The sequence below is a fragment of the Peromyscus californicus genome, unplaced genomic scaffold (genome assembly GCF_007827085.1).
Source record: "Peromyscus californicus insignis strain IS unplaced genomic scaffold, ASM782708v3 Scaffold_6__1_contigs__length_162567912, whole genome shotgun sequence".
Taxonomy (NCBI): Eukaryota; Metazoa; Chordata; class Mammalia; order Rodentia; family Cricetidae; genus Peromyscus; species Peromyscus californicus.
The window spans coordinates 106,210,501-106,497,300 of NW_026294584.1; the positions used below are offsets into that span (position 1 = coordinate 106,210,501).

The window sequence follows — 286,800 nt, forward strand, 5'->3', positions numbered from 1 at the left end:
CATCTGAACTTCCTATGGGTAAAGTCTAACCAAAGGGTGGGTAGGGGTCTAGTTCCTGCCACAAGCAGAAAGGAGTTGGGTGGGTGGAAAAGATTCATGATGAGCTGGAAGGCAGAGAGGTGGGGATGTCCCCTGGAGGGCAATCCAGCTTCTCACTGGTGAAGACCACAGTTCTAGCCTTGAAGATGGGGGTGTGAGTGAGTGAAGGACTAGAGAGGTGGGGGTCCAGATCAGAGAGGGCCTGAGCCTGGCCCTAACCATTGACTGTTTCTCTGTATCCGATGCCTTGCATATGTCAACTGCTAGTTCTTGTCCCAGGTTTCCCCGGGGTCTGAGATGTGTAGGCTGGTGGTGCAGCCACTCTGGGGAGGAGGCAGGGCCCAGGAAGGACGTGCACAGGCAGGAATTCCAGGTGGAGTGCTGCCATCTAGAAGGCTCCAGGTGGCCTTTCTCCTTTTTTCTTGTCGACACCCCACTCTCTAAGAAGGGACAAAGCTGGGAAGGCCTTCTGCCCAGCTGTACTATAACCTAGCAGGTACCTGGGGATTACTGAGAACTTGGCTGCTCCACTCCACCCACTACAGAAGTGGACCTAGGCAGTGTAGACATTTGTATTTCAGATAAAGACATAAAGTACCAGAGTTTTCTGTTCACTGTCATACACGACTGTCTGGGGTAGTGCTGCCCAGTGTCTTTGTGGGACAACAGGATGGGGGTGGGGTGGACTGACCTCTGAAAGTCACTGGCTGTCATCTTTGAAAGTTATCTTCATTCAGTTTCTGCTGCTGTATGAAGAAAAGAGTCTCACTTAGCTCTGGGAGAGCTGAGATGGCTGAGCCAGCGTCCTGGGGAGGGCCCCTGGGCTGCACCACATCATGGTGGAAACTCTGTGAGAGGGACAGATCACATGTCGAGACGGGAAGTTGAGGTGGGGGCGGCAGGCTGGGTCTTTACAACAACGTCTCAGTGAGCTGGGCCTGAGAGAGACTCATTAATCCCATCTGAGGGTGGAGCCCCCACAAGCTGACCATGCTCCACCAGACCCACTTCCTGAAGATTCTATCCCTGCAACATTTCTACCCTCAGATCCCCCTTTCTAGGAGCCTTGGGGACATTAAGGTCTCATGAGCCTGAGGACCCTCAGAGGGTATTCAAGCCATAGCTGGAGAGTCTTGGTGGATCTGACAGCTCCTGTCCTCTTCTCCCTGGCAGCTGGGGAACCCATGGACTGATGCTCCCTCACTGTGGCTGTAGTGTTAAAGGAAGGGCAGGAGAGGAGATGCAGAGTGGGTAGGAACATCGAAGAGCCACTGTTGGAAGTTGAGGGTCACATCAGCCCCCAGAGGCAGGAGGATAGCTTCCAGCAGGAGTCTTGAAAACAGAATGCAATAAAAGATATTTTTAAATAAATGGAGGTAGGAAAGGGAAAGATGTGTGTTTGTGTGTGTGTGTGTGTGTGTGTGTGTGTGTGTGTGTGTGTGTGTGTGTGTATGCTTCTATGTGTACCAGTGTAGGAGGCCAGGGAACACTGCTGGGTGCCATTCCTCAAGAACGCTGCCCATCTAATTTTAAGACAGAGGTTCCCAGCTGCCTGGAGCTGTCACCTAATTAACTTAATTAGGATGATAGCAAGATTTGGGTTCCTGTGGGTGCTCTTTTTCTTCCAAGTCTGAGTCCCAGTGACATTATACACTTTCTCCTACAGACAGCCTAGGGTGAAGGTTTGTAATGAATATAGTAGCAACCAATGTGAAGCCAAGGGCTTAGCATGGCGAGTCACTGTTCCCAGCATCTTCTACACAATCCCAACATGGGGACACTGAAGTTAGACTGAAGGCCACTCAGACAGGACTGTAAGGCAAGGCTGTCTAGCCTCAGAGCCTACCTTCTCAAGCCCTTAGATGCTGTCCTGTGCCTTTACAGTGGGGCAGTGGCCTTCCTGAGGATACCAGGAATAGATACAGTCCCCTTCCCCAAAGATTATGAGCCTTTTCTTCCAAGTCCAGTTGTCCAGGTGGTGTAGGTGACCCACTGTGCCTGCTGGCTGTGGCGCCTCAGTGCCCAGGGAGGCCATGAGATCCGCACTGGTGTGAATAACACCTCTGCCCCCCGTGACACTCTGTCTGGGCCTTATCAGCCTATAACTTCCTTCGACTCTGTGTCAGCCAAGCCCCGGCCCCAAATTCCTGATGGGTGATGCATACTCTGTCTTCGATAAGAGTCCTGGCAGGCTCTAGGCCAGCCACAACTCTGGGTCAAATGACGGAGGTGGGAAAACAGCCTCTGCTTTATCTGGTGGAAAGACAGCCAGGCCCTGGCTCCTTGTCTGCAGCCTGAGCCTGAACTTTGGCTGTTTGCCTCTCCTCCCTGGACCTGGGACCTGGACCCGTGGTTGGGGAAAGGACCCATACTTTCTGCATTCTTGCTTTTGGCCATCTGCTGTTTATTCTCATATGCTATCTACTAAGCACTCCCCTTTGGGATTTCAGCTCAACACCCCCGATGTAGGCTTTGATGTCTTTTTGTTCAATTGACAGTTGAGGAGGTCAGTCAAAGCTCAGAGGGAAGCGACGTGCCTAAGTCCGCACAGCTGCATATGACAGAATTCTTAACTGCTAGGTCATTCTACCCATGACCATCTATAAATCAATCTCAAAAAGGGTAGCCAGGGAGAGTGCAGCCAAGTAGCAGGAAAGAGTGTCTCTGATGGGGGGTCTCAGAGAGGGCAAGTAGGGATATTGAAGCTGTATCTCAATATTGATATTGATTGATACTGAGCCAGCCCTGGAGTCCTGGGGGAGAGGTTTTCAGGTAGAGGTTAACAGCACATGCAAAGGCCCTGAGAGCTGCCTTTGTAGCAAGGACCCATGGGAGAAGGCCTGTCAAGTTTAGACAGAAGCTGAGGCAGGCTGGGTTAGACCTTTGCATTCAGCCTTGGTCCTCACGTCCCATCCTGGTTCCTCCGAGTCCCTGGCTCTTTCTGGCTCCGGCTATGTAACCCTAGGCAGATGGTCTCCCTTCTCTGTGTTTTTGTTTGCTCCTGGCTGCCTCACACCTGTTCTGGGCCACAGGGGTCTTCCTCTTGGCGCTCAGCTGCTGCTAGGCTGAGGGGTAATGGCTGCGGGGGCATGCATCTCTGGCAGGTATGGGAGGTGGTTTGTAGTCTTGGATCCCAGACAGAGAGACTCATTGTCTGCTTTCTAACACACAGGGGCCCTGGGCCTGCTGAGAATGGGCAGTGGCAACCAGACACTAGGATACCTGCCTGCATCGTTTGAGGGGTGGGGAGCCAAGGACCCTGTAATGATTTGTTTTCAGTTTATTACTTACAGAGCGTTGACTGCCTGTTGGGTCCTGTGCTGTGGATGATAGGGTTCTCCACATCTCCCCACTTACAGGGGTCAAGGGTATTGACCAAGCCACACCATGAAGAGGGAACAGAACTAGGCTGGAAAAAGGGCAGGGTGATCTAGACTGTGGAGAACTGAGGTGTAGGTGCGCCCATACTAGTTTCTGCAGGCCAGCCTCTGGGCAGCTTTGTGCCTGGGCACCACTTCTGGCCATCACAGCATGCTCCAGAGTGCTGGGTCCAGGAGGAGAAGCTGAAGGGCGGCGCAGTACTGAGACTCAAAGCGTAGCCAGGACGCTGAGACGCGATGCCGAGATGGGGTGCCGAGAGGGGGCTCAGAGACCCGGGACAAGAGAGCCCCGGCTCCTATGCGCGCATGTCGAGCTTGGGGCTGGGCGAAGATGTCTTGGCAAAAGCCGAGGCCCCGCCCTGAGGCGGGACCTGTGGGGCGGGGTCTCAAGGCCTGGCTCGTCCCGCTCTTCCCCGCCCCGAGCCGCGCGCAACCCAGGCTCTTGGATTCACCGACGGCGGGTGCACGGATGGACGGACGGAGGCGCAGCGCAGCACAGAGCACCGGGTGAGTACAGGGCCCTGAGTCTCCACGCCGCGCTCCCTCCAGGTCGGTCATCTTCTCTTGACCCCTGGCTGCGTCTCTCCGGCCCTCCAACCCCCAGCCTTGTCCCTCGGGGTCTCCCAGGATCACCCCCCACCACCACCACCACCAGAGCAGGGAAGACTGGGCCTCTCAGTCTGGCACCACCCCACCCGCAGTCACACACTGCCACACACGCACTCGCACTCACACTAGCAGAAGTTACTGCAAGCTCTGCAGAGGCGCAGGCCACCCCAACCCCCAGTCCAGAATCTCTCACGCAGGGGCTGCTGTGCACACTCACCTCTCCCACATCTCTCTTCATGGCATGCTTTCACACACACCGGCCTGTCGTTCAGGCATCCCTCAGGCACGCAAATGTGACCGTGTTAAACACGTGTGCCTTCGACACCCCGGAACAAGTTTGGCCCAACATCGGTTGTTGTGCCATGCTTATCTCCGTCCACTGTTTTACATACGTCTCTCACACAGGCCTGGGGACACAGAGGGCCCTCACACTCAGGTGCACAGACAGCATCGTGGTCCCTAGCACCTCTGTTTCTCCTGGTGAGCGGGAGCCTTGGCTTAGGGAGAAGGGGGTGGCTGCTGGTGTTATTCTTGGCTCACTCTTGCTATGGCCTGGGTGGCTGTGTGTGTGTGTGGGGGGGGGACAGGAGGGGTTCAGTCTTCAGGGGGTGGGCTTGGGGTCTCACAACCTCTTGTGAGACCTCCTTCATCCTGGTCTCCTAGGCAAGGGTGCCCACACCATCCTCCTCTGCTGTCCTGAGATCTTGCCCATCTGCTTTGTGATGATGGACACTCTGGCCAGTCAGAAGTTGTTCTGAGCCAGCAGGTGTCCTGGGACAGTCCAGAGAGACAAAAAGGGGTCTGTGGTGTGGGTGCATGTTGCTCAGAGGGTGATGAGCTAGGAGAGGCCGGGTGACTTGGGTGACAGCAGAGGGCTCCCTGGGCTTGGCGCTGAGTGGAACGGATGCATGTTTGGGAGGGAATGCCGGGAGCTCTGGGCCTCACCTTCCCGAGGTGCCAAGCGCGGGGGTGCAGGACCCCCAAGAGGAAAGGCAGGATGGGAGGTGTTGCCAAGGGCGGGTACCTACCCCTTGACTTTCCGCCCACCCCACCATCTAGTATGTAGAAAGCCTCTGACTTGAGGCACAGACCCACCAACCCCAGCCGTGATTGGCTCTGTATGTTTTGCTTGGCTCTCAATATGCTATTATTGTTTTTAAAAATTTAATTAGCTGCCAGCATTTACTAACTGGCAGCTTTCACAGAAAAGTCCGGATTTCCGTCTTTTCTTGAAAAACACAAGCTCCGGTGCTCAGGATTCATTATGCTTGTGTGGCTTGCTTCAACCAGTGCTGATTGCCTGCCAGCCTTAGGGACGGGCCAGGCACACCGCTGGTTGCCGTCCCCGCCAGGCCTTCCTTCTAGGCTCCTGTCTGACCTTTAGAGACCTATTTTGGCCTTGGCCCTTCGAATGCATTACTACCTCAAGAGTGGGCCCAGGCTAGGCTCCGCCATGGCAGGAAGCCTTCAGTGAGTACCTTGGTTACTACAGAGGTGGGAGTGTCCAGGACTCGGGTCTACAGGGGATCTCGGTGATGGGGTAGACATTTTGTGCTGGTCTATGGGGGTGATGGCCTGGTGTCCTCACCAGAGGAAGGTCAGAGCTACTGGTAGACCTGAGGTAGACCTCACATAGCATTTTTCTTCTTGGAATCCTGAGAGCCACTCATAGGCCACACTGGTTCTGATTGACACACAGAGAAGGGAGGGCTCAGAGAGAGTTCAGCAAGGCAGAGGGGGTTTCACACCCCCAAACAAAGCTCTCTGCCCTTCCAGCATTGAACTCTGAGAAAGGGAGACCTTGATGTCCGTGGCTCTGGAGCTTCCTGAGTCTCATCTACTGCTGACACACAGTAGGTGCTCGATCAATGCTCCTGGCATGACTAGAGGCAAGTAAACTGCTCCTTAGGATCATGGCGGAGCTGAACCCAGGGCTCAGGAATAAGATCACACACAGCCTGGCTACATGACCCTTTAGTGGCTGATGAGCATGACAATCCCCTTTGCTGTGACTCCTGTGGCACCAGGTAGAGACCACAAAGTCTGGGCAAATCCATGGCACTGCTCAGGTGTGTCCTCTCGGCCGTCTGCTGGCCTTGTACCTTAGATTTAGAAGCTAGGCTATGAGCAATTTTGTTGTATTATTCCTCCAGCTGGCCTTGGCAAATAAGAAGCCACAGAGACGGACTCAGGAGACCATGCAAGCCAAGCTCACGTTCCTGCAGGGAGCTGCTGGATGGGTGGCTCAGAGTGGGCTAGCCAATGGGTTATTCTAAGATGAGATTTCGGTGGCCTTCCACACTCATCCTTTGCATGTGGCTGATTGTAGGTATGCTAAGCACCCCTGTGACATGTGGCTGCCTGTCCATGGCTCATAGGACATGGAGAGCAGGCAGCCACTGGCCTCTCCTTGGTGTTGTTTGGAGATTTCCTGCTAGGGAGCTGGTCTAGAGCTTGACTGCCTGCCCACTTCCCTGGGCCTCAGTCTTTTCTTTTGTATGGTAGAGATTTCTGGCATCTTCTAGTGCCTGTGAGCATGCAGTAAGGAGGTGGAGATGGGGACATATCACTGCCTGGGGGGCCAGCCTCCAGCAGCACAGGGCCCAAAGGGAAATCCATGTACTAGATTTTTTTTTTATCTGAGAGGGTTAGGGAAAGACACTCACATATTCTCTTGACGATTTCCTTCAGACCTTTTCTTTATTCTTCTTTTGCATTCTCTATTCTTTATTTTCCTGGTGATTCCCTTCTCTCATTCTTGATGTTTTCCTTCTAACTCTATCTTTATTCTTGATGTTTCCCTTCTAGTTCCTTTAACTCTCACATTCTTAATGTTTTCCTTCTAACTTTCTAATTCCTGATATTTTCCTTCTAACTCATTTTAATTCTCTCATTCTTGATGCTTTCCTTTTAACTCTTATTCTTTTTTTTTTTTTTTTTTTTTTTTTTTTTTTTTTTTTTTTTTTTTTTTTTTTTTTTTTTTTTTTTTTTTTTAATTTATTTTAATTTATTTTGCAATACAATTCAGTTCTACATATTGGTCACGGATTCCCTTGTTCTCCCCCCTCCCGTCCCCCTCACCTTCCCCCCAACGCCCCCCCCCCATTTGTGTTGTTTCTTTTTTTTTTTTTTTTTTTTTTCCCCTTTTCTATTTTAATAAAAAGGAAAAAAAAGAAAAAGGTTATAACTAACAAAAGAAAAACTATATACAAAAGTACAATGACTATATACAATATATACAAGTAATAAATGTCTAAACAATGTCTAGTCCATTTGTATTTGACAAATTCAGAGAAAATAATTTCATTATCTATCCTATTTTGTTAAGTCCAAAATGTATCTAATTCACTTTCTATCCTAATTAATCTTCAACTATAACTAACTAACCTTCAACTATAACTAACTAATCTTCAACTCCCTCAGAGACCCAAGAAGGAAATAATATTAGCTAACAAAAATAAAAACAGAAAGTGCATGCAAGCAACTTCCAAAAAATTTGTGAGTTGACAGAAACAGCCAGCTGCCTGGACAGTCACCTGAGGTTTCTCCACAGTGTTGGGGCATCATCTTCAGCCTATAGGCTTAGCATATCTGACAGACTCATTTGTGAAGTAGGATGTACACAAGGTCGAAAGTTAGTAGTTAGACATTACAATAGAAGTTGTAGTCATATTAGATATGTTTTAAAAATTGAGCAGATATATTTTAGACAGGTCATCTTCAAACCCTTCAGAGATCTACAGAATATGGCATTTAAAATGTTTTAATAACTTAGAAAATTTTTCTTTTTTGTTATGATTATGAGACATGTCGGCTCCTGGCAGTACCAATCTACTTCAGAGAAAATATGGGCATTGAAGAAACTGCATATGGAGTTAACTTTCATTGTGGCAAAAGTTAGCCACTGGACAACAAAGTATCCTTGAATCAACTGCTGACAAAATGGACAGACAGGACATGAAACAAAGGACTACTGATTCTTGCCAAAACGAGTGTGGTTATGGCTTTATCAAAAGGCATCTTCTGAGGCCAGGACAATATGGCACCATCCCTGAAGTGGCCTTCGCAATTTGGAAAAGGTACAGTGCCCTTTTCTTCGAAGGCAGCTGAATAGGCAGTGGGCCGATGGCTTCTGATGTGCAATGGAACAGCAGCTGAAACAGTTATTCTTGAAGAGTAACTAAGCTCACGCCTCGCAATAGTAAACTGGCATTTGACAGAGGGATGTGGAGAAGAACGGGATGTTAAGATGAAGCCATATATACACAGCCAAGAATGGACAGCTGAATTAAAAAATCAACAACAATTTCCAGAATTTAAAATCCTGAATCATGACATGACACTAGTGGAATTCAGGTGTTTCTGGTACATGGACTGCTCTCACCCAATGTGAGGTTGAACTGTCGACCTTGTGTACATCCTACTTAACTCTTATTCTTAATGTTTGCCTTCTAGCTTTTTTTAACTCTTTCTTTATTCATTTTCTTACAGCTTATATACCTGAGCAAAATCTTTCAGGCAATATAAAAATTATAATGTGGTTACATTCTGTTTTTCAAGTGAATGATTACAATGATTACAAAACAAACAGTAACAAAACAGCATGTTTTCCATATCCTTTACATGATTAAACATTTTACATATTACAGGTGAAAAACAAATTATCCCAAGAACCCACCACATACATTCACACCCAAGGAACTTGTTATACATCAACCATGTAGGCAAGCAAGATATTTTTCTCAGTCAGATCTTTTACCGGCAGGCTGCAGTTTTGCAGTTATAAAGAAAAGGCCAATTACTTTATTACTTATCTTGAAAGGTAATCTTATAAGGAATCTTAAAGGAATCACAAATCTAAACTTTTATATATGAAAAAGAATCAGTCAGCTCTACTTTAAATCTTTAGGGTACATACCCACTCATCAATAGTTTTTTATATCAGGAGATAGAGGGCAAAAATGGGTATAAGGAATTAATCATCACCTTTGGTCATCAACCAATGCTAGCAAGGAAAGTAGTCATCTAGTAATAATTCGCCTGCTTTGTTCTTGTTCCCTGAACTTAAAGAGTTCTGTATTCAACTATGTGCCTTCTTAAAACTTTAGATTATCTTCTTGGGTTTTTGACCTCAAGGCTATTTGACAAAAACATCTTAGTCTAACTTTAAGTTATTTTCAAAGCTTTGTTTCAGCTGTGATGCACACTGAAACCTGTGAACACACCTCCCAACATTAAGGTTAAAAGAATTTAATCTAGCTTGGTTAACTGGGACTCAACTGTTTTTCTTTTTCTTTTCTCTTTCTTTCTTTCTTTTTTTTTTGGTTTTTCGAGACAGGGTTTCTCTGTGTAGCTTTGCGCCTTTCCTGGAACTCACTTGGTAGCCCAGGCTGGCCTCGAACTCACAGAGATCCGCCTGGCTCTGCCTCCCGAGTGCTGGGATTAAAGGCGTGCGCCACCACCGCCCGGCCTCTTTTTTTTTTAAGACAGGGTTTTTCTGTGTAGCTTTTGGAGCCTTTCCTGAAACTCACTTTGTAGACCAGGCTGCCCTCAAACTCACAGAGATTCATCTGCCTCGAGAGTGCTGGATTAAAGGCGTGAGCTACCACCGCCCAGCTGCAATTGTTTTTCTTAATCATTAACCTAAGCCATAGTCTATATGGCTCCTCAATAAAAACTTATGTGTTGTAGCTGTGTGACACTTCCTTGTTTATATTTTTAATCACCAAAAATGCTATTTAAACTAACATTATTATTATCAATTAGACAGCACAGCTTAAGAAGAAATCATCATAATCATCCACAGGTTAAAATGCCCAGCAAAACAGGATATTTCCATGAGATAAACACACTATATTACAGGCAGTGGGGATCTCCCCACACCCACTCACACCATGCCAGATACCAGAGAAAGATGGCAGCAGCAAACATGTGAAGGCACAGCAGAAGCAAAAGACATTCCGGGGTCTGTGGTCTCAGGGCCTTGCCTAGCCAAGATTCGTCCATCAAGGAGTCGCCTCCTAGTGGGCTGACCTTGAACTTCAGTTGTCACCTGATGCTCCTCTAACATGGCCACCAGCAGGGATGGCTGTCTAACGTTTTGTCCAGGCCAGGTACAGGTGCAGATCTCACGGGGGCTGGGGGTGGGTGAGGCAGATGCTGTGCGTGTTGCTATGCAGCTGATTTCCTATCTGGAGGGGTGAGAGGGGGGATTCAGATGGGAACATACCGAGGAGGGAAAGACAGCCAGACACATACCCAGGTGGACCTGGAGGCTGTGTGTGTGTGTGTGTGTGTGTGTGTGTGTGTTTTGGTTGTTCAGTTTTGAGACAGTCTTGTGTAGAGGGACTGGCCTAGATTTTTACCTTGCAGCCTAGGCTTCGGGGTTGGGGCAAGGAGCTCTTTGAGGAGGGATTTTGAGACTGAGACATGATAGCAATGGTAACAGCTAGTGCAAGGGGCCTAGTGTGGGATTCCCCTTGATGCCTGTAAGGGAGAGAAAGGGAAGAGGTGGAGCTTTTGTGGGGACGGGGGCTGTAGGGACAGAGAAGGTGTGAAGTGTGCAGCAGGGAGTTTGAAATTTTCTGGGAGTTTTTTGTTTGTTTGTTTGTTTGTTGTATTTTGCTTTTTGAAACAGTGTCTTGCTATGTAGTTCTGTCTGGCTTTAACTCACTATGTAGACCATGTTGGCCTTGAACTTCCAGAGATCTACCTACCTCCGCCTTTCTAGTGTTCCAGTTAAAGGAGTGTGCCAACATGTCCCAGAAGTTCCTGGAAGTTTTGAACCAGGAAGCCCCAAGATGCAGGTCCATGTCAAGATGCTCCGAATGGGTCTGGGTTCTAGAGGCTTTGTGCCTCTGCAGAATGGTGCCATGTGGCCCCTGAGCCCTCCTTAGAGCCAGGCCTGGGGTCAGGGCAGGCCTCATCTTGAGAAAATGCAGGCAGGTGGGGAGCCAGGCCTGGTGGTGTATACACCAAGCTTCCTGTGAGGTGTGCTGGTCAAACAGAAGGTAGGCTGTGTGGAAAGATCTAGAAGCTCTGCTGGAAGATGAAAATGAAGAGCTGCCACTTGTGCAGCCATGTTGCCTTGTGGAAGGACAGAATGCACATTTACGGGGGCCCGCATGTGCAGCAGCCACTACCCTGAGAGGAAAGGCGTGACATGTGCTCACCTGGGAAGGGACAGTGCAAGAGAGGAGAGACTCCCCACTGCGTGCCCTGTTGTATTTGGGGGTTTGAGCCCTGTCGGTGATGTAGGCTCAGAACACACAGGAGAGGCTGCAATTGTTGGCCAGCAGCAGTGCTTAGTGTGCATAAGGCCCTGGGAGCCACCCTTAGTGACACAGAAAATAAACCTCCAAACAATACACAAAGCTGAAAGCCCTCAGTGAACGGGTGTTCGCTTGTGAGTGAGAGCTGGTGTTCACATCCCTGTGTTCATGACCTCGTTGAACAGATCGACTTCTCCCTGGCATGAACTGTGAAAGTTTCCACGGTGATTACATTATATGGTGCCAAAGTCACGCTTTGCAAAGTCCAGCCAGTGAGCCAAAGGAAGTCCCTCCCCTCTCCCCCCCCCCTCCTTTCCTCTCACCTCCTTTCCTGGGGTGTGCACTCCTGGTTAATCCCCGAGGGCTGTCTGGAATGGGCATTTGGCATTTGGTGGGGGAGCTTGTGTCCTCATTTGGTCTTAGGCACATAGCTCAGCCCCGGGGGCTGGCTCAGACCCCACTCTTGCATGGGGAGAAGCTGGTACAGAAAAATCCCGTTTGGCCTCCTATGAGGTTCACAGCTCTACTGTCCAAATATTGCACTTGTTCAGGCCGGTTGACTCACTCAGCCTCCGGGCCTCAGTTTCCTTACTGTGAAGTGGGTATTGTGGTCCTCTCTCAGTTTTGTCAGAGAAGACGCACCTTCATTCAGTAGGTCTTCACTGAGCACCACTGAGTGTGGAACGATTCTGAGTGCTGAGGATAACCCAGTGACTCAGGCCACATCCTCCACATCATCGAGCTTGATCTGGTGGGAGATGCAGACTGGAGGCAGATGGTACACACATCTGTGTGAGCAGAGGGGCACATGAGGCTGCCTAGGACAGGGACTGAGGGTGGGCTTAACATTAGGGTGCACACCCTGGGTACTGCTGCCAGGAGAGACATTAAGACAGAGGCCTGTCAGAAGCAAGTGACCAGAACCAGTTACAGGATGAGACCTCTCCCCACCTCATGACTGAAGGGGCTTATCAAGGTGGATAGTCATGGAGCTGCCACACTGTTAGGGGATTCTGATGGGTCAGGGTGCAGTCTGATTGAAATGCGAGATCCCCGTGGCTGCAATCGGGAGAGTGGGCTGGAGGTGACTTCAGGGTTATCTCCCCCATCCCATCAGGTTATCTCCTACCTTCTACTCCAGTTGGAAGTTGGAGCTGGGACCAAAGTGGTCATGATGGAAATGAGAAGGGACGAGATGCTGGGCTCAACTGAAGGTGGGTGTGCTGGGATTCCTGCTGTATCAGAAGTAGACGGAGGGAAAGGGGAAGCTGGTACAAGACCCAAGGGGTCCCTGATCCATAGATCAGAATCCTCGTATCATTTGAGTCCACAGTAGTCCAGGTCTCTTCCTGGGGCCTGAAAGCCCCTCTGTGCTTTATACCCTCCCAGCAGGCTAGAACCTGGCAGTGCTGGCAGTGGAGGAGGCGCTCTGTGAACTGAAGGGGTGAATGGAGACTGCGGGATGGGGGCTTCAGTGGGAGCTGTGGACACTGAGGGATGGTTGAGAATCTAGTGGACACTTGGTGGGGGTGTCCGTGGAGGTGCTTGCTGGAGTTGTTGGGGCTTGTGAGTTGGCTCCCCAAGCTTCCTTGCCAGGGCCGGTGCACAGAGGGAGGAAGATGTCTCTCATGGCAGTCTCGGGGTGCGGCACACACAGTCTAGGTGCATAGCCAATCTGGAGGAGGGTGCAGGGAGTTCAGAGGCTCCGAAGCGAGCCAGGAGGCAGCCACCTTCAGCTGAGCCTCAGGAGGGCTGGGGAGCTTCCTGGACAGGGTGGGACCCCCATTTCAATGGGAAGGGAGAATGAGAGAGACTGGGGCCCTGAGAAAGCCTGGCTCCTCTTGGTGAGTGGATTGATCATGAGAGGGTGGTAGACAGAAACTCGGGAATGGAGAACCCCTAATTTTTGGGCAAAGGGCCAGTGACAGGCACTTCAGAATACTCTGAACACAGGAGGGACAAGGCCAGAACTCTTGAGGTGGTAGGGAAGGTTGACAAGGCTCTGAGAGGGCATGCCTGCTGGCAGTCACCCTAAGGAGGAAGAATGGGCTGGAGCCAGCTCTGTCCACCTCCATGTCCTCAGTGGTGGGTGCTACAGGCCTCCTTTTGGCATGTCCTTTCCAAGGGAGCCATGAGGGTCAGGCTGTGCGTCATTTATAGCCATTGTTCTTGAAGTTACTGTAACCTGGAAACCGTACAGAAATGCCTCTGCATGGGGGCTGATTGTTGCAGAGAAAGTGCAGGTCTGGGGGAAGGTGACTTCCTTCCTCAGGGTGGGAGTCTGACTGTATTGTCCTTGGCCAGGGTCCCCACCCACGTCTTCCAGCTGGTGAGGAAATGGTGCCACCCACCATTTGGCAGAGGCCAAGGGGATGGTGGGAGCCTTAGGAGGTGGGGGCTGGGGCACTGAGCGCTAAGTGCTGTGTCCACAAGAGGACATTGCTTGAGGCAGACCTGGTTCCCCCCAGGTCTCTCATCCCTTTGGGCCTCAGTTGGCTCATCTTTGAGCTGGGGCAGCATTCCTGGCTCTGCTGACCTTTGGGGCCCCAGGATGGTTTGCAAATGGAAAGAGGCTTTGGAGTGTGGGGAGGGCCGGACAGTGTGTGGGATGTGTGGAGAAGGCTGGCTGGCCACTTGCCTTTGGCCTTAGCCACAGGGTATCTCGTCCAGCCTCAGAGTCTCCACCTGGGGAGTGATTGAGTTGACAGACCCCTCCCAGAGGCAGATGGAGACGGAAGGAAGGTCACAATCTGTGTATCCCCCCCCCCCCCCCCCGCAAACATATGCTGAACAGGTGGGTAGCACTGATTGGTGGTTCTCTCTTGTCACCTTTCACTCCTCTGGTTGCTGAGGTGGCACTGTTGATCCTTGTGGTCCTGCTTACAGATCTCGGTGCCCCCAGAGTCCATTCTCCCTTACCTGTGACCCCCAGCCTGAATGTCTAGCCCTTCATTTTATCCAAGGGAACATTCAGAAAATCTAGAAAGTTCTGGTTTTAGGGTTCTCTCAACCAGGAAACACATCAGAGAAAATTGCAGTAGGTACCCCTTGGGACCCCTGAGCAACCTTCTTGCTAGTCCCTTTGGGTCTGACCTTATTCTTAGAACTGATCCTAAGGGCAGTGAGATAAGCCAGGAAGGTAAAGAGTGAGTGAGTGTGTGTGTGTGTGTGTGTGTGTGTGTGAGAGAGAGAGAGAGAGAGAGAGAGAGAGAGAGAGAGAGAGAGACAGAGACAGAGACAGAGAGACAGAGAAACAGAGAGACAGAGACAGAGACAGAGAGAGAGAGAGAGAGAGGAGAGTCACACATATTCACATACCCTCTGTTCCTGGGTTCCACAGGCAGTACCCTTAGTCCTCTGCGGTACAGATGACTGGGTTCCTCAGGTAATGCTCCTGGTTCTCTGCAGCGAATCACTGCATTCTTCAGCCTCTACATTACCTCCTAATCCCCCCAGGGTTGCAGAGAGGTTGCAGTAGCTGAGTTCTTCTGCAGGGGAGAGTATTGCTGGGGCCCTGGGTCACCTGCTTTGAGTTGCCTAGCACTCATGCATTGGATATTGAGCCCCATCATCAGGAGCACCCAGCTTGGTCTTGATCCCTTGTCTCTCCCTCAGTAGTGGTTGCTGACTGTCTTGACAGGGTTTGAGGTAGGGTGGGGTTTCTCAGACTCTTGGTCTAACGGTTGTACCACGGCTGGGACCAGATCTTGCTGGTTTTCGCATACTGCCACCTGCTTTTTGGTAGTCTTGAGAAACACACAAATTCCAGGTTTGTGCCAATAAATTGCTGCTTGGCAAATGCCCTTGGGAGTTGCAGAGAGGCCAGCTGCTCTCTTCCTTGGCTGGCATCTCTGTCCAGCTGTGGTGGCAATTGGGGAAGATGGGTGTAGAGTGCTAGTCAGTCACTGAAGGACCCTGAAGGCTGTATGTTCTGGGCAGAGGGAAGCGGGGTATGTTGGGGAGGGGAGAGTGACTGTGCTCCACAACCAGGGCTGGAGAGCTGGCCTGTACTCGGAGGAGGTGGAAAGTGGCCAGGCGAGGGGAGCCCATCACATGTGTGGCTCTATATGCATACATGACCCTGGAAAAGAATCTTCAGACTTCCCCTAGAAAGGCCTTGAGAAAGAAGGAAAGACAGAAGAAGTGCTGTGAGAGACTATGGGACCATGTTAATGGCCACCATGCTGCCTCCAGCTCCATCCTCCAAAGGCTACCTCATTCTCCACAAACAGATAGGCTAGACCTTCTCAGAGGTTTGGATTCCACAGTGGTGGGTTTTATTACTCATTTTTCAGCATCTAGGGATGTTCGTGTTGAATTTTCTTTCAGCTCTTGCCTAGCAAGATGATGAGCCACACTGACTTCCAGCCTTGTGTGGCTTCTGGCGTCTGATGCCATTGTGGAGCGTGGGCAGGGAGGTCTTCTCTTGTATTGTCTGTGTCTGCTTTAGATTTCAGGATTTTCCTGGTTTTATAATGGGAGGAGGGGGAAGGCACATTCCATTTTCAAGGCCTGGAGCAATTTTTAAAACAATCTTTTAATAGGATGGAAATTTTGAGGGGCCCTGTCTGTGCTGTCTCACTCTGGCCTCTGTCAAAAGGCTTTCCATTTCATTCTCAGTCTCCTGGGAGGACATTGGTGCTCTCCTGCAACAGGCAGGGGACTGAGCTCAGAGAGTCACAGCCTGTCACCTGTGGACACACACACTCTGCTGGCGTCTCAGTTAGGCCAGTCTGACTCCAGGGCCTGAGCTCTGGGGCTGGTCCCCAGGGCAGGGAGCTGTCTGAGGTGCTGGCCAGCTGTGGAGCCCCGGGGCTTGGTCTGGGCTGCATTGTGGAAAGGAAGAACTCTGACTCAGGACTTCCCTCGTCTGTCCGTGACATCCATGGGCAAGCCTGGCTCTTTATTCCCATTCATACAGTCACTGTCCACTGGCCCATGACTCCATTCATCCTATGCTGATGTACCCAGCTACTACTCACCTCCACCCTCCATCTCCTCACCCACCCAGTCACCACCCACCTCTGTCCTCCAACTCCTCATCCACTCAACTACCACCCACCAACTTACTGATCCACCCATCAGTCTGCCTTCCCACCCATCTGTCCTCCACCCACAAACAACCCACCTACCCAGCTCCCCATGGTCTTCACCAGCATCTACTTACTTATCCATTTTTTTGGGATAAGTTCATGTATCCATCTATTAACCCACCTTTTCACCCATCTGTCTTGTTTCTGATTCGTTTACCTAACTTGCCACTTACCCACCCACTGACACACTCATCTCCCCACCAAACCGTCTGTCCACCCATCCACTCACCTAGCTACCTGTCCCCTCATTCACTTATCCATTTACCCACCCACCCAGTCACCCTCCCATGTATCCATATATACATCCACCCTTCCACTCATATATCCATACACCCACCAATTCGCCCACCTACTAACCATATATCTACCTGTTCATCCACTTATCCATCCACTTATCATCCATCCATCCATCCATCCACCCACCCAGCCACTCATCCATGTAACCATCTACTCACTACCTATCTACTTACTCTCCTTTTATCCACTTCCTAGCCCTTTGGGCTTGACCTTGAGCATAGGATGGGATTAGAGGCTGCAATTTCAGAGGAAAGATATATCTCAGGTTGGGGTAATAAGAGGAGAATTTGGGAATCAGGAAGAATCTTCTAGTTTGGTAGGAATTGGTTCTTTGGAGAGCTCCAGAGGGAGACAGCTTGGGAGATATGGGTGGGGAAGGATAAGTGCTTGTTGCAAAGTGATCCTTGGGGATTTTCATTTCAGCTGGGAGGCCAGGCACAAGTCCCTGTCTCCACAGAACATGCGTGTATGTCTGTTAAGACTTGGGTGCCGGGACAGCCTGGTCCGAGTTAGCTTGGGTTAGCTCATTGTAAGTTTGGCTTTGCAGTCAGCTTCAGGTACAGCTAGTGCAGATGCCCTACAGCTGTGGCCGTGCCTCTTTCTCTTTTCTCTTCCTTCCTTCCTTCCTTCCTTCCTTCCTTCCTTCCTTTCTTTCCCTCCCTCCCTCCCTCCCTCCCTCCCTCCCCTTCCCTTCCCCTCCCTCCCTTCCCTTCCCTTCCTTCCTTCCTTCCTTCCTTCCTTCCTTCCTTCCTTCCTTCCTTCCTTCCTTCCTTCCTTTGTTTGAACTGAACTGTTTCCAGTGTCTTCAGTCTCTTTCTGAGGACGGAGTGACTTCAGGGATCCTCGATGCCTCATACCGGATGATAGAGAGAGATCATTCTCCACGGTCTCCCCTAAGCTGGGTCCTGTGGACTCTGACTGGCTTGGTCTCCATCACCAAACACTGTTGCAAGGGAAATAAAAGCGCAGAGCTGCATGCAGTGGTCCCCAGTAGGTACTCCAGGGGCTGTTCTTGGAAAGAGGGGATGTGCAGGATGGTCAGATCCATCCTTCGTGCCCCACAGAGGTTTGCAGAGCCCACCGAGGGGCTCACTGCAGACAGCTCAGGCAGGCAGGACCTTGCGCTAGCTCAGGGAAGTCAAGCGTGCACAATTGTAGGCTGGATGGAGCCCCAGGTAGGAGTGCTGAGATCAGCCTTGGCCCAGGCAAGCTCTTTTCACTGCTCCACCCTGGGACTGCTTCCGCTTTGTAGGCTAGTAACTGGGAAAGGCAAAGATGGAGCACCCCAGAGCCAAAAGCAACATTTTCTTTTCTCCAAGGTTAATTAAGAGTGCTGGGCGTTAAGCTGTGTAATTTTTCACCTGCTTGTCCTGGTTATGAGATTAGCAGTTCATACCTATGGACCCGAGGGTCAGCCCTCTCCCAACACTTGGCAGCATTTTATTCTTTTCTTTCTTAGGGAGGAGTGGAAAGGGAGGCTGAAGCCTGGCTGTTCCAATGAGAGTTTATTTTTCCAACATTCTCATGAGCTCACCCCATTGAAGGGAAGTCCAGGGGCTGGAGAGTGAGTGAGGAGCTAGCTGCCCGGCACCCTAAATCCCACATGGGGCCAAGCAAGCACATCCAGATTGTTTTTTTTGTTTTGTTGGTTTGTTTTTGTTTTTAAGACTTATTTTATTGTTATGTACCCCAGGCTGGCCTCAAATGCCTAGGCTCCAGCATTCCTCCTGCCTCAGCCTCCCAAGCAGTTTGGACCGTAGGCATGTGCCATGACGCCTGGCTCTAGGTCGCTGGTTTAAATCCATGACTTGCTTTTGGACCCAGAATTTCTCTCCTCTTTCCAGGGTAATTGGAGTGGGTGGCACGGTCCTTTTCACCATTGTCTTCAGCCTGGACCATACTTCCTGGCCCATCCCTTGCCCAAGTTCTGTGCCCCGGAAGACTCCAGACCCTTCTCTGCGTCCCAGCTGACTCCTTCCCTGCACAGCCAGGCTTGATTTGAGGCAGTCACACCATGCAGTGTTCTGACTGGGTCACAGGGAATGAAGAAAGTAGAGCTCCAGGTAGAAGCCAGGCCGGGTGATAGCTGGCAGTCGTGTGTGGCCTCACGTCCCTTCCCCAGGTCCCTGTCCTCTTTCTTTTGTTGCCTTTTTCTTGATTCCTTTTCTTTTGTAAATCATCTTACTGAGGAAAAGCAGATGTACAGAAAAAAAACAAAACAAAACAAAACCAAAAACAAAAAACAAAAAACAAAAAAGCCCATGCTTCAGTGTCAGGGTGGAGCGGGAGGGCAGACCCTTGAGCAGCACCATCTTTGTGAGTTGAGAGGACATGGCTGTCCCTGGGAGGCATAGTGGCTGTGTGGACCCTTCTTCATGGGATTTGGCTACAGGGAGGCATATTTCCAAGCTCTGCCTCCTGCCTCAGTCTCTAACTAGGGATGTCCAGCCTTCTGGCATCATCTCCCACAGTTGTGTGGGCGACATTCACAGATCTGCTGGAAACACGTGGCCTACAGGCTGGCGGTTGGACACGTCTACTTGGTAGTCTGGGCTTTTCTAGATTTCCCGCTTTCTAGGACTGGGATTGTCCTCAGACCTTGGCAGCTTCTCTTTGAATTCCAATCATGCTGTTACCCAGTGACCCCAGGCAGAACAGTGCGGGCCCATTGCTCTGCCAGGCTCCCAGGGCACTGTACCTGTGTAATTAAGGTCTCCTTCCCTTCCCCCTTCTCTTCCTTGTCCCCTGACCACCTTCTTTCTTGTTGTCTACTTCCCATCTGCTGTCTCTCTTGCATAGTACCTCCAGTGTGCCAGACTGATTTGTGCCCCAGGGCCTTTGCACATGCGTTTCCTCTGCCCATGGCCATACCCCAGACCTTCGGATGGCTGCACATAGTTTTGCTGGGTAAGTTTCAGTTGAAATGTCACCTCCTCGGCCTCCTCTCTCCTCTTTCACCAAGGGTCTTTACAGTTCGCCGTCACAATGCCCAGATTGTCTTACTGATTTCTTCCCTGCTTTTTTTTCTACATTAGGTTATTGGTTCCATAAGAATCTCTCTCTCTCTCTCTCTCTCTCTCTCTCTCTCTCTCTCTCTCTCTCTCTCACACACACACACACACACACACACACACACACAAGCATATACATTTTTTTTTCCTGGTTGTTATTTATGGTAGTAGTCTTACTATGTGGCCCAAGTGGACCTTGAACTCATGATCTTGTATCACAGTTTTCTAAGGTGTGACCTAGAGGGAGGACTTCTGTGGTCTTGTTCACTGTCCCATCTTGGTACTTGGCACAGAGCTGACTGGGGTGGGCTGGGGTGGGGTGAGGAGGTGCTTGCTGAACTGATGGACTTGGGCTCCTGTCCCGATTCAGGTCTGGGTTCATATCCCCTTATCACTTTCTGATTGTGGGTCCTTGGACAGGCCACTTATCCCATCTAGGCCTCAGTTTCCTCATCCGTGAATTATAACTAAATAAAACAAACATGTCTGGACACTCACAGCTTGGTGTCTGGCATCGTCTGCTCTGAGGAAGTCAAGTGTATATGAAGCTGGTCAACTGCTGAGCTCCTGACTAAGGGCTGGTGCCAAGATCAAGCTTATTTTCCCAGCGATCTGATGACTTCCTCTTATCAGATGAGGAGCACTGGGTCATTCTCTAATTTCCCTTTTGGCACTGGCTGCCAGGAAGCTTACTACTAAAGGCAGGTTTCAGGGCCAGCACTTGTTTCCTGCCTGGTCTTCCCTGTCCCCTCTCTGTGCCTTGGTCACTCTTTTTTGGCTTTTGGTTTGAGCTGTGCGTGTGAGGTGGTTTTCTGTTGGGTTTTTTTTGCCAAAATACACACAATTTGTCATTTTTGAGTGTGTGACTCGGTGTCATTAAGAGCAGCTACAGTACTTGCAGCTCTATTTCTGTCTCTAGACTCTTTAATCCTGAACAGAAATTCTGGCCATTCAGTACCAGCTCCCTCTGTGTCCTGGCACCCACCATCAGCATTCTGAGTCTATACTTGTGCCCCGGGGCCTTTTCACATGCGTTTCCTCTGCCCATGGCCATACCCCAGACCTTTGGATGGCTGCACATAGTTTTGCTGGGTAAGTTTCAGATGGAATGTCACCTCTTTGGCCCCCTCTGTCCTCTTTTGCCAAGGGTGTGTCTAATTCTCATCACAATGCCCACACTGTGTAAGTGTAAATGGACTCTTTAGTGAGTGTCCGTTTGGACTAGCTTGTCACTAGACATCATATCCTCAAGGGGCATGTACATGGTGGCCTGTGCCAGAATGTCCTTGCTGAGGCTGGTGGCATTCCATCGTCTGGATAAGTGGGTTGTCTTTATTGGCCTCTCTACCAGTGGGCAGCATGCAGTGATGAGTGTGGGCATGTGGGATTAGTTTTAATAGACATAGTCTTATCTTTTGGGGCCTTGGGTGAATCCAGGGTAATCTGCATTAAAAGTAGGTTCTGGCCAATTTTAGAACAAAGCCATTGTCAGTGTGTATGTGAGTGTGTGTGTCTCTCTCTCTGTTTGTCTGTGTTTATGTGTCTGTGTGTACATATTTGTATGTGTGTGTGTCTCTCTCTCTCTGTGTTTATGTGTGTGTATGTCTGTATGTGTGCACATATTCTATGTGTCTCTATGTGTGGGTCTATGTGTGTGTGTTTGTATCTGTGTGTCTGTGTGTGTCTGTGTGTGGTATGTCTGTGTGTGTGCACGTATTCTGTGTGTCTCTGTATGTGTGGGTCTGTGTGTATGTTTGTTTGTTTCTGTCTGTGTATTTGTGTGTTTGTGTGTGTGCACGTATTCTGTGTGTCTCTGTATATGTGGGTCTGTGTGTATGTTTGTATGTGTCTGTTTGTGTTTGGTCTGTGTGTGTGCACGTATTCTGTGTGTCTCTGTATGTGTGGGTCTGTGTGTATGTTTGTATGTGTCTGTGTGTGTGCATGTATTCTGTGTGTCTCTGTATGTGTGGGTCTGTGTGTGCCATGTGTTTACTTCTGTCTCTGTGTGTGCTAGGCACTGCATGGCTCCAGTTCCCTCTCACCTGGAGACCCCAGTTGGGAAGTGTTGGCTGCTAATGGCTCACACCTGTACCTTCTCCAGCTGCTCGCTCTTGCCTGCCAGGTGTCTCCTCATCTTGGCATGCTGGAAGGTAGCTCTTCCTGGTCTTTGGCGGGGTAAGGGCTGAGCTCCGGAGCCTTTACCCTGCAAAGTCCATTGGTAGCCTTGTGCTGCGCTGAAGCTGAGACCCTAACCCCTATTTTCTCTCCCTGTCCCCGGAGCTCTGGCCTGCTGGGGCGTGTACACATGTCCATATCCCAGACTTGAGGCCAATGGGGACATGGGACTCATCTCTCACCATTAAAGGGTTTGAGGAACTGTTGGTTGGATCTGAAGAGACTGACACACTGAGGGTGACTGGTTGCTAGACACAGTGGCCGCTAAGTAGAGGGTAAAGTAGAGGAAGAATTGCCCTGAAGTTTAAGGTCATCCTGGTCTACACAGTGAGTGCCAGGCTATCCGGAGCTACATGGCCAGACTGTGTCTCAAACAAAGGAGAAGCCTAAGTCCTTGTGGCATCAAGACTAGGAGCTTTCAGATTTCCCAGTGAGCTAGAAAGTCAGTCCAGGGCAGTGTGTTCAGTTTGGTACCTTAACACAAGGTCCCATGGGTGGACCTGTGTACAGATGGCCTGACTGCTGACTTGTGCTGTCCTGTGGTTGGATGTGGGGATGGGTCTGGCAGCCTTGAGGGTGGCACCCTGGCCAGGTGGAACTGACTGCTTATGTTCTGACTAGCCAGCAAGAAGGGCTCTCATGTTTATTTCCCTGTGGTCAGCCCAGCTGTTTGCAAGACCTAGGGTTCTCTGTGGCTGCCTGTCACTTAAAGGAGATTCCTTCCAAATGCTTGAAAAGTTTTAAGGCATACAGCGCCAGGCTGAGGCTTTCCTCTAGAGCTGCCCATCCAGTGCAGGCTGCCAGTTAAAACAGGATTTCAGAAACCCAGCAAGTGAATATGTCCTAACTATTGCAGGGGTGTACTCATGCTAACCTAGTGTTCATTGCTGTTTTGAAATCTCAGTGTGACCATGCATCCTGGGTTTTTATTTCCTAGTTCTAGCAGACCTCTTCTTGTCAGAATCACAAGTTGTCAGAGAACTGGAGAAGCAAAGGACTCATCTTACTGTGTAACAGATGCAGAAGTACTCCCTTGTTGAAAGTTTCTTCTCCCACAGCTTAATTATCTACAGCCAATAGTGGCCTAAAATATCAAGTAGAAAATCTCAAGAATAAACATTGCAGGTTTGAAATGGTGTGTATTCTGGGGCGAGTGATGATATCTAATGCCCTCCTGCATGGGACCCGAGCCACTCTGTCCAGTGGATCCATGCTGTGTTTACTACCCTTCCGCTAGTTACTTAGTAGTTACTTGATATGGAGCTTGTCTTTAAGTGGCCCTATGGCACTTAATCATGGCCCCAAAGCATGGAAGTGCTGACGGCGCTAATTGATATGCCAAAGAGAGGCAGGAAGTGCTCGTTGGAGGGGAAGGGGTAAGTAAAGGAAGAAGTTTGCCTGCTGAGGGTGCTTTGATCTAAAGTAAGGATTGCTGGATTTGGAGATGTTTGAGGTCTCAGGCATCCCCGGGGATCCAAGAATGCTTTGCCAGAGAATAAGGAGGATTGCTGGGGACTGCCATAATGTCATTGCTCTCATCTGGCAACAATAGAATGTCTTCCTGGGGCCACTCTGACCTTCCAGTGCCCTGGCCAGCTCAGAGTCATGCAACAGTGTGGAGGTTAACTTGTCAATCACTTCACTGGAGGACTGTGGTGTGTAGAGTGTCTGGAACAGTGAGGACCCAAGGGGGAGCTGTGGCCCGTCACAGAGACCAGCAGTAGTCTAAGCAACGTCCTGGAGCACCCGTGGCTGGTATGCCAGAGACCTGTTCCTTTTGGCCTTCCTGCTCACCCAGGGGCCTGTGTGAGAAGGATGTGGAGAGGGGATCTCCAAAAGGTACCCTTGGAGAGAGAACTTTGCCGAACGGGCCTCTACCCCAAAGGCCCTGTCCATGTGAAGTCAAGGCATGTGTTTTCTAAAAATTAAAGATTTTGTGTGTGCATGTGGTATATGCGTGTGCACATTTGCAAGTGTGCCTGTGTGTGGAGGCCATAGGTCAGTGATGGGCGTCTTTTTCTCTCTCTCCACTTTACTTTTTGAGACAGTCTCTCACTGAACCTGGAGCTCACCAATCCAGCTGGACCCAGGGAGCTTCCCGTCTTCTCTTCCCCAGAGCTGGAAATACAGTACATGTGTGGCTGCACCCAGATTCTTAGACAGGCCTTGGGAATCAAGCTCAGGTCCTCGTTCTTGGGAAGCAAGCAAGGCTGGCCCAGCCCCCAGCTCCCTGAGCATGTGTCCTCCTGTCTCGGGAACATGCTTGCCTTGCACGTGGGCTGCCTCAGTGACTGTGTTCCTGTTCTCTTTCCTACCTTCCCACTTAGCGTTCCACTTTGAAGGTGCATGGGGTCCCCACTTTCCATGCTGTGGGATCCTTTAAGGGGTGTGCCTCTGGAGCTGCAGGCAGGGCAGAAAGGGAGCTGTGGCCACCTGGGTCTGGATGGCAAGGGGTAGCCATGGGGAGCCAACAATGGCTGTGACAGGAGGAGGGAGAGTGAGGGACAAGAACTGTGGCCATGGAAAAAGGAGAACAGCCACAGTATCCCAGAGGGGAGGAGGGAAACAAGGGAGGAGTGGACACCCTGGCCTCTCTGTCCCTCCCTTTGACTGGACAGGAAGCTGGAGAACCAAGATGGAGTCTCAGCAGAGTCCAGCCTCTCTGGCACAGAGCAGCACAGCTGGGGGATGGACAGCCAGACAGTAACTCCCACAGGGAGCCCACCAACTTGCAGACCAGCCCTGTGCTCCCTATAGCGTGGCAGCTTCAGGACACACTGGATGGAGTTGTCCTCACATGATGCTGTTCTAGCCTGTGTCCTTTCTGCACCTCACCTCTGGAGGGTGGGGCTCACAGGGGAAACTCTGGGAGACCCTGGCTAGGTGTGGTTGAGACCTTACTCTGGGGCACTTCATCCATTCATGTTGAGACAACTGGAAGGCTTGTGAAGGCTCCTGAAGGCCTGTGGGATTCACTGGAGGTTTGTAGAGACCGGAGGCTGCTTGGATCTTCCTTTCCTTCCTACTCTCACCTTCTGGAGGGTTGAGTGTTGTTTTTAACAAAATCTCAATCGTTCAACTCTACCAATGAAGACCCGGGAGCCAGATGCTAGGGTGAAAGCCCGCTAGCTCAGCGAGGCAGAGAAAGCATCCAGCTGACCTTCCTTCTCACCTAGGTCCCTGAAACCTCCCGCCTTCCCTATGCCGTCTCAAACCAAACTCCTCCGACTGAGTGCCCCCCGCTTCTACTTCCTGTGGGTCTCTCTCTCTGTCCTCTTGACTCCCTCTTACTCTCTATGGTTTTTTGCCGTATGTTCACCTCCTGTCAACTGGTTTCATGCCGCCTCTTGACTCATGGTTGACTTTATTTAATCCTGTTTACAATATCGAAGCAAAAAGCTCTTGAATAAAAGGTGTGTGCTAGGGCTGAGCCACACCACAACTAGAAACAGGTTTTTGCAGTAGATAATGCAATCTCAGGGTTCCCAGTGTGATCAAATATCCTGCAACAGGCGAGGACTGAGTCAGTTGGAGTGAGCCCCAGGGCTCCAAAGATCCCTCAGATTTTGAACTTGGCATGGACACAGGCTCTGTCTTTCAGTGTCATTTTTATGGTATGGTTCTTGGCTTCCTAAGCTCTCCCTAGCCCAAACAGGGTTTCACAGCCCCCAGTACATCCATGGCCCTCTATCTATTGTTTTCCGCTTTTCCTCTGGAACCCTTCCTCCTTTTCCTGCCTGACCAGATTCTGCATGTCCACACACTCTGTGGACTTGATCTTCATAGCAAGTCCCCTCCCCCGCCCCATCTTCCTTGTTCCTGTGGGCCACCCCACACTCTGTACTCTCTGTCCTTGTACTGCATCAACACAGGGTGTCCACAGGGTCAGCGTCAGGCCCCCGGGCTGCCAGGCATCCCACAGGTCCCTCACTGGGCAGAAACCTGCCTGCTTTCACTACTCTTTTCCTTTCTCACCTGTCGCCAGCTCCCCCCACCCCCACCCCCACACGCACACACGCACATCCTCCTTCCCGCCCGAGTTCCTCACTGTCTTCCGCTGCTCCTGCCTCAGGCCTGTGCATTTGCTGCCCCTGGCCCAAAGCACTGGGGCCTCCTCAAGCCATCCAGCCTCAGTCAAATGCCACCCCCTGAAGATGCCTTTCCTGAGTCCCCAGGATAGCAGACTTCCCAACCCAACCCTTCCCAGTTTCTCTCTTTGTTTACTGTTTTACGGAGCCACAAGTGCCTAGAACAGGTGGGCATGTACCATTTACCCCAGGGCCATCAGCTCGGGGAGGTCAGCCAGCTGGCCCATCTTACTGGCTGATGAAACACCAGTCCCTGGATGTACCCAGCACAGATTCCTGCCAGCTGCTGGTGACCACCTGCCATTATTTCATTGCTGACTTCAGGGCTCAGGCCATGCCGACAGGCCATACTTACCCTGCCTAGGCATGTCCATTCTCCAGAAAGCTCAGTTCTCTCTCTCTGTCTGCTCCTCTTTCTCACCCCAGACCTTTAAGAAGTTACCATCTATCTTAATGTTTAAAGTGAGAGCTGGGTATGGTGATATAGACCTGTTACCCTAATACTTGGGACGCTGAGGAAGGAGGATTCTCTTTTGCTCAAGGACAGCCACTATTACAATGTGAGACCTGTCTATAAATAAGTAAGTAAGTAAGTAAGTAAATAAATAAATAATATCTTCCCCTAAAACAAATTGACAAATATTGAGACCCAGGGACTATACTTTGTTGTATTTTCTAAACGATAAAAAGCAGGGCTGGGCTTGTCCAGTCAGTGAGGCAGGCACCAGGACCTGGACTCAGTCCCTAGAACTCATGTAAAATGCTAGGCATGGTGCCATGTTCCTGTAATCACACCTCTGGAGAGACAGAAGGAAGGAGCCCTGGAGTTCACTGGCCAGCTGGTCTAACATAATTGTTGAGCTCCAGGCCAGTGAGGGACCCTGTCTCAAAGGAGGTGCACAGTGTTTCTGAGGACAAAACCTGAGGTTATTCTTTGACGTTACACACATGCACACAGGCACACTCACACATATACACATGCACACATTGCTTCCGCTGAAACACATGCATACATACCCACATACATTCGCGTGTGCATGTGCACCCCACCTCCTCCACACACACCAGGTACCATCAGAACTGATAGTGTGAGAGTCCCTGTTGATGACTTCAGGGGATTGTGCTGCCCAGGGTCTAGCCTGATGCTGAGTCACTGTGCCTGTGGGTATCTGTACCTTTTGCAGGAGTGAGGATTGGTGGAAAGATGGCATTTGAGTGGCTGTGGAGGACTTTGAGGAGAACAGGGAGCAGGAAGGGGGAGGCTCCTGGGAGCATTCATGGTTGGTGGGAGGAACCCCACTAGTACTGGGCATAGTGTGGGTACTGGCCTCTTCTTGCTGGTGATGGAAGCCAGACAGTATGGAAGTGGTGCCTGGATCACTCTGGCATCCTAGGGAAAGACAGGGAGGCACAGTGGGGAGATGGCTAATCCGGGCACAAGGCAGGTAGGTGGTGTGGCTTGGTGCCGCAGAGCAGAGGAGAGCTGACCTTAGGGATGGACAGGACAGAGGCAGCGAGGCGCTGTGATGAGGTGGCGGGAGCGTCCCAGGTTGACCTTGGAGTTCCAGGGTCTCGTGAGATAGATGGTCGTGCGCTCTGGAGTTTGAGGGCTGGGGATGCAATATACACAGGATTGGATGGCTGTGCCAAAGCCCGGAGGGGGCCTGTTCCTGTCCTGTGCCCCTTACCACATCCCCTGGCTGGCAGCCATGACTGGGAACCCAGCCAAGTGTTTGGAGGAGGAAAACTGTTCTAGTGGCTGTGTGCAGACGTGGGCATGGGAGTGTGTGTGCAGGATGACCCATGGGTGTGTCTGGGTGACTGGGCAGGGTGAGACCACAGTGCTGGACCGAGTGAGCATGTACTCATGTGTACTTGCTTGCTTTTACATTAGTGTGTGTGTGTGTGTGTGTGTGTGTGTGTGTGTGTGTGTGTGTGTGTGTGACTATGGGCTAGATGACGCAGAGGGCTCACGTCACCTTGAGCACAAAGATGTGGCGGCCACATTGCTGACCTGCTTCAGCATCTGTGGCACCTGAGTGACACATGTTCATGTGTCTGCTTGTGGCTGTCTGTGTGAGAGAGAGAGAACGAGGGCTGAAGGATGCATGAATGTGGGGAGAGGGGCATGCCTGGAGGTGGAGATGGCTGTGTGCTTTTGGTGTATACACACGCTGGGGTGTGCGCCTCATCGCTCTGTGTGTCCTTGGTGTGACAGGCTTCCTCTCCATCCTTCCAGGGCCTCTCAAGACATGATGCTGCTCCAGGAGTCTGCAGGAGCATGGCTGGCATTGGCCCTGGTCACAGCCCTGACTCTAAGTCCGGGCATGGCCGTCCCGTGGCAGGACTGCACAGGCGCGGAGTGCCCACCCCTGGAGAACTGCATCGAGGAGGCACTGGAGCCAGGAGCCTGTTGTGCCACCTGTGTGCGGCAGGGCTGTGCCTGTGAGGGCTACCAGTACTACGACTGCGTCGTACATGGAGGTTTCGTGGATGGCCGTGTGCCTGCCGGCCAGTCCTACTTTGTGGACTTCGGTAGCACCGAGTGCTCCTGCCCGCCGGGGGGCGGCAAGATCACCTGCCAGTTTATGCTGTGCCCTGAGCTGCCACCCAACTGCATCGAGGCTGTGGTGGTAGCTGACAGCTGTCCTCAGTGTGGCCAGGTGGGCTGTGTCCACAGTGGCCGTAAGTATGCTGCTGGCCACACCGTCCACCTCTCGCCCTGCCGGGCCTGCCACTGCCCAGATGCTGGCGGTGAGCTCATTTGCTACCAGCTCCCTGGTTGCCAAGGGAACTTCTCAGATGCAGAGGAGGGTGACTCTGAGCGACAGTACGAAGACCCTTACAGCTATGACCAGGAGGTGGCTGAGGCAGAAACCCCCATGGCCACGGTGAACGAGATCCAGGCAGGTGCAGAGGGCCCCCCAGCTGCTCTGGGAGGTGGGAACTTGCCACCGTCCTCCATCAGAGCAACTCCCAGGCCAGCTGCCCTCCCCAGACCCACAGCAGCTGCTGCCCTGGGTCCCCCAGCACCCATGCAGGCCAAAGCCAGGAGAGTGACACAGGACATTGATGAGGAAGAGGAGGAGCAAGCAGAGGAGACGGTGGCCACTGAGCCATCAGCAGCAGGTGGCCCTGGGAGGCTGAACAGCTTGCCTACGACACCCCCAGCCATCCCTGACCTCCCTGGCCAAGAGAAGGAGGCTGAAGCCAAGGCGGGACTGGAAGAGAACTTTATTCCTGATGCCCAGGCTACTCCTCCCAGTGCAGGGCAGGAGGGGGCTGCACCCCTGCCTAGGTTAGGCCCGGCTGGTCTCATTCCGTCTCTGACCACAGACAGCTCTCCTGGGGACCCAGTGAAGTCCAGCAGCCACCCCATCCTATCCACACGGCCGCCTGACAGAGCCCAGGTCACACCCTCCCCAGAGGTGCCTGAAGAACTACCCCACCATCCACAGTCGCGACCTCCATCCCAGGCAGAAGAGGACATAGACCCCAACTCAGTACATTCTGTCCCCAGAGGTGATCCTGATGGTAAGGCCCTTTCTTGTGTCCCTGCAGGGCCACTGAGTCTGGAAGGAACTGTTGCTCCCTATGGGTTCCTCATAGCTGCCATCTCTCAGGCCTGAGACAAAGTGGTGTGGGTTGGTGGAGGTTCCCATGGTGCTTTCTTGCAGGCCTAAGACAGAATGGCATTGGCCAGGGGAGTTCTCAGCAGCTGCCCTCTTATAGGCCTGAGACCAAGGGGTACAGAGAGGTCCTTGTTCTAAGAGGTACAGGGCCCTTGGTGGGCTCTGACTGAGGGCACAGAAGGTTTTCTTCGTCAGAATAGATTACGATCCTGCCTACTGGAGTCCAAGGGTGTCTTAGCAGAAGTCACAGGGCTCTGCAGATCTGGTCAACTGTCCATGAATGTCCTCCTCCAGAGGCCCAGCGGCTTCAAGCTTTGTGGCTGTGAGTGGGCTTTTCACCCGCCTGGTGTCAGCCCACCTATGACGTGTCCCATGGCACTTGCTGGGCATGGGGCTGTGTTCGGAACCTGTATATGGGCAGCAAGGGTGCCACTGGGGGCTGTGAGGCTCCTCAGGCCTGTGGTCCTCATACCACTAGTACCTCTGTTTCCAGCCTGCTTTCCTTCCCGTGGCTCCCTGCTCCCAGCCTGCTAGGGAGGTGTGGCTGTAGAGGAGGCCTGTAACTGACTGGGACTGGAGCCCAGGCTGTGCTCAGCCCTGAGCCTGGAAGTGCAGGGGGCAGGGAAGGTCTAATGAAGTGCACGTGTGTGGGAGGGCTCAGTGCCCTTAGCCTGCAGCCTCCGGGTTTCCAGAATAGGAACAGCCCTGGCTTCCACATTGGCTCCGTGGGATCTGGGACCAGCTTTGCTCACCTGGTGGATCTTCCTGCCTGGCCTTCTCAGCTGTGTTTGGGCTGAGGCATTGATGAAAGCTGCTGGAGACTAGGCCTGGAGTACCCTCATCTACTGCAGGGCCATCCCAGCAGGGGCCCAGCTCATGCAAAGGCCCAGAAGATTATAGTCAGCAGGGCCAGGCTGGTACTGCAGCTTCAGCTAGGGAGGAAGGAGTAGGTTTAAAGAAGTCTGGGCCTGACCAGATTCTCAGTCTTTGCTCACCATGGGCAAATGGCTTGGCCCTTTATGCCTCAGTTTCTCCATCTTCAGACAGCATAGAAGCCCTGCTCCAGGGCTGTTTGGAGCTCCTCTGTGGCTGCAGTCGGCATGGAGCTGAGTGTTCACTGAGCATTAGGAGATGTTACTGATTTTACTCTCATCTGTTCTTCAGCCACAGCTCTCTTCCTCAGCAGGCATTTGTGGGGCCCTGTCTATGTCAGGGGCAGTGCTAGAGAACAAGGCGGCCTCAGCCATCCCCCCGGGGGCCTAATGAGTGGAGTGCATTAAGCAGATAAAGGTGCAGCCAGCGGGCCATGCAGCTGGTGAAGGTGGGTGACAGCAGGCCTCGTGGGTGGGGCTCTGGTGGCCTGCCAAGCATCTGAGGAAAGCTGGGTCTGAAACTTAGGGTCTCCAGGCTGCTATTGGAGGGGAGTTTGGGGCCATGGGCGGGGGAGAAGCTGGGAGAGACAGCTTTGCCCTACTCAACCTTCTAGGCTTACTGAGAGGCAAGCCGGAAATGACCCCAGCCCTGTTGCCATGGCAGCCCTGGGGCCTGGAGAAGGTGGTTTCCATCCATCGTCGGAGCCCTACCGGGGCGGGGGTCTTGCCTAGGAGTCAGAATTGTACCAGGAATCCCCACTGCCTCAGCTGGGCTGTCCCTGCCTCTGAGCATGTCCAGATGTAGTCTAAATGGAAGCCACATGCCTGCCTCTCTGGGCCGTGGAGAGGGGCTCTGATGTCTGTTTCTGCTGTTACTCAGGGACTTTGGGAGGGTGCTGTGTCTGCTGGGCTAGCACAGCAGAGGGAACTGTAGAAACAGCAGGAGGTGGCCCTGGCCTTGAAGAGACTGTCAGAAATTTGAGCAGGAAGGGGCCCCTTCCTTGGGGCCTCACTCTGCAGGACAGGTGTCTAAACTGATGCTCCAGTTCAGGTGCTGGCTCCTACCTGTCCCAGGCACTGTCCTCTGGGCACTAGTGTGTGAACTCAGTGATTATTAAGCCCTTTTGTCCCCGCGCAAGCCCAGAGGGTTCTACAGAGCTCTATTCTGGCCTGGGGACATGGTGACAGGAAACGGCGGAATCAGAGTCATCTTGCAGTCTGCATTGCCGTGTCCTGTGACCCTCTTCTGAGACCTGGTCACCTTCACTGAGGTAGATGCTGAACAAAATCTAATTCTCTGCTCTTGGGGAGCGCTAGGTGACCTGGGTTGCTGTCAGAGGCTCAGATGTGATGGCCTCCTCGGTGAGGGGAGGCTGGGCATGACGCGGCAGTGTCCTGTGCTCATCTAGGGGGCTCTGACTTCTCTTGTGGGTCAGGAGGCTTGCTGGAGGGGGGAGTGCCTGTGCTTAGTGTTGTGGCCACTGGAGGGCTGTGAGAGAAGGGGCTCCAGGCAGGGCGAGTGTCTATAAAGTTCCTGCAGCCAATCGGGATGAAATTTAATTAAGAAGATATCCTCTCGCTGATATGAGGGAGAGCTGTTGGTGCAGGGGCAGGAACCAAATCCAGGGCACCATGCCTATCCTCGAGTGCACATCCAGGCCCGGTGGGGCATAGCTATAATCTGTTACTTGGGAGGCTGGGACAGTGGGACTACATGATCATGGCCAGCCAGGGCAATGTATTGAGACTCTGTCTCAAAAGGAAAAGCAAGCAACAGAAGAGCGCAGGGTATAGCTTGGTGGTAGAGTGTAGCCGGGCATGTGCAGGGCCGTCTATCCTCAGCACTCCGCTTACCAAAAAGGTTTGGGCCTGTCTTAGCCCACAGGGGTTTTAAACCTGTGAGGTGTCACAGAAGTCACGAGGATGAAGGCTGTGGATAAGTTGTCCCCTTCGGGAACTTGGGGCTCTGCTGATCCCATTCCCTACTACTGCCATCTCCTAGGGCCTGGAAGTAGTGCCAGGGCTGCTGGGGTGGTGGTGGTATGGAGAGCAGCCTGGGGCTTCCCCAACTTCTGCAGCCTCTGATGTCCTCAGCAAGGCCCTGTCTGCAGCTCATCAGCTGTAGTGAGTGTGCTGACCTTCCTGTCAGAGCTTCGGAGACACAGGGGACCTCATGGTCCGTGCTTCCCCCAGCGTTGGTTACAAAACATTTGAGAAAAGAATTGGAACTGTACGGAACGTGTAGTTTGGTCTTTATGCCCTAAACAACAGTGTCACAGCTGTTCACACAGCATAGGGATGCGTGACTGTAGTCTCGAGATGATTTAGAGCCTACAATGGCTGTGCAGAGGCCAGGCTGGCTCGTGTACGGGACTGGAGCACCTGCTGTTTGGGGGTTATGCTGGGGCCTCCTGGATCCAGCGCCCTTAGGATCCTTAGGGAAAGTTGAGCAGTATGATCCTGGTGCCCTGCCTCTGTTTTGCAGACCTGCCATCCTGGCCCTCATTGGTCTACCTGTCAGCTTCTCTGCAGAGCGTGCTGGGGATCATTAGAAATGGGAAGGCCTCCAGGAAACGACACTTCTGCTCGGTGTTGTTGAATGATAGGCAGGTACGGCCATCACACACCACAGGCCATCCACTAAGCAGGCAAAGGGAGGCAGCCCTTCCCACGGGACAGACTGGTTGCTGCTAACCCTCTGTCTCAGCTCTGGTGTCACCGCCAGTGGTTGACAGTTGGATTTGGGTCTGTTACTCCAGGTCACTGTTTGAAGCATGGAGTGAAACAGCTTGAGAAAAATGATGGGGACATCCCATTTAATGGAGTGCAGCAACTGTCGTCCCAGGTTAGGGGGCTTTTGTGAAGGTCATAGCAGAGATGGTGGCAAGTAGACCCTGCCTCCCCGTGGGAAGCGTGGGCTCTAGTTCCCACAGAGGACTCATGGGTAGCTCATATGGGTTTCCTAGGCCCTCTCCTCCCTATAGGCACTGGTTACATTTTACAGTTGTCCCCACAGTGAGGGTCTGATGGCAAGGCTGGACCTTTGGTGGCTTTCTTTAATTGGTTTGTTTTGTTTTGAGACAGATTTTTTTCACTGTGTAACCTAGTCTGGCTCCAAACTTGCCATCCTCCTGCCTCAGGTTCCTGAGTTCTGGGATTAAAGGTATTTGATTTCTGTAGCTTTGATTGAACACTATGATCTGGGGAGGAAAGGGTTTATTTGGGTTACACTTCCAGGTCACAGTCCATCATTGAGGGAAGTCAGGACAGGAACTTTAGCAGAAACCATTGAAGAACACTGCCTCTCGGCTCAACCTCAGACACATGCTCAGCTAGTCTTCTTATGTAGTCTAGACCCACCTGCCTAGGGATGGCACTGCCCACAGTGGGCTGGGCCCTTCCACATCAATCATCAATCAAGACAGTCTCTTCCAGACTTGGCCTCAGGCCAGTGGGATCAATTGAAATTCCCTCTTCAAGGGTGACTCCAGGTTATGTCAGGTTGACGATGCAAACTATCCAGCACAGATGCACACCACCATGCCTGGGGGAACAAGACCATGGGGATCAAAGTTCCTCTCAATGGTCTGTCATCTCCATACGTGGGATGTCCTCGTGGTGTCTCTCAGGGCTGTCACTCCACGGGGACCAGGTCTCTCTAAAGTTTCTGTTTCTTTCATGTCATTCTCTAAAAGCAGATTTATTGAGATCACATTTATAACCATAAGGTCCCCTGTATTTGAATGCATAGTTCAGTGGCTTTTAATATATTCACAGTTATGCAAAAATCATTCAAATCTAATTCCAGATTATTCTCATCATGCTAGGACACCACATCCTGTCCCGGCTGCTTTCTCAACTTGTGGCTGCTGCTCACCTCCCTTTTGCCTGTTGAAGTGTGGGTTCCAGATTCTAGGATACTCAGGAACCTCTCTACTGGGGTTTCCTGGCCACGTGCCACCTCCAGGGCTGTGGGGTTGCTTCTCTGCCACGCTCCCAAGCCATGACAGGGCTGGTGCTTCTGGTATTCTTCACAGATGCCCCCTCGGCCCCACATGGTCTTGTCTCCGCTCTACGTGGTCTCATTTCTGCTCCACCTGGTCTGATCCCCATGGCCTTGTCTCTGCTCTGCTGTCTTGTCCCTGTTCCCCATAACCTTGTCTTTGACCCGCATTGACTCATCTCTGCTCCCCATGGTTTCTCATCCTCAGCTGATATGCTGCAGCCTGTGCTAACCCGAAGATGAAAGAGTGCACAGTGGTCCTGGGGTGTAGCCTCAGCCCCAGTGACGCCGCAGCTTGTGATGCTCTCCATAGCCAGCTCTGTCAGGAGGCTGGCCCAGGCCCAGTGACCTGAGGAGAGCGGGTACAAAGTCCTCAGCAGGCCCCGGGGAATGAGCAGTGGAGAGAGAGTGAAGGGTCTCTACCCCTGAGTGTCAGCCCTCTGCACTGTGGCAGGGGCTTCAGGGGCCCCATCTTATTTGCTCCCCACAACAAAAGCATTTCCCCATGATCCCCACAAGGGCAGAGGATGTGCTCTTGCTCTTGCTGCTTAGCCTGCTGAGAGGATCCCCTGCTTGGATGACTCAGACCTCCCTTATGTATAACCTTCAGGTAAATCACTCGGCTGCCCTGTAAAAGGGGTTTATGGCAGTCCTGCCACCGGAAGACAGCAGGACTTTGCAGGACTCTGCAGGGCCCTCACCCCCATGACTGCACAGTGCTTCCCAGCTTGGTGCTGAGTTACACTGGGAAAGAGCTCAGCTTGACTCTCAGAGAGTGGATTCCAGCCCCTGCTCCTCCTGGCTGTGTGACCGCAGGCAAGGGACTCACCCTCTCTGAGCCTCAGTTCTGTATCTGGAAGATGTAAGAAGTCCTGTTAGGGCTATTGATGAGATGTGGGCCAGCTCAGAGTGGTTGCAGAGCTGTAAGGTGTATTCTCTGTCTTCCCTGCAGGGGCGTTGCTGTGCTCTGGGGAGTGCAAGGAGGGTGGATTTGTGATTTTGTTTGAACAGAGCTGTGTCTTTTCTGCTGGTCAGAAGCCTGTCCCTCCTGAGAAAGAGCCAAGGGCCAGGCCTGCTGGGGATGATGGGCTGGGGTGTTTAGCTGCTCACTTCCTGCCCCACCCATGTGTTTTTCATTCCAGCTGCCTCCAGATGTGCAGCTGAGTGCTCCTCCCTGCCCGCCCCCTCCTTGTGCTGTGCTCCCTTCCAGCTAAGTATTCCTCTGGGCCTGTCCTTCACACTGTGCTCCCCTGACACACCTTTGCCAGCTGTGTGCAAATGCCCAGCCTCCAGTCCTTTCTACCTGTAGTGTTGCCTAGCTGTGAGGTGACATTCCATTACCAAGGGCAAGCGGGTGGATTATGTGTCAGGTGCTGGGTTCAACTCTGGCTGTGTATGGATCTATTCATGTCTTGAGACACCCTCAGGGGTTTGCCATCTTTATACCCATTTTATAGACGGGTGACTGAGACCCAGGGAGGTTAAGGGAACTGTCCGAGGTCCCAAGGCCAATGAAGCAGAGAAATGTGCTGACTACCCACTTGGCCTTCTGCCTTGGTACTTCGTAGCCCTGTATGCCATTCTCCTGAGTGCCCAACTACGCTGTCAAAGCAAATGGAGGCTCTGGAACTATTACAGGGCACTGGGCCCATTGGGCAGAGCAGGGCTGGTGCACAGCTGGCAGACTGTCGGCTCCTCTCTGGCCTCTGGCCTGGGCCTCTTTGCAGCATTCACTCCAGGGGCCAGAGAGCCAGATTCTCGGGGATGTAGGTGGTGGAGTGTGGGAAGCTGAGCACAGGGTCTGACTGTCCTGCTCATGCTTAGAGAACCACTTAGCTGGGGATGGGTCTCTGTTTTGCTTTCAGCCCCCATCCTCTTGCCTTCTCCACTCATTCACTGACATGGTTGTGGGCCACACTATGGGATTGTATTGGGTGCCTGGGAGTCGGTAGGAAGCAGAGGTGAAGGCCTATCCTGCTGGCGTCCGGCTGTGGCTCAATGCCCGGGGGCCAGCAGACCTTTGGGAGGCTCTTGGCCCAGAAGCAGTTAGAGATGCTGGGCTGGTGGGAGGTCAGATCCCACTTGCATGGAAGCTGCTGGTTCTGTTGTTTTCTGGGCCGGAGAAACTGAGCATGATCGCTCTGGGTTTTCTCCGGAAGCCCGGGATCTGGAATTTCATCTGGAAGCTCCCAACATGTAAATATTGGCAGTTCATTCAGACAGTTTAAAGCACCAAGAAAGCGTGTAGTGGGCCTGACCTTGCTGCTGGGTGTATTGACTTCCCTACTCCTTCCCATCCCCAGGCACACAACTAGAACTCTGAAGAGGCCAGGGATAGGTAAGGAGCCTGCCAAAGGTCCAGCAAGCTCAGGGATGGAACCAGGAGTCCTGACTCCTAACCAGAGCTCCCTTCCCTGTGAAGACCCCTCCCAACTGAGCAAAAACCCTTGGGAAGCAGTTTCATGAAGGGGCCTGATTGGATCTGAGGGGACCAATAGCATCCTGTGAGGGGCGAGGGGACTGGTGGCCGTTCAGCTGCCACTAGGAAACCTGGAGAGCATCGGCTCTGGCTGTAGCTTGAGGAACAGAAGCAGTCAGGCCAGCATGTCTTGGCGATTCCAGGCTTCTGCCCCTCCAGGCTGTCTCCCTGCTGAGCACAAAACAGGGCTGAGCAGGATAGAAGACCAGCTTGGAAGAAGAGAAGGGCCTACCTAGTGGATGCCTTTAGGTCTCTGGCATGTGCCCTTGACCATGAGAGCCAGGCCTTCTCTCACTCAACCCATGGTGAGCAACTTGGACTGCTTGTGGGACTGACTGTTCCCATCCAGGGCAGACTCATTTGATATGCACAGAGACACACGAGTACACATGTACTTACATTTGTGTTAACATTTCCTGGGGAGGCATGAGCAAATGTCTATTGACCCCAGTTAAGACCATGATGACAGACCAAATGATTCTACCCAAGTCTACCTTGGTGAACCCATGGGTTTAGCTGGGGTTACAAGAACATGAACAACTTAACGTGTGTCCCCTAATAGCAGCTGTTAACTACTTGCACATCTTTGGGGAGCGGGCAGGGTTCGTGCCTCACTTCCGCAAAGGAATGTTAGGAGATTCAGCCTTCAGAGGGATTGTGGGCAATCACTGCAGCTTTGATTTCAAGGCAGCAATAGTGTTGTCATGCCTAAAGAACAGCGTCATGTCCCAACACACACACACACACACACACACACACACACACACACACACACACACACACACACACAGTGTTTTGGCCAGTTTTATGTCAACTTGACACAAGGTAGAGTCATTTGAAAGGAGGGAATCTCAACTGAAAAAAAATGTTTTCATAAGATCCAGCTGTTGGGCACTTTCTTAATTAATGATTGATTGCGGGGGGGGGGGGGGGGGGGGGGGGGGGGGGGGGGGGGGGGGGGGGTGGGGGGGGCGGCTAGCCCATGGTGAGTGGTGCCATCCCTGGGCTGATGGTCCTGGGTTCTATAAGAAAGCAGGCTGAGCAAACCAATAAGCAGCAGCCCTCCATGGACTCTGCATCAGCTCCTGCCTCCAGGTTCCTGCCCTGCTTGAGTTCCTGTTCTGACTTCCTTTGATGGTGAACTGTGATGTGGAAGTGTAAGCCAAATAAACCCTTTCCTCCCCAACTTGCTTCTGGTCATGGTGTTTCATCACAGCAACAGAAACCCTAGCTAAGACACTCACTCACAGAGAGTCACCACTGGGTATCTTCAGGGAATTGATTCCAGGAACATCCCCACTCCATCTTGGGTACCAAAGGTGGCGGATGCTCAAGTCTCTTATGTAAAACCCGTGCACGGAACCTGTGTGCGTCCTACTTCAAACGCCTGCCCATCACTGGTTATCCTGAGGCAGGGCAAATACAATGTGGCCATAGCTGCTACATTGCACTGTCTGGGGAACAAACACCAGAAGGATGTCTGGGCACCTTCGCTCAATGCAGATACAGGTCTTTTAGTACTATTTTCCTATATTGAGTTGGTTGAGTCCACAGCCATAGGTAGTAGAGTCAGTGGATAAGAGGGCCAAGCATATAGGTACGTGCATGCTGGGAACATTTCAGTCTTGACTCTGTATCTTAAAACTCTAAAAAATAGTACTACATCTAGCCCAGCTAATTCCCTAATGCCGTCTAATGCTCCACTTTCTCTAATTGTTCCCAAGGTGGGCTGTAAAGCTTGTTTTGTAAAGGCAATATCTAATCAAGGATGATTAGCCAGCCAGTACCTGGTTTACCGTGATGGTTATATTCCCTAGGTTTGTTATTTCAACCCCCCCCTGAAGCCTAATACACACAGTCTCAAGTGTCTTTTGATGTAGCACAACGGAACAGGGCTTTGCCAAATGCCCTGTTGGAACTTAGTGTGCAGACAGCAGGTCTCGGTGGACAGCTCAGAGAGTTCACACCTGTGCACACATGTGGCACTCCACCCCGCAGATGTGTTCCCTGGTGTTACCTCCACATTGTTAGCTCTTTCTCCCTCCTGGCTCCATTAAAGTCATTGTTCTGACTTGCCAATGCCCTTGCCTATTCCTGAGTTTGTTTTATAGGATGGAATGATCCGACTTGTGTCTGGCTCTTTTGGAAGAAGGAAACACATTGGGTCCTATCCACATTCTTGTGTGTAGCAGTTAAATTGCTTTTGTTCGTGTTGATTGCGGCCCCTGTTGAGATGGCAAGCAGACCGTCTCAGTTCCATTCTGCTGTGGGAGTGAATCATAGCTTGCTGCTCTGCTCTGATGCCGATAGACTTTTAGGGCTGCGTTGCTGGCAGCATTCCTCTGTGTCTTTGGGAAGCGGGAGGCCTTCCTGTGTGTTCACTGCACACCTAGGCAGAAATCTGCTAACTAGAGGGTGTATAGTATTGACTGATGTTTCTCAATGCTTTTCCGGAGCACCCCAAAGTTTACATGCGTGTGTATGGCAGGTGGGGTCCCACCACTCTCATCTCGGGCTCATCCCAGGGACAGCCGTCTTTTGTCCTTGACCCCAGAGTAGAACAGCATCTCCTCTGGTTTTAAGTCACATTCATGAGAATCGTGGTGCTGAGGACCGTTCCTTGTGGCTGGCCCTTTTTGTTCTCATTTGCCTATGAGTGTGTGTGGCATACAATAGGTCAGGCCTTTGTCCAGCTATCCGTAAAAGTGGCCGAGTGGCAGGACCCTCCATTGAAAGCCAAGGAAAGGTGCCACAAGTTCAGGCTGCAATTCAGCAGTCACTTCCGGACTCAGGCTCGGGTCAGCACACAGCAGGACCACCAGGCTTGAGGCAGGGCCAGCCTGACGGGAGGCAGGGGTCCATGGCATGTGTGTGCTAATAGGGCTGGGGGCAGAGAGCCAGACATAGAGAAGCAAGACTGGGTGGGCTTAGGTGGAACCCCCATCCCAGCGGCTCCTTCTGGGTCCCCATCACTTCTCTGCCCAGTCCTGTGAACCTGGGGCAGAAGGCAGAGCTGAGGTCAGGACCTTTTCTGGTTTGTCTACTTCACAGGCTTCATAACAATGCTCAAGGCTCCTGGGTGGCCCAGAAAGGCTCACCCTAGGTTGTACAGGAAATGTCACCATGTCCCTCAAGGCTGGTGGGACCCACAATACTGTGTCATTCTCTGGGCTGTGTGCTGAGGCCCTCAAAGCAAACATCCTGTTGAGCAGGGCCCTGTGGAGACTCCCACTGCTACCCCCCTGCCAGGAGAGAAAATGCTCTGCAGCATTTTCAAAGCCAGAATCCTTCAGGGCTTTTATGTCAGGGAAAGGGGACTGTCTAGGAGGTCTTGATGTCTGGGCTGGATTGTTTGGGACATCCATTGTTCTGTGATCAAAGGAGGTTATAGTCTCTGGAATCTCTGAATCTATTTACAAGGGAAGAGTTCTGGAATGGCTAATACCTGCCTGCAATATACAGAAAGCTAGGCTCCTCCCCAAGACACCATCTGTTGCTGGGACTTGGGTCTCCGCTCAGATGCCTGGTGCCTATCTGTGTAATCCTTTTAAAAGACAAACATCAGTTTATACAACTCCTGAACTCTGACTGAAATACGTTCAGGAATGATTTCATTACGTGCACACACCTGCCTCTGGCTCCTTCACACCTGTGTGTGATTGGCTGGGGGCAGCTTCACTATTGCATCTCTGATTGTTAGGTATTTCTGGAATCTTCGCTGTCACAAATGCATCAGGCGTCTGGGATCTTCCTGTCTGGGTTCATGGTGGTGTCTGTCAGCATATGAGATTCCTGGAAAGGGAAGTTCCAGCTCACAGTTCTTTATATTGTATTGCAATATGTTTTTAAAAAGTAAGATGAAATTTACAAATATTGAGTGTGCAGCTGAACAGTTAAATGCAGTCACACCGGAGTGAGACCTCTCATCTTCTGAAACTCTGTCCCTGTCAAACACTAAGGCCCAACCCCTGGTGCCCACCACACTACTTTCTGTCTTTGACTCTGGGTGGAAACATGTGCTGTCTCTAGTCTTTTTGTCTAGATTGCTGCTCTATCATTTCTAAGTCTTAGGCCTCCGTCTTCACTATGGGATTTTTCTAGTCCTGTTACCTTATCCATTCCTGTTTTTGTCTCTTCCTGTGGCCAGTGTCTTTCCCCATGTCATGCTTGTGGGATAGGAACATGTCACGTAATGGCTTTGGTAGCATGGGCTGTTCAGTGGCCTGGGACCCTTGGGCATCTATTTCTTATTTTCCTAATAACAAAATCTCTGCAAAATGAGTTTGCACATCTTCCCTTTCAGCAGGTGGCAGGGCAGGCTTTCCAAATGTCTCTCTCTCTCTCTGCCATCCAGGGGTTTGGCTGAGTAGATGGGTCAGGGAGCAATCGTATTCTCTGGCTGGCAGGACCCTCAAGCCCGATACTCCAAAGACCGTAGCAGAGTGGTCCAGAGCCAGGCCATGCCACTGTTCACCAGGAGGTGAGGAAGCCCCAGTTGTCCTTGGGAGGAATAGGGAGGCCCAGCCAATCCAGAGGAGGCAGAATGGGACTGCACAGTCACAGAGGAGTCCTCATCTGATTCTGATGTGTGGACAGTCACCTGGGTACCATCCTGGAAGTGACTGGAGAAGCAGAGGGTCAGGAGGTGAGGCAGAGTGAGGAGACAGGTGGGCTGTGTGTGCTTTGGAGGTGGTCCTGGGGGGTATGGATTTGACCTAGAGAGTCCTCAGAACACACAGGGACTTCACTGACACAAGAAGGTCCTGTGAGGCAGCAGCTTAGGCATCAGAAGGAGGCGAACATCCCAGCCTTGGGAAGCCAGGGACAGCCTGAAGCAAGTCTACTGTTTGTGGGGTGCAAATTCCTATGACTAGGCTACATACAGAAGTGTAGTAGGGGGCAAAGCAAGGTGACATAGGAAGCCCATAGATCAGAGGGTGTCACTAGAGTCAGAGTGTGAGGAAGAGGAGACGCCAGAAGCCAGAGAGGTCAAGAAATCCCCAGAGAGCGAGGCTGAGGTATCTGAGGTCAGGGAAGGAGCCAGGCCTGTGGGAGCTGCCTCAGGACCATCTTGGGAATTGTGGGGTGGAGTCCTCACTGTGACCTTGCCTCCTATATCTTAGATGTTGAGTCCACATTAGACCCAGTCCCCCTTATGCACCAAATAGGTTGACCTTTCAGCATGAGGTCACAGCCCCAGATGCCTTTAAAGTGAGAAAGTTGGGGTAGGAAAAGCTGGGGTAATAGTGCAAGTCTACAAGTGCAGGCTAAAATCTGGTCCGAGACCAAGAAACTAGAAGAGAAGACCACCGAGTCCATGTGGAGTTGGCCCCTTGGCCTGCTGGATGCTGGGTTCACAGGTCTTTCAGGACTGGCTGGGTCAAGTTGCCTGTGTTCCCTGGAAGGGAAGGGGAAGAGAGGAAGTGAGGCTGGGCTGTCTAGCCCTCCACTTCCTCTGGGCAGAGGGAGTAACGACAGCTGGAGTGTTTGGCCCCACGCCTGGCTTGATGCTGGCACTCAGCACGTCGCGGCTGTCACTGTTATCTCTTAAGGCATCCATCATGTGTTGCCTGGCCAGGACCCCAGGATCTGGTGCAATCTGGTTATCCCACAAGGCTTTCTTAGAAAAGCCTTAGGGAGGGAAGATTCCAGCCTGTAGAAGGAAGATCAAGTGTTAGGATTTGGATATGAAATGCCCCACCCAAGGCTTATTATGTCTTATAGGCTGGGTCCTCACCCAATGGATCATCTCTGACACACACACACACACACACACACACACACACACACACACACACACACACACATTGTACGCTTTGTGTGTGTATGTATGTGTGTGTGTGTGTGTGTGTGTCTTTATGGAGCCCAGGCTCCATAAATTTGTAATCCTCCTGCCTCAGCTTCCAGAATGCTTGGTTTACAAGCATGCACCTCCTTGCCTGACTTGTATACTTTGGTAAAGTCAGGTCACTTTGGTAAACAGAGGCTGAGTGGGGTGATGTAATGGGGTTGGGGTACACAAAGGTCAAGGGGACATTCTCTGAGGAAATTTGATCCCTGAAAAGGGAAAAGAAAGGAGTCAGCCTGGTGAGAGCCATACCCCTGCTCCTCTTTGTTTTTAGGTTTTCATTTTGAGACAGTCTCACAAAGTTGCCCATGCTGATCTTGAACTACAATCCTACTGCAAGACCTTCTGAGTAGTGAATTACAGACTGGTTCCACCAGGCCTGGATAGTTATGTGAATTTCAGGATCACTTGACAAACCCCATAAACAGATTGGGTCTTTGATTATAACTGTATTAAAGTTGTAGCTCACCTACAGGAGCGTTCACATCTTGAGTCCATAGACCCTCTACTAAAGTAAGCATACATGGTATGTGTTTCAAATAAAGTGGTTAAAAGCACTTGCTGATTTAGCAGAGAACTCGGGTTCAGTTCCCAGCACCCACATAGCAGCTTAAGACCACCTATAACTCCAGTTCCAAGGGATCTGATGCCCTCTTGTGGCCTTCATGGGCTCTGCACTCATGTGGTGCACATACATACATGTAGGCAAAATAACACATGAAATAAATCTAAGAAGAAAAGAGAGAGACAGAGAGATTCCCTTCTTGTTGGACAAAATTCTTACTGCTGATTTATTTCTGGGTTTCTCTTTTATATTTTTAAATTTTTTTAAATTTATTTATTTTTTTATTTTATATGCATTGGTGTTTTGCCATGGGTGTCTGGTCCCATGAAACTGAAGTTACAAACTTCAGTGAGCTGCCATGTGGGTGCTGGGAATTGAACCTGGGTCCTCTGGAAGAGCAGTCAGTGCTCTTAACCACTGAGCCATCTCTACAGCCCTGGATTTCTCTTTTAAATGGCATTTTTTTTCTGCTAAATTTCCTATTATTAAGAATAACCACTATTTGAATACATCAATTTTGGTTTTGGTCATTGTGTTATAATAATTGTTAGTTAGTATTAATTCTTACTAGTTAGACTTCATCATTACAATAAAAAAACGCAACTTAAGATAGCTCTTAGTGGAATCCCACAAGCCCCCTGAAGCTCTTTTCTTGTCTCCTCCTCCATCTGGGCTACTCAGGTCAGGCTCCTCAGAAGCAGAACCCCAGTCAGGGCTTCTCATGTCTGTAATGATTCATTTAGGGACATGTCTTGGCAGAACAGTCTAGGGGATGGGGAAGGGACTAGACAATCACGGGTCAGCTGCTGCCTGTGCGGTCTGATCCTGTGGGCTCTGGAGTGAGCATCTCCCAACACACACACACACACACACACACACACACACACACACACACACACACACACACACACTTGCATGCCCTTGGAGCCAGTCATTGGCTACCCATTGTTATACCCACCCTGCAGGAGGACCAAGTCTCCCCAGTGCTTCCTTAGAAGGGAAGGGCTGGACATGCAGGGCAGGGGGTGAGTGGGGGTTGGGGTAAGAGGTTCCCTTGCCCGGTGCCTGCAGTTATGTACTGCACTTGGTGGTCCCAAAACCCAGCCACACCTCCTCGTTGCAACCCACAGGCTCCACCAAAGACCTGATTGAGACATGCTGTGCAGCCGGCCAGCAGTGGGCCATTGACAATGATGAGTGCCAGGAGATCCCCGAGAATGGCGCTGACAGCGATGTCTGCAGGTGAGTGGACTGGGGTGGGCAGAACTGCTCTTGCCTTCCCTGGGCACCAGGTGTGTGAAGGTGACCAAAAGGGAATGCAGTGAGTCAGCTGGCCATGCGAATCTGTGGCTGTCTCTGTGGGTAAATGCAATGGTGTCCAATTTAGAGCAAGTTCAAAGGATCATCATCACCTTGGGGTTGCTGGGGCTCAGCCACCCAGAATGCTCCAGAGCGTGGCTGCTCTTTATCCTCCTCTGCCACCTGTGATGCGGCTCTGATGCACATGCTCCGCCTCCCCTGCCAGGATTGGTCTGCTGTTACCTTCCTTTCTCATCTTAGACAGCCTGCTCAGTTTTTGAAAGGAGAGTGAAGTCCAGAGAGGCAGTGTGATTCACCTGTGGTATGGCCAGGATTAGAACCCATATTTTCTAATGTCCAGCTCACTCTGCCTCTGCCTCCTTCTAAGCCTCTTCTAATTCTGAGACAGAGTGTCACTATGCAGCCCTGCCAACTTGAAACTCTCTATGTAGACCAGGCTGACTTCAAACTCACAGAGATCCACCTGCCTTTGCCTCCCAAGTGCTGGGATTAAAGGCATGCACCACCATATCTGGCCCCATGCTGCCTTCTTTAGAGAAAGTTGAATTCTAACCTGGTCCTTTCCCTTTCCCTTTCTGCTACTCCAACTTGGGGTTACTGAATGATGAGAGCATGCACACTGTTCAGACCCCATGCGTTTGGAGCTTTGCAGCCATAATGAATACTTACATCCCTCTTGAGACAGAGCTGACCACCACATGGACCACAACTCCATCACTGGACAGCTGACCCCTGCATGTGTCCATCCCAAGTAGTGCTGAGTCCTGCCTCCCATGACCTAAGCTTTGCTGGCTCGTCAGCCTCCTCTTCCACAGATTAGCCATGTGGACAGGTGCTGTAGAATATTATTTTAAGAGGTGTTACATTTGCTTATGCTGTGGAACATTTGTTTAATGGTACAAAGATGTGTTGTATGTTCTTTTATGTTGCATTTGTTTAACTCTGTGAAGTTGTGTTGCCTTGCCTGTCTAAAACACCTGATTGGTCTAATTAAGAGCTGAATGGCCAATAGCAAAGCAGGAGAAAGGAGAGGCAGGGCTGGCAGGCAGAGAGAATACATAGAAGGAGAAAAGGAGGGATTGGGAAAAAAGAGAGATTGAGGGGCAGGAAAAGGGGCCAGCCACTCAGCCAGACATGGAATAAGAAGGAAAGAAAAGATATACAGAAATAGAGAAAGGTAAAAGCCCAGAGGCAGAAGGTAAATGGGATAGTTTAAGTTAAGCAGAGCTGGTTAGAAACAAGCCAAGCTAAAGCCAGGTTTTTATGAGGAAGAATAAGCTTCCATGTGATTTATTTGGGAGCTGGGTGGCGGGCCCCCAAAGAGTAAAAGACAACCAACAACAGAGAGGGGTAGGTAGTGACCACTCTCCCCACCAGATCTACCCTGTCCTTTCTGAGGTTGGGTCTCTCTAACTTTCTCCGGATCGGTAGTGGAACTCTGAATGCCAGCACCTTTCTTCAGAGGTCAAGGGCACAGCTCTGAGACCAGTGGGTCCCAGGCCCACGTCAAACCCGTGTGACATGGTGGACTTGTGCCTGCCCTTCTGCCAGTCCTGGTCCCACTTGTTGCAGACCTCGGGTCGGGCCTTCCCTTCTCTGCACTCCACCCCATCTCCCTCCTGTGAGGTGGGGGAATGTCACCCTCCTGGGGAGGGTCCCAAGGAGACAGGCACTGAAGCCGCCCCCTGTTTCAGGATAGCCCAGAGGCACTGCTGTGTCTCCTACTTGAAGGAGAAGAGCTGCATGGCTGGCATTGTGGGGGCCAAGGAAGGTGAAGCCTGTGGAGCCGAGGACAATGATACTTGTGGAGTCTCCCTGTACAAGGCAAGCCACCCCCTTCCTCAACTGTGGGTGAGATGGGTGACATCACATCTTGGGGGTGGGGTGGGAGGTAGACTCACCCCCTGCCCAGGAAATGTTAAGTCATGGCATTCGTCAACAAAGCCACAAAGTATGTATTGAACTCCACCAACAACCCAGGTGACATCGATCGTGCTTTCTCTGAGGCAGGTCTGGTTGAGTGTGGCAGGGTGTGGTGTGCCTGAAGGTAGTGCCTGAAGAGGTCTGCGGGTGGAGGTTGTGCTGGAGTGCACAGTGGCCCTAGGATCAGTGTGGCTGCAAGCAATACAAGGTCCTAGAAGCTGGTTTTCCTTGCATGTGTGTGCTGGAGGCTGGAGGCTGGAGGCAGGCCGGGTAGTAGAAGAGGCTCCTCGCTGCTGCAGGCAGGTGTAGAGTCCTGCTTCTGCGGTTACCTTCACCCCATGCCCAGTTCCCTTCTCTCAGCCTCAGTTTCCCCAGGCGTAAAACAGAGGCAAGGAATTGCCCATCCTAGGGCAGGCAAGGCCCAGTGCCAGCACCTGGAGCTTGAGGTCATGTGGTCTTTGGCAGTGGGCATGGCAGCGTCAGATGAAGGACTGGGGTATCACTCACCGTAGCTGTGCGTGTGGCTGGCTTGGCATCAGAAAAGGTTCAGCTGGGCTTGTGTGGCTGTCATTGGCTGGTGGCTGCTCTGGAGCCAGATGATGTAGGTGGCCCACAGCTTAACTGGCTGTCTCTGTTCCCTGAATGGAACATTCTCTCCCACAGTGGGCTGGCTGGACCTGGTTCAGATAGAGCTCTAAGAAAGATTGAAAGCATGTGTTGCTCGGCTTTCCTCACTGTGACACTCACGAGATCACGCCCTTAGGAGAGTGAAAGGTTGGGGTTCAGTTCGTCTACTTAGCCCTGATGCCTTTGGGGCTGTGGTGAGGTGGCATGGCATGGTGTGCATGGTAGAGGCAGTTGCTCACATAAGAGGGAAGAGACCGGTGTCCCCAAGTCCCCTTCAAGGGCATGTCCTCAGTGACCTAAGATCTGCCACTAGACCCATCCTGGGCCCTGGAGTAGACATATGCCAAACTCACACTATAATGGCATGCAAGACCTTTAGAAGCCTGGGTTCAAAATGGGCACATGGTCACTTTTATCTAATCCTCGTGACCAAAGCAAGTGATTGGTCACCCCAAGCTGGAGCCACATGCTCACTCTCTGAGTTGCTGAGCTGTCCAGCCACAGACTGGGTACCAGGGAGGCTGGTCAGCTGGAGCTGTTGCTGCATGCAGCCTGCTGCCACACTTTGACAATGTCAATCAGATTTCCCTGTGGCGGCTGGCAGTCTGCACTGGGTGGCTCTGTGTATCCTTAGGGATACAACCTCTGTCTTTTTGTTGAATTGTCATTGTTGATTGTTAGCTTCAGGTCCCTTCATGACCTGACATGACGCCAGGAGCTCCAGCACATATACACTCTAAGGAAGAGGACCAGGGAGAGCGAGATGGGTCCACTTCCAAGTCAACCCTGTCCCGAGCACTTTAGGACGTCACCGGGACTGCACAGGCCCTTGAGAAATGCTGTCTTTTTGCTGAGCTGACAGGATTGGAGTCCGCTTCTAAGGGTGGGGCATAGTGAGTAGGGCTGGGCTTCATTTGTAGTTCTTTCCAAAGGGACATTTATTCATTCATTAAAGAAAATTAACATTAGTCCTACGCTTCTGTAGACTTGGGATGTAGGGGTGGGCCCCCTCCACCCTGGGAGAGCACACAGGCAGACAGAGGATCTAGATGATGTTAATTCACCCCAGAGCCTGCCCCAGGCTATGCCCACGGACCCTGGATGAGTCACAGGCACACAGACCGTGGGAAATCAGGCAGGCTCTGAGGGCTTGGTGCGGATGCTCTGTTTTCCTCAGCAATGCTGTGACTGCTGTGGCCTGGGACTCCGTGTGCGGGCCGAGGGCCAGTCGTGCGACTCCAACCCCAACCTGGGCTATCCCTGCAACCATGTCATGCTCTCCTGCTGTGAAGGCGAAGACCCCCTCATAGTGCCTGAGGTCCGTCGGCCACCTGAGCCTGAGGCCACCCCGCGCAGAGGTGGGTGCTGCCCTCCCAGGTGGAGGCAGTTGGAGGAGGATGGTTAGGGCCCTTAGGATGGTTGGGCTGGGTGGCTTCAGGCCGCAGTGGGGACCCTGGTCCATGGTTGTATGTGGTTTGAGGTTTGATCTCTGCTCTATAGAGTTCTACAGCTACTGACTGGACTCTAACCCAGGTTGTGCTGGCATGGCAGTCCCACATAGTACTACTCACCAATCACCAGTGACCATCTGCCCTTCTACCCTCTCTGGCCATAGCCACAGCCTTCCACTGTTTCCCCATTCCACCATGCAGATCTGCTTATCTATTTCTCCACCCAGTCACTTGTCCATCAGTCTGTCCATCCATCCATCCATCCATCCATCCATCCATCCATCCATCCATCCATCCATTCATCCATCCATCCTCTTCTTATCATCCACTTGCCTGTCCATCCATTCATTGTTCCACTTCCTCATTACTTCCCAAATCTATTCATCATCTACCTCCCCACTCATTCACCCTCCCACTCATTCACCTATTCTTTCACCTACCCACCCACTCATCCGTTTTCATGCATCTTTCCATTCATCTGTCCATCTACTTGCCCTTCCATTCACTCTTCCATCCATCCACCAGCTCATCCAAGGTACTGGTTGAAAACAATAATTTCTGAAGAACAAGTTACTACCCAGACAATGGTTCAAGGTAGAGTTCAGGAAGAAACTCGGAATCAGAGGTCAGAACAGGACATGGGATCAGGTGGACAACTCAGTCAGGCAGGGTCCATCCATCCAACTTAACCATCCACATGATATCATAATACCCTCTTCCTGTGAGGAGCTTCTGGAGTCTTCTTGGGTCTGGGAGATGCTGGTGGTGGGTGCAGACTGTCCTGCTTCAAGTCCTGTTTGGAATGGCCTCAGGCATATCCTCTACCTTTTCTTTTCTGCTGGGAGGATGGTCAGGAAGGGCATGTAGTTGGCAACGAGCAGGGCCTGGCCCATGGAGGTACATGCTGGTGTGCTCAGGGACCCTGGGCCTTGGTCTGCCTCTGCCCAGTCACAGTTCCAGGTCCTCAAGGACAGCTGTGGGCACCAGGCCAGGCCTTCTCAGGATGGAGCTCAATGCAGACGACACCTTCCCTATGTCAAGCCCTTGGCTGCAGCTTCATGCCACCATTCTGTTCTCTTGTTGCCTGAGGCTGATGGCAAGGGCTGAGGTATCAGACCAGGGGAGAGCTGCCCAGCAGCAGCAGCCTCCTCCTCCTCTCCCCTGCTACCCTCTGCAGAGTAGGCAGTGGGTCCCAGGATCTGGAGGCACAAAGAGACCCAGTGCTGGCCCAGTTAAGGAAGCTGCAGACAGACGTCACATCCTGATCTGTTTCAACCTAGGCCAGCACTCTTTCTATGACTCTAGTTTAGCACTTTAGCAAGAGCCCCCATAGGCATGGTCCTGTCCTATTGAAGGGACCCAGGTGATGAAGGCCAGACCCGCTACCATGGGTTCACTATCATTCATCCATTCATCCATCCCCCATCCACCTACCCATCCATCCATCTATCCCCCTTTTCCCCTCTTTCACTTCTCAATCCCCATCTGTTGAACCTCTGTTGCTTTCCTGGATCCTGTGGGCTCAGCCGCACATTGGCCAAGTTGGCTATGTTCCAAGTGCTGACCAACCACTCCAGTTTCAGAGGCGGAGATGGCAAGCCGGGAGGCCCTATCACTGGGCACAGAGGCTGAACTACCCAATAGCCTGCCGGGAGATGACCAGGACGAGTGCCTGCTGCTCCCCGGGGAACTTTGCCAGCACCTTTGCATCAATACCGTGGGCTCCTACCGCTGTGCCTGCTTCCCTGGATTCGAGCTGCAGGGTGACGGCCGTACCTGCCGCCCAGGTGAGCTGTAGGCAGCCCAGGCACAGGCTTGTCTTGCCCGTGGAGGGTGGCCTGGCTAGGCTTCCTGCTGCCCCTGGGTTGATGCTGGCGGAAGCCAGAGGAGGCTTCTAGCTCTGGGAATTCTGAAGACTGCCTGGAGCTGGGCTCGGGCTTTAGAGACCCTCGCCAGGCCCTAGCTGTGTTCCTAGCATCACGGCGTTCTCCCTGCCAGCTGTACGGGGTGGAGCTGCCTCTTAGTCTAGACACCCCCTACTGCTTCCTTCCCTCTTTTGCCTTCTCCCAGTAGCTGTGAGATAGCTCTTGCCCAAGGTGTGCTTGTACCCAGAGCCTCAGTTTCCTCCTTTGTGAATGAGCAAGAGGAGTGGTCATTGAGGTCATCAGTCAGTGCCTGGTGTGGTTGCCTGTGAGTGTCCAAGGCCAGACAGACGACGTAAGCCTGCCCCCTGCTGTATGCTCTGCTTATAACAACAGATGGAGGCGCGCCACGGTTGGACGCTGCAAGGGAGTCTGCCCCGAGGAGGTCTGAGTCTGCCCAAGTGTCCCCCAACACCATCCCACTCCCTGTGCCACAGCCCAACACCTGCAGAGGTGAGTGGAGGAATGTGCTCTCTGCAGGGCCTGAGCTGTGCAAGTCTGGGCCATGTGGTGTGGTGGGCTCTGGGGCTGGGTGTTTGCAAGCTGGTCCAGGCCATCGGGTGCCTCTGCTTTGTGGAGGGGGTGGAACCTGCCTGGTGATGACGGAGGAGGAAGAGGCGACAACCAGGGGATTCTGGGTCTCCGTGTGGCCCTGGTCAAGTTGGTCACCTGCTCTGTCCCATTCCTCCTATGAAGCCAAGTTTTCATTCAGGAATGCTGGGAAGTCCTTCCTTCCTGCCTTCTGTTCCTCACTGTCCTCCCTAGTACTCAAGGAATGGCTTGCCATCTGAGTGGTGTGTGGGAGAAACTCAAAATATTGTTCCCGGTGCCAGCTGGGACTGGAACTGCCTCCTGGGGACCCTGTGAAAAGGCATGGGCACAGGGTTCTCATCTTTCCACATCTCTGACTCGCCGGGCATGCAGTGGCGACCCCCGCCCATATCGCAGAGTTGGGGGATGGGCAGTGCGGTCGGGGCCAAGGCTTATGTGTTCTGACTGCAGGAATTTCCCCTCAGACAACGGGCCCTGCCAGCAGGTGTGCCGTGTTGTTGGCGGCACAGCCATGTGCTCCTGCTTCCCTGGCTACGCCATCATGGCGGATGGCGTGTCCTGTGAAGGTGAGTACCTTGGGGTCACCCTCTAACTTTTGCAGGTCAGGTTGCCCTGTGGTGAGGGCTTAGGGTAGGGGCGACCAGGAGGACTTCAAACTCACTCTGATCATGAGGTTCAGCTGTTGTGACAGAGAACCCCAGCAGAGCAGTGGAGATGGTGCCCTTGGTGTCACTGAGCCCTTGGTGGGATGGGCCTACTGTGGTGCTGGGAAGGTCCAAGGTCCCAGCTCGTGTCTGGTTGCTCTGCTGCTTTCCAGAGGAGTTCTTCTCAGAACTGAACTTGTTCCCATGTCACCTGGAGTCCCGCTGGACAGGATTCCCGGGCACTCCACAGGCTCCCCAGACGTCCTGATTGGGCACCCCGGGAAAGCTCAGAACTTGTGTTCTAACCCAGACCCATGCCAGACATGGGCCATACTCACCTCATGGCTCCCTGGGGGCTGGCCTGGTCTGTGTGGCTGAGCTAGCTTTGTGATCTCTGAGTTCATCCATGCTCAAGGCCAAGGTGAAGAGAGGGAGAAGGGGGAGATGTGTCCCTGTGTCAGGGGCACATCCAGAAGTGGTCCCCCACCCCCAACCCCACCCCCACCCTGCATGCCTGAAGTGGGGAGAAGGGCCTCAGTCATGGAGGGCGAGTTGACATTGGTGACAGTGAGCTTCCTCTGCCATTCACAAGCACATGAAGAGTGATGGTCACAAAGTCCCTTCACCCCGGTGACCAGCGAAGGTGAGGTCCTGTCTCGGTAGGGCCATTGTAGACTAGGACCTCCCAGCACACAGTGTACAGCGGGAACAGCAGTTCTGACACTTGCTGGTTGGCTTCCTCGGTGAGTTTTGTCTGAACCGGCTTGAGACGTCCCAGGACCTTACCCCTCTTATCTGGACAGAGGTGGCATAGAGAACTACAGGTCCAGGATATGCATGGGCTCGGGCGCAGGAGACATAGTCTGAATGTCTGCATATGATGATCAAGTCTGTCCAAGAGGATGCCCACATGCCTTTATGAAGCTCAGATCCCACATCCAATCATTCTGGAGACTCAGTTTGTATATGAGTGACACCATCCTGTTAGTCTAGAGAAGGTAGCTAAGGCACATACCATGGTGGCAACTGACCGACCTTTTTCTCCGGTGGTGGAGATGACAGGCCCAAAGGATACTGTGTTCTTTGGGCTCTGAGTCTCCCCAGGACTCTGGGGACTAAGAAGGTTATCTTGGTTCAGAAGTCTTCAGATCCGATCCCCACCAGGGACCTGGGACCGGGGTGCCCAGTGTGCTACCTCTGCTGGCCGTGTGGCTTGGCTGGTGTTCACGTTCTCCCACGTGCCCCTTCTCTCCGGGAGCACTCCAGCAGAAGAGCTGAGGGGTAGAAGCCAGAGGTTGCAAAGGAGCATCTGTGAGGGTGTGTCCAGCTCCCACACAGAAGGAGACCTGCCCTACTCTGTTCTCAGAAACAATCGCAGGAATTCCCTGCTGGGACAGCCTGAGAATTTTTTTTAAAACATTTCCAAATTTGAGTTTCTGATGAAACTTCAAAAACCTGCCCCTGGAGACCCTTTTGCATAGCCCCTAGCCTGGCAGCCTCTGGAGATCCCCACCTCCTTCTGTGAATGCTGCTGGCCATGACCCCGAAGGCTTTGAACTTGCAGGTTCTTCTGTCGCTAATTCCTTGGTGGCTGCAGACTTGGACGTGACAGAGAGTGGGTGGGGGGCAGCTTGCAGCCTGTGGTGTGAATGTGGGCTGGGTTGCTTGTCTTCTCTGAGTCTTACTCCATCTGCCCCTTCCTGGGCGGTGGGAGCCAGCTCTATCATCTTTGAGTTTTACAAGCTCAACTTGGGTCGGAGGTTCAGCCATCACACTGACAGGCACACATAGGTTTTTTGGTTTTTTGGTTTTTTTCTCTCTCTCTGTCCCTGGACGCCCCTGGCAGCCATGCCTCTCTAACTAACAGTCTTCTGTTTTTCCTTCCGTGGCTGTCGTTAGACCAAGACGAGTGCTTGATGGGCACTCACGATTGTAGCTGGCAACAGTTCTGTGTGAACACCCTGGGATCCTTCTACTGTGTCAACCACACAGTGATCTGTGCAGAGGGCTATATCCTCAACGCACATAGGAAGTGTGTGGGTAAGCTGGAGCCCCTGCCTGCCGCCTGTGCCACGGCTGTCTGCTCTGCCCCCCACGCCAGCCCACCACATCGTGCCACATGCTAAAGGACCCGTCCTTTGCATGTGAGCTCCCACACAGCGGCCTGCTGCGCTCTGTGTCACCCCCTCGTGTCCCGGTGTCTTGTCCCGCTTGGTCTCGGTGGCTGTGTTCCCAGATTATGCCTGTGACGCAGAAAGCCGATGAGATAGCTCCCTGGTGTGTCAGGGACAGGGAGGCCAGGTGTGGGTACCAGGACTGTGCAGCAGTGTGGAGGCAGAGAGGCCCGGGTTGGAAACAGGACCCTAGTAGCTCTGGACCTTGTCTTTTCTCAGCTATTGGAAGCTGTTGACACCTAGGAGGATTGTGGGACATGAGCAGTGTACACACAGCCTGAGTCATGTAGCCTGTCACCTCAGTCATTTAGATTGCCTATAGATTCATCCGGAATCTCCCAAAAGGGGAGTGGATTGTACTGGGTCCAGACGACCCAGTTCGGCATCCATTTGTTGTGTGACCCTGAGCAGGTGGCACTTTTCCTCTGAGTCTTCCCTCAATGGGCAGGAGGGTGTGGGCCCTGTGTCAGCCCGTACATGCCTGGGCCTCTTGTCTACCTATGCCTGATTGGTTGGGACTCTGGGGTTCTGTGGGCAAGGAAGGGCTCCATGCTGTCTTGTGTCTGGGTCATCTGGTATTCTCACGAAGGAAACAAAGCCCTGGCTTTGGGCATCTCAGAGATAACCCCGAGTAGTGGGGAAGTCAGGAAGGCTGGCCAATGCTATGACAGGGACACAGGCAAAGGAGATGTCACTCTTGCCAGTGGCACCCAGGGGAGGAGGCATCTACACCTGTTTCCAAGAATGGGCAGGACATGGAGATGGGGAAAGGCACAAATCAAGGAGACAGCTGAGACAAAGGTGTGAAGGTGGGAACTGGGCGCAGAGTGCTCAGGGCTTGCGACCAGAATCCTGTCTGTCTTGCCTGTGCTTGGGGACCATGTCCAGCCTGGACATGTCCTCTTACTCCTTCCTCCGCACTGCTGGGCCGACATGTTTGCCTGGCTGCAGCCGTGGTACAACATGGCCCTCCCGACGTGCTTGCCGGTGGTGGCAGCCCCTCCTGGGTGGGCTGGGTCTGTGTGTGCCCGTTGGGAGGCATGTGAGCCCCTTCACAGGATGTCCTCCCACCTGCCACTCCCTGGCTCGGCCGCTAAGACCTGTGCTGCAGGGTCTTTAGTAGCTGGAAGATGGGCCTGAGGATAAGAAAGCCAAGTTACATTCCATTCAGCAAGATTTATGAGCATGCTCTATTTCTTCCCTCTTTACTCTGCATAAACTATCAGCCTCCCGTCCTGTTCCATGCAAATATTGCTTGGGGGCTTGGGGGTTCCCCAGTTACTCCACTCAGGTGCAGTAACTCAGGCAAGGGAGGGGCGGGATCATGCTAGGATGAAGTGTGCTTTCGCTGGAGTCCGCTAACCCCTCTGGGCCTTAGTTTCCCCCTCCATGAAACAGGTAGATGATGGTGCCTGCCTCTGAAGGTCACCGTGGAGGTCAGGTGCATTAGTTCCTGTGAGGAGCTCTGGCAGGGTTCCTGAGCCACTGAGGCATGGAAGCTGGGGACAGGAGTGGGTGTGGCCTCTGCTAGGGCCCCCTGTGCTTGACTCTTAAAGTTCCCAGCTGGGCTGGACCTTGGGGAGCTGGGGCCTCCCTGGCAGTGGGAAGCAAGCCGTGAGGAAAGGGTGTAGCTTGGACCAAGTGCCCTGGCTTCTGGCCCTGTTGGCTGCGTAACTCAGTCCAGTGGCATCCCTTTGGGGAGAGAGATTTCCCCGTCTGTGAAATGGCCACCCCTGGATCACAAGACAGTGAGTCTCATCAGTTCTTGTAACTTCCTGACCCTCTGGTGATCCCTTGTGTGTGGTGGCTGTTACCATTCAATACTGTGAGGCCTCCCGGCTGTGGAACACTCCTGGATCCCTGCGCCAGTCCAGCTGTAAATCAGAAGTCTTTGTGGTGGCTAACCAGAACTGTCACTTCCCTGTCCCCATTCCTCTCCTGGAAGGGTCTCTTCCCCTACCCCACTTTCCTACCTGGTCCCCTAGTTATCTCATAGATTCAACTCAAATGCTATCACCCTGAGAAGCAGCTGGCATTGCAGGACCAGGGCAGACAGTCCTCTGAGCTCAGCCCCGGGCACCTCACACCCCTCACCCGGATGTGTCTCCTTCTGCCTGTCTTGATCCAGCTGCTCGGCTGGCCACTCATGAAGGTCAGGGGCTGTGCTGACCCACTGTGTGGCCACAGGAACATGGCACAGAATAAGCACTGGCCAGTGTGGCACTGAGCGATGGGGCTGTACCTAGTGCCATTATCTCCCAGGTACAGGCAGGAGAGGCAGGGCTGGGCAGAGCTTCCACGGGACCTTAGCCCTGGCCTGGAGGCAACTATGGGTTGGTGACCTCTGCTTCCTTTTGCCTCAGTTCACTGTTCCCTCCTCCCTGTTGCTCATTTCTAGAGTGTCCTGATGTCTATCCTTGACCTCTTCCTCATGTACCCATTTCCTCAAGTGACCTCAGCCACCTGACCACTCCCCTCGACTCCTTCAGTGAGCCCAGAGGTTGGTCTCTAGCTGCCTCTTAGTCCCAGAGGACTCGGAGACCTTCCTCTGCACCCCTGCTCCAACCAGCTGGCCCACCCCAGGTGCTGGTATCTATCTAGCTGCTCAACCCAAAGCTGTACTGACTTCCTGGTTCTCTCACCCCCCCGCCTCTGCCATCCGTGGGTCCTGTTGCTTCTGCCCTCCCCCATGCCCGGTGGTACCCGCCACCATCCCTCTAGGGATAACTATTTCCCCCTAAACTGTTCTCCAGCTCCAGCCAGGGTGCCCTCACTCCTATACCAGGAACCCTCTATGGCTCCCAATCTCTACTTGTCCTAACCTCATCCGTTCACATTTTCTTCTCTCCCCTACAGCCACACCTGCCTCTGGGCTGGTCCTGAACTCACCCGGGCTGTCATATAACTGTTCCTTCTGCCTGGACTGTCCGAGTGGCTCCTGCTGTCACCTCTCAGCATTCTCACTCGATGCCGTCTTTCTGACCGTGCTCCTCGTCCCTGCCTTAAACTTGCTTACCCTGTCCACACCTCAGCCCACCTTCCTCCTGCTGTGGCCCCCATAGCCCTCTTGACAACCTCACTGCCTATGCAAGCATCTCCCAGCGTCTACTCCAAGGGCAGGTGTTTCTGTCTTGTTCACTCACTCGTCCCTTTTGCTGAGAGCCCTGCTTGGCACGTAGAGGGGTGTGATAAATCTTTGTTGAATGAAGGGATACTTGGATAAGGGACATCAGCTGCGTGCTTCTCCCTGCATGGTGAGTACCTGAGGTCAGAGTCTGGTGTTTTCTGCCTCCTGGTGCCTGGTTGTGCTAGGCCCGTGTCCCTGGAGCTCCCCCACCCCCCCGCAGGCCTTGACAGCTGCCTTGATCTCCACACAGACATCAACGAGTGCGTGACGGACCTGCACACATGCACCAGGGACGAGCACTGTGTGAACACGCCGGGCTCCTTCCAGTGCTACAAGGCGCTCACCTGTGAGCCAGGCTATGCGCTCACAGATGGCGAGTGCACAGGTGAGAAATTGCTGAGGTCCAGCCCCACTTCTGCACCCCAGGGACGTCCCCCCCGTGCCCACCCCGCCACTGTCTCTTCCCCCACATTCCCGTACTTGACTTTCCTGTCGTTGGGATGGAGGTGTTTGGAGCAGAGGCGTCTGAGGTTAGGGATGGGTGTTGGGAGAAGGCCAGCATCTGGCCCTGGCCTTCCTACCACCTGCTGGCTTCTATGACAGTCTTTCCCCTCACTGTGCCTCAGTTCCCCTGTTTGCACACTGAAATGGAGCCCCACAGAAGACTGTTCGTGTTCCCTTCACTGGAAAAGTCTAGCTTCCGAAGAGAAGTTTTGTTGTTGTTATTTTTTCTAAATATCTTAACAAGTTATTTCTCAAGCTTCTTTTAGTACCACTGGTATGAGGTGACCTTTCTGTGACCTTGTGGTAGGGGGTGGGGGAATATAGGATGGCAGAGTGACCATGGGAAGTGGGAGGGTGTGTCTCTAGTGTGGGTCTATAAAGGCTCCCATAAAAGGGAGAGCGTAGCTGAGACCCAGATGATGGGAGCCTACCTGGAAGGGCGTTTTGGGGATAGGGAACAGCAAGCCCAGAGGCCTCTGACATGATGGAGGATCGTGGCAAGGGCCCCAGGTGTGAGCCCCTGCGCTCCTCTCTCATGCGTGTTTCTGTCCTCTTCTCACGAGTATGGTGTGATGAACGATAGGGAGCCAGACTGCCTGACATTCTGTAGCAATGGAAGCTTGCCTGTGCCTCAGTTTCCCCCACAGGAAGATGGGCTAGCTCCAGGATCTACTTCTTGGTGTTGCTGTGAGGATGACATAAATCAAATCACCTCACATGCTTTGAATAGTGGTGGTGGGGACCATGGAGAAGCTCGGGTATGGAAAAGCTCGGGGCATGGAGGAGCTCAGGATGTTGAATAGTGGTGGGGACCATGAAGAAGCCCGGGGTATGTGGTTATGTCATTTTTACTCCTGGGACATGGGCCTCCCCAGTGTCTTGTCCCTGCCACCTTGCTGGGATGCAGACCTCTGTGACTGCCGAGATTACCGTGGTGTGAAGATGGGGGACGGGTGGCAGGGTTGCTGGACGTGAGGTTGGGGCCCACCTGCCTCCCACCCCCGCCTCCCACCCCTGATGTCCAACCTCTGTGTGGCAGACGTGGACGAGTGTGTGACAGGCACACACAACTGCCAGCCAGGCTTCTCGTGCCAGAACACCAAAGGCTCCTTCTACTGCCAGGCCCGGCAGCGCTGCATGGATGGCTTCTTGCAGGACCCCGAGGGCAACTGCGTGGGTAAGTGGGCTGTGGGCTGTGGCTCCTGGGGTCCTGGGGGCTTTAAAGGCCCGGTGGATCTAACTGGCTGCTCCCTTCTCCCAGCCTCGATGTCTTCATCCATTGAGTGGGTGGGTGGGACACGTTCAAAATGGTAGCTGCTCTGCTTGCCTCGGAGCTGTTCCTCTCAAGGCCTCAGTTTACCGTCTTGTGGGACCACACTGGAAGAATGCAGGTCGTGTGTTTTTGACCCTGCTGACAGGAAGAACTGTCTGTGATGTAGTGTCACAGGGTTCCTGACCGAAGTGAAACCCACAGGTACCTTCACTGTCAAAGACCGCTGCTGAGGTCTTCTCGATCAGCTCCACGCCATGCTTAGGGTAGGGACGTCCAGTGTGACGGAGGCTGGCCTCATTGTCCTGAAAAGGTCTGAGATGTCACCCCTTGAGCTGCTGACTTGGCTCCTGTCAGAACACGGGTGGCAGAAGGGACAATGACACAGAGAGGCAAGACTGGTCAGGTGACAGGCAGTCCATGTGACAATAGCGTATCACAAGGAGACCAAATGGCGGAGGGGGATCTGCCTGTCTGAAGCTTCACCAAGATTCTGGAGGTTCCCCCAGCCAGCCTGAGTGTTGCCAAAGTGTTGCCTTTATTGTCTACCACCACCATGCCCCAGAGCCCATGGGATCCTTGGGACCCTGTGGGCCCTGGGACCACCCCTCCAGGCCAGAGTTGGCAAGGAGGGGAGGATCTTACATATCCACACAGCTCCTCAGTGGTTTATTGTGGGCAGCATTTCCTGAGTACCTACTATGTTCCAGGGTTCTAAATGGGGTAGTCACAGCATTTGCTGAACTGTTTAGTGGGGAGGAGACCAAATAGGCAGCCGTGTTCATAGAAAACATCAGTAATTCATGTATAACTTGATAAGTAATAAACAATCCATGACCAGCCAGGAGGGTCTCCTTGAGGTGACACTGGGCAGTGGCCTGAGGAAGGAAGCAAGCTAGCACTAGAAAACATTAGGGACAGTGTGTGACAGGTAGTGGAGCTGTGTGTGTGTGTGTGTGTGTGTGTGTGTGTGTGTGTGTGATCTGCAGAGTTGGGGGAGCAGCTGGCAGGTCCCTGATTTCTTGGTACTGTGGGCACTGTTGGAAAAGCAAGTGCAGGGGCCTGCCATTCTAGTTGCCCCTGAGCAGCCTTGACTTCCCGTTACTTTAGCTATTCCACTGGACAGATGTGTACAGATGTAGTCAGCCCAGTGGCTCTGGCTTCTAGAGGAGGGACTCTCAGGTACCAGGGCTCAGGGGTGGGATGGTCTAGGCCTAAAGCCCACAGCTGGCCAGATGAGCATAGGAGGGCGAGACAGGCTTTCCACCACCCTGTCCCTCTTGCAGACATCAACGAGTGCACATCATTACTGGAGCCCTGCCGCTCAGGATTCAGCTGCGTCAACACAGTGGGCTCCTACACGTGTCAGAGGAACCCACTGATCTGCAGGCGTGGTTACCATGCCAATGAGGATGGCTCCGAATGTGTGGGTAAGGTTGGAGCCTCCCTGAATCCACAAAGCCTCCTCATCTAGCTCTCTGCCCAAGAGGCCCTGTAGAGGGACCACCCAGACCTCAGGGTGTCCTGCTTGCCTGCCCCACAGATGTGAATGAGTGTGAAACAGGTGTGCACCGCTGTGGCGAGGGCCAACTGTGCCACAACCTCCCTGGATCCTACCGCTGTGACTGCAAGCCTGGCTTCCAGAGGGATGCGTTTGGCAGGACCTGCATTGGTAAGGGATGCTGGGGTCTGAGATCCCCTGGGAGCAAAGAGCCTGCCCCTCTGTGCCCCTTCAACTTTCTGGCCTGGACCTTTCTGGATGTCAACTTTCAAGCTACACCCCCGCCCCTCTTGGCTCTGATTCTGTGCTCTAGCCCTCTTATAATCTTGTCCTTCTTGCCTCTGCACCCTTTACTCTGGGGTAACTCTGCTTCTGACCACTCCCCTGCTGGCTGCCCACTCCGTGGCTGCTGTTCACTGTCTCCCCACAGATGTGAACGAATGCTGGGTCTCACCGGGGCGCCTGTGCCAGCACACGTGTGAGAACACACCCGGCTCCTACCGCTGCTCCTGTGCTACTGGCTTCATTTTGGCCGCAGACGGAAAGCATTGTGAAGGTACTGCCCACCCTGACTTCTGACCCCTGGCCTCTGACCCCATGCACCTGGCTCCCACTGGACAGACAGCCCTTGAGTTTGCTGCCCAGGTGGCACAGGGCAACCATGAGAGTTCAGGAGCTGTGAGGGAGCAGTGGGTCACATGGTTCCCGTGGATGATGCCACCAAGCAGGAAGGTCCAGGGCAGTCTCATTTTTCTGCCTTTTCAGGAACCAGGAATTTCAGTATGAATGTAAAATTAGCTGCTACTTGCACATCGCTGGTGGCATAAGCCTTGAAGTACATGCTGAGCTAAACCAAGTGTGGGCACGGACTATGGCTGTGGTTCAGGTCTTCTCTAGTGTGGTGGGCCTGTAGCTGGGGCAGTGATGGCACACTGTCCCCACAGATGCCCACAGCTGGCCAAGGTCTGCTGGGGAGGGAAGTCATGAGGCAGCTCAGTGAGAAGGCGGGCCTCAGTGGCATCTCTGGCCCCATTTTCTTAGCCTTGCCTTCCTCACTCTCGTCTACGTGGGACAAATCTGCTGAGACCTTGGTGGGACTCCCGGTCCTTTGGCCCTGCTGTGTGTGGCTGGGCTTAGCTGTGGCAGGACACTGAGGACATTATACTGTGGGCATGCCTCATACCAGGTTGGGTGTGGGCAACTTGGAGCGGGCAGGGCTTCTACCTCCCCAGCATTTTGCCTAGGCACACTTCCTACATTCGCCTCTGTGCTCCCTCTGCTGAGTGTTGGAGATGTGGAGGTGAACTGAGCATGAATTGCCTCCCAGAAGCTCAGCCCAGCAGAATGGACAAGCCACACATTGATACATGGCTTATCTTTTGTGAATGACATGAGTTTCAAGAATTAGACACGGCCAGGCATGGCTTGCCCTCTTTTACATTCTCCCCAGCCCCTCTGCCCCTCTGCCCTAGCCACCTGTGCCTCCTTGATGTTCCTTAAAAACACTCAACAAGCTCCCGCCTCAGGGCCTTTGCACATGCTGTGCCCTCTACCTGGAGAATCCAGATGGTCACATGGCCCTGTCCCTCTGATCACATCCTCCCTGATCATTTTATATAAGGCTGCAGCCCACCATAGGACCACCATGAGACACCCCTTCCCATTTCTCTAATGTTTCCCCCATGCCACGTGACATACTTGGGCATGCTGATTGCCTGGTTTACCATCCTCTCCCCTCTTCTCTCCAGGTGTGAGCTAGCTTTTCCAGGTGAAGATTTTTGTCTGCCTTGTTCATGGCTGTCTCCCCAAGTCCAGTGCAGGCCTGGCCTAGTCTAATCTGAAATGTTCAGTGTACCCACATGCTCCAAGGAAGCCCTGAACTAGCCCTCCTGATTCACCCCACACCAGCTCCTGCACCCTCCCCCACCCTCATGCAGTGTCAGCTCTTGGTGGCCTATGTTGTGCCTAGGTGACTGGAGTCATTTGTTCTGGCAGGATAGCACCAGGCTCTGCCTTGGCTTTGTCCTGGGGCCAGAGGACCTGCCCTTGCTGAGTGGCTTGCCTGGTCCCACCCTCCGCAAAGAGGGGCTGAAAGAAATATCTATCCAAGCAAGGATACTGGTGAGCCAGCCCAGCCCAGTATATGGGCTGAGAGGGCCCACCGTGATGGAGACTGTGTCCCCACAGATGTGAATGAGTGTGAGAACCAGCGCTGCAGCCAGGAGTGTGCCAACATCTATGGCTCCTATCAGTGCTACTGTCGCCAGGGCTACCAGCTGGCAGAGGATGGCCATAGCTGCACAGGTAGGCACCTGTCCTCTCCAAGGACTCTCACGAAGAAGGGACCTTTTCCCCGTGTGCTGGGATCCCAGAGGATTTGGTGTTGGGTCTGAGTTCATATCCAAGCCTACAGTTTTCCTGCTGTGGGACCTTGGGTCTCTCCACTCTGACCTAAGGTTCCTCTACTGTAAAGTAAGATGATGACCCTGATCTCAACAGGAGGACATCACCCAAGTCAGGCTGGCACCTTGGCTGATACCATCATGATCGGTAGCACACATTGTTGTGTGAGGCACACTCCAGTTCTAGTCCCCATCTTCTATGTGGCCTTGAGCAATTCACACCCACCATTAGAGCCTTCTTGTCTTCCCTTGTAAACGGGCCCCTGGGATTCCCGGCCATGCCTGTGGATGGCCGAGGCTCACCAGCTGACCCTTTCTGGCAGACATCGATGAGTGTGCACAGGGCGCTGGCATTCTCTGCACCTTCCGCTGTGTCAACGTGCCCGGGAGTTACCAGTGTGCATGCCCAGAGCAGGGCTACACGATGATGGCCAACGGGAGGTCCTGCAAGGGTGAGTGCCAGCCTCCATTCCTCCGGGCCTTGGGCAGCTCTGTGCCAGCCTCCACTCCGCCAGGCCTTGGGCAACTCTGTGCTTGCATCAAGTGCTGTGAACTGCCTCCTGCTTGGAAAGCAGTACTAATCCCACGTGCTCAGAACAGCTGTGCTCAGGGCAATAGTCTCCACATGCAGACCTGGGAGGAGAGGAAGGCGATGGGCTTCATGCCACTCATGCCAGCGTAGAATCTTCCAGGCTTGGCCCTGAATCTGCATCCTGCCCTGGTGTGAGGAGGCAGGGGACTGTCTATGAGCATACTGGAAGCAGAGCCTCAGAGACCTGAGCTACTGTCCTCCAATCTCTGCCATACTCTGTCCAGGGTCAGGTTGGGGCAGGAAAGCGTGTGGTCCACAGGCCAGATGCAGGGAAGAGTCACAGGGAAGTCAGCACCAGCCTAGTGCAGGTTGATGTCCCTGGCACAGCGGTGCACATCAGGAAATAGGGGAGGTGGCTCCTGCTACCGGGGACCCAGCAAGGCCCAGCTTTAGTAGATGTCAGGTTTGCTTCAGAGGAGACAGTCCTGAGATGGACCAGACCGGTGACTTTCACTGTCCCTCTGAGCTGGATTCTAAGCTACGATTCTGAGGTCAGTGTCATTGACCACAAAATTCTGGGCAAGCCAAGCCAGCAAGGCAAGGTGGCCATGGGAGAGACCCTGACTCCCCCTCAGGAGAGGCTTGGGACTCGGAGCCTGGGTGGCCTTGTTGTGTAGTGAGTGGACCTGTGGGTCTCAGTGACTAGCTCTCCTGCCTCTGTGTGTCTCAAGGGAAGAGTGCCTTAGACACGGGAAGGGCAGGCAGATTGCTCTGCGTTCAGGTTGGTGGCTGTGGGTGCTGGAGTTAGCCCAGCACCAGGCTGCACCCCAGTTTATGGTTGGGCTTGATGTGCAGCGGGGCACCTTGAACTTTACTCTGAGAACCTGAGAAGCAGGGTCGGGACCCACTGCTGTTGTGTGGGGGTGAGTGCTCTTAGGTCACATAGCTATCTGGGACCCAGGCCTCCAGTGTGGGTGGGAGTGGTCCAGGCTGGGTTCCTCTGTCACGAGGACTCTCCTAACAGCACTACTCTCCCCTCCCAGACCTGGATGAGTGTGCACTGGGCACCCACAACTGCTCTGAGGCTGAGACCTGCTACAACATCCAGGGCAGTTTCCGCTGCCTGCGCTTCGAGTGCCCACCAAACTATGTCCGTGTCTCGGAAATGTGAGTGCCTTCAGCCCTGGTGTGATCCCGCGCCCTTCGCTGCCTCTGTGCCTCAGGCTGAATGGCAGGTGGTTCCCGCCATGGCCACCTCCTACCCTTTCCTATAAAGTACTATGAAGAGAAATAGAGAACTGTCCATGCAAAAAGAGGGCTGTCACTTACTCAAAGGGAGTTAAGTTTGATCTGGAGCCAGATATAAATGACCATGGCCCGGGAACATGAATTAAGGTTGCCTCAAAGAGCATGTTCATGGAAACAGTTTTATGAAGTCAATCAGTTAATCAGCCTTGTAGAATCTTTAACACAGACATAGTATTTGCTGGAAACTTCAGTTCACAGCCTCACCTCCCTACACACGTGCACACACACACACACACACACACACACACACACACACACACACCTCATGCATTACCTACTGTGTTAACAACTCCCTGGCATTTGATCCCTTATTATAGATACTCTTTACCTCCCTGGGGGTTCTGGGGATCTGCAGCCAGAGCAGCCTCATGGCATGGTGCAGCTTCATGAGGACTCCAGTTGGGGTCTCCTGAGCACCCCATCAAGCTGTTCCTATCCCTGCCCCATCATCTGCCTGCTGGCCTGCATTTGCAGGATCCTCCAGGCACTCACCAGGTTGTAGACTGAGGCCTCCGTGCCTCACCCCTCAGCCTCTCCCAGGGCTGCCTGGGCTGTGGCCTCCTTAGTGCAGGCCACCAGGTGAGGGAGCTGCAGAACTTAAGCTGACTTTAACTTGAAGTGACAACACCCATCACTGCAAGAGTGGAGTGTGGCTGCCAGCAGGCAACACCGAGGTGGTATCAGGAAGCCTGTGGGGGAGGGTGATGGAAGAGGGAAGGGGAAGAAAGGAAGGAACAAACATGGATTAAAAAAAAGTCCTGCTGGGACCCTGTGCCGGTCACTGTCAACCACACACCCCTGGGAGACCATCTCACAGCTGTGGAAACTGAGGCCCAGAGGGTTGAGTGATTCACTTGAGGCTGGACTCCCATGGGTAGAGCTCACACTTGATCTCTGGTCTACCAACTGCTGGGGCCTGTTCCATCTCTGGGATGGGAGTGAGGGTCCCCAGCCACTGACCAAGCATCCTTCCTTCACAGGAAATGTGAGCGTACCACATGCCAGGATATCACAGAGTGCCAGACCTCGCCAGCTCGCATCACACATTACCAACTCAATTTCCAGATTGGCCTGCTGGTACCCCGCACACATCTTCCGCATCGGCCCTGCTCCGGCCTTTGCTGGGGACACCATCTCCCTGACCATCACCAAGGGTAATGAGGAGGGCTACTTTGTCACAAGCAGACTCAATGCCTACACTGGTGTGGTATCCCTGCAGAGGTCTGTCCTGGAGCCACGGGACTTTGCCCTGGATGTAGAGATGAAGCTGTGGCGGCAAGGCTCTGTCACTACCTTCCTGGCCAAGATGTATATCTTCTTCACCACATTTGCCCCATGAGGTGCCCGTCCCTCCAGGTGGCATCTGGGCAGCTATGCCACTCCGGAGTGGCTTTTGCTGTGACTCTGTAAGTTAACATAATCATGCTGATATGGTTGGTCTTGAGTCTTTGCCATGGAAGGAAGGAGATGTACCCCAGCAGGCGATGGGTACAGGTCAAGTCACCCAAGACTGGATGATGGCCCACAGACTGGACACAGCCACAAGGGGCTTCAGAACTCCACTCCACAACTATGGCGAAAGATGGCATTTCATTCCTGGTTCCACTGTGTTCTTCAATTAAAAAACCAAAAACAGCAAACCAACAAAACAAAAAACCCAGCTAGGTCTGAGGGTGCACGCCTTTAATCCCAGCACTGGGGAGGCAGAGGCAAGCAGATCTCCATGAGTTCCAGGCCAGCCTGGTCTACATTGGGAGTCCTACCAGCTGGGACTGCATAAAGAAACCCTGTCTCAAAAAAAGAAAAAAGAAAAAAATCATTTAAAAAAATTTTTTTTTGCTGTTTAATTATAAGAATAGTACATATGCATTATTAAAAATGATCAAATAGCACAAAAATCTTATTCAGCCTCTTTGTCTCCTTCCTTTTGTAAAACATTGATATTTGGCATCAGTGCCAGAATGTCACAGGGTCCCCAGCCTAGCTGATGAGCTTGGAGTGAGAGCCACAGGTCAGCGAGCTGGCCTTTTCTATGACAGTTCCCACCTCTCCTCCTGCCCACACTTGCTCCCTCCTGCTGCCCCCTTCTCAGATGTGGACCCTACCTGCATATCTGGTCACCTTGGGTGTGACGGAGGCAGGTCTAGAATGGTCTTGAGTGGGGCTGAAGGAGACACATTTTTCTTTGAGCTCGTGTGAATTTCGGCTCTGTTAGGCTTTAGCCAAGGAGGCAACTATGAAAATGTGGGAAACAAAGGCCCTGGGAGCAGAGGGAATGTGCCTAAGGTCGACAGCGAGGGTCAGAGGGTCAGAGTGGGCAGGCCAACATGACTCTGTGTCCCCCCCAAGATGGGGCTTCTTTCTAGGAACAGTCTGGAACAGTTACAGTGGTGAGCAGCAGACAATATATTAACTATGGTATGGAAACTGGGCTGGGTCGAGATGATCTGTAACCCCAACTACTTGGGATGGAAACTGGCCTGGGTCGAGATGATCTGTAACCCCAACTACTTGGGATGGAGACTGGACTGGGTCGATCAGATCTGTAACCCCAACTACTTGAGATGGAAACTGGGCTGGGTCGAGATGATCTGTAATCCCAACTACTTGGGAAACTGAGGCAGGAGGATTGAGAGTTAGAGGTAACCCTGTCCAAAAGAGTTAAAAAAAAGATGGGGTGGGGGACTGAGGATGTAGTTTAGTGGTGGAGCATTTGGTTGGTATGTGTGAGGCTCGGGGTTCGATCCCCAGCACTACACAGGAAAGCCAAATGGTAAGGATAGCACAAACATAGCTGAGTATTCACACATGGTGACAGCATTGTGGGTGTCTGGGCACACGTGTGCTTGGGCCACCAGCTCTGGCTGGGGATAGGAAATACTTTCTTACTGTGAGTGGTAGGCAGAACCTGGGGAAGTGGCCTGCTGGGATGGTGGCACATAGCCCTCAGTGGCTGGGAATTCTCCTTTAAGACATGTTTGCAAATTATATTTTGATGTAAATTCTCCTGGTTTTAAGCTGTGGTTGAAATTTTAAAACCAAACCAAACAAAAATCAGGCAGGAGGGCCAGCAAATGGCTCAGTGGGTAAAGGGAACTGCTGTAGCTGGAGAATTTCTCTCCAGCTCCCGCCAAACCCCGGCAGTCCGACAGCCCACTTTTAAAATAAACACACAGATGCTTATATTATTTAAACTGTTTGGCCTAACGGCTTAGACTTCTTGTTATCTAGTTCTTCTATCTTAAATTAACCCATTTCTATTAATCTATACTTTGCCACGTGGCTCGTAGCTTACCAGTACTTTACATCCTGCTCTTCATCGTGGTGGCAGCTGGCAGCATCTCCTGACTCAGCCTTCCACCTCCCAGAATTCTCCTCCTCCTTGTCCCGCCTACACTATTCTTCCTGCCTGGTTACTGGCCAATCAGCATTTTATTTATCAATCAATCATAGCAACATATATTTACAGCATACAGGACATCCCACACCAAACTGCTACTAAGCCTGATGACCTGAGTTTGATTCCCAGGGTTCACATGGTGGAAGGAGAGGATTCCCACAGGTTGTCCTCTGACCTCCTCTGCACCACGTGTGCTCTAGTACACACACACACACACACACACACACACACACACACACACACACACATCCTAAATGTTTTTAAGAAAGGAAAATGTTATGAGCTGCAGGAATGTAGTAAGAATACCTAAAAGGATCAAGGAATCCTTCTGGAGGAAGCCATATATCAAGGAATATTTAGTGTTATTCGGCTTTTAATATATCAGCTATTTCCTGCTATCAGTTTCTTGTGCACTCATAATGCCTAGGCCATAAAGGCAAATAGTATAAGTTTCTCAGACCTACTGCTGATCTGACCTAAGGTAACACCCTTACAGAGACAATGCCTGTCTCCTAGGAGACAGGTGGATGTGTGAATGTATAGCTTTGTTTCTTGTGCAAATGAAGCTCAGACTCCCCTTCCTCTCTCAGGCCAAATGGCATTCCACAGCAATTGACACAGGACAAAAGGGTTTTTTGCATACCGGGTGAAGGAGGATTGAGGCATTATTCCTAGTTCTGAGTGAAGTTGCAGAGTTGTGTGGTTGGAGAGGAAAGAACAAGGCATAGTTCTTGCAGATGGTAGGTGGATCGGGTCAGGTCAGGAGAATAGGAAAGGAAGGAACGAGCATGGATGGAGGGACGAGCATGGATGGAGGAACTGAGGATGAAGATGAGATTGAAAGCAAAGGAGCTTAGTTAGGGCTGTGAGAGGACAGGAAGAGAAGGGACAGAGGAGCTGAGTGTGAGAACAGAACTGCAGCTGTGTGGATAGAATTTTGCCTCCGAGAAAGAAAGTGGATAGACAGAAGAACCCAGTGCACTTAGACTATTTTCCTGCACATTGCCTCCACCATAAGCAGCATCTCTTCTGGCCCTGGGAAGGAGATTTTTAGGGCTGGACCCAAATAATTTTCGAGAGGAAAACAATAAGCATGGGAGCTGCAAAGATGACTTAGTGCTTAAGGGACCCACATGGCAGCTCACAATTATCTGTAACTCCAGTTTCCGGGGATCTGATGCCCTCTTGTGGTCCCTGTGGGCACCACACACACACACACACACACACACACACACACACACACACACACACACACACACACACACACACGTGCACGCACACACAGTGCACACGCACACACACACACACACACGGTGCACATGCACACACACACACACACACACACACACACACGGTGCACATGCACACATGCAGGTAAAGCACTCACATAAGAAAGAATAAATCTTAAGAAAACAAAACAAAACAAAACAGACACAAGCCAAGCAAATACTACTGCCATAGCTCTCATGGAGATGAAGGCGGAAGGATCAGGATCAAAGCCATCTTCAGCTACAGTGAGTTCAAGGCCAGCTTGGCTATCTCATGCTAGGGAAGGCCTGCTTGGCTCTCTTATGCTAGGGAACATTGATGAAGATCACGTGCCTGCTTTAGGACATCGCAGACCCCTCCCAGAGTACCACAGCTGACCCTACATGATCTTGGCTGGATCTCAGTATCTTTGAGGACTGGGAATGAATCATACGATGCCTACAGTTGGGGTTTGTCAGGAGTCATCCTCGTAACTGGACTCAAGATGTGGGGTCCAGGGCAGGAAGACCATGGGCACAGGCTGTCACAGGGCTGCTGATCTTGGCTGTATGACTGAAGTTTGCTGGTCAAGTTTTTCACTGTCAAGTTCTTTCTCTTTTTCTGCACTGTATCAGTTACTTTTCTGTTGCTGTGATAAAACACCAAGACCAAGAACAACTTTGAGGAGAGAAAGGGTTATTTTGGCTTACAGTTCCAAAGGAGATCATCTGTCATGGTAGGGAAGCATGGCACCAGGACAGCCTGGTAGTCAGGAGGTAGAGAGGGAGAACAGGAAGTAGGACCAGGCTATAAAACCTCAAAGCCCCACCCCCAGTGACAAGCCAGTGATGGACTTTCCCCAGCAAAGGCTCCACCTTCTAAAGGTTCCATAACTTCCTCAAACAGATGCACCAAGCTTTTAAATACATGAGCCTTTGGGGACATTTCTAATTCAAATCACGATACCCCATCATCCTCTGTTGTCACATATTTATAGTTGAGTAACAGTCACTTGATCAGAAGCTCAATTAAAGCAACCAGAGGCTTGTAAGTGGCATCATGGCAGGGTCACTCTGGGGGACTGAGATCTTAGGCTGTGAGGCCTTGCTTGATCTAAGAGGAGACAAGTGGAAGCGCATAGCCTGAAAGTGTGGTCAGTAGTTTTTCAGTTAATTAAATAATCAATTTCATGTGCATGGCTGCCTTGTCTGCCTCTACAGCTATGCATTGTGGGGATGCCTTGTGTCTAGAGAGGCCGGAGAGGGTGTCAGATCCCCTATGACCGGAGTTACAGATAATTGTGAGCAGCCAGTGGGTGATGGGCATTAAATCTGAGTCCACCTGGAAGAGCAGCCAGTGCTCTTAACTGCTGAGCCATCTCTCCAGCCCCAGTGGATATTTGGCTTTTGAACAGTTTGGCACCCAGCATTTTATGCTTACAGTGCTATGCACTTGCATCCAGACCACTGCTATTGACTGCAAGTCCTCTGAGGGGTACCCTCTCTCACCTGGCCCTCTTGAAGCTGCCTGGGCTGTCCCAGATGCCATCAGCAGACTCTGCCACAGAGCACCGTGCCTGTGCGAGGATTCCTCTATAGAGGACACACGTGCAGGGGTGCATGCTGTCTGCAGGTGTGCAGGGGTGCATGCTGTCTGCAGGTGTCCAAGCTCCACCCGGTCCTTACATAACGTTGCTCCAATAACAGTGGTACACAGCTGCTTGTTATGTGCTTTTCAAAATGCTGACGGGTGCAAAGCTAACTTGCTGCTGGTTTGTGGTGGGCAGAGAGGGGTATCCCCAGTACATGGATACCCGGGGTGTTTTACCTAAACCACTCAGATATGCTATTAACCAGGGTTTGTCCTGCAGCCGAGGTGACAGGTGGCCTCTGGCTTCTTGGCGTGACATTTAGAGAAGTTTGGAACAACATATGAACAGTGAGAAAATATACACATGGTTTTAGGCCTTGAGCTTCTCTGAAAGCCCCAGGTTTCTTTTTTTCTCCTGAGTTTCCTAAGTCAAGCTGTTCTCTTGAAAGTTTCTAATTTGGTGGCCTTTTGAGATCATATGGTTTCTGCAGGGTGGCCTGGAGCCACCACAAAGCTCTTTGTGCATGTACAGAGCTGTCCTGATGTGAGCAGGGCAGCCTTTTCTAGGGGCTCTGAGCAGGGGTCTCTCAGGAGTCTGGGGCATGAGATTGAGGCCAATTCGTGCAGCGTTCTGTTGCACAGTGGAGTAAGGGCGCCCCCTCGTGGCTGCCTTTCAACCCAGCCAACAATTAATGATGAAGGTGGATTTGGGCAGACAGAGACCCCAGGGAAAGGTGTTTTCAGTGCCATGGGAGGCTTTGAGGCCTCACACTGTGGCCTAGAGTGGCTTCAGAAAAGGTTTAGTGTGAGCCGAGGCCAGTGGTCTGTGGGGCCAGAGCTGTCTTAGGCAGAGTAAACAGTCCTTCCTTAAATCATGTGTCTGGCCCATAGTCACCCTAGGGTCAACTTCTCTGCTCCACCTAGAACTACTGGATCCCTACATACAAGAGTCTTCCTGGCAAGCAACCCCCTGTGAAGGCCTGGGGCTTTCCTGGTCTGTGGGCAACACACTCCACCCAGAGAAGCAGCCCCGTGGTTCAAGCTCTGTGATGGGGATCAAGTCTCACGTCACCCACCACCACCTAGTGGAGAGTTCGGCCCCTATTTCCCAGAGTTGAGCAGAGGGGGCATGGGCTTACCAAAAGTCGTATGAGGACTTAAACACTATAAGGACAGCCAAAGCCAGGTGAATAAGAGAAGCCACAGGCTGGCAGAAAAGAACTGCAAAGGACAAAGCTGATAAAGGATTGTTGTCTGTGCATCCAAAGGACTCTTGACATGTAACAACAGAAAACAATGCAATTATAACACAGGCAAAAATATGAACAGACACCTCAGCAATCAAGCACGCAGATGGCTGATATACACAAGCAAAGATGTCCTGTTTCTGTCTTCAGGGAACTGCCAGTGAGAGCCAGCTGCCACAGCCCCCTCGTGTGAACTCTCCCATTCAGTTACCTGTGGTCAGCGGCCACCTGAAAACATCAAAGAGGAAGTTCTAGAAACAAATAATCCAGGAACTGGTGAGATGGCTCAGTGGGTAAGGGTGCTTGCCTAGTGGCCTGATTTTAATCCCAGAAGGTGGAAGGAGAGAGCTGACTTCATCGGGTTAACTTCTGACCTCCACAGGTGGCACCCACCCACACACACAACATGTATGCACACACAGGATTCATAAATGTGGGGGCTCTTGAGATGGCCCAGTGGGTAAGAATGCTTGCTGCACTTCCAGAGGCCCTTCAGGTGGAGAGAATCGGGGAAGTGCTCCCCTCAAGTGAAGAAGGCTCAGTTCCCAACACCCACACAGTGGGTCACAACTCTGGTTCCAGAGGATTTTCTGGCCTCTGGTGGCACCCGTCAAGCAAGTAGTATACAGACATACATGTAGGCAAAACATCCATATGCATAAAATGAAAATTAATTTAAAAAATAATAAAAATTTAAAAGTAATAATTCATAATTTTCTGGCTTTGACCTCTTCCAAATGGACTGACACAACGTCAAGCTTCCACACTCTGTTATGTTCAGGGTGTGAGTTGCCCTGCCGTTCTGGGCATCTGTCCCTTCCATCTTGGTTGTGGAATCTACTATCTTATCCCAGTACTGGCATTCAAATGACTCTTGTTTTGTTTTTTTTTAATTTTAATTTCTTGTTGTTTTGAGACAAGGTCTCCTGTGGTTCGGGCTGACCTTGAACTCACTGGGCAGCTGAGATTGGTCTTGAACTCTTGATCTTCCTGCTTCCACTTTCCAGGTGCTAGGTTTCTGGGTATGGTCACCATGCCCAGGAAAGTGGTCCTTGTTTTGCTTAGCATGGCTCCAGAGGGCAAGAGTCGTGATGCTGGCAACCAAGGTGTGCTGAAGAGAAGCCATGAGTACTCCCCTCAGTGTGACTGGAGTAAGGAGTGCTCCCCTGTGGTGCTGTGAATGGAAAATGTCCTCCATAGGCTCAAGAATTTAAACACTTGTTCCTCATTGGTGACTCTGTTGGGGGGGTAGGTATCATGGCCTTGCTGGAGGAAGTGCATCACTGAGGGAAAGCTCTAAGGATATATCGCCTTTCCCCACTTCCTGAGTTCACTCTCTGCTTTGTGCTTGTGTTTGAGATCGCTCAGCTTCCTGCTTCTCTCACCATGCCTGTTGAGTGCGGCCATATTTTCACACCATAATGGACTCTTATCCCTCTGAAACCATAAGGCAGAAAACCCTCTTTCTTCTCTATGGTGCCTTGATCATGGTGTTTTATTACAGCAACAGAAAATAATGGATACATCCTCTCGTGGGAAGAGGATGTGGGCGTGCTCTCCTCAAGGGAAGAGGAGTCAGATGTGCTCCCCTCACGAAGAGAAGTGAATGCTCCCCTCATATGAAGAACCGTGAGTGCTCCCTCACGTGAGGAGGAAGTGTCTTCTCTGAGTGAAGGTTAGTAGGGTAGGGAGGAGAGGGGAGAGAGAAGTCAGGTTGCTTTGATCACAGTGCATCATAGCATTTGCTCATTGCATTGTTGCTGCCTTGAAAACATTTCCGTCACGTCTTACCATGCCTCATTGATAAAACAAATGATCGTAGATATGCATATAAAAGAAAAACACAAGATCCATGGGACTCAGGGCCATCCGCGGTTTTAGGTACCTTACTGGGGATCTTGGAGTGTGTCCCAGGATAGTGGGGGACACACCCACTTTGATCTTTGGTGAGGTCTGAGTGAATTCACCAAGGGGGACTGTGTTCCTTCCCCAGTAGTATGAGCACGCGGGTTGTTGAGGAGTTCAAAGAGTGCCTGGGGCCAAAACAACTAGGGATGAGCTAGAGTGGAAACAGAAGGTGCGAGAAGGCAGAGGTCCCAGGCAGAGGCAGAAGCTGTGGTCTCCATCACTGGGAGAATCCAGGGTGCTGCTGAGCCTCCAGGACTAAGGGTCTCCGACACCCTAACATTTGCCGCTACTGGGGTTATCATAGGGTGATCCAAAGCTTGAGAGCTGTAACATTAGTCACTGTAGGAGCTGAGGGGCCCCGTACCTGAGAGCCACCCCCAGGAGCTGTGACACCGGCACAACTGTCACTAGCTGTGACACTGGCAGCTGCTTGCTGCCCCTGATCATTGCTAGAAACCTAGGGTTACAATAGTGCCCAATGCCAGGGCCACTGGGGGCAAAAGCCCATGGTGATGAGCCTCCAGCATGAGCACCCACGGCTCTGAGTTCCTGGCTTCTAAATCTTGGAGCAACAGGGTTCTGGCTCCCAGAGCGTGGCTGCAACCTCTGGACTCTGCCAGTCCAGCCCCCAGGGCCTTGGGCACTCAAGGGCTGGGGCTGCCCACTGGAGGGTTTCTTTATGTGCACTCAGACTCATATCTGGGTAAAGAAGGCCCCTAATGACTTACAAGTAACAGCAAGGCTCTGGGTGTGGCCCCAGTGCTTCAACAGTCTCACTCTTTAGCCTGGAACCTGACATCTCCATGGTAGCGGCTTCTCCAGGCCATGGGGGACTGTTGCTGACACCTGGTGGCCAAGGGAGGGATTGCTAGCAGCTGGGGAGGTGCAGATTGGGTAAGCTTCATCCAACCAGGGCAGGGCTGGGAAGCGGCCAGGGGGTACAAAAACAAGGGTGTGCTGAACCCACGTGACGCCTCTCACCTGTTTTCAAACTCCAATGGACACGCCACATTGCCCGTCACTCCAGCCACAGGCAAGGAATCCTGCCGCTTTGGCTGTGGCTGCCGGGCCCTTCAGAGCTCCCATACCCCATTTTCTCTTAATCTATATGGAAATTACATTGGCTTGAGACTTGCTGCTGGAGAGCATCCTATGTGTTAAGAGGCCCACTGGAGCCCCGCCACGGGCCTCTTGGTGTTCTGATAACTGTAATTTCTGTGTAATTGGCGTTTAAGAAATGCCAGGCGTGCTCAGCTGCCAGCCCACACGCACACACATGCGCACGGGTGTGTACATGCAGGGGAACAGGCCCTCTGGAAAGGGGACCCTTGTGTGTGGCCAGTGTGGGGTGCTGACTGTAGGTCGCATTTGCTGGGTCCGTTTGGCCACCCATGTGACAGCAGGCAGTTCTGTTCTGACAGCTGCGTTGGGGCAATGGCTGTAAGTGAGGCCTGGACTACACCGTGTGCCCGGAGGACCTGGGTGTCGGTAAATGTGTGTGAATGTGAGGAGCCGGGTGTGTGGCGCCCGACCCACAGCTCTGTGAAGTTTGGCCTTTGCGACTCTCAGGACCTTGCCCAGCCACTCTCAGAGGTAATAAGTGATGCAAGTCTGGCCAACCTACGTTGCCTGCCCTGGGAGGGACATGTGTGGCCTTCTGCCTCACCAGAACCATCTCCCCTCTGTACCTGTCTTCATTTTATAGACACAGAAATCAAGGCCCAGAGAGGTTCCAATTCTGCTCAGGACCACACAGGGACCCCAGCTGGGGCTGATGAGAGGCTGTGGTGGGGCTGATCCTTCTGAGCCTATCTGCCACACCTGTGATCCCCCTTTGCCCGTCTGCCACACCTGTGATCCCCCTTTGCCCGTCTGCCACATCTGTGATCCCCCTTTGCCCGTCTGCCACACCTGTGATCCCCCTTTGCCTATCTGCCACATCTGCTGCCTCACGCAGGGGTGGGGGTGGGGGTGGGGTAAGGGGATTGGGGGGTGAGGGGGCGTGTCAGGAGCTGGTGGGGAATGCCTTAGTTTTCCCTTCCTGTATAAATCCCACCATGGCTCACCATTGCTTGTAAAACCAAGTTCAAGCTCCACAGTCCATCATCCTGGCCCCACCCTGTCCAGTCTTATGACGACCACTCCCTGCTGAACCCCTGCGCACCAGCCACCTGGGCCACTTTCCCAGCCCCCTGTAGCCCCTCTTCCCATTCTGGACCTTCTGCTTGGAGAGCCTGGAAACTCCCATGAGCCCTGCGATGTCCAGCTCTGACCATCTTCCACAGAGTTGGTGTTTCCCCATGGCCCTCGAGATTCCTGCAAGTAGCTCTTCTCAGGGTGTGTGCAAACGAGCCTCCCCTCTGAGTGTCCATGGCCCAGCACCAGGCACAGAGTAAAGTCGGCAGATAAATGCAGAGTGAGTCAACTACACAGGTGTGCTCTTGCTGGAATACAAGCCAGCTGGGAGGAAAGTAGCTCTTCTCCACTGTTGAGAGTTGGCCAGAGTGTCCAGGGTGGGCCAGTACTGGAGGAAGGGGCAGGTTGATGGAGCAGTTGGAATAGGAGTTGTCCAGGTGTCCGCTCTCTACCATATGTTTTTGGCTTCTCCTTGGCAGGGGCTGCTGATAACTCAGCACTGACCCCAGTACCCGGGCTCGCCTCTGAGGCTCTCTGTGCCCTGGTGGGTCTGTCAGAGACAGCCTCATCCTCATTTCTGTCCATTTCATCAGATCGGAAGCTCAAGGCCAGTTCTGCTTGGCCGAGGCCAAGGTTTCTGTGGCTGCCCTCCCTTCTCCAGGACTTTGACCCTGTGAAGCACAGGAAGGGTGGGAACAGGAAGGGACAGTGGGGCTTCTGTGCTGGCTCTAGAGCTTTGCCGTCAGGGTCAGGGTTTATGCCTGAAGCTCCCACTCACAGCCCTAGCCATCAGGGCAACGCCCTTGGGCCAGCTGACCCATCCCTGCAGGAGGCCGGCAGAGCCCAAGGGACAGTAGCGGGGGGGTTGAGGCTTTTTGAGCACCAACCTGCTTCCAAAGGGTCAAGCCCAAAGAGAACAAGGGTCATATTGTCATTGCGGGGGGACAAGAACTCCTGGGGGAAGCCCACCAGCCCTGAGAAGGGAAAGTATGCCATGAGCCAGGTCTGGGCCGTTCTGGCTGTTGTTCAGCTGAGAGGTCCCAGATTCTCTACTACGAATGGCAGTTTTAGTAGCCATATTCTGGCCTACTCACAACCTGTCCTCTTGGGGAGCCCCCTCCAGACCTCGTGGCCTTTGCTGGCCTGTTCCTTGCACAGTGTCCTACTTGTGGCTCCAAGTCATGGGTGCTACAGTTGAAGCCTCTCAACAGGTAGGAGTAAGGTGGGGTTCTGCATGGACGAGAAGGGGAGAGAGGTGGGGGGGGGGCTATGCTGACTGTAAACTGAGCCCCAGTACTGGCACCAGGCGTGGCATAAAAGCAGGCTCTGATAAATGTTTGTTGAGATTATAAACAACCTTGCACAAGCAGCCCAGGAGAAAGGCAAGCCTTTTCCAGCTAGATAGACAGTTGTGTTTGTCAAAATGTTCAGGCTGGGGCCAGAGCAAAGTGGAGGGGTGGATTGCATGGCCATGAGAGGGTTGGGCAGGGTAGTTTAAGCTGGAACAGGAGGCAAGAGAGATAACCCATTGACCACTCTGTGGCTTGGGCTAGAAATATGGCTCCCCTCTCACTCTCCCATATTCTATCTATTGGAGCCCAGAACATTCTAGACCTGATCTCCCTTACTTCTCCTTTCCCAACCTTCAAACCATTGGTGAGTCCTGCAGAATGAAATTCTCAGCACCTCCCCGAACCTGACCCCCTTTCCCACTAAGCTTCTCTATTCCAGCTGGTCTAACTGTGGGTCATCCTTGTGTGTGTGGACCTGGCTGCTCTGCCCTGCCTCTCTTGGCCTGCCTCCAGTGCCCCAGTGTGCACTCCGGCTGTCCCTCTGCAGGAGCCTTGCTTCTGTGGACACAGCCCTTTCTCTGCACAGTGCCTGGCCACCTGGGCTAAGCTGCCTCTGCCCACCTTGACGTCCTGTGGTTCCCTGGAGCCCGCCTTTCTGACTCACTCTTCCTCTGCCTTTGCATCCCCCTGATGCTCGGCAGGCTAAACTTGCTGTCCTGGTCAGGGACCACTTCCTCTGCCCCAGATCCTGCTTCCCGATGTTCACAAGGCCTCCTCCCCACCCCACTTCCCCATGTCTTTTCTCAGGTAGGCACTTGCTGACCACAAGGTCTTAACTCCCCCCACTACCTTGCACTCCGTCTTCTTAGAGAAGCATAGCTCTCCCAGAGCCTGATCACTTATGGACATTATTCCTGTCCTCAGTGTGAAATAACGGGGCGTTAGGAAACAGGTGCTGTGGCATGATGGGCTTATGGTGTGGAAACCAGGATGTCTGGGGCAAGGGGGAAATTTGCAGCACGTTCCTATCTCTCCCTAAGACTCAGTTTCCCCATTTGTGTTCTAATGCTGGGCTCCCCATCTCACAGTCAGTGGTATCATGTTGGGGAAAGGAGCTTTTGCTTTATTCTAGAAGAGGGTTACCATGGAAACAGTCTTGGCTCGGGCCTAGAGAGCATCCAGCCCTTTGTTAGACTGGGGCCTGCCTTAGGCTACCCCCTCCCCCGCTGCCTGAGGTCTGGTTGTGAAGGGACCAGTGGCTACAGCGGGCTACGGCGGGGTGGACGGCGGGTGGAGGCGGGGAGGGCAGGCGTCATTCTGGCTGTACTTTTCCCCCAGCTCCTCCCCAAAGTGCTGTTTGCGTCACCAGCTTGTGAAGCTCTGGAGGACAGGGCAGTGTAGCCGGAAGATCAGGCCCCAGGGCACTCGACCTAGGGGCATATTCCCAACCCACGAGACTTTAGGGCCGGGACTCCGCCTTTTTCCGTGCCCCTGGCGGTGGCATTTCCTGCGCTCCTCTCCGCGGTGATAAGCAGGCTGGACGCCGCTGCACGCTCCGGTCCACAGGGGCAGAATGTGGGCCTGGCGGGTGCGCATCGCAGTCCTCAGTGTGGCCACAGGTGGGCATCCTTGGGTCCCTCCTGGGCGCAGCAACCCAGGACGGGACAGCTGCGCACAGTGGGCTGACAGGGGCCAGGCCGTAGTATTGCTAATGACCTTGGGCTCTAACCTGCAGCCTGGCCCGGAGCCACTGGACAGGCAAGCAGGGGCTCTTGGGAGGAGCCCGACCTCCAACAGCAGGTGGCGAGGCTCAGCTGGCGAGTGCTGGTCCCCGGCGCGGCCCTGCGCCTTTGGGCTGGCACAGCCATCGCCGCCAAAGGTGCGGGACGCAGCCAGGGGGCGCTGCGAGCATCGTCCGTCAGTGCGCGCGGCCGCAGAACGCACAGGTGCCAGGGCGCTCAGCGCGGATCCATAGAGAGATGAGGTGCAGGCCCTAGAACTTTCCACCCGAAGGCCACACGCTCTGAGTGTCTATCCCTGCTGACAGCAGGTCTCGGCTCCAGAACTCAAGGCTGGTACACCCTGGATTTCAGTACAGTGCAGGTCGTGGACCCTGAAGCCTACTGCCCTGTTCTGCAAGGGTTCCGATCTCGGTTCTGACCTTTCCCAGCTGTGAGACCTAGGCAAGTCCCTCGACTTCTCTGTACCTGGTTTTCTGCCTTGTGAGATGAGATTGCTGCAAGTAACAGGCTCACAGGGTTGCGACGGGGAAACCTAAATCACAGCGCAGTTGACTAGTGGGTTTGGCGATTTGGGGCCTTGGCTGTGGAAGCACAGAGAAGCAGGTTGCTGAGCAGGTGGCACTGTGTCCTGGCAGGTGCTAGCGAGGCGTAGAAGACATTTGGACCAAACTTTTCTCCTTGCGGGAAGACAGGACCAATGAGAGGCTCCACCAGGCTGATTTGGGAAACAAATTCAGTGCCAGGCCATTCTCTTCCTCCCAGAAGAGACAACCATTCTCGATCCTTGGGTACCTAGTTGTTCCCCTGCGCCATACAGTCCGTGTCCCGTGGAGGCTACCCAACTGAGTGCAGGTGTGGTGGGCAGCATCCCGCAGCAGGCGCGTGCTAATGAACCGCGCCATCAGAGTAAGGACAGGCTGCAGCCGCTGGATGCGAGGCTTGTGACCCGCTGCTTGACCCACTATGAAAGAGGGCCTGAAGCTGAATCAGCTCAAATTCACAGTCCAGAAGCGTGTAGGAGGAAGAGAGCCCAGTCCGAGTCTACCGTGAGGTACCTAGGCCAGGTTCTTTTCTGCACATGGATAATCAATACATCCACATCATGGTCTTAAATGGTGAAAACTATGAAGATGAACAATGGGTAGAGCTGAGGGACCCTGTTAGAAGGAGATAAAAGGCCAGGGAAGACAGAACTGCTAGGACAAAGGATGGGAAGGGGCTTGCCTACGTGCGTGCATGCGTGTGTGTGCGTGTGTGCGTGTGTGTGTGTGTGTGTGTGTGTGTGTGTGTGTGTGTTAATGGTGACTGAGAAGGACTCCAGGGCAGGGCTGTGCCCTTAGGCACTCTTGCCTCCTGACCCTGGCAGGCACTCCCAGCAACACTCTTGCAAACCCTCAGCTTTCACAGCTCGAAGCCCCGTCAATCCTTTCTGACCACAGGGGGGCAGCAGAAGACGCAGCTGTGAGGAGGTACAGGTGGCAGGCCAGCGGGGACTCTTCCAGAAGCCAGACTAAACACTGCAGGGCTCCCTCTCAGTCCCTCTGTGCTCAACCTTGCCTCTCTACTTGCTCCAACCTGAGGTGCATCTCTCCGAACCTCGGTGCCTCCACCCGGGAAATGGGAGCAATCAGAATTTCATCTTAGGGAACAGAATATTGAGTGCTTAGTAACAGTGTGTTTTAGCAGATTTGCTGTGGCTGTGGCCAAGTCATCTGTCCTGAGTGTTTCCTCAAGTGAAAAACCGGGGTGAGAATGGACCTATAGTATGGGATCTGAGGGCAAGATCAGTGATGCCAATGCACAGTGCCTGCCAGGTACCCAGCACGTGGGTTGTACAGTTCTTGACAGTCACAATAGCAACGCCATTTGTGACTTGGGGCTGAAAGGAGGAAGAGACCTCAGGTGTTCATGCCGAAAGCTTGCCAGGAGGAATGATTTGTTCATCTGGTTCTCATTAGGAAAGCTAGTCAAGATCCTCCAGGACTGCCCATTGGACAGAGGGGACACTGGGGACCAGAGAGGGTGGCAGATCCAGGCCTGGGATTCCCACCTGATTCCTGTAAGTAGAGTATCCTGCCCAGCTGCAGGACCTTCCCTTGGTGGAGGGTTCTCGGGCTGTCCTTTCTTGCTACTGAAGGCCCCTGTATCAGGGTGTGAGAGAGCAGAGGGCTCGGAGTGGCCAGCCCTTGAAGGGGCAGCCTCCTGAGAACTCGGAGAACGTTTGTGGTGGGTGGGGAATTCCAGAGGGTAGCAGCCCTGGGGCAGGGGGAGGGGAGGGTGGTGGGGGAGGGGTACCCAACCTTTCCCCTAGGAGTGAACCCCAGCTGTACTTTTTGCGGAAGCATGTTCCTCTCTCTCCTCGAGCCCTTGAGCAATGCCCACAGCCGGATCAGAGTAATAGCCCCGAGCCTTGGACACCCCCTACGTCTCCAAGGTTATTTTCCTTGTGGTGAAGGTGGTATTTACAGTGAAAACAGCCATTGAAGCAAATCGCAAAAATAATGTCAGTTTCCACTTTTGACAAAAATGGGAAGGCAGGTGGCTTCTTGTCTGCGATAAGCGCATCTGCTTCGGCAGTAATTACTATCTGAGATAATTATGAAAAAGAATTTAAATACTCAGGGCATGCGCGGGGCCAGGACAGCGTTCTTTCTCCTTAGTCCTAATCTCTCCTGCAAGTTGGAGTCTTGTCCCAACCGGGACAGTGCTGGGAGGGCCAAGGTGCAGGGGTAGGGTGGGGGCAGGCCAGGCTGGGCAGCTGCCCCTCTCCCAGCTTTCCCAGACCTCAGTGTCCTTATCTGTAAACTAGGTTGGCCCCAGAAGAGCCTGGTGAAGAAATAGAGCCAGCGAGGATCCTGGAATATTGTGCGTGACTATAGCCAGGTCTTAGTGACTTGCTCCCCTTCTTCCTTTTGGGGAGAAAGGGAGCCTCTGAAATCCTTGGCCAAGCTTTGGCATCACGCAAATGGAGATGGAACTCTCAGGACACAGAAGTCACAGCAGCAGGTGCCTAGGGGAGAGCAGTCCAGCCTTAGGGAATCCTGGTCTTGGTCTGGGATGGTGATAGGGTGGGGCCGGAACTGGACCCAGAGCCCAGGGCAGGAAGCTGATTCCAGTCTGGAGTATGGACCAGCTTCCTTGTCCCAGCTCAGCAGCACTAATCCTTGCCCCTGAGGGGTCTGAGTAGCACCCACCATTTGACAAGAAGAGGGCCCCCTGACAACCTTGGTCCTGAGACTGTACTGAATGGTGAATCAGGAGCCAAGAGTGCCCAGTTCTGGTGGATCTGTGTCAGTAGCGTAGCCAATGAGACACAGGAGGACAGAGCCTTGCTTGGGCTCGGCATTCCCTTGGCTGAGCCTAGGCCTTGTGATGGCCACAGGGCCATGATGGGCAGGAAGGAGGAGGGGGCTGGCCAAGGAAACCTTGGGGGAACAGGGCCTGGTGACTCAACAGAACAGGACAAGACAGGTGCTCCAGCTTGGCCTGGCTCTGCCCTGAGTCATTGTCTGGCTGCACACAAGACAGCATCTAACTTGGATCTCATGGAACCCTGCATGCAGGAGAGGGCTGGGCTGTGAAAGGGAGCCCCGGGGGCTTAAACAAGACAGGAATGTTATCTTTCTCACATTTAAGCTTTCCAGTGCCGGCTGGACAGAGGGAACCAGCATCCTTCTAGCTGCTGGTTCTGCCAAACCAAGGGGGAGGCCCAAGATGGCGGCAGGTTTCCAGCCCTCATATCTTAAGTCTACACGGAAGGTCAAAGGAGGACGGAAGGGAAAGGAGCCAAGTGGAGGTGTCAGTTACATCCCTAGAAAGGCTCCCAGAAGCTGCTGTGGAGCTTTAGCCTCCATCCAAGTGTTTGGAGGGTTGATCACAGACCACTCCTAGATGCAAGACTGAGGGTCCAGTGCCATGTGAAGTGGAAGACAGGGCTGGAGCCTGTGGCTGACTCCGCTAGAATGTAATCTGTGCCTTTCTGCACAGACTTGGGTCTGAGGAGTGGACTGGTACAAGCGGCCATGTCCCAGGTTTCCTAAAACAGAAAACAAGCTGTACAGACTGAGGAGCAAGGTCTTGAGCAGCATTGGGACTCCCCCTGTAGGGATGGCGGTCCCCTTGGATGGCAGCCTCCCTGGCCTTGGGCTGCTCTTTCGGCTCCTCATGGAATCCACTTGTCTGCACACATGCCTGATCGTCAGCCTGCCGGGGGCGCAGGAGGGGCACCCAGGAATGCCTGCGCTTCGGATGGAACCCTGCTCTATGAAGACTCTAGAGGGCAGGCTCTCCCTGGGACCTGGGCTGAAGGGAAGCGGCTGCCATGGGGCCGCGGGGGCGAGTGGGAAGGGGTAGTTATTTGCATGGGAGCTCAGCTTCTACTCTAACGTTCAGGGTCTGAGTATGACTCTGGTGTGGGTTCTGAGCACAAAACTAAGCAGGAAGTGAAGTAGGGTGAAGGCAGAGGTCGTCAATCAGTGACTCACTGGCCAGGGGCTTTCTAGGAAGACACCACCTCAGCAGAGACCTGCGAAATGAAAGGGTGCAATCAAGCCTCTGATCAAGGTGTTCCAGAGCACAGCCTGTGCCAAGGCCCTGTGACAGCTGTGTCTGGTGTGTCAAAGTTACAGGCAGGAAAGAGAAGGTGAAACACACTGGGAGAAGGAAGAGGTGGTGGTACCTGAGTCCGTGGAGGTAACACCATGGACCTCTAAGCTACCCATCTCTCTCCTGAGGCCCAGTGGCTTCCCTGTAACCACAGTTCCCAGTTAGGTCTCATCTTCTCCCAGCTGATTCTGTTCTTGTCTCAAAGACTTATTCCCCCTGCCCCCATTGGCTTAGACTGAAGTATAGCCCTGCAGTATAGGCATCCAGAAATGCAGTGTAGACACCATCTGCACGCAATCCCCATAGAGTAGATGCTCAGTGCTGTAGTACAGACTCAAAGCACTGGCGTGTAAATGCCAAGCCTTCGAGTATAGACACCAAATCCTGCAGTGTAGATGCCCAGCTTCCATTCCTGAGTCAAGTTGGAGGGGAAGTTAAGGATACTCAGGGCTTTGTGGTTCTGGAGCTGAGAGGCAAATTGGAACCTCCAGGACATATGGCAGGATGATATCCCAGAGTACCTAGCCACGCCCTCCTGCCAACTGTTGGCCCCCTTGCAGAGAAGTTCTGTACAGGCCTCATGGGGAAGGCAGGCATAGAGCAGAGAGACAACTCACCTCACACCTCACAGCCCCTGTGTGGCACGACCAGGCTCTAACCCGCTACCACCTATTCCACATGGAGACAGTCTAGTGGAGCTGGGAGGAAGGCTGCCTCTTATACCTAAGTACAAGTACAAGATGGGGAAACCGAGGCAGCTATGTGTGGTAGTCAGGAGTTGTTGATGGCCATGGTGGGAACTGCTCAAAGTCAATACTGGGGGCATTCTTGGAGCTGTGGGATGCCCCTAGAAACCCAAAGAGGTGATGACTCACCCAGGGTCACACATCCAGAAGACAGGCCCAATGGGCCTCCTCCCAGACATGCTGGGATGGGGTGAGGAGGCTGCCAAGGAGAAGGAAGGAGAGAGTTTCCGTCTTCCAGGCAGACTCCTCATGGCTGGCAATCACGTCATCGGCTGGGACACCACCACCCCCGGAGTCACCGTCCTGTCCTTCATGACCTCATCTCTTGGCTGGGTCCCAGCACAGTGCCTACTGCCTGGAATCAATACCTCTCGGCAGCAACCGAAGTCCCCTTGTCTTCCTGCCCCACATCCCAGCACATCGACCCACAGGCCAGCTCCTGCTCAGCAAGGAGCCCATGGGAAGCCAGCTGACCCGCTGTCCTTATCTACTGCCCTGAGCCCTTTAGGTAGAGGATGGAACCTTCACTCAAATCCAGCTTCTTGCCCTTTGCTCCAAGCCACGCAGCTCGGTTCTTTGAGCCTGGACTTCCCAGGTCTTCCAGGGAACCTAGCTTTAGTGTCCCTGTCCTGGCCACAGCTCTTCCTTACCCTGCCGGTGGTCATCACGGCACCATTGGGAAGTGGGGTGACAAGGAAGGCCAGAGTGGGCATTGAGTGACAGTCACCTGTGGTCTCTCAGGAACGCAGGAAGGCTCCCCCAACTACGGCTCTTCTCAGCCAGGACTGCTTCCTGGAAAGGAAAGTGGGCATGACTGTGCACTTAGAAGTAGGTCAGAAGGGACCCAAGGGTGGGCACTGTGACTCTCTTAATCAACAGAGCACATGATAGTTCCGGTCAGGAGAGCAGCAGACCCTCATTCCTCTCTGAACCTCAGTTTCCCCAGCTGTACAATGGGAAACACTTTAAAGAGCGTGTGTGTGGTGAGGGATGGAGACATGGGTCAGGTGCTCAGCAGAGGCTGGGGTCCTATCTTTCGAGCCCCACATAGGTAACCTCATTTTGTCTTCATGACACTCATATGGCTATGAGTCCTTTCCCATTTACACCTAGGCAAATTAAGCCCTCCTGAGAGGCCACGTGACTCATGGGTTAGCATGGAAAGTCCTCATGTGGAATCTGCTGTGCTCCGCCTAGGAAGTCAGGAGTGTGCTGATGGCTGTAATTAGTCTTCTCTTTGTGTCCTGAGAGAGAGCCTGGGGCAAGCCCATCTCTACAGACCTCACTCTCACTGGAAAGCACAATACACGCTCGGTTCTCTCCATCTCTCAATGATTCGTTAAGGAATGGAGGGGTGGGGCATAGGGCTGAGTTTTTGGAAACTTCTGGTACGTGGGGGACTGAAGTGTGGGATGAGGAGAGAAGTAGAGGCTGGTAAGGAATCTTGGGGAAGAGGGGGGCTGGGGCTCCACCCTGGCCCTGAGACTGAGCTCCTGTGCTGTCACCCATTCCAAGGAAAATGAACCTCCTCTCTGCTCAAGGCTGGGAGAAGACAGCTGGGCTAAGACAGGCATGGTCTGAAGCCATGGGATGGTCTTGCCACACTGGCAGGAAACCTCTGAAGGGAAAGCAACTAGAAATAACGTCAGTTCTGACGCCACAAGCTGCACACGGCGAGAGGGAGAAGATGTGGCTCCATGCTGGGTGCTCAGTAGCTCAGGGAAGCAAATGCCCTCAGGTTTTATTACCTAAGGAATAGAGCCCACTGGGAGGGAGGGGATCACTACTTCCCCCCTCGAATCTCCAGACCCCTTAAATGCTGTAGCTAACACTCTTGAAACAAGACAGCTGTAGTCTGGGTTTTTTATTTTATTTTATTTTTAGAAGGGGCAGCTGGGCAAGAGACACCTCTCTTAATGAGGAGCGTTGGGAGGAATTGGCTTCAGAGACCCAGGCACTGCTGCTCACAAACATTTGTAGGGGTGTTCCAATATGGTTGTGGCTGGGAGACGCAGGCAAGTCCGTGGGCTGGGATCCTCTCTGCCTAAGGACTGACTGGAGGAGGGAGTAGCCCAGGCTGAGTAAGGGCTATTCCCCAGTCCTAGTGTCTGGGAGAAAGTGAGCGCTACCTTGGAAGACATGTCTTCCATCTATATGACCATATACCCACTTTTGAATTCACCTCCTACTGTGGGATGGTCTGTATGTCAAATTGCTCTGATTGGTCAATAAATAAAACACTGATTGGCCAGTGGCTAGGCAGGAAGTATAGGCGGGACTAACAGAGAGGAGAAAAGAAAGAACAGGAAGGCGGAAGGAGTTACTGCCAGCTGCCGCCATGACAAGCAGCATGTCAAGATGCCGGTAAGCCATGAGCCATGTGGCAAGGTATAGATTTATGGAAGTGGATTAATTTAAGCTATAAGAACAGTTAGCAAGAAGCCTGCCACGGCCATACAGTTTGTAAGCAATATAAGTCTCTGTGTTTACTTGGTTGGGTCTGAGCGGCTGTGGGACTGGCAGGTGACAAAGATTTGTCCTGACTGTGGGCAAGGCAGGAAAACTCTAGCTACAACCTCCCCCATTTCTCCATCCGTCACCCCTACCTACCCACCCACCCAATCCACTCATCCACCCACCCATCTACCTATGCATTCATCTATTGGTGAATCTACCCATGCATTCATATAATCTCCCAGCCACCCATTTACTCACATACCCACTTGTCCACCCTTGTATTCATGCATGCATGCACCCATACCTCCATCTACCTGTCCATACATGCATACATGTATCCAGACGGTTAGTAGTAGGTTGGGGACTGTTGTAGAAGCAAGCACTACTGCTATTGCATGAAGCACCCACCATGTTGGAACTTGCATGGACAATGAGCATCCCCTCAGGGGGATGAAGAGCAAGGTAGACATACTGCTGGCCAAGATGGGGTTTAGCTGTAAGATAGGGTGACTTTGATGACTGTGGGTAAGGAAAGGGCATGGCAGTCCCTGACCTCAGGCTTTTGTTGGCATAGACTCTAATCCCTAGCCTCAGGAGCTACCTAGAGCAGCTCATGCACAAGGTCGTATTGATTCAACATCCTGCTGGCACTGGTGGTAGTATGGCTAGACAGGGGCCTGAAGCAGTGCTCAGTGTGTTCTTGTATGAGGATGGAAAGGCAACAGGTGGGTAGGGCTGGTCCACCCTAATTACTCAAAGTAGGTGAATGTCCTTGGCATTGGGTGTCAGGCACGTGTACATGCTAACATGTTCAAAGTCCTGGGCCTCTAGTGGATTTGATCAACACCTACTTTGCCTCCCTCTCTCCCCTTCGTTCCTCCCTCTCTTCACTCTCTCTTTCCCTCCCTCTCTCCTCCCTCCTCTTTCTCTTCTCTCTCCCCTCTCCTCCATCCCTCTCTTCTCCTCTTCCTTCTTCCCTGTTGCTTTTCTGAGGCAGAGTCTCACTTTGTAACACAGTTAGGCCCAGGAGTCCAATCCCCCTGCCTCAGCCTCCTGATGCCGGCATCATGCAGCCCACCATTACCTCCCATTTTTCTCTTCTGAGGGAAGATCACTGTTTAGGTGAAGGGAAGACAAGAGAATTATCACTCCATGCTTCAAGGCACATGTGATCAACGTGGTCAATTAGAGAAGAGCATGCCTTGACTGGGCACCATGATTGGGTACTTGGGATGATTACATGACTAAGACAGACCAATGAGGGGCCTCCTGAGGGTGCTGTACCTGGTGGCCATCTTGCTTTCCATGGGCGGAGTAGAAGTCTGGGGCAACTTGGAGGCAACAGCAGCAAAAGATACAGGCTCCTTGGAAACTGTTAGTGTCTTCACACCTCCATTCTCCAAGCTGGAGCCCTTTACCATCCAAACAATCCTCTGGGGAAACTTAGGCCCACAGTCACTCTGTGATTGGCTCACATCTCTTGCATGGCTTGGTCAGTGTTCACACCCTGTAGGGGCAGCCTGAGGGCAGAGAGACTGCCATCATCCCACAGTGATGTCAAGGCTTTAATGCAGCCCAGTGCCTCAGTCTACCTCCCAAGCCTGGAATTCCCCTACTGAGGCTACCTACACCCAGTCTGATCTCAAGTTCAGAAGTTTCTGGGATCCTTTGTCACCTGTCATTAGTGGACCAGGAAGAAGTACATAGGAATGTGGCCACTAAAAGAAGATTTGGCCCGATATTACATTTTTGATTGCAGCCCTCTGCAGAGGGAGACACTGAGACCAAGGGTTTGTGAGAGGGAACTCAGCCCAGGCTGGCTGCTGGGTGGTGGATGGTGTACTGTCCTACCAAACCTCTGTGAAAGGAGGTTGTCTCCTGGAGCTGTCCATCTGCCCCTGGGTGCTCTGTTCCCTGGCCACCTTTACTGGAGGAAGTCAGCTGTACCTTCATAAAAGGGCTGTGATCAGAAGGCAGCTTGAGGAGGGAACTAATGCAGTCCCCATCATTCCTTTGTGCTCTGAATGAAATTCCTCTTCCCTACATGCCTTTCAGGGGAATAAAAACACAGAAACCATGAACAAGGGGTAAAGGAACCTGAGAGATGGATTGACCGTGATAATATCAAAGCGTTCATTTCTGAGCTCATTCCGGAGTGTCAGGGGTCTGGAGGACTTGCCGTAAGCCATAAATAACCCATTTTAATAACGGGGACTTTGATTCCTCTCTGGGGGCTGAAACACTTCTTGGGATTCGGGTGGCAACTTGTCAGGGGGCCAGCGCGGGGTTTCTTGGGCACTTATTAAGGGATTACATATTTTGGGCATGTGCAGGTCTTCATGGTCTACTGGAAAAGCCTCACCGCCGACAATGCTGTGACCCACAGAGATGGACTGTTAGTGGGAAACAAACCCTCTCCGGCCTCAAGTTCATTGTTTGCCAGTTTCGCCCTGAATTTGGTCGAAAGCTATTAATTATTTTCTTCATCTACCCAGCCTTCCAGCAGCACTGTGACTCATGGCTAAGTCCGTGGGCAGTGGTGAGATTTCAGTGTCTCAGGAAACAGTGGCCCTGCCAGAGACACCTTCGGGCCCCATCAGGTTTCTTCTGAAATGTACCTCTGGACATGCAGGTTCTCATCTTGGCTGTGATCTGCTGTGTGGCCACGATCCCTTCCCCGCTCTGAGAGGGAGCATGCTAAGCGCAGTGGCTCTGTGGCTATTTCTTTTTTCACACAAATAGGGATGACGACACCCTTTCCATACAAGAGGCGCATAGCTCCTTTGGAGCCAATCAATATTTGTTGAAGCGGCTATGTGCCCAACCCTGCTCTGGAAACTGAAGACCAACACAGATCAGATGGACACTCTCCTTGTGGCTGCCTGGGTCCTGTAGAATACGTGCTGCACATTGACATCCATGTTCCCTGTCGAGGAGGGAGGGGGTCGGGGGGTGATGTTGTCATCCCTGCCCATTTCCTGCACCTCAGGACTGGGACTCAGATTTGGGTCTGAGCTGCCACATGCCCAGGTAAACGATTACATTTCCCAGCCTTCTTTGCGGCTGTAAGTGACGGACCAGTGCTGCCCAGTGAGTTCTAAGCAGAAGTGGCTAGCAAGGCTTCTTGTAGGATCTTTTTGTTGCTTTGTCTTCTTATTTGCTGTTCTTTCTAGCTTGGATGTGGATGTGATGACTGGAACTCTGCAGCTGTCTTGGAACATGGAACACCCAGAAGAAGGCGGAGTCAGGCCGAGTGGCATCCATGGCCTTGACCATGCGCTGGAGCTACCCGAGTCCAGCTTATGTGGATCCTGGCTTTTCATAGTCAGAGGGAAAGACAAACTGCTCTCCTGTTTTTTTGAGCCACTGCTGTTAGGCTCTTTGGGCAGTCTGCTAGCCCCAGAGATAATCACAGAGACAAACAAAAACCAGGGCACAGCTGAGTAAAAAGCCAAGCGCAAATCCGGCCCGGCACAAAGTCAGCATGCACATGCGCATGCGCAGCCACGATCTCTGTCGGCACAGCTTTAAAAGTCTATCTGCGGTTTGGACTTTAATCTTCATAGTGCCCACAAATTATAAAAGAAGAGACACAAGAACAGGCGTGATTGTCACTGTTCCCAGAGACAGCCACGAGTTTTTCATGACACTGATTTTTGACTGTGTCACAAGTGGAATTTTCCCCAGTTCTTGGTATAGAGTGGGCACTTGATGCGTTTTGGCAGACTGTTGTTGCTCCTGCTCCTGAAGACTATAGCCCTTCAGTCCTCCCTGGATGACCCACATCCGCATGCAATTACTTTGCCCTTGTGCCTGGGTGTGCCTCACCCATGACAGAGACACCTTTTATAAATCCTTCAATCCATCTCTGTCTCCAAGGGTGCTGCAGGCCCAACTGTCCCATGCCTGGACCCCTTTCTCCATCCATTTCCTTTGGACCACCCTATCAGTTCCTTCTCCTGGTCTTCAAACGCGCTCAGCTGACTTGCACCTGAAAGCAAAACTTAAACTCTCTCCTGTTGCTTTTCTCCCTTCGTTGACAAACTTCTCAAGAGCACCGTCACACACAGCTGCCTCCACCTGTGCATCGTCCATGGTCTGGAGACCCAGAAGGACTGGTGGCAGTCCTCACTGCCCTTGGGGCATGCATTCATTCATCCTGTGGGCACCGGCCGACACAGGTGTCTAGGACAGAGTCCTGCCTTCACGGAGTACTTGAGTATTTATAAGTGGATGCATGGGCATGGCGTGCTTCATGTCCACGCTGTGGAGAAAAACGTGGTGGAGCGAGGGAAATGTAGCCAAGAGGACCTCACCAATAGGGATGGGGAATGAGGACAGAACCTGGGCACTCTTGAAGGGAATGTATTCCAAGCAGTGGGGACAGCATGTGCTTGGAGTGGGAAGGCCACATGCTGAGACTCAGCAAGGGGAGGGCAGGAGAGGTAGTGGGGTGCTGACAGATCATCATGGCATCGAAGGCAGCTGTGAAGTTTTGTGTCTTACTCAGAGAATGATGGGGTGCAGGGGGCGGCTAGCTAAAGTTTCTCTGGCACCTAGAACATGGACTGCAGGAATGAGGGGTACTGGGGGGATGTAGAGGGCTGGGACAATGGCTCCTCTCTGCTCCATCAGTCTTCCTTAGGTGCCTCTGTTCATCTTCCTCTGTGGCTCCTCATTTCTTTGCTCCCCTGCTCTTCTCCTCATCTGGCCTCAGAGGCTCTCCTCTTAGTCTCCCTGGCCTCCCCATCTCCAGTCTCTCTTACAAACCTGTCTCCCACTCAGGTTTCACCCTCCAGCACAGCCATTTCTCAAGGTCCAGACTTCACACTCGGCAGGGGGTTCCTGCTTTACCCCTTTTCACACCCACAGCCTTGCCTGCTTCTGTCCTCCTGTGCCAGGATACAGCACTACCCTTGCCCCTGTTATCAGCACACTGGTGAGAAACGTGGTAGGCATTTCTGTTTGGGAGGTATTTCTGTGTCCCACCTACCTGGTGAATGCTGGCATGTCCTTGAATGGGTTACTTAGAATGCTGTGGGAACCCACTCACCAAGGGCATTGACTTTTTACCTTTTTCAGGAGGTGAATGGGATATGAGGACTTAAGGGCTCAACAAAGACACCAGCGACCCAATTCTTCTCCTCCTCCAGCAGAGTTCCCTCCGTGTGCTTACTGTTCCTTTTCAGGGTTGATTTTTGGTCTCAAAAAGACTTCCAAGCAGCAACCACCACATATGCTCCAACTAGGAAGCACAAGAATGGAGGGCAAAGGGGTTTTCTTAGCACATTCTTCTGTTATCCGGGTAGACACCTGTTCCCAGAAGCCTCCAGCAGAATCCCTCATGGTCACTCCTTAGCCAGTTACAGACAGATGTTTATGAGAGGAACATCACTATTTGTGTGGGCCTAGTGTCAGGCATCCTCTGGGATGATGTACTGGAAAATGAGAGTCCTGTTAGCAGAGAGAGAGAGGCATGACTGTTGCATGGATACCAGCCAGATTACTAGGGTGATGTCTGCTAGAACATCCTCTCACTAGAAGATCTAGAGCTTGACCCTGGACCACATTGTAGTCACCACAGGCCCTGCGATCAGCATTTCACAGCCGCCATCCTGCCTTCTCACCCTCCATCTGAGGGTAGGACTATCATTCCCATTTACAGAGTGAGAAATAGGATCAGAGTGGAGATGGACAAAGGGAGCTAGATGGCCATGGAGGGGGGTCCCACTGCATTTCCGCACAGTAGCCACTAAACAGTGGTGAGAGAATATCTGGTGAGTGCCTGCAAGGACTGGCTTTTGATTTAAATGCCCTCCTGGCTATCGACACCTGAGATGGGCCCCAGGTTGCAGGCAGCAAGCCATGGGCAGCAGACAGACAGATGACTTCAAAATGTCTGAACCCGAGTTTGCCACATCCTGGCCTGGGTGAGGGGCCCTGGTTGAGAATCTACCACCAAAAATGCAATTACTGCCTTGGGAAGGGCTTGGCAGGGCAGGGAAACCATTCACCTGTCCATCATTTCTTAGAAGTCACTCGGCTGAGAATAAGGAACAATGAACTAGAGATCTGGCCTGCCCAGGGCCATTTGCCCATGGGATCCATGCCACCCAGTCCCATTTGGTGCTCCCTGGGCTCTGGGCATTGGGGTGGCTAGAGACACTGCCCAGGTGGTAGCCCCATTCAGACATGAACACTAGATGCTGGTCATGCTGGTGACCCACTCTCCACCATTTTTCCCTGTCTTTGGCACACTGTTGCCACACACACACACACACACACACACACACACACACACACACACACACACACTCATGTTCTCACACCCTGATACCGACTGACCTTCCAATCAGAGTCTCACAAAACTCCCATCACACAGCTCCTGCACACACCCTTGCACACGGTCACACTGTCTTATAGCTCTCGAAACACCCATACTCTCCTCCACAACTTTGGTTTCATCTCATGTTCTGTGTCCTGTTAATATGTGTGCACACATGTAGGCAGGTGCGTATGCAATATACATCCATGCATATATATATATATATGCATGTGGAGACCAGAGGTTGATGTCCTGTGTCTTCTATTGCTTTTTACCTTCCTATTTTTTGCAGAAAATCTGTCACTCGACTCAGAGCTCATCAGTTGGCTAGACTTGTAGAGAGTAAGCTCTGGAGATCGGCCTTCCTCCACCTCCCATCCTAGCACTGGGGTCACAGTCGTGCGCACCAGTGGTGGGTGCTGGGGGTCTGAACTCAGGTCCTGTTTGCACAGCAAGGACTTTGAACATCTCCCCATCTCTCATTCTCTCTCACTTGGAAGCTCCTGAACATTTTTGCCTCCTTCCTGTAGCACACCTATGCTCCCCCAACACCCTGAGCCATCCATCAGTCTCCACCCACCCACACCCTGACTCCCCTTCATATGTGTGTGCACCCACAGTTGCTCCCTTCCTTCCACTGCCTCAGAGGCTGCTCGCAGGCACTGCTCCTGCACTGAGGTCACAGGCAACCACACTCCTCTGCACACTCTTGTCCCAGACCTGCTCACTGCTCCCATAGATAAACCGCCCATGGGCATCCACACCAGCAAACCCTCTACCTCCCCAGATAGCTCTGAGATGCAGAGAGCCCCCAGAGACCACAACTGTTGCTCTTTCCCCATCTCCGCAGAGGGTGGAGGGCCTATGACCCAGAGGGAGATGGGAAAGCCATGGGAAGTCCATTGTGAGTCCTTATCACCAAACTAGCTGGGTATAGGAGTGAGCCCCCCGACACCAGTGGTATGCAAGCAAGCAAGTGCTGACTTATTCCTTGATAGAGAGTGAAGGGGCCAGCAACCCATCCTGTAAAAGATGGGACTGGAAGAAGGGTCCTGTGGGACCTTTAGCCGTGTGCTCTGGGGTCCCGGGCTGGCAGGGGATGGAGGGACTGGGCAGGTCCAGGAAGGGGGCGAGAAGGGGCAGGTGAGGGTGGGGCTGCCTGGCCTAGAGGGTGAGGACTGTCTCGCCGCAGCTGCCATAACTCAGTTGGGATGGACAGGTTCCTTTCTCCTGCCTGATTTACTGCCTGCTTTGGAGGGGTGAGGCCCATTCTTTGAACTTCAAAAGGACAGGGAGTGAGCTTAGGTCGTGGTGACAGCCCAGAGAGCTGGGGGCTGGCCGTGCACAGCCTGAGATGCCACTGGCCCTGGGTCTCCGGCCACAGGTGGAGCCTTGTTCAGCTCAACCCTCTCAGCTGTGGCAAGTGGCCCCCGTGCCAGCCTCTGAGAGGATCACGCAGGATCAAGCCCCTTGGCATATTCGAGAGTTGAGGGCTATGACATGGGGTCTTTTCCAGCCTGGCAGCCCAGTCAGCCCTGTGCAGGAACTGGGGGACACCCTCTTCTGCTTTTAGGGATATTTGTTTATTTACACCCATCATCCCTCGTTGTCTTCATGAAGGAACCCTCCTTCTCACTCTTGTTCTTCCCCATTTTGTAGATGGATACATTGAGACACTCGTTGGTCTCAGTCACCCGGAGAGGCCGGGAGCCTCAGCCCTTGGTATCCCTTTGAAGCTGCCCCACAGCCCATGTCCCTGGGCTAGGAGCCAGGACGGAAGGCATTTGGTGTTTTTGTGTGGTTTGCTCAGGGACTAGCTGACCCAGGTTCTGCCAGGAGTCAGTTTCCACAAGCCTCAGTTTCCCTATCTGTGGGGAGCTGCATGCTCACCCTCTCAAACTCGAAAAATCCCAAGTCCCACGTAGCAGGCAGCCTTGGAGCCCAGTCAACCTGCATTTTTTCCCCCTGTATGTGGTCTTTTCCATAAAGATCCAGCTTTACACTTTCTCTTTTGATGCTGGGGCTGGAACCTGGAACTCCACGGCTACCGGAGAAGCACTCCATCACAGAGCCACACCCCAGTCTCTCTACCTTCTCTTGAAGAATCAGAAACCATGATCATCCCAGTGTCTCCATCTGCAAATTGCAGACTGGAATGGGGAGAGGTTCTCTTGCATAGAGGACATGTTCTGTGCCCCCCCATCCCCCCACCCCCCACCCCCATTCTCCCTACCAGTGCCCTCTACCTGGCCTTGAGTTGCCTGGATTGTGACCTCTAATTCACCTGAAGTAACCTGCACTGGAATCCTTCTTACCTGCTGTGTGGCCTTGGGCAAGTTTTAGATCTTCTCTGGGCCTCAGAGTGGATTGGAGAGTGTAAATAGAAGAAGGCTTGGCGCAAGTCTGTTAGGCAATGCTAGGTTATCTGCAACTGAGCCTGGGGAGCTCAGGAACTCATCCTCATGCTTGTCAGACAGGCTGTGGACTGGGACTGGGAGACTGGTAAGTCGGACTGAGGCAGGGAAAAGCCCTAATCTTGGCACTTTGCCCCTGGGCTGTGTGACCTCTCAGGCCCCATTTCTGCTGGGTGTTGCTGCTTTAAGCCTCATGGCGGGTGGTTATGGGGTCTAGGGAGCTCCTGCAGGGAAGTGTCTGGAGTGTAGCTGTTGCTTGGAGAGCCAAGAAGGGAGGGGTGGGTCCTAAGAGGGCCTGCTGGGACCAGAAACAGGAACAGTGTGGGAATGGCCTCTTCCAAACGGAGACAGAGAGTAGCAAGCCAGCCCACAGCTAACCTGGGAGGGAGTGGGGCAGGGACAGAGGGCAGGAGAACCAGGACCAAACCGTGAAATCTGTCTCTGAAGCTCCTTTGGCACAAAAGGGCACAATTGCTGTATTAGCCTCCCTTTTAGGTTGATAGAATATGTTCCTGCATCCGGGCAGTCCGGTGCTTGAGGAGGCTGGATCTGGGTCTGTAAATTCCAATCCCTGGCTGCCGTCCAGCCTGCTTGCCTTACTTACCTTACCTGCTGTGGGAGAGCCACAGCTCTGGAAGGAAGGGAAGGACTCAGGAAGACTAGGGGCCCAGCTAAAGCTCCCCTCCTGCGTGGGCCGAGGAGATTGCCTGCACTGCCACCCCACTTGGTTTCCACATCCCCAAAGCTCAGGGAGCCACATGCTCTTAGAAGTTTCCTTTGAGCCAAGGTGTGTCTTGGTGCATTGTCTTCAAAGGCGAAAGTTCATTGTTCTCAGGGGAGAGTGCAGACACCTCAGCTCCCCCACTGAAGGTGGGGGAGGGGCAGAGGGCTTGAGGCTGGAGCTGAGATTCTCTGTGTCTTTGAGGGTGGATGTGATTGTGGTTTCAGGGGGTGGAAGGGGACCCTCCAGGACTTTACAGGGCTGTCGCTAGGCAGATGTGCACAGACAGAATGTTCCTGGCCCCACAGAACAGATGCCTCCGGCAGCCTGAATGTGTCTGACGTGGCAGCTGTGGCCCTGTTGGCTCACTTAGAGAGGAGCTGGTTGTACTAGAAGGTGGCCCTCGGTGGGGAATGTGCACTGTCTTTTAGGAATGATTTGGGGGTCATAAATTTTCGGTGGCATAGCAGTCCTCCGAGTTTTCATAACGCTGAAGCGTTTGGACTTGTCTTGGAGGGGAGGGCTTCCCTCGGTAGAGGGTAGTGCACCAGCTCCAGAGAATCGTTATTGCAAGGGGGAATTTTTCCCCCTTAAGGTGGAATCCTCAAATTTTGTGCTCTGCTTTAACTTGTTTTATTTCACCCAGAACACAAATAAAAAGAGCCCACCACGCTATACGGATGGAGGAGAAGGGTCCTTCCTCGGGAAGGGCAGAATAGTTGTTGAGAGTTTATTGTGTTGGCCTTAACCTGGGCTCTGTAGAGTAAATCTCTTGGACCAGGTCTCTGTCCCTACTGGCCCCTGTCCAGGGATGGGTAGGGCAGTCAGTGCCTTCCGGTTGAATTCCTGTAATGGAGCCCCTGAAATTTAGACACTCCACAGACTGGGAAGGATGTAACCTACAGGGCTCCCCAGCTGAGCCTTCTGGGGCTCACATGTCCTGAGTCTGCACTGGGGGCTCAGGGTTGAAGCTTATCTCCAGTGTCCAGAGCACTCTCCAGCTCAAGTGGGGACTCGAGTGTGAGCAGGATTGCTGAGAGGAGATGCTTCACATAGTTGGCTCTGGGGTTGACTGAAGTCTCCTAGGCATCTTGGCAGCGCTGTTTCCATGCCGACCATCGCCTTGCCACTCACAGGCATTTCCCCCTATTCACTAGCACAGCTCTCAAAGGGTGTCAAGGGAAACGCTCTCTGCTTCAAACTGGCTCATTTGCATCAATTTGCATATCCATTAAGTTTTCTGGAGTCTCCCAGAATAGGCCTGCTGACACAGTAAGCGCCTTGTCTCTCAATCTACAGGACAGGATAAAAAGGGGTCTGAGTTGAGTCATTTTGGTGGAGGTACAGGCTGTGCCGGGCAGCACAGCTGAGCATGGATCTTTGCAGGCTGGCCTGGGATGGCTCTGAGGGTCCCCACATAGGGATCCAGGGAGGGTAGATTCCAATTCTGCCCGTCAGCTATAAGGTCCTTTGGGATGCAGGGTTGTCACGATGGATTCCTTTGTTTTTGACCCACTGTGGGCTCGACGTTATCTCACCTTCTCCTGTGAAGGAGTGTGGTACTTCTCATCTATGGATGGGAGGTGAGCACTTATTCTACAGCTGGGTAGGGGGGCCAGTGAGAAATGGGCTCCTGACATGGCGGGGCTTGCATGCCTGGCCCACAGATGGGGACAAAGTATGGAAGAGTGTGCTATTTACTCAGGCTAATATGACACAACACAGAGACCCACTCCTTACAGATCCACAGGGCAGGAGTTAAAAACCAAGGTGCCCTCCAAGATGGCTTCTTCTGAGGCCACTCCCTTTGGCTGGCGGCCGCTGTCTTCCTCTGTCTTTAGACACCGATAGTGACAGCGTGAGGGACTGTGCTAACGACCTTGCTTTAGATTAACCACTCTGAAAAGTCCCTGTCTCCAGACACAGCCTTAGCTGAGGCTTTGAGGGTGGGAATTTCACAGCCTGTCATGGTGTAACTTGTCTTAGAGTGTTTGTGGGGACACTGAGGAGCACAGGAAGTAGAGGCTGAGCTGGGGACCATGTGGGTCTGGAGCCTTGAGTGACAAGCTGAGGAATTGGTCCTCCTTTTTCATGTGAGAGATGCATGGCACAGTTCCCAAGGTTGGCAGCTTCAGGATGAGAAGGACATTTCTTTTTTTTTGGTTTTTCAAGACAGGGTTTCTCTGTGTAGCTTTGCGCCTCTCCTGGAACTCACTTGGTAGCCCAGGCTGGCCTCGAACTCACAGAGATTCGCCTGGCTCTGCCTCCCGAGTGCTGGGATTAAAGGCGTGCGCCACCACCGCCCGGCGAGAAGGACATTTCAAACCATGGCCCTAGGTCAAGTTGGGATGGAGCAGGTCAGCGGCCTTGTGGACCCACAGCCCATGATCTTTGCTGTGGTAGTTGACTTGCACGTGGGTCCTTGTGATGCCCGAGAGAACTGGAGGTTGAATTCAGGGGATTCCTAAGCTTTCTACCCTGAAAGTGTCACCTGCAGCAAGTACTTAAGACCTGCCTGTTTGTTTGGGGTAAAATGGGAACCGGAAGTAGAAGTCGGGGTGAGGCAGGGCTGGGGCGGGGGCTAACCCAAGAATGTACTGCTGAGCCAGTCACTGCTGTGTGGAGTGGGGACTTGCGCCTGCTGGGGCCCCTCAGAGAAGTGTGGCGGGTGCCTCAGGATTGTTCCTCAAGAATAGAAGAAGGGCCCCCACTACTCCTGAGGTAAGTGCTCATGGGCTGAACAACCCTCTTAGTCCTTTCAGGTTTGCCCCTGTATCTTGTCAGCATGGCTCAGGTCTGCTGTGTCACACCTAGGAGGCAAGCTTGGAGCAATGTGTGAGATGTTCCAGGTTCTTCTCTTATAGAGATGGTTGTGAGAGCCCTAGCTGGAGCAAGGATGAGAAATAGGAGACAAGAGGGCCCTGGGACATCTTCTAAACAGGTAAGAAGTGTGAAAACAACTGCTAGCTTCAGAGGACCCAGGTCCTGGCCAGTGTACACTCTGAACAGGCTCCTGTCAGATGCTCTTCCACGCCCAGCCCTGAGCTATGCCAGGCTGGGCACATGGCGGCGGGTCTGATGTGCTTGGTCCCAGGTGAGGTATGTTGGGATGAAGCTGTACCAGGCACAGGGCAGGGACTTGTCACCTCTGCCATGGCTGAAGAAACCTCAAAGATGGGCTAGAGAGCCGGAGGCCGGTTGTGCCTGGACTCTCAACCCCTGAGTGGAGGCCTCTCAGAATAGAGACAGCAGGGGCTGAGGTTAGACCAGAACCTGAGATCTGAACTCCTCCCTGGAGAGAGACGTCCCTGGAGCTCATGCATGTTAGTGACAGAGCTCTGGCCACATGACCATGGACAGCGGTGCTGCTGATGCAGCTGTTCCTGGGTCTGTCCTGGAAAGATGTCCTCCCACACACTTGTGGCCCGACTCCACCCCTGTCTGGATGGTGCCAAAGTGACATAGACAAGTGGAACTCAGGCCCAGGGTAACTGCACGGAGGACTCCTTGGCCAACCCTCTGCCAACTGACAAGATGAAGGAATAGACCTGTGTAGTGAGGAGTGTGAGGTGCGGGGCTGCTTGTTACAGACGCGACCTCTCCCTTACTCACCGGGAATGAGAGCTACCACGAGCCTCTCCACAAGGCAGCTTTGGTGTGTGGTGGCACAGTGTGGGTGAAAACTGAGAGTAGAGTCTTTGAAACGTTGTGGCCCGTGTTAGGAGGTGACAACAGGCTTGGGAGGAGTGGGTGCCTGAGAGAACGGGAGACGGAGCACAGAGCACACTGAGCCTGCAGCTCTAGGGAAGACTGAGAGTGAGCTGAGTGTCGTCACCATTGGGAAGAGGGAGCTGGACAGGGTAACAGCTGGTCTGACGTAGAACGGAAGGAGCAGGGAAGGGCTTCTCAGGGATGGAAAAGCCAGACGCTTCTGGGCCTGGAACGAGATTGAAGACTCTTAGCGTGCAGCGAAGGTGTGACATCTCCCTCTGTGATGTGACTTTAAGACTGTCAAGAAGAAGTTGAGAGGAAGAGGTAGGGAGGCAAGGAAGCGGGGGGAGGGGCTGCGGGGGGGGATGACGATGGGACACTCAGGGTTCGACAGCCAAGGGAAGACCCATAGGTGCCATGGACGGCTAGCAGAATGGACCAAAGGTGAACAGATGGGAAGCTTAGGTGAGTTATGAGTTTTATCAGAAAAAAAATGATGATTCTGCTCTGAGGAGAATCTTTGACCAAAGCTTAAACTATCCTGTTGGCCCCCAAATACCCAGACCAGGAAGCCCATAGCACCCCAAGGGTAGCATGTCCTAATCCACTGGCCATGGCCATGGACGAACAGACAGGAAAAACCTTAAAGACAGAGCCATGGATGCAGGCTCAAAGGCACATGTAGTTTTCCAAGACAACACAGCCTGGTAGGGGCGGGGGGCGGGGCGGGGGAGCAGGTAGCCTTTGCTGCCAGGGTGGGACCCTCTGTGTATCCATGAAGTTGTCCTGCACTGAGGGCCACTTGCTGCTGGATGGCTGCCATTGTCTCCTTTTCTTGAATGGGAGTTTCACTGGGCTCCCTGCCCCTGCCCTACCACCACCTCCTGATTGTATGTGCACATATGTGTGTGCACACACATTTGTGTGTGAGTGTGAGTGTGTGTGTGTGTTTGTGTGTGTGTGTGCATATGTAAGTATGTGTGTCCATGTGCGTAAGGGGCAGCAAACACATAGCCTCTGCAGTGTAGACATCAGACCATGTCATGGCTGTATGGGACTTTGCGTTGTCTCTCTTGGAGAGAGGCTGGGTTTTGTTTTATTTGTGTCTGGGTGGATGGCACTTGTAGATATTTGGTGCCCGAGGGGTGGACTGTGGAGAGACTCGTGTATGGTGATCTGCGTGTCACCACCTTTCTTTCTGGGCACTGCATGACTCATGGCCACAGGAGTGTGGGCAGAGCGGTGCTCTGCACTGGCTCCAGGCCTGGCTTGAGATCTTGTACTCTTCTTTCCATATTCCATGCTGGGTGATGGCAAGCCTTGGTGGCCACATGTGCAAGGTGCAAGGGCAAAAGACGAAAGGAGCCTGGGTCTCCTGAACGGCTGCGTGTGCCTGGCCCCTTATACCCTTCACCAGGCGGTGACATATGTGAGGAAAAAAAAAAAAAACCTTAGTTCCTTTAACCCAGGGATGCTTAGATGTTTCTGCTTGGTAATCCTTTTTGCCCAAGAAAGCTTTGGTGTGCAGTGGCACAGCATGGAAACTGAGCCACCACACACCACATGCATGACCGCAGGTATAGAGGGATATAAAAATAGTTATTCAGTTCAAATATCTACTGACAGTAAATCATAAAGGTGTTTTAAATGCTCCTTTGAGATACATATAATTTTACCATCTATTAAAGAAGAAGCATATTTGCATATTAAAGATTAAATCTTGGCTGAATGTTTTATACTGGAAAACTGGAGGGCATCTTTAGTGTCTTCAGAGTTGATCAGTATTTTGATTTTATAGTCATCAGTGCTGAGAACACTACCTCATATGATATGTAGAATACATATACATCTACATATACATACAGCAGAAATATGTTCAGGGTCATTTCACAAGTTGTTGGAAATTCTGCCCTAATTCCAAGCCAAAAAGTCATTTAAGGAAACTCAAGTCAGAAACGCAAACATTTTAAAAAGTAAAACATTGCACGATACAATCCAAATGTGTTTGTCACTTATATACTGAGGAAGGACAGTAGGGAAATGTGAGTCTTTATTTCCGTAATTCAGCCATTATGCTTCTGTAAGAGCAGAGAACTTCACTGTGCAGCGAAGCTGTGCTGTCCCCGGTTCCAGGCAGCACCAGGTGATGTGGTGTGGTATAAGGATACCCGGTGCGAGGTGTGCATGTGTGCTCAGAACCAAGGCTGTGGAGAAGTGCCGCACAGCCCAGACGGTGTTAGCAGGAGCCTCTGGCTTCATTCAGCTTTAGATCTTGAACTGAATTCTGGCAGTTGTTAGTTGTGTGTTCAGAAAGATTTTACTATTACCTTTTTTCTTTTCAGCACTCATGTTCAGCCCCACAACCCCATGTGAGTTGAGACCCCCAGTTTATGAAGCTCTGCTGGGTGCTCCTTGCCATAACATCAGGGTATCATGGTATTTGAAAGGTTGTTAGCCTTCTGAGGAAAACTTGTGGCTAATCCTATGTGGTGATATCTTGTGTATGACCTAACAAATAAAGCTTGCCTGAAGACCAGAGGGCAAAGCCAGCCACTAGTTAGCCATAGAGGCCAGGCAGTGGAGGCACACACCTTTAATCCCCAGCACTAGGGAGGTTGAGACAGGAAGTGATATGGTTGGGCGGAGAAAGGAATATAAGGCAGGAGGAGACAGGAGCTCATTCCCTTTCAGCTGAGGATTTCGTAGAGGAAAGAATTAGTGTCTGGCTGCTCTGCTTCTCTGATCTTTCAGCTTTTACCCCAATATCTGATTGCAGATTTTTATTAATAAGACCAATTAGGATCCGTGCTACACTCCTATCTCTCCCGACACTGTCCTAAGGCCTTCTTTTAGGGCCTAGGTCCCAGCCTTCTGTCTGCTAACGCTTTGCTCTCTCACTTGGTCCCCTGTCTCTGTTTTTCCATCCAATGGCTTTCTTTCTTTTCATGAACCATCCTATACCGTCTTCTCCAACTGTTCCTTCTGTTTGAAAATCTCCCAAATTATCAGTCTATTATCTGATATTATAACAAAATATCTGAGTTTGGATGCTTTATAAAGAAAAGAGGTTTATCTAGCTTATACTTTTGGAAGCTAAAGTCCAAACAGCCTGGTGCCAGCTGTTGAAAGGACTCCTGATTGGCTCACTTTACTGCATATAGATCATGAGAGTGTGTGCGAAAGAGAGCTGTCATGTGATAGGCAGGCAGTGGCAAGAGGGGCCAGGGATAGGACAGACCAACCTGGTGTAAGCACATGAGACTGGGGAGCAGTGGAAGGATGTCCTCCGATGGGTCTGAATGATGTCTCTTGCTGCTGAGTGGCTGAGACTAGAGGCAGGTAGAGTTTGGTGTGGTTTGAGAATGAGAGGAGACGCAGGAGAGCAGGGCAATCTCCTAGGACTGGCCCAGAGCCCGCGTGGCTACAGCGCCGTGCCCGCAGGGATCGGCTTCACTGTCTGCCTTCTCTCCTTCCTTCACTGTGTCTCTAGGGCTCTAGGGCTTGCTCCTGAGTGGAGGTGGAAAGACAGGCCATCCCTTCCCTTATCAGGCTATGCCCCACTGAGGCTCTGTCCATCTTCTTGGTCCTGTCACACAGGACTTGGGCTTAGCTGCCATAATGGAGACCCTCCAAATACGGAAGCTTCAACAAAAGAGAGTGAGTGATGGGAGACTTGGGAGTGTTGGTAGTTTTTCCAGTTTATGGTCTAACAAGATGTTTTAGGACCAAGAGATGAATCTGGCATCCTCAGAAACTCCTGTGAGTTCAGGGTAAGAACCCTCAAGCTCGCCTTCCCCCAGGCAGCTGAGAATGGAGACGGGCAAGAGGGGAGAATGCCTATTCCTTCATGGAATGCAAGTAGCATTCATTTTTGGCTCACTTCCCATTAGCCCTCCCTGCCTCCCTGAGGCTCCTTAATTAGCTGCAAGGGAGGCTGGGAAATGTAGTCTCCTGGAGCTGGCCAGACAGCAGTGTTCCCAGGTAACACTCCCTGTGGGATGAGGGGATGTGTGAGGGCTTGCAGACAAGCTACAGTCTCTGTCTTGCAGCCTGACCTTGAAAGTGCTTGGGGGAAGGTTTACATATGTCCAATTGACAGATAAAATTTTTGTGATTTGAAGTATTATATAACAAAAACAACAACAAAACCTTTTAAGTTTTTTGAACTTTCAAGGTTGTAGATTGTGTGCCCAATGGAGGTCATTGGGTGTCTGTAATGACTATGATTCTATAACTCTGAAGGCAAGATAGAATTGGTGGGTGGGTGTGTGTGCTTGTGTGTGTGTGTGTGTGTGTGTGTGTGTGTGTGTGTGTGTGTATTCCATGACCATGTACCTCTCTCTGTATACTGTTCTATATGCACACACCATGTGTGTGCACATGGCCTCACCTTATTGGTCTACATGCCAAAATTCTCTCTTTTTTTTTTTAAGTCTTTCCTATTCAAATGCCGGCTCAACCACCTACACTGGGCATGGATTGGGTCAGTATCTTGTTGGAGCTGGTGAGTGGGTAGATTCAGTACTCAGCTGTAATGGTCATTCCTAGGGAAAGCCTGAGGCTCCTGACCCCCATCTGCCTGAGGGGCTTGCCTCAGCCCAACTCCATCCACCCCACATCATTCATTCAATCCTAGAACATGGAATTCCACAAATAGGAACTAGCATGTACTCGCTGAAGGCCTACTGGATGTTAGACCCAGTGCTCTTCCATGTTTATATTTTACCTCTTTTTAGTTCCATTTTGTAGATGAAGAAACTGAGGCAGAGGACAGTGCCCAAAGGTAGACAGCTAACTAGAAGGATTTGAATCCAGTCCCGAGCCCCTGAGGTTTGTTGCCCAGCTGCTGTGTTGACTGTTGCTTGTTCTCATATGGTCTGTCTCGGGGAGAGGGTGTCAGGGCAGAGCTCCTTAGGGTCATAGGTACCCTCGCTGTCTCTCTGGTCAGCCCACTCTCTGCCCAGGTTGTCCCTCCTTCCCCTAGGTTGTCTTCCCATCATGTCTCTTGCCTTGCTCCTGGCCTTAGTCTCTGTGTCCTGGTGTCCAGTCCTGCCCTCTCAGGCCTGGCTTCCCTGTCTCTTCATACAGCTGTGGGCTTCCTTTCTGAAACTGGGCCACTTCCTAGCTTATGCCTCTGTATTTCCTCGATGTACTCCTGCAAAGCTCAGGTTTCTCCTGGTGCTCCAGGACCGCTGAAGTCTGGTATTGATCGAAGCCTGGGCTAAGGATGTCCTAAGGCAAGTGGAATAGACAGAGGGCAGACCTGGGCCAGGACTGAACTTTCCAGTTGGGGAGACAAGCAGATGAGGCTACTGGGTGCTGCTGTTGGGTGCTGCTGCTAGGTATTGCTGATGGGTGCTGCTGCTGGGTGCTGCTGCCAGGCTTGCTCAAAGGGCAGCCATCTGGAACTGACTTAAGCGCCAACTCTGTACTCCCTGGGGGCCTTTCTGCCCACAGCTGCATCTGCCCCACCCCTGCCTGCAGAAGAGGAAAAGAGGTACAATCCTGAGGTGCGTTCTGAGGATCCATGGATGGAAGGGCTGGTTTGCATCTTGTCTCCATAACCAGGGCAGAGATAGAAAGATGTGGTGGGCTGGGCTTCAGAGGCAGAGACTTCTATCCTCTCACTGGACCACCTCTTCTAACTAGGCTCAGGTCCTACAGGATCTACCACCTCCCGGTAGATAGCCCATCAGGTTATGAGCTCATCAGTGGATTAATCAACTGGTAAGGTTAGAGTAGTGATCCAATCCCTTCCCCACATCTTCATCTCTGAGCATTGTTGTTTGGGGACCTACCCTTCAGCACTGGGGCTCACAGTAGACATTCCGGATCCAAACAGTAATAGCCCCCAGCACCCCCTATCCATGAGAGAGTCTGTAGGAAGAGAGGCATGTCTCCAACAGAAAAATGTGTGTTCTAGGAGAAACTGGAATGATGTGAGGTCTGGTGGCCTGGGCAGAGGCAGTGGCTGGGGTGGGGTGGAAAGTCATCAAGGAACATGCCAAGACGACAGGTTCTTTCCTGAGGATTCCCATCACCTGTGACTCTCACGTGAGTTCACACGGGTCTTCTCTCTCTGGGCTTTAGGGCTCAGTGTAGTGCCCAAGGGCTGAGACCTAAGGCCTCTTGGAGCTGTGGCTCGTTAGCTGGATGTGTAGTGAGGAACTCCGGCCTCTAGACAATGGGTCCTGGGTTCAAATCCAGACTGCCATTTCACATGTGTGTCCTAGAGGCAAGCTGGTTCACTTGCCTCTGAGTACGCTCATCCACAGGCGGAATGGGTGGTGAAGCATGCAAGCCCTCGCTGGGCTGCTGCCCAGGCAGAGATGATAGGGTGTTTGGGGAGGTCTGTGGCTGTGCAGGAGGAGGATGCAGTGTGTTAACCATTCTTTCTAGGGGTGACTATGAGCAAACAGACTCCCACAGGAGAGGCAGCCTCAGGAGTTCTGCATATCACACACCAACTCCAGGCAGTGCCGTATCTTCAGTCCTAACTTTTGGTCCAGCCTTGGATCCTGGGGGTTTGGAAGGAGTATCTGGCAATGGGCAGGTCTGACTTGGTTGGGCCCTGGGAACAGGCAGGACATTGTGCATTGGTGGGGGCCCCATGGGCCGAGTGAGCTGTCCCTGGCACCTCCTGGGAACAGGCCGAAGGTGGAGGGTGGGGAGTGGGCTGGGTGCCCAGGAATCTAGCCCACTGCCACAGCTAGTACCTCAGGGGCAGCAGCCCCTGGCCGGCTGGTGTCTGCCCAGCCTCAGTCAGTCAGGCGCCATGGTTGAGACTTCTGCTGGAGGAGTGGGCATCCCTCTAATTTATTTCACGCTTGTCTTAATTTTAAATTTATTTTTTCATCTAATTTTTTTTTGGATCTGAGCTATGATCACATGGTTCAGAAATCAAAAGTTTAATAAGTGTGAGTAGAGTCGGCCTCCAGCTGGGGTCCCGTCACCTGGCTGCTCCCCGTGGCCATGGCTACTTACTGTTCAATAGTAACAAATAACAGCTTTATGTATGGGTTATCTTTTCCCAGGTAAAGGCACTTGGCTGTGGCAAACACATACTGTCCACAGCAGGCTTGTGTCACTTAACCTTGTTTTTAGCCAGCTTTCCATTTAAGTGTAAGTGAGAACAATATGCCACCATTTCCTTTCAAGCGGAAAGAACACCTAGGACAAGGTGCGGCTGCTGCTTCCTTCCAGCCTGCCCTGATGTCTCTTGGCCCTGAATGCAAGGTTTGCCTCTCCCCATCTGGGGATCTGCAGGATGTTAGGAGGAGCTAAGCACCCCGGGGAAGCTGTGCTGGGAAAAGACCACAGGGACCAAGAAGACTTGGGGAGGGACTGATCTTCCTTCCTCACAGCTCAACCACCAGCGCAGCTGGCCATGGCATCACTACATCTAAATCTCAACCAACCATCCTGGCATTTAAGGATCCCGGGTACCTAAGGCTGGGAAGAAGGAAAGCGGTATTAAATTATCAGCCTAGCTGTGGCAGGTCCTGGATTAGACCTTGTTTCCTGGGCCCCTGTCTGTAGCCCGGGGGACAGTAGGGACAGCCTTTGTTTGAGAATGTCTGTGCTCTTCTCTGACCCTGCTCAGTTTCTTCGGTTGCCCCCGATTCTCATTTTTCAGACAGACCTGTTTCATGTAGCCTGTCTAGCTTGATGGCATACAGTTGCTTATAGTATTCCATTTTATTTCTGTGAGGACAGAGTGATATCCCCTTTTCTTTTTCTGAGTGCAACAAATTTGTCTTTTATTTTTCTTCTTTTTCTGAATCTGAGAAGTTTTGGAATGTTGCATCTCCATTTTCTCTCATCCAAAGTGTTTTTCCCTTTTCCTCTCTGATCCGCTGCATAGTAAGAAGTGTTGTTCAATACCCACGCACCTGTGACCTTCCACAGTTTCCGTCACTGGAATGTAATCTTACTCCACGGTGCCTGGAGAACATCCCATTGTTTCTCTCTGTTCAAATGTCTTGAGCGGGCCTCATGGCTTGCCACACACAGCTTTCCATGGAGTGTCCCCTGTGCATTCCACCACTGGGTGGGGCTCTCAAGAGTTATGGGGTCTACTTGATTTACAGTCCTCTCCACCCCATTGATTTCCTTTTGATCCTCTGCCTGGTTGCTGTAGACGTTACTGAAAGCAGGAAGTTGTAATTTACAGTTGTTTTAGTTCAACTGCCTACTGTCATCTTCAAGTCTGTCAGTTTTTCTGTCATGTAGTTGGGGCTCAGTTAGGTGTGTGCACATATATAATTTTTGATATCATGCTGATGAATTGACTCCTTATCTTTTGTTTTTAACCTCTACATATTTTTTTGTTTTTAATTTTTGTATCTTATTTTTTAACTAGGTGTATGCATGGTGTCTGTGTGTGGGTATGTGCACATGAATCCTGGTGCCCATGGAAGCTATAGACATTGGATTCTCCTGGAGCTGGAGTCACAGGCAGTTGTGATCCTATGTGGGCACTTGGAATGGACCTCAGGACCTTGGGAAGAGCATCAAGTGCTCTTAACCACTGAGCCATCTCTCCAGCACCATTTTTATTTTTCCTTTTTAAACCTTACTGTTAGGACTTGGATGTCAAGTGTACCCCACAGGCTCATGTGTTTGAACACACGGCCCCCAGCTGGTGGCGCTGTTACAGGATATGGAACCCCATGGAGGAAGGGCCTCATTGGAGGAAGTGAGAACAGGCCCTTAGGTTGCAGCCCTGCTTGGCTTCTGGCCCAAGTCTCACTCTCTGTTTCCTGATCTGCCACAGGTGATTTGATTGCTCCCTCCAGTTTATAAGCCTTTTCTTTGTCAAACTGTCTCACCGCCCTGGGTTGAACCTGCAGTACCCTACGGGAGAGCAGGGCAAGCCCACCCTGCCTTTGTTCCTGGTGTTGGAGGAAACACTTGCAGGTTTTCCTCAGGAAGACAGCAGTGAGTTTGTCTTGCATCCCCTCACTATGCTGAGGCCTGATCTGCCTACATTTACTCTGGTTAGGGCTTTTATCACAGAGGGATGTTGAATGTGCCAGATGCTTTTCCTACATTTGTTGAGATCATCAAATAATTTTTGTCACCTCTCCTGTTAAGATGGCATATCATGTTGAAGCATGTTTTCATCCCTGTGAAGAATCTCACTGGATCATGGGTGATTCTCTGGATAAGCCACTGAGTTTGACTCATTAGTATGTTGTTAGGGATTTCTGTGTCCTTGTTCACTGGGGATATTGATCTACAGTTTTTTTTTTATTGTGTCCTCCAGTTTGGGTAATAGAGTTAACTGTCCTCATTGAGTCTAAAAAGGTTTCCTCCCTTCCTATTCTAAGAATGCTCTGAGAAGCATCACGTTCCTTCTTTAAAGATTTGTGGAGGGCCTGGATAATGGTTCCATCGGTAAAGCACTCACTGTGAAAGTACAAGGGCCTCAGCTTGAACTCCTAGCACCCACATAAAAAGCTGTAACCCCAGATGTGGGGAGGCAGAGACAGGCAGCTCCCTGGAGCTCACTGTTTCAGATGAATGGTGAGCTCCAGGCTCAGCGAGAGACCCTGTCTCAAAAACTAAGATGGAGAGTGATTGATGAAGACACCGAATGTGGACCTCTGGCCTCCCCCACCCTCACACAAGCTTGCTAAAATTCACCAGAGAAGCTATCCAGATCTTGGCTTCTTTGCAATGGAGACTTTCTTATTATCCAATCTCATTGCTATTCATCTCTTCAAGCTTTTTTTTTTTTTTTTTTTGGTTTTTTGAGACAGGGTTTCTCTGTGTAGCTTTGCACCTTTTCCTGGAACTCACTTGGTAGCCCAGGCTGGCCTCGAACTCACAGAGATCCGCCTGGCTCTGCCTCCCGAGTGCTGGGATTAAAGGTGTGCGCCACCACCGCCCGGCTCTTCAAGCTTTTTAAAAAGATATCTTATTTCAATTTTGGGAGATCATATGTCGCCATAAATTTGTACATTTATTCTAGATTTTCCAATTTGTTATTGTGTAGTTTTTTTAAGATAATCTCTAATGACTCCTTGAATTCTCGGGTTATCTGTTGAGATGTCTCCTTTTTCATATCTATTTTTATTTGGACTTTCTCTCTTCTCCAGGTTAGTCTAGGTAAAGTTTGCTCATTTTATCTTTTCAAAGAACTGTTTGTTTCATTATCCTGTTTGGTTTTTAGACTTTCATTTCATTCTGCTCCACGTTAATTATGGGTTTTATTTGTTCCTGATTTTCTAAGTGCAACTTGAGGTGCAACTTTAAGTTATTTGATTTTTTTAAATCCAGGCACTATTGCTATAAACTGTTCTTTTAGTACCTCCCCTGCTGTATTCACAGGTTGGGGCACATCCCCATTTTCACTTGCATTAGGAAAATTTGAATGTCCTCAGTGGCCCCCAGTGTTCATTCCAGGTGTGCTGGTGTTCTCTGTGTGTCTGTGGGATTTTAAAGTTCGTTTTTGTTACTGATTCTTGGTCTCCTTTCACTGGGATTGAAAAGACACAGGGCATGATTTTTTCTTTCTCTTTTTGCTTCAGGGCTAGGATTGAACCCAGGGCCTCACACTTGTTAGGCAAGTGCTCTACCACTGAGCTACACTCTTGGGTCCTGATTTCAACTTTTTGAGTTAGATGATGTGTATTCCATGTGTGCGTTCTGTTGCTGTTGGATGAAAAACTCTGTAGATGTCTGTTAAGTCCATGATGCTGCTGTGTTGAGTTTCCATCTGGATGATAGGGCTGGGGACTGACATCCCCACTGTTGTATTGGCACCTGTGACTTCCATGAGTTCTAATGGTATTTATTCTGTGTGTTATTTATATAATTGTCTTATTTAGGGGTTCTATTGCTGGGAAGAGACACCATGGCAACTATTGCAAAGGAAAACATTTAATTGAGGGTGGCTTAAAGTTTCTGAGATTTAGTCCATTATCATCATAGTAGGAAGCATGGTTGGCACACAGGCAGACATGGTGTTGGAGTGGTAGCTGAGAGTTTTACATCTTGATCTTCAGGCAACAGGAAGTGAACTGTCACACTGGGCTTGGCTTGGGCATGTATGAGACATCAAACCTGCCTCCTCAGTGACACACTTTGTCAACAAGGCCACACCTCCTAATAGTGCCACTTCCTATAGGCCAAGCATTCGGACATATGAGTCTATGGGGGCCATACCTATTCAAACCACCACAGTAATGTTGTGTGTTCTAACATGAGGTGCACAGGTTACACTTTCTTTATGAATCATTCTCTGATTGTAGAATGACCTTCATTGACTCAACAGTTTTGACAAGGATATTTTCTCATGTATAAATGGGGCTCTTCCTGCTTGCTTTTGGACTCCATTTCAAGTGTCTCTTATATCCTTTCACTTTCAGTCCCTACTGGTGATGTGAGTTTCTTATAGGCAACACACGCACGCGCGCACGCACACACACACACACACACACAATCAATCAATCAATCCATTCAGCCAGTCTGTCTTTGAACTAGAGAATTCATTTACATCCAAGGTTACTATTAAAAGGGTAAGAGATTGTCGTCATGTGAGTTGTCTCTGGCCTTTTCTTTCTTGTTTATCTTTGTGGCTTTGTTTGTCTTTGGAACTGTGCTGTTAACGCCCGAGGATCATCTGTCTCTGCTTCGTGTATCTGTTCTTCTAATGAGTTTAACTGATGACGTTTATGTGTCTTTCATTTCTGGATGTTTTTGTTTCTCTTTCATTTCTGAAGGATATCCTGCTGGGTATATTGGGTTTGCTGCAAGAAGAATTGAAGTTTTGGATGAAGAATTTTAAATCATTGTAACTGGTGACAGTTTGGCTGTAAGTGGTGCAGTATTCGATGTCTCCCATGGATTTGCAGAGCACACATCTTGGATGTAATGGTTTCTCTGGATTGAGAAAGCTGCAGTGGGATATGACTGGCATCAGACTCAAACAGCAACAGGAGTTTCCCTTGGTGTGAGTTTGGCTTTGGGAAGTCTCTTCTCCTGGGTCCAGCGTGTTGTCTAGACACTTCACTTTCACTACACACCATGATCCAATTGAGAGATGGTTCTTTGTGTTGTATAGAACAAGGAAGTCCAAAACAATGATGCTTTTTATTTCCTGGCAGTTCATGAGATACCACTTAGTGGCCTTTTCACCTTTCCAGTTTGACTCAAATGCCAAGTGACTCTCGAATGGTCCACTTGAGTTCTTTGGTGATGTCTCCTGCAGCTGTAGGAAGATCCGCGTCAACTGCTGCTCTCAGTGGGTCACTGTCAGCTCCTGGTGGCCTGACCTTCACAGCTTATCTTCAAGGCTCTCATCTCTCTGCAGAGCTAAGTCACTGCCCTGTACATTCTTAGCAGTTCCTAGGCCAAGAGCATGATTGATGTTGTGAGCTGTACCACTGTTATGACCCATTTTGAACTTGAATGATAGAATTGCTTGAGTTTATTTTCTGTCTTATATGGTATAAAATATAAACAGGAATGTGTCATTAACAAAAAAAATATAGCAAGAAATGATCATTAAAATAATACATATAATATTTGCATTAATTTAAGAATGGATTCTAACACCAGATGACAAATTTCATCAATGCAAAACCGAGGTTACTTTTGCATCACCCTACAGTAACCTTGGTTGGCACTTTCAGGACATTGAAAGTGTGCCAGTCCATCCTGGCCTCTGGGGTTTCTGAGCAACTGGCACCTGTTAGTCTCATAGACCTGCCCTGAAAGAGGACACAGGAATTTTCTCTTACAGATATGAAAAGCCTATTTCTGTCTTGTATTTTTGGTGGCTTACTGAAAAACATGTCATGGTGACAATCTATTTGGGTATGTCTCTTTGGGGTCTGCCACCCTCCTGTGCATAAACAGCCATGTCTTTCCCATGATTTGGGAGCCTTTTTTGCCACCATGTCTTTGAATGTATATTCTTTGCCCATGACCTCCAATTCCTCTCTTTTGAATGTCACAGATGTTCCATCTTGTGATGGTATTCCAGACAGTTTGGATCCTGTCCTTCCCCCTTGTTCTTTCCCATGTGAACAAGATCTCTGATGCCTGTTTTGAAGCTCACTGCTTTTGCTACTACTTGGCCTGTTGCTAAGGGTTCTGGGAGAAGTTTCACTTGTCATTTGCCGTCTTATTTCCAAAATTTCCATTTACTTCTAGTTCAAAGCTCATTCTTATCTTGTGCTATCTTCTAAGGTCTGTTCAGCAATTCATCTGGGTTCTCTTGATCTCATCAAGCCTTTAAAAATTATTCTTTTGAGTTCTTTACCATTCATTCCATTTCTTGGCAGTCCTGTGCTAGAGAGCTGTGATGCTATGGAGGTGTCAGATTGCTCTGATGTTGCTCATGTGGGAGGTTGGATATCACTACCACCTTCATGAATGGCCTCCCAATAGAAAGCTTTCTCATGAGAATGTGCTTTGGTGTACTAGTTTGTTTCAGAATGTTGGTTTTCTTCCCAATGGGGTCCTGTAGTGTGGTCTCCATCTAGCTGTGGTTAGTGCCATTAACCAAAGTGTACACCATGTTGGAGTTAGAGATCCACGTGAGCAGTTCCAGCAGGTGTGTAAACAGCAATGTGCATGGGAAGCTCACTCTTATGCTCTCTCGCAATAGGAGTGAAGCCTCTATCAGATGACAGGGTATGTTCAGGGAGCATGGATGCTTCTGTCAACTCATAAGGGGCTCTGACATGAACCGCATCAGAAATAGTGAGGGACCCGAAGGATCCTTTTGCTTCATGGGGAGAGGTGATGGCAAGAGCCACAGCTCCTGCCTGTGGCACCCTCAGGCTTGCCAACAGTGTGTAATCAGACAAGGTGCAGGAGTGGCTGGCCTTGGGAACTGCCTATGACAGAGGGTGTTGTGATGTTCTTCTCCGCTTTACCCAGGAGTAGAATCTGAGGCCCCACCCCTCTGTACTTGGGACCCATTTTGAATTCATTAGTAGCAGTAGTATGAATTATTATCGTAGTGTGTATATGTATATGATGTATGTGGGCCAAATGCTGATGTCAGGAGTCTTTCTCAGTCTCTCCACCTTACTCTTTGAGGCAAGGTCTCTCAACTTAACCCAGAGCTGTTTGATACAATAGTAAAGCTTGCCAGCTTGCTCTGAGGCTCTCCTGTCTCTGCCCTCTGAGCACTGGAATTACAGGTGGGTCCACATGTCCGCCTTGCACTTATGTTAGCTCTATGTATTTGAACTCCAGTCCTCGTGCTTGGGTGGCTAGAGATTTATCAAGTGAGTGTCAGGTCTCATGCTGTGCAGTGAGCACACCACTGACTGTTGATTATTATAATTGAACCCAGGGCCTTATGGCAGTCAAGTGCTTCAGTATTTAAGCTATACCATAGGCCTGCTTTGTGTTGAGTTTTGTATAAGATGTGCAACCAGGTCTAGTTGCTCTGTCTAGCACCTTTGTTGGGATGGTGGTGTATCTGCATATTTGTCAAAGATCAGTTATCCATAGTCAGGTCTATTTTGGAATTCTCCATTTGTTCTGTATGATTGTGTTCTACCAGTCCACCATAGTCTTGATTAACATAATTTTGTAGTGCACTTTTTTTACTTGATACTTTCTTTCCATCAGTGTTTGTGTGCTGGACTTTCCTCATTCTCTTATATTAAGCCAATCTCTGCTCTTACTATTGAAGTGAGTTTCTTGTAGAAAGTATACAGTTGTGCTGTATTTGTACCTACTGTGCAAATCTTTTTACATCTAATGCCATGCTTTAAAGTTGATTTAATTAATTATTAATAGGTAAAGGCTCAATCTGCCATCTTATTTCTGTCTATTTCTTCTTCTTTCTTCATTTCTTTTAACCTATATTCCTTTGGGTTGCTTGAACACTTATTGGAATCACATTTTTTTTGCAGTGTGTTTTACTGTATCTTGTTTTATGTTTATATGTTATTTTGTGTCGTTGCTCTAGATAGTGTATTGTGCAGACACAACTTAACAGTCTGCTAGTATTCACAGCTTTCCATTTTGAGTAGTGTATAAACCTTAGCTCTTCATACTCTTTTTTTTCAAGACAGGGATTCTCTGCATAGTTCTGGCTGTCCTGGAACTTAGTTTGTAGACCAGGCTGACCTTGAACTCAGAGATCTGCCTGCCTCTGCCTCCTGAGTGTTGGGATTAAAGGTGTGCACCACCATGCCAGGATTTTTTTAAAGTATTTATTTACTTTTATTTTATGTGTGTGAGTGTTTGCCTACATGTATGTGTATACACTATATGTAAGCCTGGTGCCCACAGAGATAAAAAAAAAGGGGGGCATCAGAGACCCTGGAATTGGAGTTTATAGATGGCTGTGAGCTGCCGTGTTGTTGCTAAGAACTGAACCTGAGTCCTCTGCAAGACTTTGCAAGTGCTCTTAACCACTGGGCCATCTCTCCCACCTCTCTTCATACTCTTTGAAATATTTTTAATTTTTATTTCATGTGTGTGAATTCTTTGCCTGCATGTATGTATATCTGTACATCACCTGTGTGCCTGGTGCCTGAGTAAGTCAGAAGAGCATATCAGATCCCCTGGGACTGGAATTACTGACAGTAGTGAGCCATTATGTGGGTGCTGGGAACTGAAATCAGGTCCTCTGCAAGAGAAGCAAGTGCTCCTAACTGCTGGGCCATCTCTCTAGTCCTTTTAACATTCTTCTATCCTTCATCATTTATCTAATAATCATCTTGAATATCCACATTCATTGAGAACTAGCATCCTACAATGCTGTATTTTCTTCTACCTCTAAAATAGAGCTGATTGATGTGGGAGGACTCAGCACACTGTGGGCAACACCATCTCTGGTCCTGGGACATATAAGAAAGCCAGCTGAATGAGCCAGAGAATGAGCCAGCAAGTAGTCTTCCCTATTTCTGCTTCAGGCTCCTGCTCTGACTTCTTGCCTTGGCTTTCCTTGATGATAAACTGTAAACTTTAAGCTGAAACAAACTCTTTCCTCCCCAAGTTGTTTTTTGCCAGAGTGTTTTCTCAGAGCAACAAAACCCAGAACAACTACCCAGTCTGAGATTGGTGAAGCAACACGGAAACCCATAGAGCACAGGTCGTGCTATCCCTTGGGTCTTAAGGTCTGTAGCTGGGCTGCCATCTCTGACCTTTCAGGGTCTTAATGCTATCTTATATATGAAGCAGCAGTTCACCTGCACTTGGAGAGTAGAATGGGCCACGGTTTCTCTCCATTTTGTCCTGTGTGAAGAGTTTCACTCGTTCTTAGTCCTTTTACTTGCTGCTCATTTCTGTCCTGTAAGGATGGAGTCTTGCTGAAGGTGGAGTCTTGCTAAGGGTGGAGTCTTGCTGAGGGTGGAGCCTTACAGAGGTGGAGCCTTGCTGAAGGTGGAGTCTTGCTAAGGGTGGAGTCTTGCTGAGGGTGGAGCCTTACAGAGGTGGAGCCTTGCTAGGGTAGAGCCAGCCTTGCAGAGGGTAGATTCTTGCTGAGGGAGGAGCCTTGCAAAGGAATGCATTCAACTTCATCATGTACAGACATCCTAGTGTGTGTTTAGGCAAACCAAGACAGCCACAGCTTCTACCAGCTGTGGGCTGTGGGCTGTGGGCTGCTCATGCCCCAAGGTAGCTATAAACACAGACCAACACAACACCACAAACAGCTTAAAACATTGCTAGGTTTGTTTTTCTGTAACTTGATTTCTGGGTTCCTGAGACTGAACTGTGCAGACAACATCATATTGCTGAATCAAAGGTTGGACACGTCTGCTTGAATCATGGGTAACATTGGCCCAGATGTTGCTGTGTGTGTGCTATTGCACTGTCCTTTGGTAACCATTGTCTGTTGGTAATTTGTCTGCTTTCTCTAAATCACCCACTTTGTTGGCATAAGGTTGCTGTCAATTGTTCTGCTGGACTGTTCCTAGAGAGACATAAGCATGTGTCTTCTGATCCCGGGTAGGGAAGTGTGCTGTTTAATTTCCAAGTGGTTGGAGGTTCCCCAAATTCCTCTGTTGTTAATTTGTCATTTAATTTCTTCATAGTTAGAGAAGAAAAGTTGCAAGATTTCAATTTTCAGGATGTTTTGAGATTTGGTTTATGGTCTGATGGACAGTCTGTCCTGAGGGGTGCTCCCTGAGAGCTTCCGAGCTTTATGGCTGTTTGGAGGAGTCTTCTGCTATTGTGTGTCTACTGGTCTATAGTGTTAGTCTCTTAGTCCCCATGCCATTGTTAGGTTGTCCCTCTCTCTTTGTGTCCACCCTGTGTTTTAGGGCTCTGAGTTAGAAGCAACTGTGTTTATAGTTATTATATCTTCCTGATAGATTGACTCACTTGTCTCTACAAAAATGTTCTTATTTGCTTCTAATGCTAAGTTTCCAACTATTACTGTAAAATTGTCTATTTTTCTTCTGACTTAGTCATTTTTTTTGCTTCTCGTGCCTTGAAACTCTTGCTTAATGTCTATACATTTGTAATTATTGTATCTTTTTCTGTAGTTGAGCATTGTATTATCCTGATATGTCCACCTTTGCCTCTGACAATATTTCTTGCCATACAGTTTATTTTTTTCTGATACAAAGGTTGAACATCTCTGCTTTGTGGCTCTACTTCCTATAGTGTGGCTTTTTCCCTGTCCCTGTCCCCCAAAGCCCGTGACTCCCCTGTTGAGGTTCTCTTTTTCTGTCAGTCCAACAGTCTACATGTCTGGGTGTTTAGACTACTCATTCTGGGTAATGTATCTGGGGTTAAGTTTTCCATTTTGCTAATATCATTAAATTAAAAAAAAAGAATTTTATGTGTGCAAATATCTTGCCTGCATGTGCGTCTGTGTACCACATACATGCAGTGGCTGCAGAGGCTGGAAGAGGGCACTGGATCTCTTGCAAGTGGATTGTGACCAGTGGCTGTGAGCCACCATGTGAGTGCTGAGAATCCAAACCACATCCTCTGCAAGAGGAACCAGTGCTCTTGACCACTGAGCCATCTCCCCAGCTCCTCGGTCTCATTTGTTTTTTTTTTTTTCTTGATTGCTTTCATTTGTGTTAGGTAATTTATCTTTATTTTTATTGGTGCATGATTTTTAACTTCTCTATTGAGTTTTCCCATTTTAAACTTTTTTTTTTTACTTTTCTTACATGTGTATGTGTGTGGTGTGTGCATCTATGTGTGTTTGCATGGGTGTGGGAGCACATGTGTGTGCAGGCCTGAAGTTGATGCGGGATGTCCTCCTCCATCACTCTCCACTGTATCCATTGAGACAGGATCTCTTACTGAATCCACAGCTTCTCTAGTGAACCTGCTTCCCAAACTCAGGGATTACAGACAGCTGGCATGCCTGCCTGGTTTTGGAGGATAGTTTTGCTGGATATAGAAGTCCTGGCTGGCAGCATTCTGCTTTCATCACTGGGCTGTGGCTCCACTCCCTCGTGGCCTCCTGTTTCTGGGGAGAAGCCAGGCATTGTCTTAGTACAGAACAGGACTTTTCTCCTCCCCGCTGGTTGCGTTAAGATTTTCTTCTTTTTTTCTTTAGGTCACAAGAGTTTGATGATGTTTCTCCGTGTGGGTCCCTTTGGATGCTTCCAGCAGGACATTGAGCTCTTTGGATATATAATGTATTTGCTATTTGGATGTTTTGGCCATTTTGGCCTCATTTTCTCAGCCTCTTCTGTCTGTGCTGGTTGGATCTCTTGTTCCATGCCCACTGGCCTCCCAGGTGCTGTTCTTTTCTCTCTCTCTTTATGTGTTCAGTCCTGGGGTACTCTCCTGGCCTCTCTCCATGCTTGCAAGTTCTTTTGTTTGTGGTCCCGATCAGCTGTTCGACTCGTATAGGAATTTCGGTTTCATTTGTTGCATTCTCCAACTTAAGAAACTCATTTAGTTCTTTTTAAAAAAGTAATTCATATCCTCTAACCAATATCCATTTCTCTTTATTAATTATTGTCCTACTCTTCTTTAGTTCTTTAAATACACTTTATATGAACATATTTCTAATATTCTCTTTGAAGTTTTATTTTATTTTCATCTGAGCTAATGCCAGGGACACCCAACAATTTCTATTGAATTGTTTTTTTCCTGAATGTAGATCATACTTAATAATTCTTTTCATGTCCTATAGTTCGATGAACATTTTAGATAATATAGTAACTCTGTGTAGCCATTCAGCTTGGATCACTATAGCAGATACCCGAGCACATCACCTTACAATGAGAAAAGAATTATTTGGCTCACAGTTTTGGAAGTTTTGCAAGTTGCAGCCTTGACCACCAGCCTCTCACTTAGGGTAGCACATCATGGTAGGGGCGCATGGTGGGCAAAGTTGCTCACTTTGTGTCATGGTTGGTATCACCCCTATGTCTAATCAGCTTAAAAGTCATCCAGCAAAACCAAGCACAGTGGCACAGGCCTGTGATCTCAGCATTTGGGAGGCTGAGACAGGAGGGTTATGAGCTTGAGGCCAGCCTGTGCTATATAGTGAGATGGTCTCAAAAAATGAACAGGTAAGGAGTAGATAAGCCTCTTGTCCAGTAGTTGGGTAGGTTGTTCTGGAGCACAGGGCACCATGCTCTGCTGCTGTCGGTGCAGGCTGTGGAGAGTGCACTTGGAGTCAGGATGCTTCAGGTTGGCCTCGGTGTTTATTTCCTTCTGACACTTGTTTCCTTATCTCTCACACACTGCACTTCAACTGGGGGCTGCTTGACAACTCAAGCCCTCGCCCTTCTCTGTGTCCAAAGACACAGCTAAGGCAGTAGTTCTCTAGGGGCAGAGGTGGGGCTGTGTGACACTGTAGGACAGGGGTGGGGCTGTGTGACACTGTAGGACAGGGGTGGGGCTTGTGACACTGTAGGACAGGGGTGGGGCTGTGTGACACTGTAGGGGAAGGGGTGGGGCTGTGTGACACTGTAGGGGAAGGGGTGGGGCTGTGTGACACTGTAGGACAGGGGTGGGGCTGTGTGATACTGTAGGGGAAGGGGTGGGGCTGTGTGACACTGTAGGGCAGGGGTGGGGCTGTGTGATACTGTAGGGAAAGGGGTGGGGCTGTGTGACACTGTAGGGCAGGGGTGGGGCTGTGTGACACTGTAGGGCAGGGGTGGGGCTGTGTGATACTGTAGGGCAGGGGTGGGGCTGTGTGATACTGTAGGGCAGGGGTGGGGCTGTGTGATGCTGACGGACAGGGGTATCACTTTAGAAGAAAGCCAAGGCCCAGGAGGTGTGGTGGATGAGACCTAAGGAGCAGTTTCCAGTTTGGTGTGAGAAAAGGCTCATTCTCCTTGTGCTGCCCAGGGAACTTCCTCGGGAGTTGGGGGAAAAATCTGCAGGAGGAGACTTAAGGTAAGGAAGGGAGTCTTTGAATGGAAGACACAAAATATGGACTTGGACTCGGTTCTCAGTGACCAGGAATACCCACCATCTAAACACCCAGCTCCTGCCACTTCCGTGCTCAGCCCTTCCCATGGTGGTCTCTCTTGGAGCCTTGTATCTGTTCAGCCTCAGGACCTTTGCACGCGCTCCTTTCCCAGGGGATGCTTTTCAACTAGTCCTTCGCAGGTCTTGTATTAATCAGCTATATAGTGAAATACCTAAAGCAATCCATTTAAAAGGAGGAAAGGCTTCATTTGACTGGCAATTTTAGAGTTTCAAGTTTCTGGTCAGTGGTCTGACAGTGTGATAACAGTGTATGGTGAGGAAAGCCTGTTTTTCTAATGGTTCAGATGAGGGAAAAGGAGAGAAAGACATCAGGGTCTTCCCCCCAGACTCTCCCTAAGGGGACATCCTGTGACCTCACCTTCTCCTACTAGGCCCCACCTCACACAGGTCTCTCTACCTTCCAGGGATGCCAAGGTGGGGATGCAACCTGCCACACAAGGGTCTTTGTGAACACTCCAGATGCAAACCACAGCAGCTCCCGCCCCAACCGCTGCCTGCTCAGGAAGTCTTCCTCATCACCCCGTCTAAGAGGGGACTCCCTGGCTCTGCATCACACCTGCCTCTGGGTTTTGCTGTTGTTTGACTCTCCTTGAAGGGAAACTGTCAATATAGGATCTGTGTGTTCTTTCCATCATGTGGGACGTGCGGTACAGGCACCATCATGCTAGGCACAGTGCAGATGGAGCCATGAGTAAGTGTGTGGAGGCCCGCCACCTCAGAACACCTCATACAGGGCCTCTTATGGAAGCTTGAGGACCAGGATGGAGCAGACAGGGACATCAGGTGGACAGACTCAGATCTGTCTAACTACTTATTTGGGGTTTTGTTTGTTTGTTTTGAGCTAGGAGTGTGCAAAACTGACTGAATTCCTACTGTTCTGGACAAACACAGTTCTGCTATACAATATAATGGAATATCCTATATAATCCGACAGGTCCTTCCAGGGAGGAACAGCACAGGGCCAGGCTGAAAGTGCTGAGAGCATCAGCTGCTACTTAAAACAGTGGCATGTTTCCCCAAGGCAATCATGTACAAATACAGCTAGAATATAGCGTTCCGTACATCCTATTCATTCCTCCTAATGGTATCGAAATAACAGCATGTTTCCTTTTTTTAAGATTTATTTCGTTTAATAATTTTAAAAGTTTTCTTCAGTGGACGAGTGTGTTGCTTGCATGTGTGTAAGTAGACTATGTGCGTGCCTTTGATTGCTTTGCCTGCATGTGTATAGGTAGACTACGTGCATGCCTGGTACCTGCAGAGAGCAGAGGAGAGTGTCAGAGCCCCTGGAACTGGAGTTATAGACAGGTGAAAGCCACCATGTAGGTGCTGGGAACCGAAGCTGGGCCCCAGTAAGAGCAGCAAATGGTCTTAACTGCTGAGCCAGATCTCTATCCCTGTTTTTTATTTAGATCTCTCTCTCTCTCTCTCTCTCTCTCTCTCTCTCTCTCTCTCTCTCTCTCTCTCTCTCTCTGTGTGTGTGTGTGTGTGTGTGTGTGTGTGTGTGTGTGTGTACCCTCAGAGGCTGGAAGAATGCATCTGATTCCCTGGATCTGGAGTTACAGGCAGTTGTGAATTACCCGATGAGGAAACTCAGGTCGTCTGGAGAGCAGCAAGTGCTCTTAACTGCAGAGCCCCCTCTCCAGCTCCCCTCTTACATTTCTGTTCTGTAGTCATTCCCCACTGTCTGTGAAGTGTTGGTTTCAGGATCCTCCATGGATTCCAAACCCAAAGCTGCTCAAGTCCCTCATAGAATGCGAGGTATTTGCCAGAAGCTCTGACTGTCCTTTCTCACACTTGTAATCAACCCCAGGTGGCTTGGAACTTGCAATGCGAGGCAAAGGACTTGCAGACTGTGGCTCGGCTGTATTGATCAGGGAGTGTTGACAAGAAGCCTGCATGTGCTCAGTGCAGATACCAGTTTTTAGAACAGCATTTCATCTGCAGTTGAGGGAGATGCAGATGCAGAACCCAGGCTGGCTGCATAGCATTATATAACTCAGCGTGCACATAGTGTGTATGTTGTGCCATTGAATGACAACGTGTAAGTAATGATGGCCTGTGATTACAGGCAGCATGAGGAGGTACAGTAGCTACCTGCAGCCAGCAAGTTGTGGCATATGCTCAACCTGCCTGACTCCTGTGAACTTCTAACCTCCTATAAGCAGGCAAGTGCCAGCTTCCTATGGGATATGAGAGGTGTCTTTGACCCCTGAGACTAAGATGAAGCTCAGCTCTGGCTCCAGTTCTGAGATCATCACTGTGTCTCTGGAGCTCAGCTCCTCATCTGCACAAAGGAGATGCAAATTGTGGGGTGACTACATAAAAACGGCCAAGGGGGTGACAGTTAATGAGCACCTATTGGGCCACCGGATTTTTATCACCACAGCATGAGGCCCAGTTACTACCTTGCAACTTCTGTGCAACAGTGTGGCTTTGGCTTGTAATCCACACACCCCTTTGTTCAGGTACGCGCTAGACTGCTTACAATGCCACTGCAGTAGACATGCTATGGTAACTGCCGCTCCCAGCATTGTGTAGTGATAATGACATGGAGAAATGCCGCTAAATAGCTGTTCCGCTGCATTGTGTCGATAATGACAAGGAGAAAGGTCTGCACATGCTCAGTGCAGGTGCGGTCTTCCTCGGGTTCATTTTCCATCCATGGCTGCTCAGGGAACCCTGGGGTATGTGGGTTAGCCTATGCCCAGAGTTCCATAGCCAGAGCTGGTGCAGCCACTTCCATCCAGAATGCTCCACACCTCTCTCCTAGCAGTAGCATCCTGCCACTCATGCTTTTGGGAGCGTGTGGAGTAGGGGAGAGGCTGGAATCTTGCCAAGGTAATCCTGGACTTTATAGACGGGGCCCGTTCAAAATGTAACAGGAATGCCAGCGGCCTCTGCGGGGAGGGGTGCTGCTTCCAGTCCTCGCTCCGCGCTGTGTTCAGGTGCGCCGGTGCAGCAGGGGTGGTTCCTGCTGAGGTCAGCTGCTGTGCTGATCCCCGTGTGGAGCCGACCCTTGCCTTTTCTCTCACACACCCTCCTCCGGTCTTGTTTTCATCGTGGTTTCTCTTAAGCAGGGTCATCTGTTCTAGAAACCGATGCACGCTCAAGGAATGGGCAAGTGAGCGTGTGACGGCTTGCATCTGAGCAGGACAAGTTAGAGACTGTTGAGGACCACAGTAGGCCCAGCCCATGCGACTTGAGTCGACTTAGGACTTGTTTTCGGAAATCGTTACTTCCTGCAGCTCATCCCAGGAGCTGACCTCTGTCAGGAAATGGAGAAATGCTGCCCTGAGCTGTGTCCTGTGAGCATCTGCACCTCCCTGGCCCAGTGGGACCTCTCCAGGAGGCTGCCATTATTTATGGAGCAGTCTCAGTGACAGGGAGCGGCTGCCCAGGAAGCATTTGGTGGTATCATGTCCCTAACCTGACTGACATTGCAGTGCCTCAGGGAGTATTTCTCCAGGAGAGGATGGGGTCAGGAGCCCCCATGGAGACTTTTCAAAGCCATAATAAAGATATCAGGAGGGTGATCTGTCAGGTGGACGCTGCTAGGCCATTGAGGGGGTGGGCAGATGGTGAGGAGAAGGCTGGGCCAAGAACCAGATGTTCTGTTTCCTGAGAATAGACATGTCAGGTCTTCAGGGCTGTCAGGTGCCCCCTCATTAGCCCATCAGCCTCCCAGAGCCACAGCACACTGACATCTCACTCAGCATGACACCTGGCAGGGACCCAGGTCCCCCGCCATCCACAGTGACCAGTGCTTCCCTCTTTGCAGAGGAGGGGGCCCTACAGGGACATGGCAAGCCTCGGTGGCAGAGATTGGAGCAGAGGACAGCTCAGGAAATACCATCAGGCTCTGAGCTGTGGAGATTATCTGGGTGTCACCACCCGTGTGTCCCTGGCCTGCACTGTGCTGTCTTTTCTTTGGGCCCAACCTTCTTCCAAGCACGTCTTCTTCTTAGCAAATGGAAACTTGATGAACTGTCTTAAAACACACGCACAGGCGTGCATGCAAATGCCCATCGACCCGTACTGTGATGCGTGAGAGGTGGCCCTAACAGATCTCAGAAGCACCTAGGCTGGGACGGTGTTTGCTAGCCAGCTCCTCTGTCTCTCAGCCTCACCTCTGTCCGCCACGTTAGTAGGTGGCAAAACCTGTATGGAGGGCGCCAGAGACAGACAAGTAACAAATGGGAGTTTTCTTGTACAGTGATCAGGACAGAAAAAAGGATCATCTATTGTGTCGAAGTTATTTAACACCCAAGTTATGTCTCATGAGTTCCTGGGCCCAAAGCTACCACCTGCTCAAGGCTCACACAGTTGACTCTGTTAGCATCCGTCCACTAGGTGTTAGTAACACACACGTACGGTGGCGGTGACCGCTGGACAAGCACCTCCTCCTCTTTTCCAGGTGGGTTATAAGAAGGTCTTCATGTGCCTATTATGAGTGAGACACACAGTAGGCACTCAGCACATGGGTCCCCCCTTCACTTCTAAAGAGGGCCTCTGTGGTGTAAAAAGAGTCACGCGTTAGTGTTGTCTCGGTATCAACACAGTAGGTGGGTAGATGCTTCATTTTGCCTGCCTGGGGAACACCCATTTAGCCCTGAGAAATCGAGGCTATAACACATGTCCTCCACTGAAGCACCAAGATGTGCTTGGGACAGCCAATAAGCTGGTGGTTTTTCACTGGCGCTAGGTGTCACTGGGATTCAGACTTGACTTGGGACTAGGAAACAGAGGCCTAGCAAGAACAACCACGTTCAGAGTCACTCAGCCTTCCCATGGTGCCTGCTGGCCATTTAAGATGCAGGGAACTGAATCAAGCCCGGGAGAAAGCAAAACCTGTCTTGGAGCCGCCCCACCGAGAGAGAGAGGCTGACTACTGACTCCAGGCCCACTGAATGCCTCTGCAGAAGAGCAAGGGGGAGGAGGGACATGAGCGCTCACTACACAGGCCGAGGTTGCTCCTCTTGTGGGGTGTTCCTCAGCCTAGACGCTGTAATTAGGCTGGGTAATAACAGGTCCTGTATCTCCTGCGCCTGTCAGGGGGAAGAATCCATCTTATCACTAATTGCAGGGTTGGCGGGCTCTGAATGTCTCTTTCCGCTAGCCTGGGCCTTTCCTGGGGGCAGCTGGCAGGGCTTTCTGAGTTAACACAGCCTGGGCCCGGGGAAAGAGAAGGTTGGAGAAGGGTGAGACAGGCCCACAGGAGCCTGCAGCTCTACCTGAGCACTGGACACAGCTTCCGTGGCCATCCTCCTTGCTCTACCCCTACTGCCACAGTCAGAAAGCGTGCAGCTGAACTGGAAGCATGTCCCCCAGTTCAGTTCGCTTTGCATCCCCACTGCTCCAGCTTTCATGGGAAACAAGACAAAGCGCTCACGATGGCCTACAGGCCTGCATCATCAGCCAGGACCTGCAAGTGTCCACTAGCCTGCTGGCCTCCCTGCCGCTTCCCGCTTCCCGAGTGCCCAACCTCCCGCGCTCACCCAGGGCCCTTGCATGAGTGTTGTCCCCCATCTGCCTCTAGATGGATCTCCTCCTCTTCCTGACACCCAGAGTCCTGGTGTGGACGCTCCCTCCTCGGGAATGCACTCCAAAGCCTCCAGCACTCGCTGCCCACCTGCCCTGCTTCATCTTGTTTTTCTTGTTAGCTCATCATCTTCTTACCCACCATATATTTTACTCACTATTGTCTCCTGCACCCCATGAGGCTGTCAGCATCATGAGTTCAGAGGCTGTGGTCTGGCTGGCTCACCGAGGTACTCCTAGTGCCTCAAACAGCGCCCATCACAGAGTAGGTGCTGGTAACCCAGCTGACTTGCCTCACCGCTTGCTGGGTTCCCTGTTTCCCCTGAAGCTGTTGCCGCCAAGGAGGCTCTCGCAGAGGCCCTCACCTCCAGGAAGCCTGCCTGGACTCCCCTGTAACTGCCAGGCTCTGCTGGAGACAGTTTCTCTCTCTAGTTACTACCTGTGTCTGAATCTGTCACCACGGATTATTCCAGGGCTGGGTGGTCCTCCGGGTCTCCAAGGACTGCCTGAGGCTAGTTGTCCTCGGAGGAATGAGGGGAATGAAGGGCTAGGTGTGTTGAGGAGCAATGCAGTCAGACAATAAATAACAGGCCCTGAATTTAATCCAGAGTGCTCTGTGACCAGGCCATGTGCTGTTCCCCGACCTGCACCTATGCACCTCATCTGGAAATGACCACGATGCGGCCCAGAAGCCAGTGTTCCCGCCTTCCCCACTGGAACCCACACAGCAGTTCCTTTAACCAGTGAGGTCCCATACTCTGGTTTGGACAGGATCCTTTTGAAGTCATGTGTGAGTGGGTTGAGAGGTGAGGGGATCTTGCAGGGTAGTGGCTTAGGAGGGATTCATGACATTCTCACGGGACTAGGTTAGTAACTGTGGCAATGGATTGTTTTAAGAGGAGGCTACCCATTGGGCTTGGTGCTTTTCCATGTGTTGGCTTGTTTTCTGCTTCCTGCTATATAGTAACAGAGCACAAAGTCACCCTCAGATGTGGCCGTGCATTCTTGGACTTGCAGCCTTCAGAACTGTGAGCTTCTTTATAAATTACCCAGCTTCAAGTGCTCTGTCATAGCAACAGAAGATGAACTGAGATGCAATACGTCCTTAGCCAAAAAAAACCAAAAAAACAAAAAACAAAAAACAAAAAACCAAAAAAACAGTTCTAGAAACCCACTTCCTATAATCTATTCATTTATAAAGCATTGGTTTTAGTTTATATTTATAAAATGTGTTTGTATTTACTTCTTAAGTGGTAAATACTGAACACTTATCTTTGTAGGGTATATGGAATATACAGAGCGGGAGAAAGACAGAGACCTTCATGTTCATGTGTGTGGCTCCTGCACAGCCTCTGGGAGACATGCCCTCCTGAGGAACAGCACTCAGTGAGCTGATGTTTCAGGCACCGAGAAAGCGGCATAAGCCATGGATCTTAGCACTCAGGCTGCTGTGCGACCTTGGAGAAGTTGCTACATTTCTCTGAGCTATACCTTTCTCATGGGTGAAGTGTGAGTGAGGATGTTTGCCAGCCCATCATGGAAAGGGAAATTTACTCACAAGGTTGAATGTGGAGGCAGGAGAGCAGCTCTCAGAACCCCCTGAGGGTAGCAGGGTTTGGGGATATTTATGGCTCAGGCATATGGGGAAAACATACTGGCAGTTAAGAAGTCATCAGTGGTCTGCCTGCAATCAAATGTCGCCAGCTTTGACAGTGACGATCTATATTACAGAAGTGTTATCTCTACCTCTAAAATGGGTGAAGAAGATGTTCTTTTCTTTTCCCTTTCTCTCCTTTTTTGTGATGCTAGGGACTGAACAGAGGCCCTCATCCGTGCCAGGCACATGCTTTACCCCCAGGCTGCACCCCAGCCCCTGAACTGGTGGAGTCACTTCAGGCCAGTAAGCCCCAGTGACACAGTGAGTTCTATCCGGTGCAGTAGTCACCTGAGTCCTCAGAGCACTGTGGAAGGGCCAAGGAGAGCATCGCCTGGCACTTCAGACTTGCTTCTTCCCCAAAGTGGGGTTGAAGGGACCAGCGAGAAAGTCAGACCAGCGAGCTTGTCACCAGGCAGGCCCCTCTGCCACCTGCCAGTGCTGATGGATGCCAGGAGCTTGGGGTTCACTGAGCAGACAGTATGAGCCAAGTGAGCAAACTGATTGCCGTGCTCAGAGTCATCCACCCCCACAGTGTGCGGGGAGGGCTGTGAGGTGTCAGAGGCTGAAAGCTGAGGTCTAGCCCCAGCGAGGCCTGGCTGGCAGGGTGGCTGTCCTTCGTTGTCAACACCATTCTGAGGGCTCGTGGTTTGAGTATATGCCAAATATTTCTTTCAGGACCTTAAATTCAGGTCAGAAAGGAAAGATTTGCTTCACCAGATCAGAGCAAAATGGTACTGATTAGCTTGCTAACTATGTGCCTAGGGCCTTGTCTTCCCATGGTTCTGGTGCCGGAGCCTGTAATTGCCTGGCTTTTGGTCAGTGAAAGAATGACCTCACAAACAACCAAAGGCCATGAAGCCCCACAGCAAAGCCCCACAGAGCAGACCTTGACCAGCTGACATTAGTAGATCACTAGCCAGAGCAACTCTGGGTTTTAATTGCCCTGGGCTGAGAGGCCCGTCTGTGGGAACATCCCTCAGTAGGATGCTGTAAACTGTTATAATCAGGTGAAGGACCATCCTGGAGATCCCATGACAGGAACTGCCCACAATAGAACATGAGCACAGCATGGGAATCAGGACCTAAGACTCACGACTGTGGGACTCCAGCCTTCTGGAGGGACTGAAGGATTTTCCAATGCGGAGCACTGGAAAAGTCCTGGCAGTTCGCTGTGGGAGGTCCATGAGGCTGTCAGGGTGAATAGAATTGGGGCAAAAGGACAAAACTTGTGTTCTGATGTCTCCACAACAGCAAAGTGCAAAATGCTCTAGAAATCACCTTAAGGCCATGGATGCTGCATCCCATCACCCCCAGATGACAGACAGAATCCAGTGATTCAGGAACCTTGAATGTGATGTCGTCAGAGCCCATTAACACTTGGCCAGGTGTGTCTGAGAAACAGACATGAATTCAGACACCACTACTCTCACTCCCTCAGGAGGGCGAAGGCAGCATCTCTTAGGGGCCAGTCCCCAACTCCAACAAACCCCCAATGGCCCTTTTGTCTGGGTGCCTGTCCCATGGCTATCAGAACCTAGTGGGTCTTCTTATAATTTTGAAGGCTAGGTAAACCCTCATGGCTTCAGCATGTTAGAGAAATGCAGATCCCAACTCTGTATCTTAAGACCTCCAGGTACACCCCTCTTCTTTGAGGGTCCCCCAAGAGAGTCAACTACAGTATCTAGGGTGACCCCGATGGTCCAGTTGTCTGTGATAACCTCTGTAGCAATGCTTCTCAGCACTTTGCAGAAACTCATGGATAATCCAAGACACAGGGACTCAGAGTAGGCCAGGGCACTGCTGCATTCCCTGCATCTCCTGGAGAACCCTCTGCAGAGAGCCCAAGGACCACACTCAGAGACAGCCCTGGGACCAGCTAGCTACAGCCTATTTCCTTGCATGTTGGGTGCCCTTAGCCTGTGAAATGATGGGGGCTGGGCTTTCATATCGCTGCACCTCTGACAGAATGATTTATTGCCTGGTGGGTCAGGGGATGGAGATACCTGCAAACATTTGTGGAATGTCACCATTGGTGTTTTCAAGGGGCCCTCTCACTAATTGAGTAGATATACACAGTGACATTGTAGTGGTATCAAGCCAGCAAGCAGCCAGGTACCCCATCTTGAGACTAGCTTGAGAGAGGGCATTTTGGCGGCTGGCGAGGCGAGCCTGGCTCCTCTTCTGGCACACCTTGGCTCTTGGCTTTCATTCATTCGTAGATTTGTATCCTTTCCTCTGTTTTTTTTTTTATTATGATTCATCCCACATTCCACCCAATTCATTTTAAATTATATGGTTCCATTTCTGTTGTAAGCACTGCCATAGCCAGAGAACTTTCTCTCTGAAAGTAACCCCGCTATTAGGGGCACTCCTCATTGCCCCTAGCAATCACTGATCTATTTTGTGTGTTGATAAATTTGTCTGTGCAGATATTTCATGCATATGGAATTATATACGTCCATGTGTGCACAAGGCTTTGACGTAGCTTATAGTGTTTTCAGGGTTCTTTGTTTTGGTGTGTGCCACACTTGATGCATTTTCATATCTGCATAATATTTTGTTGTGTGAATCTACCATGAATCAGTGGGTGGATGGACATCTGACTTGTTTGTACCTTTTGGGAACTGAGGACGGTGGTGCACTGGATGCTTATTACAAGCTTTTGTATGAACCTAGGTCTTCCCTTCTCTCGAGTGAATAGCAAGGAGTGGAATTGCTGGGTCAGGTGGCAACTTTTTTTTTTTTCAAGACAGGGTTTTTCTGTGTAGCCCTGGCTGTTCTGGAACTCACTCTGTAGCCCAGGCTGGCCTCGAACTCATAGAGATCTGCCTGCCTCTACCTCACCAGTGCTGGAATTAAAGGTGTGCGCCACCACCATCCAGCTCCTCCTGTGGCAGCTTTAACTTTGAAGTTTTGAGGATCTGCCTGGCCTTTCCTTGGGGGCTGCACCACTTGACGTTGTTACAAGGAGCACATGAGACTCTAACTCCCACACTCTTGCCAGCACATGCTGTTGTCTGTGATGACAGTCACCCTTGGGGATGGGGTGTGCTGCGTTCCACTGTGCTTTGGATTCATGGCTGAGGCTGTGCATCTTTGAATGCGTTTATTGACCACCGATTTATCTTTTGGGGGGAAGTTTCTATCCAAATTATTTTTGCATTTTATTTTGGCTGTTTTTCTTTTTGCTGTGGAACTGTGATAATTCTCTGTTTTGGATACTCGTCCTCCATTAGGTAAATGCTTGTGACTCAGATCTTCTTTAAGGCACAAGTTTGTAACTGTGATCAAGTCTAATTCATTGATGCTTTCCTTGGGTAACCTGTGCTAAAGCAGCTCTTGCCTCACCCCAGATCAGAGCCCTTCTCTTGAACGTTCTTCTCGGGGTTTTTATTTAACTTGCACACTTACGGCGAGTTCATTTTCATGTGTGATGTGAAGCTGGTTTCACATCCGATTGTTTGCAGTGTGGATGGATGGCAGTTTTTCTACAAGCAGTTGTTAGTAAGCGTGCTTCTTTGTCATCAGGCTGTCTCAGTGTCCTTGTTAGAAACCTGCTGGTGATGGATACAGAGCTTTTCTATTCTGCCCCGAGTTGATGTACTGGCCTCACACACATCTGTCACTGGGGATGTGTCTTAAAACTTTCCAGATTGGATAATTAGACTACAATCCACAGCTCTAGAGAAGCTAGCTAACAAGGAGGATCCTAAGAGAGACACATGGATCGCCCTGAGAAGGGGAAATAGATGAGATCTCCATGAGTAAACTGGGGGTGAGGGGGGCAATGGAGGGTAGGGGATGGGGGATGAGAACATAAGGGAATGGGATGGTTGAGCTGGAACAGGGATGGAGTGGGAGAACAATGAAAGATACCATGATAGAGGGAGACATCATGGGGATAGGGAGAAACCAGGTGCTATGGAAGTTCCCAGGAATCCGCAAGGATGACCTCAGCTTAGACTACTAGCAGTAGTGGAGAGGGTGTCTGAACTGGCTTATTCCAGTAATCAGATTGGTGAATACCCTAACTGTCATCATAGAGCCTCCATCCAGTAACTGATGGAAGCAGATACAGAGATCCACAGCCAAGCATCAGGCTGAGCTTCAGGAGTCCAGTCAAGGAGAGGGAAGAGGGATTCTATGAGCAAGGGGCATCAAGATCATGATGGGGAAACCTACAGAGACAACCAAACTAAACTAGTGAGAACTCATGAACTTTAGACCAACAGCTGTGGAGCCTCCATGGGACTGGACTAGGCCCTCTGCATAAGTGAGACAGTGGTGTAGTTCGGTCTGCTTAAGGGGCCCCCTGGCAGTGTGATCAGGATCCATCCCTGATGCATGAGCTGGCTTTTTGGAGCCCATTACCTATGGGGGGACACCTTGAGCAGCCTTGATGCAGGGGGAGGGGCTTGGACCAGGCTTTGTACCAGGCTTTGCTGACTCTCCATGGGAGACCTTACCTTTTCAGAGGAGGGAATGGGGGAGTGAGGTAGAAGACTCAGGGAAGCGGGAGAGGGGAAGTGGGGGGTGGGGGGAATCTATGGTTGGTATGTAAAATGAATAAAAAATTTCTTAATAAAGAAAAAAACTTTCCAGATTGGTTCCTTTTCAGGATTGCGCTAGGCATTCTTGGGAATTTTAGAATCAGCTAGTCGCAGGGCGGTGGTGGCATACGCCTTTAATCCCAGCACTTGGGAGGCAGAGACAGGCGGATCTCTGTGAGTTCAAGGCCTGCCTGGGCTGCAGAGTGAGGTCCAGGAACGGCGCAAAGCTACACAGAGAAACCCTGTCAAAAAGAAAGAATCAGCTTGTCAATTTGTGCAAAAGACACAACTAGATATTTTTATCTGGATTGCATTGAAGGTATATAGCAGCTGGCTTTGTTGCCATGGTAACAGCACCATTTTGCTTTATGGCCACGGGCTGTCTTTTCCCAGTGGTTTGCAGTTCCCAGGGTGCAAGCTTCGGCACCTTCTTTCTGTTCATGGTATCTCTGTGTGGTTGATTCTGTTTGGTTCTTTTATAATTGGAATTGTCTCTAGATTTCCTGTATTTTGGAAGGGGAGGGGAAAGTTTGGGGCTGGAGCCTCACCCTGGCATATCCTATGTAAGTGCAGAGTCTGGTGCTGGAGCCCCGGATGTGCTCTCTTGCACCCCGGTTGGTTGCTTGCTGCTGCTGTGTGGGAGCACAGCTGAGTTTCGTGCACTGATCTCATGTTTTACAACTTTTCTTAATCACATTCTCTCTAATCCTCCTCCTCCTCCTCCTCCTCCTCTTCTTCCCAAATAGCATTTAAAATTAATCTGTCAGAATTACCAGGTAAACTTGTTGGGATTTTGTTTAGGATTGTATTTAGGATTCAACAAACACCTTTGCAACATTAAATATTGCTACCCTTAATTATGAACTGTCGCCACATTGGGCCACTGCTAACATTTCTGGCACCTTGCAGTACACTTAGCTTTGGGACTGAGTTTCTGACATCTTCTGGGTGTTCCTAGCTAATCTGTATTTGCATATTTTCTTACATTATGATGATCTTAAAAGACAGTCTTTTGGTATGGTTTTCATTCACATATAATATTGAGTACATAGTAACTTTTCTCATCTCATCTCTTATGTTGAGTTTAGTAATGTATGCAGTTCCCAGAACCTAGGCTGTAAGTGGCTCTACTCCATGTAACTTCCCAGAAAAAGGGGAACCCCCAAAAGAGAGAGGAAGTATTCTGCTTGGGTTCCCTCTAATGTCCAGGTCCCGGCTTCTCCTAGCTTGCTAGCACTCTCTCAGTTCTTCTAAGAAATCACTTCAGATCACATTTGTTTGGCCCAGGTCATGCCAAGGAGTTGCTAATACCTGGACAAAGGTGTTATAATATATACTTGGTTTAAGGTATACACATCATATTATAATGTATAATATATAATATATAATATATGTGTATAATGTATCTTATAATATTATGTGTATATAATAAATATTAATATTGTAATGTAATAATATAATATATCATATTATGTGTATATTATATATGTCTATAACATATGTATATGTATGTATTGTATATAATATACAATATGTATAAATATATATGTATATATAACATATAATATATACATAGGCTTGGGGGCAGAGGGAGATTTCTCTCTGTTCTCACAGCCCTGGCACAGGGCTCAGTTCATGGATGAGGCTGAGAACATCTTCTAGGAACGAAGACCAGTTGATGCCTGAATCACAGAGTGCTTGTGTTTAAAATGCCACAAACACACAAGCCTCACCATGACCCTTTGTGTTGGGTGCGTCTATGGCTCTCACCCCAGAAACCGGGCGCTGAGGTGTAGAGCGTCAGGTCACGGCACAGTGGGCCGCTGAGCCAGAGCTGAACTTGGTCGTGTACTCCAAGGCCTGGGCTCTCAACCTCTGTGTGTGGGCGCATGTGTACCACGGGCTCCCTCGCTTCCCTCTTCATCGTCGTTTGGGAGGGTGCCCAGCTTGAGAATCTGCAAGGCAGAGGAGACCAGCACAGCGCCGCCATGCCTCCCTTCTCACTCGGTACTGGCTCACTTCTCACTCAGTACGGCCTCACTTCTCACTCGGTACTGCCTCCCTTCTCACTGGGTACTGCCTCACTTCTCACTGGGTACTGCCTCACTTCTCACTCGGTACTGCCAGTGTTCATTCAGTTTCTGAGCCCTGCCGCTCTTGGTCTAGAATATTCTCCACGATGCTGTCGGAGAGGGTCCGTCCTCTCCGAGGGCCACTGCTGCAAGGCACCTCCCAAGGCTTCTCTTGTTTGCCCAGAGAAAACGGTCCCCGGCCCTTCCTTAACCGTGCTGGTGCAGTCCCCATGGGTTGCATTAGGATGGCTTCTGCCACCTGGTGGGATTCTGGCTCTTGGTGACTTGGAACTGCCAAGTATGGGTCCAGGGTGCCAGTCCCCCACCCATCCCTCCCGGGGGGCACATGCCAGGTGCCCAGCTGTGCAGGCAGGGCCCACAGACATGAGCCTGAGCAGGGTGGCTGGGGTCCATGGAGCTGGTTCTCTAGGAAACAGCTGACTGCCGGAGTTCAGAGCTGATAAGAAAAACGCACAAGGTCAGGGACACAATATGAGGAAGGAGGCTTTGTTTTTGTAAGTACGTTTAGAATGTCACCAGTAGGAAGATTCTATTAGGTCTTTCCTATCTAAAGACTCTTTCCTATGTGAAGAATCCGTTGTGACAGTGCGGTGTTTAATTCAGGGGACAGGTTTAGATTGGGCTGGGCTAATCTGAGGCGCCTCACTCCCCTTGACCGAGCCTGGCCCAGGGAAGGATGTGGGACATTGGTTGCCCTAGTAGATTTAAGGGGAGGGCTGCCAGGGGCTCCTGGGTGTGGTTCTCCCCAGAAAGGGGTATGTGTGGATCAAGGCCTTCCTTCTCTCCTTGCTTGGCTGTTACCATGGCTGGGTGTGGTACTGGAGTGAGGACAGTTGTCTGTGGCCATCACTAGAGAGTTATGGTCTGCAAAGAGTGACATCTTTGATTCCTTGAGCCAGCTCCAAGTACCACCCTCATGACCTTGGAACTCCTTGTTCTGTTGCTGGTCGGCTTTGACTGTCAACACGACACAGCCTACAGTCACCTGAGAAGGGGGTCTCAACTGAGCCATTGCCTGGATCAGATTGGCCTGTAGGCATGTTTGTGGGGAATTACCTTGACCGATAACTGATGTCTGAGAGCACAGTCCACTGTGGGTGGCATCACTCCCTCAGCAGGTATAAGAAAGCTAGGTAAGTGTGAGCCTGGAGTGGACCCACAGCAGCATTACTCCACGGTTTCCCCTTCAGGCTCCTCTGTGTTCGCCTGACCTGCAGACTGAAATAAGCCCTTTCCTCCTGCAAGCCAGAGTCAGAGGGCAACAGAGGTGAAACTAGAGCATCCACCCTAATGTGTTAGGTGGAACCTCCAATCTGCCGATGGTGTCCTGAGCACGGCTCCCCTCAGCCCTTGGACCAGGAAGGGCCAGGTGGCTGCCCCCTGGTAGAGAGCCTCTGGTTCACTCAGGACCTTCCACTTCCCACAGGAGCCAACTCCACTGTCATCTCTGGACACCGCAGAGTGGGGAGTGAAGGCCAGAGCATTGGCTGAGCCCCTACAAGCCCGTGTCTCCCTGTGGACAGTCTTCCATCTTCAGGAGTCTACCTTCCCCAGTCACTCATCAGGAACTCATCTCCCAGACTCCTCTGTCTGCTTCTGTGTTTGTCATCCTCTCTGTCCAAGTTTCCTGTCTGCTAACTCATTCCTCTCTGGCAAAAACACCTTTGCACCGTCCAACTACAGTGTGAGACCGAATGTCTCTGCAGTGAAGTCTCTGCAGCACGTCTCTGTGCCTCTCTGCTCCTGCCCACAACTCATGCCACTGTCTGGGAGTCCGTTTTGTCATCTGTAAGGTTCTGTAATCCAGGGCCTGCGTCTCATTTCTATGTGTGACCCCTGTTCCTTATGAGGGGGCAGAAGGGCTGAGAGCAAGGTTAACATTTGTTTGAATATTTAAATCAGAAAGGGGAGTGGATGAGTGGGTGGATGAATAAATGTTCTCCCATACCAGACCCAAGGCAGAGGCCAGGAGGACTCTGTCCATGAAGAGTATGGTCTTGGCGGTGCTGGTACAGTGGCTGCTTCAGGGACACAGCCCACTGCAGAGTTGGGCTGTAGCTTGCTCCTGGAAGGGCAGGTGGAGGCCTGCCTACTGGCCTCCTGCCTCCTCTAATCTCCTCTCCCTGCATCTGGGCTGCTGCAGGTCGGCCCGCCCTCCCTTCTCCTCTGCCTCTGCCAGCTGAGTTATCCCCTCTGCCATCTCCTTCTCCAGATGCTTGGGGGCTGGGGCGGGACTCAGGAGGGAGACAGGTGATGGCCCCACTGCTTTGGGAAATTAATTAGCTCAGTTCTGCAAATCACTTTGAAGATTAAAAAAAAAAAGTAGGGGTTGTGAGAGGGGAAATAGAGAAGAAAAATGCTCACTTGCCCTTTATTGGGAGGGTCACTACCAGAGGGCATGGGTAATACCCATTCCATTTCATATCTGTTCTCTAAAAAAACAAACTTCTGGAAGCAAGGCACTCCTGTGTAGTGTTCAGGAAGAGAGCATTTGTGTCCTCTTTGTTAGCCTCCTACTGAAGGGGACTCCTCTCATGCTGGGCTTGGGCCTCAGACCTACCTGAGGATCTGACTCTCGACCCTTAGCTGTAGCCTGGTCTTGCAGCCTGGTCATGCAGAACATATGGCTGGCATGGAGCAGGTTCTCTGCAGGCAAAGCTTATAGCCTTTCCTTCCACCATGGACAGGGTAGAGTCCTCACAGCTCAGGTGGAGGCAGGCCTGCAGTCTGTCCTGGGAACCCAGCTGCCTCCCTAGGGACCACCCAATCAGGCTGCCTGTTGCTTCAGGGCAAACTCCTGCTCAGAGCCGCAGAACAGCTGAGAGCCCTGGGTGGGGTGCATGCCAACTTCCCGCACCCTAGGAAAATCCTCATGCTTACCACCATGCCCCAGGGAGGCCACATGGCAGCCCAGAGGCTTTCCTCCTCAGACCCCTGGATACCCTTTGAGATGCCCCAGAATGTCCCCCTGCCCTTGCCTTAGGTAGAAAGTGAAGCTGCAGAAGTTGGCTTTGGCTTACTGAGACTTTGCTGGCTTTTCGGATTCAGCCCCAGCTGGGCTGGAGGAGGGTGGCTGACTGGCACACAGGTGAGGTTTGGCAGAGCAATGGTCTGGAAGCTTTCATAGGGCTTCAAAAGTTTGGCATAGGCACATCAGGATGGATGATGCTTCCTTTTTGGGGACCCCACCCCCGCAGGTCTTGGCATACATGCCAGGCAACAGGTGGGGCTCAGAACCATCTTGTTTATGGCTCCAGGTGAGCACTCAAGGGCCCCCCACTGAGGGGGCAGAGGGAGGAGGCTGGGCTTCAGCCAGGGTGCCCCATCTCTACCGCTCCCCAGCTGCAGCATCCTGGGAAACCCAAGTTTTCTTTCATTCTACCCTGGGCCCTGCACTCTCTACCTGGCTCTCTTTTGCCTAGGAAGATGTATCCCAAGTGTTTATTTAGAAGGTGCCAGACCTTGAAGGACACTGTAGGATCCTGTGATAGAATGGCTTGGTTTGAACCAGGCTCTTGCCTCTGTGAAACGGAAGGAGCGGCTCTTGCCAGAGTTGCTGAGGATGGGAAAGGACCGGCAGAAGCAGCCACGCTGTGGCTCTGCCACGGGGGTCTCTCATGACCCTGTGCAAGGCCCTGGAGCAAGGTGGTGAGAGGCTATGGATCTATGCCTTACAAGGAGCCTAGATGGCTAACTGCTTACTGCTTTGGTCCACAGGCTGGCGGCATCTGTTCGGCAGGCATGACCCAAGCTGTCTGTACTCTCAAGGAGGCGTTAAGTTAATACAGGAGATTAAAACATGCTGGCAGGGGTCGGGGCCAAGCTACCATGTGCTGAGCACTTGCTGTATTTCAGACACTCGACAGTTAACTCAGATCGTGCTCTCAACCACCCGAGGCAATCTTTTATGACCAAGTTCAGTTTTAGGATGGGCCTGAGCATACATGTACAGCTGGCGTGATTCAGAGCTGGGTCTCTACCTGGACTGGTGGGCTCTGGAGTCCTCTCTCACAGCTACTGAAGCATGCTACCCTTCAGAGAAGATTGAGGATACACAGGCAGTTTAAACACATCTTCTCTTCAGAAAGGAGAATGAGAGGACCCTGAAGTTACCTCAGTGTCGTTCCTAGACCACACCCCACTGTTCTCACCATCAATGGTGCCCCAGTGCCGGGGGACCAGCTGAGGCCCCGGGCTCCCGGCCTTGCCCCTCTGCAGACTGCTCCTATCTCCCCGAGTGCCGGAGGACCAGCTGAGGCCCTGGGCTCCCGGCCTTGCCCCCTCTGCAGACTGCTCCTATCTCATGTGGCTCTCTCTGCCCACAATCCCAATTCCCACCTCTGGCCACCATCCCAGCTTTAGGGCAGCCTCCCCTTACTAGGGAGTTCTGAGGGGTGCAAGGTTTAAAAATGGGGGCCGTGGAATCCCTTTTTTGATTTTTCTATTTTAAAGCCCATGTGTATGATCTGGACAGCAAAAGGACATTATATGGTTCCACCCTTCCCAAGATGTAGGACTGTTTATAAAGGGGGTGCCCATTACATCAATCTCCCCCATCCTCTTTCCTCCCTTCCTTTTCTTAGTAACATGGAGTTTTCAAAGTATTTGTTTATATTTCTTCAGGCAACGAGAATTCTATCTTTTCTTTTCCAGTTTCAGAGTTTATCCCTCTAGAAGAAATCAGAAAGTTCTCCCTGCATCTAGCATAAGTCCCTCTTCTGTAATGGGCTTCATCATAGACCATGTCCTCCAGAGCAGTAGACCTCCTGAGTAACTGCCATCCTGGGGTAGAGAACAGGTTCTTTTCTGGCATCTTCTCAGAAGGCAGGGCTCTGGGTACCCCAGAAAATAAGAGTTCTGGATACCCCACAACATAAGGGCTCAGGATACCCCATCGCCAAATTGGAAAGGCCTGCTGACAGGGGAAGGTGACTTTTTCTGGTCCATTGCTCTCTCTCCATACTGGTAGTACTGGTGCCAACAGTACTGTACATGTTCGCTGAATGACTGAGTGAGTATGTTAGGTGGAAGAAGAACCGTGGGCAGAGATGAGAAGCTCTTCTCCATGGTCCCATCCGAGAGGCTAGGCTGTGGGTAGGGTGAAGGCAGGGAGTAGGGCTGAGATGGGGGCAGGGTGTCTGGGAGAAGGCTTTCTAGTAGAATCAGAAGGCCCCTCCCAGTAGCCCTGGTAGCATGGTCAAAGGAAGTGGAAGCTGCCAAGTGAGGTGCCTGAGGGCAGCCTTTCTATGGCGCTATCCATCACCTGTAGCTATCCAAGGAATGTGGAGAGCAAGACCCAAGCCAGAGGGAACACGCGTGGCAGAGGGTAGCAAGCCCTTTCCCCCAGCATAGAAACCAGGACCTGGCACTGGGCTGTGGCCTGCGAGTCCCCTCCTCCTTCCCTCCATCTCTTCCTTTCCTCCTTCCCTTCTCTGGCTGACCTGGAACTCGCCATGCAGCCTAGGCTGGCCTTGAACTACCATAATCCTTCTGTCTTGGCTTCTTGGGTGCTGGGATTCCAGGTATGTGCCACCACGCCCAATTTCCATTGGTTAAACTTTCACTTTGAGGTGACCACCACATGTCCCGTATGGCTGTGTGGACTACTGTTGTCCCTAAAGTCACAATCCAGGTGAATAGCAAAAATGAGGCTGCACACCCCACAGTCTAGAATAAAGGTCTACACAGTGACAACGTGTGTGCTCCTTAGAACCCAGGCCAGGCTGGGACGCTGTTGCCTGTCAGCACCCTCTCAGAGGAAGAGCCAAGTTTCTCCAATGGCTGCAGAGCTGACTGACTGGCCGGTGTCTCTGGCCTCTTCTCAACTGCTGACTTGGGCTGTCCCCTCTGTCTGGATTATTCTTCCCTTAGCTGTCTGATTCGCTCCCTTGTCTTTAGGATCCTGCTCAGAAGTCACCTGCTCTGGGGGCCTTCCCTGACCCGTCTCATATAAGAAACACCCAAGCCCCGTTGTTCCCAGCCTGCCCGGTCCTATGGTGGCCACCAGTCACGTGTGCCTCCTGAACACTTGACGGTGGCCGAACAGGATCCAAGCCTACTGTAAGTGGGAAACAGGCACGGCTTCAAGGATCAGGACGCCAGCCCGAGCACAACAGCTCGGGGGTAGTTTTCTCTGTGGAGTGAGGTCAACACAGCGGCATTTGGACCCGGCGAGACGCCTCGTGGCTCAGCTGCTTTCACGTGTCCCGTTCTGCTGGTCTCACCGGACCGTCACCCTAGATGTCCTGACTGAGACACTGTCACCTCCAGATGGCTGTGTGCATCTACTTGTTGTCTGTCCTCCCAGAGATGCCGCCTCCCCAGAGTGGGCTTGTGAGTCGTCATCCCTCTGCCGTAGCTCCAGAAGACCTATTCCAGAGGGGCCTTTATGATGGCACAAAAGTGCTACACGGTCTGCAGAAATGGTATTTGGAATTCTGAATTTGGATCATTTCCAGGCTGTCCACAGACAGCTCCGATGCTGGTCAGGACAGTGGGTGCAGCTTGCGGCCAGAGGCTGGGGACTGGCCCTATGACACACTCAGCTGCCCAGTCAGGCTTGTAGGGCTCTGAACTTAGGACAGAGCCCCTCAGAGATCCAGAAGAGCCACAGCTGTACGAGCCAACTCCATATTCAGCAGTGTTGGGATCCAGAAGAGCCACAGCTGTACGAGCCAACTCCATATTCAGCAGTGTTGGGATCCAGAAGAGCCACAGCTGTACGAGCCAACTCCATATTCAGCAGTGTTGGGATTTTGATCTGATTCTAGAGTATCTGAATGTGGGCTGGGGGTGGAGACGGGAAGGGGTTGCTGGGTTTCATCGAGCATAGGTATGGAAGGTTCAGGTTTGGGTATCTGGGTGCAAGCTTTGCCTCTGCCACAGGAGCCTCAGTTTCTCTATCTGTCCTATGATGGTCTTAACTCTCTGACAGATATTCAGATAGGTGTCCTTGTTCGGGTGTCCCGGGAATTTCAGGTTGGAGAGGCTGGGGGAACCTTGTCAGACCCCCATCTGAGTTGAAAAACAAAGGAGGACTGTCCTGAAACAGGCAGCGTCTTACACAGCCCCGGAGAAGCTGTGGGTACTTAGATCCAAAGTGGCTTGGGCAGGAGTCCCTGTTCCTTTGGGGTGGTAGCCCTGAGGGGCTTGAGCACACTCAGGTAGACTCTCAGGTCCTTGGCCTTGACAGGGTTTTGGACCCCAGTGAAATGAAGGGGATGGCAAGGGAAAGGGTGGGGGAGGGGAGGGCTGCTGTGGGATCCAGAGAGAGGCTGGCTGTGCACGCTCTCGAAGACTGATTTCCAGAGAAAGGGCCCAGAAGTGGCCAGTTGCCTTTAGGGCAGGGCATGTCTGTGGGAAAGAGAATTGGCACAGACACAGAGGAGTCCAAAGTGGTTGAAAAGGCACTAGGCCATAGCACTGATGTGCTGGGCAGTAGTGGCAACTGGCATAAGCCTTGTTGGGGACCTGGCTGTGTCCAGAGGATTTGGTATGCTATGTCTGGGGTAGAGAAGGGGATCATTGCTGAAGTTGGTTCAGAAGGGACCAACTATCTAGTGGATTTCGAGGGATGGAGGATCTGAGTGTCTCTGCTGACCAGGTGCAGGACAGCTAGCCACAACTCACCCGGGTGCCCTGAGAATGGCTGGCCTGCTGCAGTTGACAAGGGGCTCAGTGTGAGGACAGCCATCCCTCCCAGCCTTCCTCCAGGGAGTCTGGCTTTGTGTGGATGCTCAAGGATGCTCTGCCCTCAGGGACTCAGTTACAGAATCCCCTTTGCCTTGGACAAGACCCTATGTATTAAGCTGCCAGGTTGCTCCTCACAGCCCCACCATGGCCTGGTTGCCTCCTCTACCAATCCCTGCCTATCAGGAAATGAAGAGCATTGGGAGGACCAGAAGGACGAGTGTCCTTGGACCATCTCTAGGCATCTCTAGTGACACCCTTGTGCTCAGCCTCAGTGCCCTGTTGCAGGAAGTGAGTTTGAGTCACAGAGTTTCCCTCTAAGAGCCATGAGGACTGCCCTGCTGACGATGCCCGAGTGCCCAGCTGGCCTTGGCTAGTTGGATGTGGGTCCTTCTGTCTGGGAAGCAAAGACTGAGTATAGGCCATCAGGGAGCAGCTACTCTGGAATGATATGCCGCCACCTCCCCCCCCTCCACACCACCACCACCAAGAGGCGGGATTGGGGCAGCCAGTGAGCCAGGGGCCATTAGCACCTGCATGTAATTAGTGATCACTTCCTGGGAGTTATTTTTATCTTAGTCTTTTATTGGGTTCCAAATAAATTGAGCCAGACCAGGAAGGCCTGGGAAGTGGGTAGTGGGGGCTCTGGCTCTCACTGCCACCCTGTTGGGGCACCTGGCACTGGAGTTTTTCCAGTCCAGCTGTTCACTGGGTCTCACCGCTCCCCTGGAAGGTTGGGAACCGTGTCTAAGGCAATGGCAACCTGGCTGACCCCAGAAGGGAAGGAGAGAGAGTGTTGCAGAGCACTTGAGGCCTTGGCCAGGCAGCCAGGTGGTCTGTGAGCAGGCCATGTGCCTGTGAGTGAGAGAGTTCAGTAGGGCAGAATATATACATTGAGGGGGTCTTGGAGGAGTTTGTTTGTTCCGCCTCTGGGCAGTCTATTCTGGTGGGGAGTGGGTGGCTGGTCTTCTGATGCAGTGTGTGAGGTGCCAAATTGTAAAGTCTGTCTACACTGGGCAGATATTGGGGAGGTGAAGAGGTTGCTGCTGAAGCAAAGAGGTTGGGTAAGGAGTGTATGTCCAATGGGGACTTAGGGGTACAGTAAGGTGCTGAGTCATCAGGGGGAGGAGAGGGGGCAGCTGTGTGCCTGCAGGGCCATAGGGTGTGGGCTGTCCATGCATGACTGAGTGTGAGAGCATGTGTATTTGGTGTGAGCTTGGTGTATGTGTGCATGCCTAATACATGAGTGATACATTGATGGCTGTATAATTCACTGGATTTTACAAGAGGCTGGACAGGTGGCAAAGCCGAGCGCCTGACAAATGTAGGTCAGGAGCCTAACAAGCCAGTACATGAGCTCAGAACCCCTCGAATGGAGAGGACAACACCCCCTGAGAAAGGGCCTTTCTGCACACTACACATGCTTTACACACCACACACACTGTCATCCCTGACTTCTGATGTCCTGACTTCAGGATGGTGTGAAAGGCACTCAAGTTCAGTAGAAGCCATACTCGATGTGACTTCATTCTGTGTGACCACTCACTTGTCACTTTCAGTAGTTCTTGCATTTTATGAGACACTCAACCCCTGACAACATGCATCCTTTGTGTTGGGCACATCTGAGCTGGGTTGGACCATAAACCTCAAGGCCCACCCCTCCCAGAGACCTAATTTTGCAGCATGTTCCTACCTTCCAACGGCCATACAATCTCCCAGGCAGCTCCAGCAGCCTGTGAGGCATCTCCAATCTAAACCACAATATTCTGCCCTGGCCCCCATAGGCTCGGGTTCATCCCAATGCAAGATTCATTCCATCTAACTTTCAAAGTCCCTGTAATTTTGTACTGTTCCAGCACTACTGAAAAGCCCAAGGGCTCTTCTGAGACCGAGGGCACTCCGTTCTCTTAACTGTGAGCCCATGTAGACTTTGTTTATAAGTTAGATACTTCTGATACAAAGTGCACTGCGTAGACATTTCCATTTCAGTAGGAGGAGCGAGGACACAAACAAGATAGAAAGATCAGGCTGCAGCAGGATTGAAACCCAGCAGGGAAGACACCAAATGCTGCAGTTCTGTGTCCGACGTCTGGGGCTTGTGTTGAGATGGAGTCATCTGTCCTCTGGTGGGCTTGGATAGCTTTCCCCTACAGCCATTTTGCCTGTGGCACGTATGTTTTCTCTTTCTTGCAAATGTTCCCAGCATAGCCAATATCCTGAGGTCCTGATTGGAGCTTAGGCCTTACCTTCACAACTGCAGTCATTGCCCATGTCCGGACTCCATGTAAAGAACCCAGCCCTGCTGGGCGGTAGTGACACATGCCTTTAATCCCAGTACTTGGGAGGCAGAGGCAGATGGATCTCCATGATTTCGAGGCCAGCCTCGTCTACAGAGTGAGTTCCAGGACAGGCTCCAAAGCTACACAGAGAAACCCTGTCTTGGAAAACAAAAAAACCGAAAAACAAAAAACAAAACAAACGAGGAGGAAATGTCGAGATACCACGGCACAAGGTTACTTGGTGGCTTGGTTACTGCTCATCTCTCTTAGCCAGTTTGACAGTGAGAAAGAGCATCATCATCAGGTTCTGAAAAACCTGCAACCCCAGCTGGACATCCAAGCCTATGGGTCATTGCATAGCCAAATAGCGTGACACGGCTGACTGCCAAAAGGGACCGCAGGAGAGATGCTTCATTTTCTCACAGGGGAGTCCTTGTGTGCAGACAGTCCCCAGCCTGATGATAAAAATTACCATTTTCCAACTTTCCAACTGTGCAAAAATCACTATACATTCCGTAGAAATTCCCCCTCTAATTTTGAACTTTTGCTTTTCTTTCCCAGAATGGCAACATTCGGTACGGCATTCTTCTGAACAGTGGGCAGAGCAGCAGGTGTCAATCAGGTGGTCACTTCAGGGGACTGCCACAGAGCTGTGAGGCAGGGTGGGTTGTACGCATTTCATTTGCCTCCACCTTAGGATATTTTCAAGTTGTGAGCAGGGAAGAGTGTTGGCTCAAAAGCTCACTCCGATTAGAGAAGCAGGTGTACATTAATCTGTTACTTTTTATCCCCTCCCCTTCTGTTTCCAGCCTACCAAGTCTGGCAGCAGAGATGTAAACCTTGCTATTCATGCTGTAGACACTAAGGGGGCATGTGACATAGAGGAGAGGAGCTGAGATGGAGCACGCTTCATTCCCAGAGGGGCTGTGCTTGGTGTACCCTCAGTGGAGAGGAAAAATCACAGTAGGTTGGGTACAACGTGGTGCCCTGCCTATTGGAAGTCAAACGTGCCTAGAGCAGATGGGTATTTTGAGACTGGGCAAAGTGTGGCTGTGCCTGGTTGTCTGCTCAGCCAGTCACAGTACCAAGGTGGCAGCTAAGTTTTTCAGGATCTTCTTTCTCCTGTTGATCTGTTGATGGGTTTTCCAGGGAGCAGTGTTCTTGTGAGAAAGAGAGGCAAGGTGTGTATGAGAGATTGTGTGGCAGGGCCAGGTACAATAGCCTGAGCAGGCAGAGAAACCTCCACTGAGCTGCAGAATTTCTCATCTTGTGGTCTTTGTTCCTGTAGTGGGTTGGCTTGGGCAACCCCTCTGTTTCACTTTTCCAGCTACTTCCCTGAGGATCACAGCTGGAGCATGTTCCAAGATCTACATGGGTCATGACTTCCTTAGCAGCACACCTTCCCACATTCCAATTTGTAGATACATGGGCTGGTTCTGAGGCTTGCTATTGGGCGTCACAACCCTCTATGGCAGTCAGTGACCACCATCCAGAGCATGACAGACCCTCAATCTGGAGCCAGCCAAAGTGCTCAGAAGTGACCCTTGAGCCTCTCTGCCTGAGCATGGCTGAGAAAGGGCACCAGAGTCGGGGGAGGAGCAGATCTGATAGCTTTGCCATTAATACCTTGGAACCCAATTCATAAAAGCATCTAATTACAGGGAGCCTGCATTTCATTGTCGTTTTGGTAATGACCTGCAACTGCATACAAATTACAGGGTAATCCCCTCAGTGGTGCTCAGTTTCCTCCAGTGAGGAACTTTCCGGCAGGAGTCTGAGACTCGGGTGATGCCAGTGGCAGAGTACGCCCCTCTCTAGGGCACTCATAATACTACAGAAAGATAAATGGCATGAAGCTGGGCACATGCACTGCCCATCCCCCATGAAGTAGTGTTCTCAAGTCCCCAGGCTGGAATGCAGCAAGGACTTGGGTCACACAAGCTGAGCCTGTTCAGCTGCTGTCAGGGGATCCCAGAGGCAGGGGCATGGATAATCTGACTGCTTCTGTCCCTGCGAGGGTGTCTTACTAGTGGTTAGAAGCCTGTCCCTTCACCAAGCTCTCAAAGGACACATCGGAAACCCTAGGGCAGGCTGTAACTTTCCTAACCCTCTGCTTCCTCATCTGTGCCCCCCCTTCCCTTTCCCCCCATCTCTGCCTGGTCCTGTTCTGATGTGTCAACAGGTTCTAGAGACTGAATCTCTGGTCAGAGGGACATGGGCTTTGGAGCAGGACAGCCCTGTTGATGTCTACATTCTATCTTGGGCCTGATGTGGGCAAGGAAGCGGGTCTCATGCATATTTTCCTGTGAGAAGAAGCCCGGGTGGGATACTCAGGCAAGAGGCCTGTGGCCAGAGCTCAGCCAGGCTGCGGTACAGACTGAAGGTCTCAGGCCAGTGTCCTCCTGGTGCATCCTGCATTTGTATCTGCCTGGATGTCTTCTTATATAATAGTGGAATGCTTCCCCTCAGAGGGCGGGCAAGAAGCTTGTGGAGGAGGGTCAGAGGCGGGCCGACAAGCAGGAGGTGCTTGGTGTCAGCAGTGAGAGGTAGCCACTGCAAGTTTCAGAATGGACGTCAGGATAGAGCCAGTTGGGGCTGGCTGTGGCTCCCACAGAGCCTTGCCTAGAATGCCTGAGGCTCAGCCCCCACCCTCAGCTCTGTGCACAGATGTACATTCTAAGTACAGTTTTGTTTTGCTTTCTTCCCAGAATGCATGTGACTTTGCCTGATCGTAAAGACAAAAATCAAAGTGAGCCATCACAAGTTGGGGACCATCTGTACATCCAGTGGTAAAGATGCACATAGGGCACAAAGCTAAGATTTCCTACTTGGCCCCTTGAGTGTTCCAGGAGCAGCCACCTCAGTTCCTTGTTCTTCACTGAGGCCTCTTCCGTGGGTTCATATGCAGCGTTAACCACCCCCTGACACTCCCATCCACAGCTGTCCTGGTTCATTTGCTGGTAGTCTCGGACGTACTGCCACTTCTGATGTCACACTAGGCCTTCATTTTGAGTTGTATGGGCTCAGAGATGTGGATGATGTATTTAGCCCTCCTCCCCCAATCTGTGGACATGTGGGGTAGTTCCAAATTCTTGTATGTGAGCTGCCGTGTGCTTCTGTGCGTGCGTCTCTAGGGTGGCGTGTTTGGATGCTGAGCCCCTGGCAGCATGCATTCACGTCAGCACACACCCTCACCTGGTTCTCAGCCGCTTTCAGACAGCACCCCACCGCACCCCTGCTCCCCTGTGGCTTCTCCCCATAGACCAGGAGCTCTGGACACTCCTCAGATGCTGCTGAACTGTGGGTGCTGACTGTCCTCCAGAGGCCCCAGTGTTCATGACTAGGTTCCCATCGGACACCATAGTGAGATGTTTCCAGGTCCCTGGGGCGTGTCCTTGAAGGGCATGTGGCACCCCAGGCCCTTCTTGCTGTTTCTTTTTCTCTGCTCTCCACTATGAGTAGAACAGCTATGTTTTGACATCTGTCACCACCATGGTACACTGCTCAACCAGAGGCCTAAAAGCAGTGGCCACCAGTCATGGCCCCTGATCTCTGAAATGCTGACCCCAAAGAAAACATTTCCCATTATAAGTGGCTCCTCTCAGGTATTTTGTTATTGTGACTGAAAGCTCACAAAAAGAGGTGCCCCTCCTCCCCACCCCCACCCCCACCCCCTGCCAGAATGGACATTCACCCCCATCCTACCCACCTAAAAGCAGCCATGCTTTGTCCTACTCTACATCATTTTCCCTATCAATGTGATGTTTCTTCACTTCAGAATGAAACCCCAGGCACTCATGTCCCTAACCCCACTGTGTAGCTAGAGACACTAAAATGCAGAGAGGGGCCGTTCTCTCTCACCCAGGGCTATAGAGAACTGATGCATGCATGGCCCAGGCCAGAGGGCAGTGGCCAGACACTGGCCTTCTGGGGCCGCCCCCACCAGGGGCCTTCAGCCGTCCTTGGCCTAATCCCGTTTTCTGCCCAGCTGAGCAGTGGGAAGGCTTAGTTCTCACCCATTTTAATGCAAAGGAGGCTGCCTAGCCAGCTTGTTCTGAGCATGGTGACAGTGGCCATGAATGGGGACCCCAGTAACGGCGACAAAAATGTGACAGGGCCCTCCATCATGGTATTGTGCGACAATTGGGACATTATAGTTAGTCCTGGAACCCACTCAGGAAGGGGCGGGGGCCTCCGGCTCATATGCTAAGCAGGGCCAAGCCCGCCTCAGCCACCTTCTTTGGCCTGTCCAGTGACCCCATTGTGTGAGGTGCCTACATGGGGCTCCTTAACTGCCTTCCTCCTTCTCTCACTCCCTCCACTGAGGCTTGGACTCAGCCTGGGCAAAGGTGCTGGTCCTGGTGCCCTGCTGTGTGTCCCTGGAGGGGGCTGCCTTCTCAGGGCCTTAACTGGCAGTAACAAGAGTGAAGTAAGTGACAGGAGACCGGGGTCCTGAGTGTTTGCCTTGAACTGGGCATACTCTACCAGCTCTTCCTGCAGCCCCTGGAGAAGGGGCTTTGCTTGATCCAGATTGCAGATAAGGCCATTAGCCCTGGAAGCTGAGAACCTATGTGGTGTGTGGGTGTGTATGCGTACATGCGTGCAGCCACTCCAGGCAAACCTCTTGCCTCTGTACACAGCATGACCATGGTCCTCAAAGCAAGGCAGGAGTTCACACTCATGAGCTGTGGAGGGTAGCTCAGGACAGGGGTGAAGAGCAAAGGCAGAGACTGGCTGAGGGTCCTTCCTCCCTTCTAGGCTGTCCTGCCCAAACCAGACCAGACTCCATTGATCAAAGCAGTCTCCTCGCCCCTGAACCATAGGCCAGCCTGCTCTGCCAGCCCCCAGTTCCTTTCCATTTGCAGCTGGACAGCTTCCAGGGCCGGAGTTGGGACAGGCAGTAATGGACCACAGACTGAGTTATGGAGTCCTGGAGGCAACCACAGCAGTGGAGCCTGGACCCCAGTGCCGCTGAGCTGTGGGACACTTGTCTTCCTGGCCCCCGGACTCCCATCCTCTCTCCTTAGCAGAACGGCTCTTTGGCCTTCCTTCTAAACTTTCCAGAGTTGGCAACTGAAGCTCAGAGGATGAAGACGGTTCACCTAAGGTCACATGATAAGCAAGCTCTGGAGGCCTCTCCAGTGAGGCATGGCTTCATGGGAGTAGGGAGCCATGGGGTTCCCTACCACGCCCTCCCTCTGCTGTGTAAGGAGGCTAATGTGGTTATGTGCCTGTGTGACTTTGAACACATGACTTTTTGAATCAGAAGTTCCTTCACCGCCTCTCACTGTTGGAAAAGCCCCTGAGATGTTCAGTGGGCAGGACAGTAGAGAGGGGGTGGGAAAGCCATGAGTGGTCAACTAAGACTCAGGTCTCATTAATTAAGGTCTGTGCCTAGAATGAGGGTGGTGGTTTTTATGCTTACACTGCCCAGGTGATTCCTGAATCTTGCCCCTGGGTCTGGAGGAGAGGAGACCGCCAGAGCTGGGAGGAATTTGCCGCTGCTCCTGGGTACAGGGTCCTTCCCATCTGGAGAGCATGGCTCATGGCGGTTTCTGTAAGCTTCCCTGGGACAGGAGGAGGAATTGGGGTTGTGGTCAGAAGGTAGGACTGGGTCCCAGTGTGCGGTGTGCAGACAGACAGGCTACAAGCTGGTGAGGGGACGCTGCCTTCCAGCAGGCACCTCAGAACTGGGCAGGCTGAGAGGGGAGGCAGGGCTCATCCAGCTATAGAGGCTAGGGGCCGGACCCCAGAAAAAACGGGGTGCAAAGGGCCTCAGGCTTGAGTGGGAGCTCAGTTCTGGGACCCACAGGGCCCTTCCTTCCCAGAGTGCTCTAGCAGGAGCCCCCCCCCCTCCTGCTGATTACAAATTGCTCTGTGATTTTCTCCCATTACCATGGTGACGGCAGGCCTAGCATCTCAGGCAGCAGTGGGATGCAGCTGGGTCGTTTAAGTCCGGGGCTCTTCAGGCTCCCTCTCCTCCTTTGTCCTCTCTGTCTTCTTTCCTCTGTGCATTCTCTTACTCATTCATTCCCTCCTCCCTCCCTTTCATTCATTCATTTCCTCCTCACACCTCCCCTCATTCATTCATTCATTCGTTCGTTCATTTGTTCCCCCCGCTTCTCCCTCCCGCCATTGTCCCCTCACTTCACAGCTCCTGGCAGCCCTCAGGTTGGTAATGATTGCCAGTGACTAGCCAAACATCCTGACTATCAGATGTGTCCTTTGGTGTCACAGCCACATGAGCTCAAATCTCCAGCTTCATTTCATCCTCTGGCGGCTCTTAAGAAGCAGGAACCCTCTGCTGTTCTACTGCGGTTGCATTGTGGTGACTAGGTCCCACAGCGACCCACCTTCCTGGTAGCTCTGTGTTACACCCTGGCCTTTGATCATTCGACATCTCAGAAGCCACAGGTACCTGGGAAGGGGCAGCAAGGCCACAGCTCACTCTACTGTGGACTTGGCATAAATGGCTTCTCAGGGCTCTTTAGTTGTGCCCTGGACCAGCTGATTTTCACAGCCCCTCCCATTCCCCAACCCCCGACTCTCTCTACCTTGCTCTGTACCCAGGAGGCTGCCACTCATCCACACTGGGTCTTCTTTCTCCCTGGACAGAGCAAGCAGGGAAGGGAGCCTGCCTCCTGCCTCCACCTCCCTCTTCTATCTGTAGTCACTGATTTTACCCCAGTCCCTTCTCATGGCTCCAGATCTGAGCTCTATGACCCCCTTGCTCCTCTGTCCCTGTGGCCCAGGGTGACAATGGCTGTGTGCCACTGTGGGCCGCTGCTTCCCAGTCTTGCGGGCTCCCTGCTGTCACATCTCTGTATGCTTCTTGCTCTTGTCTTCATCTTCTGCCCACCCCAGGCCTGAGCCTGGCCTCGTTCTGGCTCAGTTAACTTTGATCTCTGCCGGTTTTCAGTGGCTCCCAAAGGTAAGAATTCTGGAGCTAGAGAGCTGGGTTCCAATCTCAGGGCTAACAGATCCTGATCTGCCCTATCAGAGCTGTGTGACCTTGGGAAATGGTCTTGTCTCTCCGGCCCGCTTGTGGTAATTATAATGCCCATCACAAGAGACTACGGTGAGGACTAAGTCCCTTGACACCGCTGAACACATGACCAGCATGCACTAGTAGGTAATAAATGTCAAGTAAGTAGTCGGTGCTTTGCAAGCGTTCACCCTGCTGCCCTTACCAAGTTCTTGTAAGCTGTGGGGTTGGGTGGAAGCTACAGGCAACCACTGGCGTTCTCACCATGGAGACTGGCAAGCCTTTCCACCCAGAGCACTGGTTCCCAACACAAAGCTGAAGTTCTCTCCATCCTCTGCTCTCTCACAGCCTCACCCCCCACCCTCACATTCTTCTCATCACCCTCTTTTTGACAGTGAGACAAGGCAACCCTCGATAGCGTGTGACTTCATGCACAGGACCCTGTGACTTGCCCCCCACTCCTGTGGCCTCACACTGCTTACCTCTCCACTCCTTTTTGCCTGCCATGGTATACTAGAGGGCTGCAGGCCTCCTTGCCTGTCCGGCCTGTAACTGGAGCTGTGGCGGTGTGGCCGAGTCCTGGTGGCCAGATCGCACAGGTATCAGTGACTACCAGTGTCCCGCTTTCCTTCACACAGGGACACAGTTAACAATGACTGACAGTCCTCACAAGGGCCTGGCTTCCCCAGGGAGAGGCCCGGGCATGCTATCAGGCCTCACGATCTTACCCCTTAAAAGGCCTACCCTCCCTGCTGACATATCGCACAAATGGGGCCTTCAACCATTGCCAGGGACCGTCTGCTGTCCTGGGAATGTGGGCCGGAACCTGGGGCCCCGTGCCAGCCAGTCCTGCACAGCTGCCCTTTCCCTCTGTGTGAACCTGCCTCTCCGAGCACCTGACCATTTTTCCTCTCTCGGCCTGGATTACACCCCGTGAAAGCCCTTTGTTCCCTGGCTGCCCAGCTTCTGCCAAAGTAGCCATCTGCCCATGGGCAGTCACTCAGACCCTGGGCCACTCTTGGGTCCCAGTGTTGGTCTAGGAGTTAGGTGGCTTAGTGGCTGAGGGGATGGGCATGCCACTGCCATGCCAGATAATCCTGAGAGTTGCCTTTTGTCTCCAAATGCTAAGCTGTGTATTCTAGAAATTTCTCTGCAGCAGCACTGAAGAGGCTTTATTAGCTCATGGCTGGAGAAATTCTCCCTCGCCGATGCTCTTCCTCATCTGTAAGGAAGATGCCTCCCCGCCTCCCCACATAATGGCCCCACAAGTGCTGAACTCGGTGGTGGCAGGCCTGTCAGAACTGGACAGTGAGGCAGGGATGGGGTACAGCTTTGAAGCTTGGGGTTGAGACCGTTACAGATACAGCTAAGAGAAGGGACAGATGGGAGAGGCCACCAAGGCCCCATTTCAGATGGGGATCTGGGAAGCTTGAGAAATGATTTGGGGCTAACCCCTTGTCTTAGTCAGGGTGTCTATTGCTCTGACAAAACACCATGACCAAAAAGCAAGCTGGGGAGGAAAGAGTTTATTTGGCTTACACTTCCATATCGATGTCCAAGACAGGAACTCAAGCAGGGCAGGAACCTGGAGGCAGGAGCTGATGCAGAGGCCCTGGAGGGGGTGCTGCTGACTGGCTTGCTCACAGGATCAGAGCTTTATTCCATTATCATCACGACGGAAAGCATGGCGGCATGCAGGCAGACATGGTGCTGGAGAAGGAACCAAGATTTCTGAAACCTCAAAGCCCACCCACAGTAACACACTTTCTCATTACTACACCTTCTCCAAGTCCACGGGTCTTACTCCTTTCAAATAATGCCACTCCTGTTGAGGCTGTGGGTGCCATTGATTTCCAGCTTTCTGAGGCATTGCCATATTGATTTCCATAGTGGCTGTATAAGTTTACACTCCCACCAACAGTGGATGTGTGTTCCCCTTAGTCCACATCCTCAACAGCATGAGGTATCACGTTGATTTTAGTCATTCTGACAGGTGTAAGATGGAATCTCAAAGTAGCTTTGATTTGCGTTTCTCTGATGGCTAAGGATGTTAGCAAATTGAGTTTCCTCTGTTGAAAATTCTGTTTAGATTTGTACCCCATTTGTAATTGGATTATTTGGGTTTTGATATCTACTTTATTGAGTTATTTATATATTTTGGATATAAGTCCTCTATTGGATGTGGAATTGGTAAAAAAACAACAACAAAAGCAAAACAAAACAAAAAACATTTTCCCATTCTGTAGGCTGCCACTTTGTCTGAATGATGATGTCCTTTGCCTTACAGAAACTTTTCAGTTTCATGAGGTCCCGTTTATTAATTGTTATTTTAGTGCCTGTGCTAAAAGTATTCTGTTCAGGAAATTTTCTCCTGTGCCAATGAGTATAAGGCCATTTCCCCACTTTCTCTTTTATCGGGTTCAGTGTAACTGAATTTATGTTGAGGTCTTTGATCCACTTGGACTTGAGTTTTGTGCAGGGTGATAAGTATAGATCTATTTGCATTCTTCTACATGGAGACATTCAGTTTGACCAGCACCATTTGTTGAAAATGTCTTTTTCTAGTGTGTATTTCTGGCTTTATCAAAAATCAAGTGTGTGTGTGTGTGTGTGTGTGTGTGTGTGTGTGTGTGTGTGTGTGTGTGTATTTATATCTGGGTCTTCAATTCAATTCCCTTGATCATTGTGTCTTTTTTATGCCAATACCATGCTGTTTTTATTACTATAGCTCTGCAGTAGAGCTTGTAATCAGGAACGGTGAGACATCCGGCCGCTCTTTTATTGTGTAGGATTGTATTAGTTATTCTGGTTTTGTGTTGCTTTTGATTTTCCATATGAAGTTGAGTATTATTCCTTCAAGGTCTGTAAAGAATTGTGTTGGGATTTTGATGGGGATTGTGTTTAATCAGTAGACTACTTTTGGCAAGATGACCATGTTAATCCTACCGATCCATGAGCATGGGAGATCTTTCCATCTGATACGTTCTCCGATTTCTTTCTTCAAAGACTTGAATTTTTATCATGCAAGCCTTTCACTTGCCAAGCTGCCCTCCATGTTCTCTGCAACCATATGGGATAGCCACTGGCTGTCACACTGGACAGCTATGTTAGTCTGTCTTGTGTTTCTGTGACATCCGAGGCTGGAAATTACAGAAGAGGGTTAAGCCAAGTGCAGTGGTGCAAGCAGGAACTCCACACACCCAGGAGGTGGAGGCAGAGGCAGGACGGGCAGAAGTTCAGAGTCATCCTCAGCTACAGACCAAGTTTGAGCCAGCCTGGGTTACATGGAACCCTGTCTAAAAAAGTGTCCTGACTACTTTTATGTCGACTTGACACAAACTAGAGTCATCTGAAAGGAGGGAACCTCAGCTGAGAAAATGCCCCCATAAGATCTGGCTGTAGAGCATTTCTTAGTTAGCGACTGATGACAGAGCGCCCAGCCCATTGTGGGTGTTACCACTCTGGGCTGATGGATCTGAGTCTATTAAGAAAACAGGCTGAGCAAGTCACAAAGAACAGGCTAGCTGCTCCAAGGCCTCTGCATCAGCTCCTGCCTCCAGGTTCCTGCCCTATTTGAGTTCCAGTCCTGCCTGACTTCCTTCAGTGATGAACAGCGATGTGGAAATGTAAGCCAAATAAATCCTTTTCTCCCCAAGTTGATTTTGGTCATAGTATTTCATCACAGCAAGGGTAATCCTGAATAGTACAGAAAGGAAGGAAGGGAGGGAGGAAGGGAGGGAGGGAGGGAGGGAGGGAGGGAGGGAGGGAGGGAGGGAGAGAGGGAGAGAGAGAGGGAGGGAGAAAGGAAGGAAGGAAGGAAGGGAGGGAGGAAGGGAGGGAGGGAGGGAGGAAGGGAGGGAGGGAGGGAGGGAGAGAGGGAGGGAGAGAGGGAGGGAGGAAGGAAGGAAGGAAGGAAGGAAGGAAGGGGAAAGAGAGGCTAATTGCCTTGTGATTTTAGAGGCTAGACAGTCAAGATTAGGTGACTGTCAGCTTGGCCTCTGCTGGGGGGCCTCAGGTGGATGGCGTCATAACAGTAGGAGATCGTACTTCAACAGAGAAGACCAAAGGGATTAGGGCCAGCCTTGCCTTTTTGTAATACTTCCCTGGGGAACTAACTAAAGTCCTAAGAAAACTACTGTAAGTCCTTCCAAGGGCAATGCCCGAGTGACCTACCTGACTTAACCACCTCCCCCAGGTGACCTGCCCACCTGCCCCCAGAGACTTCCCCACTTCCCCCAGTGACCTCCCCACCTCTGCCCGGTGACCTGTCCACTTCCCCCCAGTGACCTGTCTATTTCCCTCCAGAGACTTCCCTACCTCCCCCAGTGACCTGCCAATGCCCCCCCATGACCTGCCCACCTCCCCCAGTGACCTGCTAATGCCCCCCCCCGTGACCTGCCCACCTCCCCCCAGTGACCTGACCTCTTCCCTCAACATTTCATCCCTCTACCCACCACAAGAAGGACCAAGCCTCCAACATATGAATCTTGGGGGTCTCACTCAACCCTCTTCCAAACCATAAAGCAGTCGTGGCTATGGCTGTGAGGTGTCACCTCAGAAAGTTCTTGGGAGCCTGGTGGGGATTAGCTGTGAAGCATCTGCAATGTGCTCTGGCTGCAGTGTTCATTGTGGGGGGGGGGGTGGACGACGGACGGACGACGAACGGACGATGACAGCCACACTCTGCTTCTGCCACCTGAGCTTTGCAAGCACCTGTACAAGGTGTGACTGTGAATCAATGCTGGAGGGAGGTGAGGCTTTTCCCTCTGCTGGAGACAGTACTGAGGCACACAGTACATGGCACGTCAGTCCTGGGTCTCTGAGTGAGGCCACATGTAGGGCCCAGGAAGGAGTACAAACCCCCACAGGGTCAGGGAGGCTCCTCTCTCTCCACCTGGAAGTGTGCAAAGTCGGCCAAGAACCAACCCAGGTCTTCAAGGTATGAGCTCAGAATGGTGAACCAGGGTGTTCAGTGGCTGGACATGCGCTCACACACTGGGTTAAGAGCTGGTATGTCGGTGTCCTGACCACTGCTGCCTGCGATTGTCCTTTTTTAAGTGGCGAAGGGTCTTTGGCTACGTGAATAGAGAACATACAACAGTGTCAATCAGGAAGAAAACAACAAATGCTGGTGAAGATGTGGGCAAAGGGAGGCCTATTCACTGCTGGTTGGAGCGTAACCAGTTCAGTCAGTACAGCGGTCAGTATGGTCTACCCTGTGTCACAGGTATGCCCTCGTGAGTCCTCACCCGAAGGCCTCCAAGCCCTCAGAGACGCTGTGCAGTCATCCTCACTGCAGCCTTGGCCATGCAGCCAACAGCAAAGGAACAGAGAAAACATGAGCACAGACACACAATGCAGTTCCTTTTTATCCTAGAGGAGAACAGAATTATGTCATTTGCAGGAACACGGATGCAAATAGGGTTAATCACAGCGTGCCAACTAAGCCAGTCTCAGAAAAACAGAGCATGCTTTCTCTCATTTGCAGTTCCTAGGATGTATAGACACATAAAAATATGTATGTATATACAGAAGAAAACAAGTCAGCTGTCCTGGATTGGTCATGTGAGCCGGCTCATCACAAGGGTCCTTGCCGAGGGACCCAAGAGGCCAGAGTCAGAGGTTGGAGGGATGTGCTCTGTAGCTGGAGGGAAGGACCACCCGTCAAGGGGTACAGGTGGCCTCTGGGAGCCAGACAAGGCAGGAAAGGGTGGGTCTTCTCAGAGCCTCTGGAAAGAGCCAGCCCTGACCTCACCCAGACTCCGGCATGGGGAGTCTGATTACAGACTTCTGACCACCAGGCAAGCAGGTGTGTGTTGGACCAAGTCACTGCTTTAGTGAGTTTGTTTCAGCAGCAAGAGGAAACGTATACATTAGCAAAGAGGCTAGAATCACTGGTTTGGGCACTGGATGAAAACTTCTTTTGCTAACTGGATAACCTTGGGCAAGTGGCCTCGATCCTCTTTGCTTCTTTTTACTTATCTGAAAATTGGGGTTTATGGAGCTGGGGTGCAGTTTCATGGCAGAAGGCTAACATAAGCCTAACATGTTCGTGGCCCTGGGTTTCATCTCCAGCACTAAAAGAAAAGATTCAGCCTCCCAGGGTCACCAAGAGACCCCGGGGGAACTTCTTAGGTAGTTAGGTAGTCTGCAGATGGCACGGAGAATTGTGCGGGGCCTCCTGGAAGCACTTTGCCAACACTGGTTATGAGTGATTTTCGTTTCTATGGCCCTTTCCTAACACCACACACAGATCTGCCCCATGACAGCAAGGCCTATGGCCCAGGGAGGGGCATAGGTCAGGCGGGAGGGTGGGGGAGTGGTTCCCAGCAGTGCCCTGAGGAGCAGCTGGGAGGCTCGGGCACAAGACAGGGTCTCAGCAGGCATGGGCCTGGATCTGCCTCTCCCCTTTCTCCACCCACACTCTCCAACAAGCTGTCCAAACACAGGCCAGCCGCCTGAGGAGGTCTCCCAAGGATGGGCCCTGGGAAAGGTTGGCGACAGCAGCAGGCAGCAGGAGGAAGCAGCCTGTTTGCTTTCCTGCAACCCGGGAGCTTCCTGCCCTCGGTGTGTTTGCTTTGCTTTCTAGGGGTTGCCTGCTGCGGAGGGTTGGCCACCTGGTGGCCCTGAGCCCTGGAGCCCTGGGTGGCGCTGCATCCAGACCCAAAGAAGAATCGGGGACGCCTCAATCCCAAAATCTGCTCTTGGACTCACCAGTGCTGAAGCCAAGGACAGAGCCAGCAAAACCAGCATGTGTCGTGGCTCATGGTGTGCACACCAGGCCCCCTTTTGAGAGTCTATGCAATGCTGTTCCTTGAGTGACATACACTCAAGACCACTGTGCTAGCCCCGTGTACCACTGTGGAAATGGAGGCACAGAACATGCTGACCCCAGTCCATTTTCCCCAAAGGTACAGCCTGATCCTGAAGCTGCCTCACCTGCCAGCACCCCTGCTGAGCATCTCAGAGCAGAGGTGTGAGACCAGCACCAGACGATTGAGTCTTACCTGTGTTATAGGTGCTTGCAACAAACCCCACCTCTCGTGCAAGTCCGTATCAGAAGAGACCCGCGTCCAGTGCCCTCCATCTGTGCGCTCATTTTCCAGTGGCTTTCAGCTCCAGGCTTGTCACCTTGCTGCCCCAGGGTGGTGATGCAGCTGGGTCCTGACTGGAACTATCCCCTGCAGCTGGTTCCAGTTGCCCTCCACCTTCTGATCTCTCCATGCTTCTCTGCCTTCCTGCTTACTTGCACACATTAGCACCTCTGCCTCTGATTTCTGGTGGCAAACAGTGGCGCCGCTTCTCAAAAGTGTGTTTCTGCTGTGCATTGTATTGGAGTCCCTGGGCAGGGTGGGGCCATCCATCGGCTTGCTAATTAATCGGGCACTTCAGTTAATATCTGTGAAGGCAACTCATGAAGGCTGGAGCTCAGAAGCCTTGTATGAAAACAAGATCTGCTAGTGGGGACAGGCAAAAAGGTCATGTGATCAATCCAGAACTGGAAAGAGGAACCTATCTGTGGAACCTTGGTGGATGGTGTCTACAACCTCCAACAGAGGCAAGCTCACTCTCCAAGGGCCCTGCAGGATTATGTCCCCTGCTCTGGCTGGCTTCCCCAGAGTGTTGGTGGGGAATAAGCACAAAGGTCTAGCATCATTTGACTTGGAAGCCCCACTTCTAAGATCTGGTCATAGCACTGTGCCAAACTACATGCTTTCACAGAAAGACAATATGTGGGCATTGCCTCTGATGGTGGATAGGCAGATGACTCTCCCCAGAGGTCATGTAGAGCCTACTAAAACCAACTGGTTATCTTCACAGCATAAGCCACTGTAGACAGTTTCTCTGTGTCCTGGCAGCTCCTCCCGAATAACCACACAGAGACCTATTATTAATTATAAATGCTTGGCCAATAGCTTAGTCATGTTACTATCTAGCTCTTACAACTTAAATTAACCCACATGGTGGTACCTTCTTTCAGCATGGCATGTTAATCTTCCTTCTCTCCGAGTCTCCTTCCTCTTCACAGCATTCTCTTAGTCTGGTTTTCCTGCCTAACCTTATCCTGCCTAGCTATAGGCCAGTTAGCTTCTTTACCAGTCATAGTGACACATGTTCACAAAGTGTAAAGGAATGTTCCACAAGTCACAGTATGACAGGAGAATAAGGTGCTGTGACTTGTGCTTGCCAAGGTGAGTAGAGAGCAGCCCGAGTTCATTCACGTCGTCTGCAGCATGGATAGGTTTCTAGTCCCCACTGTCAAGTCCGGCAGCAGTCACCATCTCTGGGCATCAGAGTCTCTGAGGAATTGTGTGTATCGTCATCTCTTGCTTTAGACACTTCTGTGCATTTTTAAACCAGGGAGCACCTGCCATTAACAAGTACAAAGAATTTCTGCTCCCCTGCACCCCTGAGAGCACAGGAAGGGAAGCTGGTGTAACCTCCCCTGTTGTCCCTTCCTTGCCTGAGAAGGCTCAGTACCAGCCACCTCTGCTCCTTCCTTCCTCACGGCTAATGAAATGATTGTGTCTCTGTTATAGTTGGACATCAAAGTTGCTTGGGTAGCTAAAGCTTGGCCCTTTGTGGCTTGGTACCATTGGCTCCTTACATTTCAGCACTCAGTGAGGGGCAGAGTGAGGGGCCTCCCAGGACCCTGCAGACCCAGGCAGGTTTCTGCCACCTGGCAGCCCTCTATCCAAGGTGGCTGATGGGAAGAGTTAAATGCTCACTTCTTCTCATCCAGGCATGGGTATGACAGGTGTCTGCTCCTACCCAGCATTCCTTGTGGGAGATGCTCCTGCTGAACCATCTCCCAGCTGCACAGGGAAAGGGTACTAGGGCCCATAGGAAGTAGATCTGGTGTGGAAAAGCCCAAGCACAGTGTTCTTTGACCCTCTGCCTGTACAACCTGTATCTTCTCTGTTGCTTGTGAGCAGCCAGTAGGGCTCTGGAAAGCAATGAGGTGAATCTCAGAAATGCCAGGATGGACCAGAGTTAACTGCCTCGGACTTTCTTCTAGGAAGGGCTGGGAAGTGGCACATGGTCTCTGCTCTCTTCTGGGGTCCCATCTGGGTGTTTAGAGACTTCCCCGTCTCTAAAAGCTAGTCAACAAGCACATACAATCTGCCAGTCAGCTTGGGAAGGGCCAGGGAGACAGATGGAACTGGGTAGAAATTGAGGTATTATGTGGGGGCGGGCAGTGAGCTGGCATGGAAGGGTACCTGCCTAGAAGAATGGAGAGTGAGATGAGCATTGAGTCAAGTTGAGCCAAGCAGCTCAGGTAACCTAAGCAAGGTTCTAGAGATGCTAAGCCGGGCCACACCCTCTGAGAGCCTCTGACCACTGGGAGGAGTCTGAAAACCATTAAATCCCTTCGTGTAAATGGAAGCCAGTGCAGTGGGTGCTTTACCCACCATGTGTTCCCACCACCACACACTCCATGACACACTCCACTGTGTGTTCCCACCATGTACTCTATCCCATGTTCCCGCCATGTGCTCCCATCCCATGTTCCCACCATGTGCTCCATCCCATGTTCCCACCATGTGCTCTATCCCATGTTCCCACCATGTGCTCCATCCCATGTTCCCACAATGTGCTCCCATTCCGTGTTCCCACCATGTGCTCCCATTCCGTGTTCCCACCATGTGCTCTATCCCATGTTCCCACCATGTGCTCCATCCCATGTTCCCACCATGTGATCCCATCCCATGTTCCCACCATGTGCTCCCATCCCATGTTCCCGCCATGTGCTCCCATCCCGTGTTCCCACCATGTGCTCCCATTCCGTGTTCCCACCATGTGCTCCACCCACATACTTCACCATGTACTCCACCACCTGCCCCCACCACATGCTCCCACGGTGACACATTGCCTCACCGTAGGCCTAAAGCAGAGAGGCCAACCCCTAAGTCCTGGTGGCGCCTTCCTCCTTTTGAGTCACTCTCTTAGCTCTTCTGTCACAGTAGAGGAGGGGTGACTCAAACACCAACCTTCCCAGACCAAGAAAGGGAAGGCCTGTGATTGGAGCCCAGACGCTTAGGCTGTGAGCCGGGGCTCTGCAGAGCACACTGCTCTGTGAAACAAACACCAAGCTTCAGAAGCTCTTGGCCCTTCAGCCGAGTGCCTCCTGTCCGGGTGTGGCATCCTGACGCAGGTAGGACTGGCTCTAACCTCACATGAGAACACTCACTCAACCATGCACACATGCATGGGCACCGAGCGCCTGCTTCTGAGCAAGTACCAGGGACCACAGGGGGACAGGAAAGGCCAAGGCATGGCTCCTAAAGACAGGTTCGCAGCTTTCCCCAAGCCCTGTCTGTGGTCTGTGCCTCGGTGTGTGTGCATCTTGTACCTTAAGAATATGGCACTACCCACGCTGCTTTCAGAGAGAGGAACTCATCTTCCTGCCTTAGCCCCCAGAATGCTGGGGTTCCGGGTCTCTGTTGCCTTGGCTGACACCCAAGTATGGCTGAGGTGGTCAGTGTGTATGTGCACACGTGTGTGTGTGTGTGTGTGTGTGTGTGTGTGTGTGTGTGTGTGTGTGTGTGTTGTGGTTGCTTGTGAAGGCCTGCCTGAAGTCACATGGCTCTTGTGTGTCTGTCCTCTCCCTTTCGGTCAGTGTCTTGTGTGACTGTATGTGCGCATGCGTTGCTGAGTCTTTCTTTGCTGTCTTGCTAAGCTGGGGTGGCTACTGAGCTCGCCTACTGTCTTCAGTTCATTCTTCTGTGTCCAGGAGCGTTGCTGTGGTAACCAGTGCTGCCTGTCAGTGGAGAAGCTGTGTCTGTGGCTGTATCCATAGGCACCAGCCAGTTCCAGTATGCTGCAACCCTCAAAACAAGCCAACCTCCTGTCTTCCAGGTCCTCACCTCTGGTGCCCTCACAAGCCCTCTAGGTCCCACCAGGCATTCATTCCTAGTTACCAAATGCTTATTATCCTAAGCAGGCACTGGGCACTGGGGACCCAGCAGCAGTCTCACAGATCCCTGCTCCATAAGCCTCCCCTTTCCAGCCTGCACCATGTGTTAGTTCACTGGGTCACTGCCATCCTGTTGCAGCTTCTGCTTGACCAGTAGAGAGAGATGGGCACAGAGAGGTTAAGTGGGCTGCTGTAGAACACACAGCCAGTTTTGAACCCAGGAAATTCTTGCTGTCTATATGTCCATCAGTCTGCCTATCCATATTCCCATCCATCTATCTATCCACCCACTCATCTATTTATCCATTCATCCACTCCATCTTTCCAGTTACATGTTCATCCATCCAAACACCCAAATAAAACGATAAAATTAAAAAGACATTCAAGGAAAGAAATCAGCCATCCAGCCATGTTTATTTTCATGCTGTAACCCAGGTGGGGAACTGGATATGACCTAGGCACTGAGGGGCTCCCAGCACACAGGTCACAGGGCTGTGGTCTCACAGGCATTTGAGTTTCACCAGCAGCTGTGGAGATAGAGTTCAGAGTTGCAGTCTCTTTGTGGCTCAACACAATCAAAATAGTTCCCTGCTGTCTACTTCGCACCCCACCCACAGACATGGACACCCAGCAATACCCCCTGGGACCACAGATGCTCAGGCATACAGCTCCATACACATGATCTGATCTCCCAGGCACATGGAGATACATGCAAGCACATCCACATGTGAGCACTCTGGAGGTACTTCAAAGAGCTGGCATAGGAGTGTGTAAATGTGCATGCATGCACACAGGTGGAAATGCATGTGACACACATGGAAATACCCCCAGCTTTCTTGAGGGTTTCCTGGTTGGGAGACTCGGGTGCAGCTGGGTCTGCTGCAGAGGGGCCACACCCGCCACTTTCACTGGGCCGAGGATTCTTGGCTCCCTTCTTCCCCCTCCTTCCTGACCCCTTCTCTGAGGACTACACCTCACCTGTAGGCACACAGGCTGGCTGGGCTGTGCTGGTGAGGTATCAACACCCCTGAGCTGGCCTTTGCCTGATGATGAGTGCCAGGTCCTACTGATGACCACAAAATGTTCAAGACACTGACTCATCCACCACTGTAGCTCATTCTGAGGTTGCCTCCTAAGATTATCGCCCAGTGACCCCATTCCAAGAACTGAGTTTAGCAAGCTAAGGCTGGGGGATGAGTCCCTCTCATTTAACACAGATCATACCCCAGCCCAGGCATCTGGGAACGACTATGGCCCCCTTGGCAAATGGAACTCCAGAACCCAGCTGTGTGAGGGTCTCCAGGGGACCTGCCCACACACCTGGCCTTGCCCTCCTGCCCCTGAGTGAGTACCAGTGTTAAGAAGAAGCACGGGCCATGGGGCATCACAGGTAGACTCCATATAAATAAAATATCCATAGAAAAATAGTCTCTTAGAAATCCTCTTATCCAGTGGTTCACTTTCCAGAGATGGAAACTGCCGGGGGTTTATGATTCCTGTCCCCTGATACATACTGTTCCCAGTGGGACTTTTCTAACAGTGAGGTTTGAATTGTGGAGGGCAAAACGATGGGGGCATGTCCTGGAGAAGAACTACTCCAGATCTGGACCAGCTTAGAGTCTGGATAGGTAGCAGCAAACAGCAAAAACAAAACAAAACAAAAAATACAAACGTGTGTGCATATATATCTATATGTGTATAAAGACCATCTTCTCTTTGTACTTAACATCTAGTGCTGCAGAAGGGTACTTGCAAAATCAACTAGTAGAAACATCTGCATAAAGAATAATTATGTACAGTTGTTCACAGCTCCCAGGCCTAGCGACAAAGTCATCCCACCAGGACCTCAAGCAGTCCACTTTGATTGCAGAAAACGGATCCCGACGAAGTGGAAGAATTCTCTTTAATTAAATAAATTAATATTATTTCTTATCAGAATAAATTGTTAAATATTGCTATGACGAGGCCCGAGGCTCCAGAGTGCCTGCCGCAGAAAACTTTGTTCCAGCTGTGGAGGGGCCTGGGCGGTGTCTGGGGGAGGGCGGCCGAGCGGCATCCGTGTGGAACAGAATGGGCGAGGCCTCTGAGAGATTCTTCCCACAGGAGTCTGCAGGAAACCCAGAATACCCCTCCCCCCTCAGCAGAAAAGACAAGGTCAGTGCTTCTGTGGTTCCCTGTGAGCATCCAGGCAGCGGCCGGCCGACAGGGAGATTGCGTCCTGCCTGCCTGCGATCCGACCTGTGACCTCCGTTCACTTGCACGTGTACATCTCGGTACGCTCACTGCACGTGTTGCACTTGACGTAGCAGCACCAGTGGAATTTGCAGTTGCACTGCCACACTCGGGCATACTGGTGTGTGTTGTAGCCACGGCCGCAGCACATGAGGTCACAGCCGCTAGCCTGAGGGGCTGTCTTATTACAGGCACGGCCCTGCGTACCCACGCTGCCTGTCACTGGGTCCTCTTCACAGTAATTGGGTGACTTCTCAATGTACACCAGGTCAGTGTCCATGGGCTTACGGTAGGACAGGGGCTTCTTGATCTTCAGGAAGGTGGGCCGCTTGTTCCGGCTGGCACGCACCGGTTCCACGTGGACGGCCTCGTTGTATTTGTCTTTGAGCACGTAGCCCAGCTCCCGGAACTGTGGCAGCGTGGTCCAGCACGTCTTAGTGGTACAGGAGCCCGACACGCCGTGGCACTTACACTCCAGCTTCATGTTCTCCTCCAGGATCTGCAGGGCCGACAGGGAAAAGCACAGAACTTATCACTGTGGCTCACGGCCAAGGGCAGGCCCAGCCCACCCTCCAGGCCCTCTCTGCCTTTGGTACAGGCAACTTGGGTCTGGAACCGGGTCCCTCTGTCTCCACAGCCTTGATGCAGTGGTCTCCCTGGGGGCGTGTGTCCTGTTTACTCTCAACCTCTTTATGCTCTGCTCTCCCAGTCTGGTGACACCAGCCCAGCTCAGTCCAAATGCACGTTGATTCTCTTTGGTCTGAGATCAGTTTTGAACTGTGTTTACAACACAGGAGGATTCAGTTTAGAAGATGGGCTTTTCAGATTCCTTGCCAAACCAGAGGCATCTATCAACACGGAGTGAGGACAAAGTTCTGCTTCAGCTGGGCTGGTCTAGGTGCTGGCCCAAAGTTGGCACAGCTGTCTATGGTGTCTTGGAGCAGCCATGGCTTAGACACTGCCCGGGACCCATGACAGTGGGTCCATGAGCTGAAGACTGGACTCCAAAGCTCTAGGGGTATAGTGGCCACCCCTGTATCCTGCAACCTGCCTCTCCCATTAGGCCTCTCCTCCTCCTCCTCTGCAGTCACTGCTGGCCTGGGGCTGTGGTGACCTTGAATGGGCCCTTAATCAGGTGACATCCAGCCCAGCTCTGCTAACTCTGCACTCTGCAAGTCTCAGAGATCTCACTGTATTCAGCATAGTCACAACTGCCCTGGCCAGGACTGGTCACCCATCGGGCAGCCAGCTGCCTCCCTAAGGCACCCACAGCAGCAAAGAAAACATGTGCAGGTCACTCCCTTTCATTCAAGCTCCCACCTCTGGAGGCCAGGCTGGATCCTGGCTTCTGAGCTTCCAGGATTCCCAGCTCCCTCCCGTGCTTCAGGTCAAAATCCCTGTAGGGACCCCTCTCCAGCACCTTCCCAGGGCTAGCCCCCAGCAGGTACTCAGAAAATGCCCAAAGGGAGTTCACCAGAAGGACATTTGAACTACTTAGCAGGTCACACCTCAGGGACTCAGGTTAAAGGAGGGTGGATAGGCATGCTAGGATCTGCCATTCATACCAACACTTCACACAGCCAAAGGGAAACCCAGGAGGGCATCAATACACATCTGGGTCTAGCCTCAGCGGGTTGGCCCTTGGAAGATGCTGAGGAGTTACTGCCCTTGCCAGATTCCATTGGACCCCATGGGAGCTTGTGCCCCTACTATCAAAAGTAGGGACATCTTGTCTGAATTCCATCAGGCCTCCAGTCCCAGGCAGTGGGCACCCTTTTAGACTGATTTCATTCTATGGATTAAGAAACCGGTTTGAGCAGTTCCATTCTGATACAGCTCATATGCCAGAAAGAATCTACCTCCTCCAGGAAGCTTCCCCTGATTATCAAGGTAGGCTCCTCCCACCTGTCAGTCCCTGACACCGTCTCCTGAGCAGTGTTGAGCCATCCACATATCGTGTTCTCCGCTAAGACCAAGCTCTTTGGGATACAGAGGAGCTCTACCCTAGTGGCCCATCTCAGGGCACTTAGAGCCAGAGGGGCAAGTACCTGGCCATTCCAACTTTGGCAGTGACACAGACGGGCGGAACCACTCCAAAAATCTCCTCAAGGCTTAGTGTCTACCTGTCTCCTACAGAGTTCAGGTCCGAATCCTCCTCTCAACCCCCTCTCCCTGAGAACCCCAACCGGGACCGTCACCAATCCACGACAACCGGCCTGGGATAGCCAAAGTGCTGACTTCTGCTTGCAAGGAGAATGGGGGGCTGTTTGGGCTCAGGTGCATTCTGTCATTCACTTGTTCGTATTGCAAAGGACACGTGTGCTGCTGGTATTGCCTCTGCTACAAGCAGGGGCGGGACAGACTGTGGGAGGCCTGGTGACATGGGACACTGGCCCTGCCTGCTCTGAGGCGCAGTCTCTTCTGTCTTTGAGCTTATGGTTCCAGAGCCAAGGTAGCCATGGAACTCACAGAAATGTGTAGCAGTATGGGCTGAAGGAATAGCAAGGAACACTTGAAGAAGGGGTGGGGGTGGGCTTCAGGAAGGCGAGAGCGGGCAGGACCCAGGGAATAAGAAGGACTGACAAGAACAGCTTTGCCTGTGCCTGTGTGGGTGGGATGCAGCCCCTGGGAGGAATGGGAAGGAGGCCCTGTGGTAGGGGGTAGAGGCTCAAGTGACAGAGCTGAGGAGCTGGCACAGTTGACTCTTCAGGGCAGGGGAGCATCTGGATCACCATGTAGACAGTCCCAAGATCACTAGGTTGGAAGGGACAGTGGCAGGGGAGCATCTCGGAGAAACACTGTGCTCTGTGCCCAGGCCAGAGATGATGGAGCTCTCATGCGGGCAGCAGCCACGGGAGGAGAGAAGAGGCAAAATGCACAGTGATTGTGAGTGAACCAGCCACAGGGCCTGGGGAGTGGAGAATCTGTGCACCGAGTCAGGAGGCCAGAAGCTGGGCTTGAGGAAGAGTGTGGGTACAGAATACAGGAAGCACATTCAGGCTGGGCCAGTGGTCAGGATGAAGGACCTCTTCGGGGCAGGGGGGCAGGGGTTGGTGCAACTGGACCCTGGCTCCCATCACCTGGCATGCCTAATGGGGGTCATGTGGAGTCCCAGGAAGAATTCTGTTCCTTCTGCAGACTAACACATGATGAGTAAATGCAGCCAGAAGAGAGGCAAACACTCAAGATCTTTATATTAAAATTGGTCGCAAAAGCACAGAATGGGAGAGACTGAGAAAGACTGAATGCTTCAATGACCGCAAGACTGCTAAAAAGCCAGCTGTCTGAGGCCGTGTTGATGGATGCCTAATGCACACACAGAGAGGATGGTCAGCCTTTGATTTCTAGCAAGGAAGAAGAGCAGCCAAGCCTGGTAGTGAGTGCACACCTGGAACACCAGCACTTGGGAAGCTGGGTTAGGAGAATTGCTACAGAATGGAGTCCTGTCTGTCAAAAGAAAGGAGAATCAGGTATAATACAGAGGGGTTCAGTGCAGCTCAGCCTAGAGAAAGCAGTGTCCAGGGTCCTTGAGTGTGGCCCACAGGCTCTGCATCCCTGTCTGGGATAGGGTAAGCAGGAAGGCTGTGTAACTGAAGGGCAGGACTTGGACCCTGGGAGGAGGTGTCTTCCTGGGCAGCAGAGCACTGCTCTGTGAGAGGCTAGCCTTCTCTCCCAACTCCCCCCTGCTGGGAAGGGGCTCCTGTGAAGGGTAAGTTACCTGTCTTGGAGTGTGTGTAACTAGCAGTTAGCTCTACAGAGGGGCTTCCTGCACCCAGTGGGTGGGGCTGCAGCTGAGATCCTTCTCTGTCTCCCAGCAGCGCCCCAAACCTGTCTAAAGCAGCAGGAAGGTTTTTCCGCACCGCCGGAGGGAAAGACATCCATCTCTTTCTGACAAGTCCTCCAGGAAGTGCCAACAATGTACCAGGTGCTGCCCAGAGCCCAGAACTCCTCAGGGTGGGGTGCTCAGGTTTGGGAAGGCCTGGGGAGAAACTTGGTTCCAGAAAATTCCTTGACTCATACATAATGCCAAGTAGATACTATCAGAGTCTGCCTGCTGGACCTGCCCCAGACCCTCACAGTGGCACAGAGGGCCTGGAGAACAGTAATGGTTTTGAGAGGAGAGAGGTTGGACATGACCTCTGGCTCCCGCTCAGCCCATGCCATAGGGCACCCATCACCAAAGTGTGGGACATGCTCCACAGCATCTCTATGTTGAACATCACCGTTTCTGTCCATGACCCCCAGCTGGGAGCCACACTGAAGCTATCTGAGCTTCCCAACATGATCAGGACTTCCTGCTTGCTGGGGTGGATCACCTCTGCCGAGCCCTCCTCAGGAATGTGGCTCTGTCTAGGAATGCACCACCCTCCAGGATCTCAGGGCTATTCATCTCCTGCACAGGTCTGGCCTACCCCAGCAGGACACTCTTTTTTGGTACTTGGTTTTCTAGGGAGGCTGGCATGACTGACCCTGGCTCCTCAGTGAGGCTTTTGCTGGCCACCAAAATGCAAGTCACCCCACTGGTCACTGTTTCCAGCTGCCAACATCCACCTCTCTAGTTCCCATCAGCCACCTCCCTTTTCCAGTTCCCACCTGTCAATGCTACTAGTTCCCACAGTCACCTCTCCAATTCCCACTAGTTATCTCCCCAGTTCCTACCAGTCTCTCTCCCCCCACCCCCAGTTCCCACCAGTTATCTCTCTCAGTTACCATCAGTCACTGCTTAGTTCCCACAACCACTCCGCCTCTGGCTCTCACCAGTCACTTCCCCTAGTTCACACCAGTCATTGGTAAGGATCAGCTGGTGACTTGACCCAGTCACAGCCAATCAGAGTCAGTCTTGGGAATTAGGTGTGAACTGAAAATATGTTGGCTGTTTCTTACCAGAGATGAACAAATGGGAAAGTGAAGCCCACAACTGTGGACAGACATCTGGCCAGCTTAGGAAGCTGAGTCTGGTACCGACTGACTAAGTAAGTGGGCTACGAAGAAGTGATGTGTGCAGCCGGTTCCTGGGAATAGTATTTGTGCCTGGGATCAAGCTGGCCCTGGATTCATTGCCACAGGACCCTTAGTTCCAGGAATTCTCCATCCTTAACCAGCTTGAGTTGTGTTAATACACTGTAAAATGTCCTGACTGCTACAGAAATCCTTCCATGTATGTGAGAGATAGGATCTGATTAAACTGTGGCCAATGCTCCTGTCTCAGTCTTTTCAGTGCTGGAATCATAGGTTTATTTATTTCTTTTAGATTGTGTATGTGTGTGTGTGTGTGTGTGTGTGTGTGTGTGTGTGTGTGTGTATGTGTGTGTAAAATAGTCTCAGGTTGATAGGGTTGGGGCCACAAACAATATGGTCTGGGTTACTAAGGACTGGTTTGCATATTAAAAAGGACTTGGGGACAGACAGGGAGGTGCCAGTGGGTAAAACCTTGCTGTAGGAGTGGAGGACAAGTTTAAATTTCCAGAACCCACATAGAACTGGGCATAGACACATGTACATCTGAATCCGAACGCTCCTTTAGCAAGACAGATGGTGGAGACAGGAGATTCCCAGGAGCTAGCAGACCAGCTAGCTTGGTGTATGTCACAATGAAGAGCAAAGAGACCCTGTCTCAAAGAAGGTGGAAGGTGAGGAGTGACACCTGAGGTTGCCCTCTGACCTCCACACACACACATGCCCCGCAGCACATGTGGACCTGCACACATATATACCAAGCACACATATGCCCAACACATACACATACCACCACCACCACCACCACCCTAAACTATAAATTCAAAGGACATGGGGAGGTCAGGATCTTGGGGTCTGAAGACTGAGAATCTGAGTTAGCTGACATTGTAGCTTCTTTCCCTGGTTCCCTCTGAGGCGTCAATTCTGAGCCATTTGTGCCTCAGGTGGTGAGCAGGGATCCAGGTGATCAGATCCTCTGTGATAGCATGCTGTAACAAAACATCCTGAGGCAGGGAGCACTTGCTCTTCCCACTGCTTCTCCTTCTTCCACTGCTCCTCCTCCTCCCCCACTGCCCCTCCTCCTGTTGCTGCTCCTCCCCCTGTTCCTCCTCCCCCTGCTCTTCCTCCTCCCTCTGCTTCTCCTTCTCCTGCTCCTCCTCCTCCCCCTGCTTCTCCTTCTCCTGCTCCTCCTCCTCCCCCTGCTCCTCCTCCCCTTGCTCCTCCTCCCCCTCCCCCGCTCCTGCTCCTCCCCCTCCCCCTGCTCCTCCTCCTTCCCCTGCTCCTCCTCCTCCTGTTCCTCCTCCTCCCCCTGCTCCTCCTCCTCCCCTGCTCCTCCTCCTCCCCCTGCTCCTCCTCCTCCCCTGCTCCTCCTCCTCCCCTTGCTCCTCCTCCTCCTCCTGCTCTTCCTCCTTCCCCTGCTCCTCCTCCTCCCCTTGCTCCTCCTCCCCCCCTTGCTCCTCCTCCCCCTGTTCCTTCTCCTCCCCCTGCTCCTCCTCCTCCCCCTGCTCCTCCTCCTCCCCCTGCTCCTCCTCCTCCCCCTGCTCCTCCTCCCCCTCCCCCTGCTCCTCCTCCTCCTCCCCCTGCTCCTCCTCCTCCCCCTGCTCCTCCTCCTCCCCTGCTCCTCCTCCTCCCCCTGCTCCTCCTCCTCCCCTGCTCCTCCTCCCCTGCTCCTCCTCCCCCTGCTCCTCCTCCTCCCCTGCTCCTCCTCCTCCCCCTGCTCCTCCTCCTCCCCCTGCTCCTCCTCCTCCCCTGCTCCTCCTCCTCCCCCTGCTCCTCCTCCTCCCCTTCTCCTCCTCCTCCTCCCCTGCTCCTCCTCCTCCCCTGTTCCTCCTCCCCCTGCTCCTCCTCCTCCCCTGCTCCTCCTCCTCCCCCTGCTCCTCCTCTCACTCCCCAGTCTTCACTGCTCTCTTCATCTCACTCCTCCCCTTCTGCTCCCCTCCCCTCTTCCTCTGGCCCATCCATCATGAGCCAGAACCTGCCTTGCACTTCGCTGCAGCTGTGTTCCTCTGGGCGACTCAGATGAAAGAGGGAAGCAGCTTTTTCTGGAAATACTTGAGGTATTTTCTCTTCGGTCGCATTCTTCAAGCCACACTGAGTGCACTCACCTCCAGCCGGTTCCCCTATCTGGCTCAGGTGGATGCAAGCATGGCTGCATTCCACAGACTGGGGCCACCGCAGCCCTTATGCTGCAGCCCTGAGCATGGAGGACGTGGCCAGGAAAAGGGGCTTTGGGCCACAGCCAGAGAGGTTTTCTGCTGTAAAGCGGAGGCCTTTGAAAGCCTTGTCTATTGGCTCACAGAGGCTGTGTGACTCCGTGCTGTCTTTGAGTTCCTGGACTTGTCTGGAACCTGTCCTCTAACTCTGGGGTCTTAAGGAAACTCGTACTTCATAAATAGCTCAGTCTTGTCTCTTCTTGGGTTCACACTTCCTGGGTACACCTGTATGCCTGGCGCAGGTCTGCTGTGGTCAAACAGCCAGATGCAACAAGTGTTTACACACCCACACACATTCCCTTCTGTGGGTGAACCACACAGCTCCACAGGCTGCACACCTTTGCACTCATTACCACAGGAGCAGTGCCAGATTTCATCTGCATATATACTCACGTCCTCCCTAAAATAACGTGTTCACACACTATATACGAGACACATTTGTGTATTTTCACACTCCCACAATGACACACCCCTCATTACACACACACACACACACACACACACACACACACACACCCCCTTCATCTTCCCTGCACGTGCATGCTCTCACAAACATATGCCTATGTACACCCTCAGACATGGTGTGAGCCCAAGCGGGAGGCCAGCAGAGAGGCCCCGGCATGGCAGTGGACCCGGGCCAGGCCTCGGTTTCTCTCACCATAAGCTGAGGTTGCTGTAATCCCTCCACAGGGCTCCCATGGACACTTAGAGCCATTTCAGAAGGGCAGTGGCTGAGCCCTGGGGACAGTAGCTGCTCACAGTACAGACCCCTGCCTGGTGTCTCTCCTGAGCTGATAAACGGGCAGTCGTGGCCTCAGGACTGTTCCACGGTTCAAGCTGAGTGGAGACTTACAGACTGTGGCTTCGGGTGAGACACTTGGGTGGCCCGGCCTGTGATGAGAGCGATGGAGAGCTGGCAAACCCACATGCTCCCAGCAATCTCTGAGACATGGGGAGTGGACTTTTGCCTGTCTGCTCTTTTGCTCATTCTGGTTCATCTTTGCGCCACATGACGATTTAATTCCTGGGTCAGGCCTAGAGGTGGGCAGCCGGGTGGGCAGTGAGAGACTTATACCCTAGGGTGGGAAGTAGTCACACATCAACTGCCAACAATGGGTTTCTCTTCAAATCTTCGACTGAGGGGTGAGGACCAATGCAGAAAGGCACCCAGCAGCCTGCTGCTCTGACCAGCCCCTGGAGGTCTAGGATAGGGATGGCCTATGCAGCCCACTCTAAGACCGGGCATCTGTCAGTCCCTCCTCCTCCTCTTTTGGCTCTAGACTTGTGCCCTTTTGGAGACAGCTCCAAGGTGGCAGGGCCTGGGCACAAGGACAGAACAAAAGGCAGACCGGAAGCCCAAGCCCACACGTGTTCTTTGCAGCAACAACCACAGTAGTTGGAATGGAGCAGCTCCCAGGGCCCTCAGTGGACAAATTCGTTTTTCTTGCAAATGGAGGCTACTTGACATATTCCGCTAAAACACAGTCAAGGGGCCATGGGAAAGGAGGGGTGGGGTGGGCCCTCCACCAGAACCCATCAGTCCTTAGGGATATTTTCACTCAGGAGCTGACCATAGAATAGCCACTGTGACCTGAAGACTAGCTTTACGTACCACATGGCACCCAGAGCTCCAGCAGACCTTACCTCAAAACAAGCTGTATAGATTTCGCCCTCCTAAAGCTCCCAACTCTCCTTTGTTTCCCCCAAACCAGAGGCCTCTAAGGTATGCACATATATGTTTCAGATTGCATTCCTATGCTTAGTTTATTTCCTTAAAAAAAATCCAGAGATTAATCTCTGCATTTTGTTTGGCTTTGACACCACAGACCACGCTCTTTCCATGTAATGGAGGAGTCTTCTGCCGTGAAAAGGGAAGAAGTGTTGTTACTCAGATTTCTGTCACCATGGCAAAATTCCTGAGGTCACCAATTCACGGGGGTTAAAGGCTTATTTTACACCTGTGGTTTCCAAGGTCTCTTTGCATGCTTGCTCTGGCCCTGTTGCTTTGGGGCTGTGGTATCACAGTGTATCATGGTGGGAGCACTCAGTAGAAAGCTGCTCACCTCATGGCAACCAGGAAGCAGAGAGAGAGAGAGAGAAAGAGAGACAGAGAGACAGAGAGACTGGAGACTGGATAGGTAAGGGTCTCACTCTCCATTTCAAAGACGCACTTCCAGACACCTAAGGTCCCTTCGCTAAGCTGACAACTAAGCCTTTAGCAGGTGGGCTTTGGGGGGACCTTCCAGGTCTAAGCAGCATGCTACAACATGGATGTGCCCTACACACACGTTAACAATGAACAGAGCCTGTCACAGACCTGCACATAGAATGATCCCACTTACACGAAAACATCTAGAATAGGCAAATCCACAGAAGCAGAAAATAGGTCAGTAGTTACCAGGAAACTGGGGGAGAGGGGAACAAGGGTAAGATGACGGCTGATTGGCTGACTTCTTGTTTTTCTGAGATGGGGTCTCACATAGCCCAAGCTAGCCTTGAATTCCCCATCCTCCTGCTTACACCTCCCCTCTACTGGGACACAGGGCTTGTTGGTTTGCTTTTTGACCTACGACTGTCAGTAGTTACCAAAAACTTCTTTTGGGTGTTGAAGGTTTTAAGTTTATTTGGGTGGTGGGTGTGTATCTCTATGAACCTCTTAGGAAACACTGAACCATACACTGTGATTGTGTGACACACAGATGGCTCAATAAAGCTACTGAAAAGAAAACTGTAGGGCCAGCAGCGCTAAGCATAGCTGCCCCTGTGTGTGCGAAGTACAGCCTTGACTTGGTGTATGGCTGGCGCCTGCTTCTCCTCCAAAACTGGGCTTCCCAGCCCTGCAGAGTCAATGGGGGCTGAATTTCCAGAAGTCTGGCTCAGGCTCTTCTAAGTTCTGACTTGATCTCAGCTGTGGACAGGCACATGAGAACATTCAAAGCTTGTGGTGATATATTGTGTACCCTAATAAAATTTACCTAGAGATCAGAGGACAAAACAAGCCACTAGATCAAACATAGATGCCAGGCAGTGGAGCACACACCTTTAACCTAGCACTTGGGAAGCAGAGATCCATCTGGATCTCTGTGAGTTCAAAGTCACCCTGGACTACATGAGATTGACTCAGTCTAGGAGAGAAATAGAGCCAGGCAGTAGTGGCACACACCTTTAATCCCAATACTTGGGAGTCACATGCCTTTAATCCCAGCACTTGAGATCTATGCCTTTGCTTGGGAAGCACACACGCTTTTAATCCCAGGAATTGATGGCTGGGCGGAGAAAGGTATATAAGACGTGAAGAGACAGGAACTAGAGGCTTTTTCAGGCTGAGGAGTGGGTGAGGTAAGAGGTGGTGGCTGTGGCTTGTTCCTTTGTCTCTCTGATCTTTTAGCATTTACAACAATATCTGGTAATGGGTTTTTTATTAAAAGACCACTTAACATTTGAGCTACAAAAGTTCTTCTGGTACTTTTAATAATGGGCAGGGGAGAAAATTCTGTTCTGTCATTCCAGAGCCATCTAGAGGGACCTACCCTCTGCTAAGGTCTACATCAGGTGCTAATGATGTGGGGCAAGGTCTCTCTCCTCAGGAGACTCTGCATAGTTAGGGAGACAGACCAGTGAATCTTTCTTCCTCAGATCTGGTCCAAACAGAAGCCTCTGCATTCTCTATGGGCCAAGCAAGTGATGTGCCTGTGAGGCTTCCTAGAGGAAGGGACTTGTGAGTTTTGAGGCATGCAGAGAAGCAAATCCAGGGCATTTCCAGTAGCAGAAGTGCCTGGACAGAAGTCCAAATGATACAAAGACCAAAGAGTCAGTGAGATACAGGAGAGAAGTTAGGTGTGTCTCAGCAATGGCCAGGATAGGAAAGGAAGGAGTGTGGAGACCCCCCAGAACTCTGGAAAGACTTGCTGAGAGACTGTGTACTGGGCCATACCCCCTCCTGGAATCTAGTACACATCTGGGCATAGCCAGGCTTCAATGGGATGGGGATGTGGGCAGTTATCAGAAGCCAAGTGGCAACCTCTTAAGAAAACAACTTCAGCCGGGCGGTGGTGGCGCACGCCTTTAATCCCAGCACTCGGGAGGCAGAGGCAGGCGGATCTCTGTGAGTTCGAGGCCAGCCTGGTCTACAAAGCGAGTTCCAGGAAAGGCGCAAAGCTACACAGAGAAACCCTGTCTCGAAAAACCAAAAAAAAAAAAAAAAAAAGAAAAGAAAACAACTTCACCCTACCCTCTGGTGCCCAGGACACCTGCTGCCTCTCAGCCCTGCCAAACACCCTCAGTGAACAATTGGTACCAGGTGTTCGGGGGAAGCCATATTTATTCTCACTCAAGACCCCTATGGCTGCTGCTGTCTTGCTTGTGGTACCCTTCCCCTGGGTCCTCAGCTTTAGCACACTCCTCTGTCAGACTCCCGGGCATGACCCTAGCCTCCCAGCCATAAGTTTTTAGAGGATTTGCTGCTGGATTCACTGTGCAGAGCTCTCTGCTGTGTGGTCCATGAGGCATCTGGAAGAAGCCTCCTAGGAGATGCTCAGCAGGCGTCTGTGAGTTAGGAATGGCTGGTCTCAAGTAGCTGGGACATACACGCTGGGGCATCTCCTCTGAGATACACTTTCCTAGCTGGGACTTATATTTGATTTCTATTGGATGAAATTGGGGTTCTTCTGGTTGAGTGTCTGGTCTTGACCCCATGGCAATTTCCAGTTGAGTGTAACAGACCTCTCCCAAAGGCACAGATGGCGGGCATGGCTAAAGGGACATGGACTCCCTGGTGCTGTTCTAAACCTTAGGATTTGCTGCAGGAGCTAGGACCCAGGGCTCCCAGGGACTTGGGCTGTCCCAGTCCTGCCAACCAAAGATGCTATGCCTTCTTTGCCATTCCAGAGGCTCTCTGGCTTCAGGGTCCAGGCCACTTCAGCAGATCTGCAGAATGAATGGGTCTGGAAGTTCCCCTGAAGTCATGGCATGCTAAAAGATTTGGAGTCTCTTACTGCAGAGAAGGAGTTTCCACTATTTTGATTCAAGCCCCAGGTCTGTCACCTCCTGGCTGGGTCACTCTGAGGATGTTGCTTAGCATCTCTGAACCTGGTTTTTTGTCCACAAAACTGGGGACTGGTAAGAGAAGCCATTCCCAGGCTATGTGAGCTAAATGTGGCAGAGAACAGACCCACTGGCCCACCTGGGAGGGGAAGGGCAGCAAGGACCTAGTCCAACCTTCTCATTTCCCATGATTGTCCACAGCAGATATTTATAGCTGCCTTAGGGACCCGGGAAGTGAAGCTGCCTTTCCCCAACCAGTCCTAAGTCAGATTTGGAACTTATAGGGGTAGAGTGGGCATCCTGGAAGCAATATGATGTCCTGAAATGAAATGTGCTATCAGTACACATGCTAGATCACAGACAACTATTATGGAAAAGCAACACACAAGACCTCAGTATTCTTATATCAGTTACATATTGAATGATGATAATAGATTAAATAAATTACCTTATTCCCTTTAACAACATCTTTTTTTTTCTCTTCAGTGCTGGGGATCAAACCCAGGACCTTGTGATTGCTAGACAAATGCTCTACCCCTGAGTCACCTCCCCAGGACTCTTTTTGTCTTTCTGATGTTGTCATTAGAACATGTTACCCATGTGGCTTAATTAGATTTCTATTGGATGGCACAGGTCAAGATCCTTGCTGCCCAGTTGTGGTCCCAAAGCCAATGTCTCAGGCTATTCTCTGTGACTGTAACTGATGGTTAGAGGGTGGGTAATTATTCAGCTTAATTCTAGAGGCTGCAAACCTAAACGCATGGTGCCCACATCTAGGAGGACCTTGTGCCATGTCACAACATGGTACAGGATGTCACATCAGAGACAGAATAGTGTGGGAGCTCAGGTCTCTCCTCCTCTGCTTATAAAGCCACTGATGTCACTCCGAGGACTGGCCTCTAGACTTCGTCTACCCTTAATTACCTTCCAAAGGTCTCACCTCTAGATCTGCATTTGGTTTTGGGGATTAAGTTTTCAGTACCCGAACTTTTGGGATATACATTCCAGCCACAGCACCCAGCATCAGGGGAGGCTGCTGGAGGAGATACAGGGCCTCAGGCCCTGCCCAGACTAGCTATCAGTCAGAGGATGTTTCCACTCTGCAGGTGGTTTATGGGCATGTGAAGTCTGAAGAGTCCTGTAGGACCCTGGGCCTTGGGTTGGGGTGAAGGGGGAAGCCTCAGACAGAGAGTGGGAACCCATGCCTGTCTTGTGGTAGCCTCCAAAGCCACCGCTCGGCAGAAAGCATGCATGCTATCAGAGTGAAGAGAAGCAGAGCACTGGACAGTTGTGCCCCACATCAGTGGATGCCAGTAACTTAGGGAAGGCTGAGAAATCTTATCTCAGAGAATAACTGAAAAATGAATCGATGCACTTAAAATCCCAGACTTAACCCTGCTCCCACATTCCATTTCTTTTTCTCTCTGAAAACTCGGACGACAGCACCCAGGGGCACTGAATATAGAATGGTGAGGGAGTAAATCACTGAAGTGCCACATGTTGCCCAGGGCCTGTTTCATGGTTGGGCTGCAAACCATTGAGAACTGGGAGCCGTAATTAAAATGCTGATGGCCTCCCAACTGGGAACCCTTCCAGGGGAGCAGGGAGGGGGGCTCTCTACAGCAAACCAGCCCAGATTCAGTGGTCTCCACTGGCTTCCAGCCTAGCCAGACTGACTGCCTTTGAAAGCCTTCACACCCAAGCAGCAAGTTGTTCATCTCCCAGATGTGCCTGCTCCACGCAGACCCCTCCCATGTCCTCCAGGGCACCCCCCCCTGCTCCCAGCACTCCTGCCTGTGACCTTGTCACCCCTGTGCTCATTGCTCACTTGGTGGGGCCACACTGGCCTCTGGACTATTGAATGCTCTGACTCAAGTGGTACTCCCCAGACGGCTCAGTCTCTGTTCACAGTTCACCTTCTCAGAGAGATCTCTTCCACCTCCCCCAGTAATGTCCATTCCTGTCGTCTCTGCCCTCTCACTCTGCCTTATTTTTCTGTCGTGGCATTTATTACTCTTTGACAATGGTTCTCTCTCCATCGGACTATTTGTTGTCTGACTTCCCCCTGGAATGTCAGCTCTATAAAGGCAAGTGCCACACCTAATCCCAGAGCCTAGCACAGTACCGGACACACAAATAGGGGCTTGCTGGCATTTGTTGAGTGAATGAATGTGTGGCTCTGCAGCCCTTTCTTTCAGCTGGTCTGGTGATCTCACTGGGAAAGTGTCCAACTTCCCAGCAATGAGCTCAGCTTTTTACTCGTTCATTCAATCAACTAACAATCTTTCCAAATAACTCTCCATCCATCCATCCATCCATCCACCCATCCATGCATCCTGCATTCTTTGACTCTTACTTGTCCATATTTCAAATATTTATATATACACGCATCCATATACCCATAATCTATTTATCCATTCACACTCGTACCCATCCATCCATCCTCCAACTTTCCCACCCAGTCATTCACATGTTTATCCATTCACCCATCCATCCATCCACCCACCCACCCATCCATTCACACATCCATCCTTTCCAAATCCTTTTCTGTCTACATAGTAAAACATCTCTGCATCCATCCTTTCACCCTCCCCTCTATCCACCCACTCACTTATCTATCCACCCATCCCCCACCACCCACTTATCTATCCATCTTTCCATCCTTCCATTCACCTACACAACCATCTACCCACACACCTAGGCAGCCACGCTGCTACCACTCAGCCATCTGTTCACTTCAACCAGTCCCCACACAGAAACCTCCTCTTCTGGGTTCCCACAATGTCCTATGCTTCTGCTTCTCTGTGTCAGATCCGATTTCTGCTGTCAGGTCTCCCTAGACTGTCACAATGGACGCCCCTCAAAACCAGCAGCAAAGCTTCATCTCTGATGTCCAGAATTGACACATGACAGGTGTCAGCACATGTCTACTGAATGGGGACATTTTCCTCTCCCGATCTTGACTTATTCAATATTTCTTATTGGATTATGAACTCCCTGATGGAGGGCACCATTTTCTTAGTCATCTATGTATATGTCCATCTCCAAAATTTGTAGTTAACATGAAGTAGACACGTATTTAACAAATAAGGGAGTGAGCAGGTACAAAGAGGAGTATGGTGAATGTAGGTTCTGACCCTGCCCTTCCCGGATACATGTCCTGGCTCTTTATTTTTTGGCCACATGATCTTGGGCAAATCACTGAGCCTGTGCCTCCATTTCCATATTTATAATGGAAGACTGTAAGAGTGGCCAACTCTTGGGTTCTTATGAGCACTGTGTGAGATAATACATACAAAGTACTTAGAATAATGCCTGCCATATGACGAGAACTGTATTGAAATAAACCCTTTCCACTGGCCCAGTGGGGCAAGGTATGGAGGGACAGACTTGATCATGGTGGGAAGGAATCTTTGGGCCTGCGCCCTCCCACAGGATGCCTTCTACAGCAAGTGCTCTGACTTTTCCCAGTCACGTTGGGATCTCTGGCAAACTCCCAATATTATGTCAGGTGGTCGAAGCGCTATGTGGGAAAACAAAACACGGGCGGGAACAGGAAGTGGCGAGACAGATGGGGGCAGTTTCCAGGGGGGTGGTCAGGAAAACCCTTCTTAGGTGATATTTGAGCAAGGACTTGAGGATGTGTGGTGGGGTGAGGGTTGGGGGTGCAGCAGTCTAGAGAAACTGGCAAGTGCAAAGGGCCTGAGGCAGGGGAATACCCAGCATGTCTGAGACCAGTGAGGAGAGCAGAAGAGGAGGAAGAGAATAGGCAAAGAGGAGGCAGGAGGTGGCGTTGGAACAGAGGAGGACAGAGATCAGGGAGGGTCTTGACGGATATTTTGAAGATTTCGGGATCTATGCTGAGATGGAAGGGAATTAATGTGAGGTTGTAACAGAGGATGAAGGATACAAGCCACGTTTGGAAGGACTGCAGCCCCAAGCCAGGGGGCTGTCATACTGCTGCCAGGAAGAGGCTGATGAATTGGAACACCAGGCAGGGGCAGATTCTGTTTGCAGGAGATTTGAACACAGGGTCTGGTGCACAGGTGAATCCTGGGTAGCTGAAGTAGAGCAGAAATGGGGCAGCAGGTGAAGTCCCACCTGTGGGGTGTGAAAGGAAGCGCATAGCCAGAGGCGAGGCCAAGGCTCTGTCCTTGGGTGGCACCGATGCTTCCGGGAACAGGGCAAGGATATTCCAGGCCACCAGACAGTCTGCAGCCAGGAGGAGGGCAGCTGCTGGATGCAGCGGCCAGGAGTGTGGACACAAGTTCTGGGTGTAGACAAGGCTTTGTGGAGAAGTTTGCAGGTCCTGGATTTGACAAGGGCAGCTCTCTCTACTGAGGAGCAGCTCAAGTATGACTGATTGATCTAGAGACCCATCTCAGGGGATTCATAATGCCACACAGTGGCTTGGTCTCCTGTGGCCCTCCCTATTCAGAAGTAACAAATCTCAGTGGCTTCCAGACAGCTCCATCCCCCCAGATCTTTCCAACATGCTATTTGGGCAGGGCTTCAAAGAAGGTGGAGCACAGAGCTAGCAAGAGCCTTAGGAATAGAACATAGGTTCTAGCCAGGTGTGGTAGTGCAGGTCTTTAATCTCACCACTCAGGAGGTAGAGAGGCAGGTGGATCTGTGTGAGTTCCAGGCCAGCCAGGGCTACAGAGTGAGATCCTGCCTCACCACCACCCCTATAAACAAACAAACAAACAAACAAACCGTCGCGCCTAGAACACAACTGTGGCTTTCGTGTTATTTCTGCAACCCCTGCCTCTAAGACTCGTGCAGTCTCCGAGCAGCTGCTCAGGGCTCCAAGCGTTCCACAGTGAAACACTGGCCATCTAGGACTTTGCAGGCATTGAGCTTGCACAGTGGATCCAAGAAGTCTATTATTGGAACCCCCCCACACACAAGGAGGAGGGAAACTAAGCCTCAGAGACAGGCAACTGTTCAAGATCATACAGCAAATAAGCAGTACAGTCAGGACTGGGAGGAAGCTCTTCCCACACCCAGGCCATTTCTATTGCCAGCACAGAACAAAGGCCCAACTGGAATTCTTGAGAGTTAGAGCGGGGTGTGGCCAGCAACCCCACCTGCCCAGAGGAGAACAGCTCCCTGCAGCGCAACCCTCCTGGTGCACAAAGACCCAGCTGAGCCTCAGTGGCCATGCCTGCTTACACCAGGGGCCCAGTGACACTGTTCACCTGCACAGAGCTGCAAGGCTTGACCAGGAAAAGGTGTAAATAGTGAAGGTCTTGCAAAAACAAGGTGTGTGCAACTTGCTAGTCATTGTGACTGCAGCATACCAGCCCTGCCATCTAAACACAGTACATGGACACACACAGTAGAGGGCTAAGAAGCAGGTGCACAGGGGATGGACAGAGTGTGGCCTGCCAAGGTGGGTGACAGGGCTATACCACTCATTTAGTGCCTCAGTTTCCTCCTGCGGCAGGAATAACAACAGGCCCTCTCTTGTGAGGTGAGGGTGGCTATGAGGCATATGTGGAATGGGATGAGCACACACAAAGTATGTCTAGTCTCCATATGGTACAGCACAGTGAGCAGCTGAGGCTGGCATTGCCCACAGCCAGGGCCCAGGTCTTGCTGGAGACCCCACCCCTCCTGCCAGTGCCCTGCTGTACTCCTCCAGCTGCTGCCTGGACCTCCCCCCCAATTCCATGCAGTGGGCAGGTGACATATCATCCCACGGGGAACAGGGAAAGCCTTCCTATGGCATGGCAGACACCCCCGCCCTGAGCCATCTCCCTGGGTTCAGACGCACATTGCCAGTGAGTCTCCTTGGCTAGGCAGAACGCCCTCTTCAGTATATTATCACACCTGAATTTTTCTGCAAAGGACACAAGTGTCCAGGATTAGGAGAGGTGACGGCTGGGCTTCTAGGAGCCAGTCTTACAGTCCCTGCGGGACCATGCCATGCCTCTTAGCCTGCTCAAATCCCCCTCTGCTGTCTCCCCTCACTCATTTGATAACACCTTGAGTTCTAGTCCCCCTCCTGGGGACAAAGAAAGCAATTGTGTGCCTAGTGGGCACATTTTGTCTTGGTCTCACTGTGGCGTCACTGCGCCCCACCTCTGCCCCACCACACTGCCCTCCTCTCCTCTGGCTACTTTCCAGTAAGCTCTTGCCAGGTCAGCCACATGGGAGATTCTTTCTAGGGGAAATCACATGGCTGCTCCTGGAGGCCGGGAAGGTGGCCGGTTATGGAGGCCTTCCTAAGTTTCTCTATTAATGCTAAGTTCTGAATACCCTGTGCTCACCAGCGTTTCGGGGACTTCCTGTACCAGGGAAGTCATAAGCTAACCATGAGCCACACATGGACACCAAGCCCTAGAAACCTGGGCCAAAGAACTGAGGCTTCATCGTACTCATTTGCAGTTTGTTCAAAAGGTCACATGTGACTTAAGGAGACTGTTTACCAATGTGACCATAAACACCTTCAGTTCATTTGATCATTTTGTTAGCATCACTTTATGAAATGAGCCCATTTCACAGATGGAAAGAATAGGCACAGAGAAGCGAAGTGACAGCCTTAAGGACACCCGGGCCAGAAGCAGCAAGGCCAGGTCCAGCCAAATGCACAGCAGCATACACTGTGAACAGGAACGAAAGCAGCCCTCCCAACCTCACGGTCTGCACTAGCCCTTGGATTGTACCACCCCAAGACATCAAGTGTACGCCAGGCTAGGCTCTGGGGAACGCTGAGCCGAAGCTCATGTTTACCTAGTAGAGCAAGAAGGACCCTGCAGGTGAAGGCTCAGGGCTCCAAGCTTGCCCTCTGCCCAGCACAAGCCCAGAGCTGTGGAGGCCCAGAATTCTGCTTTAACAGACATAAATGCAGCCGGGCAGTGGTGGTGCACGCCTTTAGTCCCAGCACTCGGGAGGCAGAGGCAGGTGGATCTCTGTGAGTTCAAGGCCAGCCTGATCTACAGAGCGAGATCCAGGACAGGCACAAAGCTACACAGAGAAACCCTGTCTTGAAACCCCCCAAAAAAGACATAAATGCATAAACCTCTAAATCAGCTGTTTCTCTGGCTCCCAGGTGTCCTCTTCTAGGTGGAAGACAATGTCTAGGGCCCCACAACCAGAGCAAGACAGGACACAGTGCCTGAATGACCCTCAGTGCCCACGTGGTTAGAGAGTGGGACCTTGGGGGCTGAGGACCAAAGCTTCTGAGTTGCTTCAGAAGGTTCCAGTCTTTTGGGATAATATTGTGGAATCACTCATGGGATGTCGGGATTGAGAAAGGTCAGCCCCAGACATTGTTGAGTTCAGATGTCTAGGGTAACTTGAGTGTGGTGTAGCCTTGGACCATTTTCCTCTTTTCACCTCCATTTTCCCAAGTGTAAAACGGGGAAGGCAGACTTGTGACCAGGCGGGAGGTTAACGGTTGTGGGGATTAAATGGGATTGTACTGTTGGTGCTGATATTAGACTTCCTGTGTCCCCCTAGCAGAGAACCTGTGTCTGCCTGTGTCAATCCCCATGACAAGAGCCTTGTGTCTTCTTCGCCTGGACTTGAACCTGCCTTTTCCCACGCTCTCCCTCCTGGACATCCTGGCCTGCTGAGGGCCTGGGGGACAGTGACAACTCGCTAAAAATCACCTTCCTGGATGAGTGACCCAAGTTCCTCTGGGGCCAGGGTGTCCAATCACTCTCTGAGCTAAGCCTGGGCTGTCGTGTCTTCATGGGATTGAGTCGAGGAGGTCTTGGCAGCCCAGAGCAAAGTGACAGCTGGGGACCCACAGGCCTCGCCAGTTTCTCTGGGAAGAGCTGCCCTATCTGGCCACTGATTTCCACTCCTCCCTTGTCTCATCACTCTTTCCCTGGATACTGGTCATGGTTATCACTGTGGCATCAATGGCAGGAGCTGGCTGGACCCAGCCCTGGCTATGACATTGGATGAAGAGGAAAAACCCTAGTCCTCATGAACACCCTCCACCCTGACCAGGGTCAGTTCCCTTCTGACCTGTTCTCAGTGGTTTCTCTAGACCAGTTCTAGCTCCATCAGTATCAATATCCTAGTCCTGGACTCTCATCTCCATCATGGTCCCAGCCTCTGCCACACCTCTCATCCAGCATGTTCTACCACAAGGCAGGAGAGCCTAAGCTGGGCCGGGTACCAATCCTGGCCTGCTTCTCCACCGGTGGACCCTCAGAAGAAGTCTCTAGATCCAGAATAGGCCTACAATTCCTTCTCCTGGTCCAATTCCTTCTTAGAGGCTACACTCCTTGTCTGGGCACCAGGGCTGAGCAGAGGAACCAGATTCAACCACTATGAAAATCAAGCTAAAATAGGAATATTGTCACACAAGTCACACCTACAACATGAGAACCTGTAAGACATTAGGCCAGTTCGGGCCAGACACAGAAGAAAAACACCCCAATCTAGCTTAATTCTGGATTCTTAATTGGTCTCTGGAATGGTCAAATTTGTGGAAGCAAAGAGGAAAAGTATGTCATTAGGCCAGGACAGGAAGTGGGGAGTCTATGCTGTGGTTTGTAGCTTCAGTGACTGGAGGCTGGAGGCTTTGGGTTAGGGTGTTGGGGCTGAGGCTGCAGCTTTCAAGTTGCTGAAATCAAAGAATTTGATGAAGGCTCTGGCACAGGTGTGGGGATGGAGGACAAGATACAGGTGTGGAGATGGAGGACAAGGTATAGGTGTGGGGATGGAAGACAAGATATAGGTGTGGGGATGGAGGCCCTGGCATAGGTGTGGGGATGGAGGCCAAGATATAGGTGTGGAGATGGAGGCCTTGCCATAGGTGTGGGGATGGAGGACAAGGTATAGGTGTGGGGATGGAGGACAAGGTATAGGTGTGGGGATGGAGGCCCTGGCATAAGTGTGGGGATGGAGGCCCTGGCATAGGTGTGGGGATGGAGGCCCTGGCATAGGTGTGGGGATGGAGGCCCTGGCATAGGTGTGGGGATGGAGGACAAGGTATAGGTGTGGGGATGGAGGACAAGGTATAGGTGTGGGGATGGAGGCCCTGGCTTAGGTGTGGGGATGGAGGTTCTGGCATAGGTGTGGGGATGGAGGCCCTGGCTTAGGTGTGGGGATGGAGGTTCTGGCATGGGTATGGTGGTGTCTCTGGCACAAGTGTGATGTTTCCTACACAGGTATGATGGGGGCTCTGGACAAGTGTGATGGAGGCTGTGCACAGATGTGGTAGTGTTTCATGATGCTAATGACCTTGAGCTGCATAATCATATATGGAAGCATAGTTGAAGTGGTAAGCTTTGTATTAGGCTTAAAACATCTGGATAATCTAGTTATAAAATGAGTGGGCTTAAATGCTTAATTTTTTTTTTTTTTTTTTTTTTTTGGTTTTTCGAGACAGGGTTTCTCTGTGTAGCTTTGCGCCTTTCCTGGAACTCACTTGGTAGTCTTAATTTTTTTTTTTTTTTTTGAGCCAGGGCTTTACTGTATAGATCAGGCTGACCTCAAACTCACAATCTCCCTGCCTCAGCCCTCTGAGTCCTGGGCTTACAGGCACATGCCACCACACCAGGAATTTAAATGCAAAACTTTTAGAAATAAAGCACCCTAGGGACCCAGGGTAGCAAAGGTTTCTTAGCCAACTTCGAAAGCACTTTCCTCCCACAAGTTCAAGGCCAGCTGAGCTACACAGTGAGACAGTGTATAAAAACAAACAGCAGTAACAACAGGCCCACTTTCACTCTGGGAAAGGCCCTGTCATGGAGATAAAAAGACAAGCTGTAGACCGGAGAAAGGCTTGCAAACACAGACCTGACAAAAGCGCCTGAAGAGATGAATTCAAAATGTCCAAAACCAACAGCCAAAAAAGCCAGCAGTCTAAAACAGGAGCCAGAGGATGGACAGACACATTCCCACCATACCCTCTGAGGTACACAGATGGCAGAAACACACAAGGAGAGATGCTCCTCTTATCAGCCATTGGAGGTGTGGCTAGAGCCCTGCTGAGATACGTACGGCACACGCCCATCCCAGCGACAGAAATAAAAACCTGTGTTATCACCAAGTGTGGGCACGGATGTGGAGAAGCTGGGTCACTCACAGATGGCTCTGGGAGTGGAAAATGGCAATGCCAGTGCTGTAGTTCAACCTGGGATGTCCCCAGGAGGCCCATGTAGTAAAGGGCTGCTTCCCAATAGACAGGGGGATCTTCAAGAGGCAAGGGAGTTTTCAAGTCACTGAAGGTGCCCTCAAAGGGGAAAGTGGGACATGGTCCACCCTGTCCCTGTCTGTCACCTTCCAGACATGAAGTATGCAGCTTTGCTCCATCATACATCCTATTGTGATGAGCTGCTACAGACCCAAATCAGGAGGATCAACCCATTGTGGACCCCCAAAACCAGGAGCCAAGGCGGCCCTTCCCCTTCACAGTTCAGTGGTCTCAGCAGTTGTCATATAGTGATGCGAAGCTGACATCCCTCTGTAGGGATGCTTAGCTGCTTTATCATAAAGCTAAACTCTCAGCAACAGTATGTTGGCTCTCTTGGCATGTAGCATAGAGAACTAGACATTCACATTCGTAGAAAAATCTGTACACACACATTCACCGCAGCTTTATTTACAACGGTCCAAGCTTGCCAACAAACCTGACGTCCTTGAGCGGGGGAACAGCTAAACCAAGTGTGCCGCCTCTGAGCCATGGACTGTCACGTGGACTGTCACGTGACTGCTGAGAGGCAAGAACTATGGTTGCACACAGCAACTTGAGTGAGTTTAGGAGATAACATCGAGCAAGAAGGGATTCTATCGGCTGCATCCTTCCCCACTCCTTCTATCCAACCTTCTAATACAACAAAATTAAAAACATTAGTGATGTGTGGTGACTGGGAGTCCTGAAGGAGGGAAATGGCACACGGTCCTCAGGCTCTGTACTTCCGTGGTATCAGTGCCAGGGTCCTGGGGTGACAGCGTCCTACAATTCTACAGGCTGTCACTGTGGGGGAGCTGAACAACAGGTCCTCAGAGTTTCTGTGTTCTTTCAATTTCATGTGAGCCCATAGTTACCACAGCATAAGCTTTACTCAGAATACACAAAACAGTTAAATTTGAATTTGACATAAACAAAGAAGACATCTAATTGTGTGTCTCATAAAACATTTGGGACACACATAAATAAAATTTATTTCTTACTTATCTTGAATCCAAATTTAACTGGGAATCTCAAATTCCATCTGGCATCCTCCTCCCAAGACACTTCCGGGAAAGAGCAGACACTTGCCACTCATGCACACACTCTGGAGACCTTTCTTGAACCCCTACTGTGTGCCAGGCACCATTCCAGGCAGAGACGACTCGGCTGTCCTGACCCTCATGATGCTGACCTTGTAGTGGGAGGTAGTGGACAATAAAGACATGGAGGGCTGTGCAGAAGAAGTTCAAATGGCGGGGGGTGCCTTAAAAAATAAAAACAGAGGGCTGTACACGGAGAAACTCTGTTTTAAACCCCCACAAACACCAAAAGAGAGAGAGAGAGAGAGAGAGAGAGAGAGAGAGAGAGAGAGAGAGAGAGGGAGAGAGAGAGAGAAGGTTCAAGGCCAGCTTGGGTTATATAGCAAGACTATGTCTCTAAATAAATAAATAAACAAACAAACAAATAAATAAGCAGAGTGGTATTATTGAGACTAGGTGGACACTGGGGAGAGAAGACTTCTGAGAAGGGCTGAACTTCACCCTGATGGACAGCGTGTGTAAAAACCCTGAGTGGGAGCAAAATGGTTGGCCCAGGAGTTCAGGGCTAGAGGCTAGTGAGCATGGGAGGGCACAGGCAAGGTCCTCAAGAGCTTTGTGTTTTCTTCTACCCCGATGTCAGACCTGGAAAAGCCTCTGAGACCTAAGGCCACCCTCATCCGGATCCACTGAGCCCAGGATGCAGACCTTTCCTGCGTTTTGAAGGTGAGATCCCCTATCTGTCCCAAATGTGGGGCAGGACTTGTAAGCACAGTGGCCTGAGGACTGCTAGCTGGCTTCCGGGGAGGTGGGGCCTGGCCTCTCGGGCCCTTGACATGCCACACTGTCCACTCTCTCTGGGTAAGTATGCAAGTGGCTTCTAGCGGCAACAAAGTGGAGCAAGTCTTATCTGGGCCTCGCCCTCGCTGCCAGGGGCTGGGTCCCTGCTGTCCCCATACACTGGCCTCCCTACAGCCATGCCCAGAGTAGAGAGCCAGCCCCCAGGAGCACCCAGACCAGACAGGGCAGGGCAGGAAGGGACAAGACCAACACCCCTTGTGAGCAAGAGGTGACTCCACACTCAGGTGGAATTCCATCCCCCTTAGCTCACCTCCCTGGAGCAAGGCACATTCCAACAGGGCTGGCCTGTCCCAGTGGGGGGCCCTGTCCTCAGGCTGCCTGTCCTGGTCTCAACCCTCACTGCTTCAGGGGCTGCTGACGGCCCATCCTTCCCCGGGACCCTCCAGAGCTCCACAGCACACTTCACCCTGAGGGTAGGTACACCAAGACCTCCACAGCCAGTAGGAAGATACCATGTCATTGTGGGGACTTGGAGATAACGTTGCCAGGTGAGAAAACGGCAGAAGCCACCGTAACATGCAGACTGGGGGGATGTTTCCTGTGCAGTCCGGCGGGGTCCCAGGTGGTCCCTGTCCTGGTCACCTCCCTGCCAGCACCTCCCTTCCCAGAACCCTCCTGGCTTCTGTTTTATTCCTTCCCTGCACCCCTCAGAGGCCTTTGGCGTTCTTAGCCATTCCCGCTGTTCCCGCCCTCCAGTGGGTCATGGGCCTGCTCCACACAGGCATTCTCCGAAGCTATAGTCAGGTGCCAGAACCCTAGGAGTCACCACCTCTACATCTCGGAGCACCCTCCTAGTCTCCTCTGCCTAACCCAGGGAGGGGCACGCTGCCAAACATTGCCCAAAGGCTGCTTGTTATACTTCCCTAACTCCTGGGTGTTGACACCTGCTACCTCTAGGGCCTTTCGCCATGTCAGGGAAGGACAGGAAGCCACCCAAAGCTCACCGCCATTACATTGTTTCTGGCTACTTCTGACATGTAAGGCCTGGTATTTGATTCCAGCCTCCTGGGCAACCTCACTACCTCTTACCCAGCCTCAGACCATGGAGCCCCTACTGCTCTCTGAAGATTTAACACCCCCCTCCTTTTTTTTAATGCTGGGCATTACGAATGCAGACACTCCACCACTGAGTCCCATGCCTGCTTATGCTAGGTGTCTTCTTCCTGTTTATCCTTCAAGGCCTGGCTGAAGATCTCTTTCTTCTCTCAGCTGTCTCCCTTAGGAAACAGCACGGCTGCTGTGTTTTCTGAACCATCTTTCTCCTACAACGTTCAGCCATGAGTCAAAAGTTTGGCCCCTTTTTCTGATTCACACTAACTTGGGAATCTTGAGGACATGACCATGGAGTAATTAACTCTTCTCCCTGCCACCCAAGGGACGGGAAAGAGATAATCCAAGGATACAGAGATTGCTGTGAGGATTTCAGGCCCATTCTCCAGACGTCTGCCTCCCTCAAGTATCCTGTGATTTGAACCACTAACCGGAATGAGTGAGCCTAGTACTCCACCAGCGTGTGGAGCAGAGTGGCCTGTGACATCAATCTAGAAATAATGTGGCCCTAAAAGGCCAATGGGAGAGACTTCAGCTCCCAGCCACCTCCCCCAGAGGCATCTACTGTCCCTAGCCTGCCTTTCTGTGAGTTCCCCTGTGACTACCCCTGCCATCAGAGGCTGAAGCACAGTGGCCCACCATGCCCTGACCACTGGTTCCGGAGTCCACTGAGGGCAGAAGCCTCACACTGGTCCTCCTCCTTTGCAGGGCACACAGTCAGTGCTTCTGCAGCAGTGGCCCCTCAGCAGCCTGCAGAAGGCATGTGTGGCCTTTCTCCTGGCTCTCCTGCCCCTCCATTTTCTCTCACACCAGCTGCTGACAAGCTCCAGAGCCTGTGGTCAGGTTGAGTCTTGTCTCCGCGAGGCAGCGAGCGATCAACAAGACCACGATCCTTACCAAGCCCAACTGCTGTGGGCCTTTCCTCACCGGCCATGTGGAGTCCAGCGCAGCCTGGAATATGCTGGGAAGTCCCGGGGAGGGGTGTGCTTTACAATTAGTAATATCCTCTGGGACTCAGACCTAGGCCAGTGGCCCCAGCTAACCCTCACACTCAGGATAGTACATGGTCCCTAGACGAACTGCTTTTGTGGGAAAACACCCAAGGGTCCTGTGGCAGTTTGAATCAGAGTGGCCCCCAGAGGCTCACATATTTGAATGCTTAGTCACCAGGGAGTGGCACTATTTGAAAGGATTAGAAGTTAGACCTTGTTGGAGGAAATGTGTCACTGGGGATGGGCTTTGAGGTTTCAAAAACCTATGCCAGGCCCAGTCTCTCTTTCTCTTTCTCTTTCTCTTTCTCTCTCTCTCTCTCTCTCTCTCTCTCTCTCTCTCTCTCTCTCTCTCTCTCCCTCCCTCCCTCCCTCCCTCCCTCTCTCTCTCTCTCTCTCTCTCTCTCTCTCTCTCTCTCTCTCTCTCTCTCTCTCTGCCTACACATAATGATGTAGCTTCCACCTAATGCTCCAATATCATGCATGTCACGGTGCTCCCTGCCATGATGACCATGAACTAACTTTGAAGCTGTAAGCCAGCCCCCAACTAAATGCTTTCTTTCCTAAAAGTTGCCTTAGTCATGATGTCTCTTCACAGCAATAGAATATTGACTAAGACAGGTCCTCACCAGCGAGTGGGGAAAATCCTTCCTCCTGTGCTCCTTACACCTCAGGCAGGCCCAGCCCGTGCTCCATCCATACCCAATGTCTATCCGCAGCCTGTTCCCATGACTTCTACCCCTCTCTGCTCTGGAGCCAAAGCACCTCTACCTAGTTGCCACGGCTCCTGATCAATGTGTCCATGTGCAGCATGTCTGTCTCCAGGGTCCAGGGTGCAGCTGTAAGGGACACCCCCAAGGCGGTCCTGAGAAAGCTATGGGACAAAGCTGCATCCCAAAAGAGGTGGGGAAAGAACGAGAAGGAAGCTCCCCTGAGACCTGGACAATGAGAAGCCACATCAGGACATCCTATCAGATCTGGGGATCCCCCAAGAACCCACAGACCAGCCAGACTCCACTCTGTCATAGGTCCCATCCTTCTGGGCCTTCATCTCTTTCCTCTGATCAGCCAAATTCAGCTATCTTTGGGGCCTACCTCTTCCAGGAAGTCCACTAAGCTTTTCCTGTGACCATGTAGGGCCACAGGCCCAGGGTAGCATAACTGAGCAGCAGCCACAGCCTTGTGCCTCAAACCAACTGTGCAGCTTATGAGGCTCTCTTACCAAAGTGGCTAGCCTGGTTCACTGTGATCCATGGGCTAGCCTCATGCTTTGCCTCAACATAGGCCATGCAGGCAGCTGGGGTAAGGAAATTGGAGATAAAGGAGGGAAGCTGTTGCCTCCTGCCTGCCTCCAAGGAGTGAGAGCTTCAGGAAGGAAGCAACACCTGTGACCTCCAGGCCCCCTGGGAGTTTGACTACAGCAGTGGAAAGGAAGGGACAGCTGAGACCCCCACAGAATGACCCCTCTGGACAGATGGTCCCTGGGGCCACCCGATTTACCTGGATATCATCCTAGGGAAGACCAGGTCTCTCTTACTTACCAAAGCTGCTCAGAGGCTGTGGCACAGAGCATGTGGTCAGGGGGGCACAAGAAAGGGGGTAGGGTAGCCCCTTATCCTTCTGGATACAGGCCTGTCTATGCCCTCACAGTATGCAGGCCACCAGCCACACTCCTCACTGGGGCCCTCTGGGTGCTGCATATGTGGGCAACATGAACTCACGCCTGCCCTGGCTGAGCACTGAGGATGGTGGGTCAGATCTTAGTGGGATGCCTTCCCTCCTCACCCTGGCAGTACAGCAATGAAGGACAGAAGCTGACCGAGCAAAGGCGACCCTGCCCCCGGCTCAGCCGCTGCAGCCATGTACACATCTGTGCAGAGAATGGGAACACTGTGGCCAGACGTGCCGGGAGCCAGTGCTAGGGGACCTTTAGCGCATCGCTTCCTGCCTGTGCCTCAGTTTCTTCGTCAGTAAAAGTAAGGTACAAATGATACAACCTCCTGGGGACACTATGAGCTGAAACGTGGCCCAGGGGACCTGCTCCACCAGAACAAGACACTGCTTTGCCATGGTCCCCTAGACAAACAGCAGACTCTCATGTCTGAGCCCTTCTGGGAACTGTCTTCAATCTTGGCTTTTCCCATTTCAAGACCAGTTCTAAAGATGAAGTGGTGGCACAGAAAACCCGAGACTTACACTCAGGGACTGGCTGTCCTGCTCCCAGAGCCCACCCAACTGTGACGAGCTCGTCAGGCCTGAGGACACCCCCCCCACTCCCACCCCCCACCCCACCCCCCGCTTCACCACAGCTCTGTGTCTCTGTCAGTCCTTCCACCCTGCCTCGCAGATACCTCATGGAGCAAAGCACAAACCCCTTCCCGCTTCTAATCCTTCACAGGCCTTCAGAAACCCACCTCAGCCTCAGGCCTCAACCAGGGACACTGCCCTCTCAGGTAACACTGACCGGCATGTCCCTCAGTGCCTGGTCAGGTTGCTGATGGGTGAATACTTCTGGGATAGGGTTCCTTCATGTATTGGTGCCTTCATGCATTTCAACGGCCATGGCTGGTTCTTACATTGGCAGGACCTGCCTCCCTCTACTACCCGCAGCTTGTGGCTCCTCGCTTTCTCCTCTGGCCCTTCAGTCCCATCTGCTTCTTCTCATGGACTGGGCATCCAGCTCCCTCCCCTTCCCAGCCAGTCTGCAGGAAACAGGAGAAATCCTGCCCTACTCCTCTAGGATTGGCTTAGATCTTGGTTTAGGCGACAGGAAATGGGTAGCTGCTCTGAAAGCTGGTCGATGTGGATGCCTCTGGCAACTGCCTCAGTCTTTCCCCAGAGTCACTTTCTACAGCTGACAGTGGAGCCCTGGAGAACTCATCAGCCTCCCTCTTCCCTCCTCGCTGAGAGGCACCCATTTTGTTTGTTTTTTTTTTTTCTATTCAGCCAATAAGCTTCATGCCACACACTCGTGACACCAGAGTGGAGCAGAAGGAAGCTAGGTGCAGAGCTGGGCTTTCCCAGACGCCACCCCTGTCACCAAGGACCTCACTGCAGTGTCCTCCCTGCTGCCTACCTTCCGGCCTGCCTCGTTATTGTGTAAGTTCATGAGGGTACGGGCATTCTGCTTGATCTCCCGGGCATCCACGAAGACCTTGGCGAAGCCGATGCCGTAGCGGATGTCGGCAGAGCAGCCACCCCACTTCCAGCCCTCGTCCCGGTGGTATTGGCCTTGCTTCTCCTTGTCGCAGCCACAGTCGCTCAGGTTGCCCTGGGTGCAGGCAGCTGTGATGGCATGGGCCACACCCGCAGCAATAATTGCGTAGGTGAAGGCAGCCTCCCGGCTCCCTGGGGGCAGAAGAGCGGAGAGGGCTTTGTGAGAGCTGATTTGGGAGACGCTCCGAAAAGGACATCTAGGGAGAAGGTAGGATCTGGCCCAGGAGAGGCTGAGCACGGTGCAGTGGCTCTCCAAAAACCAACCAGATGTCTGATGCTGACTGTGTAGAGAGCTCCTTAGGGTGGTGATAACGCCTGGGACCCCAGTCAAGTACACACTCACTCTCCCGTAATCCCTGACCCTCAGGAAAGCCGGATTGGGGTGCACACAGGGTGGGGGGTTCTTCTGTCCCATTTCTACCTACTGCCTCTCCCAGCATACTTGACAGGATCATGTCACCTGTACATGTGTTCATATCACAGAAAAGCGACATTTATGGAACACCTGTGACATGCACAGGCTGAAGGTTGAAGCTGGAGCCATTAATCCCCGCCTCTGTGACTTGACCAGTAACCACCCCTGCCCCGTGCCTTGGTCTCCTCAGCTGTGACAGCGGCTAGAAGCATTCGTCTTCAAAGCTCTAGCCAGTGTTCAGCAAGTGGCACCTATAGAAACAGTATTGCTGGCCCTCGGTCACTGATACTGCTGTGTGACACACTGTTTCGTATATCTGTCCTCTGCCCTCTCTGTGGTCCCCTTGTCCCACCGTAAGGGGCAGAGAGGTCTGAGCATCAAGGTGAAGCCAACAGAAATGCTGAGTGGAGGCATGTTGCCACCCAGACACTTAGCTTCTCTGGGCCTCAAAGAAGCTTTGCCAGATAGGTTCAAGAGATGTGTGTACTCTGCAGGGTGAAGGAGAACAGGACTTGCCCATGATGACCCCTGAATGAGCACTGGGCCCACAGTTCTTACAGCCTGGGGGACTGAGGAAGGAGCCAAAGCTGGAGCAGGTGCATGGGTGGGAGAACACACCTCAGAAGAACTCGTTCTGGGAGCTGGGGCAGAGATGGCAAAGGGCTGCGGGGGAGACTGAGGAAGCTGGTGAGAAACCTGCAAGTAACATAGACCCTTCGCTCCAGCATCTGGGCTTCCGCCTGGGCTTCCCTGGAACCTGCTTCACACACCACTTGCCCTGCCCCCTCCGCGCTGCTGCTTTGGCGCCCTGCTTGGCTGGACAGGGCTAGTATTGCTCTCGCTTTCCTGAAACCCACCCACAGCATCCCTATCAAGATAGACTTATGTCTGATTCATATCTGTCACTTGCTGGCTGTTGTAGGATAGTCCCTCTTCTCCAAGACCTGGTCTCTTCATCTGTGAGCCTGGGATAATGCCAATGTCTACCCAGGAGGGGAATATGAGGGCCATGCAAAATGCTTAGCCCAGAGCCTGGCTTAATAAATGTCCAAAACTGGGGTCCTCAGAGTAGAGCCCCTCTCCTTCTTCAAAGTGGCAGCTTGACAAGACACTTTAAGCACGTGCTGAGTTCCCCAAGACATTAGAGAGGTAAGGAGGAAGTCCTTCCCCCAACCTGGATGCCAGCTCACTCCAGAAAACAGACACACAAGAAACAAAACTCTAGGAGAGGCAGTGACATCAATGTCAATCCCTCAAGGGCTTTGGAGAAAGGGACAGTCAGAGGCAACTGTGTTCCACTGCTTTCTAGCTGTGGGACCTCAGGTGAGGCAGCTGTCTCGGTGTCCAATCCCTCCACTGTTAAAGGGGTGATAACAGCTTTCCTCTGGAGGTCGTGGGGAAGAGAAAAAATGACCACGGCATTTGTGGAGGTCAGCACTAGCTGGTCCTCACAGAACTGAAGGTGAACGGGGTGGCTCTTCATTTTCTTTCGCTTACATTTGAAGAAACCGGAGCCAGTAGAGCAGTCCGGCTCAGCCGGGGCACCCGGAGCGCAGCTGCACACCTGCCCTGGCTACCTCAGATGAACAAGAGCTGTCCCGGGATTAAATGGCTTCAGAACACAGGGGTGGTCGTTGCTGTCACACTCCAGCAGGAACTATGTTCACCTAACCAGACCAAAAGTGCAGAACTGAGGAGAGACCAAGAGCCTCAGGCCCTCAGCCTCCCCCTTCTCAGGCTTCTCCCTGCACAGGGCGGCCTGACAGACGTACGCTTCTTGAGGTAACTTTGGGTGTCTGCCTGCCACCCACTCTGTTTCTCTGGAGTCTCCGAAGCCGCAGAGTAATGTATGTGAGGGGAGACAGTCAGCTACTGAAGTCAATGGCTACAGAGATGGCCACGGCCTCTGCTCACACATTCCCTGAGGGGAGGGAGGGGCAGCCAGGCTTCTTGTTCAAGGTGCACCATCACAGAGTCTGGTCCGGACTCTGCATGGCCTCGACCTCCCCGACAAGTCGGCCCTCGGCACCCACTGCTCTGAGAAGCAAGGAGAGACAACTACCCTCACATAGCACCGGTACTCCCAGGACCGGGTGCTGTCTGTACCCACGCCCAGCTTAGTTCCCAGAACCCACAGCCATCTGCAACTCCAGAGTCAAGGGATCTGATGACCTCTGTAGGCACAAAGCACACACATGGTGCACATACACACATGCAGGCAAAACACTCATACGCATAAGATAAAAAGGTAAATAAATAAATAAATGGCCCGTCCAGTGAGCCAGTGACAGTACCCCACTTTGCAAATGAAGAGACTGCGGCTCAGGAGTGTCTGACCAGGCAGGGGTGGAGCCCATGGTGAACAGGCTGCATGCCTCTCAGCCCATCCTGTCTACCACAACCAGGGAGCCAGGACAGTCATCCCCGGGCTCTGCAGACTTGCAGGAGCAAGAGTCAACAATGAGTAACATTTGTTGTGCACCTACCAGATGCCAGACCCACACTTGGCTCTCTGGGGTATGTTTTGGAACAGCCCCCAATGCAAGACACCATCCAATTTTACTGATAAAGAAACGGAGGCTTTGAGGAAGAAAAGCAATTGGTTAAAGTTTCCTATCTAGACTAGGGCCAGAACTGGGAGTCAAGGCCTTTGTTGGGTGGCATTGTTCTTCAGCCCTGCCTTGCCACCCTACCTTGTCACGGTGTCTGAAAACCATGGTTAGAGAGGGAGGCACCAGCTCTTCCCAGAATGCATTATTTCTGTCAAGAGATGACATTTGGTTGTCAGTTAATATCTGTCCATAAGTAATTGGTCAGGCCCTGGTACCCTGAGAAGGAAATGAGGTGATGGCAGATCCAGACGGGAAGGGTTCTGGATCCCTTGGTCATCCAACTGCTCTACCAACCCAAGCCTCCTTCCTTGGAGTGGGGCTGAAGGGATGAGGCTCAGAAAGGTACGGATGTCATAGGCACAGGTACAGCCAGAGGCAAATTGAGAGGTCACCTGGTGTCCCCATTCATGACCCGAGCCATTCCTGGATCCTGATGGTCCACACTCCTCCCAGTGCAGCCTGGAGAAGCCTTCACTGGGACGTTTACTGAGCACATCTCATGGAGCTTGCGGGGTCTCTGCACAGAAGTCCTGAGTGGTTCCTTCAGCGCCCACAGTAAGGGTGGATGAGGCTGGAGGGCACTGCATTCATACAGAGCGTGCCGACTCTTCAGAAATAGGCTGCTGGCTAGGCTATGTCCTGAACATCTTGCTGAGATCGACAAATCAAGACAACCAACCTGTGATGGGCAGGCTAACCTAGGCCACCTCTTCACAGAGGCCCAGACACAAGACCTGACCTGACCTGATGACTGTGGGATCCAGAATATGACCCACTCTCCGGTAGCTCATGGCTCTTATTCCAGCCCACCTCTCCACCAGATCTGCCATGTGTTTTGTGAGTAGATGCCAGCTCGGCTGAAGTTGGCAGTGCCCCTCTGGTGATGAGGAGCTACCAGGGGCAAAAGAAGGGTCTTCATCTAAATCTTGGCTTCTGTCACCTAGGCTAAGCATGTGCCCAGTCTCTGCCCTCAGCAAACATTTCCTGAGCGTCTACTGTGTGCTAGGTATGGTGCTGCAGGCTGGCTGAACTAAGATGTGGGGTTCAGGTGTAGCTCTGCTTTTGTGGGGAGACAGATGGCAAGATGGCGTCACTCTGTTAGCTGAGGACTCTGAAGAAACAAAACAGCACAGTGGTGGGAGCCGGGGTGTCAAGGTTTGAAGAGTCTGTGAGGAGGGGAGTCTCCAGGACAGGGGCACCCAGATCAATGTCCCCGGCTGGTGTGGACCAGGTAAACCAGGGATACTGATGAGGAGAAGGGGATAGGGATCTGGATTTCAAATCTGAGTCCCAGGATCCTGTCTTGGGCAGAACTGTCTCCTGTCCCTAGAGTCATAGGACAGACTCCCAGAGCCATAGACAGAAGGAAGGCCTGTCCGAGGTCACCAGTGACTCCAGAGACTGGACTAGAACCAGTCCCCAGGCCCCCAGTGAAGAATCCCTTCCCTTCCCTCCACCTTGCTCTCAACTCTCACCAGTCACATATCAGGGGTTTCTACACAGAAGCCCAGGGTCCAACCCCAGGTGTCTTCAGCTCAGTCTGTGTGACAGGGCACTTGCCATCCACTCTCCACTATGTCTCACTCAGCAGGGTGACTCGGAGCCCACACCCTGAGTCCCTGAGCCTCACTCTTCCCATTTATGAACTAAGAACCCAGGAGGCTACTGCCAGGCTGCCCTGAAGACAGGCGAGGCTTCTCAGGTGCTTCTAGGGGAATCTTGTAGCTCAAGTGTTAAAAGGTCTTATTAATAAAAACCCTGAAACAAGATATTGGGGTAAATGCTAAAAGATCAGAGAGACAAAGGAACAAGCCATGTCTTACCTCTAGGACTCCTCAGCCTGAAAAAAAGCCCTAGTTCCTGTCTCCTCATGCCTTATATCTCTTTCTCTGCCCAGCCATCACGTCCTGGGATTAAAGGCGTGTGTGCTTCCCAAGCAAAGACATGAGATCTCAAGTGCTGGCATTAAAGGTGTATGCCACCACACCTGGCTGTTTCTCTCCTAGACTGAGTCAATCTCATGTAGTCCAAAGTGGCTTTGAACTCAAAGAAATCCAGATGGGCTCAGAGTGCTAAGATTAAAGGTGTGTGCCACCACTGCCTGGCATCTATGTTTAATCTAGTGGCTTGTGCTGTCCTGTGATCTTCGGGCAAATTTTACTAGGGTACACAATATATCACCACAGAATCTCAACAAGGGGGAGGCGGGTAAGTGTTAGTGCTGAGGTGAAGCCAGAGTCTGGTTGACGCCCTCTGTGTTCAGCTCCATAGCAGTCCCATGGGGACAGAGGAAATGAGCCCTGGTCCAAGCTGGCCCCAAAGATTCCATCCTCCGCCCTTTGCGAACGCTGCCCGTGGTTTGCACCGGAATATTATCTGGGTGTATTTACGGTATCTGACTGGAAACCACAGAGTGCATTGTCGTTTTTTTTCTCTTTTGCTATTTAAAGCCAATGGGTCAGAGAGTGAGCAGTCAGTGACACCAGCAGAAATGTGCGACGAGTGGGAAAACAGACAGACGGAAAAAGGTAGCTCTCACCAGCCTAGTGCAGTAGCTGCTCCCAGCCCAGCCCTCTGCTGCACAGGAGTTAGGAGGCGCTCGGTGCATAACCAGGAGATTTAAGGGTTAGGAATTGTGTGGGGGGTGTTGAGCCAGATGGAGAGACAAGACACAGAAATGGGGACGGGCATGTGTCATTCACCCCACTCTAACTGCTGTCCTGCCTCAGCTCTCTGTCTGTGGGGTCCCTCTTCCCACAGAGCCAAACCACAGCACACTGCTAACTGTCCCCCAGTGGCCACCATCTGCTTGTTCTGACTTCTCTAAGCGTAGAAACGCCCTTTCTGCTGCTCTGTGAGGCATCATGGATGTATCCAGGTGGTTTCAAAGCAGGGTCTGGAGGCCAGTGAACCTGGGTTCACAGCCTGGCCCTGCTTCCCTGCTTCCCAGCATGGCAAGATGCTGGGCAAGTTACATGCCTCTTGGGCCCCAGGGTCTTCATTTCTAAACTAGGAATCCTGAACAATCTTTCTGGAAAGGAGGCCTGAGCCACACCTGGCAGGGATCAGTAAAAGGCAGCTCCAAGCAGAGGCATCGTTTAGCCTGATTATCAACCATGATGTGGCTACAAATGTCCCCACTTTTGAGGCCCTTCCTGATGTCCTCACCCTCCATTTATGGTCAGCACCTTATCTTGAGTTTTCTTCCTCTCCCGTGAGGTTGTGGGGACCTAGATTATTAACCTATGAAGTCTCTGCGTGGAATGAATGGCTGTGTGAAAGTGACAGCGTGTGCACGAGCGTGTGCGAGTGTGTGTGTGCACTGGACTGTCTACCATGGGGAAGCTGGAAAAACCATGTAACAAAAAGCTCATCTCAAAGAATAGTGTCAGGAGAGCGAAAATCCAGGATGAACTGAGGCTTGCAAAAAAAAAAAAATGCAAACGAGACAAAAAGCCCTTTGTTGGCTGTGTTCTAAGCGAGAATGGGGAAAGAAAAGAGCTTTTGCTTGGGCAAGATGGTGCATTGTTAAGAAAGGCAGAGGGAAAGTGGAGCTGGCCGCCCCTCGCTCTATCTCTCTCCCTGGAAAGGACTTCCCATCCATCCTGCCAAGCAGCCAAACACTGCTCCACTTTTACAGGCTGTGGGTATAAAGACAGAGCATTTGAGGGACCTGTAGGGGTTCTCAAGCAAGGGATGTGGACCCAGATAGTCCCCTAGAATAAAGGAGGGCAAGCTCAAACAACTGCCCCAGAGAGAAAGGTTACACACTGGTATCCATGCATCAGAGTTTCCCTGGCGCTAGACAGAGGCGGGTGGACCTGAGGCTGAATCCTAGGTCATGTGTGCCCATCCCTGGAAAAATTCTGCAGGAGGGTACCAAACCGGAGGCCATGAACATTTGGAAAGGAATGTGGCATCCCCTGAGCACATGATGGGAAACCACTATTTCTTTGTTGATAATGCTGGCGACATAGCAAACTTCTGTATGCACAAAGAATGTGATTATCACTCAACCTCCTGGGCGAATCTCTTGGACAACTCCCTGCCTGAGCAAAACCTCTGGATGTGATGTGCAAAACCTTTCCATGGGAAGTCTGGGAATGACTGAACATGCCTGTAACCCTAGCACTTGGGAGTGGGGAGAAGTTTAATGTCATCCTCAGCTACATAGTTGTGTTTGAGGCCAGCCTGAGCTAAATGAGGCCTTGTCTCAAAAACGGACTAAATGAGGCCTTGTCTCAAAAACAAACAAACAAATAAAAACAACCATCTGGGATTCCTCATTCTCCACTTCTTTCTGAAGCCTTTCTGCCATCCCTGTCCATCATCCCAGAGTTCTGCTAGCCCATCCTCTCTAGAATCCAGTATCCTGTACAAGTCACTCTACACTGCTGAGCCATCCCTACCACCTCTTTACAACCTGTCCTGTCTGTAGACCGGCTCCTACTTCAGGTGGCCCGGCAGGTGGCTCTGAATTGTAGTCCACACAGCCCTTCACTTAGAACACATTTCAACCCCAGCTTTATCTGTCCCCATCAGATATTGAAAGTGCCAGGGCAGAGCCTGTGGCCAACTAGGGTGTTGCTCACCAGCTTTTACTGCACAGTGGTCCTGTCTGTGGGACTGGTGAGTGAGTGTGGGGTGAGCAAATAGGTACGAGAGGATCTTAGCCCATAAGCATTTAACAGCCATGAATTTAACCCAACACACTCCTCAGAAGCTGTAAAATCTCATGGATGTAGGCTTTGGGTCTGAGTTCTTTATCCTGTACCATGCATTCCCGGATATATGTCAGACATGTCTGTGAGTTTCTAGTGTGCTTGTGTGGAGAGTCTGGCACCTGAGTTTCCTGGGTGCCTTCTGGGAATTGCTGAAGAGTGCTGACTGAAACAGATCTCATCAGCTAACAGCCCCCTGTTCTGGACCCGTAGAAAAGATGTTGGACCTGAGAATGGGTGACCTGAGAGTTGGCTCCAAATCACATTTTGAGTTCAGTTGCCTGTGAGGGTATCACAGAGTAGCCATTCCCAGTATGCGGCTCTCGGCAGAACTTTATCATGGGACAGCTGGGACCTCTGTGTGGAGGCTGCTCAAGTTGTTTCTAAAGCTTTTCGTATACTGGTGGACACATTGGCCCTCTCAGAGCAAAGAGTATGACATGCTGAGCTCCCCCAATCACCACCCATAAAACCAAACCCCTGCAGTATCTATAGGGCACCTGGTCAGGTTCAGGCGGGGTGAGATGGTGACAAGTCTGCTAACAGAACTTGGACACGGCTGCTCCTGAATGAGCCTCTAATGATCTTTCTTGTCTAGTCAACACTCATCCCACTGGAAGATCACAAAAGAGGGAGCACATTGGGTGGCTATTCAGAAAGGCTTGCCTAATGTACACAGGCCCTGGGCCCTACACTTGACACCATAAAAACAAAACAGCCGCCATGAGCAGTGCCGTGGCACCAAGGGGCCCAAAGAGATACATGTGGCAGCCAGTGTCCAGTCTTATTTGGGTTGGAAATGAAATGCTTTGTCTTCTCAGCCAAGAAAATAAGGCACTTATAAACTATGTGAGGGACTCCTGGACATGGTGCTCAGTAAATGAAAGGGGCTAGCCTGCCCTCCAGGGCTCTAAGGCACTGGGGACACAGGGTGGAAAGAAGTGGTCTTCACGTACTCTATGAAAACCTACTATGTGCCAGGTTCTGGTCTGTACCAGGCCTGGGGGTCCTGGGAGAAGAGGACAGTTTGGCAGACCCACGTTCCATGGAGCCTCTGGCTGGAAGAGAAGACTAACTGGAGCCGCATTCTTCCACACGTAAGGATGCTCACACATGGTAAGTGCCAGAAATACAACAGCACACAGTGGGGCAGGGTCAGCTGTCTCAAAGGAGAGCTTCCTGGGGGAGGTGCCTCTTGAGGAGAACCATGTGTAGTACTAGGATGGCAGGTTATTGCAGCAGCTCAGCCGTCTCCTGTGTATGCTCTAGACCCATTCCCTGCTCCAGTATTCTGGGGTGTCCCTATATCTACCGAACTCATAGTGGTCACCAGCCTTCCATGTGCTGGCCTGAGGCCTCTGCTCCCCACAGAGCTCTGGTTGGAGATATAGAGACGATCCCAGCAACAAAGGGAGAGTCACAGGTCTCATCCATCCTTTGGGCACCTGGGAGACAGGCATCCTTATCATTGTGGTCAAGGACCATGGCTAGGAGACAGCAGGTAGCCTCAGGGCTAAGACCTTGAGCTGTCTTGGGCAGCAATGGCATCAGGATGATATAGAAAAGTAAAGGGTGGGGGGCTAAAGAGATGGCTCAGCGGTTAAGAGCACTTGCTTGCTCTTCCAGAGGTCCTGAGTTCAATTCCCAGCAACCACGTGGTGGCTCACAACCATCTGTAATGAGATCAGATTCCTTCTTCTGGTGTACATGAAGACAGAGCACTCATATACATAAAATAAACGAATAAATAAATCTTTAAAAAAAGAAAAGAAAAGTAAAGGGTGGATAGGGATACACTGCAGTGGTGTGATGAGACATCTCTAAGGGAGTGGGGAGCAGAGAGATGGAGGACAAAATAAGCAGACATCTGGGGACAGCAGACTTGGCCAAAGGAGTAGGGACCATGTCTGCGTTTCTTCCGAGAGAAATAGGAAACCACAATAGTGTTTTATATGGGGACATCCTACTTAGAATAACACTGATGGATGCATGGACTGGAGATCCAACCAGGGTGGAGGGTATAAGGAAAGTGACATTGTCCAGGTGGTGACTGTGTGAAGACTGTCATCACCATGAGAGGCAGGCAGATTTGGGGACTCAATTTAAGTCAACATAAAGACTTCAGATGAGCAGCCTGACTAATAGTTTCCGTCACACAAAGAATAGATCCTGGGGCATGGGGCCCTGGTTCCTGAGCTGTGTCTCTATCAGATCAGGACACAGGCTCCATCAGGGGGAAAGGAGACCCTCTGCGAGCCAGCCCACCAGGTGCCAGGGTCTTACATCCTGCATCATGTAGTTCTGCTACCACCTGGCATGGTGGACCACCACAGACGGGCAGAGTGAGAGGAGAAAGGTCACATGCCCTCCCCAAGTCTTCCGCGTATAAGGGTGGGGCAGAATGGAAACCTGGGTGTGTGACTCCAATTCTAGAGCACATCTAGCTGCCCCACGCAGCTTCCCTGAGGTTCTCAAGTCTGGCTCATGCACACAGGCAAATCCTCCAGCAATGGAGAACTCACTGCCAAGTCTCAGCACTGCCACAGAGCAGCCCCGGGACGCAGCTGACTCTTGCCTCTCTGCGAGACTGGAAGGACAGGGCCATGAGAAAGGGCTGTCCCAGTTCCTGCTCATATTTGAGCCTCGGTGAAGAGGAACAGAGAGTGAGGCTCCCCACCTGGACACTGCTAAGGCAGCCCTGGATCCCTGGCTCATGACGTCAGTACTACCACATCATCCCAGCCCAATGGGAGAACCTGCAAGACGACAGGGTAATGGGCGAAAGGCATGAACAGGCAGCTCAGGGGTGAGTAAATACAACACCCTCCCTTCACTAGGAAATATAAATCACGATGGCAGGTGGCAGGGAGCTCCATGTGTGGCACCCACTCAACCTGGCAGGAATGTGGAGGTCTGAGAAGTCCTGTTGGGGAGGCCATGAGTGGCACTACGGAGTGACAGATGTAGAATTTGCCACAGTCATAATTAGACTCAACTGAAATGAAGTAAGTCGTTTCATGGGGAGGTGTATCTGTTATGATGAGTAAAACATAAGCCAGCAGGGACGTGGAAACATCTCCATCCCCTCCACATTCACAACGGAGAAAGATTGTCATGGGAGGGGACAGGTGCAGAAGGAAGCTCCCACCACGAAGGACCATCACTCCTCCACTGGATTTGAAGAAGGAGTTCTGAAGGTCTAAGAAAGTGTTTTCAGGTGTGTAAACACACGTTGTGAAGGTCTAAGAAAAAGATTTAAGGTATATAAAAAATGAAAAATGTAAAAGGAAAGGAAGGAAGGAAGGAAGGAAGGAAGGAAGGAAGGAAGGAAGGAAGAAAAGAAGAGAGAGAAGGATAATTAGGGTTGGAGATGCAGTTCCATGACAGAGCATTTGCCTAGCATGATTAAGGCTCTGGCTTCAGTCCCCAGCACATAAGAGAGAGATGGGGATGGGTGGGGCTAAAGCCCTTCTTGGGCCCCCAGAGCGTCTCCCTGGGCCAGATCTCAGCTGATTAAACGCAGCAAGTCATACACCACACAGAAAGAATCCCTGCACTCTCAGGAAAGACTCACTCACCAGAACCCCCCTTACCTGAGCCCTCTCCCTGTCTCCTAGGACCTTATTCACAGTTCCCTTGGCTTTTCCCACTGTCTGTGATCCCAGTGACTAGCCAGCAAAGTTCCTTACCTTGCTCTTAGAGCCAAACCCCCCTTTTCATCTTGGGGGTCCCACCTCTGAGCCTCTTCCACCTCCAACACCTCTCCTACGTCATGGACCATGTCACTGCTTGTTGCTATAGGCTCAGCTCTGTCCCCTATAACTCACACTGATGCTCTGATCCCTAGCACCCCAGAATGTGAGTGCAACTGGAGAGAAGGCCTTCAAAGAGGGGGTTAGGTTAAAATACGGTCATTGGTCGGCCAAATCCCACGAGACTGGTGATTTTTTTAAAAAAGAACCGTGAGAGCTTCTGTGAGGGAAAGGAATAAGCAGGTGAGGATAGAGCAACAAAACTCCTTTACAGTCAGGGGTAGAGTGATTTCCTAGTAAGTACAAGGCCCTGGGGTGGATCCCCAGCACCGGGTGGGGAAAAGCCTTGTGAAAGTTCAAGAGAGAAGCCTTGGGAGAAAGCAACCCTGCTGGGCCTTGATCTTGAACCCCCAGCCTCGGGAACTGTTAGGAATGAATGCCAGCTGTTTAACCCCCAGCTTTGGCATTTTGCTTCTTTTCCATGAGAGATGAACAGAGTGGAGCTCTCATGCTGGCCAGCAAAGCACCTTGCCCTTGGGATGGACACACTACCCAAAGTTCAGCTGCATGAAGCTGTGGAGTCTGAGGAAACATTGGGACTTTTACAATATGGCTGGAGCTAGGCCAAGGCTCTTTCCTGAGGTCTTGAACCTGTTGTGGTCCTGGGTCTACAGTGGCCATCTGGCTGTCCTCATAGCATTATTGGAAAGCAATGCAACCTCTGGTCCAGCTGTTCTGAAGTTAGCACCATCCCTAGCTTTCCAGTTCCTTAGGCATTTCAACAGTCCCCTTTTCACCTGGGTGTGTTGGACTTGGTTTCAATTTCTACTTCCAAGAGGCCTTGTCTCGACATGCTCACAGCCTTCTCAGATCTCTGCATGAAAATCCAGACACTCAGAAGGGAAGGCAAAGCCAGGAATCTCAGGCAGAACAGAGGACCACAGTAGGGGTGGGTGGGAGCAGGTGGGAGAAGGAAGTCTTCAGACCTCAGCTTGGGGAAGTAGAAGCTAGCTACACTTACTTCATAATCTACTTGCATATTCCTAACATCCTGAGCTGATAACATTGCTGTTCTGTGTGCAAGACTGCCTTTCACAGCTTCACTTGCAGCTAGGTGAAGTCATGTGACTAAATTCTAGCCAATGGGCTCTACCAAGATGCACAGGATGGAGCTTCTGAGAAGTCCCTGCAAAGGACATGTGCCCTATAGTTTAGAGTACCAGAGGGGATCCATATGTCAGAGACCTCACCCCTACAAGGCAAGATGAAGCAATCCTAGGGGTAGGGGTGAAGTTGAGGAACCCAGAAATCCTACATTTGAGAGATAACTTGATACTTGTTAACATAAGAGAAAGGCTTGACTCATGAAGCTGCCATTTTTTGTGGGTCAATAATCATTGAATAGTGACCATGTTTAAGGTGAAGCCCATACTTTGGTAGTAATGGTCATGGTCAGAATCTTCCAACAGATCTCAAGTCCTAGAAATTCAGGCTCCTTAGAGTGGGCTCCCACAGTTTCTGGGCTCCCATATCTTCCAGCTCTAGGTCCTACTTTCATCCAGGGTACCCCAGCATCGCTATGTCATGTGTTTCCTCAGAGTTACCCTTACCTGTCCCAACTGGCATGCCTCTACTGGTGGCATCCCTCCTCCTTAGACTGTGTGGGACTAATCCCATAGAATATAGCCAGGTGTGTGGGGTGTTATGATCCAGGGGTGGCTCCATCCTGGTCCCCTCTGCCATAGCCTAATGGGTATCATCACAGTGTGTCTGTAAGTTGGCTATGCCCATTCTGAAACAGCAAGTTGTAAGAGATGAACTCTGTCCTGGGAGACCCTGTCACTCACTTTGGCCAAGTCCCTTCTGAGCCTCAGTTTACTCATCTGTAGCAAGTTTACTCAACATAGTCCAGCAAGGCTATTAGGTTCAAAATAATGCCAGAGCCCCAGCCTGGGTATCAGGAATTAGAAGATGGATGGGACACCTGAGGAGGACAAAGCTGATAGATGTCAAGCAGAAGGCTGGGGAGACTGGGATTTCAGAGGCTTCAACCGCAGTTTTGGTGTTGACAACATCCTGTTGCCTGAGCTGAGGTGGTCCACTCCACAAGAAAACGGATTTTGAGGTTGAGACGAGGGAGGGGACAGGTGAGCGTGGGGAGGAGGGATTCCATGTAGCCAAGATCTAGACAGGGAATGCTGGGGAAGGGGCTCTGCCGGAGGGGACCTGCCCGACCATGTCATATAGACCACAGGACCCAGCTCTGTCGTCAGTACAGAATCTGGTAACCAAAGTAGACTTGCAGCAAGACTGCCTGGAGGCAGGGAATGATGCACTCATTGTGAGCCGGCTGGGAGCCTCTGCCCTCCTGAAGTGGGCAGAATGCACTGAAATAGTGTGAGGTGTTGGCTGATGCAGAGCCAAGGAGCAGGTGGTGGGAGGCTCCAAGGGACTTGAATGCATACAGAGGATTCGGACTATGGCACTGGTCTCTAGAGGGGCACAATGGCCCTTAAGAGAAACCAGTAAGGTGTGTTTAGAGAAGAGGATAAGACTGAGTGGTCCTGAAGGGACCAAGGTCTCAACAGCAGGTGGACAATGGTTTCCTGCTGGCTGGAGTAAGTGGCCCTTTAAAGGGTCTTTCACAGAGTAACACCATGCTCTGGTTTCTACTTAGCTGTTCCTTCTTTCTGGGAGCAGTGGGGAGGTGGGACAGCCTGGGAGCCCACATGACAGCCGGGAAGCTGGGGAAGCAGCCAGGACGTGAAGGATGCTGGACTGGACCGGGGATTTCGAGCATCCCACTGGAGTTGCTGGTGCTAGGGCCGAAGAGAGCACTCAGGGAGGCCTTTGCTGCAGAGCTGTGCGTGCAGGAAGCCCAGCCCGAACAGACCAATATTGCTCTGTGCCTCGAGGAAGGTCACAGTGCAGAAGCGAGTCTGTGGCCATCTTCGGCCCCCAAGTCTGGACACATGCAAGTGAGAAGACATCTCCACATCCTTCCCCACGGTCCAGAACCTCCTGAAGATTAGTGAGATTCTCTGCTCCCTTCCCATCACAAGCTTATCATGATTGTTCTGCAAGTTGAATATATGTATGCATGTGCTCAGGCACACATACATGTCTGCACATGCCAACTCATCCCCCAAGCACTGCTGCAGAAATCAGGTGGATTGTGTCACAGGACTATGCATGCTGGACCACAGTAGAGCATGGTGGGGACTGTGGCAGAGAATGGTCACTCAGACTACCCCCAGGAGGCTGTATTGTCAGCTCTAACTAACACAACGATGCCAGTGCACACAGGTGATCAGTAGATCTGTCCATTTCCCAAAAGAAGCTCCAACTCTCTATGATGGGTAGAACACTGCACATTTAAATTTGGACCTCATTTGAAAATATGTTAGATCTGCCAGTGAGCCTTTGGGCCATCAGTTGGTCTGTAGCTTTGCCTGTAACCAACGAAGTGGTCTGGCTTCCATCTACAACCCTGGCCTTCAGTGGGAGACCCTATTCCAAGCCATACACCCACAAGATGCAATCAGCAAGGGTATTGGAGCATAGTGCTAGTAAAGGGATCACAGAGGGCTCCCAAGGGGACTGACTCTCTTCATAGACCAGCGGGCCCTGCTCAGAGTGTCTGATGATCACATACCCACTTTAAGCTCCTTCCCGAAGACAGTGCGCTCTCCCAGAGCTGAGCAGTTCCAGCGGCCATTGCGGAACTGAAACTGACACTCGTCCAGGCCCATTTGGGAGCCTTCTCCTATGACGATGATGGCGTCCGGCCGGCTCTGGCAGATTGCCCGCTGTCTGGGAGCCAGGCCTGGGATCTTGTTACAGATGATGCTCGCACCCAGAGCGACCACCGAAGAGAAGCCACTGGAGGGGACACAGAGACAGGGAGTGAGACCTGGAGGAAGGCTCTGGCTGGCAGGTGCTAGAGGTGGAAATCTCATCTCGGCTACTACAGTGGACCTCCCACAGAGCCACCGTGGGTGAGAGATCTAAGGGAGGGCAGGACAGAAGGATGGCATGTAAAGATTTTGGCTACAAGTCCTCTGAACATCTAGCTGAAATGTCTGTCCCTGCAGAGCACAAGGACACCATGGGACCCAAATTTCAGAGAAGCAATTTACTAGAGCCAAAGGGGACGGGCCTCTTTTCCATCAAAGCCTTCCTTAGTTTTCTAACCTGGAGCAAGTTCACACCCCCTCTGTGTATCTCAGAGCCCACACTGTTTAAGCAGAGGCTTCTGGTAGGCAGTCTGCATCCCAGAGGGTCGCTGGGAAGCACATATTGAGGTGCCATTTCCAATATTTGGGGGAACTAACGGTTCCCGGGGGCTAGTGCTGGAGTCGCCTGAACAACCCAGGGAAACTTAGAATACCACAGATGTGCCACGCAGAATGGGAGGCACAGGAGCCAGTCTTACCTACCAGACTGGGAAACCTCCGGGGATTTGGGGACCTTAACCCTCGGACCCAGGGGGCAGCAGAGCAGTTCAAAGTCACTGCAACTCTTTACTGGGACCTCCCTCCAACTGCCCCAGAGAGGAGAAGGCCACGCCCTCCTGACCTCCGCCTCCTCCCCTAGGGTAGCTGGGCCCCTAGTGAGCCAATGAGGTGTCGGATCCTGAGGAGACCAGGGAGGTCTATTCTCTGTTTTTCTCTTCTTCAGTCGTCGGTGTCTGTCTCCGCCCCCGTTTCTAATTAAAAAGAAGATAATACCTAAGGCGGCCAGAGCCAATAGGCCCGGCCCGCTTCCTGGATGTTGGATGAGTGGATGAGCGCAGGGCGGCAGTGTACCGGCCAAGATGAAGATTAAAGCAAGTGGGGAAAAAAAAGAAAAGCCATCCAGACGCGGGCGAATCAATAACACTTACAACACGCCCGCAGGCAGGCAGCGCGCGAGCCCAGAAGCCGCCTCTCGATCCGCGGTCGGGCTGGAGGCCGCCTAGTCCACTCAGCGCGCACACTTGGTTGCGAAATCCCGTTCCAGAGAGGTGGGGTTGGGGAAGCGGGAGGCCTGAGGGTGGCGGTGGAGAAACACAAAGGGTCTGCCACACACGCCCCCTGGCCTTGGGTCCAGTCCTCTCCAAAGCGGCGACAGGAGGTTCGCACAAGAGAGTAGGGGTGAGTGGAGAGGCAGGTGTGAAACCTACCAAGGTGGCCCTTTGGCGCCAGCACCTCTGTCCGTGTCTAAAGCCCCTCACGCCCCCCGAATCGTGCCGCACACAAGTCACTTCCTAAGTACAAAGGGAAACACCGTGTAATGCAGCGCAAGCCGCATCTGGAGCCACCTACTTCCACTTTTCTAGTCTAGAAGAGTGTCGCCTGCCCCACCTCCAGACACTCCTGGGCTCCTTGACTCCCACCCCAGCGACCCCAGGGTCGGACTGTCTCGCTTCCCTTTGCTGATCTAGAGGTCATCTCTCCCTGGTGTCTCTGACCATCCATTGACTACCTCAGGACTTAACTATTTGGTTCTGATTGCTGAGGATGCTATCCTCCTGGCTTGGGAATGGGGTCTGAGGGTCGTTGGAAATGGGGCGGTGCCAGGACTCTGAGAGGTGGCTTATGCTTTTGCCAAAGAACATTCCCCCGCCTCTAGGTCCCTGTTTGCTGCCCGAGGAGCCCTGTCTGCAAAAGGGCTGCGCCCGCACCACACGCGCGGAGTTTCTGCCCGGAACTGAGCTCTCTATGGGGTGGTTGTAGTCCTGGCAGACCTGCTGTGCTTGTGGTTTGCGGGGGTCCCTGGGGAAGCTGACCCTATGGAGCAGCTACTCTCCTCTAGAGTCCCAGAGCTATCTGTTTCTGAGGATTCCCAGACTCGGATATCCTTGGGATGGCCGATCCCCTGCTCAGGTCTACGGAACAGTATGCACCGGGGAGGTGTCCGCTCGCTGGGAGCCTTTGTGCCCTCAGGGTTCCCGCACCGCCCGCTGCCTCTCCTGAGTTAAGTTGGGCAGCACGCCTCCCTCCCGGGCCCAGCCAACTTTGCTTGGACCGCACGCTGGACCGCACGCGCGGAGAGGACGCGCGCGGCGCTTACCCGATCCGGAGGTAGACCATGCCCAGGCTGAGAAAGAGGTGGCCCAGGCAGCGCCGCGCTTTCCGGGTCATAGTCCCCGCTGGTGGCGGGTGCCACGGGCCGGGCTGTGCTGATCCCGCCGGCCGGGCCCGGCGGGGCAATCCACATAGCCTGCTCAGGGGGCGCGGGCCGAGGCTCCCTGGGCCGGCCGTCTGTACGTCGGTCCGCGCTAGGCGCTGGAGACTGTCCCAGAGCGCGGGAGCCGCGGAGTGGGAGGGAGAGACAAGCGCGCAACGCGGGGCGACGCTGCGCGCCAGCGATCGCGGCAAGTGTTTGAGGCGCGGGGACTGCGGGGCGCTGCTGCCGCCCGCCCCCGCCCCTCCCTCTCCGCCCTTCCCCCGCCCGCCTCCCGGAGCGCCCGCCCCGCGCCGGAGCGCTCGCGGGTCGAGGATGTCTGCCCCGAGCGCGCTCCCGCGGCGCTCCTCCGAGCTCACGGTGGGAGGCGGGGGCGCGGTGCGGAGTTGGGGGTGGGGGGCGGTGGAATCCCGCTCGCCTAGCATCCTTCACTAACTCGCAGGTTGAGACCAGCAGGTGCCCAAGGGCCATCCTCTGGGTGGAGAGGATATAGGCTCATTCCAGAACCCTCGCGCCTTGTTAGAGCCCTGTCACACGGGCTAGAAACAGGGAGCTGGGGTGGCGACCCCATCTGAAGAACTACTACCGCACTGGCTGTACCGAGGGCTAGACGTTCCAGGATCCTCCGGAATCTCGCTACCGGTGGAGACTTGGAATTGGACTGAAGCCCAAAGGCTAGAAGCAGAACCTGAGAGCTCACGCAGGTGAAAGCTCAGGGCGCTCTCGTGGCGACACCTGCTGGGTGATTCAGGTAGTGCATTCTGGCCTTGTGTCTTCCGGACCAGAGACGACACTGACCCTTCCTTTGGTAAAACACCTTAATCCAGAGAGCTATGGGATATAGGACCCAAGAAGTTTCCTCTGGAGAGACTGTGCTCATGAAGGTGAAGTCAAAGTCGAACTCAAAATCACCAGCTTGTGAATAGCTAGATTGGAACAGCTAGTGAACTCTAATGAACCCCTACTCTTCTCCCCACTCCGGGCCTCCTTAGCCTTCAAGACTGCAGTTCTCCATGCACACACTCATTTACACTCATGTACAGCCTTCTTCCATGGAAGCCGCCGTCCATGCATGCATCCACGGGCTACAGACTCCAGCCAGGCAGCATTGTGAACACAGTGGACTCAAGGAATAAAGAAGACCTTCCTCTGGGAACAGTGGGGAGACAGCTCCAGATGGCACAGGCTGCTGGGAAGGTCACAGGACAGGGTGTTAGGAGAGAGGGTTCATTTTAGCTCTGAGGAGGTGGTGGGGCTGTCCCTAGCAGGTCACAGGATTTGGACACCTGTTATGGTAGAAGCTGGGAGGTGGGTGAGGGTAGAACTGGGGTGAAGAGAAAGGAAGCCAATGAGGTGGAGGGAAGAGGGGGGCGCTGCAGACCCAGAAGGCTTAGAGTCCAGTGGGGACACTGGAGATTAAGCAGGTGACTCGTTTGGTGTGTGCATTCTAAAGTGCCCTTTGGGTGTCTATGGAGATACTGATGGGGGCTGGGAAGGGAGCTGAGCACAGGGGAGCCTGATGGACGAGAGAGACTCCAGCATGGGTTCAGGGACAGATGGGATGTTTGGGCTGGAGAATGCTTGAATTGCTGTTTTGAGTGTACCCCAGACTGGCAAGGAACTGGCTGAGGCCGAGAATAGCCTTGAGCTCCTGGTCTTCCTGTTCCCGCTCAGGAGTGCTGGATTGCAGACTTGTGTGCTACCACTGTGTTTGTGGGGTGCTGGGGATTGGACCTAGTTCTTTTCTAATGCTAAAACAGTACTTTCCCCAACTGAGCTCTACCCTCAGCCTAGAGGGGTTTTCAGAACATGGCCACTACATCGTTCAACCATTTTCCCATTGCAAAGTGTTCCCATTCTCTGTGTCCTCCTGGCTTACCTCCTGGCCTGTGATGGCTCCCTCAATGATAGGAAAAAGGTAATGGTGCAGGAGTCGCAGGTCTTGGTGGTAAAGGGATGCATGCAGGAGCCCTGAGCCACCCTACTGGCTGCTGTGCTGTGTGGAGGCCAGGAATAGGTAGAGCCACTGCAGCCCACAGTCCCAGTTGAGTGTCTGACTGGTGACAACCATCCTGATTGCTACACGGGTATGTGAAAGCCCTCCAGATGTCACCAGCCAGCCACTCAGTTTTCCTGGCTTTAGTTTTGCCTAGTTGAGGCATTGTGGACAATGATCCATGTGTCACTCTGTGTGACTTCTCCACCCATAGTACATGTTCTTGTATTGCTCCTCCGTCTAGTCATCTGCAGACAAAGTATCAGACCCTTTTCTGTCTCTTCCATAACATCTCTCCGGTATGTCATTTCCAATATGCACCACTGTCATCTTAGAGCAAAGAGTCATTCATGCCACGGATGTTGGGATGTGTGTGGCAGCTGGGGTGACAGAGCAGCAGATCAGGCAAATGCTGAGGGCACCTGCTGGGAAGGGAGAGAAGAGGAGGAGGAGGAGGAGGAGGAGGAAGAGGAAGAATACAGATTGGAGAACATTCCAAGACAGAGGAATGGATGGAAAGAACAGTCTCTGCCCTCCTCAAGCAAGCAGTCTGAAGAAGATGGTCCATCCCAGAGGCAGCTGCCCGGGAGCTGCAGCGAGTTAAGTCAGCCCTCTGTCAGTGCTGTGAGCCCCTGTTCTTATGATCAGCATCACTGTGTATAACATGAGGAATGTGATCGCAGAGGATTAAATATCCCCATATCCTCGCAGCCAGTAGTAGATGGTGGAGCTGAGACTTGAACTTGGAGAGCACTGGCTCCTACACTACCCCCTTTATTCTTCATTGTGTTTTTCTTTTTTCTTTTTTAAGACAGAATCTTGTGTAGCCTAAGCTGGCCTGAACTCACTGTGTAGCCAAAGACGACTTTGAACTGATCCTCCTGCCTCTGCCTCCCAAACACTAGGATAGCTCTTATGCTTTCCATTGTGGCATTAACTTAGAAAGAAGGAAGACCAAGGCCACCACAACAGAAGAGACTGTGTCGGGAACTAAGATGGCTGTATTAGCTTTCTGGTACTATGACAAAATACCTGAGATAAATAAACTTATAAGCAGGAAAGTTTTTGTTTAGTTTGTAGTTTGCAATATTTCAGCTCGTGGTCACTTGGTTCGACTACCTTTGGACCTGTGGTAACTGGGTACATCATGAAGGGCCTGGCAGCTGGGAAGCAGAGAGGCAGAGATGGGCAGGAAGAGACTGTGCACACCCCCTGATAACTTAATTTCCTCCCTTTAGATTCTATGGTGGTTTGAAAGAAAATGGACCCCAAAGGGAGTGGCGCTATTGGGAGGTGTGGCCTTGTTGGAGTAGGTGTGTCACTATGGGGGTGGGCTTTGAGGTCTCTTTTACTTAAGCTTCGCTCAGTGTCACAGACCATTTCTTGTTGCCTAAATGATGTAGGACTCTCAGCTACTTCTCCAGCACTATGTCTGCCTGCACACCACCGTGCTCCCCACCATGATGATAATGGCCTGAACCTCTGAACAGTGAGCAAGTCATCCCGATTAAATGTTTTCCTTATAAGAGTTGCCATGGTCATGGTGTCTCTTCACAGCAACAGAAACTCTAACTAAGACAGGTACCGTCTCTTAAAGGATCTATAACTTCTAAGCGGTTGGGAGGCAGAAGAAACTCTAAGCCAGCTTCCTCTGGCTTTCTCTGAGCTCTAGGCCAGCCTGATCTACATGGTAGAACTTGTCTCAAAAAACCCCAACAAACAGAAGTTCCTGCAACCCCTCAATGGTGTCGCAGGCATCAGTTTTGGGGGATATTTCAGGATCCCAACTGTGGCATAGTATCTGGGCTGTCAAGAGCAACTGAGGTCTCTATGGCCATGAGTGGACCATCAAGCAAATCAGAGTATGGGTGGGACATCTCAGTACTTAGGATCAGTGGGGAATATGTTGCCCAAAGCCCCAACACCTCAGCCTGATTGACAAACGGCTGAGGAAGGGAGTCAGTAAAGGTGGAGCACTCCCCCTCCCCTTCCCTCTTCCTCCCCTTCCCTCCCTCCCTCTTTCCCTCCCTGCCCCTCATGCCTTGAGTGTAGAGTGCACGTGGGGGCGGGGGGCAGTTATTAGATGCACATTGAACGTAGTAGAAGATGCACCCTGTCCTTCCTCCGTGTGTAGCTGGAGTGCCTTTAGCTCTCTTTCCACCTGGTAAACTTATAGCTCACCCTCCAAGGTCCGCCATGTCTCCACACACCTGAAAAGCCTGCCTTGACCCACCTGGCTTCTGTCCTCAGTTCTTGGCTTCTTCTTCATCCCTTTGTCAACTATTCCTCAAGGATTAAGTTGTTCCAGGCTCTGTGGCAGTTATAGATACAGAGGGCCAGCTATTCTCTGCAGATCTTTGAGTGAGTCAGATGCACATAGGACCAGGTCTATATTTGAAAACAGTATTTTATTGTAATTCTTTCTTGGGCTTCCACTGCCCCTGAGCTGGGCAGAGTCCTTCTCACCCTAAAGGATGTTGGGGCTCACACCATCTGTCTCCCATTCGAGGAGAATCTCCTTGTAACAAAGCTCCTTCGATTCTGATTACACGACTGCATGGGCTTAGGTCGAACCAGGACCATGGCTTGCTGACGAGATCACACATTTGGGGTACAGCTAAGCCTGGGTTTGGTCCCAGTTTGGCCTCTTATTAACGTCATGATCAGAGACAGTTTTTCATTTGTTTGTTGGTTGGTTTTGCTCTGCAGCTGGTAACTTCCAGGTCACTTACTCACTAGGGGCTGAGAGCTCTGGAGTGGATCTGAACCATCCCAAGACCCAGAGTCACAGGGAAACAACTGTCTCGGAGTGGCTGCAGACTTTCTTTGCAGATTCCTGTTAGCCCAGGGTCTCTCCCCATTTGCAACCTCTGCTTGGATCCTGGAAAGAGGCGTCTCCCATGACCCAGTGGGTTGCCTGTTACGTCTTCAGGCAAAACAAGCATACCTGGGAAGGGGCACACTTGCCTCTGTGCTTTGTCGCCACCTGCTGGAGACAGAAGAAATGGCCACCTCAGACCATACAACAGTTGCTGCTGAGGGGTGCTTTGTCTCACGGGAATAAGAGGGAGGGCAACAGAATAGAACACCCCAAATCCTCCTCTAGCTTCTGTAGGCTCACACACAGATGCACACACTAATCCACATTCATGCACATACAATGCCACCACAACACACATACACACACACGAAAGGAAAAAAAGGAAAGACGGAAGAGAAATAGGGAAAACACATCGTAGACTGCAGAAACCCTTTTGTTGCTGAAGTCTCTGCAGCTTCTGAGTCCTGTGCTATGCAGACCACTGGTGAGGAATGAAAGAAGTCAATGGTGCTCAGAGGAAAAGTTCAGCAAATGGGACCGAGTGGCTTGTGCAGAACCTCAAGTGGCAGCAAAGAAGGCCTCCAACAAGGTGATCTGTGCTAGCATGGGGTGATGAAAAGCATCCCTGGGGCCACCCTGAAGACCCCACCAGGACACTTCTCCCCATCACAGTGCTCTTGTGCTGCGTTACCTTGGCCTGCATGCTGGCCTGTTCCCCTGACCGGACATGAGCATCACCGAGATGGAAGGATGTGACACCGAGGTGATACTCTCAAGAGTCAGAGCACCCAGCCCGTGGAGAATGACAGCCAGAAAGAAGCCATCAGAAGGGAGTGTCCAGAGCCACTCTGGGCTCTGTTGTGAGAGGCTGAGGGCCTCCTTTTGCAGAGGACAACCATGGGTTCGGAGCAGAACTGTGGACCCGTCCTATGTGGGACTGTATAGGTGAGGTGAGTCTCTGCAGTCTGTGGCTGTCCTGAGTTCCACCGCATTGTGACCACTTCCGTGTGGACAGCCCCATTGTGTATCTGTCGGGAGGGCACCAGACCTCTCTCATGAAAGCTTCTGGCCATCCTGCCTTGGAGCTGTTGCCTTCAGGTTGGGAGCAGGGGGGACAAGATAATGAGGCCTGAAGACCCCACTCCCACATCTGGAGAGCAGCAGACTTACAGAAGGAAGGCTTTGTTTTGGTGTCAGAGGTTTCCGTCTGTGGCTGCTCAGCCCTGTTGCAAGGCAGCTCACCATGGCAGGAAGCTGTTGGAGGAACACATGCTCCCCTCATGAAATCCAGGAAGCAAGAGAGGGACACGAAGGAGATAAGGTCCTTCTTATTCTCTTCCTCAAGGCCTTGACCCTGATGACTTAACATCCTTCCACTAGGTCTTAACCTCTTGAAGGTCCGGTTACCTCCCAGCAGCACCATAAGCTGGGGGCCAACCCTTCACATGGGACTTTGGTGGCAGCTAAGGTACAAAGTAGTACCTTATGTTGTAGAATATTTAACTAGGCAAAGATGTGTTACATTTGTTTATGCTGTGGAATACTACTTTATGTGAAGGTCTGTTCCATTTGTTTCTGCTGCATTTGTTTAATTATGAAAAGATGTGTTGCTCTTTCACCTTGCCTGCCTAAGGCATCTGATTGGTCTAGTAAAGAGCTGAACAGCCAATAGCTAGGCAGGAGAGGGATAGGCGGGGCTGGCGGGCAGAGAGAAGAAATAGAAGAAGAAATCTAGAATGAGAGAGAAGAAAGGAGAAGAGAACAAGGAGAATACACCTGGGGCCAGAAGCCAGGCAGCCACCAGCCAGACAGAGAGACAGCAGGGAAGTAAGACGTGCAGAAAGAAAGCAAGAAGGGAAAAACCCCCAAAGCAAAACGTAGATGAAGAGAAACAGGTTAATTTAAGTTAAAGAAAAAAAAGCTAGCCAGAAATGAGTGTAAGCTAAGGCCGAGCATTCATAGCAAATAATAAGTCTCTGTGTCACGATTTGGGAGCTGGTTGGTTCCCCCTACCCCCCAAAAAAGCCTGCTCCAACCTTCCATCTGGCTAAGGGAGGGCAGGGCTCCCACCTCTGCTCTGTGAAACCATGATAGTGCTGTGAGGGAGAGCAGGTCCATGGTGAACTCCCTGCAGAGGGGACAGAGTGGCTTGGGCACAGTCTCTCCTCATACAGGTGGCATCAGAGGATGAGAAAAAGGAGAGCAGGCACTCAGTGCCCTCTTGGTCCTGATCCCTTCAACTCAGAAGCAGGACCTGGCATGCTAGTGGTGAGTCTGCTTCTCCCCAGAGTGCTGTGTTTTTGGAAAAGAAATGCTCAAATCCCCAAGAGTGAGACTTTCAAGCACTCTCATTTTCAGACGGACACAAACCCAACGCACTCTCCCAGGGCTTCCGTGTGTGAGTCTGTGTTTGTGCACGTGGTTGTGAGCTGAACCCATCGAGTCTGCGGCTCTTGGGAGGAAAGCAGATAGACAGCCTGTAAGTTACACTCCGTCACCCATGCTGTGGAGGAGTCAAGCAAGTGCAGAGGGCCAGGAGAACTGATTCCCATCAGCACACGGGGCTGCCCAGGGCCAGGATGCCATTTGTCCTGAGTAGGTCAATGCTGATATCAACCACTTCAAAGCCGAGTTTTGTAGCATCGACCTCACTTCCTTGTGATGATTTGAGAGTAGACAAATACCATAATGGCTAATTCTCATCGCCAATTTGACTGCATTTGAAATGAACAAAAATGCAAGGCGCTGGGCACTCCTGTGAGGGATTTTTCTTGATCAGATTATTAGACCAGGTGCAAGTGGCACCTTCTGGTGGCATACCAGATATAGGACATGGAAGAGGGAAATGGCTTTTTTGCCTGCTTGCCCTCACTCTCACTGACAACCCCGTGCATGCTGTTGCTGCAGTAATCCTTCACCGATACCAGAGCCAAGTTCCTTGAGATTATAACAGGCTGAAGACCAGCAGTTCTTTAAGAATCCTCCAGAATCCCAACATTAGATAGGGACTGCAGAGACATCCAGCCTTCTGGACTGAGCATCTACCAGATTCTTAGCCTTTCAGTCTTGGGACAGTCATTGGTGGACTACCAGGACCGTATCCTGTAAGCCAGTGTAATAAATCTCCTTTTAATATATATACATATTCATAATATATATTATATATATTCATTCTGTCAGGTCTGTTCCCTTAAACAGCCTGACTAAAGCAGGCACATTTGCTTAAGCAGTGATTTCCTGAAAGCAAATTAAAACAGCATTGGGTGTGACAGGAGTTGAGAAAGCCACTTTCCCATGCCAAGGAGAATGCTTGGTTCCCTGGTCTGAGAAACAAGTCCCTGTGGATTTCCAAGAACCATAAGCACCCATGTGGCTTGTGAGCCCATTGAGGAGCCACCCACTGAATAGGATTTCTATTGAACTTAAGGTTAAGCCCATTCTATGGTCATCTTACACTAAATATAGTGTGGGACTGGGGATATAGCTTAGTTTGTAGAATGCTGGCCAGCATGTATGAGGCCTTGGGTCCAGTCCCCAGTACTACATAAACCAGGGGTGGTGGCACATATTGGTAATGGAGGTAGGAGGGTCAAGAGTTCAGGGTCAGACATGGCTGTAGAGCCGACTGTGGACTTGCTATGTGACTTTGGGCAACTGAGTCTACCTCTCTGGGTAATAGCTCTCTGACTTAAATACAGAGAAAGACAGCTCCATCTCTAGTAGTTATGAGGGCTAAACTATAATGCAGACACACTGATAGCTGAAAAACTCTGGGAACCAGAACTCAGACAATGGATTTTATAAAGTTTTCGGTGGTGGGGGGCACAGGATGTAACCACTAGTGTAGAGTGTAGTGCACTTGTTAATGTCCAGAGTTCTAGAGTGGGTCATCATGAATATGAAGTCTCCCCTGTTACATAATGGTGGAGCCAGGAACAGATCTACAGCCTCTCAGAGCCGCTATTACTCATCTGTCCGATGGGGAGGCAGGGTCTACTCCCAGGGTATTGTGGGGTTAAGAAAGTAGTAGGTAATCAGTGCTTGTGCCCAGGGAATTCTCCCTAAATAAGCCAGGAAGAGTCTCCCTTTGTGTGTTCTCACCAGGGGATACCCTGCAGGGAGCTATGTTCCTGGCCCATCGTGGACTTCAAGCTGATGTCTCTAAGCAAATGAATGTGACTGTTGTCATTGTAGACAAGCTGTGGTGAGCAAATATGGGTTAGTGTGATGATAGAGCTGCTCTCTGGCTTTTGACTGAGCATAAAAACTACATTTCCCATCATTCTTTGGATGTTAAAGTAATGGTTCTTTGAGAAGTCTGTGGAAGACACTGTTCTTGGGTTACCCTCCTTTCCCTGCTCTTGTGAGCTTTATGAGTAGGATTATGAGATGGAAATAGGAGAATTCTGGTCCATGATGGCCTAGTGAGCACCATGACAGCTCACACTGCTCACATTGGAATTAGTTTTGCCAGGAGAAAGGAAAATCTCTACGTTTTGGTTTTGTCTGTTTTCTGTTTCCTAGTGAAAGGACATGAAGCACTGGTGTCTGGTTCTTAGTTCTTGGGCTCCAGAAAAATCTAAGCCCAGAGGACCAGCAGCCTGTCTCACTAATTTCCTCCTCAGACCCCTGAAGCTGGGAGAGAGGCACCACACCTGCCCAGCCATCTCCCGAGCCCTGTTCAGGCTGCTCTAACTCCTCAGAAGGCTCACACGCAGAGTCTCTCCTCCAGGTGCCAATGCCCAAGCCCAGGCTCCCCAGGCTCCTGTGGCTCTCCTGAGCACTGTCTCTAGATCTGGCAAATGCTTCTCAGGATCTCCAAGCTGCTCTGATTTGCCGGGGGCAGCTGGACATGGAACAGGCATTACACCTCCCATCTACGAAGCAGAGCTGGACAACTAAGAGAGACCCAAAGAACTCAGACAGGGAAAGTCAAGGTCAGGATGGTGACAGTGCCTTCAAATGAACCAAGACCAGGATGACACGTCCAAGGGGAGGGGCATGGCAGAGCTGGGCATTGATGCCAAGTCCATTGAAGCAGTGTGTTGGGTGCGGGCATGGAAGAAGCAGGAGGGACTGGAGTTCCAAATCCTTCTGACCAGAGAAAGTGCTAAGATCAACAGAACATGCAAATCAAGAAGGGAGAGGACTGACATCTCTTAGTGTCCATCGTCTTGGGGACATCTTGGGACAGGTGTGCAATTGGGTAACAAACCTGTGTAAAGTGAGTAACTGTTTTAGTCCACTCAAATTTGTTTATCTTGTATTAGATTTGAGTGAGAATAAGTTTCACACATTTAATTTTAAACCAGCACACTCAGTATGATCTTTGAGTGCTATTGTTCTTTTCCTTCCTCCCTTCCCCCTGTCCTTCTTGCCTCCCTCCTACCCTCATGCTCATCTTTTCATTCTCATCCTCTCTTCCTTCCGTATTATGTCTATACACATGTCTAGAGCCGGGCGGTGCTGGTGCACGTCTTTAATCCCAGCACTTGGGAGGCAGAGGCAGGAGGATCTCTATGAGTTCAAGGCCAGCCTGGTCTCCAGAGCAAGTTCCAGGACAGTCAGGATTGTTACACCAAGGAATCCTGTCTCGAAACCCCCCACACACACACACACAAAAGGACCAAACCAATATCTAGAATAATGTTGCCCAATACCCATGTGGGGCTTAGGACATGAGGTTTTATGTTGGTTTTTCTTCCCTTCTCGATTTTGAAGTACAGTTTGAAAGTTTTTTAACCTATTGGTTTTTTGTTTGTTTTTACTTTTTCATCTTACTAGGTTTTTTTTTTATCATATTTTATTGGTTCTTTAAGAATTGCATACTACTTATTTTGGTCATATTCACTCTTTCCCCAGCTACTCTTAGATCCAGCCCCTCCCCGCCCCCCCGCCTCCACACCTGACTTTGTGCCCTTTTCTTTTGTTTTTAAGCCTATCAAGTACAATTCGTGGCGCCCATACATTCTTGGATGGATGGCCTTTCACTGGAGCACGGTCAACCTACCAGCGGCCACACCCTTAAAGAAAACTGACTCCCTCTCCCAGCAGCTACCAATAGCCAATATCTCCTTAGTCAGAAGTGGGACTTCGTGCCACTTTCCCTCAGCATGCTGGGATTTTTGCCTGGCTAGAGCTTGCACTTGTGACTTGCATGCTCTCACAAATGCTGTGACTTCATATGTGCAATGGCCCGACTGTGTCCAGAAAACGTGTACTCATCGCTGACTCTGGCTTTTGCAATCTTTCTCAACCCTCTTCCACAATGACCCCTAACCCTTAGCAGAAGAGGGTATGATATAGATGTCCCCTTTAGGGCTGAGCGTCCACCAGGCTCTTGTTCTCTGTACCTTTACCGGCTGTGTGTCTCTGTGTTAATCTGTGTCTATGTCAAAAAGAATGATAGAGTTGAGAGATCCCTAATAAGTAAGTATAGTGATAAATCCTTAAGAATCTGTTGAATACTATGCCCCTTTATAAGAGTAATGATAGTGGGTTCTCCCCTGAAGCCTAGGACCTGCCTGGCCACAGGTCCTGATAACGGTACCAGGTATAGTTTTCAACTTGCGGAGTGGGTCTTAAATCCAAGCGGGAAGTGGTTGGTTACTCCTGCGACATTTGTGCCACTACTGCACCAGCAGGCGTATCCTGCCAGGCCTGTCGCTGTTGTAGCCACAGGGTTCCCAGCTGAGTAAGACCAGTGACTACTTTGTCCTCCAATAATGTGTGTAGCCCTTTCCAGCACGTTGAAAGCTAGCCAGTGGGAATGAAGCTTCCAGGTGAGTGCTAGATTGGTTCCTCTATATTCCATGACTCAAGTATGTGGTGCCCTCAGCACCAGGGTCTTACCACCAAGTTTGGTGGGGTAACCACAAGCATTGACAACAGCCTGTGATGTTTGAGAGTCTCTAGGACCCCACTGGCCAACAACTCCAAAAGAGGTCATCCATTCTCGGGGCAGGGTTTTTTATTTGTTACACTGTGGTATCTAATAGGGATCCTGTTGCACTGTTACAGTGAAACTCCATTTAGATCGTGTGTGTGTGTGTGTGTGTGTGTGTGTGTGTGTGTGTGTGTGTGTGTGTGGTGTTAGGAAGCTTCTACAGTGGTAGGCTTCCACATGTCTTTTTCAAAAGGTCTTTCATGTTGGTTATCCCTCCACATCTTCCCTCATCCACTCGACTCTCCCATCTTCCACACCACTTAACCCTTCCCGTTCCACTATTCCCCCTTTAGCCTTTTATACTACTAATTTTTTTCTACTTTTCCTTGAAATCCTCCCGTGTCTCCTTACTAATGTTTCAGCCTCTATGGGTATTCCAAATGGAACACACATATCTGAAGATTCAAGCAAACATCAACATATGAGAGAAAACACATGATGTTTGTCTTTTGGGGTCTGGGTCACCTCATTCAGAATGGTTGTTTCCAGTTCCATTCATTACCTGCAAACTTCACAATTTTGTTTTTCTCAACAGATGAATATTCCATTGTGTAAATGTGCCATGTTTTCATTATTCATCCATTAGCTGATGCACATCTAGGCTATTTACATGTCCTGACTAGTATGAATAGTGGCAATAGATGAATGTGGATGAGCAAGTACCTTTACAGTATGGTAGAGAATTCTGTGTGTATATGCCAAGAGGGGCATATCTGCACCATGTGGTATATATATATATATGGCCTTTTTTTTGGTCAGGGTTCCTGGATGGACTGAAACTTACTATGTAAACTAGACTAGCCTCAAACTCACAGAGCTCCACCAGCCTCTGAATCCAGAGTGCTAGGATTAAAAGTGCATGCCACCATGCCCAGCTATTTCTAGCTTTTTGAGAGCCTCCATACTGATTTTCACAGTGGCTGCACCAGTTTGTACTCCCACCAGCAGTGAAGAAGTGTTCCCCTTGACCCACATCCACAGTTCACCTTACCATCAATGGTAGACATCACCTTGGGCTAAAAGGATGTAAGAAGGTATTCCAAGCAAATGGAAGTAACAAACAGACAGGTGTAGCTGTTCTAATACCTGACAGAATAGACTTCAAGCCAACACTAGTCAGAAAAGATGGGGAAAGAACATTTCATAGTATTGAAGGAAAAAAATCACCAACAGGACATTGCTATCCTAAACATCATATATGCACCAAATGGGGGGGGGGCAAACGTGACCAAAAGAAGCACTGGTACATCTACAGCTACAGACTGATCCCAACACAGTGACAGTCCGTCCAGAAAATAACTAAACAGAGAAACTCTGGAGTTAGATGACATCATAAACTGGAAGACCTAACAGATATTCCACACAAACACTAAAGAATACACATTCTTCACAGAAGCCCATGGAACTTCCTTCAAAACTGACCTCAAAGCAAATCTCTACAAATATAGAAAAATGGAAATCACATTCGGCATTCTATCTAACCACAATGGAATCAACAGCAATCAAAGTTACTGAAAGCATACAAACACATGAAAACTAAACAACTCACTACTGAATAATAATTGGGTCATGGGAGAAACCAAGAAGGAAATCCAAAAATTCCTAGAACTGAATTAAAATGAAAGCACAGCATACCAAAATCTACTGAGGAAAGTAAAAGCAACAGAAAGAAGAAAGTGCCTACTAAGTGCCTACATTTAAAAAAAAATTGAGAGATCTCAAATTAATAATGAGAACCTGAAGACCTTGGTAAAATGAAAACAGGCAAAAACCCCAACCAAAAAAAAGCAGACAGGAAGAGATAACCAAAATCAGGGTTGAAATTAATAAAATAGAAGCAACAATGAAAATAATACAGAGTCAATGAGAGTTAATTCTTTGAAAAGATGAGCAGGATTGGCAGACCTTCAGGTTCGCTCAGCCATGACACCTTCCTGCATCTTTCTGGAAGGAGATCCCAGGGAAACTGGTGTGTGAGGGAGTAAGGTGCACAGGTGGGCCTGTGAGGTGACTGAAGAGGAGATGGGAGCAGTCCTGGCTGAGCTGAGCTGTGCTCAATGTGAATCTAATTGTGCCCATCAACACTGTGGAGAGGACCAATAAGAGATTCCAAAAAAACTGCCGGGTGGTGGTGGTGGTGGCAGCGGCGGCGGCGGCGGGCGGCGGCGGCGGCAGCGGCGGTGGTGGAGCACGCCTTTATTCCCAGCACTCGGGAGGCAGAGGCAGGTGGATCTCTGTGAGTTCGAGGCCAGCTTGGTCTCCAAAGTGAGTTCCAGGAAAGGTGCAAAGCTACACAGAGAAACTCTGTCTCGGAAAACAGAGAGAGAGAGAGAGAGAGAGAGAGAGAGAGAGAGAGAGAGAGAGAGAGAGAGAGAGAGAGAGAGAGAGAGAGAGAGAGAGAGAGAGAGAGAGAGAGAGAGAGATTCCAAAATGGATACTCTGCAGGGTGAGTTAGTGGCCAGAGCCAATGACGGGAAGCTAAGTGGAAGAGGTGAGAGGCAGAGCCCTGTGAGGTGACCTAGGGCTGAAGGGCTGGGCAGGACCTGAGGGTTTAAGGTGAGGGCTTAAGGGATGGGCGGGGCTGAAGTACTGATTGAAGTGATGGGAGGCACAGGAAGAAGCAATGGGTGTTGGGTAAAGGGCCCAGGGAAAGAACACCCTGACCCTGACTTGACCTCGAGACCAGGGGCAAGGACTTGAAATCCCACCAGCCCCTGAGCGTTCCCCAAGAACAGGCTACAGAGTCCCACCAACCCCTGAGCACAAAATCCCACCTATCCCTGGGCCCAAAACTCCACCAATCCCTAAACTTGCCCTAAAATCCGGTCACAAAAACCCATCAATCCCAGGCCAAGAAACCCTACATAAACCCTGCATTCTGTTCAGTTCCCTGCTACTTCTCCCTGGAAAAAAGACAGCCACCCTGCTGGGGGGTTTTCCCTTCCAATAAATCTCTTGTGTGAGGTTTGTTGTTTGGTGTGACTTTGTGGTATCCCTCGGCTTCCTGATTGCCAGGATATCTCTTGAAAAAGGTATATTTAAAAAAAAAAAGTTTAAAGTGGGTGCCTTTTGGCAAGCCCTGCCTGCCAAGGTCTGCCACTAAGCAAACGTTCCATGCACAACAGTTAGTGCAAGAGGTTTATTGGGGGAGGGGAAGAGTCAGAGAGCGAAAGGCCACGTTGTCGGAGTGGGGGGCATGAGAGAGGCAGAAAGACAAAGAGAACAGGCAAGAGAGGCGAGAGAGGGAACAGTGACTGGTGGGCCCTTCTAAAGTGTGCCCCTGTCACATAGCTGATGGGGGAAAGGCACATGGCGGCAGGTGATGACGTAACCACCTCCGTGGCGGATGCTGGCTGATGCCACCAGGGGAGCTAACCTCTTTCCCTTCAGAGCTGTAACACTTACACACCTCTCCCAGTTCATTCCCTCTTAAAACTGCCGACCTCCCATGTGACACTAGGTGGCGCCAGAATGTGCGTACTTAAGGTTCTGGGCTAATATTCCCTTGCATGCTGGCCTGCTGGTCCACTGGCTTGGTTACAGGAACTTTTAGAAAGCCCCTGACGTTAATTTTTATAAGCAGTGTATACTTTAGTGCAGCTGTCAGTGAACACTGTGTGGAATTAAATTTTCTAGGTATGACAACAGAGGAATCATTAAGGCATTCAATCCCCATCATGCTTCAGTGCACCAGAGCCAACCACACGGTTTTTTCTCAGAAGCCAGGTGAAGGTCTGAATTCACTTCTGGCTTTCCTACTATTATTGCTGAGATGTTTTGGGGAACTCTCCTGGGGTGCAAGGTGTTTTGTTTCTTTCAATGGCTCTGAGTTTTATAAGCCTTGTAACAGAAAATTCAGTCAGTATTCCTCCACCAAAACTCCATTATTTTCTACCCAAGCTACTATTAGGTAAAAATCAGATACTCTGTTCTTGTTTCTCAGCAAAATTTCTTTTAAGTCAAAAGTGTGAGGTTTCATTTCTCCCCATTCTTAGTTATATTCTTCCTAGGTGTGTGTGTGTGTGTGTGTGTGTGTGTGTGTGTGTGTGTGTGTGTGTGTGTGTAATCTCCAGGCTTCACAAGCTGGAAAGAATGCCCATCATTACCAGCTGGGAAGGCATGGTGGCTGGAGCACCAGGCTAGCCCATCACATTGTGGCTGGAGCACCAGGCTAGCCCATCACACCGCATCGGCTGTCTGGAAGCAGAGAGAGTGAATGCGCGTGTGTTTGCTCTTAGCTACTGTGCCCTCTGTTCTGCAGCTCGGGACCCCTTGCCCAGAGGAGGGTGGCAGCCACATTGGGAGGATTCTCCTAGCTCAGTTAATGAATCAACATAAACTCCCACAGAGAGGCCCACAGGCCATTCTGATCTAGACAGTCCCTCACTGAGACCCAGTCCTGCATGATGCTAGAGTGTGTCAAGTTGACAAAACTAACCATCCCAACTCTGCCATTTATCACCTTGACATAAAAACACATCACTTAAAGATATCACCATCGGGCCTTTTCCCCCAAAGTCTCATATTTATCTCATAATGTAAATTCTAGTCCAACTTTAAAAGTCCCCACGGTCTTTAAAAAGTCCAACACTTTAAAAATCCAAAGTCTCTTTCATAGAATAAAAAACAAAGTAAATATTCTAATTTCCTGACAGAATAATCAAAACACAAAATAATCACACTGAGAGAGAACCAAAATCCAGTAGGATAAACGCCAAATCCGTATAGCTCCATGTCCAGCATCTGGAGTTCATGATGTAATGTCTTTTCCAGTCAAGATGTATTACTATTTGTGTGGATGTGTGGTATGTATTAGTGCAGGGGCCCACGGGAGGCCAAGGAGAGTGCTGGATCCCCTGTAGCTGGAGTTACAGACAGCTGTGAGCCACTTCATGGGGGTTCTGGGAACTGAACTAGGATCCTGAGGAAGGGCAGGCAGCTGCTCCTAACCACTGAGCACTGAGCTAACTTTCTCACCCACATGTGTCTTGGGGACTAGAGATTCCTGTGTGTGTGTGTGTGCGTGTGTGTGTGTGTGTGTGTGTGTGTGTGTGCGTGTGTGTGTGTGTATTCATGAATATGGAGGAGGCTAGAGGACAACCTCAGGTATCATCCTTAGGAACTCTGTTTACTTCTGTGAGCCACTGTCTCTCATTGGCATGGGGACTCACCAAATGTCTGGCCAGCACGCCCCAGGATAGGTGGATACACTGTTTGATTGACTGATACCTGCAGAGTCTCATTCTGTAATCTAGGCTGTCCTGAACTCACTCCATAGCCCAGCCTGGACTTGAACTTGCTAAGTGATCCTCCTGTCTCCTAATATAATCTCCTAATTGCTGAGATTATAGGCAAGAGCCACCATACCCTACAGCACATCAGCTTTCCTGTGAGGGGAAAGGACCACTGGGACTTCTCTGTAGTCCATCTTTCAGGCAGGATACTCCATCTTTCAGGCAGGCTATTCTGGTCTTGGTACTGAGGGATTGAGATCTGGATATTACTATCCACTGTTTCTCTAGTACATCTCAACAAATGGACCTGGATAAGGTTTATTAGGCATATTGCCCACCCCCAGTTTTGATTCATGAGTATCTAAATGATTTTCTCAATTTTATCCATCTGTCTCTTTATTAAGATAAGCTGATTTCACATTTATTCATTTATTTATTTATTTATTTATTTATTTATTTATAAATCTTGGGGGGGCGGGATTTGAGACAGATTTTCTCTGTGTGTAGCCTTGGCAGTCCTGGAACTCACTCTGTAGACCAGGCTGACCTCGAACTCACAGGGATCCACCTGTCTCTGCCTCCCGAGCGCTGGGATTAAAGGCGTGCGCCACCATTGCCCAGCTGGTTTTCTACTTATATCTCAGGTTATAGTGCAATACAGCCGGGGTTTTAATTTCCTTTGTTTTTTGTTCTTCCACTCTCCAACAATGAGAGTCCTCATGTTCTTCTTGCCCAACCGTGGCGGCAACCTTGAGCATTAACTCCTACCTCTGTAAGAAACGCATTTGCTACCGAGAATCCATGTTGGTATGGAGTCTCACAGCTTATGTTAACATAGGTTTATAATTTTCAGGAAAAACACACTGTCAAAGATTCTTATGTCCGTTTCTTTTATTGAAGATTAAAACCTCGAGAATCACCCTTTGTAATACAAAATTGTGTGTGTTAACAAATATATAGACTTGTTCCCATATCCCCATCAAATACAGAGCAGTCCGTCACCTTGAGATTTCTCAACTGCACCTCTTTTTGATCAGTCTACTTCTCCCTGCCCTGACCCTCACATCACTCATCCTTTGTCTGCCCTATAATGCTCCTCAGAAAGAACGTTACATGAGTGAAACAATTACACCGCAAGTCCTTACAGTCTGTCTCCTTTCACTTGGTGCAGGTAAGATGTGTTTTGTTCTGTAGGCGTTCAGTGTCGACTCCATCTGCCTGTGTGTTCCTGTGCTGGAGGCTGTGATTCCTCACACTTGACAGCGACTTGATGAGTGCTACTGGTAATACTCACATACAGGGAGAGGGGGTGTGGGCACATGTTTTCAGAGTTTGGGTGTAACCTAGACCATCTGTTTGTTTATTGTTCATCCAGAGGAGCCGTTTTAGAATTATTAACTACTACATAGGTAAAGAAATTAATTTGCAGCAGGGTGGGGGTGGCGGCATCCGCCCTGTAATCTCAGCACTCAAGAGGCAGAGGAAGCAGATCTCCAAGGTCAAGGTCAAGCCTGGTCTACAGAATGAGTTCTAAGATAGTCAGGGCTACACAGAGAAACCCTGTCTCAAAACAAAAAAAAACAACACAAAACGTTAATTTGCTACCCAGGTATACTGGCACAAGCCTGTAATCTTAACACTCAGGCGGTGAAGACAGGAAGATGAGGAGTTCAAGGCCACCCTCGATTATACAGAAAGTCCGATGCCAGGCTGTGCTACTTGAGACACTCCTCTAAAAACACACAAACAAGTAAACAAGCCAACAGTCAAGATCTTTCTGCTGAGAGTACATTGTTTATATGGAGCTGCATAGTGTTCTTTACCTTTGACCTCATCATTTCCACAGAAAACATCACTTAGTAAAGATTCTTTCTTTTTAGGGGTTATAAATGCTGAGGTTCACCTTTTTTTGATATGAAATTCTAAGAGTTTAGACAAATACAGAACAAACTGTCACCTTGGAAGGTCTCTGGTATGCACACTTTTTCTTCATTCACACACATCCTTTGCATCAGCCGGTGATCTGTTAGCTGCTGTTCCTTTTAAGGATTATCTTATGAAGTGACCCAGTAAACACTGCCTTTGCGGTCTCTTTCCACCTAATAAGATGCATTGGAAGTTAATTCGAGTTGCTTTATCACTCACCTACTCTTCTCTCTTGCTGAAGCCTATCACATCTGTCAGATATTTATAAGTAGTATAGGTAATCCAGGCCATGACATGTAAGATCCATTTTCTATGTCTCCCTTGAAGACATCCTGGAGAGTATAAAACACGTATGCATCTGGCATGTGGCTTTTCTTTTATGTCTGCCATCCACATATATCACAATAAATAGGTGTAACAGAAATAAAAAGAATAACTCTGGGGGCTGGGGAGATGGCTCAGCAGTTAAGAGCACTGGCAGCTCTTCCAGAGGTCCAGGTTCAAATCCCAGCAACCACATGGTGACTCACAGTCATCTATAATGGGATCTGATGCCCTCTTCTAGCACGCAGGCATGCATGCAGATAGAACACCATATGAATAAATCTTGAAAAATTATAAAAAAAATAAAACTAAAAAAAGAATACCTCTGCGTTTTCATTTTAAAGGAAGCGCATACGAGCCACACCACAATGCGTCACTCTGGTGGCAGTACACCAGCTCATCTTAAGGGAACTCACCCATCCTTAAACAACACGTGTTTACTGCCCTCTCACACATGGATTTGAAAATGTTAATTACACTTTTTTCAGTGCTGAGGACTGAAAAGGGACTCACAGTGGCATAGCCATGGCCTATCAGAATCGACATACAGTAAAACATGGGATCATCACTTACACTTCTTAAGTAGGCACTGATGCTATCCAAGGTGTCCATCACCACAAAGAAACTCATGAGGCACAGAATGGTCCAAGTGGCTCTTTGTTCTGCAGATGGTTTGTGGGAAAGGCTGGCGCTGTGGAGGACACGGGACTTCTTCTTATGTCTGCATAGGAAAGTCACCATGTACCCACTGGAGAGGGCCATGAGACCCACAAAGATGACATCCCTGGAGGTCAACAGTATATAAAATGTGTACTGAACAGAGTAATTCATCGGCACAAGAGAGCAAGATTCAGTGAGGTACGTAAGATGAGATGAGGTCAGATTAGGGATCGCAATCATGTATGATAAGAGGGGACTGCCAATGGATGTACAGAAGACACTGAGAAAAAGAAGGCAGCCTAACATGTGGTGTGGAGATTTGTGTTTGAACTTTGCTAGACAGGAGCTTCTGGGACTGAGGGTGATGGCCTGGAGGATGCTGAGCAGGCTAGAGGCACACAGAGAGAGGCTCCTAAAAAACCTGTACAAGAACATAATAAGTTTACATGTGGTGTCACCCCATCTCCTCCAAGGCATAAAAATGTCTGTAGCTACTAAACTCATGACCAGCAGCATCAGTATGTGGATTAGGGCCTAGAGACCAATGGGCAGGTCAGTGAGTCTGGGCCTCTGCCCACGAATGAGCCTGAGGATGTGGAAGAGAAGGACACTGTTGCCTAAGATGCCGATTCCAGCTTCAGAATAAATGGTGTTTCTTGCCTTAGTGTAATGGGGCAGTTTATTGGTTTTATTCATTTTATGGCTGAAAGAAGCAGGTAGGAACTGTGGGGGGAGAACAGCAAGAAGATTCCATATCACAAATCTAGCCTTGCTCATCAATTTCAGTCAGTGACAGCATTGTGACCTCAGGGAGACCTGTTGGGGATTCACAGAGGTTCAGCCTTATTCCACTCACTGTCACCTCCACCTCCAACTGTCCAGAAGCCATCCCCGCTCTCCCTGCTGTTCCGACACTTACGCCCCATCAGTATAAGTTTCAACACTTACGCCCCATCAGTATAAGTTTCAACACTTACACCCCATCAGTATAGAAGCTTTCTTCTGTATTAAAAATTTCCCTGGGTCATAGAAGCACTTCTTTTCCTATCGCTTCATATTTGAGGTTTTCCTGAGGCAAAAGCAACTTGTCTTTCATCTGCAGCATCTTGATTGTCAGGGATATAACAGCCCTACAGCTTTTAAGGAAGTTCAGTGAGGATTGCAAGAAATCAGAAATGAGACCCTGGCATGAAACAGTGTCCTTGGGTCAAATAGGCCCAGAGTCATTACCTTCCAGTCTCTGTGTTCTGCTCACTTGCTGCAGACCTAGTGCTCTTCGTGTGGTTCTGCAGGGAGCACTGGGAAGTGGGAACTCTGAATCCAGAACTGCTCCACATTCTACCCACAGTCTGCCATTTCCTCTGAGCGTGACCCTGAGCATTCTGAGACTGAGTCGCGGTCACCTCCTCTAGAACATATGGACAGTCATGTGCCTGTGTCAGGGAAACCCTAGGTGTGAAAGAAGATGAAGTCTATGTGCCAAGCATGGCGGTGTTTCCTGCGCAGGGTGAGCTGTGGAAGTGTCTGCTGCTGGCTTTATTCTCATGAGGTTCCTTATGTTTGTGACTTGGGAGAGTGAATGCAGTTTTAAAAACAATTGATCAGCTCTGCCTTGCCTGAAACAGAGAAGATTAAATATGAAAGCAGTCAAATGTCTGTGCAGCCCTTTTCCAGAGCACTCTGGTAGCATTTTTGCCTTTTCTGTAAATCCCATTTTGTAACTGCATCTGAGATATGTGTTCATGTTACAGCATAACAAAAGCCCCCATGAGAAGCGCCCAGTTATCAGATACTGGCAGGAACATGGTCTGGGGTTTTTCTCCTCTGGCATGTGAATGAAGATTAATAAACAGAAATAGAATTATAATTACAATAGATCCATGGCCATTCCCCTTGTAGGGTTTTAAGGAAAGAAAAATTATCAAACCCATCCTAAAAGATGGGCTGCACAGGCATCTAGGATTCCGTGCCTCTTTGAGGAAACAGTGATATTTCTCAGACTGAGGAGGCCCAAGCCCCAGATGTACATCAAAAGACTTGATAAAGGATCTTCTGGAAGATTCTTCCTCATATAGTGCAAGCATTTACTTGAATTCAAGTATCATACTCCTGAATTGTGTAATAATCCTATGGTCTAGTCATATAGTAACTAGCATCTGAAATTCAAGGATGTGTGCTGGTTTTATATTGTTTAGACCATGGAACTTGTGAGATATGAAGAGAAAGCAGAAGTGTCCAAGGTCCTGAACACGCAGCACCAGCAATGCGCTCAGTGCAAAAGACCTGCGGGCCGGCTCAGTGCGCAGATGGGCTGGCTGTCAATCACGACGATGTGAGTTTGACTCCCGGGATTTACATTCTGGAAGGGAAGAACCAACTCCAAGGACCCCAAGAAGTGTGCTGTGGCCTGCATACCTCCTCCTCTTCCTCCTCCCCCACAAAATAAATAAATGAAAGGAAAGGAAAGAAATCAGAGCGAAGGTAGATAGTTTAAACAATTAGAAACAGTATCTGGAGAGATGTCTCAATGGTCAAGAGCAATTGCTGCTTTTGCAGAGGACACAGGTTCAGTTCCCAGCACCCACACGGCAGCCCCAAACCCCCTGTAGCACCAGTTCCAAGGGATCCAAAAGCTGCTTCTGAGGTCCACAGGCACCAGGCATGTATGTAGTGAAAATACATATATGCATGCAAAATACTTGTACACGTAAGATAAAATAAATTGTTTAAAATAGAGATTTCCTAAATAAAATTCTATAGCAACCTTAGGAAAAGTTAAATTTTTATAAGATTAATAATAATAATAATAATAATAATATTGAGCTGGGCAGTGATGGCACAAGCCTTTAATCCAACACTCTGGAGGCATAGGCAGGTGTATCTCTGTGAGTTTGAGGTCAGTCTGGTCTACAGAATGAGTTCCAGGACAGGCTCCAAAGCTACATAAAGAAACCCTGTCTCGAAAACAACAACAATAATAATAATGTAAGAATTATAGTAATAATGGTACTAATTGAGTTTTAAATGAGTTTCACTGAATTATTCCCCTTGAATTGTCATTTTCTTTATATAACATATGGGTCTAATGGCTTAATCTCAGTCTCAGTAAGCAGAGGTCAGAAACAAAATCTATGAGAGAGGGGAGAGAGGGAGAGAGAGAGGGAGAGAGAGAGAGAGAGAGAGAGAGAGAAAGAGGAAGAGGAAGAGGGAGGGAGAGAGGGGGAGAGGGAGGGAGAGAGAAATCTTCAACCCTTCTTCACAGTCATTGCAAGACTCTGCAAACAGTACGTTTTCTCCACTGGTAACCAGACAGTGACTCTATTATCTTCATGGGACTTTGCAAACCCTGATTTAGGAAAATGGGAAGGGTCTCGTAAAACCACAACTTTAGTGGATGGGGCTTTGGAACCCTTGGAGAACCTTATTTTTCTGGAGGTGACCACCAGAGAAGCCTCCTTCATCCAGAAGACAGACCAAGAATGAGGCATGCCATCATGTCATCACAAGTACTACCTGGCCAGGAGAGACACAGACAATATTTCTGCATTCTTCTCCCAATGTTGCACCACACTTTTATCAATCAAACATACAAATCAAATACATGTGGTGTAAAAGTCTTTAAATTATGTATGATGTAAAAAATATATACATGATAACTTCTAGACTAATCATGGGGAGCCATTCTGGTGAAGATGCCTCAGCAAACCATAGAAAAGGAATCCCCAGGATCGTCCCTTCCTAGGTGAGCCTTACCAGCTTACACCAGCCTAGCAGAGCTTAACCTTGGAAGTCAGGGGACAGGACAGAAATGCTCCACCCTCAGCAGTATCATTTAAGACACCTTCTTCAATCAGACAAGGTAAGGGTGGCTGCCCCGTCAGTGTCCTAGGATAACCTGTTGTATAGTGGACCCAAATTGCCTTTTGCACAATGAAAACACAGATTGATTCAGAGGACACTTGACTTTCTGTATATAAGGAAATAAGTCGCCGGGCGGTGGTGGCGCACGCCTTTAATCCCAGCACTTGGGAGGGCAGAGCCAGGCGGATCTCCGTGAGTTCAAGGCCAGCCTGGGCTACCAAGTGAGTTCCAGGAAAGGCGCAAAGCTACACAGAGAAACCCTGTCTCGAAAAACCAAAAAAAAAAAAAAAAATAAAAAAAAAATAAATAAATAAGGAAATAAGTCACAGGGAAAGTGATGTGGGTTTGGAAAATTGTCCCACATGAAGAATATGAAAAGGAAAAGTGAACAGATCAGTAAAATGGAATACTCAAGAAAGGAGAAACGACCAAAAAAACCCTGGGGCTCCCTCTGTTAGAGACAGCTGTAGGGATGTCCCCTGAAAGATGAGAGGCTTAGCTTGCCCTGCACTGCAGAGTTCAAAAAGCCTTGACTGCAGGCACAGTATCATCCTGAAGTTCCTGCACTCAGGGAGAGCCTGGCAGTGCCTGACATCACCAAATGGGCCTCAAACAAGTGACCAGTGCTCAGGACAGTGACTCGAACTTGTGAACTGGTTGGAAGTAGAGTGGAATGGGAGGAGAAAATCCCTCAGCAGATGTCACTGCAGGATGGGGTGACTGACCCAGTAAGTGCACTGATCCAGGGAGAAGCAGGTTGGAAGGGCACATCTGTTTCCTCCCCAACATGGAATCAGCCTGCCCATCTCCTGGTGCTGAGAGGATGGGTAAAGAGCACGGTCATGTCAGGACTGAATGGTACCTGTCCACTCTTACATTCACAAAACAGTGGACTTGTATCTGTCATCCTCATACAGCTCACCTTTACCATGTTGTCAACACTCTCATCCCCTCTGTAAGTTAATGTAAAATGGACAGACAGGTTTGAAAGGGCAAACTGGCTCTTCCATCTGCAAGTGGGATTGGGTGGGGTGGAACTGAGCAGTGTGTACTGGGTTTTTTTTTTTTTTTTTTTTTTTTTTGTCTAATTCTATCTGGAAAACTAGGAAGACTCTAGGGAGATGGTTGGTGTGTCAGGGAAGGAAGGCCATCACCAAGCAGATGTCAGTTCTATGTCCAGAGAGGCCATAAAGTACAGGAACTACAGGAATGCCATGGCAAATGCCTAGAGAATATCTGGGCTAGGAAATGGCTGCCACTCCTGAAAAGTATCCTGGGAATTAATCCCTGTCATCTTTTTCACTGAAATGAGTGTGGTTACTTCTCTGGGTTCAGACTTGCAGCCAGGATGTTGACTTATGGTGATATTTTATTTGTGCTGAAATGTGATTTTATTTGCATGTTAATAAATAAAGTTGCCTGGGGGTCAGAGCTAATAGCAAGCCATTTAGCAGAAGTCTGGCAGTGGCAGCACACGCCCTTAATCCGATCACATGGCAGGCAGAGTCTGTGTGTTCAAGGACATAGCCAGCTTGGTGACACACGCCTTTAATCCAAGTACCAACCATAGAGACATGGAGGTCTGCATAGACAGGCAGTGACGAAGAAGTCATGTGGTTGGGTTTACAACCAATGAGAAGGCAGAACAGAAAGTCAATAAAAAGACAGACACTGTATGAGCGAGAATTGTTGAGACCAAGATTGGAAAAAGCACAGGGACAAATAGCCAAACGAATGGAAACACATGAACTATGAACCAATAGCTAAGGAGCCCCCAACTGGATCAGGCCCTCTGGATAAGTGAGGACAGTTGATTAGCTTGATCTGTTTGGGAGGCACCCAGGCAGTGGGACTGAGACCTGTCCTCAGTGCCTGAGCTGGCTGTTTGGAACCTGGGGCTTATACAGGGACACTTAGCTCAGCCTGGGAGGAGGGGAATGGACCTGCCTGGACTGAATCTACCAGGTTGAACTCAATCCCCAAGGGAGTCTTTGCCCTGGAGGAGATGGGAATGGGGGTGGGCTGGGGGGAAGGGGGGGCCGGGAGGGGGGACAACAAGGGAATCCATGGCTGATATGTAAAATTAAAGTAAATTATAAAATAAAATTAAAAAAAAGGACAGACACACAGGAAGTAGGTCTCTCTCTCAGGGGAAGGACGGCAGCGGCTGGTAAGCTAAGGGCTATTCACTAGTGCTCTGACCTCTTGGGCTTTTAACTCCTTATTTGGCTCTGTGTTTCTTATTTAATAAGACAGTTTAGAATTACATCTACATTGACTAATATTTTTACTACACCCTGAAACAGCAGGAGAGAAAAGTGCTCTATCGAAACACAGTAGCAGGAGGCTGCAGAGAATCCTCCTCTCTGACCCCGCTGTCAGCCCAGAGACCCACAGCCTGCGGCAGACAGACCCTGCTGGTCTTCAGCTCAGGAGGAAACGATGGCGAAGACCAGGTGTCTGCTGCACAGCTGTCACTCCCTTCTCGTCTTAGTCTCTGTGTGTTAGCTGTAAGAAAGATGGTGCTCGTGTTTGTCTGTTCTGATGATTTATGAAAAGATCCAGACTGAGAAAATCTGAACGCTAAGCACAGAGCAGGACAGTGTGAGGCTTGACTAACATTTTGCATTCTCTTCTAAGCAAATTGAGAATCCAGCACTCCACTGTCAGGGTGTTTGGAAGGTACACTTTCTCAGTGACTTGAACACAGGACAGATTAACGGACCCAGATGCCATTCCTCTCAAGCTCTTGGAATTTGAATCCTGGCTCTTTAGACACCAAGAGGGGAAACTACCACTGTGGTCACGGTACAGTTAATATCGAGTGTTGCAGCCACTGAGATCCCCTCCAAGGACATGTCTTACTGTGTAGTGCACATACAGTGAGCCAAGAGCATTGATGTGTGATTTCTGAAACTGAATCAGAATAAAATGACTTCAGGAGAAAATACTGGTGGGGACCTCCAAGTAATGTGACATTGTCCTCTACTAGACAGTGTTGACACAAGGAAGGACATTTCCTTACAGACACCCTAGAATCCTTTTTAATCACTAAAAATATAGGAGTCACGTTATAAATACTTTTATAACAATATGTAAGTTTTAAATCAATAAAATATACTATATATGAAGAACATTGGATATAATAAGTCATTTAATTCAGACAAACATGTAAATATAAAACATTAATGTCTCCGATGAAAAATTAACTTAGGAAATATCCTAAGAAGAAAACACCCTCTTTGCCGTGCAGACACAGTCCCTGTGCCGAGGGACTGTCAGAGTTCAGCATCTCCTCTGCAGATGCTGGAAAACCTCCCTGAGCCCCGCTGTTCCTCCTCCCACAGCCTGCCTGGGACCCGACCACCTTCTGATGCTACACTTGGGTGCAGAGCACTTACCCAGATGGACGAGGCAGAGGAGGACTCTGTCTGAGGAGATCTGTGCAGGCTTAGGTAGAGGGAGTCTTTAATGTATTTCTGTGGCATGTAATTTTAGTGTCTGTGGAAGGTGACAAGTTCCCGCTGGGGAACCTGGAAACATGACATTCCAGTGGAGCATCTTCCCAGCCTTTGATCTTACTCCTGTGTCCTGGATAACAGCCATCAGGGGAGGGCTGGGCACAAACTTTATCTGAGCTCCTTTGCTGAGGGAGGGATCAAAAAGTTTGTCATATAGACAACCCTAAGTTTTCTAATTTTTCTCCTTAGACTTAATTCAAACCAATTTTGATGCCTCTAATCTGGGATGAGGACTCTTGGGCCTCCCATGACTTCTCATGGTTCTAAGGGTGCTTTCCCTACACTGTGTGATAGGCAACCCTCTTCCTGGGTTGCCTACACTTCTCCCCCATGGAGCATGTATTAACATCAGGGATCGAGTCGGGAAATGGCTCACTGGATAAAATTATTATTATACATGCATGAGGTTCAGAGGTCAGATCCCCAACACACAAGTAAAGATTGGGCATGTATGCACACGCTTGTAATCCAAGCACCAAGAGGGGGACCTCACTGCCCCACCAGACTAGTTAAAACAATGACTCTCAGGTTCAGTTAGAGACCGTTGTCTCAACAAATGAGGTGGAGAGAAATAGATGACACCTAAGATGACCTCTGGCCTCCACATGCACACAAGAGGGAGTCCCCAGGCACACGAGCACACACAAGCCTACAGCTCTCTGTCACACACACACACTTAGGAAAAGAAGACCTGGAGAGGTAGACTCTCCTGCCTGTAATCACACAGCAAGTCATAGTAGAACTGGCATGTGTGTTCAGACCTCTCCAGCTTCTCCAAAGAGCAATTCTTTGGCTCCTCCACATAGTAGTCTCACCTACAGATCCCCATCCCCAGAGCTTCCCAGGGACTGTATGGGGACAGAGTACCAGATGTAAATGGGTGATCTACATGCCACACCATGCCAGAGGGTAAGGCAGAAGTCTGGTCTGCTACAGGCAGAGAAGTGCAGGGTCCAGGATGAGGCTGGACTATGGTGACCCTGTTTTCCCAGTAACAACAGGCTGTGGGTTTCCTCCTTCCTGGATGAGCCCTTCCTGATTACATGTGTTCAAAGGGTTGTTCAACAGCTTACTCTCACTTCACATTCAAAAGCTTCCATTTAATCCTCTCTTCCTGACAATGGGCACTTGCCACCTTGATTTGAAGTTCTCTATTCCTTTCTTCTAGAGTTCCCAATCCTCCCAGACCCATCCACGGGCAATTTTAAACTGTAGATGTACAGTCTTTGGTCCTTATATTTCCTTTTAGTTCCTCCTAGGTTTGCAGGTCTCTCTGGAAGTTACCAATCATTCCATCCATTACGTCTGTATTAACATCAAACATTGAAAATAGTTGTGTTAAAGTACTGTTTTCTGATTCTAATACCTATTTGCAGGTCTCCCTGAAATGACTGCTTTTCTGACAAGGTCTCTGAGTAGCCCAGGCTGCTCCTGAACTAAACACGCTCCTGCCTCCCTCTCCTGAGTCCTGGGTGCAGGTGTGTGCAACCTGTCTGCACAGGAGACTGAAGCACAGGGCATATCAGTGTTCCACTCAGACAAAGCACGGCCTCTTCCTGTCTCATCAGGGAGAATGAGGCTGACCATTCCTGCTCCTCAGGGAACGGAGTCCAGCTCAGGCATGGGTCAGCCTCAGCTGTGCTCCATCTGCCCGTGACACCAGCTCTGAGCTGTGCTCCATCTGCCCGTGACACCAGCTCTGAGCTGTGCTCCATCTGCCTGTGACACCTCAGCTCTGAGCTGTGCTCCATCTGCCTGTGACACCTCAGCTCTGAGCTGTGCTCCATCTGCCCGTGTCGCCAGCTCTGAGCTGTGCTCCATCTGCCCGTGACACCAGCTCTGAGCTGTGCCTCTCCTTCTTTATTTTTATTTACTTCTTTTAAAATCTACTCACATCTTGAATCCTGAAACAGATTTCAGAAACCAGGGAACATTGGTGGGGCAGTGAGTTTCCCCTCTTGGTGCTTGGATTACAAGCATGTGCATACATGCCCAACCTCTACTTGTGTGTCGGGGATCTGACCTCTGAACCTCATGCATGTATAATAATAATTTTATCCAGTGAGCCATCTCCCAACTCGATCCCTGATGTTAATACATGAAAATCACTCCATCTCCATTAACACCAAGGCACTGTCAAAGAGATCTGTGAGAGAGTACAGTGTAACTATTTATAGCAGAATATTGTTTTAAGGGGTGTTACTTTTGTTTATGTTGCATTTGTTTAACTCTGTGAAGCTGTGTTACTTTGCCTGTCTAAAACACCTGATGGGCTAATAAAAAATTGAACAGCCCTGCCAGGCGGTGGTGGCACACGCCTTTAATCCCAGCACTCGGGAGGCAGAGCCAGGCGGATCTCTGTGAGTTTGAGGCCAGCCTGGGCTACCAAGTGAGTTCCAGGAAAAGGCGCAAAACTACACAGAGAAACCCTGTCTTGAAAAACTAAAAAAAAAAAAAAAAAAAAAAAATTGAACAGCCAATAGCAAGGCAGAAGAAAGGATAGGCAGGGCTGGCAGGCAGAGAGAATATATAGAAGGAGAAATCTGGGAGGAGAGAAAGAGCAGTAGCCAGAGAAGGAGGAGGACTCCAGGGGCCAGCCACCCAGCTACACAGCAAGCCAAAGAGTAAGAGTAAGATTTACAGAAGTAAGAACAGGAAAAGCCCAGAGGCACAAGATAGACAGGATAATTTTAAGTTAAGAAAAGTTGGCTAGAAACAAGTCAAGCTAAGGCTGAGCATTTGTAATTAAGAATGAGCCTCTGTGTGTGTGATTTATTTGGGAGCTGGGTGGTGGGTCCCCAAAAGAGTAAAAACAACCGGCAACAGCTGTTATTGCTGCAGACAAAGCTGTGGTGGGAAATATCAGTTCCTGAGACGATAGAGCTGCTCTCTGGCTTTGACTGAGCATATAAACTACATTTCCCAATACCCTTTGCAGGTCAGAGGAGACATGAGTGTTCTGGCCAATGCTAACTAGACTGAAGCCAATTGGGCTTTGGGTTCTCTTCATTCCCCTGCCCCCAGCATCATTCTTAACATTTTAGTACTTTAGTGGTTAAATCCCATTTCATTGTGTTGACATGTGACCTGTTGTCAGGCAACATGACTCATTAAACATGGAGAAAGTACATGTAACCTAATCTTCCACCAGCTTGTCTCCTCCCATCACCCAAAGTTTGAGTTGTTTCCTCAAGTAAAAATCCTAAAAACTGGTGATATACAAGTATAAACAGTGGTTTATCCAGGTGTAGAATGTGAGTTTAGCATTGCTACATTTCTGTGAGTTGGTCTTTTAAAACATTGAGTGACACACAGTACTGACACCTATGTGAAACATATGTGTGACAGAATTTGGGATTTGATTTCATGTTTAAAGTAAAAGCATATTTCAAGTCCATGGCTTTATGGCATTGGCTAATATAGAAGATTTTCATGTCTGATCTGTGCTTTACAGTTGTAGTTTTGCATTCACAGGAAACTTCATCCAGGAGCTACAACACTGGAGCTGCCTATAGGGCTGAGTGCCAGAGCTGAGCAGCACATGGCACTGGCAGGATCCCCAGTAAGGGCTTCACTTTCCCAGGAGAGACTGAGAGCAAGATTCAGACCAGCAGAGAACAGTCTTCAAATGAATGTTTGGGACACGTTTGTCAAAAGGTTTTATTATTAAACAATAACATTCCAGTGTATTTATATGTATTCTGGTGGAAGCTCCACCTCAGCCCCATCATCCATATCATATATCCAAAGAGTCTGAGATGATTAGATGGAAATCCCACCTCTCACCCCAGATTCTACCACCCAGGCCCTGCCCCCTCAAACCTGCTCCCTCAAAGGCTGCCAAAAGCCAGTCACTTACTGGGGCTGCTCAAGACCATGCCTACAGGTTACTTAAGGCCTGGTCGCCATATTTGCCATGTGACTCTTCCCCTGCATTTCCAAAAGTCACCCAGGATTGCTTTGCTCTGTTCATTAAACCTGAATTTATTGATTTGGCTTGATTGGCTTACATCAGAGGTGGCAGATACCCAGCAACTGGGAGTTCAAAACTTATCAATATTCTTGTCCCTTTTTAACTTTAGGGGGAATATTTTGGTGTGTGTGTGTGTGGGTGTGTGTGTGTGTGTGTGTGTGTGTGTGTGTGTGTGTGTGTGTGTGTGTTCATGTCTGTGAATATAGACACCTATGTCTCATGGTTTGTAGAGATCAGAGTTCAACCTGTTTGTGGTGATATTTTGTTTGTGCTCTAACAAATAAAGCAATATGAAGGCCTAGACTTGACTTTATAGACTCCATCTTAGGGAAGGGCCACCATCTTAGACTACTTGGTGAACAGGGGCTGTACTCAGTTCCAGGAAGAACCTCAGGAATGTGCCATGACAACTCGAACAGATACCCTAGAAGCAGCCAATTAAGAAACAGGGTAGTAAAGTTTAACAAGATCCAGATGCTCCTGCAGACATCCTGTTGGCGGTTTACAGCCCTTACATATATCCAGATATCCTGTCAGCAGGTTATGGTTTCATGCCAAGAGTCTAACCCAATAGTTTCAAATGTGGTTTTGTGCCAAAAGACCAATAGTTTGAAAAATCACCTTGCCCCATATCTTTTGACTCAATCCCAAAAAGCCAAAGCATGTAATTCCCAGCTTATGTTTTTTTTTCCTTTAAAACCTCTCCTACCCCTGAGCCCACCACTGCCACTGCATTTCCCTCCATCCACCAGGCGGTGGTCCAGGTTCAAACCTGACAATAAAAAGACCCTTGTGTGCTTGCATCAGAAACTGGCTCTTTGGTGGTCTCTGGGGGTAAACACCTGGAGTTCAGAGTGCGGAGCTAGCCCCTAGTTAACCATAGAAGCCAAGCAGTGGTGGCACACACCTTTAATCCCAGCACTTGGGAGGAGGAAGCAGGAAGATCAGGCATTCAAGGCCACTCTGGGCTACATGAGATTGATCCAGTCTAAAAGAGAAACAGAGCCAGGCAATGGAGGCACACACCCTTAATCCCAGCACTAGGGAGATGGAGACAGTAATATAAAGTGGGAGGAGACAGGAGCTCAGCCCCTTTTCAGCCTGATTCTCATGGAGATAAGAGGTAACTGGCTGGCTCCTTTACTTCTCTGCTCTTTCAGCATTTACCCTGATATCTGACTCTGGGTTTTTATTATTAAGACCAATTCTTAATAATAATTCATGCTACACCTGTTATGCTGGTCCAGACTTTCCACTTGGTTTAAGGTTGGGTCTCTTGTCATCTCCATGGTGTGGGCCAGGCTAGCTGCAGTGGACAGTGTGGGAATCCCCTCCTTTCCAGCCGTAAGAACTCTGGGATGGAAGATGCCCAGTGCCCTGTTGTCTGGTGTTATGTGAATGCTGGATATCTGAACTCAGGACCTTGTTCTGCAGTGAATCCTATATCCACTGAACCTCATGGGGACTAGAGAGAATGCTGTGTTAGCTGCATGAAGATAATATGTCTTTTATTATGAGGAAGCACACAAAACATACAAAGATATCATTTGAACATTCTAGTCACACAATTGAGTGCTAGTGAGCACATACACATCATTATATCCTATAACTACACATATCTGCATTTGTTAACCCCTGAATTGAAATTACGTCCACCAAGCAAAAAAATTTTCAATTTGCGCTCTCTCTTGAACCTCCAAAATGAGATTGTATTTTGTCTCTCGGAGTCTCACTACTGTGTTCCACTCTCTCTCAGGCAATCCACATAATACTTGTTTTTCTCTCACTGTGTTATCTTACTTTGCACAGCAACATCATGGTTTGTCTGTGTCCCATTGTTGCAGAAAACATCCAAGGGGCTGAGACACCCAAGCTGAAGCCAGGAAGCATTTATTCTATGGAAACAATAGGCCCATGGGACAGCAGTCCAAAGCTGAGCCCCAAGTTAATTTAAACAAAGCTTTTTATGCTCCCTGTGTTCCTGTCTCCCCCTGCATAGCAACCTACAGTGACAGTATTTGACTGGATTATTAAGCTTCTGTAATAGAGTTTGCTAAACTGCCTCATAAGCAGAAATGTTTGCGCAAGCAACAGAATTTACTACAAGTCATTTAAAGTGCAGACAGGAGGGAGGAGATTGGGTTTCACAAGAGTTGTGGGGGGGAGTATTGAACCTCAAGGGAGCTGACCAGTATGGTGTGGCTATTTCTTGTTTTTCAGGGCCCAAAATCACAGCATCCTGTGCTGGAATGGCCTTGCACTTGAACAGTATCCCACACCATGCAAAGGCTGTGTTTTGTCATATGTTCTGATAACTCTAGACAGTTGTTTCCATCACTGAGAATTTGAAATCCTGTTACTGTTAGCATTGCTGGACAAATCACTGTGTGGGGTACCAGGCTTTTTCTTTTGGGCCACCAACTGTCTTCCAAATCATGACAAGGAGACATCTTGTTAGTTTTGAATGCTCGGCCTTAGCTTAGCTCCTTTCTGGCTAGCTCTTTTAACGTAAATTAACCTGTTTCTCTTTATCTACCTTTTGCCTCAGGGCTTCTTACCTTTCTTACTTCTGTATATCTTACTTTCACTGCTTCTTGTGTCTGGCTGGCTGGAGGCTGCATGCCCCAGAATAAGCATGCCCCTCATTCTCTCCTCTCTTCTTCTCCTTTTGTTCTTCCTCTTGAGCTTAGGTTTTTCCTCCTATGTATTCCCTCTCCCTGCCAGCCCAGCCTAAACCTTTTCCTGCCTAGCTATTGGCTGTTCAGCCTTTTATTAGACCAGTTAGGTGCCTTAGGCAGGCCAGGTAAAACAAATGCAACACATCTTTACATAGTTAAACAAATGTAGCATTAACAAAAGTAACACATCTTTGTCTAGTTAAAATAATGTTCCACGACATTTCCCCCTTTTGTCTAAATAAAAAGAAAGATTTTACCTTTAACATAGTAAGACTATACAAAATAAGAATAGTTATTAGGTAAGGATTACATTCACAATGTCCAGTCCATTTGTCCTTGGCAAATTCAAAGAAAACACTCTTATCCTATCTTGATGGGTCCAGAGCTCTGTACCTAATTTATCTTATATCATAACTAAGAAAAACTATATCTAGTCTTCAACTTCATCAAAAACCCAATAAGAATACAATGCTATCTGAGTAAACAAAGTGCAGTGCAAGCCACTTCCAAAACTATAGAAATGACAGCCATCTGGCTGCCTAGATGGTCACCCAAGGTTCCTCTGTAACACTGGGGCATCCAATCTTCAGCCTATAGGCCTAGAATATCTGGCAGACTCATCTATGAAGCAGGAAATTTGAAGGACTGACTCACCTTGTTTAGGCAAAGTTCAGCAGTCACTTTCCTGTGCATCCTGTAGAATATCTGGTAGACCTTTCTATGAAGCAGGAATTTTGAAGGACTGGCCTGCTTTGTTTTGGCAAAGTTTGACAGTCTTTTTTATTTGTGTCCTGCATGTCCAGTTCATACAGCATACTCTCCGCAGTCAAGGCAAGAGCAGTCTCTTGCCCAAATGGCTAGCTTTGCTACAATGAAAGCAAATTCAATATGGATGTTCTTCGATGTCCATCATCTTCTCTAAAGTAAATTGGTGCTGCCAGGAGCAGATGTGTCTCACTGTCATGAAAAGCCTCAGTTTATTAAACATCTTAAATGTCATATTCTGTAGGTCTTTGAAGTGTTTGAAGAGCATCTATCTAAAACAGAACTGTTTAATCTTAAAAGCATACTTAATATGACTACAAGTTTGATTATTATAGATGATTAACTACTAACTTGAATTTCTTAATTATACATTACATTTTTAAATGATCTGCATAAGCACAATACCCCACACAAAAGTAGAAATATATATACAGTATAACAAAAATAACCCTAAATTTGTATCAATATACCAAAATCCATACCAATGTAAAATATTTGAGGTTAATAGTTGTCTTTTATCTTATATTCCTATATTCTCATTAAATGATAACAAACATCCATAACCCACTGAATAATCAAAAACCACCCACCCCACCTCTTGGGAATGTGGAAATTGTGTTCTCTAGACTGTTTCCTATTGTCGGGGGACAACAAAATCTTTAGAGAACCTGAGAAAATTGAGATAATGATCAAGTCCTGGAAAAACTAGCCATAACATTTATGGTCCAGTCTTTGTGCAATGGGAAAGCATGAGGCTTATCTGTGATCCTGGCTAGAATAGTCTGTGAGGCTGGACCATCTCAGCCAGTACCTTGAAGCTGTTCTGGATACAGAACTCTAAGGAAACTGTAATAGAGACACTCTGAAAGGCTTGATTATCTGGGCCACCCATTTTCATTGGTGTCTGGTTCCCTTGCTCTTGAATATTATTGTAGGACCATGCTTAATAATATCCTTCCCAGGGGCCCAGAAGAGAAACTACTAATGGTGAGAATTATTTTTGGGAAAAGAATCAAAGTACACCAAGCTCTTTGTCCGTCCCCTTTATTCCTCTGGGATAAAATCCTATCTACACAGCTTCAGTTCTGTTCTCATGCCTAGTTCCTTTCTTGCCTGATTTCTCTCTATATTTATCTACTGTCCCCTCTAAGTTCTATCTTAATTCTCTCATCTTAGTTCTGCCTCATCTAGGTTCTTCTCATCTCTTTCTTACCCATCTAGTACTTCCTCATCTGGCTCTTCCTCATCTTCCATCTCATCCTTAAGTTCTCCATCTAGTTCTCCCATTCTCTTATCTCTTCTCTGTCTCCTCATTCTCTGAAAATAAAACTGCCTTTTTATCCCTTTGACTTATCTCTCTAAGCTATCTCTGCTCCTGCCATTTCTGGCAAGTGTGCTCAGCAACTTGGCTAGGCAACATCCATCACAGCTGGATGTACCTGTAAGTTGGAACCCTTTAGTTCTAAGTTAATTGTTAAGGGTGAATCTAAAACTAGAGATAAGACTTTGGAAAGGAGAAAGTTAAGCTTAATTAGCACATCTGCTGGGCCTTCTCAAACAGGTAGTCTGGACGCTTAAGTCTGTTCTTAGAGAGTACAGAGGTATCTCTGATGAGGTACTTTCCTCCATCTGGGGATGGACCTGGCTGGATGCTGCCAATGATGATAATTACAGGGAGGCTTGAACTGGGGTTCTAGATGTGCATAGCTGTCAGCGCAGAAGGTTATCTAAATATTCCATTAGTAGAGGGGAAATGGTGCCCAATAAATAATGGAAAAATCACAATAGCATATGAAAAATTCATAGCAAGAAACAGCTAATAATCAAAAGCCAATATCACCAAGACTCCTTGAGCCTCAGCTTGACCTCTGGAAGGCCCTTGGCTTCTTCCAGGTATTAGCTTGTCATAATCAGCTGAAATCCCACTTCATAAATTTCTGTGGCTTGCAGCACCTTGCTCTGAAAACACACAAGCTTTCAAAGGTAGCATAACACATCTGCATTAACCCAAGGGTGGACTGTGTGTTTGTGTTACACACAAGCCAGCCAAAGATGATTTGGTTTATGTTTGAGCAGGTAAAACATATGTCGCCTGTCTTCCCCAGTCAAACCTGATCTCTTAACCTTGATTGAATCCACAGCCTTTTGTTTCCTGTGGAAACAAAAGCATAACCTCTTGCCTAAAGCAATATATTGTTTGACTTCCATTTATTTTAAAGATTTATTTATTTATTATATATACAATGTTCTGTTTTCATGTATCCCTGCAGGCCAGAAGAGGGAGCCAGATGGTAGTGAACCACCATGTGGGTGCTGGGAATTGAACTCAGGACCTCTGGAAGAACAGTCGGTGCTCTTAACCTCTGAGCCATCTTTCCAGCCCCATTTGACTTCCATTTTAAAGTTCAGACATCCCTAAAGTATCTAGGCTAGTTTAATCCAGCAGTCCCTTTCACTATTTCATGTCTCCCAGCAGCTGTCCTTCGCTCATCAGCATTCAAAAAATTCAAAGTCAAGACAACAACATATAGGATCCAGACTTCCAGTTTATTTCCCATCTCTACATGGCTTATTCTTTTTTAAATTATTTATGAACTATTTAATTTTTTTCTATGATTATCTATACCAATTTTCTTTACTTTCTTAAGCCTATGAACATTTTTAAACACACTGTAACCTGTTTAGAGGCTGTTTCCCTCTGGATCTGTCTTTACTGCGTATCTCTAGCCTTTTCTGTCTGCATGATCAAAAAACAGCTAAGCTACCACTGGGTTCTCTACTGCGGCTTTAGTGGCTGGCCCTGCCCTCTTAAGCTCAGGGGCCAGGTCTCGAGATGTGTACCAGGAACTCCATTCAATCCCCCAGCTCTAGGAAATGTGTGCCCTGCACTGTGGCAGGCATTTTTACTTCACTTTTTGTTTCTTCTTAGACTACCAGTATGGCAGAGTCTCTTAAAGAAGCTGTATCCCTCGCCCCTTTTTTTTCAGCTATCTCAAGAACTATGTGGAAATATGGGCCCTAATATTGAAACACCAAATGTACCAGACTTTTTCTTTTGGGTCACCAACTGTCTTCCAAATCATGATGAGGAGACATCTTGTTAGTTTTGAGTGCTCGGCCTTAGCTTAGCTCCTTTCTGGCTAGCTCTTTTAACTTAAATTAACCTGTTTCTCTTTATCCACCTTTTGCCTCAGGGCTTCTTACCTTTCTTACCTCTGTATATCTTACTTTCACTGCTTCTTGTGTCTGGCTGGCTGGAGGCTGCCTGGCTTCTTACCTAAGCATGCCCCTCATTCTCTCCTCTCTTCTTCTCCTTTTGTTCTTCCTCTTGAGCTTAGGTTTTTTTCCTCCTATGTATTCCCTCTCCCTGCCAGGCCAGCGTATCCTTTTCCTGCCTAGCTATTGGCTTTTCAGCTTTTTATTAGAGCAGTTAGGTGCCTTAGGCAGGCAAGGTGAAACAAATGCAACACATCTTTTCATAATTAAACAAATGCAGCATAAACAAATGTAACATATCTTTGTCCAGTTAAAATAATATTTCACAACAGTATGATTCATTGCACACAGTTCTGTTTTGAAAGTTATGTGTGTAATTCCTTTTCTTTTGAATCATATGACTATTTATTTTAAAAAAGGTTTTCTTATTTAATTTGTAAAAAATAAATATAACAGAGGAAGTTGAAGCATTAAAAAGTGTTAAAAGTGATTACATACTTAAAAGTAGTATGGGCTATCCTAGGCCATGATGTTTAAGAGCCACCTCATAGGACTTCTTAAAGACTCATTGAGATTATATATATATATATATATATATATATATATATATATATATATATATATATATATATCCCTTATCATATCTCAAAGGGCATATGGTTAAATTTTCTGTCACATGTTTGTCACCACATGGGTTAAATAATTTTAAGGGAAAAAACACAACTTCATATTTTCATGTACACCAAAGCACATAGACAACTATGCCATGATTGACAGTTCTAATGCCAGCACATTGGCTCTTCTTAAAGGAACTTGCCCATCAATAAATGTTCAAACATTTATCATCCTCTCACACACAGACCTCAACAAGTTACCTATATGTTTTTCAGTGCTCATAAATACAAAAGGACTCACCATGGCATAGATATGGACCACAAAGAAATGGATATTGTAAGGTGTTGGATCATTCTGAAACATAGTTCTTGAGCAAGAGATAATGCAGTCAAAACAGTAAATCAGCACAAAGAAACTCACGAGCAGCAGGATGGTCCGGGTGGCCCTTTCCTCTGGAGATGCTTTTGGAGAAAGCCTGGTGCTGTGAAGATTCTGGGACTGCTTCCTGTGCCTGCACAGGAGGGTCATCATGTAGCAAGTCGAGAGGACCATAAGACTAATAAGAAAGGCTTCCCTGAGGGCCAGCAGTGTGGAAAATGTGCTTTGCATGAGGTAACTCATGGGTAGAATAGAGCAGGATTGAGTAACATACATAACGTTATTCAAGGTCAAATTGGGTGTGGCAATAATCGATACTAAGAGGTGACTGCTAATGAACATATAGAAGATACTCAGGAAAAGAAGGGCACATGACATGTGATAGGGAGATATACACTTGAACTTTGCTAAACAGGAGTTTCTGGGACTGAGGATGATAGCCTGGAGGACACTCAACAGGCTGGTGGCACAAATGGAGAGACCCCTAAAAATTCTGTACAAGTAGATAAGGAATTTACATGTGATGTCATCCCATCCCTTCCGAGAAATAAAAATGTCTGTGGCTATGAATGCTGTGATCAGTAGCATCAGTAGGTGGGTTAGGGCCAAGAGACCAATGGGCAGGTCAGTAGGTTTGGACCTGTACCTAGAAGTGAACTTGAGGACGTGCAAGAGAAGAAGGATGCTGTTGGCTGAGATCCCAATGCCAATTTCAGAGAAATAGGTGTTCCTTAAGTGGGGATTAGTGTGGAGTTCGTGGTTCTTATTCATCTTATGTGGGAACAAACAGTGGCTGAGGAGGAAAGTAGATCAATGACTCATCACGGACACAACCCCTGGAACCACTGCAGACAGCTCTGCTGCCTCAGGGAAACACGCAGATGTCCACACACACTTATTCCACTGAAGACTCAGTTCCACCTCACACTCCACAGACCATCCTCATGCTAGCACTTGTCCTAGTCTTCAGAGCCAAGGCTGGATCCTGTGTCCCAGGGTGGCTGCATCCATGTGCGAGCTCCTTCAACATTAAAAACTGCCTCCATCAGAAATGATGTCTTTTCATATTTCACCTGTTGGGGTTTTACTGGAGCAGGAGCAGCTTCTTACTGGGTTTTCATTCACAACCTCTTGATTTCCAGGTACATTATAGATAGAGTTTTACTATTTAGGGTGAGTTTGGATGAGGATGATTGTGGTAAACGAAGAAACCAGCCCTTTGCACTGAAAGAGGTCCCATGCATCGGGCATGCACTTATCCTGTTCAGGGCTGCCTTTACTTTATTTATTGTGAAACTGAATTTCTTAATACATTTCTATATCAAATGTTGGGGATTGTGAACTATGAATCCAAACATTTCACATTCCACCCATGATCCAGTTTCTTCTAAGTGTGACCTTGAACACTGGAGACTGAGCTCCAGTCACCTCCTCTGGAACATATGGACAGTCACATTCCTGTGTCTGGGAGACACTAGTTGTGCAAGAACATACTTTATACACACAAAACATGGCACTGTCCAGTGCATGACAGTTTCTTTGGATGTTTCAGCTGCTGATTTTCCCATGCAGAGCATATGTTTTTGCTCAGGAAGAGTTAAGGTAGCTCACTGTGGCTGTTCGGCTCCATCCCTGCCTGAAACAGAAGAGAAATGATAAATTACACAACAGTAGCACGTTGGAGTGGAGTCCTTTCCAGAGACTCTGACGGACAAATCAGTCACTGAGCTCTGCTCTGTAACTGCATCTTCCCTGCTTCTGATCTCATTCCAGAGCCTCCTCCATGAGAAGAGCAAAGTGGGCATATGTCAGCAGGAGCACATTCCACATCCTTCCTCAGCATGTGAAGTCAGGGGGCAAATGGAACTGCAGTTACAGCAGACTCCTGGCTATCCTACCCCATTTTATAAAATTAGCTAAAGGAAAATGGTGTGCTCCATAGGGGTCTAAGTTTCCATCTCTCCCTAACTGAGCAGTGATACTTCAGACTCTGATATACCAGCCCCAGATTTATTTTAGGAAATGTGGTCCTTTGAATGAGAATGGCCCCCTTAGGCTCATGTATGTGAATGCTTGGTTTCAGTTGGTGAAACTGTTTTGGAAGAATTGAGGAGTGTGGCCTTGTAGAAGAAAGTGTGCCACTAAGGGTGGGCTTTGAGATTTCAAAAGCCCACACCAGGCCCTCTCTCTCCTCTCCTCTCCTCTCCTCTCCTCTCCTCTCCTCTCCCCTTCCCTCCCCTCCTCTGCCTCCTGTCTGTGGATCAGATGTAAACTCTCAGCTATTGCTCCAGCACCATGCCTGCTTGCCTGCCTCCACACTGCCTGCCATAGTGGTTATGGACTCACCCTCTGAAACTGTAAGCAAGCCTTGAATTTAATGCTTTCTTTTATAAGTTGCCTTGGCAATGGTGTCTCTTTACACCAATAGAACAGGAACTAGGATAGGGAATGTAGTGTATGTATTGTTGAATTTCACATTTTTCTTTAGTTAGACACCTTGTATACAGGACATGTAATATTGTAAAGAAATTCCATTTACATAGTAAAAAAAATTATCACTGGGTGTAAGGTAAAATTGTTTGTTTTTTTTTTGTTTTTGTTTTTGTTGTTTGTTTGTTTTTTGAGACAGGGTTTCTCTGTAGCTTTGGAGCCTGTCCTGGAACTCACTCTGTAGGCCAGGCTGGTTTCAAACTCACAGAGATCCATCTGTCTCTGCCTCCCAAGTGCTGGAATTAAAGGTGTGTGCCACCACTGCCCAGCTTGGTGAAATTGTTTTATACTTACTTGGGTCATGTGACATTATAATGGAAGGTATTGTGGAGAGACAAATGGGATAAAGTTCACAAGTACAGGGTACTATTTTAGGATTTAAACCTGAGGCAGATAGTTGGTGAAAACATTTAACAAAGCAAATTTTCTGAAATAAAAATTCTATAGCATTGTTAGAAAGGGTTAATCCTGTATAAGCGTATGGACCATGTAGTCCAGATAGCAGCAGAGTGTTGATTAAATAAGTGGTGCTTAATTATTCCCATTGAATTGTGAAGTTCTTTATAAAGTTTATGGGTTGTTTTTTTTTTCCAAATCCCTGTCCCAAGGATGAGAACACAGTAAGGACGGAGGGGGAGAGGAAGAGGCAGTGTGACATTTTCCAGTGATCAGGTAAAATGGCAGTTTTCTCCACTTTGAACAACTCAAGCCTTTGAGTTGTGTGTTGATAACCCAGGTAACCAAAGGAGAGAGTAAGAGAGCTCCATTGTCTCCAAGATTTAAGGGACAGATGTCATCGGAGAACATGATCTGAATGGCGTTTTGTGATCTGTGGGCACTGGGTAGGAGGTTCGTGTGTTATACACTCATTTCATGGAAGAAAACACACACCTGTAGTGCTTAAAATGTAGTTTCCATCATATGCATAATAGCACTGGCTAACTAAGAAGTAAAATAATTCTAAAATATGTTCTCATGTCATTTCTAGAAATGTGCATTTTTTCCTTAATTCCACTGAACTAGCCAGAAAAGAAAAGAAAGGGAACTTGGTCTTTATGAACACATCACACTGTGAGACTGCCCAGGCTGTGTGTGTCAGCTCAGTAGAGCAGGGCATGGGCTGTTTTCAGCATCCCTTCAGAAACTGCAGCTCTGCAAACATAAAGCACTTAGGAATGTCAGGCAGGTGCAGAGGCCATGAACTCTCAGTGATGTTCTCAACATCATGACTTCGGAAATCCCTGCTTTAAAACCACTGGAAAAACCTGATTTTCTGAAAGTGTAATTCCATAGTCTCGAAAGAGAAAATTTACAGTGACATGACTGCTTGTCATCATGAACCCCAGCTTGCCAGAAGAGACAGAGACAGCATTTCTGCAGTCATCTCAGTAACCCCAAATTACATGCACCATACAAATATATCTAAATTTAATATAAGAATCAGTAAGACATATAGAATCTAGACGGTTGTATAATTTCTATAGAAAATGTTCTGTTGAGTATGAACCCTTCTTAAGTACAAGTCACAAGGAATCCTCTAGTTTGTTCCCTCCCAGCTGAACCTCAAAGCTCACACCTTCCTAGCTGAGCATGGTTAAGAGACCAGGAGACAAGACACTCTCAGATTTGAAGAATGGTTTAAAGGACACTCGTCTAACAGAGAGGGCAGGGGAGAGTGAAATGTGACAGCCTGGGATAGCCTGGGAAAGCCTGTTGTATCATGCACTGTGATGAATTTTACACAATGTAACTAAACAGGCTGCTTTCCAGATACATGAAATTCTGTACATAGCACCAGGAAAGGTCACAGATTCTGGAATAGCTCCCATTGGAAGAGGCTGTATTGGAGAAGAGGAAGGGAAGACATTTGGAAGATTAGGAAAAGAAAACGTGCATGGAGCAAGAAATGACAAGAGTCGAAGCATTCCTCAGTTAAAGCCGATTGTGAAGGCTGCGGCTGCTCAGGACAGAGGAACTGAAACCCCCTGTCTGTCTGAATCAAGGAAGCTATGACTTTAGACTTTGTGTCACCCCACACTTACCCAAACCATGGACAACCCACAACCACAGGCTCAGCAAAGAGAGAGGTTTGGTAGGCGATACTGGTCCTGCTCCATGCAAGTGATTGAGGATGAGCTTACTCAGTCAGGATGTTTACCTTTGGCAAAACCCTAACTTTAAAACTAGGAAGACACTGGGAAGAAATGGCTGGCACAGCAGGGAGGGGAAAACCATGACCAAGGACATGCCAGAGCTGTTTCCAGAGATGCCAGAAATAAATGAACTGTGGGAACGTGATGGGCAAATCACAAACAGCCTGTGGGCTAAGGAATGGCAGTTGTGTCTGAAAAACTGTGTGAGAATTGTAGTTTTAATTTTTCAAACCTTTGAAGCTGCGTCTCTGGGCTCAGACTGGCAGCAAGAATGTCACCCAGTGTTTCCAAATCAACCTCCAGAAATGGCAGGAGCAGATGCTCCAGAGGAGCAGCATGGTACAGACTCCAGCCACCAACACTGGACCCCACACAGTGCTGCAGCACAACCTGCTTCCCTCATCACCTGAGAGGCTCGGCTTTGCTGCTAAGGGGCTGTGACCTCCCTGCCAGAGTGTTCATTGCCTCAGAGACAAGAGAAGGGAGTCGGATCCTGCCCGTCTCTTCACATAAATTCATGAAAAGATGAGGTTTGGGAGAAACCCAAAAACCAAGTAGAGGCAGCAGAACAGGATGGGGTTCAGTTGTTCAAAAATTTACCAAAAGAAAATGAGATTCAGGTTTCTCCACTATAAAAAATTATATACAGTGCATGGGGAGAACGTAGAGAAAAGGTAAAACACCCAACCACTCTTCCCAGAAACTCCTATTCCTGGGTCTCAATGTGTCAGGAAGGGAACCTGCCACTGTGTCCACTGTAATTTAATAACGATTCTCCTGGCAACCTCATCATCATGGCCACTAGTGACAGTTCCTACCAGGCTGGCAGAGGCTAAGGGCCAACAGCACAAATTCATGATTTCTGAGATTGAATTGGAGTGAATAGTGACCATGAGCCAACACTAGCAGGCACTTTGCAATCCTGTGAGGTGTCCCTCTGTGGGATGTGGTTTAGAATCTGCAGCCTCCATTCCTTACAGAGATTTTTAAAGCTTTGATAACTCAAACTCAGAAGATCTTACACTAAAATAGTTCTGCTGTGTGTGCCAAAGTGATAGATGCATGGCTGAGGCCATTTAATTAAAATGAGTATTCCCACCTTTCAATTCTCTGATAGTTTGTCTTAGGAATAGGTAAATCAGTAAAAGGTTTGTAACTTGGCAACTTATCCAACTATTCCATGGTGAGTTATTTAGTTCATAGGAATAAATGTGAATTCTAAATCAATTTTGAAAGTCTTTAAATTAAGGAACTAAATATGTTAAGAAGAAAACATCCTCTTTGCTGTGCAGCACACAGTTCCTGTGCCCATGGGCTGTCAGAGCTCAGCGTCTCCTCTGCAGATGCTGAAAACCTCCCTGAGCCCCACTGCTCCTCCTCCCACAGCCTACCTGGGACCCGACCACCTTCTGATTCTGCACTTGGGTGCGGAGCACTTACCCAGATGGACGTGGCAGGGGAGGACTCTGTCTGAGGAGATCCTGCACAGGCTTAGACGAGGGGAGTTTTTAATGTATTTCTGTGGCATGTAATTTTAGTGTCTATGGAAGGTGACAAGTTCCCGCTGGGGAACCAGGAAACATGACATCCCAGTGGAGCATCTTCCCAGCCTTTGATCTTACTCCTGTGTCCTGGATAACAGCCATCAGGGGAGGGCTGGGCACAAACTTTATATGAGCTCCCTTGCCACATCTGCAGGAGAGATCAGTTGGCCTTATAATGTAAACAACCTGACTGCTCATTTTGAATTCGAATGTAATCAGTCCCGACCCACTTCACACTTTTTGATGAGTCTGCTCTGGGGTAGAGACTCCTGGTTCTCCCATGACTTCCCATGGCTCTGAGGATCTCTCCCTACAGTGTTAACAGGCAGCCTCTGCCTGGCTCAGCCCTCACATGGAGCACCTGCTTTCCATGTAGTGTTGTTCCCTGTGCCTCAGTTTCCACACTCTCAGCTTCAGGATTTGAGCTGTGAGTGGCATCTACAAGTAAATTTAAAAGGAAGCAAAATGACAAAGTAGAGGAAGAGGCCTGGAGCCTGGAGGTGATGCAGTCACAGGCAGATGAAGGGTGCTGAGGCCGAAGCAAGGCCAAGGCTAGACTTCTGTCCCTGAGAAGCCTGAGTGACAAGCCTCATCCTCACCGGTGCAGCAGGAAATCTCACTCCTGAGGTGACCAAAATTCCCTGTAAGTGCACTCCAGTGTCTCATGTCATTTATACAGAGTTGTATAAAACACTGGGAACCTAGGGACAAAATGGAGTCCACTGGCCTCTACTTACAGCCAAGGTGTCTAGTGCCTATATTCCTGGCATTCAGTGTTCAAGGCTACATAGAAATACCCTGTCAATAGAAAGAGTTATTTTAGTGGACTCATGAATAGTTCAGGCATTAGAATTGGAAAACATACTTTAAAACCACCATTGCCAGTGTTAGAGGTTAAATCAGATTGAAGGATGAAAAGATTAGTAACTTCCAGAGAGAACCTAGAAGGAACTCAGCAGAAATAGCAGAACTGAAAGCTGTAGCTTTCCCAACCTCTGATTCCATGTGAATGGGCCAGTGAGGACTGGAGACTGTCGAAGAGCTACAGTGACCTGTAAAGCAAGTTAACAGATGTTGATCACCATGGACAGTTCACTTCATGCCAGATCCAGCACTCCTCTACCTTCTGCCCATCTCTGGCATGACATGGCCCATTGATCACCCATTTATACCCAGGTACGGTGTCCTCTCCCCAACAGCTCCCAAGAGGCACTGGGGATGGTGTAGCAGAGGTGGGGCTGCTCTTTTAGGTAGCCAAGAATAATTAATACTTTGGAGAAGCCAGTGAAATCTGAACACACATCCTGGTGCCACTGTAGATGTATGTGGCTTTAAGAAAATGAGATACCTCATTAGGTCTTGGTTTCACGATTTTAAAGAAAAAGGGAACTGAAAGGGCATTTTGGTTGTGATAATTAAATAAGATAATACAAGCACACTATGTCTGGATCCTTCCCCCCCCCCCCCCACTGAGTGAAATCAGATTCCTGGAGCAGGTCTCAGATAAACAGTAACAACACTCACCCAAACCCTCCAAAAGGAAAAAGAAACAAGAAACAAAGGAGCAAAACAGGAAGCCTCTGAGATTGCTCAGCATGCCTAAGGACAGGAGTTCTATCCCCCAACCTATGTAAACGTGGAAGGAGAGAACCGAATCCATACTGTTGTCCTCTGACCTCCATGTGCATGCCATGATGTGTGCACACCTGTTGTGTGACAGACTTTTACTGAGGAAATGTAACACATACCCAGACAGGGAGCCCACAACAGACCAAAGCACGGATGTCACTGAAGTCCAACTTGGTGAACCAATGAGTTTTATTGGGATTGCTTACAGGAATATGGTGAGAGGTTACTTACCAGAGCAGAAATGAGTCAAAGACAGCTGTATCACTAAGGCCCACCCCAGCATGGGTGACAGCTCACAAAAGCTGAGAACCTAGAGCACACTGCACAGCCTGCAGGCAGCTCAACATGTTGGAGAGAGTCCTTTCCAGGTGCCTCAGTTGGTTTGAACCTCTTCCAGGCAGATCAGCTTCCCTAAGTCTTTTTTGCAGCTTAACTTGTCTGAGAGTGACTCTTAGAAGACTTAACTCTTTACTTGGGGAAGAAAGAGCCTAGTTAATTTGGTCAGCTTCAGGGACTTCCTGAATCTGTTTTGAGTTGTTTCTTTTTTTGTCTTTAGGAGCTCCCCTCTAGTATGGAATGTTTTAATCATCTAGGAAACTTCTACAAAACTCCTCCCGCAAACCATTTACATAATTGTCCTGGCCAGTTTTATGTCAACTTGACACAAGCTGGAGTCATCTGAAAGGAGGGATCCTCAATTGAGAAAATACCTCCATAAGATCCAACTGTAAGGCATTTTCTTAATTAGTGACTGATGGGGGAGGGCCCAAGCCATGGTGAATGGTTCCCTCCTGGGCTGGTAGTCCTGGGTTTATAAGAAAGCAGGCTGAGTAAAGCCATGGAATCAAGCCAGTAAGCAACACTCCTTCATGTTTTCTGCATCAGCTCCTGCCTCCAGGTTCCTGTCCTGTTTATGTTCCTGTCCTGACTTCCTTCAGTGATGAACAGTGCTGTAAAAGTGTAAGCCAAATAAACCCTTTCCTCCCAAAGTTTCTTTGGTCATGTTTCATCACATCAATAGTAGCCCTAAGACAATAATTATCATCATCATCATCATCATCACTATGTTTTTAAAAAGACAACAGCAATAACAACAACAAAACAACAACTACTACTAAAGATCACACAACTTGCAAAATGCAGAGGCTTTAATCTGGGAAAACTTGATGTCCTCATGTAGAAGACCAAAACTAGATTCCTATCTCTCACCCTGTGCAAAAACAAACCCAAATGGGCCAAAGAACTTTCTGGTAGCAGGAGAAACCTTGGCCCTGATAGAGAAGAGCACTGGGGAAACCCTTTGATATTTAAGCACAAGCATGGACTTTCCAAATTGGTATCTGATAGCTCAGGAAATAATGGCAAGACTTGATGCATGAGAGCGTGTTAAATTGAAAAGCCTCTGCACAGCAAAAGAACACCAAAAGCCAGGAGGTGGTGGTACACATCTTTAATCCCAGTACTCAGGAGGTAAGTGGCAGGTAGACCTCTGAGTTTGAGGCCAGCCTAATCTACAGAGTGAGTTTTATGACAGCCAGGGCTACACAGAGAAACTCTGTCTGGAAAAAGACAAAAACAAAACAAAACAAAAACAAGCCAACAAACAAAAAACACCAAAGCACAGTGAGGAGAGGTCTTTCAGAATAGGAGAAAATCTTCCTGCTGTTCATCAAGAGTTAATATACAGTTGTCATCCAAAGAGAGGAGGGGAAATGAGGACGCTGTTCCTGTTCTGGCATCCTCTTTCTTCTTTCTTAGAGACGGCAGAACACAGTAACAACTATAGTGATGGTGAGTGTGTGTCTGCTTATGTCAGTATAAGGTCTCTGAAGAGGGAAAGTAGAATGGAATTCTCAGCTCTGCTGCTCTCTAGCTGATTGTGACTGTGTCTATCTTCGGTTGCTATAACAAAATACCCGAGGCTGACACTTTATAAAGGGAAGATTTATTTAGCTCACAGTTTGGAAGTCCAAGAGTCTGATTCTGGCTTCTTTTTTACTTTGATGATGCCCACTTGGATGTGTCTCGTCATAGAGAATGACATCATGGGAATACATGTGAGTGGGAGAGATTACAGTGGAGCCAGAGTGATTCGGGGGCCAGAATTGTTCTTTTACATCAACCCCTCTTTTAAGAACAACATTGATTCCTTCCAAGAATGGTGGCCTTGTTACCCTAGTCACCTTACACTAAGCTGCCACCTCAGGAAGTGCCCACCGCCTCTTAATATCACTACACTGAGGACAAAGTTTCCAGCCCATGAACTCAGGGATCACACTCAAAACAATGCAAACCATGGTGGAACACATCCAAGTAGCAAGCGTCTCGTCTTGATTTTCTTGGGTACTCCTTCCCTCCCTTTATCTTCTCTTCTTTTACTTTTTCTAGTGTATGTTCCTGGGAATGGGACTTGGGGCCTTGGGAATGATAAATGAGCCCTTTATCACTGAGCCTCAGCATACTCTACTGCTGTGGGATGGTCTGTATGTCAAATTGCTCTGATTGGTCAATAAATAAAACACTGATTGGCCAGTGGCCAAGCAGGAAGCATAGGCAGGACTAACAGAGAGGAGAATTGAGATAATTCTGGGAAGTGGAAGGCAGAGAGAGACACTGCCAGGCGCCGCCATGACAAGCAGCATGTGAAGATGCCGGTAAGCCACAAGCCACGTGGCAAGGTATAGATTTATAGAAATGGATTAATTCAAGATATAAGAACAGTTAGCAAGAAGCCTGCCACGGCCATACAGTTTGTAAGCAATATAAGTCTCTGTGTTTACTTGGTTGGGTCTGAGCAGCTGTAGGACTGGCGGGTGAGAGAGATTTGTCCTGACTGTGGGCCAGGCAGAAAAACTCTAGCTACACTCTACCACTGTGGAATAGAGGTGCTCATGGTCTCTGCCTGTAGGATGAGGAAGACAGTGGGTTTCACCAGCATATTATGTACTAGGAAGTGACCCTTTACACTACCTCTGATTGCGTGGGTCCTTATCCCACAAAAGGACTTGGAAGTCACACAGGGTCAGAACACAGAGGATGGTCAGATAAGACAGTACCTTGCAATTTCTGACATAGCCTAAAACCCAAGGAAAACTGTAGTTGGAATTTACCTTGGGCTGCCAACCATCTCCCAGATAAAGACACAGAGACTTATTATTAATTATGAATGCTCAGCCTTGACTTAGGCTTGTCCCACTACCTCTTTTAACTTAATTTAACCTGTTTCTATTCATTTACATTTTGCCTCAGGGCTTTTAAACTTTCTTTCATCCTGTAGGTCCTGCTTTCCTGCTTCCTCCATGTCTGGTTGGCTGGGCACTGGCATCTCCCTGGTGTCTCTTTTTCTTTCTTCCTCCGAGCCTAAATTCCTTCTCCTACTTACTCTCCCTGCCCAGAAATCCTGCATATACCTCATCCTTCGATATTGACTGTTCAGTTTTTTATTACACCAATCAGGTGCCTTAGGCAAGCAAGATAAAACAGCAACACATCTTTACATAGCTAAACAAATATTCTGCAGCAGAAAACCACTGGCCAGGGCCTTTCTGAGAACTCCTAAAGGACAGACAGAACCTGTGAGACTCATGCTAGTGACAGATGCAGAAGCCAAGAGCTCACTGTGTTCAGAAATGATCAGACACGTAGAATATCAGCAGTCTTAAGCAGCTGGCATTTCAGTTAGAACCTTTTAACAAAAACAAAAAGCAGCAGTTTATGGCAGTCCCCAAGGAAGAGCTTGCCTGTAAAAATTCATGGGATTCCAGCTTCTTCCACAGATAAGAATAATATTAAAAAGTAAATCATGGAGAAAATTAGCCAAAACAAAAAGCTATAATGATAATATGCACCAAGTGTTAGGGCAAGAGGCCATAATGGGATCTAGCATTTCTGATCATCACTGTTCTACTCATTCTTTTCTGGTGTGTGTGTGTGTGTGTGTGTGTGTGTGTGTGTGTGTGTGTATGTGTGTGTGTGTCCCCATGTAGAACTCTTAGTCCTTCCAAACACCATTAGCAATAGGTTCAGAACAGTATCTCAGGTGACCAAAAGCCTGCAAATTTGCTTTGTGTCACTATGATTATATATGGCAACTTCTTTGGCTAGGGGTGTATTCAGGTTTTTCATCTGCTTTTTCTATTGCTGTCTTCTTATTGTTAAGTGTTCTTTGTATTTTGGATATAATTAATCATGCATATTGTTTGCAAATAGTCTTTCCCATATCATTCAAGGATTTTAAATTTTAATACATTGAAATATGTTTTTTTTTTCTTGCATGGATTGTAGCTTTGTAGCTGAATCTACAACCTCCTTGTGAAGCCAAGGCCATTTTGATTTTCCCTCATGTTATCATTTTAGAACTTCTGTAGTTTTTACTTTCAGGTCTGTGAATGTTAGAAGTTAGAATTTATTTTTGTGGACTTTTGCATGTCAGTGTGTCAACGTTCATTTTTTAGGTAAGAATGTTGACTCTTCCAGTACTGAAGTCTGAAAACTTTCTCCTTTCTCCATCAGTAGCCTCTGATCCTTTGACAATGAACCCACTGTGTAGGCAGAGTTTTTCATCCAGACCACTAGCTCCCCAATAACCACACAAAGTCTTATAATTAATTATAAATGCTCAGCTGATAGCTTGGGCTTGATTTTAGATAGCTCTTATAACTGAAATTAACCCATTTCTATTAATCTATGTGCTGCCCCGAGGCTTCTTTATCTCATCTATGTACTTCCCATGCTGCTTATTCTGCATCTGGCTGGTGACTCTTGAGACCCCATCATTCTTCTTCCCAGTGTTTTCTGTGCCCTGAAAATCCTGCCTAGTCATCAGCCATTCAGTTCTTTATTAACCAATGAGAGCAATACATATTTACAGTGTAAAAAAATTCTGTATTGCACAGAATTTCTCCCTTTTGTCTAATTAAAAAGGAAAGTTTTAACATTAACATAGTAAAATTATATACAACAAAATTAGTTATCAAGTAAGAATTGCAGTTACGATATCTATCCATTTGTATTTGGCAAATTTAGAGAAAATATTCTACAATCTATCTTATCTTTGTGAATTTAAAATTTTATACCTAATTTACCTTCTATCATAACTAAGGAAAACTTTACATCTAATTATTTAGTCTTTAACATCATCAAAAACCCCAGAAGGGTGTAATGTTACCTAATGACAGGGACATCTGGCTGCCTGAATAGTCACCCAAAGTTCCTCTGTAATTTTGAGGCATCCAACTTTGGCCTACAGGTCTAGCATATTTGACAGACATTTTTGAGAAGCAGGGAATTTTGAAGAACTGTCCTACCTTGTCTTGGCAAAGTTTGACAGTCATTTTTTTTGTACATCCTGTTGGTCCAGTTTGGACAGAATATGATCAACAATTGAGGCAATGGCAGTTTCTTTACCCAAATGGCTAGCTTTTGCCATAAAGAAAGTAAACTCCAATATGGAGATTCTTTGATGCCCATCATCTTTTGAAGTAAATTGGTGCTGTCAGGAGCAGATGTGTCTCACTGTCATGAAAAGCCTTAGGTTATTAAACATACTAAATGCCATAATCTTTAGGTCTTTGAATTGTTTGAAGACCATCTATCTATCTAAATATATCTATGTATGATGTTGAAAACATACCTAATATGACTACAAGTTTTATTATTATAACTACTAACCTGCATTTTTAAATTAAATATTACATTTTTAAATGAATTGCTAAGCACAATACCCTAAACAAGAGTAGAAACATGCATATAGTATAGCAAAAATAACTTTAAATTTGTATGAATAAAACAAAATCCATACCAATCTAAAATATTTTTAGATTAATAGTTGTTTTATGGGTTAAAGTAGATTCAATAATCTACCCTTTTTTCCTATCATTGCTATATCATAGTCACCTTTTTTTCTTTAGAAAGAGATCTTTGAATTTAACTCTTTTATTTAGCTTTTTTTCTGACTATGACCAATAACAACTTGTAACCAACCCCCTTTAAATGATAACAAACATTCATAATCCATCTTTTGGGAATTTGGGTGTTGTTTTTTCTAGACTGCTTGTTTTTCCTAGACTAGGGGTACTAGATTCTTTGGGAGCAATCTTGAGAAAATCAGGATAATTGTTAAGTCCTACCTGGAGTAGTCAGTGAGGCTGGACAATCTCAGCCAGCAGCCTTGAAGCTGTTCTGGATGCAGAACTCTGGGGAAACTTCAACACAGGTGCTCTGAGATGTTGGATCATCTGGGCCATCTATTTTTATTGGTGTCTGGTCCCCTTGTTCTGAAAAATACAAAAAGTTTTAAAGGTAACATACATATCTGTATTAATACAAGCATAGACTGTGTGTTGTACACAAGTTAGCCAAAGATGATTTTTTTTGTTTTATGTTTGAGCAGGTAAAATATACATTATGTGTTTTGTAGTTTTTCTAGGTTTGTTTTGTTATATCTGTAGCCAGGATTTTCATGAGTCTTCCCTGCAAATCCAATCCATATTAACCTTGAATGAATCTATAGCCTCTCATTTCCTGTGGAAATAAAATCATAACCTCTTCCCCAAAGCAACACATCTTTTGACTTCCATTTTGAAATCAAGGTATTTTAAAAATATATAGGTTGGTTTAATCAAGCAGCTTTCATAATCCAATGCCTCTTAGCAGTTATTGTTCATTCATCAGCACTCAAAAAATTCAAAGACAACACAATATTATACAGGATCCAGACCCTCTTTGAATTTCCCATCTTTATGTGGCTTATTTTTTTTACTTTACTTCCTTTTTAAATTTTTTATTCATTTTACATATCAACCACAGTTCCCCCTCCCACTCCCCCTCAACTCCCCACAATCCACCCCCATCCACTCCTCCAAAAGGGTAAGGCCTCCCATGGGGAGTCAACAAAGCCTGGTACATTCAGTCAAGGCAGGACCAAGCCCCTCTCCCCTGCATCAAGGCTGAACAAGGCATCCCACAACAGGGAATGGATTCCAAAATGCCAGCTCATGCACCGGGGACAAATCCTGATCCTACTGCCGGGGCCCCTCAAACAGACCAAGCTACACCACTGTCTCCCACATGTTGGTCTAGAGTTCATGAGTTCCCACGAGCTTGGTTCAGTTGTCTCTGTAGATTTCCCCAACATGATCTTGATCCCCTTGCTCTTACTATCCCTCTTCCTTCTACTCAACTGGACTCTTGGAGCTTGGCCTGGTGCCTGGCCATGGATCTCTGATCTGCCTCAATCAGTCACTGGATGAAGGCTCTAGCTTCTCTGGAGCTGTGGGTTGTAGTCTGCCTATCCTTCACTTTACATCTAGTATCCAGTTATGAGTGAGTACATACTGTGTTTGTATTTCTGAGTCTAGGTTACCTCACTCAGGATGATATTTTCTAGTTCCATCCACTTGCCTGCAAATTTCATGATGTTATTGTTTTTTACAGCTGTGTAAATGTACGTTTTCTTTATCCATTTTTTGGTTGAGGAGCATCTAGGCTGTTTCCAGGTTCTGGCTATTACAAATAATGTTGCTATGAACATAGTTGAGCAAGTGTCTTGTGGTATGATTGACCATCCCTTGGGTATATGCCCAAGAGTGGTATCATTGAGGTAGACTGATTCCCAATTTTCTGAGAAGTCACCATACTGATTTCCAAAGTGACTGTACATGTTTGCACTCCTACCAACAGTAGAGGAGTGTTCCCCTTACTCCACATCCTCTCCAACATAAGTTGTCCTCAGTGTTTTTGATCTTAGCCATTCTGATGGGTGTAAGATGGTATGTCAGAGTTGTTTTGATTTGCATTTCCCTAATGACTAAGGATGTTGAACAACTCTTTAAATGTCTTTCAACCATTTGAGATTCTTCTGTTGAGAATTCTCTGTTTAGATCTGTACCCCAGTTTTTAATTGGATTATTTGGTATTTTGATATCTAATTCCTGAGTTCTTTATATATTTTAGAGATCGGCCTTCTGTCAGATGTGGGGTTGGCAAAAGTCTTTTCCCATTCCGTAGGCTGTCATTTTGTCTTATTTACCATGTCCTTTGACTTACAGAAGCTTTTCCGTTTCAGGAGGTCCCATTTATTGATTGTTGCTCTTAGTGTCTATACTGCTGGTGCTATTTAGGAAGTGATCTCTTGTGCCAATGCGTTCAAGGCTACTTCCCACTCTCTCTTCTATTAGGTTCAGTGTAACTGAATTTATGTTGAGGTCCTTGTTCCACTTGGTCTTGAATTTTGTGCATGGTGATAGATATGGATCTATTTGCAGTTTTCTACATGTTGACATCCATTTATGCCAGCACCACTTGTTGAAGATGCTTTCTTTTTTCCATTGTAAGTTTTGGCTTCTTTGTCAAAAATCAAGTGTTCATAGGTATGTGGATTAATGTCAGGGTCTTCAATTCACTTCCATTGGTCCATGTGTCTGTTTTTATGCTACTACCAAGCTGTTTTTATTGCTAAAGCTCTATAGTAGATCTTAAAGTCAGGGATGGTGATGCCTCCAGCAGTTTCTTTATTGTACAAGGTTGTTCTAGTTAGTCTGGGGTTTTTGTTTTTCCATATGAAGTTCAATATTATTCTTTTGAAGTCTTTGAAGAATTGTGTTGGGATTTTGATTGGAATTGCATTGAATCTATAGATTGCTTTTGGTAAGATTGCCATTTTTATTATGTTGATCCTACCTATCCATGAGCATAGGAGATCTTTTCATCTTCTGATATCTTCTTCAGTTTCTTTCTTCAAAGATTTAAAGTTTTTGTCATATAGGTCTTTCACTTGTTTGGTTAGAGTTACCCCAAGGTATTTTACATTATTGGTGGCTATTGTAAAGGGTGATGTTTCTCTGATTGCTTTCTCAGCCAGTTTATTATTTGTATATAGGAGAGCTGCTGATTTTTTTTAGTTAATCTTGTATCCTGCCCCATTACTAAAGGTGTTTATCAGCTGTAGGTGCTCCCTGGTAGAATTTTTGGGGTCACTTCAGTATACTATCATATCATCTGCAAATAGCAAAAGTTTGACTTCTTCCTTTCCAATTTGTATCCCCTTGATCTCCTTTTGTTGTCTTATTGCTCTAGCTAGAACTTCAAGTACTATATTAAATAGATATGAAGAGAATGAACAGTCTTGTCTTGTTCCTGATTTTGAGTTTAATCTCCATTTAATTTGATGTTGGCTGTTGGCTTGCTATAATTTGCTATAAATTGCTATTATTTAGGTATGTTCCTTGTATTTCTGATCTCTCCAAGACCTTTATCATGAAGAGGTGTTGGATTTTGTCGAAGGCTTTTTCAGCATCTAATGAGATGATCATGTGGGTTTTTTATTTCAGTTTGTTTGTTTATATGGTGGATTATATTGACAGATTTTCATATATTGAACCATCCCTGAATCTCTGGGATGAAGCCTATTTAATCATGGTAGATGATTTTTTGATGTGTTCTTGGATTCAGTTTGCCAGTATATTATATAGTATTTTTGCATCAATGTTCATAAGGGAGATTGGTCTGTAATTCTCTTTCTTTATTGCATCTTTGTGTGGTTTGGGTATCAGGGTAACTGTAGCCTCATAAAAGGAGTTTGGCAATGTTCCTTCTGTTTCTATTGTGTGAAACAATTTGAGGAGTATTGGTACTAGGTCTTCTTTAAAATTCTGGTAGAATTCTGTGCTGAAACCATCTGGCCCTGGTCTTTTTTTGGTTGGGAGGCTTTTAATGACTGCTTCTATTTCCTTAGAGGTTATAGGTCTATTTAAATTGTTTATCTGGTCTTGATTTAATTTTGGTATGTGGTACCTATCTAGAAAATTGTCCATTTCTTTTAGATTATCCAATTTTGTGGAGTACAGGTTTTTGAAATATGATATGATGATTCTCTGGATTTCCTCAGTGTCTGTTGTTATGTCCCCTATTTCATTTCTGATTTTATGAATTTGGATATTCTCTCTCTGCCTTTTGGTTAGTTTGGATAAGGGATTGTCTATCTTGTTGATTTTCTCAAAGAACCAACTCTTCGTTTCATTGATTCTTTGTATTGTTCTCTTTGTTTCTATTTTACTGATTTAAGCCCTCAATTTGATTATTTCTTGGCATCTATTCCTCCTGGGTGAGTTTGCTTCTTTTTGTTTCTAGAGCTTATAGGTGTGCTGTTAAGTCACTAGTGTGAAATTTCTCCAACTTCTTTATGTAGGCATTTAGTGCTATGAACTTTCTTCTTAGTACTGCTTTCATACTGTCCCATAAGATTGAGTATGTTGTAATTCATTTTCATTGAATTCTAGGAAGTCTTTAATACTTTTGTAAAAAACTTGTATTTGCCCTTAACAGCTTTGTTGGTAATGACTTTGCCATTTGCCCGAAGTTCAGCCCACCTTTCTTCCTCAGTCAGGTTTTGCATGCATTCAATTTCTGCTTTCTCCTTTTCAAGCGCTTCTCGGTCTTCTCTGTCCCTCTTGATCTATTTTTTATTCTATGACTGTATTAAACACACTGTAACCTGTTTAGAGGTTTCTTTTGTTCAGATCTGTCTTTACTGAGTATCTGTAATCTTTTTTGTCTGTATGAGCAAAACTTAAACCACTGTGCAACTTAACCCATGACATGCTGGTGACTGGCTCCTTCCCCCTTGGTTCTGAGAGCTTAGCCTCATGGTGGAGGTACTGGGAATCGTATTTACCACCCCAACTCTGGAAAATTTTGGGGTCCATGCTGCAACCAAGTAGCATGCCACCTACTGTTCATAAACCCCATATAAGTGTTCATATAGTCCTCTTAAGGGAGACACACATCTGTTTGTTGCTAGCACCAAGCCTACCTGAGAGAAGGCAGTTACTAGGAAGCTGTGTTTGGCTCTGTTTTTGTGCTCTTAGAACTCTTTTTAAAGCTTTCTCGTGTTTTATGTGGATCTATGTGGTACCCCACATTGAAATGCCATTTGTAGGCTGTGTTTTTCATCTGGACCACTGGTTCCCCAATAACCACACAGAGACTTATTATTAATTATAAATGCTCTACTGATAGCTTAGGCTTACTTTTAGCTAGCTTTTATAACTTAAATTAACCCATTTCTGTTAATCTATGTGATGCTCCAAGGCTCATTTATCTCAATTATGTACTTCCCATGTTGCTTATTCTGCATCTAGCTGAAGACTCCTGAGATTCCACTCTTCTTCTTCCCAGTATTCTCTCTGCTCTGAAAATCCTCCTAGCCATTGGCCAGTCAGCTCTTTAATTAACCAATGAAAGTAAGTCATATTTACAGTATACAAAATAGATTATTCCACAGCACTATTGGACTTGTCTAGGTCACTTTTTGGTCTCCCTGCCCTGACCCACTGACTTCCTGTTGTGGTGATATATTTGTAATCTAAGAAATAAAGCTTTCCTGAAGATCAGAGGACAGAGCCAGCCACAGAGTTGGCCACAGAGGTCAGGCAGTGGTATCACACACCTTTAATCCTAGCACTCAGGAGGCAGAAGCAGAGATTCGTCTGGATCTTCATAAATTCAAGGCCATGCTGAGCTACATGAGATTAATCCAGTCTAAAAAAGAAACAGTGCCACCAGGCAGTGGTGGCACACACCGTTAATTCCAGCACTTTGGATCATGCACTTTTAATCCCAGCACTAGGAAGGATGAGACAGGAAATGATATGGCTGGGCAGAGAAAGGAATATAAGGCGGGAGGAGACAGGAATTTGCTCTCTTGCAGAGGCTCTGTTAGGCTAAGGAGTTGGTGAGGTAAGAGGTGGTAGCTGTGGCTTGCTCTGCTTCTCTGATCTTTCACCCTGATATCTGGCTCTGGGTTTTTATTATAAGACCATTTAGGACTCGCGCAACACCCTGTTCTCTCTCCAATATATGGTGCCAGTGGTTACTGTGGATTACAGTAGGACTGGAGCCTGGGATGATCCTACCTGAACCTCTCCTCTCAATTGAGACTGACTGCAGAGATCTCTTGCATTTCCATGGGAACTTTGGAGAAGTGATATCACATGAACTTGAACTTTTTTCCATTTCTTCCCATCAGTTGTTGCATGTCTTCAGACTGACACTCTGCATGTGTTTCTCGGAGCTGGACCTAAGTGTGTCTTTGTGCTGATATAGATGGTTTTTCAGTTTGCACTTCCAGTTCCAGTGTTCAGCTGAAGTGTAGAGAAACATCTGGCTTTTCTCTGTTGGCCTTGATGCTACAGCTTTAATTGGTTGTAATTGGCAGGAGGTTTATTAATCATCTGGGGTTCTCTTCATGAAAAAAGATACTTGCAAACAGGAAGTTTCATCTCTTCTTTTCCCACTTGCTTTCCTTTCGTTTCCTTTTAGTGTTTCTCCTATTTAATGTTATTACAGGGCCAATGAGATGGCCCAGCAGGTAAAGCCTGATGTCCTGGGTCCAAGAAATGGTAGAACTGATTTTTACAAGTTGTCTTCTAATCTCCATAACAATGAAATAAATGAAGGAAGGAGGAAAGACAGGAAGTTAGTTATTGCACTAGAACAAAATTCTAGCTTGGCACTAAATAAAGTGTGTAAGAGGGACAACTTACCACATTCATGACCTTCAGAGAAGACTTGATGTCCCACTGTTAACCGTGGCATTGGCTCTCCGTAGTTTCCTAACTGTTCTTTATCAGGCTAAGGTGGTTTTCATCTTTCGCTTGTCTCATCATAAATGGGTCATGGATTTTGTCAAGTGCTTTTTCTGTGTCAGTTGATACAGTCGAATGCCTTTTCCTTGAGCTGTTGCAATGGACTCTACTCAGTGATCTTCACCTTCCAGCCAGCTTAAACATCTGGGGTGATGCACATTTGCACAAGGTGTGGACTCCATTGACAAACTGCTGATCCACCTCGCTAATGTTTACTGAAGCCCTCTGCATCCATTGTGTTCTATAGTTTTCCTTTCTTGTAATGTCTTCTCCAGTTTCATTGTCAGGGTGATTCTTCCTCAAAATCAATCGGGTTTCTCTCTGCTTCTATTTTCTGGAAAGGTTTGTAACAAACCAACAGTACTACTTCTTTAAATGTTTGGTAGAATTCATCAGAGGAACTATCTGGTGACAGTTTTTGTTTTATTTTACATTATTTATTCATTCAATTTTTTTAGTGATAGGATTCCATTATAGTCTCTATTTCTCCTCTGGGAGTTTTTGTCTCTGAAGGAATTAATCAGCTTCATCTAAGCCTTTAACACTCTTAGAGAGCTTCTCTGTGCTCCTTTTCATATTCCTAGAACATTCATGTTATCAACAGTGGTAATTCCTCTTTCATTTCTGGTTAGGTAAATAACATTTGAGTCCTTTTAGAAACTAGAATTGATACCCATTGATTTATTTCCCCTGTTGATATTCTATTTTTGGCTTTTAAATGATTTTCCTCTGTTTCTTTCAATGAATTCACTGTTTTCTAATTTACTCAGGTGAAATTTAAATTACTGACAGCAGATTTTTCTTCTTTCCAGGACACACACCCAGTGTCATGTATCTCCTTGTTTTTCCTGCAGACCAAGTTAGTAAGTTGGTTTCATTTCATCCTCCCCCAATTTCTTCTTTGTCCCTTATTTTCAGGGATAGAATCCAGGGCCTCACTATGCACATGCTAGAAAAACACTTCATCACTGAGCTACATGCTGAGCCCCTTTTTTTCCCCCGATTTTAATTTGACTTTTTGCTTTGTTTTTCAAGACAGGGTTTCTCTGTGTAACAGCTATGGCTGTTCTGGAACTTGCTTTGTAGACCAGACTGGCACAGTGATCTGCCTGCCTCTTCCTCCCCAGTGCTGGGATTAAAGGTGTGCCCCACCACTCCTGGCTAATTTGACTTCTTTTAAACTCACATTTAATTTGACTTGCAGCTTAGAAGTTGTACAACTCACAACTTGGAAATCATGGGAAACACAACCAATATCATCTAGAAACCAAATGTTGTGTGTGAGAATAGATTAAAGGAGGGCTCCTGTCACATGTAGGGAGAGGACTCTTGAGTCTATGTTAATCTCACCAATCTAGAATAAGACCACTACCACAGTTTAAAGCCAAATTTGAAGCAAGCTTTAATTAAATACCCAGGTTCCTGGGAAATGGCCCAGAATCACAGTTTGTAGCAGTTTAGAAGGAAAACCCATAATTCATTGCATTTCCCATCAAGTCCAGTGTGGGAGCCCGTTCTCGGGTTCCTCGTGGGTTTACCCAGCAGGTCCGCATAGAGGATGATTAGACCACGGGCCTAAGTGCAGGTGTCTGGGATGGTCTGCACTTGACTGTGCTGGGGGAGGAGGTCTTTTGCTCCACCCCTTGGCGTCTCTATAAAAACCCTGGGGCAGAGACAGTCGGGCCGTTGGAATAGGTTCCAGGCCCTCTCGAGGCTATCCTTTATTTTCTATCTGTTTATCTCCGCAATAAATCCTTCTATCTAATATTTCCTGCTGCTCGCACTCAAGAAAACTCTGGGGAACTGTGGGGGTGGTTGGGTAAACGCCCCACAGTCCAGTCAGGGGCAAGCATACATCCTGACATACCTCCAGCCTGTGAACCTCCTGCCCATATGTGACCAAGCACATCTGGTGCAGATGTGTCAAACAAACTTGCTTAGGGGAATGAAAAACATGTAGCTTGTTATCTCCCATAAACAACAGCTTCCAGCATTTCAGGAACTGTCTGCCCTTGAGCAAGGGGCTTGCAGATCAGAGGCATTTTTGTTTTCATGGCTCTCTTAGGAATAGTAATTAAACCTTAAAATGTAACTTTGGCTCTACTGGGAACTCACAGGAAGTACCAGGACTCTGACAGGACAGGAGAGGCATCACTCACCATAAAATAGATTCCAGTTGATTATAACTTTGGACCAATCTTAGAGAATGCATGTGTGCCACAGGGAGTCAGGGTCTGTGTGTCTGGGCCATGTTTTGTTTTTCCATCATTCACTGATGGACAGCCACACTGTGCCCAGGACTTGACGAGTGCTACACATGGTTGTGTAGGTGTTTCTATTCCTTCAGGAGTGGCAGTCCTTGGTGGGCTATGAAAGGAGATAGATCTGCAGTGAGGTTTTCAAGAGAAGCTGCCCGCCCTAGGAGCTGCCCCCCACCCCATGCATTCCTCCACCCAGAAGATGGTTTCTGTGTGGTCCAATGAGGAAACTTTCTTCTCAGGGTATTTCTTTTAATTTTGAGACCTATATAATTAGCTCATTTGTGTCATGAGAAATACTAGTTTTAGCTTTCTGTTTGTTCTTTAATAAGATAACTTCTCTTGACTAGCTAGAATGAACAGTACTCATTATCCTTATTATTACTAATTTGAAATACTATGTGTTCATATACATATTATCAGAGAAGTTATGTCTTAATTTCACAGTAATTAAATACATTGCTTTCCTCTTTTATCTTTAGAGATAAAATAGGACAGTTGTTGATATAAGTATCTTAAAGATCTTGAGGAATTTTTAACAATATTAAATGCTTGAGAAGGGAGTGGAGTTCAAGATGAATACCTGCTCTCATGATGGACACTCAACCACAAAGCATATGCCAGTGTTTATTCAGGAAAAATTATTATCCAAAGTTTACTATCAAAATTACAAGTGAATGCACTGGCTCTTTTTTCTCTTTATTATTAAATTTTTAAAATTTATTTTACATACCAACCTCCCTCCTATCCTCCTGTTCTCTCCTCCTCACCTCCTTTCTAGCCCCCTCATCCACTCCTCAGAAAGGTAAGTTCTCCCATGGGAGTCAACAAAGCATGGCTTTGTTAAGTTAAGGGAGGACTAAGCTCCTCCCCCTGCATCAAGGCTGAGCAAGGCATGCCAATATAGGGAATAGGTTCCAAAAAGCCAGCTCATGCACCAGGGACAGATCCTGGTCCCACTGCTAGGGGCCCCACAAACAGACCAAGCTACACAACTGTCACCCACATGCAGGGGGCCTAGGTCGGTCCCATGCAGGCTCCCTAGCTGTCTGTATAGGGTCAGTGAGCTCCCATAAGCTCGGGTCAGTTGTCTCTGAGGGTTTCCTCATCATGATCTTGACACCCCCCCATGCTACAATCCTTCCTCCCTCTCTTCAACAGGACTCCCAGAGCTCGGCCCAAGGCTTGGCTGTGGATCTGCATTTGCTTCCATCAGTTACTGGATGAAGGTTCTATGATGACAATTAGGGTAGTCACCACTCTGATTACAGAAGGCTGGTTTAGGCACTCTCTCCACTATTGCTAGGAGTCTTAGCTGGGGTCCTTTGTGGATTCCTGGGATTTTCCCTGGCACCAGGTTTCTCCTTAACACCATAATGCCCCCCCCCCCCCGGTCTATCAAGATATCTCTTTCAATGCTCTTCCTCTCTCCCTCTCTCTCCCTCCCCTAACTGGACCACTTGCTCAACTATGTTCATAGCAGCATTATTTGTAATAGCCAGAACCTGGAAACAACCCAGGTGCTCCTCAACTGAAGAATGGATGAAGAAAATGTGGCACATTTACACAATGGAGTATTACTTAGAGGTAAAAAAAAAAAAATGACAACATGAAATTTGCAGGAAAATGGATGGAACTAGAAAAAAATCATCCTGAGTGAGGTAACCCAGACTCAGAAAGATAAACATAGTATGTACTCACTCGTAAGTGAATAGTAAATGTAAAGCAAAGGATAACCAGGCTACAATCCACAGCCCTAGAGAAACTAGGTAACACGGAGGACCCTAAGAGGGACACATAGATCACCCTGGGAAGGGGAAATAGATGAGATCTCCTGAGTAAACTGATGGTGGGGGAGGGGAGGAAAGAGGGGAACAGGCATTAGCTCTAAAACAAACTAAAAGATGTATCATAAATGTAAAACCAATTAATCTGTTTTCAAGTTCACACCCATTCATATTTGCTTGGCTGATACAGTAGAATGCATATCTTCAGTAACACACAAATACACACACACACCATACCACTGAAATAATGTGTCTATGAGTCCATTCAGTGCATTGAGACTCAATGCTGGGGAGAGCCAGAATTCTTCACTAGTACATTATCCTTCCACTTGAATTCACCAACAATTGCAGAAGTTTTACAACGCACTTGACACAAGAGGAAATAGTAGTTGGCAGCACTTTCTATAATGCTTGGTAATCTTTAATGCACACAAAAGCTTAGGCACTAAAAGGGCCCAGCAATGGATACACACCCCAGCCACGGCTGGGAAACCGTGGGGCCAATGATACAAGTGGTGGTAAAAATCTCCTCCAGTGTTTCTCAGGCATTTACTATGTGGTTCTTTGCTTCAAAGATGAGAAAAACCAACAGACCGTGTCATTGCTATCTTAAGAAGCCCCAGTCATCTTCCACATCCTCGGGTTATTCTTTTCCCCCCCCCCCCCCAGACAGGGTTTCTCTGTGTAGCTTTGTGCCTTTCCTAGAACTCACTAAGTAGCCCAGGCTGACCTCGAGCTCACAGAGATCCACCCGCCTCTGCCTCCCAAGTGCTGGGATTAAAGGCGTTCGCCACCACCGCCCGGCTGCATTTGTCTGTTAAAGCACTTGGGAGGCAGAGCCAGGCGGATCTCTGTGAGTTCAAGGCCAGCCTGGTCTACAGAGCGAATTCCAGGACAGGCACCAAAACTACACAGAGAAACCCTGACTCGAAAAACCAAAAAAAAAAAAAAAAAAAGCTGGGCATGACCTGACTTCTAGTTATTCATTTTATGAGTCTCCGTATATTCTCGACATTAATCCTGTCATGTTCAGCTAGCAAGGTTCTGTAGTGTCCTGCTCCACCCCCCAGTCCTCAGATTCTGGAAGAGGGGCCCGTAGCACCAACTCCTGGAACCAGAGACACCTGAACCAGACGGGAACCTCTCTCTAGGGTGCCTCGGTAGAAATACCCCTTCGGGCAAGGGTGGCGCGTGCGCAGTGGAGAGAGCCGTGGGTCTGGCAACAGCGACGGCGCAGTCCCGTGGCGTCAACAGAAGGCGCGGGTCAGTGGCGTCATCAGGCTGCGTCCCTGCCTGGCCGTGGTCCCTGAGCATCGCCTTCGGACCGGCCCCCCTTCCTCTCAGATCCTTCCCGCCGCTTTGCCCCCTGGAATGCTTCACCGAAGTCTGCTCAAGATCTGGAGAAGGGAAACGGCCTACAAATGAATGTATGTGAACAGTAACTTCCAAGCACCTCACATCATGGTAATAGGTATCAAACGAAAAGGGAAAGCTCGCAGGCATGTTTCTGCCATGGCAGAGGCAGCCCTCACAAGGCTTCACAAACAGGTTCCCCGTGTTCATCTTCCTTCCGGTTCCGGAGGCTTGGTTCCGGGTCTTCGATTTCCTTAACAGTAGCACGTGGTGGGACTCAAATTAGTCCTTGCTGCTTGTTTCTAATCCCGAGGCTCTCCGCAGATTCATCGTCAGCCCTTCCCTTTACTACAGGTGCTGTGAGACTTCTGAGATGACTATGGGAGTGTACTAAAATGGAAAACAATGCCAGTCACTGTGTGAGTGCCGATAAGAGTTCCCTGATCGCCACAACTGTGCCCTGCAGCAGCTGTTTCTACTGTCAGGCAGGAGGGGAGGAGCTGTCCTGCCTGTGGGGGAGCAAGCCCATGGGTTAGCAGACCAACTTGAGTTCACCCTGCGTAGGCAATCCCTACAGGTGTGGTGTGGGCAGTCCACACCTCTCTGTGCTCTGTCTGTTGTATATCATATGTTCCTGTTCATCTCAGGAAGCAGCCGAAAGGGCCAGGAAGGTCCTGGAACACGAAGCCACTGTTTCGATGAGATTCTGCATGAGTGCTTGTCCACACTCATGGCCTGGAGAATGATGTGGCTTCCAGTCTGTCCCAAGCTGTGGTCAGCTGTAAGGAGTCACATGTTCCCTGAGTCCCTGTGGCCTGATGGGCTCCAGCCACCCTTTCATTTACTGGCACAGAGATGTGGCTTTGGGCCCATGACTGTTGAGCAAGGACAGCTCACAACCTGTCAGACTCAGGAGCCCTATCTCTGCTGGATCCCTCTCATTTCATGGGGAGCATCTGGGTGCCTCTCTGTCTCTGGATGTACATCCACAGTCCCTCTTTGCAAAGTCCCCACAGTCACACCTGGGTTCATGATTCAGGTTTCTGTCCAAGGCCTCTAGCTCCCTGTGATGAAGCAGAACATCGTGGTGGCAGGTATGGTGACCAGAGTGGCTCATCTTAAGGTGGCCAGGAAGCAGAGAGCAGAAAAGGCAAGGGACCAGTATCAAAACATACCCACACAAGTCACACCCTATTGACTTATTTACAGCAAGTAGACCTACCTTGAATAGTTCTGCCACTTACCAATAACCCTTAGAAATATCATCCTTAACAGGTGTATCTGGCATGTGACCCAGGGCCCACAGGCATCCCAGGAGCTATGAATGTAATCCAATATATATGTATATGAAGTCTATCACAATGTCAAAATGTGGACACCCCTGGAAAATACAAATTATTGTAGCTAGGGATTTCCTGTATGTTGTGAATATATGTTGCTATGATTGATTGATACATAAAACACTGATTGGCCAGTAGCCAGGCAGAAAGTATAGGATAGGTGGGACAAACAGAGGCTGGGGGGGAGGGGCGCCAGGCTGCCATCCAGGGAGCATCATGTAAAGGCAGCAGGTAGTAAAGCCACGGAACAAGTGGCGACATATAGATTAACAGAAATGGGCTGAATATAAGAGTAAGAGCTAGACAATGACAGGCCTGAGCTAATGGCCGAGCAGTTTAAATAATATAAGCATCTGTATGTTTATTTTATAAGTGGGCTATGAGCCTGCCGGGGCTTGACAGAACCCGGAGAGAAAAACTCCAGCTACAGATTATACCAGACACAGGTGTGTAAGTTTCTAAAATTCTTGGCATCTCTCAATCCTCACAGTGATGCAGTGATGCAGGCCATCAGGAGGCCCTGGGATCAGGTAGACAGAAAGGTCTTGAGTTCAAGTGCAGCCTGGGCTAGAGTGTGACTCTGATTCAAAAAAACAACACTCAAGGGCTAGAGATGCAGAATTATGCCTCCCATAGGCCAGACCCTGGCATCAATACCGTTACACATACCACCCAACCCTCTTCCCTACAAGTGTAGGGGAGGGTGAGTGTAACAATTACAGATACAGACACTGTTTGGGGAGGAGGAGCAGAAGATAGACAAGACTGAGGAATCGAACACAAGCTATGGTAGCTCACATAGCCATTGAGAGGCAATGCAGACACTAGGACCACTCATATCATTCCTGTGTGCCTCATTTTCTATGCCTTAGCCTGGGTGGGCTCCCCTCCACTTTGCTGGGGAGGTGGGTGTTCCCAGTTTGTGTTCATCATGTATGCTCAGCAAAGGCCCTGGAAGGTAAAACGAACCCTGGAGATCCCGCTTATCAGAGATAACCACCTGCTCCAAGTCCTCCTCATTCCCCAGCCCCCTCCAGCCTCACCTGGCAGTGTTGTAATACATCCATGACTGCTACACCTTGTGGGAAGCCACTGGGCCCAGAGCAGAAGGAGGCTCCGAAAATGGGACAGAAGGGGGACCGAAGAAAGGAATGTCAGAGCAGATCACCTGAGTGTTAAGTCACCAACGTCAGATACTATTCTCCAACTGACACCCTCTTTCCAGAACCTACATTCCTCTGGACTTTTCCCAGGATCCTGAGAGCAAATAACACCACAGCCTCACTGAGGCCACGCTTGGTTTTTGTTGCAACTTTACTTTTTCAGAACCTTCGTAGATAGTCTACAACTAGAGCTGTTGGTGTGACAGTCACATCAAGGACAAGAATCTACCTGTGGTCTGGAGGAAGCGGGCTGTGGGATACAAAGACACAGACGGAGGCAGAGTGGCCGGAGGTGTCTCAGAGAGGAACTGGAGGAGCCTGGGAGACTCCACACCAGGATGAGCCCGTCCATCTCTCCTCCTCCCCCCCTCCACAGGCTGCTGCTCTGTGCCCAGACCAGATTCCCAGGCACAGCTGGGCCTCCACCAGGAACACTCTCTTCTCTGCACCAGCTGGCCATACCCCGAACTCCTCCAGGCTCCGATCTTCCAGGGTCTTCACTCTACTCATGCTTGTCCACAACCTCTGCCCCACCTCCAACACTCAGCTTTTTCTACTGCCTCAGGTGACCAGTATCTGAGGTCAGCCTGTCCCCATGGAGGTGCCCTGAATTTTGGAGATAGCTTGAGGCTAGGCCTAAGATCTCAGCAGAGCCTTGGATAGGCTCTTGTCCCTCAGCTTCTCATTATAAAAAGATCTGGCAGCAGTCCCCCACAGCCATGCTGAGCTAGAACAGCCACCATAAGTAGGGCATTGGCCCCAAACACCTGTCGCTTGGTCACTGTGAGATGCTGCAGCTGTTGGTACCAGCCATGGAAGCTGGGCTTCCAATGTGGTCATGTTGGTGGATGGATCAAAGTGGATCCAAATAGATCAAAAACATAGAAGCAGGAAGCTAGATGGTCAGGGGCAGCATTGGGAGAAGGAACACAGCACTCCCTTGCCCAGATGAGGCTTTCCCAAGCTTTGTGTTCCATTGGTTCCCAGGAGTCACACACATGCACCGCACTCTGTTTTTGTGGACAGGACAGCAGGGTCTGGTCTACAGAGGTATCCCACAGGGCTGCTGCTGGGTGCTTTCTCATTCTTGGGACCTCAACCTTGACACACATGGGCTAGCCTGACCTGTAATTATCTGGAGGTGACAGCTGTCTCATCCTTTACTGAAGATCACTTCCCCAGCAGAGAAACGTGGACAGAAGGAGAGAAAAGCAGGGCAGGGCAGGGAAAGACTGTCTGACCTACCAGGAGGGGCCCCACCTTGGCCCCAGGAAGCTCTGGGCATCCTTTTAGCTCAGTGTCCCACACTGAGTGCTGTGAAAGGCCAGAGTGGGGTCATATTTCCCATGACTAACTGGGACTTACCTTCAAAGACCTGCCTCAGTGTCCACACCTGCCCAAAGACCTCAGGGTTGTGCACATGAGCACACAGCAGCCTACACTTCCAGCCTGGCTCACTGCTGTGGTGGCCTCAGTCCTTGCCAGGCTGAACTCACCCCATGGTTCACCATCCTCGAGGCTGGAGGGCTGCCCCCTCGCCACTTCAAAGCAGACAAACATGAGAGAGAATCCCTTAGTGACTTTGGGACCCACAGAACTTACTCCTCACCATGCGATAGCTGCCTGAGCTGATGCCTTGGGTCCTGACCTTTGTCTCCGTCTACCAGCACTTCTCCTCCTGCCCCGGCCCTGGTTTCTACCCTCTGCTGTCCACATATACTCCAAGGTCTACCTAAGTAAGTTCTGCGGATTTGTCCTCTTGAGATGACAGACACATTAAACCACACGCCCCACGCAGGTGCACAATGATGTCAGTTGAAAAGCACAGTGCAGATGAGGTCAATGCACAAAAACATCTCAGCGCCTCACCTTCTCCTGGCTTCGGGGGTCTTGCCATTGCCCTCTGATTGGCACCTCTTTGTTTCTGGAGACCTGAACTTTCCTCTGGACAGTCACACAGCAGCACAGTTTTGCTACGCAGCTCCCCACTCGCCTCATCACTCTCTTCCAGCCTGAGCAGTGTGTGTGGGTACAGGCTATCATCACACTGTTAGGCTGGTCACTGGACAAGGACACTGGTTCTGGCGATAGATCCCCAGAGGACGAGCTGCTCTCTGTTGTACGGGCACCCTTGGTGGTCAGGGTCCACAGTTCCTCCCTGGGAAGTGAGTTGTTTTTTGGAAGTGTGTCCTGAGGGCCCACATGGCTCCCTGGCTCAGCACCGTAGCTACTCATGGAGTGGGTACAAAGGGCAGCATCATCATCATGATGGCAGGCTGCCCTGAAATAAGAGATGGTCCTCTTCAGAAGGGAGCACTGGGGAGCAGCAGACATGATGGCCCTCTTGCCTCCCTCCATCCTTAAATGTTTGTCATCATTGGGAAGCTGACATTTACAGGGGAAGGTGTGAAGGGCAGGCTTGCTGGCTGTCTGGTTCAGGGGAAGAGGGAAGGTGGAAAGATCTGCTGGGGTCACACAAGGTGTAACACCTGGCTGCCCAGGCTTCACTTGGTTCTCCTGGCTGTTCTCCCAGGGGCTCTTGTGTTGTAATATCAGATACGTAGCCATTGTTTCATTGAAGGTTTGTGCTTTTAAAGATTCCAGGACCTCATAAGGGTCATACCCCAAATCAGCCATAATGGTTATGATAATGGGGTTTGGGAGACTGGGGAACTCCTCCAAGGAAAACTCAAGAGAAGGCACCTCACCTTGCGTGAGCCATGGGTGGTGCATGATGCAGTCTATAGTAGCCCTCTTGCTGGGGTCCAGGGTGAGTAACTGACCGATTACATTTAGGACATTTGCAGAAAGATAAGATGGGCTGTAGTACTTCGCACACAGGATCTTCTGCTTTATCCCGGGATTGGTAGGTGCTTGAAAAGGGAGGCACCCCATGGTCATAAAGTAGAGGAGGACTCCCAGGCTCCACATATCAGCTGCGGGTCCATCATAGTCTTTTCCCTGAAGGAGTTCTGGGGCACAAAAGGGGAGGCTGCAGAAGAAAGAGTGCAGCTTCTGCCCAGGGCTCACCTGAACGCCCAACCCAAAGTCACTGAGTTTGATGTTGCCCTCACCATCCACCAGGATATTCTCTGGCCTCAGGTCTCCATGCACGACACCTTTTGAATGACAGTAATGCACAGCGCTCCCAATCTGCTGGAAAATTCGGCGGGCCTCCTCCTCCTGCAGATGTCCATCCTCCTGGATTTGGTCCAGCAGCCTTCCCCCGCTCGTATGCTCCATTACAAGGTAGGTGTTGACAGTGGTGTTGATTATCTGATAAAGCTGGATGACATTGGGATGACTGAGGGATTTCATGATATCAATTTCTGATGTGACAATAGAGGAGTTCCTTGGCAGGATTTTCAATGCCACCTGGGTCTGGGTGAGGAGGTGGCAGGCGAGCTTCACTTCACCAAAGCTGCTTTGGCAGATGGTGTTCAAGATCTTGTAATTATTTCTGAGGGATGCCTCATCGGAGGCTGTGACCTTGAGGTCCAACACCACCATTATTGTGCCAGTTAACTGTGCTAGGTTAAAAATTAAAATAACGGAAATCAGTTCTCAGAGGAAAACATGACTCTAATTCCCACATTAGAAAGGCAGAATGGGCCGTGCTCTTGCTACTACTGCCCAGCCTGCCGCACCTGCTGTGTGCCCAGCAAACAAGTTGTCCTAAAATAAACACATCTCAAATAGACAATTTAATGATGCTCCTCAAGGCCACAGAAAACCAAAACAAGCCAAGCACTAAAGCAGTAGACTGAAAAAAAAGAACAGAGCAGAAATGAAGGAAATTGGATATAAAAGAATATGAAAGCTTGTAGAGATGGAGAGTTAACAGAGAGAAGAGCTGAGCTGAAAGCCTGAACCCAGCTCCCAGAGAACGTGAATGAGAGACAAGAAAGAATACAGTGTTATAGCCAATACCACTGACATCCAGAGCATGAAGGAACATTTTGAAAACCCACGTTCCAGCAAACTGGAAAAATCTGGAAGAAAAGGCTAAGTTTCTAGACACACATGGCCCATCAACATCAAACCAAGAAGAGGAAAACACCATATTGAGTACAAGCAACAAGATCAAAGTAGTGATTAAATAACCTCCCAGCAAAGAAAACCCCAGGCCCAGATGGATTCACTGAGGATCTGAAGACCTTTTACAGAAGGACCATACCAACATCTAACCATTCCCTAAAGCAGAAATGGAAAGAGCTCACCCTACACAGCCAGGATGATCCTGACATCAAAGCTGGTTAGAGACACAAGCAAAGGGGAAATTATAAGCCTATTTCCAGGACAAATGTAGATGTGAAAATCCTTTATAAGAATACTTAATACTCTACACCAAATTCAATGACACATTAAGAAGGCCATACTTCATGACCAAGATGAGTTCACCAAGTAACCCAAGGATAAGGATGTTGCAACATACACAAATTGTTCACACACACACACACACACACACAGAGACAGACAGACAGAGACAGAGAGACACAGAGACAGAGACAGACAGACATAGAGGAGAGAAGGAGACAGTGGAATGAAGGACAAGAATGACACACCTAGCCATAAAGAATGACTGTCATTTTCAGGAAAATGGGTGAAACTAGAGCTCATGTGTTATGTGAAATCTTGATCTAAAATCTACACAGGGCCGGCCAGGTAGCCCAGGCAGTAAAGGTGCCCGCCACCGCCGCCAAGCCTGACCTGAGTTCCATCCCTGGAACCCACAGTGGGAGGAGAGAACTGACTTCTAAAAGTTGTCCTCTACCTCCACATGTGTGCTGGGGTATATGCACAAACAGACTCAAAAGTAAACAAATGTGAAATAGCAACCAAAAACCTCCAATACCTACCTATCGACTGAACCCTAAACTCCTAAGCCCAAACCAACAAGCCCAGCAGATCACCAGTGTCAGATCCAACACATCACCAACATCCAAGACCAAAACCCACCAGCCAACAGCTGTCCAAACTGTAAAAGCCAGCTGCAGCCCATGCTTCTTATGGACAGGGACCTTGCATTGCTCACAATGGCTCCATGTGATGTCAGAGCAAGAAACAGACCAATCCCAGTCAGGCACACCCCACAGAGGGCACATCCCACAGTGAGTTTCACACTTTTCCTTCACCCAGACTATATTAGATTTCTCATCATTGTGAGCAAAGACCTGAAACTTAGAGGAGGAAGGGATTCTTTGAACTCATCCTTTGAGGGAGCAGTGGAGACATGGTGGTAGGAACCACTAGTACTTAAGGCAGAAGCTGTGGCTGCTTGAGGTGGCTAGTCATACTATGTTCCATCCCCCACCCCAGTGACCGTCCACTTCTCTGAGCTAGACTCCAGCTCTCCAGGGTTCTATAATGTCCCCAAGCACCACCTGATGGGGTCAACTGTTCAAACACAGAAGACATTTCAAATCCAACCCATCACAGAGACTTTCCCACTTCCCTGTTCGCCAGAATGCCAGCCCCTCCAGAGAGGACAGTGCCTCTGATGCATGGGGAGAGTGGGGGAGTGAGAAAACCCACAAGCACTTGTGGGGGAGGTTTGCACTCACTGCTGGGCTGGTTGGAACATATTAACCTATTAACCAATTAACCAATCTGTTAGAAAGTTGTCTTTTTATAGCAGGTTTAGAAGTCTTTTGTTAAAATGCATTCATTTCTCATCTGGGTTCAACAAATGGTGAAGAGAGAAGCCTGGCATTGCCACTGTTACTTTGTGTTTCCTTTCCTTGGAGTGGGCTGCTTCCAGGTGAGCACATTCGTTACTCAAGGAAAGCTCAAAGCAGAGAGTTAAGTCATTATCTTGAACTTGCAGCTATTTTAGATTGTTATTTTATTATTTTTATAATAGTATATATTATATAATGTTATATTCTATACTATATAATAATATAATAAATAATTTTATTATCAGTGTGCTGTGGGATGTTCTGCATGGCAAATGTGTTGCTGATTAGTCAATACATAAAACACTGATTGGCCATTGGCTAGGCAGGAAGTGTAGGTGGGACAAGGAGGAGAATAAAGCTGGGAAGTGGAAGGCTGAGGCAGAGAGACACTGCCAGCCGCCATTATGAGAAAGAGCATGTGAAGATGCCGGTAAGCCACGAGCCATGTGGCAAGGTATAGATTAATGGAAATGGATTAATTTAAGCTGTAAGAACAGTTAGCAAGAAGCCTGCCACGGCCATACAGTTTGTAAGCAATATAAGTCTCTGTGTTTACTTGGTCAGGTCTGAGCGGCTATGGGACTGGCAGGTGAGAGAGATTTGCCCTGACTGTGGGCCAGGCAGGAAAACTCAATCTACAAATGGCGTCCAACGTGGTGGCAAGAGTTTCCACCTAAAACCTGAGAAAAGATTCTAAAACGGAGCTAAAAACAGCTTCCTAATTGTCTCTCTCAAATGAGCGGCAGCTGCCGGTTTGAGCTACTGGCAGGTTCCTAGTGTGCGTGCTCGATCTGCAGTATGGCGGGAATGAGGCCTCTGCAAGTGGCACTTTAAGCTGAGTGGTGGATTTAGCTTTTGCTAGTACAAAACAAAAAAAGAGGTCTCTGGGCTACATGCTGCTTGGATAAAAGCATAGACCCACAATAGCTCCCAGAGCTGGCGGAAAACATACCACGCCATGTTGGGAAGCTGAGGTGGGCAGAGCCAGCAGCCACAGCTGCTGCAGTTTAATGCAATAGATTCACAATAAGACAGATTCAGATGTAATAGTTTACAATGAGTAAAATATACGTAGGCTTGAAAGAGACAAAAGAGGTGATATATACAGTTATATAAAGAAATAAATAGTTTTTAAAAATAAAGTCTTTAAAGAGACAGTAAAGGTAGTATAAAAATAAGCCACGTAAAAAATGGATATTACATAGAGAATCTGGATTGTGTTGTCTTTGGGATTTTTAACTGCAGAAAAACATTTGATTGTAAAAGCTGTTGAGTTATGCCAAAATGTATATTTTAAAGGTACCTTGACTTCAAAATTTGGATATAAGGATATGTTGCTTTGGAAAGGAGACTCTGCTTTTGTTCCCACAGAAAGCCAGAGGCTATGGATTTGTTCCAGATTAAGATACATCAGGTTTGACCAGCCAAGACCCCCTGAAAGGTCTCCGATGACACCATGGCCCAGATGATCCAACATCCAGAATGGTTTCAAGGCAACTGGCTCAGACGATACAGCCTCACGGACTACTCCATAATCCTAAAATATTCTTTGTGTCCCCATAAGATACAGCGCCCCCCTCCAGCAGGAAGTAGTAAGAAAAACTACGCCCAAATTCCCAAATTATATGTAATTTTACTTTGTTAAGGTTAAAATCTTCCTTTTTGAAAAAAAAAAGGGGGGGAAGTGCTGTGGGATGTTCTGCATGGCAAATGTGTTGCTGATTAGTCAATACATAAAACACTGATTGGCCATTGGCTAGGCAGGAAGTGTAGGTGGGACAAGGAGGAGAATAAAGCTGGGAAGTGGAAGGCTGAGGCAGAGAGACACTGCCAGCCGCCATTATGAGACAGAGCATGTGAAGATGCCAGTAAGCCACGAGCCATGTGGCAAGGTATAGATTAATGGAAATGGATTAATTTAAGCTGTAAGAACAGTTAGCAAGAAGCCTGCCACGGTCATACAGTTTGTAAGCAATATAAGTCTCTGTGTTTACTTGGTTGGGTCTGAGCGGCTGTGGGACTGGCAGGTGAGAGAGATTTGCCCTGACTGTGGGCCAGCCAGGAAAACTCAAGCTACATCAGTGTGTATGCATGTGTGTGTGTGTGTGTGTGTGTGTGTGTGTGTGTGTGTGTGTGTGTGTACATTGTGGTTCAGGTGTAGAGGTAAG

The 286,800-nt window shown here is 49.9% G+C and overlaps 4 protein-coding genes and 1 long non-coding RNA gene across 5 annotated transcripts; 2 read left to right on the forward strand and 3 right to left on the reverse strand.

The window, feature by feature from the left end:
- The first annotated feature begins 3,831 nt into the window (after positions 1-3,831).
- Fbln2 (fibulin 2) lies at positions 3,832-66,473 on the forward strand. Its single transcript, XM_052721187.1, is given in 19 exon segments — positions 3,832-3,926; positions 28,203-29,497; positions 44,493-44,604; positions 46,377-46,506; positions 48,410-48,590; positions 50,261-50,470; positions 50,942-51,058; positions 51,622-51,723; positions 53,701-53,841; positions 57,353-57,487; positions 58,646-58,783; positions 60,163-60,306; positions 60,420-60,548; positions 60,808-60,933; positions 62,565-62,681; positions 63,103-63,231; positions 64,355-64,478; positions 65,600-65,699; positions 65,701-66,473. Coding segments are annotated over 19 exon segments (3,726 nt in total). The 5' UTR covers positions 3,832-3,888; the 3' UTR covers positions 65,959-66,473.
- Positions 66,474-78,745: 12,272 nt separating this feature from the next.
- On the forward strand, positions 78,746-193,862 carry LOC128098592 (uncharacterized). Its single transcript, XR_008214293.1, has 4 exons — positions 78,746-79,059; positions 81,141-81,241; positions 188,536-188,618; positions 193,739-193,862. It is a non-coding gene; the product is annotated as an uncharacterized LOC128098592 (long non-coding RNA).
- Positions 162,666-211,921, reverse strand: Wnt7a (Wnt family member 7A). Its single transcript, XM_052719887.1, has 4 exons — positions 211,563-211,921; positions 209,164-209,390; positions 193,869-194,140; positions 162,666-165,001 (listed from the first exon to the last, which is right to left on the reverse strand). Exons 1-4 carry the CDS (start codon positions 211,631-211,633, stop codon positions 164,522-164,524), a joined length of 1,050 nt encoding a protein of 349 aa, XP_052575847.1. The 5' UTR covers positions 211,634-211,921; the 3' UTR covers positions 162,666-164,521.
- Positions 211,922-231,325: 19,404 nt separating this feature from the next.
- On the reverse strand, positions 231,326-232,279 carry LOC128099722 (vomeronasal type-1 receptor 54-like). The gene is given in 1 exon segment (XM_052721551.1): positions 231,326-232,279. A coding segment is annotated over 1 exon segment (954 nt).
- Positions 232,280-250,428: 18,149 nt separating this feature from the next.
- LOC128099394 (vomeronasal type-1 receptor 94-like) lies at positions 250,429-251,398 on the reverse strand. The gene has a single exon (XM_052721296.1). The coding sequence runs from the start codon at positions 251,359-251,361 to the stop codon at positions 250,429-250,431; it is 933 nt and encodes a 310-aa protein (XP_052577256.1). The 5' UTR covers positions 251,362-251,398.
- Between the last annotated feature and the right edge of the window lie 35,402 nt (positions 251,399-286,800).

Bases quoted from the DNA above. Each gene is read 5' to 3' on its own strand.
- Wnt7a (XM_052719887.1), bottom strand. From the start codon at position 211,633: ATGACCCGGAAAGCGCGGCGCTGCCTGGGCCACCTCTTTCTCAGCCTG. The intron at 194,141-209,163 runs GTATGTGATCAT...TTCTGCCCCCAG, and splicing joins CGGGAAGGAGCTTAAAGTGG to GGAGCCGGGAGGCTGCCTTC. The intron at 165,002-193,868 runs GTAGGCAGCAGG...TCGGCCCTGCAG, and splicing joins ATAACGAGGCAGGCCGGAAG to ATCCTGGAGGAGAACATGAA.
- LOC128099394 (XM_052721296.1), bottom strand. From the start codon at position 251,361: ATGAATAAGAACCACGAACTCCACACTAATCCCCACTTAAGGAACACC.